General features: G+C 44.3%; 1 protein-coding gene across 4 annotated transcripts; it reads left to right on the top strand.

The window, feature by feature from the left end:
- The first annotated feature begins 75,454 nt into the window (after positions 1-75,454).
- On the top strand, positions 75,455-264,119 carry LOC120927347 (transcription elongation factor A protein 2-like). Of its 4 annotated transcripts, none has more exons than XM_040337946.1 (17): positions 75,455-75,827; positions 123,002-123,064; positions 202,724-202,829; positions 203,506-203,578; positions 213,071-213,115; positions 217,544-217,609; positions 232,528-232,596; positions 236,467-236,535; positions 238,566-238,619; positions 238,694-238,762; positions 238,840-238,917; positions 238,988-239,124; positions 242,016-242,072; positions 245,976-246,130; positions 251,770-251,916; positions 253,929-254,000; positions 263,261-264,119. In XM_040337946.1, the coding sequence occupies exons 1-17, from the start codon at positions 75,759-75,761 to the stop codon at positions 263,267-263,269; spliced, it is 1,338 nt and encodes a 445-aa protein (XP_040193880.1). In that variant the 5' UTR covers positions 75,455-75,758; the 3' UTR covers positions 263,270-264,119. The 4 variants fall into 4 exon arrangements, with proteins under 4 accessions (XP_040193880.1, XP_040193881.1, XP_040193879.1 ...); XM_040337947.1 differs by having other exon boundaries at positions 213,068-213,115; positions 238,843-238,917; XM_040337945.1 differs by having other exon boundaries at positions 213,068-213,115.
- Positions 264,120-288,358: the final 24,239 nt, after the last annotated feature.

The raw sequence follows: 288,358 nt of genomic DNA, 5'->3' as shown, positions 1-288,358 counted from the left end.
GCATGCTATGAAATTTTTATCTGCTGGAAATCGGTCGGGCAGAAAAAAATCTGCGGAAAAAGATCCGCTGGGATGTACACACCAGCGGATCTATCCGCTGGAACTGATCCGCAGATCAATTCCAGCGGATAGATCCTCTCGTGTGTATGGGGCCTAAGTCATGGGTGCTCAACCTGTGGCCCTCCAACTGTTGCGGACCTACAAGTCCCATCATGCCTCTGCCTTTGAGAGTCATGCTTGTAAGGGCCCTTTCACACATGCGGACAGTATGTCCGTATTTAATCCATCCGTTTTTGGATGAAATACAGACATACGTTAATTCCTATGGGATGAACATCCGCTGACACCCGTTCTTATTGGTCCGCGCTATGGTCCGATTCTGCAGACGGAGGAAAATCCTATTTTTCCATCCGTCTGCAGAGCGGATGAATATGGACAGACGGTCCGTGTTCATCTGATCCCCCCCATAGAGGAGAGCAGAAATCTGACAGGGCGGTCCCTGCACAGTGTGCGGGCACCGCCTTGTCATCTGCCGGCTCAGCAGGGATCAACGGAGCGTTCCCCACTGAGCAAGCGGATGAGACATGTTCGGATCCTCACGGGATCCGTACATGTGAAAGGGGCCTAATTGTCATCAGCTTCCAATTGTAGTTCCACAGCAGCTGGAGGGCCACAGGTTGAGGACCCATGCTGTAAGTGGTTAGGCTAAAATGTAGAAAAAAGACTTTACTGGGAAATATATGTTTCGTTGTTCTGAATGTATTTTTGTAAAAAATGTTGACAGTTTAATACTACTTTTGTGGTAATGTTAGCAGCGGTTAACTGCTAAATATTTCCTTCCATAATAGAGTCTACTACTGGGGCATTCAATGTGGTGCCAAGTCATTACTTTTAACTATGAAAGAATCTTAAAAAAAGGTTCTTTAGCAAAAATGGTTGAAAGGTCTCAATATAGCAGCGATGAAGCCTAAACATTAGAAAAGCAACAACCCAATATTTATTAGACGAGGTTTATGAACACTTCTCTACATTACTTTTGCAGAAGCGTTCAATTGACTCCTGTCAGAAATATTCCATATGGAGTTTTCCGCTGAACCCTCCAGCGAGCAGTGAAAAAAATCTGGAAGATATTAAATTGGGACTTCATCATCCCCACATAAAACCACACCAGCGTCTTTTACAGGCATAAGTGAAAGGACTTTACAGGATGATTTGAAGCATTTAATGAAAGAGTTCTATGCTGGCCATGATTTTACATCAGATGTCTTGAATTAAGGGCTAACCAAAAGTGAGGGAAAGCAACAGGGAAAATGAGGAGAAATACAAGCTAGAGCGATCAGGTTCAGAGGTAAATGAAAAACATTGTATATAAGCAAATGCCGAGGTATAAATGGCACAGGGGAGGTAATCTGCATGAAACGCGAGTTAAATGCAAACGTCACAAAAGCAAGTGCGAAGGCAAGTGAAAGGTGAAGCAACCATTATCGCTGAGGGCAATGAACATTATGTAGAAATATGTCCAAACATAAAATGTACATACAGAAGAAACGGTAAGAAACACAAAAGGCTATGAAAAAGAAATCAACGATGAAAAACAGTGCACACAAAAAGAAAACGCCTGAATGGAGACTGAACAGGTCAAATAAGGGCTCATTCACACCATATGCATTAGGTTAGGTGTGCAGCCTTTTCCACACACAATCCCAACGCATTGACAAGGCAATTTGCCTTGAGTACTATGAGCTCAGTTCCATAGCTCCCAACTGTCCCCGATTTTGAGGAAAGTCCCTCTTTCCTCCTCATTTGTCCCTCATTTTGGTTTGATCTATATAGCTGTATATAAAATGCACTTTTTGGGGTAGATCCACAGAGCAAGTACGCCGGCGTACTTTCAAATTTCCCGCGTCGTATCTTTAGTTTGAATCCTCAAACCAAGATACGACGGCATCTGGGTTCGATCCGACAGGCGTACGGCTTCGTACGCCTTCGGATTGTAGATGCAATACTTCGGCGTCCGCTGGGTGGAGTTTGCGTCATTTTCCACGTCGAGTATGCAAATGAGCTTTTTCCGACGATCCACGAACCTACGCGTGGCCGTCGCATTCTCTTACGTCGTCTCTAGTCGGCTTTTTCCGGCGTATAGTTAAAGCTGGTATTTTGCGGCGTATAGATAGACTTGCCATGTTAATTATGGCCGTTGTTCCCGCGTCGAAATTTGAATTTTTTTTTTTTTGCGTAAGTCGTCCGTTAATAGGGATGGACGTAACTCACGTCTAAGTTAAAAAAATGACGTTGTTGCGACGTCATTTCGTGCAAAGCATGGCGGGAAATTTCTGGACGACGCATGCACAGTTCATTCAGCGAGGAGGCGCGCTTCATTTTAATGAAACCCACCCCCTGATCGCCGATTTGAATTCCGCCGCCAGAAATAGACTACGCTGCCGTAACTTACGGCGCAAAATCTTTGAGGATTCGAAAGAACGCCAGGTAAGGTACGGCGGCGTAGCGTATCTCTGATACGCTGCGCGGATCCAAATCTCTGTGGATCTACCCCCTGTACCTCTCAGCGTTTAGGGACAGCGTTTAGGGACAAGAGGCATTCTAATTGGTCAGCACTGTCACATGGACAGCGCTGACCAATCAGAATTTGTCTAGCCCATCCTGTCATCGCTGTGAGGAGAGGAGAGAAATCCCCAAACTGGTGAAGCGGTGTCTGGCGGTGAGAGATTGCGGGCCACTGGTACAGCGGGACTGGGGGGAGGGGGTCCAATGTAAGGTCACACTTTACAGATTTTCTGTAAAGGTGAACTTACACTTTAATAGGCCTTAATTATGTTGTATATTCATGTGAGAATCAACAGAGATGTAAACTACTGCAAGAAACTGCAGTTTTCAGGAGATGAAAAAAACAAACAAACTAGGTAAAAAAATTCCAATTTTGGATGGACTGTAAAGCAGTGGTAAAGGTTACATTTTTTTTCTAAAATACTAAACATGCTATACTAACCTGTCCTGAGTAATGTTATTGCACAGAGCAGCCCCCGAAACGTCCCCTTCTTGGGTCCCCTGCCAGCGCTCTAAGCTCCTTCTCTTCTTCATGTGCCACCATAGTAAGCCGCTTACTATGGTGTGCACTATGGGGCACACCTGCGTACTTGCTCCCGACCTGGGCTCTATTCATCCATAGACACACACAGCGTGATTCAACCCTACCACCTGCTCTCTGCTCACAGAATTTAATTGATAGCAGCCATTGGCTCCTGCTGTTGCCTCTCTACCTGTGAATGCAGGGAGAGGGAAGAGAGACACCACAGGCACAGCACTGCATCAAGTGAGGGCTAAGTAAGGTAAGTTTCTATTAATTTTAGAAAGTATTATTTTACTGAAAGGGAAGAAGAAGAAGGAGGAGGAGTGTGTCCAAGCCCTGAGAAAGCTGCAGCACAGTACCGCCAGCCGGCGGAAAACTTCAGAGGGCCCCGGTGAAGGAGTCAACTGGGTGACAGCGTCGGGGGTACAAGTCTTTGCCAAGTGCCCCCGTTGTTGCCTCTGGGCGGTCAAATGCTTTCGGTTCCACGGCCCAAACTTCTAAAAGGCGGGAGATCGGTGCACACCAGGCCCAACAAGGATCCAGACCCAATAAAAATTCACAGAAGAAAGAAGTACAGACAGTGGAACCAAACAAGAAGGTCTCTAAAAATAAGTTTACTGCCAAGTTAGTGGGGCCTTCCCCAGTGGTTTCTGTCCAAGTAGAAGGAATTTACGCTAAGGGCCTCCTTGACACTGGAGCCCAAGTGACTCTCCTATATAGGGACTTCTATGATAGACACCTTAAGCACCTACCGCTACGCAAGCTGGAAGATCTGGAGATCTGGGGAAACTTCCCTTACGATGGATACCTGCCAATTAAGTTGACCTTTGACCCTTCAGTGGCAGGGGAAGCCGAAACCTTCGACACTCTGGCAATAGTCTGTCCTCGTCCACCGGGAGCAGGGAAAAGTTCCCTCATCGTAGTGACTAACACTGACTTAGTCCGGAGGCTTTTTGCACCTTTAGCTCAAGAGCAGGATACCCCACCTGCAAGAGTACACCCAATGCTAAGGCAGGCCTACCAGCTTCTATTCTTGGAAAAGTTGGCTCCCACAGAAGGAGTCGGCAAGATCTGGAGGCTGGATAAAAGGGAGAGAATACTGCAGCCTGGAGAAATGACCTGCCTGAAGGCCTCAGTCAAGCTCACCTGGTGGCAGCCAGGCCCCTTCGTTGTTCTTGAAGCAGATCCACAGAGAAACAAAGGGATAGAGGTGATACCCGAAGTGGTTCCATTGAAGGCACTGCAGAGGAACCATGGGAATGTCTCAGTGAGCATTAGAAATACTATGACCATACCTATGAAGGTACCGGCCAAAATGCTGCTAGGCCAAGTGAACTCAGCCACCCCAATCGCCCCATCTGATTGGAAGAAGGAAGAAATGAGAGAAGCTCTGCACAGGAGATGTGTCCCTCCCACCGGAATGGAGAGAAAGGGCCAGAGCTCAGTTGGCCAGATGGCAGAAGATATTCTCCAAGGATGAATATGACGTGGGGTGTGTGAAGAGTGCCACTCACACGATCTGCTTAGAGGAAGACAAACCGTTCAGGGAAAAAGTCAGACGGGTCCCTCTAGGCGACTTAGCTAGTGGAGCTTAAGAGGACAGGAATAATCCGAGAATCTAGAAGTCCTTATGCCTCCCCAATCGTGGTAGTTCGAAAGAAGAACGGATCCCTAAGACTGTGTATCGACTACCGAACATTGAACCGAAGAACTATCCCTGACCAGTATACTACACCCAGGATAGAAGATGCCCTGCAGAGTCTGTCAGGGGCCAAGTAGTTCAGTGTGATGGACCTGAAGAGTGGGTACTATCAAATTCCCATGCATCCTGGAGACAGGGAGAAGACAGCTTTCATTACTCCAGTGGGGTTCTTCGAGTTCAACCGCATGCCCCACGGTCTGTCAGGGGCCCCGGACACTTTCCAGAGATTGATGGAGAGAACAGTAGGGGATATGAACCTGATAGAAGTTCTGGTATACTTGGACGATGTCATTGTGTTTGGCAGAACCCTAGAAGAGCATGAAGAAAGGTTGGAAATGGTCCTAAATAGACTTCATGAAGAAGGACTGAAGCTGTCCCCAGAAAAGTGTCAGTTTTACCAGTCCTCGGTCCACTAACTGGGCCACATTGTGTCCGCAGAAGGGGTGGCTACAGATCCGGCGAAGTTGGATGCTGTTACCTCCTGTCCGAGGCCTACCAATGTGACCAAACTCCGGTCATTCCTGGGTTTCTGCTCCTACTATAGAAGATTCGTGGAGGGATTTGCCAAGATAGCAAGACCTTTGACTGAGTTACTGAAGATTGAGGGAGAAGATGATGTCCCAGAGACGGTCAAGCCTGTGAAGCTTGCTACGGGGCCCAGGAAGCACAAGGAGTCTATCCAGGATCAGTGGGACTCCAAGTGCGAAGAGGCATTTATTCAGTTGAAAAAGAGCCTGACCACTGCCCCCGTCTTGGCCTATGCAGACCCCAAGAAACCATATGAACTGCATATTGATGCATATTGATGCCAGTCTGATCTGTCTGCCACAATGTCGCAGTCCTGATAAAAATCACAGATTACCGACATTACTAGTAAAAAATAAAAAAATTATAAAAATGCCATAAATCTATCCCCTATTTTGTAGATGCTATAACTTTTGCGCAAATCAATCAATATATGCTTATTGCAATTTTTTATATATATCTATATATATATAGCCTAAACCAGGGATATGCAATTGGCAGACCTCCAGGTGTTTCAAAACTACAAATCCCATCATTCCTCTGCCTCTGGGTATCATGCTTGTGGCGGTCAGTCTTGCAATGCCTCATGGGACTTGTAGTTCTGCAACAGCTGGAGGTCCGCTTATTGCCTATCCCTGGCCTAAACTAATAAAGAAATGTGTTTTTTTTTTATTGGGATATTTATTATAGCAAAAAGTAAAAAATAATATTTTTTTTCAAAATTGTTGCTCTTCTTTTGTTTATAGCAAAAATCAAAATTTATTGCAGAGGTGATCAAATACCACAAAAAAGCTCTATTTCTGGGAAAAAAAAGGTTGTTTAGGTACAACATCACCGTGCAATTGTCAGTTACAGCCATGCAGTGTTTCCGGGGCTTAAGTGGTTAATGCAGGAATTACAAGAAGCCCCTGCTCCTATAGCTTTTGGAAGTGTTGTGGCTGCTAATTCCCCAACATAGGTCTATTACTTCTGGATACAAAATCAGGCGCCGCAGCAACTACTTAAAAAAATGACTTTTTTTCAAGTTGCAATGAATCAGATTGGGGTGCTGTTTCTGTATTTAAGCCAAGCCAAATGTAAAAGTAAGAAAATCAATTCCATGGTCAAATATGCGCTGTCACTGTACGGTGTCACTGAGACTCTCCATGAAAATCATAATGTAATGTAACACCGCATGCAGCTTTAAGTAACCCTCCGACATGTTATTTTAAGAATTCGTTTATTTTCAATCTTGCTGTCGAAGCCGCATGAATGAGCCTCTCCCCGCTGTATGGTGTTTTAGTACATGCCTCCCATGGCAGGCCCCAGACACCCATGCCTTTTTCTTAACAAATAACTTGCCTTTTAGCCTTAAAAATTTACATCTTTTTAGAATTAAGATTCACCTCATAAATACAGGATTTGATGCAAAATTTGGATTTCGAGGACTTCTCGCAGGATTCAACGAATCCCTGATAACTGAACCCAGGCAGATTTGCTCAATACTAATTCCTCCTATTCCTTCTGTATTGACTTGTAGTGTATTTGCGCTGTCCCCCTTTTTATTGTAAAGTGCTGCGTAAACTGTAAAAGTAAAAGTACACAATGGGGTTTATTTACTAAACCTGGAAAGTGCAAAATCAGGCTCACTTATGCATAGAAACCAATGAGCTTCTAACCCCAGCTTGTTCAATTTTTTTTTTAAAATAACAAACATGATATATTTACCTCTACTGTGCAGCTCGTTTTGCACAGAGTGGCCCCGAACCTGGTCTTCTGGGGTCCCTCTGTGGCTGTCTCGGCTCCCCCCCCCCGCAAGAGCCATCCACCTTCATGCGAGCGAGCTTGCATGGTGGAAAGCTCTTGCGGGCGCGCTCCCGTGATACAGTGGCGGCCATAGCCACCGACTGTATCACTCGGCCCTGAGCCGTCCCCCCCCCCGCCGTGCCGCGTCATTGGATGTGATTTTACAGCAGCGCCAGCCAATGGCTGCGCTGCTTTCAATACATCCAGTGTAGCCAATCAACGGCAAGGCTGAGAACCGAGGAGGATGACGGGGGCGAGCGCGGGACTTTGGAGGGGTCAGATAAGTAAAACGGGGGCTCGGGGGCGGTACTGTCAGATGTATTAAGGTGAAAAAACATGAACCTTTACAACCCCTTTAAGCTTTTGTAATAAAACCTGGAAGCTCATTGGTTTCTATGCAGAAGTGAGTCTGATTTTGCACTTTCCAGCTTTAGTAAATAAACCACATTGTGTATTTAACCACTTGAGACCCGCGTTGTAGACGAAAGACGTCCACAGCGCGGCTCTCAACTGCCGGGTGGACGTCCCTGGACGTCCTTTTATTTGCATTCCCCGCTGGGGGCGCGCAGCGGGGAAAATCTGTGCCCGGCCGCGATGTCCGCCAGGTATCCGCGATCGGCAGTGACAGAGCAGGGACGTGGAGCTCTGTATGTAAACACAGAGCTCCACATCCTGTCAGGGAGAGAGGAGACCGATGCTGTGTCCCTTGTACATAGGGACACAGATCGGTCACCTCCCCCAGTCAGTCCATTCCCCCACAGTAAGAATCACTCCCAGGGAATACATTTAACCCCTTCCTCGCCCCCTAGTGTTAACCCCTTCCCTGCCAGTTAAATTTATACAGTAATCAGTGCATTATTATAGCACTGTTCTCTGTGTAATGTGAATGGTTCCAAAATAGTGTCGCAGGCCTGACAAAAAAAATCGCAGATCGCCACCATTATTAGTTAAAAAAAAATCATAAATCTATCCCCTATTTTGTAGGCACTATAACTTTTGTGCAAACCAATCAATAAACGCTTATTGCGATTTTTTTTTTACCAAAAATAAAAAATATGTAGAAGAATACGCATCGGCCTAAACTGAGGAAAAAAATATATATATATAAAAAAAAAAAAATTGGGATATTATTATAACAAAAAGCAAAAAATATTGGCCCGGATTCACGTAGCACTTACGCTGGCGTATCTCGAGATACGCCGTGTAAGTGTCAATGTGCACCGTCGTATCTATGCGCTGTGCCCATAGAACTAGATACGCCTGAAATTAGGCTTCATCCGACCGACGTAAGTTTCCTACGCCGTCGTATCGTGGGCGCATATTTACGCTGGCCGCAAGGGGCGCTTCCATTGATTTACGAATCGAATATGCAAATGAGGGAGATACACCGATTCACGAACGTACTTGCGCTTGCCGCAGAAATATACTCCGTTTACGTAAGGCGTACGTCCGGCGTAAAGTTATTCCACCTAAAGGAGACGCATCCCATGCAAAGGTATGGACCACGGAACAGCCGTCGTATTTTACGTTGTTTACGTAGGACCACGTGAATAGGGCTGGGCGTAGGTTACGTCACGTCGTAGGCAGTGATTAAACGTATCTTATGGAGTTTTTTAAGATATGATTCTGAGCATGCGCACTGGGAATGCGTCCATGGTACGGCGCATGCGCCGTTCGCTCGGCCCATCATTTGCATGGGGTCACTGTTCATTTAAATGGATCACGCCCACCGTCCACCTACTTTGAATTAGGCGGGCTTACGCCAAATAATTTACGTTACGCTGGCGCAACGTAGGGAGCAAGTGCTTTGTGAATACTCTGCTTGCCTCTCTGTGTTACGTCGGTGTAGCGCATATGAGATGCGCTACGCCGGCAGAAAGATACGCGGATCTACCTGAATCCGGCCCATTGTGTTTTTTTCTAAATTTTCTGTCTTTTTTATTTATAGCGCAAAAAAAAAAAAAAAGGAGAGGTGATCAAATACCACCAAAATAAATCTCTATTTGTGGGGAAAAAATTATAAAAATATAATTTGGGTACAGTGTTGTATGACCGCGCAATTGTCATTCAAAATGCGTCAGTGCTGAAAGCTGAAAATTGGTCTGGGCAGGAAGGGGGTTTAAGTGCCCAGTAATGAAGTGGTTAAAAGTGGGGTATGCCTGTAATAATAATAATAATACTAAAACCACCTATAATGAGGAATAAAGCTAAACAGTGAGAGTGCAGCTATGGTACAATTACTATTTCGAATTAAAGGCTAGACTAATTCCAAAGCTCCTAACACATTTCCTTCATCTATGACAGCCAGTCTCACTCAACGCATTGTAGCATGAAGAGATGTAGAGATTCATGTGTTATTAATTATGAATATCTTGAGTTGATGATAGGTTGAGAGACCCTTGAGGGCTGAAACCGAGACTCTCCAGTTGTAATTCATGTAGATACTTGGCCCGTGACTCAGTGACCCAAGCTTACGGTTACAGAATCTAATTCTACTTCCCAGCATTGTTTACAAGAAGAATACGTTTAACGTAACTTTGACTGTTACAACATTTCTTTATGTCAATGACTTTCTTCCAAAATACTTAACAGTTCCATTATTATTTTTTAGAGGATTTAGCAAAAGAAGCAAAAAAAAAAAAAATATGATGTATAAAGAGTCATGGTGAGATAAAGAGGGATATAAAAATGTGAAGATCAGTGTCTATTGGGAGAGACATTTTCATTTGCTCTGTTTATTTGTGTCACTAACCTGGAGAACTGACGAATATCAGATCTTTGTCATGCTGGGTAAAGCCTCGGACACACGATCAGATTTTCGGACGACCGTTTTTCGTGGCATGCTAGTCTCATGTTTAAAGTGAAGAGGTTACTCGCCATACGAAAATTCTCCTACGACACAATTCAACTTCAGAAGTGACGTCATGTGTCGACTAGTTTTGTATGTGTTCTTTCGTTTCTGAACATGCATAGTCTCGCTTTTACGGATTTTTTTTGTACGAAAACCGTACTAATTAAATGAAAATCGGATGTTGGATTCACAGTACGACGAAAAATCACATTGCAAAAAATACCCAATCATGACCAAAGAAGATTAAAAAAAACAAAAAAAAACAAGATTTTTTGCATGCACATGATTGAAAGATAGAAGTCAGTACAGCTTCACCTCATTCACTAAGGCGAAAAGGGTGACCGCTCCGATAGACCAAAAGAAATCTCTCACCAAAACCAAAACCCTGGGTGCAGGCAATGCAATGGCATGCAAAATGGTTGAAGAAGATGAGGACAGCCGCACTCCAAAAAAGCGTTATTTTATTTCATTCACTAAGGCCTCGTACACACGATAGGATCGCTAGAGGAGAACGGTCTGAAGGACCGTTTTCATCAGTCCAAACCGATCGTGTGTAGGCCCCATAGGTTATTTAACCTTCGGTCAAAAAAATGAGAACTTGCTTTAAAATTGAACCGATGGACGCATGCTCAGAATCCAGTCGACGCATGCTTGGAAGCATTGAACTTCTTTTTTTTCAGCACGTCGTTGTGTTTTACGTCACCGCATTCTGACACGATCGGTTAATTAACCGATGGTGTGTAGGCGCGGCGGACCATCAGTCAGCTTCATCGGTTAACCGATGACAACGGTCCTTCGGACCGTTCTCGTCGGATGGACTGATCGTGTGTATGAGGCTTTAGTTAAGTGAAGATATACTTTGCTAAGTAAACATTCTTTACTCTTCTAATAACCGTTTGCTGGCCGCCTCACATATGAGTACGGCAGCAGAGCAGCTTTCCTATGTGGAATCACGTACCTAGTACATGATCCTCAGAAATTGCGAAAGTCAGGAACGTGGTGACGCAAAACATGTACGACGAGCCGAAAAAAATGAAGTTCAATAGCCAGTGCAGCTCTTCTGCTTGATTCTGAGCATGCGTGGAATTTTGTGCGTACACACGCTCGGAATTTCCGACCGAAAGCACCCATCAAACATTTGTTGTCGGAAATTCCGAGCGTGTGTACGCCGCATTAGTGTGATAGCGCGGGTGTACCATTTATTAATTAATTTTGTTAACAGTGGTTGCGCATTGCTGCATTCAGTTGCACAAACGTGATAACTGTTCTCCATCACATTGAATGTCCCTTCATCAATTAATTGACATAAATTGTTAACCAAAGCAATTAATCGGGTTACATCTTTCAATTTAAAATGTTAAACATTTATTTAAGGCTATATTCAAATATATTAAACTTTTTATTTTCTTCTCCAGTTTTTGTGATCTAGCCCCATCGCAAGTGACCAAATGCAGATAGTCACAGGGTCATTGTCGCAATTTATAAATGCTGAGAATAATCTGTGTCATTGAGACCTACCGTGTTTCCACGAAAATAAGCCTGGGTCTTATATTAAATTTGGAAACAAAAGACACAGTAGGGCTTATTTTTGGGGTAGGTCTTACCCTGTAATGTGCTGTCTTCTCTCCCCCTTTCTCCCCCTGCCTGACAGGAATCCCCAGTGTGAACTGAGTTGCTTGTAAAATCCTATAATCCACTTTATTACAGTATTATATAATGTACAATGTGTGTGTTTCTGTAATATATTTTTGCCAAATACCTTCATTATAGCGCCGCTCTGCGCTTCTGTGACCTGCCGGAGCACTCTTCCCTGCATTTGTATTACAGAAACACACACATTGTACATTATATACCACTGTAATCTAGTGGGTTATAGGATTTTACAATCATTTTAAACTAGGGCTTATTTTTGGGGTAGGGCTTATATTGCAGTCCTCCTGGAAAATAAAGCTAGGTCTTATTTTCGGGGGAAAACACGGTAGCGACTAAAGTAAAACTTTCCTGGGGGCTGCCATTGCTGACCTTTTTCTAAAAAATGCTAGTTGCCTGGCTATGATGCAGGCTTTGGTGCCTATGGAGCCTGAAAGAGTCAGAATGAATTAAGACGTCTTTACCGCACACCTAATCTGGGTGAGCAAATCAAACTATTGAAGCCAAAACAATCACTATGACATCCAAGTATCTAACATTTTCAAAAGGTGAGCTGAGCAATAGTTTCCTTCTTGATTCTTCAAGAGAAAAAGAAGTAGGTGTGTACACAAGGCTTTTGTAATCAGAAAAAAAGAACAGAGACAACATGGCTAACATCCCAGTACAAACAAGCCCTTTAAGAAAGATTCCAGAAGCCTTTTTCTACTTTAAGAACCTCAAGCATTTGGAAGTTCAATATAGAAGGAGTTAACCGACTTCACCACGTTCAGTTGCCGAGCAACCAATATTTATCTTGACTTACTCCTTGTGAGACTTTTTTTTTTTTTTTTTGCATTTAAGTCCTGCAATCTGTTATGGCAAAGTCACAAATTAAAATGTGCAATAACACAGATTTATCCAATTTATGCTATCCTGGAGTCTCTCTGCCAACATACGTTTTAAATTGGCCAATGCAAATGGTGGATTTGAATCCAAAAGACATGGAAAATAATGCTGCTGCAGGTAATGAATTCATGCAACGTTACGTTTAACTCACTGTGCACTCTTTGGCCTATTTTCAGCACAGAGAGAGAGAAAAAAAGAAAGAAAAAGATTTAAGCACTGTGGGTTTTAAATAATACAGAAATCTGAGTTTTGGCAATCATTTCTCCCCCTCCATGCGGAGGAGGCCCCAAATCCAGCTGTTTTAGCAGGATTTGTAATCATTGGACTGTGTTCCAGCATTCTTGCAGAAACAGACACTTTTATGGTAAATAAATAATGTAACAATTTCTGTACTGTGTCAGTTGCGGTTTTTGTTCTGCAAAGAGGAGAAACTATTATAAAAGCTTTTGCTCTGATAGTGCCACGTTGGCTGCTAGTCACAGGTAAATTTGAAGTCCTTTTGTGTCTTTGTACTGTGTAGTGATAGGTGTCGGCCTGTTGGCCTTATATTAATTGGTTTCCTATGTATCTTTTCATCACTAAAATTTATTTTGTCAAAGTCTGTCACCAATGTCCTACACTGCTGTCAGATGAAAACCTGATATTAAAGACAAAGCTGTTTTAAAAGATTGCATTGAACATAACCTGTTCTGTAAAAATGATTCAGTCTAAACTTACATTTAAAAAAATGTTAGCTGGAAGAGTTTTTTAATAGAAGAGATGCTGCATGTCTTTCAGCCAAAAACATCATTTCAGGGCTGTCTTTAAGGCAGGGCAACAGGGGAAGCTGCCCTGGGCCCTGTCATTGTTGTGGGGACCAACACAGCTGCCCCATACTTGCCAACTGTCCCAGTTTAAATTCTCTTGTCCCTTGAAGTTTTAGTCCTGTGCGACTCGCGCATGCGCAGTAGGGAACCGGGCAGTGAACCCGCATCGCTTCACTTCCCGATTCCCTTACAGAGGATGGCGGCGGGGGAAGCCGAGAGCCGAGCTACCGCTTGGCTTCGGCGGACGCGCTGGACAGGTAAGTGTTATTTTTTAAAAGTCAGCAGCTGCTGTATTTGTAGCTGCTGGCTTTTAAAAAAAAAATTGCAGGTGAACCCCCGCTTTAATGCATAGATTGCATGAATGTGAAAAAATAATTTCTTTACAACTCCTTTAAGCTTTCCATAAATTATACAATTTTCTTGTTTAATTTCCTGCAGGGGCTTGCCTGATTGCATACACATTGAAAGTGCTTAGGTTTGACCTCATTTTATATGGATTTGGTAATTCAAAAGGAAAATTGTGCAAGAACATTGTATAATGTGTGGCCAGCCTAAGGGCCCTTTTACACCTGCGGACAATTAGCCAGATTCAGAAAGAGTTAGGGCGGCGTATCTGTAGATACGCCGACCTAACTCAGAATCTGCGCCGACCTAAGTTTAAGTGTATTCTCAAACAGAGATACGCTTAAACATATCTAAGATAGGACGGCTTGCGCCGTCCTATCTTAGGTTGCAATATTGAGGCTGGCCGCTAGGTAGCGCTTCCATTGCGGTCGGCGTAGAATATGTAAATTAGTAGATACACCTATTCACGAACGTACGCCCGGCCGCCGCAGTACATTTATGCCGTTTACGTAAGAGATTGGCCGACTAAAGTTATTCCATCAAATAGATGGAATAGTAATGTTAAATATGGCCGCCGTTCCCGCGTCGAAATTCGAAAATTTGACATCGTTTGCGTAAGTCGTCCGTGAATAGGGATTTACGTCGTTTACGTCCACGTCGAAATCAATAGGCCCGTGCAGCGGATGTAGCCGCAATGCATACTGGGAAATGTAGGCGCATGGCGCATGCGCAGTTAAAAAAAAATGTCAAAAACGTCAGGTCAAGCTCCATTAACATAAAACACGCCCCCCTTAGACAAATTTGAATTAGGCGCCCTTACGCCCGCCCGCTTTAGGCTACGCCGCCGTAACTTAGCAGGCAAGTACATTGTGAATCATGTACTTGCCTCGCTAACTTACGGCGGCGTAGCTTAAATGCCTTAAGCTACGCCGTCTTAAAGTTGTGGCCATCTATATGAATCTACCTATATATGTCCAATATGTCCGCTGACACCCGGTCTCATCAGTGTCCCCATTATGGCCCGATTCTGCAGACGGAGGAAAAATCCTATTGTTTCCATCCGCCTGCAGATTGGGTGAACATGGACAGGCGGTCCGTGTTCATCCGATCCCCCCATAGGGCAGAGCGGAGATCTGACAGGGCGGTCCCTGCCCAGTGTGCGGGGACCGCCCTATCATCTGCCAGATCAGCGGGGATCAACGGAGCGATCCCCGCTGAGCAAGCGGATATTTAAGGAACGGATCCTCACGGGATCTGATAGTGTGAAAGGGCCCTTATAGAGTCACAGTGTCTCAGAAGTAAAGATGAGTCTGTCTAAAGTTGTGTCTAAAAATTGTCAAACAATTTTAGAATGATGTTCCTTATTGTAAAACTGCAAAGACTTTAATTATATCAAGATCTACAGTACATAATATCATCAAACGATTCTGAGAATGTATAGAAATGTTTGTGAACAAGGGACAAAGCCGAAATGCAATATATGATGCTCTTGATCTTCGAACACTCAGATGGCACTGCCTTAAAAACAGGAATGATTCTGATGGACATCACTGCATGGGCTGAGGAATACTTCCAAAAATCACTGTCTGTGAACACAGTTCGCCATGCCATCCAAAAATGCAAGGTAAAGCTCTATCATGCAAAGAAGACGCCATACCTGAACATGATCCAAAAATGCCACTGTCTTCTCTGGGCCAAAGCACATTTAAGTACTTGCCGACCAGCGCACACACTTTTACGTTGACAGAATGGCACAGACAGGCAAATGGGCGTACAGGTATGTCCCTTTAAATTTTCTGCCATGTAGGCACGCGCGCACCCCAGCCATGAGCTCCGTGACCATGCCCGCGGGACCCAATGTACGCCGGTGTCAGAACGGCGGCAGAACAGGTAGATGCCTGTGTAAACAAGGCATCTCCCTGTTCTGCCTAGAGACACGACACTGATTGTCTGCTCCCTCTCATCGGGAGCAGACAATCAGTGTCATGTCACAGTAAGCTCCACCCCCACACAGTTAAATTCACTCCCTAGGACACACTTAACCCCTTCCTAGCCCCCTAGTGGTTAACCCCTCCCCTGCCAGTCACATTTATACAGTAATCAGTGCATTATTATAGCACTGCTCACTGTATAAATGTGAATGGTCCCAAAATAGTGTCAAAGGTGTCCAATCTGTCTGCTATAATGTCGCAATCACTATAAAAATTGCTAATCGCTGCAATTACTATGAAAAAAAATATTAATAAAAATGCCATAAAACTATCCCCTATTTTGTAGACTCTATAACTTTTGCACAAACCAATCAATATACGCTTATTGCAATTTCTTTTACCAAAAATATGTAGAAGAATACGTATCAGCCTAAACTGAGGAAAACAATTTATTTTTATATATTTTTTAAGGATATTTATTATAGCAAAAAGCAAAAAATATTGCTTTTTTTTTTTCAAAGTTGTCGCTCTATTTTTGTTTATAGCGTAAAAAATAAAAACAGCAGAGGTGATCAAATACCACTTAAAGCGGGGGTTCACCCGTACATAATACTTTTTCCCCTTAGATGGATGCTCGTTTTGTCTAGGGGAATCGGCTAGTTGTTTTAAAATATGAGCTGTACTTACCGTTTACGAGATGCATCTTCTCTGCCGCTTCCGGGTATGGGCGTTCCTATTTTGATTGACAGTCTTCCAAGAGGCTTCCGACAGTCGCATCCATCGCGTCACGATTTTCCGAAAGAAGCCGAACGTCGGTGCGCAGGCGCAGTATAGAGCCGCACCGACGTTCGGCTTCTTTCGGCTACTAGTGACGCGATGGATGCGACCGTCGGAAGCCTCTCGGAAGACTGTCAATCAAGAAGGAACGCCCGCTCCCGAAGACCCATACCCCGGAAGCGACGGAGAAGATGCATCTCGAAAACGGTAAGTACGGATCATATTTTAAAACAACTAGCCGATTCCCCTAGACAAAACGAGCATCCATCTAAGGGGATTGTTTGAAAAAATTGTCTTATGGGTGAACTCCCGCTTTAAAGAAAGCTCTATTTGTGGGAAAAAAAGGACCACAATGTTGTTTGGGAGCCACGTCGCTCGACCGTGCAATTGTCAGTTAAAGCGACGCAGTTTCCCGAATCGCAAAAAGTGGCCCGGTCATTTGGCAGCCAAATCCTCCAGAGCTGAAGTGGCTAAGATGGTATCTTGCAAAATGAAAACGATGCTGTGGTCAGACAAAGCGAATGCAAATTTGACATTCTTTTTGGCAACCATGGGTGCCACATCCTCCAGACTAAAGAGGAGAGGGGCCTTCCCGCTTGTTATCGGCACTCTGATGGTATTTGATGGTACATTGGTGCATATGGAATGGGCAGCTTGTGCATCTGAAAAGGCACCATTAACGTGGAAAGATATATTTAGGTTTTAGAGCAGCATATGCTCACATCTAGATGATGTCTTTTTCAGGGAAAGCCTTGCATATTTTAGCAGGAAACGAAACCACATACTGCATCTATGACAACAGCATGGCTTGGTAGTAGTAGAATAATGCGTGTGCTTAACTGGTATGCCTACTGTTTAGACCTTTCACCAATTGAAAATATTTGGCACTTGAATCAAAAAATATGACATAAAATAATTCTATATCAGGCAAAAAATTGGATTATATCAGGTAAAAATGGGACAACATTATTCTCCCAAAAGTGCAGCAATTGGTCTCAGAAGTTTTCCAATGTTGTTACACCATGCTAAAAAGGGCCCTGTCCCAACTTTTTGAGACATGTTGCTGCCGTCAATTTCAAAATTAACGTATTTTTTCTTAAAATGGTACAATGGTAGTTTAACCCTGCCAACGTTCCGCTTCTGCCGTGATTAGGGAATGACAGAATGGTGGTCTGCCTATGTAAATAAGGCAAACTGTCATTTTGTCACAGAGGAAGAGAGAGATCTGTGATTCCTAGTGCCAGCATCCCCCACACAGTTAGAAAGCACACATAGGGAACACATTTAACCCTTTTATTGCCCCTGATGTTAACTTCCCTGCCAGTGTAATTTATACAGTGTCAGTGCATTGTTTTTTAGCACGAATCACTGTATTGGTGTGACTGGTCCCCAAAAAGTGTCACTTAGCGTCCAATTTGTCCACCTCAATGTTGCAGTCCCGCTAAAAATCGCTGCCATCACTAGTAATAAAAAGTCCCTAAATCCCATCTTTTGTAGACACTATGGCCCAGATTCTCAAAGGGCTTACTAATCTGTCCTAATCAGTCCTAATCTGGGCCGTCGTATCTATGCGACTGATTCTTAGAATCAGTTACGCATAGATAACCATTAGATCCGACAGGCGTAAGGCTCTTACGCTGTCGGATCTTAAATGCAATTTTTTTTTTCGCCGGTGTCGCCTCCGTCGTTTTCCCGGTCGAGTATGGAAATTAGCAAAATACACGAATTCTCGAATTTACGCGCAGTCGACGCAGTGAAGTTACGACGTTTACGTTAGATTTGCGACGCGTAAAGTTGCCCCTGCTATATGAGGGGCAACCAATGTTAAGTATGGCCGTCGTTCCCGCGTCGAAATGTAAAAATTTACGTTGTTTGCGTAAGTCGTCCGTGAATGGGGCTGGACGCCATTTACGTTCACGTCGAAACCAATGACGTCCTTGCGACGTCATTCAGCGCAATGCACGTCAGGAAATTTTAGGGACGGCGCATGCGCAGTACGTTTGGCGCGGGAACGCGCCTAATTTAAATGACTCACGCCCCCTACCTGGCTCATTTGAATTAGGCGGGCTTGCGCCGGGGATTTACGCTACGCCGCCGCAACTTTACAGGCAAGTTCTTTGTAAATAAAGCACTTGCCTGTAAAACTTGCGGCGGTGTAGCGTAAATGACATACGTTACGCTGCCGCAGTTTTACGCCCAGATACGAGAATCTGGGCCTATAACTTTTGCGCAAACCAATCAATATACGCTAATTGGGATTTTTTTTTTACAAAAATATGTAGCAGAATACATATTGGCTGAAATTGATGAAGAAATTTGACTTTTTACATATTTTTATTGGATATATTTTATAGCAGAAAGTAAAAAAATATTGTTTTTTTTTCATTATTGTCGCACTTTTTTGTTTATAGCGCAAAATATAAAAACCGCAGGGGTGATCAAATGCCACCAAAAGAAAGCTCTATATGTGGGGAAACTAGGACATCAATTTTGTTTGAGTACAACTTTTGCAGGACCACGCAATCGTCAGTTAAAATAGCGCAGTGCTGTATCACAAAAAATGACCTGGTCATTAAGGGGTAAATACTTCCAGGGCTAAAGTTGGTAAACATTTGATGTGTTTTCTATTTTCTATTGTGAAAAAATATGGGTTCTTGGGTAAAGCATTGCATTCTGTTTTTATGTAAATTTTACACAGAGGCCCAGCTTTTTTCGAATCAGGGTTTTAATAGAAAATACACTGTGCTCCCAGTATACATCTTAAGGTTAATTTTCAACTTTGCCCGGAGTTTACCTTTAAAGTATTACTGTGGAACTACTGCAAACAGAAAGGTTGAGATCGCACGATTAAAAGGGCTATCGTCTCAGCTTTTTGTTTGTGGAAATAGCGAGATTTCACTAAAATTGCAAATAGAAAAAAATGACATTTAGCAATATCTTTGTGTTCACAATCAGCTGTCTAATAGAAAAGGTTAATGGAACATGACCGAAGCTGCCGAAGGCAACAGTTGGTAACCCTGCAGCATGGTACAACAGTGGTGCATTGACTAATATTTACAAGTGCACTATTCATGAGTCGGGTGGCACTGTAGCAAACTGACTTTTCCTCCTTTTTTCAACTTTCTTTCTTATGTAAGCCTTCAGAGAAAATACTTTGCGTATACAATATAATTTATTTATAATATATGAAATTATAAATTAATCTGTGGTCACAGGGGCTGGCACAACAAAAATGGCCTAGGGAGGTTCAAAAGTATAGTCTGTCCCTGTGAGCAACACTATACGGACAGTGTTTTTTAAAATCATAAGGACACTTTCTTTAGAACAAAGCAGCACTAAACACTGGCTAGACTGGCTGACAGTGGCTTGAGGAACATGCCATCCACATATTTTATTTCAATTGTTTGATGAATAAATCATCATAGTTATATTAAAGGCAAATGCAGATATTATTTGTCACAGTATGCATCACAGAACAACCATTCAGTACATTTTGTAGTAGTTCTCATTGTATTAAGGTAATAACAAAGCACATGAATTGTATATATACAAATAGTAAATGTGCAAGCTAAAATGAGACCTGAAGAAAAGCTTTAATGATTTTGGGTCAGTTTCATATTCTATAAACAGTATACTTATGTACACACTCGTTGTTTTACAAAAAAATAGGATTTTTTAATACAGCTTACCTATAAAATCCTTTTCTTGGGAATACATCACGGGACACAGAGCTCCCACCCCTTTTCGGAGTTTAACGTGAAACACTTATTGCTTTGCTACAAAACTGAGGTACTCATAACTAGTGTTGAGCAGAATATGCCATATTCGATTTCGCGATATATCTCGAATATATATTCGAATATTCGAGATATATTCGCTAAATTCGAATATTCGTGATATTTTATCGAAAGTAAATGATTGCGATTTTTCGCTATTGCGAATGCGAAAATAATTGCGATTTTTTGATAACTGCGGTAGGAGCACTCTGATTGGCTCAGAATATTCGTGATATTTTATCGAAATATCGCAACATGCGAATGCGATATTTATTGCGCAATTTCGAGAAATGCTGGAGGAGCGCTCTGATTGGCTCAGAATATTCGTGATATTTTATCGAAATATCGCAACATGCGAATGCGATATTTATTGCGCAATTTCGAGAAATGCTGTAGGAGCACTCTGATTGGCTCAGAATATTCGTGATATTTTACAATACAAAATAATTGCGAATATTCGGCAAATGCGGAAGGAGCACTCTGATTGGCTCAGAATATTCTTGATATTTTACAATACAAAATAATTGCGAATATTCGGCAAATGCAGAAGGAGCACTCTGATTGGCTCAGAATATTCTTGATATTTTACAATACAAAATAATTGCGAATATTCGGCAAATGCGGAAGGAGCACTCTGATTGGCTCAGAATATTCTTGATATTTTACAATAGAAAATAAAAAGTGTTTTGCATTGGTGGTGATTCTTTACTCTATCCATCTGTCACAGCCGTTTGTCAATCAAACACCTTAAAGATTGAACACGTTCATGCTGCATGCTTTGGACTTTTTTTCACTTCACATATCAAAGACATTTTTATGAAAGATTATTTTTCTATTATTGGGACTATATTTCTTTATATATTTGTTTCACTGTGTATTTCACAAGTTATTTGCGCTTGCTTATTTTATAATTTGCCCACATGTCTTGTCACTAGACATATTTTTTATTCTTGTAGAGCGACTCCATTTTCTGTCTTGTATTAATTTATGTTGTATAACATTTTTGAGTTGCTGCTGTATTCTCCCCTTTTTTAAGGTATGCGCAATTTTTTCCTTCTTACAAAAAATAATAATATCAAACATACAAATATTCATAACATACACATACACAAAGCCCCCCCCTTTTGCATCAGAGACAATCAGAGTTCTCCTACCACAGTTATCGAAAATTCGCAATCATTTTCGCATTCGCAATAGCGAAAAATCGCAATTTTTTTTTTTCAATTTGGCAACATAATAGGATCGCCTCAGCTTAGCTACTCGGCCCAGGGTCTCTAATCATACCAGCAATGCTTTTAGACGTCGATAGGATGTGATCTGTTTTAAAAATCAAATTGAAAAAATGCGAATATTCGGAATTGCGAATATTCACCGCGAAATTCGAAATATAGCGCGATTTCTCGAATATGCTATATTCGAGTCGAATATTCGCAATGCGAATATTCGTGAGCAACACTACTCATAACCCTTACATAACCCATTAAGTAATTAAGGACACAGAGCCTTAATTACTTAATGGGTTATGTAAGGGTTATGGAGAGTACCTCAGTTTTGTAGCAAAGCAATAAGTGTTTCACGTTAAACTCCGAAGAGGGGTGGGAGCTCTGTGTCCCGTGATGTATTCCCAAGAAAAGGATTTTACAGGTAAGCTGTATTAAAAAATCCTATTTTCTTGATCATACATCACGGGACACAGAGCCTTAATTACTTAAAAGAAAGAAGCCGAACGTTGGTGCGGCTCAATACGGCGCCTGCGCACAGACGTTCGGCTTCTTTTGGCAACTCGTGACGCGCAGTATGCGAAGGTCGGAAGCCTATCAATCAGATAGGAACGCCCAGTCCTGCAGAAGACATACCCGGAAGCGGCAGTGAAAATACGGTATGTACGAAAAAAATAAAAAAAACAGCCGATTGGCATTAGGACAACTCGGCTGAATGTAATGTTAAAAATTTATTTTTTGGGTGAACCTCCACTTTAATGGGATGTACCATAGCAATGCTAAAATTTGAGGGGAGGGAGACACAGATCAGAATATGACATCGAGCCAGAGGATCTATACTGCTGCCTGCAGCACACTACGTCCGAAGGCGGCATCCTCGTAACCTCTCACATCTACCTCATAGAATTTAGTAAATGTATGGACCGAAGACCAAGTAGCAGCCTTACAGATCTGAGCACTGCCCATGAAGCACCAACTGCTCTAGTCGAGTGCGCTTTCACCTGAAAAGGAGGGATCTTCTTTTCTAAACCATAGGCCTGAATAATGACTTGTTGAATCCATCTCACAATAGTGGATTTCGACGCTGCCTGGCCCTTCTTTGGGCCTTGTGGCAGAATGAATAGACAATCAGTCTACGTTATCTGAGCCGTATCTTGTAGATAAACCTTTACCGCTCTTACAACATCTAGAGAGTGTAGACTCTTTCTCTGCAGACTGCGGATCTGGAAAGAAAGACGGTAGGACTATATCTTGGTTCAGATGAAAACCTGAAACCACCTTAGGTAAGAAATTCGGGTGAGGACGCAGCACCACCCTGTCTTCATCAATAATCATATACGGTTCTTTACACGAAAGAGACACCAATTTCCATAATCTCCTAGCTGAGGATATGGCTACAAGAAAAAACAGTTTCAACAGACTTAGATAAACCTGGTGTAAAGGTTCAAAATGTAGCTTCTGTCAAACAGATAATACCAAATTCAAAACCCATGGGCACACGGGAGACTTAACTGGCGGATTAAAACGCAGTGCACCCTGAACAAAGGCCCTTACTAGGGAATGAGAGGCAAGGCTGAGATTTGGCCCTTGATAGTGCTCAAGGCCAACTTCATATTTAAGCCCAACTGAAGAAAGGCAAGAATCCTATTAATGGCAAACTTCCTAGGATGCCACTTTCTGGGTTCACACCAGGAAACATATGCCTTCCAGATTCTGTAGTAGATTAGCCTGGAGGCCGGCTTCCTAGCATTAACCAGAGTGGAAAGGACTGGCCCTGAGAGGCCACGTTTCCTCAGAATGTGGGTCTCAACAGCCAAACCGTCAAATTTAGACTTTGTAAGGCAGGATGGAATATTGGACCCTGAGACAGTAGGTCTGGGCATAGTGAGAGAACCCAAGGTCTTCCTACTGCCATCCTTACGATTTCTGCGTACCAGGGTCTCCTGGGCCAAGCCGGGGCGACCAAAATCACTGACCTTCCTTTCTTCTTGACTCTCTGAAGGAATCATGGGAGAAGCGGAAGTGGAGGGAACACATAAATCAGGGAATACCGACCCCATGAGATTGTCAGGGCATCTGACCCTTGAGCACAGGGATCTCTTGTTCTTGACACAAAGCGGTCCAGCTTTGCGTTGAACCTGGAAGCCAACAGGTCCACATATGGGGTTCCTCATTTCTGACATATGATTTGAAACATGTAGGGGTGTAGGGACCATTCCCCTGGACTCAGCTTCTGGCGGCTTAAAAAATCTGCCTGCCAATTTTCTACCCATGGAATGAAGACCGCAAATAGGCAAGGAATATACCTTTCTGCCCAGGCCAGGATGTGATTCACCTCTTTTTGGACATCCAGACTTCTGGTGCCTCCTTGGTGATTGATATAGGCTACGGCCGTAGCATTGTCGGACTGAACCCGAACAGGCCAGCTTTGCAGTCTGTAAGACCAAACTTTGAGGGCCAAATGAATTGCCTGAATCTCCAGAATGTTGATGGGTAGGAGCTTTTCGGCCCGGGACCACTTCCCCTGGGCAGACGCATCTTCTAGTACTGCCCCCCAGCCCAGAAGGCTGGCGTCTGTGGTCACAACTTTCCAGGTAACTGGAGTGAGGGATTTTCCTTCAGACTCTGGCGAACCTCTGGAGATAAGATCATAGGTAGATCCAGGGCATGAACATCTTTGTTCCAAGCTGACAGAATTCTGCCCTGTAACGGTCTTGAGTGGAACTGGGCGTAAGGGACAGCCTCAAATGAGGCTACCATCTTTCCCAATAATCTCATGCAGAGATGGATGGAAGGCCTTCTTTTTGCCTTTACCACTCGGACCAGGTCTCCTATGGCTTTTGCCTTGGGAAGTAATACCTTGCTTAGGGATTTGTCTATAATCTAGCCCAAGTACTCTAGCCTTTTTTGACGCTGCAAGGAAGATTTCTTCAGATTGAGGACCCCTGATCCTCTGGGGCTAACTCCAAGATTACCCCTTGGGACAACAAGGTTGATTTACTAAAGGCAAATTCACTTTGCACTACACCTGGAAGTGCGGTTGCTGTAAATCTGAGGGGTAGATCTGAAATGAGGGGAAGCTCTGATGATTTTATTATACAATCATGTGCAAGCTAAAATGCTGTTTTGTATTTTCCTTGCCAAGTGTACTTTCAGTGCACTTTCTTTGCTCCATGGAGCAAAGAGAAAAAAAAGAAGTCCAGAAATAGCTTTCCGAGATGTCCTAGGGATCATGGGGTGTCTGCAAATGAGAATGTACATATGTAGAACCTGAATAGCCAAACACAATTTTGCGAGCAAAAATCTCCCTATCGGGGAAGATGCAGCATAACAATTAAAACTAAATAGAATCAATATAAAAAACATAATGTTTTAAATAAAACCTTTCCGACCAGGGAAATACCTGGTGGCTTTATAGACCTATGGATTAAAAGCAAAAAGCATAATAGAATGAGGAGAAAAAAATGAGGAAATCTGTTAGAAGAGAAGAAGACAGGAAGAAGGGAGAAGAAAAGAGTAGGAGAGTCCATGGGGTGTGCGCCAGGGGAGCATTAAATTGTGAGAAGCGTACTGTCAAAAGGCTGAATATGTGTAATCCATGGCTGCCAAACTCTAAAGCCGCGTACACCCAAGTGTTTTTCATGACAAGAATTAGTCATTAAAAACGACTGTGTGTAGGCTCCAGAGCATTTTTCTCGACGTGAAAAATGGGCATTAAAAATTTAGGACATGCTCAAAAATTTTCTCGTCGTTTTTCATTTAGTCGTTTTTCACATGGTGAAAAACGGTCGTGTGTAGGCTTTAACGACCTGGGAAAAACGCGCATGTTCAGAAGCAAGTTATGAGACGGGACGAGTTCTCCCGTCTCATAACTTGCTTCTGAACATGCGCGTTTTTTAAAACTAGCATTGTAATGGAGATAGCACATTCGTCACGCTGTAACAAACAGAAAAGCATGAAGACTGAAAAGAGCAAATCGTCTCTCACCAAACTTTTACTAACATGAAATCAGCAAAAGCAGCCCAAAGGGTGGTGCCATCTGAATGGAACTTCCCCTTTATAGTGCCGTCGTACGTTTTGTACGTCACCGCACTTTGTTCGAGCATTTTGTTTTTCACGATCGTGTGTATGCAAGGCAGGCTTGACAAGAATCACGTCGAGAAAAAATACCTTTTTTCTAGGACATTAAAAATAGGTGTGTGTACGCGGCATCAGAAATTCATCATGAGTGTCTGAAAGTAACTTCTCATTCACCATGACATTATTCATACGATTTTTGACCGCCTCAAAGCTGAGCATGGGGTTTTACATGCCCTCGCAATAGTTAATTTTGTTGCAGTAAAAAGATGTTGGGCCAACTGCCGTAGGAACTCAACAATTGGTTTACCAAGGAGGGCTATAAAGGGGTCCCTCTTAAGGTTAATGTGGAATAAATTACGAAGAAGGGTATAGACCCTGACCCATAGACTGCATGCTCTCGGGCATGACCACCAAATATGTGCCATGGAGCCTTCTTGTGAGCATCCCCGAAAACAGAGACGAGTGTAAGTTGGGATAAAGTGGGCCAATCTAGCCAGTGTATAATACCACCTATACAGTACTTTATAGGCATTCTCCAATAAAAGAACATTTCTCAAACACTTGGAAAGGGCTATGGTCATAATCTGCCAGTCTCTGGATCTAACTGCCTCCCCAGTTCTTTTTCCCATTGAAGATGATAGGGCTTTAATCTAGGCTTTTTTGCAGAAATTATGAATATACAGGGTATCAATGATATCAGACCCGGAGAGTGGAGTCTGGCTCTACATACAGTAGGCTCCCAAAATAAGTCAGAGTGTATGGAGTAGGGCGGAATTTAATGAATGGTTGAAGAAAATGCTTAAGTTGTAGGTAGCTACAGTATCTCACAAAAGTGAGTACACCCCTTAAATTTTTGTAAATATTTTATTATATCTTTTCATGTGACAACACTGAAGAAATGACACTATAGGGGTTATTTACGAAAGGCAAATCCACTTTGCACTACAAGTGCAAAGTGCACTTGAAAGTGCACTGAAAGTACACTTGGCAAGGAAAATAAAAAACAGCATTTTAGCTTGCACATGATTGTATAATAAAATCATCAGAGCTTCCCCTCATTTCAGATCTACCCCTCAGATTTACAGCAACCGCACTTCCAGGTGTAGTGCAAAGTGAATTTGCCTTTAGTAAATCAACCCCTTTGCTACAATGTAAAGTAGTGAGTTTATAGCTTGTATAACAGTGTAATTTGCTGTCCCCCTCAAAATAACTCAGCACACAGCCAATAATGTTTAAACCACTGGCAACAAAAGTGAGTACACCCCTAAGTGAAAATGTCCAATTTGGGCCAAAAGTGTCAATATTTTTTGTGGCCACCTTTATTTTCCAGCATTACCATAACCCTCTTGGGCATGGAGTTCACCAGAGCTTCACAGGTTGCCACTGGAATCCTCTTCCACTCCTCCATGCTGACATCACAGAGCTGGTGGATGTTAGAGACCTTGCACTCCTCCACCTTCCATTTGAGGATGCCCCACAGATGCTCAATAGAGTTTAGGTCTGGAGACATGCTTGGCCAGTCCATCGCCTTTACCTTCTTTAGCAAGGCAGTTGTCGTCTTGGAGGTGTGTTTGGGGTCGTTATCATGTTGGAATACTGCCGTGTGGCCCAGTCTCCGAAGGGAGGGGATCATGCTCTGCTTCAGTATGTCACAGTACATGTTGGCATTCATGGTTCCCTCAATGAACTGTAGCTCGCCAGTGCCGACAGCACTTATGCAGTTCCAGACCATGATACTCCCACCACCATGCTTGACTGTAGGCAAGACATACTTGTCTTTGTACTCTTCGCCTGGTTGCCGCCACACACGCTTACACCATCTGAAACCAAATACGTTTATCTTGGTCTCATCAGACCACAGGACATAAATATTCTCGAGAAAACTCACCTTTCCCTCCCCACTGATACTTATGCTCTCCCACCACAGAGTCCCTGTATACTACCATAAATGCCTGAAACAGTCATATTGTGTATTACATTATGGTTCTAGCAGTAGGACCCCCCCCCCTCTTTATGAAACAACAGAGGACCTAACTGCTGCACTTACCCTCTAGGCTAGAAAATGCTCAACCAACTTTAGCAAATATAAGGTATCCAACTCACTGATGAATTTTCTGTACTTACAGTTGCTGTTTCAGACCTGAAAGCCAAACAACAGTTATCCTTTAATTAAAGTAAACCTGTCAGATCTGAAAAACTCAAATTTTCTTATACATTTTTTCATCATTTTGAACTGTTCGGGTTTGTGACAGGTTTGCTTTAAGTAAGTAATTAAAACTAATAATCAGTTTACTCTGTATACATGGTAATTTTTTTCTTTTTAGGTGTCCCTTATGAAATTATATTGCTGTCAATACCAAACATACTGATACAAACTATGTAGAAGAAATGTCACAATACTTCAAAGTAAATTCTGAACATCTATAAATGTTGTCTGCTGGGATGCAACTGATCCAGGCTATGGTAAGCTTGTCTAATAAACACTAGAGTGTGCCTGTTAGGTGAAGATACTTTTCTAGCCTCAGATCAGAAGCTGTCTTCTTGTGCTGAACATTTATGAATAATGTTCGGCATATGACAGTTGACAGCCCAATCAGACACAACAAATCTACTATATCTCTAACTCTACAATCTAATGCCTTGTACACACGATCGGAATTTCTGATGGAAAGAGTCAGACAGGCATTTTCCCAACAGGAAAACCATCGGGAATCCCGGCAGGAAAAATGAGAACATGTTCTCTTTTTTCCCGCCGGGATTCCTGGCGGTGGAGCATACACACGGCCAGGTTTCTCGACCAAAGCTCTCATGCCAGTTTTCCTGCCGGGAGACCCGGCCGTGTATAGGGGGAAAAAGCTACCGAGCTGGTTCTCGGTTTACCCCTCGTGTGTACAAGGCATGACCTTGTGTTCATGCTGATTGACTTAAAGTGCCAATACAGCCTGTTATATTTCTACAATTTTAACCTGCTCACAATGTACTAGTGTAAGCTGAGTCCAGATCTTTTACTAAAAGATTTGAGGGGTCAGTTATACCTCTAACCTTGTGTTAATGCTGATTGACTTAAAGTGCCAATACAGCCTGTTATATTTCTACAATTTTAACCTGTCAATATAGTCTGTTTATCTTTTTATAAAGATTTGAGTCTTATTCCTGTGTGCCTGCTGAGGTTAACAGAAAGGTATATTGGTGGTGTCAGTGAGGGTGAGGCCTCACCCAGGGCTGGACCAAGAGCAGAGGACCCAAATTACAAGCGGCTCTTGGGGGGGTAGCTCTACATGTAGAATACCCAGTTACTAAGGGGATCCCCTCCCGGATTGCTACCAGAGTGCGCCAGTTCCAGTTGGGTGGTCCTTTGTATGATTGGTCCTTGGATCCCCCCAGTTGTTCATCTGCATTACCAAAACTAACCCAGACTTTACTGTGAAGGAAGCTGGCTATGAGGATAATCATAAGCTTCTGTTTGTGTTCTGAACTGTTAACTTGTCTAGTAAACTGTAGTAAAGTTATGCCTCGTTTGCCTTTGTCCCACCAAATTCACATCGGAATTCCTCGGCATATCAGATGGAAAAACTCAGATGGGCATACACATGGTTGGAATTTCAGATGGAAAAATTCAGACGGACTTTTTCCATCTGAAATTCTGATCGTGTGTACGAGGCATTACAGTTACTCCTTGTCTGATTATCCAGTCAATTACCTATTCCGTTAAACATTCATATCTATGGATGAAAATCATCAGGCCTTTAAAATGCAGTATAGGCACACACCACTGCATATAAATACCTGCTTTGTTCATCCACAGAGATAAATACAGCTTGTCATTCATGTTGTAAAGCTTAATCGACTGCTCAGAAAATGCAATTCAATGGTCTGCACCTGTGACATGCAGCTTGATGGCCATGTCCCACAAGGGATTCTATGAGTTCACTCACCCTTGGCTTGGCTCCCAGTGTAACATGGCCCTAACGCTTCTTTAAATAACCACTCAAGGCTATTAGTAGGAAAATATTTTATAAAATAAAAATAGTAGTCATGTCTAATGCCTCGTACACACGACCATTTTTCTCGGTAGGAAAAAAAAACAATGTGATTCCTCTCCAGCCTGACTTGCATACACACGTTCATGCAAAGAAAACGTCCTACCAAAGCATGGTGACGTACAACACGAACAACGGGACTATAAAGGGGAAGTTCTTTTCAAATGGTGCCACCCTTTGGGCTGCTTTTGGGCTGCATACTTGATTCTGAGCATGCGTGTTTTTTTTTCCTCGGAAAAGCATACACACAACCGTTTTTCGCGAGACAAAGACGAGAAAAAAGAGAGCTGAGTTAAAAAAAAAATTGTGGGCAATTTTTTTCCCGAGAAAACTGCTAGGGAGCATACACATGACTGGTTTTCGCGTCCAATATAAAAAATGGCAGTTTTCTCGTCGTGAAAACCGGTCGTGTGTACTAGGCATAAGTATAAATCAAGGAATGTTTTCAATATTGTGAGTAGATAATGTACGTAAGTTCACAAAACCATGGATTCTCGAAATGGTGTTTGCATCCAGGAGTTTTGTGATGTCTTGCAACTCAGCCTGTGGGAATACAATGAAACTTGTATAATTAATGTCACCTTTAATGACATCATTACATCACATAATCTTTCAGAATGAAATTGGGCAACCCTAGGCCCTTTTATTAGGCTCTTCATTCGCCTAAGCGATTTCTTTTTTGTGAGGAGGTCTAGTTGCTATGGAAACCATTGACTTCAACAAGAGAATAGATTTGTACTGCCATAACAGACATCCGCTGTATTACCTCTTCTCATGTGAAGCTCCCTTCTCAGCAGAACGAGCAGAGGAAATGGCCATATTTTAAATAATTGAATTTACGTATGAACAGGGTGCAACTCGTGTCACAGTAGAATCAACGCTAAAAGCTTCTCTCTCTGTCGGTAGTATTGGGCTACAGACACACACAGTAGTGTATGATACACATAAATTCTGTACAGATAGATATCTGGACCTGAGAGATATGAATATGCCCTTATCCACTTCAGCCCCGGGAAGATTTGGCTGCTCAATGACCAGGCCATTTTTTGAGAAATGGCACTGTGTCGTTTTAACTGACAATTGCGCGGTCGTACGATGCTGTACCCAAACAAAATTGATGTCCTTTTTATCCCACAAATAGAGCTTTCTTTTGGTGGTATTTGATCATCGCTGCATTTTTTTTGCTCTATAAACACAAACACAATATTTTGTACTTTTTGCTATAATAAATATCTCAAATTTTTTTCTCAGTTTAGGACGATATATATTCTTCTACATATTTTTGGTAATAAAAATCACAATATGCGTATATTGATTGGTTTACGCAAAAGTTATAGCGTCAACAAAATAGGGGATATATTTATGGCATTTTTATTATTATTTTTTTTTTTACTAGTAATGGCAGCGATCTGCGATTTTTATCAGGACTACGACATTATGGCGGACAGATCGGACACTTTTGACACATTGTTGGGACCATTGTCATTTATACAGAGATCTGTGCTATAAAAATGCACTGATTACTGTGTAAATGTCACTGGCAGGGAAGGGGGCACAAAGGGGTTAACTGTGTTCCCTAGTGTGTGTTCTAACTGTGGGGGAGGGAACTGACTATAGGAGATCGTGGTTTCCAGCTAGTAGAAACTCATGATCTCTCTCCCCTCTCCTCACAGAACTGGGATGTGTGTGTTTACACACACACATCCCTGTTCTGCCTCTCGTGCCCGCGATCGTGCATTGCCGACGGTCATCGCGATCGCCGGCCATGAGCATCGGCACACCCGCTGTTCAGCGCAGCCCAAGTATCCTGCTTAAATTAAGGTGACCAGATTTTTAAAATGAAATCCGGGGACATATTTTTTTTTACTAGTAATGGTGGCAATAAGAGACTCTCTGCCTGTCACCACCGCCGCCCGCTTCACAGCTTCTCAAGTCTTACTCGCCGGGCCCCTAGGCTACTACTGAGTGGGGAGCAGAGGAAGATCACTTTGCCAGGGAAAACAAGGAGTTAGGCAGGAAGGGGGCTGGCCGGGACTTGAGCCAAGGCAGAAGAACATGCGAGCGAAGCTGAATGGGCATGCACCCGAAACTGAAGACGTATTCCCTCCGCTCCAACCAGCACATGATCATCAGAAAGGGGCACAGATAATGGAAACAAATACACTCCCCTAAGCTAGTAGGAGCAGCGAAGTGAGGGTGTGTAATTCAGATTTTTTTGATTTTTTTATTCTGCACTGACTGTCTTTGAAATTGCCCCAGCCCCTGTTCAAATCCAATCTGGGGACAAAACTGGGGACAGACTTAGTCCGGGGACAGTGTCCTCAATCTGGGGACTGTCCCCTGAAACCGGGGATGTCTGATCACCCTAGCTTAAAGGAGCCGACGTACAGCTATGACGGCTCGCGGGATCGTGCCGACCTGCCTCAGTATAATGACTGTGGCTGAATGGCAAGGGGTTAAATTGGTAGATAACTCTGTTACACCGCTTGTACCTACAGTTAAGCCTTTAATAAGGCTTACCTGTTGGTAATGTGAATATCTCTTAAACTTGCACAGTTTAGGAAATATTCAAGAGTGCATGCAGTGGGTGACATGATGGGCTCTGAAGGTTCGGCTTACAGTGCTGGGCCTTCAGAGCCCGTGGCACGTATGCACGGTAGTGACATCATTACGCCCCTGAACACTCATGCAGCTGGAGGCCGCAAACCTGGAAGGGAGATCGGGGAAAGTTGTCAGCCATCTCAGTAGTGAAATTGTGACGTTGGACGGTTTTGCTCTAAGGCAAGTCTATCATAATGTGCTAGTATGCATTGCCATGCTGGGAATTTTTTTTTTAACCACCTGCATTTTTTTATCGCAGTACCGCAGTGCTACCTCTACATGTAAAATAAGCTGATAACTTGCAATAATGGCTAGGCTCACCTTTTCCAGAAAATAGCCTATGCGGTCAAGGGGCCCTAATAGATATTAAGAATACTGTTTAGTTTTGTAAAATGTTCATTAATGTTATTGTCATGTAGGCCATTTGGGTCCACCCAGAAGCCTGGCTGAAACGTCCAGTTAGCCGTCTCCCTGCAATGCTGGAGCGTCCAGCGGTGTTCATGTCCTAGCAACATGGCTGGACATGGGGGGGTGCTTAACTGGGAATTTTTCAGCCAGGCTTCTGGTGGACCCAAATGGCCTACAAATTCATGAACATTTTACAAAGCTGCACATTTTTTTTATTATCTACCGGGGATCCTTAAATACAGAGGCTATTTTCTTTAAGGGCCAGTTCACACCAGACACAGTTCTCAATGAACAGTTCCGTACAGTTTTGTGTGCATTTTTTCTGCACTAAAAATGCATGCACAGTGTTTTCCATGTATTCCAATGGCCCTAGTCGGCTCTAGTTCACACCATGCAGTCAGTTTCCGGTCAGTTTCCTGTGAACAAACTGACCGGAAACTGACTGCATGGTGTGAATTAGAGCAAACTAGAGTTATTGGAATACATGGAAAACACTGTGCATGCATTTTTAGTGCAGAAAAAATGCACACAAAACTGTACGGAACTGCATCTGGTGTGAACTGGACCTAATGTGTTTCATTTCTAGTATACCTTATCCTATTTTTCAGTCCAGTTATTTACAAGTTTTTTTTTATAGTTGTCATTTAAGCATATCTTAATGTCCAATCAGTTGGCATGTAAGCAATTCTTGAAGTGGAACTCATACATCTTTTTCTTCTTTTAGGCTCCTGTCCTCTAGTGCGACTTGTCATGCGACTTTGGACACATAAAGTCACATGACAAGTCACAGCTCATTAATTTTAATGGCACCCATTCCAATCTATGCGACTTAAAGTTGCAGCGACTTTGAAAAGGTTCCTGCACTACTTTGATCCGACTTTTAATGTGACTTTGTCTCAGAGAGTGTAAAGTCAGATCAAAGTTGCACTCAAGTTGCAATAGTATATTTGGGTCGACTTATACTCAAGTATATACGGTACACTAGCGAAATACAAGAACATGAATCACAAAATATAAGGCACTCCAATATAATGTCTCACCAGAAATATAAATAGAAAAGGAAAGTTTAGTACCCTGAATCCAAGGGGGCTAAGGTATGAGGACTAGTTAGCCATCTGCCACATAGTTTATTAAATCATTAAATCATTTCAGGTTTTTTCGTAGGTCAAAAGTAAGCCTGTACAGCGGAATGGAGTCATTAATGATTTTAAGCCAGTGGGATTAATTAGGTAGAACTGGCCCCTTCCAAGACAACAAAATCAATTTTTTAGCATAGAAATATTTAGAAGCTTTTTGCATATTTAAAAGGGACAAATTCCTAAAGACGCACACAAGGCAATTTTGTGGGATTCAACACATTGGGAAAAGGCCCAACATGGTAGAGAGAAAAGATCCGACTTCTTCCCAAAATCTCTGAAACCACCGGGCAGGACCAGAAACAATGTAGGAAATCAGCCACTTGACCGCCACCTCTAAAACATACAGCTGTAGTACAGACCCAACTTAAACAGTCTAGCAGGGGGAAGATGGGAAAGGTGGTAAACTTTTAGTTGAATAATTCTATCTTTTGAAGAGATAACAGAGGTCTTAAAAGTATCACAAAACTCAGTCCAGTCCGAGTCTAGAAATGATATGCCTAATGCAGCCCATCTATTCTGAGCAGTGTGGAATCTAGGGTTGGAGCCAGTCTTCAATGCCGAATAGTATTCGGAAATAAGTTTACATCGATCATAGCGTCATAGTATTTTTCCCGAAGGGTTATTTAAGGAGACAATTTGTGCATGAATAGCATGACGTAGTGGTAATTGTAAAATAAATGATAAGGAGTGTAGCACCACCCCCCTAGGGGCCGCTGGAAGATGACTTTGCTCAAAGGTTACCATGACCTTGCAAGACTCCTGACACCTCTGAAACACTGGGTTCTGACATATTTCAAAGAGAGAATTCTCTTGCAAAAGACACCAGAGAAATAGAAACAGTAGAACAATAGGATTGGTAAATTAGTATTTTACTATATGTTCTTGAGTCAAAAAAAGAAGAATGTAAATATTCCTCAAATTGTGAAATTTAGAATTAAACAGAATTTCAGAGCATTTACAGTGGAACCTCAGTTTACGAGTAACGCTGTTAACAAGCATTTTGAAAGACGAGCAACTTTTAAAAAAAAGACTGACTCGGTTTGAGAGTGTTGTCTTGCAAAACGAGAAGAATTCAAGCTAATGGGGTGTGCAGTACCGCATTTGGCCTGAGATGCGGGGGCGCCAGAGTCGTTTGGAAATACTCGGAAACACTCCAGTCCCAGGTGTTTCCGACCCTTTCCGGGCCTTACCTCTGGCCACATGCAGAATTGCATGCCATTGAAGTCAATGCGGAACAAATTCTTTTTGTTTTAATTGACTTCTATGGGGAAACTTGCTTTGATATGCGAGTGCTTTGGATTACGAGAATTTTCCTGGAACGGATTATGCTCGTAATCCAAGATTCCACTGTACAATGAAATGGGAATAAGAACAAATCAGGCAGTAATGACCAATAGGCCCTAAGAGAACCTATGACCCCAGGTAAAAGAAGGAAAAGAAAGATTGTTTGTGAAACAGCTTCCTCTAAACCAGGGGTGGCCAACCAGTGGCCCGGGGGCCACATGTGGCCCGCAGAGCCCTCTGATGTGGCCCGCGACCTCCTGCTCTGTAATGGTGGGTTGGCAAGCCCAGATCGCAGGTTGCCGACCCACCATACCACAGCATCAGTGTTGTGAATGAAGCTGGTGGTAGAGGAAGAAAGCGGCTGCGGAGCAGAGTCCTATAAGCCGATGCTTCCTCTACAGAGCCGGTACCCTTTCGTCTGGGTGGATCGGAGGGCCATAGCGTAGCCGTGACCTGTCATCCGCCCGCTCTGCTCATTGTGGCCCTCGACTTGTTACCATGTTGTTTAAGTGGCCCTTGCTCTTCAAAAGGTTGGGCACCCCTGCTCTAAACCCTGATGCCACGGGCCAAATAGAATAGAAGGCACAATATTCAAGTCCTGTCTGCCACTGTGGCTTGTAGTTCTCAATGAACTATCAGGGCAATCACCCCAGCACCCTCATAGTTCACTGACACTTCCTGCAGCTTAAAAATTGTCTGCCTGTATGGGAGGTACCCGTACTTCTCTTATGGATCACAGGAGTGCAGTTAGTTCTGCACTCCTGTGATATATTTTCAGCCAAAAGCGGGCTAAAGCCCTCTCTCAGCTGACATCAAAGACCTAGTCCAGGCTCTGAAAAGATCCCCACCATATGGACAGAATGCACCCAGAAGCCTAGACTGGCAGCTGGCTCAGTCTCTTAGCGAGAGGCTGAGTCAGCCACTCGTGCCCCCTCCACAGCCGAGCCCTTAGTGAGCGCTGGAGGGGCAGAGCAGAGAGCAGTGACTGACGAACATTGACTCTCTGCAAGCTGAAGACAGAGAGGTGAGCAATCAGAGGTGTTTGATCGCTCAGTTCTCAGTCTTAGAGGCGGCAGGGGACAGCTGCAGCCATCAAGGTAAGGATGATTGTTTATTTTTTTATGATCCCATAGTTCTCAGTAGGGTTGTCCCGATACCACTTTTTTAGGACCGAGTACAAGTACCGATACTTTTTTTCAAGTAGTCGCCGATACCGAATACCGATACTTTTTTTTTTTAAATGTCATGTGACCGTTTTCAAACCACAATACAGACTAAGGATATTTTCTTTAGAATTATGAAGAACTGGTACATCATGGTGTGGGGCTGTTTTTTAGCATGCGGTACATATCATTGAAGGAGTGATCACTGCCAGTGCCACCTATCAGTGCAGCTCATCGGTGCCAGTGCCCAAAAGTGCAGCTAGCCAGTGCCACCTATCAGTGCAGATCAGTGCCCATTAGTGCATCAGTGCAGGGAGGCAGCTTATTAGTGCATCTCATCAGTGCCACCCAATCAATGCCAGTGCCACCTATCAGTGCCATCCATTTATGAGTGCCATTCAATCAATGCCAGTGCCACCTATCAGTGCCATCCAATGGCACTGCAGCTGCCTGGACGTGTGGATTTATTACATAGCGGTCGTCGGCCGGCCGCCGGGCCCTGGTGAGAGAATTAAGTTTGGGCCTATATTATGATGGGGGCCTGGAGCTGCAGCTCCATCAGCCCCATGGTTAATCCGGCCCTGCCTCTATGCACCACTCGATGTCACAAAAAAAATAAAAATAAAAAAAAAGTATTCTATTTTGGTATCGGGAGTATTTGCACGAGTACGAGTACTAGCGCAAATACTCGGTATCGGTCCCGATACCGATACTGGTATCGGTATCGGGACAACCCTAGTTCTCAGCCTTTATAGAGGTATACTTCTGGAACAAAGGCCATCAATTTGCTCTTGTTAGGTGTCTTCATGTAAAGTAATAACCCTGACCAACAATTAAAAATAACTTCAGCCATGTTTTGGGTTTGGTACAAAGTAAGAATCATTATAACTAGAAGGTCTGTAGGCAGGTAAAGTTAGCCTTCTTTCCTGCAGTTGGCCTAATACCATGAATCAGGGGTATTGAGCAAAACAGTAAAATTTTCTCCAACTGCTGCACCCTTGTGCAGCAGTTGGAGGCTTACCCGAATTATATGACCACTAAATAGTGGTTAGACCCAAATTAGATCAGTACTGTATAAGATTCACAAGGTCCTCTGGTCACAGAGTCTCAATATGTGTATGCTGGACCCCTATTTCTCACTCAGGAGCAACCGTTTATGGCCAGATCTCATATAGAAGCCAACATAAAAACAAACAAAATAGTCCCCATAGTGAAGTTCAGTATGCACAATATAAAATGTATTAAAACAGTATTGCACCCCTTCCCCCACAGCACTGCTCCCCTTTCACATGCCCCTCCTCCTATCACAATAATGTGCTCCACCCCTTCTCATCTGCCACCACCTTTAATTAACCCCCCACACACACAGCCTTTCCATCCACAGCCATATCCTCTGCCTACCTGGCTTACATAGAGGTCAGTCAGTCATATCCCCCCACATTTATAAACACTAATGATGGAACACATTTAACCCCTTGATCACCCCCTAATTTTAACCCATTCACTGTCAGTGACATTTATACAGTAATCAGTGCATTTTTATAGCACTGGTCGCTGTATAAATGTCAATGGTCCCAAAAAGTGTCCGATCTGTCCGCCGCAATGTCGCAGTCCCGCTAAAAATGGCAGATTACTGCCATTACTAGTAAAAATACCATAAATCTATCCCCTATTTCGTAGATGCTATAACATTTGTGAAAAACAATCAATATACGCTTACTGAGATTTTTTTTAGACCAAAATTATGTAGAATACATATTGGCCTAAACTGATGAAGAAATGTTTTATTTCTTTTTTGGATATTTATTATAGCAAAAAGTAAAAAATATATATTTTTTTCAAAATTGCCACTATTTTTTTGTTTATTATGCAAATAATAAAAACCACAGAGATAAGCAAATACCACCCAAATAAAGCTCTATTTGTGGGGAAAAAAAGGACGTCAATTTTGTTTGGGTACATAGTCGCATGACCGCGCAATTGTCAGTTAAAGCGGAGCAGTGCCGTATCGCAAAAAATGGCCTGGACATTAAGGGGGCAAATCCAGGGCTAAAGTGGTTAAACTTTGACAATAAAACCAGTAATTTCAGCGTGCTTCTGGCAAGTGTGTGGTAAGGAAATTAACTCGCTTGTGTATTTAGCACAGGGTCAGGTTCCAGATTAGAAGGCATAGCTCAGAGAAGACTTCTTCTTTATTTTAAGAGAACAAGAGAAAGCGCCCACAAAGTGCAGTATTAAAAGCAGATTTCAATCTCAAATGCTTAAAAACACTTACAGGATAGGATAAACTGGATCACTCATCATAAAAAGAGGCACCACTGCTTGTCCCCGTCCTGTAGAGTCTGCCAGTGTTCTCCCGGCTGCTGATGGAGTCAGGCTGGGATGCTAAATGGCAAGCCAGAAGTCTCCTAGGCCAACTTGGAGTGCACACATGGACAGGATGTGACATCACAGTGGTAAAGAATAGGTGCTGCAGACAGGCTACACACTTGGAGCTTCACTGCTCCTTCAACAGGCCTTACTCCATCCATTAGCAGGACCCTGTTGCTCTATCGCTGGGAATGGTGAGAGGGACACTGTTGCCATTAACCTGTTGCTGTTAGCATAGACTGAGCACATAGAGACTGGCCATTTATCTAGCAGCATCATCTAATGCATGCAGAATTTACTGAGATTGTACTCGTGTGCGCCATTGTAAAGACTGGACCCCAATGCTAGCTGGCTGAAGAACTAGGGCTACAAACTGCTCACTCAGTTGCTTTACAAGAGCTTTGCCTATTGTCCATAGTAAGATGTACCTCTTTAGGAAATCTTAAATTTCATCGCTGCCATTCATATAGAGTAGATAAAGTGGATTTAGCCTACTGTGTTATAGTATTGGTTATCATTATTGTTAATGTTATCTAACGTCATTACTTATTGCTGGTGTAGCAAGGTACCACTTTAATATGGATAAAAGACTGCCGTTTGTAGATAAAGAAGGAACTCAGCTCCCTCCGGTGGCCAATATATATTGTATGTATTATAGCCACCTCCTGTTTGTTTTACCCTGGTACAGCAATGAATGTTGGCAAATTAAAGCGGTTCTCCACCCTAAAGTGGAGTCCCGCTGATCGGAACCCTCCCCCCCTCCGGTGTCACATTTGACACCTTTCAGGGGGGAGGGGGGTGCAGACACCTGTCTAAAGACAGGTATTTGCACCCACTTCCGGCCACACGCTACGGGCGAAAGACGGGCATTCCGTCACATCCCGTCTGTCGCCCGTTGTGTGCTGGGAACACTCGGCTCCCAGCACACAGAGTGTGAGCCAATCGGTGGGCGCAGCGCGACTCGCCTATGCGCCGTAGGGAACCGGGCAGTGAAGCCGCAGAGCTTCACTTCCTGGTTCCCTCAGCGTGGATGGCGGGGGGAGCAGCAGAGTGACGAGCGATCGCTCGTGCTCTGCTGCGATCGGCGCTGGACTCCAGGACAGGTAAGTGTCCTAATATTAAAAGTCAGCAGCTGCAGTATTTGTAGCTGCTGGCTTTTAATATTTTGTTCCCATGGCACATCCGCTTTAAGTACAGAGATAAAGACTCCATTGCCCTGATCAGTTGACAGACTACAATGTTTAAAGGGCAACTGTGCAATCCCAAAATACTTTGCGCCCCACACGGCCTGCTGGGGGAAGGAATTTAAGGAGGGGGACGTCCTTGGCTCGCTCTCTCTGGACTGCCTCTTCAAGCAAGAAGTAGGCCTGTGTTGAGGCTTGTCTCTGGGAGCCTAGGTCTGAGAAGCCTGGGCCTATCCACGCCTGTGCTGATCTCCCATCCTGTGAGGGGGATTCCTGACAGAGTGACTGGACCGTGTCCAAGAGCATCTGGTGACCTGTTTGATCGGCAGTGTGTGACAGCCACGTGGAAGACCAGGAACTGTCGGTGACGAAAAGGGGCGAGTATCGGAGTTTCGCAGACGGAGCAATCCAGAAAGGCCGGGCCTGGTTGGGTGAGACGGGCACCTGCCCAAAAATACTGACCGTGTTGCAGGGAGGTGAATCCTGTAGACTTGCCATTGTTAATTGAAGGCCCACACGCCACATGCAGGATAATTGTCATTCGGTGGTGACTGATTGTCAGAGGAATTGGCGTGTGAGTTGCCAATACACTTTAACCACCCAGACATCTTCTACCAGGTTTAGCTGTCCCTTATTTGGATTACAAATTACTTATTGAGCGCCATCGCATGCCAATCGAGTATATTCGCGAACTGTTCAGAACGATCGTATTGAGGTTTGGTCTGATCAACCAAACCACACTAGTGAGACACATTTTTTAAAGACTACCTGTTAGGAAGAGTCAGTTGTTGATATATACCCTTCTATTTAAAGGACTTGGTTTTTCGGGTTGTAAAAAACAAAGTTTTTCAGGCTCTAGAAAAAACAACGCTTTTTTCAACTTGATCATTAAAACGGTCTTGCCTACACACGATCGTGAAAAAAAATGCTCTAGCAAAGCGCGGTGACATACAACACGTACAACGGCACTATAAAGGGGAAGTTCCATTCGGATGACGCCACCCTTTGGGCTGCTTTAGCTGATTTTGTGTTAGTAAAAGACGATTCGCGCTTTTCTGTCTGTTACAGCGTAATGAATGTGCTTACTCCATTACGAATGGTAGTTTTACCAGAACGAGCGCTCCCGTCTCATAACTTGCTTCTGAGCATGCGCGGATTTTTCACGTCATTAAAGCCCACACATGACCATTTTTTACAACCCGAAAAACGACAACGTTAAAAACTTTGTGAAAAAATAGAGCATGTTGGAAAAAAAATGTGTCCGTTATTCAGAACCCGAAAAATGCTCTGAAGCCCACACACTATGGTTTTTAATGACATTAAAAAAAACTTCATTTTTTAGAACCCGAAAAAACGTTGTGTGTATGCGGCATAATAGTTGTCCTGTGGACAGATTCTCCCACCTGAGCTGTGGATCCCTGCAGCTCCTCCAGAGTTACCATGGGCCTCTTGGCTGCTTCCCTGATTAATGCTCTCCTTGCCCGGCCTGTCAGTTCAGATTGACGGCCATGTCTTAGCAGGTTTGCAGTTGTGCCATACTCTTTCCATTTTCAGATGATGGATTGAACAGCGCTCCGTGAGATGTTCAAAGCTTGGGATATTTTTTTTTTATAACCTAACCCTGCTTTAAACCTCTCCACAACTTTTACCCTGACCTGCCTGGTGTGTTGGCCTTCATTTTGCTGTTTGTTCACTAAGGTTCTCTAATAAACTTCACAGAACCGCTGTATTTATACCGAGATTCAATTACACACATGTGGACTATATTTACTAGTTAGGTGACTCCTGAAGGCAATTGATTCCACTAGATTTTAGTTAGGGGTATCAGAGTAAAGGGGGCTGAATACAAATGCATGCCACATTTTTCAACTATTTATTTGTAAAAAAGAATTAAAACCATTTATAATTTTCCTTCCACTTCACAATTATGTGCCACTTTGTGTTGGTCTATCACATAAAATATCAATAAAATACATTTACGTTTTTGGTTGTAACTTGACAAAATGTGGACATTTTCAAGGGTATGAATACTTTTTCAAGGCACTGTATAGGTCTCATCAAGAGTGATTGGAAACCATGGAGCTAAAATACTAAAATCTTTGAAAATTTGCAATTTGTAAGGTCTTGAGGGTCTTTGAAAATTATATATTGGGGGGTTTGGTTGATTTTGAAGTTACCATAGAGCTGTGACCTGCATTCTGCATCCATCCTATTACAAAGTCTCTCTTCATAAAATACGCTACGAGGCTCAGCTTTTTGATGAACAATGTTTCATTCTGACCTCTTTCTCAATCACTGCCAATTTAGATAAAAACAATAGAATCCACATTTTAAAAGCTGATTATGTAAGTATATCATTTAACCTTTTCATATTTAAACCTGACGTCTAAAATTGGTGTAATTTATTTTATGTAATTAATTCTAGGGCCTGCGCAGTTATTGTGGTATCTACTCTAATTGCTTTTCATTATCTTTATTTTGTCTCACTTATTATTAAAACAATTTGCAACAAATTGTATACATCAGTGACTGGTTTGTGTAGATATACAACCTTTCCCATCAGTCACTAAGCAATTATCTACTGACAGTAGAGAGGGGAGCATCTCTCTGTTGTGTTTATGGAACCTGTTGACACATGACGTGAGTGCTCATATCATTCAGTTCTGGCAAATATAGCAGGTATTGCTCAGGTATGAGCTAATCACAAAAACAAAAATTCTATATATTGCAGTTTACCACTCCCGAATGCTGTGCAAAGTTTTCGATTCAAACGATTCAATTCCGAATACGAATCCCAAATGTTAATTGAACGAATCAACCAAATTTAACTAAACAAAATAACTAGATTAATGAATCAAAACTAAACAAAACACATTTTTTCGTCATGCACATGTTTAATCCAGAGGAAGGCAAAAAAAACAGCAAAGCATGATCCAATTTGCTCCAGCAGGGGAAAAATTCCTTCCTGATCCCCCGAGAGGAAATTGGATATCCCCTGGGTCAACTTTACGTATAAATGTTAGTATCCAGTTATACACTGCTCTCAATGGGTAAAAATTTCATGCTGGATATCTATACTGATATGGACTGGGTAATGTGTTAGGAATGAAAGCATGGCACATCATTTGATGGAAATGAAAATTATCCACCTACAGAGGGCTGAATTCAAAGACACCCCAAAAAGTGAAAAAATTATGCGGCAAGCTAGTCCATTTTGCTGAAATTTCATTGCAACAACTCAAAATGGTCCTAAGTGCTTGTATGCATGCCTGACAACATCAGGGCATGCTCCTAATGAGACAACGGATGGTGTCCTTGGGTATTTCCTCCCAGATCTGGACCAGAGCATCACTGAGCTCCTGAACAGACTGAGGTGCGTGGGGGCCATTCAATGGTATCAATTTCTTCAATCTCCAGGATCTGGCTGCATGCTCTCACCAAATGAGGCCGGGCATTGTCGTGAACCAAGAGGAACTCAGGACCCACTGCACCAGCGTAGGGTCTGACAATGGGTCCAAGGTTTTTATCCCGATACCTAATGGCAGTCAGGGTGCCATTTTGTAGCCTGTAGATGTCTGTGCGTCCCTCCATGGATATGCCTCCCCAGACCATCACTGACCCACCACCAAAAAACGGTTATGCTGAATGATGTTACAGGCAGCATAAAGTTCTCTGTGGCTTCTCCAGACCCTTTCACGTCTGTCACATATGCTCAGGGTCAACCTGCTCTCATCTGTGAAAAGCATGGGGCACCAGTGGCGGACCTGCCAATTCTGGTGTTCAATGGAAAATGCCAATCGAGCTCCACAGTGTCCGGCAGTGAGCACAGAGCACACTAGAGGACGTCGGGCCCCCAGGCCACCCCCATGAAGTCTGTTTTTGATTGTTTGGTCAGAGACATTCACACCAGTGGCCTGCTGGAGGTCATTTTGTAGGGCTCTGGCAGTGCTCTTCCTGTTCCTCCTTGCACAAAGGAGCAGATGCCGGTTCTGCTGATGGGTTAAGGACCTTCTACGGCTCGTAGAGTAACTGCCTGTCTCCTGGAATCTTCTCCATGCTCTTGAGACTGTGCTGGGAGACACGACAAACCTTCTGGCAATGACACGTATTGATATGCCATCCTGGAGGAGTTGGACTGCCTGTGCAACCTTTATAGGGTCCAAATGCAAAACTAGTGAAAAACAGTCAGAAAAGATGAGTAGGGAAAAAAAATGTCAGAAACCTCCAACTGAAAAAACATTCCTGTTTTGGAGGTCGTCTCATTGTTGCCCATCTAATGCACCTGTTGTTAATTTCAATTAACAGCAGAGCAGCTGAAACTGATTAACAACCCCCTCTGTATACACCCTCTGTTACTTAACTGACCAGATCAATATCCCAGGAGTTTAAAAGTGTTACATTTTTTTGAGCAGTGTATTATGTACATTTAGGAAAGAATCCAGGCCTTTTTTTAAACAAACTACTGAGCTGGCCAGAACCACCTCTGGAGGGAGTCTAATCCACACTTTCACAGCTCTTACTGTGAAGAAACCTCACCGTGTTTGTAGGTGAAATCTCTTTTGTTTTCTACCTGGTAATCCTATGTATAACACATTTCCTTTCACTTTATGTCTACACTAATTTCTTCGCTGTATCTATGAAGGTAGCCATGGTTATCACACAGTCTGTACAAGCATGTCCTTCTCCATTACATGTTAGTAGTTTACCCCCCAAAAATACAAGCATGTTTGTGCTTTATTTTTAGCTCACAGGAAGTGACAAGGACATTAAACCTTTGGCAAGATCAACGGGTTTTATTTGCTGAAATTCTTTTTAGCCTGAAAAGTGAAAACAAATGCAGCCACCACATCTAAGGACTGGTAAACTGCAATTTACTGAATTACATTTATGCTTTGGGGTTTAACTTAGCTATCATCTGAATGGTGTCAGTTATGTAATGCTCCCCATGGCCTGGCCAGCTTTTACCCTTATCACTTCAGTGACTCTGTTCTGCCCCAATTCCCTGTATTTTATATGCCTTGTATTGAATTGCATTGGGTTATAATTTTTTTTAGTAGTACGCTGACATCCAGTGATGCTTTCTGGCCACTACTGAAATAATTGTAATAATATAAATGAACTATCAAGACTCCATGTTGTGAAAAGCTGCCATTTTAAATATAGCTGCATGTTTAGCCACTTAAGGACCCGCTCATGTACATTTACGTTGGTACTTTAAAGATGTATATCTCGGTAACGGCAGCAGCTGCTGCCATGGGCGTCCGCTGAACTTTTTTCAGGGGGGGGGGCATCATTTTAAGGTCATCCATGCTCGGTCCCTTTTTGACAATGTCATGAAGGGAAGGGGCTTAGTCATTGGTGCGGGTACAGCGTGGCTCTCTGGTTGGTGCGGGTACAGCGTAGCTCTCTGGTTGGTGCAGGTACAGCACGGCTCTCAGGTTGGTGCGGGTTCAGCGTGGCTCTCTCTCTCTGGCTTCCCCCAGCATGAGCACAGTATTCTCTTTTCTCCTCTTGTAACCCCCCAGCAGAGTGTTTGCATGCTGGGGGCTTTAGCATGGTGTCTGTGGACACGCTGGGGCCGCCTCTCCTAAGGGACTACATTTCCCATGATGCCCCCAGTCCCCATAATCTTCTGATTGGCCCTCTGCTGTGGCCAATCATGGCGAGGAGAGCAGGAAGCAAGGCGGCGGCATGGCGAATCCAATTAGAGCCGCTCTCTCTCTTCTAGCTCCAGCTGACAGAGAGGGGGAGGGGGGTGATCGGGGGAGATATATAGTACAGCAAGCCCACGGCTCTCCTCTCCCTGTCACAGCGCAGCTGCTCCATTTACCAGAGAACTCGGCAGCGGAGCTGTGACAGGGAGAGGAGAGCCGCGGGCTGGCTGTACTGTATATCTCCCCCCGATCGCCCTCCTCCCCTCTCTGTCAGCTGGAGATAGAAGAGAGAGAGCGGCTCTAATTGGATTCGCCGTGCCGCCGCCTTGCTTCCTGCGGGCTGTTTTTCTCCCCGAGGATCATGGCACTGGTTTCTAGGGGGGGCAAGCGCCCTCCATTGCCCTATGGAGCGGACACACATGGCTGCTGCCACAACCGAGATATCCATATTTTCTGTGAGGGGTCCTGTAAATGACAACTGTGGTCTCTGCAGCGGATTCGCCGCAAGATCACCGTTATTGGCGGTGGGAGAGGGCCCCCCCCTTCTTCCTGCTTGGCTGGGATATAAGTGAGGGCAAGATGGCCCCCACCCATCTCCATAGCATAGCTGGGCGGAAGCAACTTCAAAACGTCACTTCTGCCCATGCTTCTTAAAGAGACATTTTTTTCTTATTGCATTTTAGTCTAAATTTGAGATCTGAGGTCTTTTTGACACCAGATCTCATATTTAAGAGGACCTGTCATGCTTTTTTCTATTACAAGGGATGTTTACATTCCTTCAAATAGGAATAAAAGTGACCCATTTTTGGTTTTTAAAACAGTGTAAAAATTAACAAAATGTATTAAAATAAATAAGAAAATTTCCATCGGTCTGTTTTCACCGGACAAACCGATCGCGTGTACACGGCTTAAGAGAAACATATATTGATACTTTAATTTGTCGATTCATGTTACATGGATCCCGAGAATTCAAAAGAAAGAAAAGGAGAGCCAAAAGAAGAAAGCATGGGATTTTGGACAGTCCTAAAGGTTCTTTTTGAAGCCTTCAGTAGCAAAGACCGGTAAGAAAGGCTTCAAATTGAAAGCCTCATTTAAACTGGGTGGGTGAGTGGCGTCTAAATTAGATATCCACCTCAGCTCGCGCTGCAGGAGAAGTTTGTTGCAATCTCCTCCGCGAGAGCTGGGGTGTACTCGATCTAGTACCAGGACAGAAATCTTAGGGCAAATGCCTCCATGGATCTGTGCAACATGTCTGCCTAATGGAAACTCAGGATTGGCAGTCTGCATCGCTTTAATATGTCGATACAGTCTTGCCAGAGCTTTTGCACAGTTTTTCCTACATAGAAGCAATTGCAACTGCATAGTAGAAGATGAACCACCCTCTTTGTCTGACAGTTTGAATAATGTCTGGGGATGAAGTGCATGACGTTAGGCAAATATACGTCTTTTCTGGAGTGCATATATTTGCAGTATGTGCAGGATCCGCAGGGAAATGTCCCAATCATTTTGTATGGATCACCCCGATATGGGCCACGGAATTCACTCTTAACCAGAAGATCGCCCATGGATGTGGCCTGTCTGTATCCCACTGTAGGGGCTGGAGGCACAAAGGGCCCTACTGTGGAGTCTGATGTTAGAAGATAAAGCAGAGATTTCTGGAAAAGGGATATATTGAGACAAATATTGACAATACCATTTAGATGGTTAATGACGTGGATCGTAACCAGATGCTTACCAGATTGGGTAGGGTCAACCAAGCCACAGATAATCGGTTTGGATGTTCAATGATTACAGGCTACTCCAACCAACATTTTTCAGTTAAAAAGATTTTCAACAAACACCCGAATACTTAAAAAAACGATAGAATTTTGTGCCCTGTTATCCCTGACTGTCCAGTTGTTATTTTTAGAGGGGCACCTTCCTTACGTCATAGAGTAGCCCCCAATGTTATTGACCCCCCACTAACCGTTTCTTTCTTTCAAAAGATGAAAAGTTTTTTTCCGTGTGAGAAGTGTAAAATATGCCAATTAAACTTTTTCCAAGGGTGCAAATTAGAAACTTTTCAGTCTACGCAGACAGATAAAATCTATGATATTGACTCCTTTATCACATGTTCCAGTGAATGTGTGGTGTATCTTATCCAGTGCCCATGCGCTAAGCAATACATTGGACGTACTAAGAGGGCTTTGCACATACGTCTAGAAGAGCATGTGGGGAATATAAGACGCGGTTTTCCCAAGTATTATGCCAAATGTCACAATCGACAAATTATAGGAACTCTGTTTGTCCCCATAGAAAAACGTTGTCCGCATTGGAGAGGTACAAATAGGGTCCGCTCCATATCCAAACTTGAAACGAGGTGGATATTTGATATGAGATCCTATGTGCCTCATGGGTTAGATGTCGATTGGGACACAGTAGGTGCCCATGGCTACTCCCTGTACCTGGAGGAAAAAACGGCCATTAAAAGAGAAAACATTGGGATTTAATATATGATTCAAAGAAGAAAGTATAAAATTGTTATAAGGGGCTTCATGGTGGCGGATTTGGGACAGCACCCTGTGGATGCATGCAAGCCCGCTGCAGAATTGAGCTATAGAGAGCTTCTACATCAATTGTTGCTAGGATGCATTGACCCGACACTTGTACACCCTCAATAATTTGTAGGAGATGAATAGTATCACGAATGTACGATGGAATGGTGAGGACAAAGGGTCTGATGTGTTCATCAACTAATTGTGCTCATCAACTAATTGCACCATTACCAGAAAGTATTGATCTGCCTGGAGGGTCAACAGCATTTTTGTGTATTTTTTGGTGTGCGTAGAAAGTCGTCACTTGGGTACGAATAAAGTCCCAAGTTTGTTTCGAGATGACCCCATTTTGAAAGGCCTCATCTACAAACATTTTTGTTGAAAGCCTCCATTATGTCAGAACCAACTGGACGATACCAGTCACGATTACTTAAGATGTTGAGACACATTCGACTGTATTGCTCGTTGTCCATGAGGACAATGTTACCTCCCTTGTCACTCTCTTTAATGGTTATGGCATGCATGATAAACATGAAACACGTTTTTTTTTTTAAATATAAAGGATTAAATACATGAGTTAGATAAACACAGCTTCTAAATGTTGGAACACACACATTTTATCCAGACATGAAGTTGAATGCAGGCTTTGTTTGCAGGTAAGTGTCACATAATAAAAGTTTTAGGCCTTGTTTACACTTGAGGCTGGGGAGCAGTGTGCTTGATTCATGTTTTTACTGCTCTCAAACTCTCCCTCTTAAGCTGCTAAGGCAGTGGAAGGGGGCTGTACATATGAGGAGGGCCTGTCAAATGCCCTCTGAAGAGTGATCTGAACGTGGAATGCTCTTAAGAGGACAGCACAAATGTAAAGGAGGGTTAAACCATAATGTGCTAGTATGTACAGCATCTTAGCAATTATGGTATACTTACCTTGCTAGTGATCCCCTCCAGCGCTGTGCTGTCAGCAATCCTGTCAGTCATGGGCACTGCTGCCTTCTCCCAGTCTTCCTACCAGGTACCAATTCTTTGGCCACTTGGTTGGCCAGGCCACAATGATGTCACTCCCTGGCATGCATAGAGTCATATTGTCATGGCACAAAGCAATGCTATATAGCAAGGGCGGTCCTTCCATAGAGGGCGCTGAGCGCCGCGCCCTCTGGTGGCTCCGCACCGCATGAATGTATGTTATTGTTGCCAGCTGCCGCTGGTCTATTCAGATGGCCGGAACTTGAGCGCCGACCACCTGAATAACGGCAGCTGGTTGGCTGTGCGGAAGTGCCTATCAGTGCCAGCGGCTCTGATAGGCTTTCCGAGTACAGCCCTCGTCTCCCGGAAGCTTATCCTCGGAACGTACGGGGGGTGCGTTCCTTGGATAAGACTGACGGCCGTCTCAGCCAATCAGGTTCACTGATTCTGGTTATTGGTAACCTGATTGGCTGAAGCGTCACCAAGGCGGGAGAAGACATCGAGGGACGTAGAAGGAGAAAGGTAAGTGCATTTTACAGGGCACAGCGGCGACAATGGGCACAGAGGTGACACTGGGCACAGTGGCATCAATGGGCACAGTGGCGACAAAGGGCACAGTGGCATCAATGGGCACAGTGGTTACAATGGGCACAGTGGTTACAATGGGCACAGTGGCAACAATTAAAGGGCACAGTGACATGCACAGTGGCAACAATGGGCACAGTGGTGACAATTAAAGGGCACAGTGGTGAAAATTGGCACAGTGGCGACAATTGAGGGGCACAGGGGCTGCGTTTGATGGCACAGTGGTGACAATTGATGGCACAGTGGCTGTGTTTGATGGCATGGCACAGTGACTGCGTTTGATGGCATGGCACAGTGGCTGCGTTTGATGGCATGGCACAGTGACTGCGTTTGATGGCATGGCACAGTGGCGCGAATTGATGGCATAGTGACTGCATTTGATGGCATGGCACAGTGGTGATAATTGATGGCACAGTGGCTACGTTTGATGGCATGGCACAGTGGTGACAATTGATGGCACAGTGGCAGCTTTGATGGGATGGCACGGCACAGTGACTGCGTTTGATGGCATGGCACAGTGGTGCGAATTGATGGCATAGTGACTGCATTTGATGGCATGGCACAGTGGTGATAATTGATGGCACAGTGGCTGCGTTTGATGGCATGGCACAGTGGTGACAATTGATGTCACAGTGGCTGCGTTTGATGGCATGGCACAGTGGTGACAATTGATGCCACAGTGGCTGCGTTTGATGGCATGGCACAGTGACTGCATTTGATGGCATGGCACAGTGGTGACAATTGATGGCACAGTGGCTGCATTTAATGGGCACAGTGAGGCTGCAATTTTTATTTTAATTTTTTTTCGTTTGCGCCCCCCAAAAATTTAAAGCACCAGCCGCCACTGCTATAAAGGTACACTGAGGTGCGCATGCACAGCTCAGTGTACACCAATGCTGACAGGCAGTGAAAGGAGTTTATAACAGAGGAGTCCAACAGGGTCTCTTCTATCATAAAAAAAACTACCTGTCAGGATTTTTTTAAGGTTTAATTCTGCTTTAATAGAAACAATGTAATATAATGTGAACAGTTTTTTAAGACAGAGTCAGCAGATCCCCGATGAGATACCTAAGTACTAGTGAAGCATCTGATGTAATATATTTGGATTAAGCTATAGGTTTTAATATTGTTCCAGTAATACATATGATTTTAGTAATAGGGCTGAGGATTATGTGGCATGACTCATTACTCTTTGTCCTTAGCCATAGATGGAGAATATTTAAAAAGTTTGTTGCATATTATTAGTAACTTTAATAATTGCTTCCCAGATGACATTGAATGTAAAATGCCCATATTTGCAAATGCTGTCAATTTAAAAATATGTTGAAAAGCGAGCCATCCCCTTCTAAACATTATTTTGCAGTGAGACTAAACAATAGTCTGTACAATGTGATTAATATAACATATGTGTCTCATTATTTACCAGTGATGGATCATAGGCAACACAAATATATTGCAGGCGTTACAAGATGCAGGCACTATGATCAAACGTGTTTTATAATGTTTGCGGTCGGTAAAAGTACAATAATGTAGTTATTTTGCTGCCTCCTACACACACACTTGCACACACACACGCGCGCACGCACACGCACGCACCCTTTAACTGACAGGCGCCGTATAATAAAGCATAATGACAAATTAGAAAATGAAACAGCTCCTCATGGGACCATGAATATTTAAATGCAACTAGGAAATTATGAAGTAACTGATCCTATTAAGATGCAAATCTACATTATTGTAATGAAGCCGGGGCTCCAAGATATTATTATAAACAGTCATTTCATTGAATGTTGAAAGGAATGAAAGAAATATGTAACAAGCTGTGTTCACGGGCACTGGACCTTGGTCTGGTTAGGTAATTTTGATTGATGTTTGATATGATGGTTCAGTTCAGAGCACTCCAAACTGTGGCTCTTTTCTGGCATTTATCCAGCCCTTTACGGCAGTATGCCTCCCACTGAAATGTGGCACCATTCTTTCCACTGACACTAACAGTGAAACAAAGTTCCTCCCACTGATGCCCTAAGATAGGACAGTATTCCTCCCTTCCATTGATATAAACAATGGAATACTGTTGCATTGATACCAATGATGGGGCACTATTCCTCCCACTGACACCAATGATGGGGCACTATTCCTCCTATGACACCAATGGTGAGACACTATTCCTCCCACTGACACCAATGATACAGCACTATCTCTTTCACTGCACCAACGATGGAGCACAATTACTAATTGTTTTAATCCCACTCAGTGGCGGCTGGTGCTCAAATTTTTTTTGGGGGGCGCAAACAAACGAAAAAAAGCCCATCAATCGCAGCCTCACTGTGCCCATCAAACGCAGCCATTGTGCCAATTAATTGTCGCCACTGTGCCAAACGCAGCCACTGTGCCCATCAATTGTCGCCACTGTGCCATCAATTGTCGCCACTGTGCCATGCCATCAATTGTCGCCACTGTGCCATGTCATCAATTGTCGTCACTGTGTAATTTCATCAATTGTCACCACTGTGCCATGCCATCAATTGTCACCACTGTGCCATGCCATCAATTGCCGCTAGTTTGCCCCCACAAAAAACGCCAGTTTGCCCCACAAAAAACGCCTGTTTGACCCCCCCCCCCGCCCGGTACATACCTTTCTCGGGTTTCAGCCATCATCCTCCAGACCTCCACGCTCCCTCAATGTCTTCTCCCGCCCTCGATGTCGCTTCAGCCAATCAGGTTACCGGTAACCTGACCAGGTGAACCTGATTGGCTGAGAGGCGTGTGGCTGTGTGCCCTATGGTTAACTATTTGAAAGCCTATTACAGCCCACAGGCTGTAATCGGGAAGCCTATCAGAGCCACGACGGCACAATTGTCAGTTAAAGCGACAGTGCCGAATCGCAAAAAATGCTCTGGTCACGAAGGGGGTAAATCCTTCCGGGGCTGAAGTGGTTAAAGAGAACCAGCCACCCCTGTGAATCTTAGGTAATCTGAATATCCTAATTGATTGTAATAGTTTAGTCCAACTCTGGGGAAGTACATTATTTTTTATTATTTACTAGTTTTTTACTTCCTGTCAAAGCAGACGTGTCTGGCTGAGTGTCAGGCCTTAAGGCCATCCTATCTCTTACCTGAGTTTAGTGCTGATAACAGATACTCCAAAAATATAGGTCACATGTAACAAAGGTGCTGTCAAGATTAAATGAAAAAAAAAATGAAAGGCTTTGTTGATTGACAGTTTTACCCTTCTCAGTATGCCAGTGTTAGCTATCAGCCCCTGAGCTCAGATAGGAGGCCAAGCAGCCTCCACCGGGACCTTATAACATGATACTTGAATGATAAAAAAAAGAAAGTTGTCAATTAGCTTCACCAAATATACGAGTTGTAAATATTTGTTAAAGACGCATAGATACTGTATATTTAAAATAAAAAGGGTATAGTATGCAAATGAATATATATGCTTTAAAATGTGCCTTGTTCTCCTTTAAAATAATGTTTAAAATATTATAGACACATTTCACCCTGTGTGATCAGTCTGGCTTATATAGATGCTATCCTGCTATGGCTCTAATTTATATTATGCCAAAACAAACATAATGATAAATAGAGTGCACAACAGCAATCTCCGACATACACTTTCCAGCTCTCATGGAACTCAACACCAGATAACTATCGCTACTTTAGATTCACTGAACTGAATCATGCATAAGCTTTCTGAAACTGCATTATTTTCAGATGAAGATAATAAGACCTACTCATTAGTCATGTAGAAAATGAGTCCTCAAAATAGAAAAAAAAAAACAGTTACCAACCATAGGAAAATTGACAGTATCGCAACAATAGTTTAGTCACTTAAGACCCAGACCATTATGCAGGTTAAGGACCTTGCCCCTTTTTGCGATTCGGCACTGCGTCGCTTTAACTGACAATTGCGCGGTCGTGCAACGTGGCTCCCGAACAAAATTGGCGTCCTTTTTTTCCCACAAATAGAGCTTTCTTTTGGTGATATTTGATCACCTTTGCAGGTTTTATTTTTTGCGCTATAAACAAAAATAGAGCGTCAATTTTGAAAAAAAATGCTATTTTTTACTTTTTGCTATAATAAATATCTCCCAAAAATATATAAAAAAAACTTTTTTTCCCCCTCAGTTTAGGCCGATACGTATTCTTCTACATATTTTTGGTAAAAAAAAATCGCAATAAGCGTTTATCGATTGGTTTGCGCAAAATTTATAGCGTTTACAAAATAGGGGATAGTTTTATTGCATTTTTACTAATAATTTTTTTTTACTACTAATGGCGGCGATCACCGATTTTTTTCATGAATGCGACATTATGGCGGATACATCGGACAATTTTGGCACATTTTTGGGACCATTGTCATTTTCACAGCAAAAAGTTCTATAAAAATGCACTGTTTACTGTGAAAATGACAATTGCAGTTTAGGAGTTAACCACTAGGGGGCACTGTAGGGGTTAAGTGTGACCTCATGTGTGTTTCTAACTGTAGGGGGGCGGGGCTGGACGTGTGATGTCATTGATCGTCTTTCCCTATATCAGGGAACAGACGATCAATGACACTGCCACAGTGAAGAACAGGGAAGGTGTGTTTACACACACCTCTCCCCGTTCTTCAGCTCCGGAGACGGATCGCGGGACAACGGCGGCGATCGGGTCTGCGGGTCCCACAGGCGCGGTCACAGAGCTTAGGACCGGCGCGCTCGCGACCCCACGGCTAGGCTTAAAGAGATATGTACAGGTACGTGATTGTGCCCAGCCGTGCCATTCTGCCGACGTATATCAGCGTGAAGGGGTCCTTAAGTGGTTAGAGTGGTTATAACACTCTGGGTTATATTCAGTTCCAAATATTTTAAGACAATCCAAAATGTGTTGCTAGATATGGGGTTGTAAAGGTTTGTTTTTTTCCCCCTAAATGGCTTCCTTTACCTTAGTGCAGTCCTCCTTCACTTACCCCATCCTTTGATTTTGCTTTTAAATGTCCTTATTTCTTCTGAGAAAACCTCACTTCCTGTTCATCTGTCTGTAACTACACACAGTAATGGGAGGTTTTCTCTCTGGTGTGGAGAAAGCCTCTTGAGGGGGGAGGGGGCGAGCAGGAGGGTTAGGACGCTTTCTACTTTGCAGATAGAGAAAGGAGCTGTGTGTTAGTGGGCGTCCTGACACTCCTGCTCGCCCCCTCATCCCTCAAGAGGCTTTCTCCACACCAGGGAGAAAGCCTCCCATTACTGCGTGTAGTTACAGACAGAAAAACAGGAAGTGAGGATTTCTCAGAAGAAATAAGGACATTTAAAAGCAAAATGGAAGGATGGGGTAAGTGAAGGAGGACTGCACTAAGGTAAAGGAAGCTATTTAGGGGGATTTTTTTTTTACCTTTACAACCCCTTTAAGTCATTTTAATTATCTACTGTAGGCTATGCCTTAAAGTGAAGTTCCACCCAAAAGTGGAACTTCTGCTTTAAGTACCTCTTACCCCCTGACATGCCACATTTGGCATGTAATTTTTTTTTTTTTTAGGGGGTACCTTGTTTTGACAGGTACCCAGCTCCTACTTCTGCTCATGGCACGCTCTCCTCTCCCCCCTCCCTCCATGCAATCTTCTAGGACATGTCACAGGTCCCAGAAGATTGCCCGGCCATTCAAAACACGCAGCGTGACTTGCGCAAACACATTGCACACCCGGCCGTGAAGCCGCAAGCTGTCACAGCCAGGTGCCCGCACTTGCAATGCCGGTGCTGCAGAAAGGAGAAGGAGAGAAGCAAAGCTTCAGACGGCCACAACGTTGGACTGTGGGACAGGTGAGTGCCTGTTTATTAAAAGTCAGCAGCTAAACTTTTTGTAGATGCTGACTTTTAAATCGAGAAGTATGGATTTGGGGTTTTTTCCATATTCATACTTACCTAGGTGGATGCAGCATCGGACCGATGCTGCATCAGTCCCCCTGCGGTCTCTGACTCAGTTCTCACTCCTCCCTGAGAGGAGAGCTGCTGGCTGTCAATCATCATCTCTCCTGCTCTGCTCCTCCACGCTCATTGGAGCACTGAGCTGTGGAGTGGTGGGGGAGCGGCTGTCTCAGCCTCACAGTGGCTCGCTGAGAGGCTGAGACTGCCATCAGTTCAGGCACCTGGCGGATCCAGACTTCTGGACTGATCTTGGAGACGTCAGCAGAGAGCGGACTTCAGCCCACTCTCTGCTGAAAACGGGTCACAGGAGTGCAAAACGTTTGTCCCTCTGCTGCTCCATCCATCCATCTTTTCTGGAGTATGTCTCTCCTAGAGGAAGCCAGAGCATCTTCTTGGTCTATGTAACATTGCTGAAATGCATGTGTGACTTCATTTAAACATGAGTGCAAATACAAAAGGTGTGGCAGGCGCAGCACTATAAAGTGCCTCATGCGCTGTGGCATTAGAAGAATTGTGATATCTCTGACTTTTCAGTCCAACAAGACTGTCTATTACTCTGAAATTCCTCTATTGCCATTCTATGGAAGCAGTAAGGTTTAAAGAGCACACTTTTCCTCGTAGATAACACTGCTGATTTGCAGCAGACAGTCCATATACAAACACGTGTTGAATAAGTATCACAAAATATTCAATCTTGTCATTCAACATAAAATGGTGGATATATTTCTTTCTTCAGTATTTATACTCTCTCTCTCTCTCTCTCTCTCTCTCTCTCTCTCTCTCTCTCTCTCTGTAAGTTATCAAAGCATTCTCTGATTTCTCTGAAAGGTATAACTGTGGTTTGCAACTTGGTTTGCAGGGTTTGTTAACTCGGTGCAGTTAGCTTGTTAGAGTGGATGGATGGATGTGACTTAGTTCGTTCGAGTGTTTGGTGGAACTACAAGTGAACACACAACTAGATCAGTATACAGTTCTGATCACACTATTTACAATAAGAACATATATATAATTTGTGTATAACTTGTGTAACGTACCTATTTGGGCCCTTGCTTCCATAAAACTGAACTCTGTATGTCTGCTCTGCTCTCTGTCTCCATGTGGAATGAATTTGCAGCACATGTACAGTATTAGGAACCTCCCAGACAGAATGGATGCAAAGGTGGCTGTGATAGGTCAAAACTCTGCTCAATGTGAGATTAGCTGTGATTGGGCAAGGCTACTGATGAGTCACAAAAGCTTAACTCTATGCTTTCTGGTATGAAATCTACTGTGTAATTTGAGCTTACCTTCACTGTCATATAAATAAACGATTCTTAAAGGCATATTTTTTCTTTTGCCTCTGTGAACACAACATACATCTGTTATATGACATTCAAGCAAAAAATCACAGTGAATAACTTTTCTTTTGTCTCTCACATATAAACATGTGTATTACATTTAGGTTCTTAGCAGGTTTAGCTGTATACATGTAGGTTATATTAGCTACCTAGGACAGGTTCTAGCTGGCCAGCTACAAAAGGTCTGCGCTTCCATTTCTTCCTTTGTTAGTTTCCGCCAATTGGCTGTTGGCTTTATATAACCTCTTTTATAAAAATATGCAATAAAATGAATGATCCAACCTTTCATTTCTGAAAAAAAGAACAGTTTGTCCTTTGCTAGAAGTTGTATCTGTTTCCCTTTTTCATACATAGAATATATATTGGGCCAAATCCTCAAAAGAGATACGACGGAGTAAGCCGTCGTATCCCTGGTTCTACCAACGGCGGATCCAGGGGGGGGGGCAACAGGGCAATTGCCCCCCCCCCCCGAGGCAATCATGTCACATTGGCTTTAAAAAAAAAAAAAAAGAATTTTTTTTTTTTTTTTTTTTACTATTTTTTTTTAAACTGCTTTGTGGCAACGGCGGATCCAGGGGGGGGGGGGCAACATGGCAATTGTTCCCCCCCGAGGCAATCATGTCACATTGGTTTTAAAAAAAAAAATTTTTTTTTTTTTTTTTACTATTTTTTTTTAAACTGCTTTGTGGCAACGGCGGATCCAGGGGGGGGCAACATGGCAACATGGCAATTGCTCTCCCCCCGAGGCAATCATGTCACATTGGCTTTTAAACTGCTTTGTGGTGCCTGCAGCTCCCGCTGCCGAGACTCTAACTCTCTCTCCCTCTCTCATCACCAGGGCTGGTAGGCTGCTTTGAGCTGTAGCTGACTGCAGCACTCCCCTCTCTCCTGCGTGTATGACACCGGGCATCTCTGGCTGTGTGTGAGAGCTGAGTCTGTGTTCGGCTGTGCTGCCTGTGCTAGACCTGCTCGTGTGATAGTAGATGGAGATGGAACACTGATTGAATCAGTGTTTTGTCTATCACACAAGCCCGTCTAAGGGGGGACTTTGCTAGAGCCGAACACAGACCTACAGCTCCTGTTTGTTCCATGACACACGTCGGGAGAGGAGATACCTGCTGTGTGTGATCGAGGCAATGCCATGGTGAGTGCCATGCACAGTGTGGCTGCATTAATAGACAAAAGTGGGGCTGCATTCATATACAGAAGTGGGACTGCATGTATATACAAAAGTGGGACTGCATTCATATACAGAAGTGGGACTGCATGTATATACAAAAGTGGGACTGCATTCATATACAAAAGTGGGACTGCATTCATAGACAAAAGTGGGGCTGCATTTATATACAAAAGTGGGGCTGCATTTATATACAAAAGTGGGTCTGCATTGATATACAAAAGTGGGTCTGCATTGATATACAAAAGTGGGTCTGCATTGATATACAAAAGTGGGTCTGCATTGATATACAAAAGTGGGTCTGCATTGATATACAAAAGTGGGACTGCATTAATATACAAAAGTGGGACTGAATTTATACACAAAGGTGGGGCTGCATTCATATGCACAGTGAGGCTGCAATGGTGGGCACTGATGAGGCTGCATTGATCTCTTGTACCATGTGTTCAGTCTCTGACCATCCCGTGTACCATGCCTGCAGTCTCTGACCATCTCTTATACCACGTCTGCAGTCTCTGACCATCCCTTGTACCATGCCTGCAGTCTCTGACCATCTCTTATACCACGTCTGCAGTCTCTGACCATCCCTTGTACCATGCCTGCAGTCTCTGACCATATTTTATACCACGTCTGCAGTCTCTGACCATCCCTTGTACCACGCCTGCAGTCTCTGACCATCTCTTATACCACGTCTGCAGTCTCTGACCATCCCTTGTACCACGTCTGCAGTCTCTGACCATCCCTTGTACCACGTCTGCAGTCTCTGACTATCCCTTGTACCACGTCTGCAGTCTCTGACCATCTCCTGTACCACGTCTGCAGTCTCTGACCATCTCCTGTACCACGTCTGCAGTCTCTGACCATCTCTTGTACCACGTCTACAGTCTCTGACCATCTCCTGTACCACGTCTGCAGTCTCTGACCATCTCTTGTACCATGTCTGCAGTCCCTGACAATCGTCTACAAACTATGGGATAGATTTATGGCATTTATATTTAAATATTTTTTACTAGTAATGGCGGCGATCATTGATTTTTTAGCGGTACTGCAACATTGCAGCGGACACATCGGACACCTAATTGAGTTCTGTAAGCAACACCTTATTTTCTGGCAGTGCCCCTCCCGAGACTAGACTCTGGATCCGCCCTTGGGTTCTACACTTACACTTACACTGCCGGATCTTAGGATGCAGTACCGCATCCGCCGCTGGGGGCATTTCGAGTCGAAATGCCGTTTCTGGTATGCAAATTAGCACTTAGGGCGATCCACAAAGCTTTTCAGCTTCGTTTTTTTCGCCGTAAGTTTTAGTTTGCAAGTGTAAAATTAGGGCTGCTTTTACATGGTGTAAAGTTAGTAACACCATGTAAAAGCACATTCAAGCGACGGCATTTGTTATGCATTCCCGAGGGAGAACTCCACGGCAATTTGTAAAAACAAAACCGGCATGGGTTCCCCCCCAGGAGCATACCAGGCCCTTAGGTCTGGTATGGGTTGTAAGGAGACCCCCCTACGCCGAAAAATCGACGTAGGGGGTCCCCCTACAATCCATACCAGACCCGTATCCAAAGCACGCTACCCGGCCGGCCAGGAATGGGAGTGGGGACGAGCGAGCGCCCCCCCCCTCCTGAGCCGTGCCAGGCCGCATGCCCTCAACATGGGGGGGTTGGGTGCTCTGGGGCAGGGGGGAGCACTGCGGGCCCCCCCACCCCAGAGCACCCTGTCCCCATGTTGATGAGGACAGGACCTCTTCCCGACAACCCTTGCCGTTGGTTGTCGGGGTCTGCGGGCGGGGGCTTATCGGAATCTGGGAGTCCCCTCAAATAAGGGGGCCCCCAGATACCGGCCCCCCACCCTAAGTGAATGGATATGGGGTACATTGTACCCCTACCCATTCACCTGGAGGCAAAAAGTTAAAGTTATTAAACACACAACACAAGGGTTTTTAAATTAATTTATTAGTCTGCTCCGGAGGCCCCCCCTGTCTTCTTTATTAGCTCTAATACCAGGGGGGGCTTCTTCTTCCACTCTCCGGGGGTGTCTTCTCCGCTCTCCGGGGGGGGGTTTCTTCTTCCGCTCTCCGGGGGGGGTCTTCTCCGCTCTCCGGGGGTCTTCTTCTATCTTTGCGGCTCTCCGCTGTTGACTCGGCGAACCCCGGTTCTTCTGCAGCTGTCCGGTGCCTTCTCCTTCAGCGCTGGCTGCCTGCTATCTTCGTGTGTTAGCTCAATTACTAACAGGCAGCCAGCGCGGTCTTCTGTGACGTCACCTTCTTCTCTTCTGTTCTTCTCCCCTCTTCCGATGTTGACACGTCGCCTCTTGTCACTGCAATGATGGAAGCGCGCCTTGCATCCCATTTATATAGGCATCACCGTCCCATCATGCTCCGGTAGGTACCCACGCGGTGGGTGCACGTGGGTAGGCACCCACCACGTGGGTACCTACCAGAGCATGATGGGACGGTGATGCCTATATAAATGGGATGCAAGGCGCGCTTCCATCATTGCAGTGACAAGAGGCGTCGAGTCAACATCGGAAGAAGGGAGAAGAAGACCATGACGTCACAGAAGACCGCGCTGGCTGCCTGTTAGTAATTGAGCTAACACACGAAGATAGCAGGCAGCCAGCGCTGAAGAAGAAGGCACCGGACAGCTGCAGAAGAACCGGGGTTCGCCGAGTCAACAGCGGAGAGCGGCGAAGATAGAAGAAGACCCCCGGAGAGCGGAGAAGACCCCCCCCCCCCGGAGAGCGGAAGAAGAAACCCCCCCGGAGAGCGGAGAAGACCCCCGGAGAGTGGAAGAAGAAGCCCCCCCTGGTATTAGAGCTAATAAAGAAGACAGGGGGGGCTTCCGGAGCAGACTAATAAATTATTTTAAAAACCCTTGTGTTGTGTGTTTAATAACTTTAACTTTTTGCCTCCAGGTGAATGGGTAGGGGTACTATGTACCCCATATCCATTCACTTAGGGTGGGGGGCCGGTATCTGGGGGCCCCCTTATTAAAGGGGACTCCCAGATTCCGATAAGCCCCCGCCCGCAGACCCCGACAACCAACGGCAAGGGTTGTCGGGAAGAGGTCCTGTCCTCATCAACATGGGGACAGGGTGCTCTGGGGTGGGGGGACCCGCAGTGCGCCCCCCTGCCCCAGAGCACCCAACCCCCCCATGTTGAGGGCATGCGGCCTGGCACGGCTCAGGAGGGGGGGGCGCTCGATCGTCCCCACTCCCTTTCCTGACCGGCCGGGTAGCGTGCTTACGGGTCTGGTATGGATTGTAGGGGGACCCCCTACGTCGAATTTTCGGCGTAGGGGGGGTCTCCTTACAACCCATACCAGACCTAAGGGCCTGGTATGCTCCTGGGGGAGGGAACCCATGCCGGTTTTTTCTTTGAAAATTGGCATGGAGTTCTCCCTCAGGAATGCATGCCGAGCGACGCTGACAATTTTTGTTTTTGTTTTCCCGGCGCTTTTTTTTTTTTCACCCGTCGCAACTTTAGTGTCCCGTCGCAATCCACAAAGCCCGGCGTCAATTACGTTCGCGCGGTGCACGTCGGGAAAATTACGTCACACGCATGCGTAGTACGGTCGGCGCGGGAGCGCTCCTCATTTAAATTTTAAACGCCCCCCGGAGAGGAGGACCGCCTTGCGACGGAGGCACTTAAGTTACACGGCGTGTAATTTCTAGGTAAGTGCTTTGTGGATCAGGCACTTAGGTAGAAATTTTAAGTCAGTGTAACTTAACTGCTGAAAGTTAAGTTACGCCGCCTGGCTGAGGATTAGGCCCATAGTTCTTAGGATCCACTTTATGAAACAAAAAGTTATCCCTGCGGTTTTATATTCAGATGAAGAAGAATGCACCTGACCTTCAGGGACATCCTCACTGACTCATTTTGACTAACAAATCAGAAGAAGAATTCCCTTGTGCAGGAACCTGGGAAATGGATCTGGGAGCTGAAACCATTTATTGAAAAGTGTCTATTATAGTTGTGTTCATTTGTGTTCATCCAGAAAAAAAAAATCTTTAGCCCCAGGAGAATCATCTTGAGAACACTCCTGGCAATCCAGATGAGCATGGTGGTCAGGTAAAGAAGACATATGGTAGCAGAAGCAAAGTTGATTGCTTACTTTTCTTTTTACATGAGTTCTCTGCATTGCTAAACAATAATTGGGACATTGGTAATAAAAATGGATACATTAATCAAAACTATACCATCTTTTTATTAGATAAATAGGATACAAAATGTACTCAACACATTTTTGCATAAAAAGGCCAGTTCATTATTCATGGATAATTACTGCTGTGCAAAAGCATGAGATTGGCAATAAAGTCTTATTATAAACATAACATATAAATTCTGCATAAACTTTATGATGGGGCATATATACACACAACAAAAATATGGTAACGTGCATGTACAATGGATAGATTTTAGAAAAACATATATTGTGTGTTATTAAAGGAAACTAAAGTCACTTCAAGAAGTAGCACAAGGCATGAATAAAATCATTTTTATATTCAAAGAGGTAAAAAGACTGGAGGCAGCAAGCATCCGCCCTTGTTCGATATCCATCGAAATAAGTCAAAGCAGCAGGTATTATCATCGTGGAGCACCATGAGAAGATCAAATATCTTGCAAATGTCATAGGGAAACAACATTCCATCAAGGTGGTCCAGCACTGTGAGTAAGTAAGACTGAGGATCAGCTCCTTCTCAGCCATTTAGGAGAGGTGGAGGGAGACAGATACACTAAGCTCTGCATTACATTTTCACTGTTCTATGCTAGGAGGGAGATAATGCTGCATTGGAAATCAGCCGAGCCCCCCACCCTTAATTCCTGAAAAAAAGGCGGTGGATTCAGTGCTACCCCTTTACAAACGTACCTACGAGAGTAGGCAGTGCCCTGCTAAATTCGACAAGGGGCCAGATCCACAAAGAAGTTATGTTGGCGTATCTATTGATACGCCGCGTAACTTCTAGGATGCCCCGTCGTATCTTTGTTTTGTATCCACAAAACAAGATACGACTGAATGGGGGCTAGATCCGACTGACGTACGTCTTAGTACGCCGTCAGATCTTAGGTGCACATTTACGCTGGCCGCTAGGTGGCGCTTCTGTTAATTTCCGCGTAGAGTATACAAATTAGCTAGATACGCCGATTCTCAGAACGTACGTCCGGCCGGCGCATTTTTTTACGTCGTTTACGTAAGGCTTTTTTTCGGCGTAACGTTACCCCTGGGTCTATGAGGCGTACGCAATGTTAAGTATGGACGTCGGGCCAGCGTCGAATTTTCCGTTGTGTACGTCGTTTGCGTAAAACGTTCGCGAATAGGGCTTTGCGGAAATTACGTTCACGTCTAAAGCATTGACTATTTGCATTGTGATTTCGGGCATGCGCAAAAAAAACATCATTTACGTGGGGTCAAGTTAAATTAACATAAAACACGTCCACATCTTTGTCATTTGAATTCCGCGCCCTTACACCGACACATTTACGCTACGCCACCGTAACTTTAGACGCAAGTGCTTTGTCAATACAGCACTTGCCTCTCAAAGTAGCGGCGGCGTAGCGTAACTACAATACGCTACGCCTGCTTAAAATTACGCCGATCTACGTGGATCTGGCCCAAGGTCTGGTCTGCTTGGGTGGATGGGCGCGGGTGAGGGGCCGGGGAGGAGGGGGACTGAGTGATGGATTGCCCCCCTGTTCGGCCTGGGGGTCAGTTGCCCTCCCCTCATTGCGTCGGGCGCTGCCCGATCCTGCCTGATGAGGATTGAATCGAATTGCTCATACTTGTTATGTACCTGGGGGTTTCCCATGGGGAGAGCAAGTCTATATCCTACTGAAAGTGAGGGCGGGCATTAGATGGGAATATACTTGGAATTCACTGGTTGGGAAATGTTAGGAAGAAGGCTTTATGGATTTGTGAAATGTTATAATCTGGAAATGAATATCTCAGACTGACACTGTAAATACAAGTACTTTAATGTCGTCGACTGCTGACTATATTGTATTGCTGATTTGTTAATAAAAAAATCTTTCTGTTAAAAAAAAGTCTGAGGGTCAGACAACTGACCTCGCTGGAATGGTAGGGAATGTAATACATGTAAAAGGGGTTTCATACAGCTTTATTGAGGATTATTTGGGGTTTAAGATTTGCTATAATTTTGCTTTAAATGCTCTATCAGGTAAGAGAAATAGAAAAAACTATAGCATATAAGGTTGCTAGGGCCAAAGAAATAACATTTACCATTGGGAATCTTTAAAACTGACTTATAGGTGTTAACATGGATAGTTAACACAGTTGTGGTCGGTCTGGCTTGCCCGAGAACAATCCCCTGCTATGAGTGTGCCCCATATAGTTGACCCCAACTCAGAGGTTGACTTCCCAGTATTGACTTTTACGTATAGAGACGGTTTAGACTCTCCCATTACGTTGAAAGAAGTGCAGGTTGCTATATCTTCTCTGCAATGCGGGAAAACCCAGAGATCCGATGAGTTTCCGTTGCATTCTGTCAAATGTATGCAGACCACCTAGCACCCTGACTACATGCCATAATGGTAAACTCGTTGAGGACTGGGACCCTTCTTTCTGTGATGTCTGACGTGGTGATAGTGGTAGTGCCCAAACCTGGTAAAAATACATACTGTATTTCTCCTATCGTCCCATTTCGTTGTTGAATGTGGACGCCAAACTACTTACTAAAATTTGGGCTCTTCGTTTAAATTCGGTTATAACAGCGTTGGTGCATTCGGGCCAATCTGGGTTTATGCCAGGTAGAGGTACAGAAATTAATATTAGATGCTTTGCTATAGCAGCTGAGGATCCCCGGGGTGGTAGCCTCTCTAGACGCTAGAAAAGCATTTGATTTGGTTGCCGGTTGGAGTACCTTTATGCTGCGTACGCACGATCGGTCCATCCGATGAGAACGGACCGATGGGCCGCTTTCATCGGTTAACCGATGAAGCTGACTGATGGTTCATCGCGCCTACACACCATTGGTTAAAAAACGATCGTGTGAGAACGCGGTGACGTAAAACACAACGGCGTGCTGAAAAAAACGAAGTTCAATGCTTCCAAGCATGCGTCGACTTGATTCTGAACATGCGTGGATTTTTAACCGATGGTTGTGCCTAAATTTAAAGCAAGTTGGCTTTTTTTTTAAATAACCTATGGGGCCCACGCACGATCGGTTTTGACCAATGAAAACGGTCCATCAGACCGTTGTTCTCTGTTTAACCTATTGTGTGTACAAGGCCTTAGAGGGTGTTGGAGTGTTTTGGATTTGAGCCCAATTTTATTGCGTGGCTGAAGCTATTCAACCATAGTCTGGTTGCTAGGGCTAATGGAGTGTTGTCCACCCTTTTCCTCTTGCATAGAGGGACAAGGCAGGGTTGTCCACCCTTTCCAGGCATATATTTGCCTTAGCTATTGAATCCTTGGCAATTCTCTTACATCAGGATGCCAGGATGAAGGGAATTTGGGTCTTGACATGAGAAAATTTCTCAGGCAGATAACACCTTATTGTACCTCAAGGACGCGGATCTCTCCTTTACACTTTGCCTTGAAATCCTAGATCTGTTTGGTCACTATTTTTGCATTTGCGTCAATTGGGATAAGTCAGTCCTTTTATCCCTTCATGCCTTGGGTCCTGGAGTAGAGACATGCATGCTGTTACAGTTCACCTACTTGGGGGTCTGGATAAGGGGCAAACTTGAGGCTTATTTGGATGATTAATATTCCATTAATTATTTGGATGACAACATTATTCCTTTTGTTTTCCCAATTTGTCAGTAAATTAATTTGTTAAAAATGGTTTATGTGTCAAAAGTTCTCTATTTCTTCAGGAACACTCCAGTGCCCATACCCATTTTTATTAGGCTGGATGGTATGATTGTTTCATTTGTATGGGCAGGTAAGACTCCTATAGTGGCATGGAAAATACTCCAACTGCCCAACAGGATTGGTCCTGCCTAATTTTCAACTTTATTATTGGGTGACAGTACTTGTCATGGTTTGCTGGTGGTTTAGTCAGCCTACACCCAACCCAATGGTTACTCTAAAGTCAGCCCCTCTGGGATTCTATGCTGCCGTTTCCAACTTGGTTTATCGGGGTCCTAAAACCCATCCCTTAATTACGAGACCCGTGCATACGGCAATTCGTGTTTGGGTGCAGGCTAGAGCAGTCTACAGGGAGGATGCTACCTATTCCCCTCACATTCCCCTTTGGGGTAAAACCTCTTTAAACGTACAGAACCCCAGGTGTGGGTGACTAAGGGAATTGTGGCCTTAAGGCATGGTATCACAGATGGGAAATTTTCCTCCTTTGCAGTTGCGAGGGAAGTTTGGGTTATCGGCTTCCATGTACTGTCGATATTTACAGCTAAGGCCCAATTTCCTAAGCCACGTGTCCTGCAATCGGATTCGGTGGAGCGCTTGCTAACGCCTGGTGCTTGGAAAGTCATTTATCTTTGTGTGTCTGTAGCCTATGCCACTAATTTTATTAGAACCCTCGACAAATGGAAATGTGACATTCCTGACCTTACAGATGATGACTGGGAAAACTGTAAAGTCCCCTATGTTTCTAATATGATTTCTCCTAGAGATAGATTTATACAGTTAAAGTTCTTACATAGGGCTTACAATACCCTACAGAGACCAGCAGGCATTTACCCCTTGGTTAGTCCCCTCTGTACACACTGTTACTCCTCTACAGGTACCATCAGGCATGTGAAGGTGTCCTGCGTGGCTCCAAAAGTTTCACTTGTAATTTTGTGATGTGATCTCTCTACAATAAAAGCTTTGAACTGCAATTCAAGATCCATGGTGTGCTGGTGTGCTGGCGAGTATGTACCGTATTTTCCGGTGTATAAGGCGACTGGGCGTATAAGACAACCCCTTAATTTTCCAGCAAAACATTTGATTTTGGGATATACTTGCCATATAAGATGACCCCTTCCTACTAGTCTGTCTGGAAGCTGAGGGGTAGCCCGAACAACCGTTGCTTTTTTTCAGATCTCACTGTGCCATTACATTACATGCCTCACTGTGCCATTAAATTACATTACATGCCTCCCTGTGCCATTAAATTACATTACATGCCTCATTGTTTCATTACATTACATGCCTCCCTGTGCCATTACATTACATGCCTCACTGTGCCATTACATTACATGCCTCACTGTGCCAATACATTACATGCCTCACTGTGCCATTACATTACATGCCTCACTGTGCCATTACATTACATGCCTCAATGTGCCATTGCCTACCTCATTGTGCCATTAAATTACATGCCTCAATGTGCCATTGCCTACCTCATTGTGCCATTAAATTACATGCCTCAATGTGCCATTGCCTACCTCATTGTGCCATTGCATACCTCGACAATCTCCCTACCTTATCCTGTATGCAGAGTTTGTCAGACTGCGGGCATCCATTATTCAAAAGCCACGCCTCCTCCTCGTGCTGTTCCGCTATAGGCAGAACACTCATTTTCCCAGCACAGCCTGTGTTCAGTGTTCCGCCTATCACAGATGTCCTCTCGTCCGAGGTCGAGAATGAGAAGGCATCCATGATGGGCGAAACACTGAACAAAGGCTCCGCTGGAAAAATTAGGGTTTCCGCCTATTACGGAACAGCACGAGGAGGAGGCGCGGCTTTTGAATAATGGATACCTGCAATCTGACTGAGACAGGTATCGGCGTATAAGACGACCCCTGAGTTTTGAGGCATTTTTTTACGTACAAAAGGTTGTCTTATACGCCGGAAAATACGGTATATTGTTCTGTGATATCCAGTGTCCAGCTGGTAATCACTACAGCACCTGCTACAGATGAGCCTGTGATTCAGGAATGTGTGTGATGGGAACAGGGCTTTTTTTCTCAGAGAATAGGTGCAGGAACTCTCCCCTACTGAATCACTTCTTGCCTCCGCCCCTACCCACCTCTGAGCACCATCTCTTGCCAGTCATTCCCAGTACCAGCCCTTTTTAGAGAGTACAGAACCAAGTAAAATTGTACACTCCCTCAGTAACAATGGATTGCCCATTACAAAATACCACCCCTGCAACAATAGACCGCCAGCAATATCAACAGATTTCCAGCAGTCAGCAACAACTGACCCCCTGCCAGCCACAATAGACCCCCTCAGCAACAATAGACCCCCACACAAAAATAGATTCCCCAGCATATCCCAGTACCCCTTGCCATCACATACATTCAGTGCTGAAGGTGCCGGAACTGCGTTCCCCCACGTTCCAGCTGAAAAAAAGCCCTGGATGGGAATATAGACAAAGTAATGCCCATCTATTCGCTCGTATTGGGAATTCGGTGATTGATGCTCTGAATGCCCTTGGTGACTTGTCATTACAGCTGGATTCGTGAATGATCCATGAATGACCACAGGTCATCCTTCCTGGGAAAGGATGAACCGCTATACATCTGTGCTGAAATCATATTTATCTTGTGGGTTTTTACTGTTATCCTTGAAATAAATGTTATATCATTACTGCACTTAGATGGTGCTGCTTTCCTTCTGTTCTGCAACCGTGAATGATGTTACTGGGAATTATGGAAGATATAGGATCTAATAGATATTTTAAGTTTTTTTTTTGCACTTTATTATGCCCGTAGGGATCTACTTCTAAAATGGAAACAACCTGCTCCTCCTACTGTACTGTGTTGGAAGTCTGCGGTGATGCGGTTTTGCCATTGTATCAGATAACATATGAGAGCAGAAACTGTCTGAAAACGTTTTACAAAATATGGTCAGCCAGGATTGATGCATATGGCTCAGATGTGACCAATGATGTACACTGCTCAAAAAAATGTAAGGAACACTTTGAAAACATATCAGATCTCAACAGGCAAAAATCTCATGCTGGATATCTATACTGATATGGACTGGGTAATGTGTTAGGAATGAAAGGATGGCACATCATGTGATGGAAATGAAAAGTATCCACCTACAGAGGGCTGAATTCAAAGACACCCCGAAAATGAAAGTGAAAAAAATATGCAGCAAGCTAGTCCATTTTGCTGAAATTTCATTGCAACAACTCAAAATGGTCCTCAGTAGTTTGTACGGCCCCCAAGTGCTTGTATGCATGCCTGACAACATCAGGGCATGCTCCTAATGAGACGAAGGATGGTGTCCTGGGGTATTTCCTCCCATATCTGGACCAGAGCATCACTGAGCTCCTGAACAGACTCTGGCGGCACCAGATGGACCGAAACATAATGTCCCAGAGGTGTTCTTTTGGATTTAGGTCAGGTGATCGTGGGGGCCATTCAATGGTATCAATTTCTTCATCCTCCAGGAACAGGCTGCATGCTCTCGCCACATGAGGCCGGGCATTGTCATGCACCAGGAGGAACCCAGGACCCAATGCACCAGCGTAGGGTCTGACAATGGGTCCAAGGATTTCATCCCGATACCTAATGGCAGTCAGGGTGCCATTGTGTAGCCTGTAGAGGTCTGTGCATCCCTCCATGGATATGCCTCCCCAGACCATCACTGACACACCACCAAACCGGTTATGCTGAACGATGTTACAGGCAGCATTAAGTTCTCCGTGGCTTCTCCAGACTCTTTCACGTCTGTCACATATGCTCAGGGTGAACCTGCTCTCATCTGTGAAAAGCATGGGGCACCAGTGGTGGACCTGCCAATTCTGGTGTTCAATGGAAAATGCCAATCAAGCTCCACAGTGTCCGGCAGTGAGCACAGAGCACACTAGAGGACATCGGGCCCTCAGGCCACCCCCATGAAGTCTGTTTCTGATTGTTTGATCAGAGACATTCACACCAGTGGCCTGCTGGAGGTAATTTTGTAGGGCTCTGGCAGTGCTCATCCTGTTCCATCTTGCACAAATGAGCAGATACCGGTCCGGTCCTGCTGATGGGTTAAGGATCTTCTACGGCTCTGTCCAGCTCTCCTAGAGTAACTGCCTGTCTCCTGGACTCTCCTGCATGCTCTTGAGACTGTTCTGGGAGACACGGCAAACCTTCTGGGAGTGACACGTATTGATGTGCCATCCTGGAGGAGTTGGACTGCCTGTGCAACCTTTATAGGATCCAAGTATCGCCTCGTGCTACCAGTAGTGACACTGGGCCAGATTCACAGAAGAGATACGACGGCGTATCTCCTGATACACCGTCGTATCTCTGAGAGTATCTATGCGGCTGATTCATAGAATCAGTTACGCATAGATAGCCGTAAGATCCGACAGGTGTAATTGACTTACACCGTCGGATCTTAGGCTGCAATACTTCGGCCGCCGCTGGGTGGAGTTTGCGTCGTTCTCCAGCGTCGGGTATGCAAATGAGCTTTTACGGCGATCCACGAAGGTTTTCGCATTCGTTACGTCGTCGCTAGTAATTTTTTCCCATCGCAAAGTTAAGCATGCTTTTACATGGCTTAACTTTAGACGAGCCATGTTAAAGTATGGGCGTCGTTCCCGCGTTGAATTTAAAATTTTTTTTTTTTGCGTAAGACGTCCGGGAATACGAAAGTACGTTACGCACGTCGCCGTTCAAAAAAATGACTTCACTTCGCGCAAAGCACAGCGGGAATTTCAAAACGGAGCATGCGCAGTACGTCCGGTGCGGGAGCGCGCCTAATTTAAATGGTACACGCCCCATTTGAATTAGGCGGGCTTGCGCCGGACGTCTTTACGATACACCGCCGCAAGTTTACAGGTAAGTGCTTTGTGAATCAGGCACTTACGCTGAAAACTTGCGGCGGTGTAACGTAAAGACGATACGTTACGCCGCCGGAGTTTTCTGTGAATCTGGCCCCCTGACCCTAGCCAAATGCAAAACTAGTGAAAAACAGTCAGAAAAGATGAGTAGGGGAAAAAAAATTCAGAAACCTCCAACTGAAAAACGATTCTCATTGTTGCCCATCTAGTGCACCTGTTATTAATTTTAATTAACAGCAAAGCAGCTGAAAATGATTAACAACCCCCTCTGTATACACCCCTCCCCCTCTGCTACTTAACTGACCAGATCAATATCCCAGGAGTTCTGATTCAAAAGTGTTCCTTTAATATTTTTGAGCAGTGTATAAAGTTGGAGGACATTTAAGTGGCAGCTCAAGTGGCATTTTTACCCGTTATCTACCCTCTACCTTATGATTCCCTCCCCCCCCCCATCTAAATTTAAAGTACAACTAAAGCATTCTGTATAAACAAGTACCAAATCCAGTCACTATATTATGCACAAACTTCAACAAGAAAAAACAAATTAGGACTGAGACAATTTTCTTTCGAAAATAGTATCAAAGAATTTTCGTACGAATTTAGAACCGTTAGTGGGCTGCAGCAACAGACGATTTTCATGCGGCAATCAAATTTGAGGAATCAGACATGTCAATGATGGGAGAATCGTGCGAGAAATGTGCAAGAAAACAAATGTGCAAGAAAAGAAAAATCCCGGAGAGAAAAGAATATTCCCGGCCATGAAAATTATTTTCTGTAGCAACATGAAGGCTTGGTCGGTCGAATTTTGAAAATCAATGGTGGCATCATCGGATCACAAAAAAAATTCTGATTTTGAAAAGAAAATTAGTTTGAAATTCGACCGTGGAGGGAAGGGTGAGGGAGGAATGATTAGAGGGAGGGATGGATGGAGGGATGATTGGATGGATGGTTAGATCGAGGGATGGATGGAGGGAGGAAGGGATGGATGGAGGGAGGGATGGTTGGATAGAAGGGGGGATGGATGGCTAGAGGGAGGGATGGTTGGATAGAAGGGGGATGGATGGCTAGAGGGAGGGATGGATAGAGGGAGGGAAAGATGGAGAATAGAGGGAGGGATGGCTGGATGATGGAAGGAGGAATGGATGGGGGGATGGATGGAGAGATGGATTGATGGAGGGAGGGATGTATATAAGGATGGAGGGAGGAATAAATGGATAGAGGAAGGGATGGTGGGAGGGATGGATAGATGCTCTTCTAACTTTCTATATCACACACTGTGAAAACAGCCTCTGCTCTCTCATTTCTGGCAGAATCTGTTTCTTTAGATTCACATCACGGGCTCACTGCAGAGGCTGAGAAATGATCCGTTTCCCTCTTTAAATCCATCCTCCATGGCAGGCTATGTTCTCTCCACTCCTCTCATGTCCCTCTCCTATCGATCTGCTGGCACCTCCTCCTGATACAGCTTAGCTTAGAAGTCAAATCAGGCGGGCTGAGGAAGAGGGCAGGTATGCTTTCTCCTTGGCTGAGGAAGCAGCAGAGAGGCTGTATATCAATCCACCTAGGCTGCCAGGTCTAACTAAAGATTATAAGCTTATGTGGCCGGAGCAGCTGTATCCCTCCACAGGAAAAAATAATCCCCAGCTTTCTGGCATCAATAGAGGGTGTGCAGGTACAAAAAATAGAGCCAGAGAGCAGCTGTACAATCCCAGGATGCTTTGCCCTCCGCGCAGCCTGCTGGGGGAGGTAATTTAAGGGGGAGGACGTGTTTGGCACGCTCTCTCTGGACCGCCTCTTCAACCCAGGAGGACACCTGTGGAAGTGTCCCCAAGTAGAGTAGGCCGTAACTGAGGCCTACATACGCCTGGGCGGAGCGCCTTTGAGGAGGAGTGACGGAACATTTGACGGAGTGATCGGACGGGCTTCCAGTATCCCTGCGACCTGTCTGAGAACTGGAGGCTGCCGTCTAGCAGGACTGTGACCGGAGATCGCAGACTGAGTATCACGGAAGGACAAGGCCTGAGTTGGTTGGGTGAGACGGGCACCTACCCAAAGACCTATTGACTGTGTTGTTGGAAGAAGGATCGTCCCCATTGACTAGCGAGACTTCAATGTTTGGGTTCTTTTGCCAGTTTACTTGTTACCATATTGGATTACAAATTACCCCTTGCAGGCCAACACATGCCAACGTATCACTGCACAGACTCTTGGGATAATTTGAACTGAGGTTTGGCCTGGCCCGCCAAACCGCATTAGTTAGGGATACTACTTTAAGACTGCCTACTTAGTTATCACCAAGCGTGGATATCCATTTTATATTAATTTATATTCTTTAATTGAGTAACTGTTTTTATTATATTGTGCAGTATTAGAGAGAGCTGGGTGAGGTATTTTATCACTGTTTTACCCTTTTGTTTCTTTGCTTTATATTTTCCAAGTAAAATATCACTTTGGTTACACTGTACAGTCTATCTGTCATGCTGCAGGATCCATTCAAGTTAAGGTAACCTTTAACTTACATACTTTGTTGAACTGTAACAAGATATTGTGCCCTCCAGCATTTTATTGGGGTTCACGATTCCCATTTTTACCAGTTGTGCCAAGGGAGGGTTTTGAGACACTTTCAGGGGTTGACCACAGAGCGTAGACCCAAAAACAAACCAGCCGCTCCTCCGGGGCTAGTGCTACACGTATATATATATATATATATATATATATATATACAGTCCTGATCAAAAGTTTAAGACCACTTAAAAAATGACAAAAAATCATATTTTACATTGTTGGATCTTAACAAGGTTCCAAGTAGAGCTTCAACATGAAACAAGAAGAAATGAGAGTGAAACATGAGCATTCAATTAATTGAAAATAACAAATAAACTGAAACAGGCTGTTTTTCAGCTGATCAAAAGTTTAGGACCACATGCCTTTAAAAGGCCAAATCTGTGCAAAGATGTGGATTCATTGTAATTTTCTGTCAGGTAGTCACACATTGTGATGGCAAAGGCAAAAAAACTCTCCCTTTTTGAACGTGGTCGGGTTGCTGAACTGCATAAGCAGGGTCTCTCATCAAGACACTGGACGATCCTCGACCCAAATTAAGGCCCTTACTGGTGCTGACTGCAGCCCCATAACCATCAGACGGCATCTGAGACTGAAGGGCTTCAAAAACAAAAACGTCTTCAAAAACCTTGTCTCCTTGAACGCAATAGAAGTGCTCATTTGGACATTGCAAGAGAGCAGGAAGTGCAGGGGCGTCAAACGGCCGCTGGCTATGTCCAGATGTTGCAGAGAGCATTCCTCATGACTGAGGGCATTCGTCTGTGTGGTAACGACTGGGTTTTTCAATAGGACAACGCTACAGTACACATTGCACGCAGGACAAGGGACTTCTTCCAGGAGAATAACATCACTCTTTTGGCCCATCCTGCATGTTCCCCTGATCTAAATCCAATTGAGAACCTTTGGGGATGGATGGCAAGGGAAGTTTACAAAAATGGACAACAGTTCCAGACAGTAGATGGCCTTCGTGCGGCTGTCTTCACCACTTGGAGAAATGTTCCCACTCACCTCATGGAAACGCTTGCATCAAGCATGCCGAAACAAATTTTTGAAGTGATCAACAATAACGGCGAAGCAACTCATTACTAAGTTCATGTTTGGAAGTTGGATTTCTGCTTTGAGGGTGTTTAGTTTTTTTTTGGAGGTGTGGTCCTAAACTTTTGATCAGCTGAAAAACAGCCTGTTTCAGTTTATTCGTTATTTTCAATCAATTGAATGCTCAAAAAATGTTTTGTCTCACTCTCATTTCGTCTTGTTGCATGTTGAAGCTCTACTTGGAACCTTGTTAAGATCCAACAACGTAAAATATGATTTTTGGCCATTTTTCAAGTGGTCTTAAACTTTTGATCAGGACTGTATATATTTGGGCCCGGATTCACATACATTGGCGCATATTTATGCCGGCGTAGCGTATCTAATATGCCGGCGAAGAGAGGCAAGCATCGAATTCACAAAGCACTTGCCTCCCAAACTGCGCTGGGTTCCCTCGGTGTAAGCCGTCGTAGGTGGAAGTGGGCGTGAGCCATGCTAATGAGGCGTGACCCCATGCAAATGATGGGCCGAGTGCCATAAAACAAACGGCGCATGCGCCGTCCCGTGGACGTATCCCAGTGCGCATGCTCAGAATCACATCGGAACTACTCCCTAAGATACGACAGATCACTGCCTACGACGTGAACGTAACCTACGCCCAGCCCTATTCACGTACTACGTAAACGACGTAAAATACGATGGCTGTGTTCACTGGTCCATACCTTAGCATGAGTTGCGCCTCATATATGGGAAATAACTTTACGCCGGACGTACGACTTACGCAAACCACGTATATTATGCGCCGGGCGCAAGTACGTTTGTGAATCGGCGTATCTCCCTCATTTGCATATGTGCATAGAAAATCAATGGGAGTGGAAAATGCACCCAGCGTAAATATGCGCCCACGATACAACGGCGTAGGCAAGTTACGTCGGTCGTAGGAAGCGTATTTTTAGGCGTATCTCAGTTTGTGGGCACGGCGCATGGATACGACGGTGCATATTTACACTTACGCGGCGTATCTCGAGATACGTTGGCGTAAGTGCTTTGTGAATTCGGGCCATAGGGTTTATGTTCAATGCATTTACAGAGTATCACTGTGGTCCAGTAGCTGTTGATCTCTTCTTTGCAGTTGTGTTGTCTACTAGATTGCTCGGCACATAAGAGTAAACCTTTCAGTATAATCCACTTTTACATTAACACTGTATCTTTCAACAGGTGCAAGGGTGTATTGGTGCCCAATGCAGCATATGTGGTTAAGCATGTAACATATAGCATATGGTTTTCTGCTGTGTTTAGATCTGTGTGTGCCATGTGCACAGCTGTCACTACCCCCCCCCCCCCCAACTTCCAGTGTCCGGCTGAAAGACCTTGGGACTATTTATAATTTCAGACACACCCCCCTAGGAAAGCCAAGCAGAAGAAAACTGTATACACTTCGGACTGGTATATACTCACGCAGTGACACACTATACAAAACACACGTGTTTACAAACCACCGAGTAGGCATCTACTATCAGAACTTACTGCATACTAACTTATTCCCATTAGATTGTAAACACATAGCAAAAATCCATATAAAATACATACACTAGTATGTAGATGTAAAGTCTACTGTATCTGAAAGTAACACAGAAACGCATATAGAGACTTGTGCACAAAAATCACATTTTATTATTACCTGTAACACTTATTCACCTGACTTTATGGGATCAGAAGAGGACTTACGGAAGATTGGTAGGCGACTGGAGAAGAGAATCAGTGATCAGAACATGGTAAGTGGAACTACGCAGTTTTGTTTTTTAGATATTTGAGTTGTAGGCTGAACTCCGGAGGAGAAATACTATATGGAATACTTGTATAGTGTAGATCTTAATATATCACATTAGCAGGTGGTCTGCAATATTAGTAAAACTGATCCGTAGAATGAAGTGTGCATACAGGGCTGATTAAAAAAAAAATGTGATAAAAAGATGTAGCGTGCATAGCAGCCAGTCAATTTTGGTCGAATTCACACCTGCGATTAGATGCGAGAACCGGGGGGGCACCTACTATTACCTGTGAGTCAACAGCCCCATTAGGAGGGTGCCAGTTCTTACAGCAAATCATGTAAGCTCTCATGCAGCGATCACATGCGTGTGATTGGCCCAGCACACATCACGGCCGATCACTCTCCTGTGATTGTTGCTTGAGAGATTACATGAATGTGGTCGCTATTAGCTGTGAGCACCGACAACCACCTATTGCTTTCAATGGTGCTGTTGACTCACAGCTAATCATGAAGACTGAAACCCAGACTTGATGGAAATGGGTTTTAGGCTGGGTTCACACTACTACACTACTTTGATCCTACTTTGCTCTGTGTTCAATGTTTCCCTATGAGAGCGTCTTGTAGCGTCCTACACAAGTCGGTCCGACTTTGAAAATGCTCCCTGTACTACTTTTGGTCCTACATTGATCCTACTTCAGGCCCATTGAATATCATTGAAGTCGGACCAAAGTAGTATCCTGTTCATGAAAGTAGGATGGATGTAGGACCAATGTAGGATAAATGTAGGACCAATGTAGCAGAGCAAAGTAGGATGAAAGTAGTGTAGTAGTGTGAACCCAGCCTGAGACCCCATTCATACCTCCCAACTTGTTGAGATGGGAACGAGGGACACCTATTGGCAAAAGTATGTGAGCATAACACACGCCCCCCTGCCACACCCCCTTAAAGGGGAAGTGTACAAAAAATATTGGTTAAACCCACAAGTGCTTTTTTACCACTACTATTCCTTTATATTGGCTTTTGAAACTTACAAATGCAGCAACTTAGAAACTGGATGAAAGGTTTGGCGCTAGGAAACACTTTTTGAAAGATAAAAAGTGCATTTTATATGCAACTATATAGATCAGACCAAAATGGGGGACAACTGAGGAGGAAAAAGGGACAGAGGGGCTTTGTTCCAATCAGGAACAGTCCCTCGAAATCAGGTACAGTTGGTAGCTATGCCCAGTCACACCTATGTATTTGGGTTGCTTACATACTGTACACACATACATAAATATGAATGGGCTCTTTAATTTTCCTTTTAAAAACATACCAAACTACAGCACATACATGCAAACCAGCCACATTAGAAGTGTATATAAACCTTAACAATGGACTTCTATTATTTTTCCCTTTCAAAAGATTTTGTTGTTTTAAATAGCTATTAGTTTAGTTAAAGTCCCTGTGTTATTTTTTGCCTTACCTTGTATTGATGAGCTCACATGTTGCATCAGCTATCTTGTCCCTATGCGCCAAAGGGACAAAACAATTTCGTGTTTCGGGTCACACAGCATCCAATAGATGCCTCCTCACCACCTCTGTGTTGCATCACAAATGTAGGAGTACTAATGTGTTGAAACACCACATGAGTAAGCTCTACGTAAGTCTGTGAATGCTCTGCCTGCTGTGTCTGTGTCAGACTTTAGCTGTGTAGATCTCACCTGCACCAGCACTAGATTGAGGGACCCAGGAATTGTCAGGTCTCTCACTACAGACATAGATAATGCACCAACCCAAGCCTTATGTTTCAACACAAACTGAAACCGTTGACTCCTGAATTTGAAGATTTATTCTACTATAGGTTGTGCATATAGGGCAACAAAAGACACCATAAAACTACATAATTAACCACTTTTCTACCACCAGATAGCAATATGACATGCGCAAAGTGGTTCTGTTATCCAGACTGGATATCTTATGACGTGATCATAATAACCCGCGCCCGTGCGGGCGTGCAACGTGGCGATCATTGATGTGGTGTGTTAGTCTGACACACCACATCTCTGATCTGGGTCAAGAGCCCCTGACAGAGAATCTTCTCGACTTTTCCTCCACTCGCATCTGTCAGACGCGAGTAGTGTAGAGCCAATCCACTGGTCTCCTGATCCAGGCCCACAAGGGATCCCACCCATGGCCACCAGGGATGCTGAGCATGGATGCCCACCCAGGACCAGCAGGGATGCAACCAGGACCACTGCTGATTGATTATCAGCGCAGCCCCCTAAGGATGCCCACCCAGAACCACAAGGGATCCCACCCATGGCCACCAGGGATGTCGACCATGGATGCCCACCAGGGATGCCACCCAGGACCACCAGGTATTAACTTTAAAGGTGCCAGTCAGTGCCCATTCTAGATGACAATCAGTGCCCAATAGAAAATCCTGCCAGTGCCTCCTCATCAGTGCTGCCTATCAGTGTCACCCATCAATGTCCATCAGTACCACCTATCAGTACCCATCAGAGCCACATTTTTGTTTGGGTACAACGCAGCATGGCCGTGCAATTGTCATTCAAAGTGCGAAAATTGGTCCAAGCAGGAAGGGGGGAATTGCCCAGTATTTAAGTGGCTAATGTACATCCTTTTCAGGTGTAAAACACAAGGAGCCGGTAGGAGTTTTTACCAATGCTATTAAATCTATCATTGTTTTGTTATGTCTGTTCAAGTGAAAAAATATATCTGTTGGCTCTGCCTGAACTCTTGTAACCTGAAACATTCCTGCGCCCTCTACCTGAACTCTTTATCAGTTAGATTGCTCCCAGCTATTTCTATGAACTTCAAAACACCTCTCCCTATGCTATGGGGTTGAGGGTATGAGAAAGATAGTCTGGAGCACACTATGATGGTAAATCCTTTAGTGATGGCTTGAATGTAATATTTGAAAGTGTTCACTAGGGCCGGTGCATTCCCACGAAATGAGATTTGCCATCGGATGAGATGGTCCGCCTCCATCACATCCTATTGGCTCACTCCTGTCACGTGACATATTTAAACGTCAAGTATCGACGCGAACATCAGTCTCAGCTAGGCTATCATAGGGAGCTATTTGCGTAGTGCTGCGCCTGCGCACTACTACTTTACCTGCACCCGATGCTCTATTTTCTGTTCCCCGTTCCCTGAGCCTTAATGGGGGACGGGGAGTAGAGCTGTGGGCGCGGGGTGTAGTTAGCGCTGGCGGGAGGCACGCTGACAGCGCTATCGGGCATTGGGATCCCGATAGCGCTGTGGATGTATCGCGCTCGCGGGGAGGCATGACAGCGCTATCGGGCAGAGGGATCCCGATATCGCTGTAGATCCCGAAGTGACATTGTAATGAAGGAGAACATTTATTAGCCTGACATTGTAATAAAGGAGAACATTTATTAGCCTAGTAAATGTACGAGCTTATGTGGCCCGATTCCGCTCTCGGAATCGGGCCACAGAGGCCATGTGAGCTCCGTGCACCAGCTCCGTGCAGCTTCAGCTATCACAGGGAGAGGAGATCCTCTCCCTATGATAGCCTAGCTGAGACTGATGTTCGCGTCGATACTTGACGTTTAAATATGTCACGTGACAGGAGTGAGCCAATAGGATGTGATGGAGGCGGACCATCTTATCCGATGGCAAATCTCATTTCGTGGCAATGCACTGGCCACACACGGAGCAAATTTCTTTCCTGCAATCTCGGGTTGCAGAAAATAAATTTTCTTGATTCCCCCCATCAACACAGACAGTGTTGATGCAGGAATCCCTCCTACCGAACAATTGTCCTCTTCCTGACGGGGTGAATGGTACCCATGTTGATTGATCAATCAACTTGGTACATACAGTCTGGGCATTCCGGCTGAACTTGCCAAAATTCAAACCATGGTTTAGCCTGCCTTACTTCCCCTTTAGCTAGAGGAAACTAATAAAATGATATAACATGATATGTGGTTCCCAAATAGAGGAGGCTATACATACTTCTAATAAAGAGTTTAAAATATTACCCTTGACAAGTAGAGGTAAAGGTTTTCATGTAGAAGATGTAACAAGGTCCCAGGCCTCCTTTGAATTAATGAGAACCTCCAGGGCCAGGGATAGCTGACATCGTTCTGTATGTAGTGGGTTGTCAAGCATGGGTGCAGACTTTTTGGTGGAGAGAGGGTTAGGGCTAGGACACCCTTTGCAAGATTAATTGGCAGACTCCGAGACTTCAACAGGAGAACAGCCATGCAGGGAAAGGCCGCTGACCCAAGAAAATAAAAAGTTCTGCTTGCGCAGAAGGCTCCTGCCGTTTGCCTGCTCCGTCTGACATTTCTTAAATCTTTAATATATAAGGGATGGGGCCACCTGTCTATGTCACCTGGTGGCACCGCCCCTTTGTGATGTCACTGACCCAGCATGCCTTGGCATAATAGGCATACCATAACTGATGTTTGATTTTCCTTTTTATTCTATCTATTGCGATGTTTGAGGAAGGACATTATCTTGAGGTCTAATGCCGCGTACACACGATCATTTTTCGGCATGTAAAAAACAACGTTTAAAAAAAATGTAATTTAAAATGATCGTGTGTGGGCTTCACATAATTTTTCGGGTTCTGAAAAACACCAAAAAAAAAATTCAAACATGCTGCATTTTTTAACAACGTTTTAAATGATGTCATTTTTCGGATTGTAAAAAATGATCGTGTGTGGGCTTAAACAACGTTAAAAACCTGCGCATGCTCAGAAGCAACTTATGGGACGGGAGCATTCGTTCTGGTAAAACTACCGTTCGTAATGGAGTAAGCACATTCATCATGCTGTAACAGACAGAAAAGCGCGAATCGTCTTTTACTAACACGAAATCAGCTAAAGCAGCCCAAAGGGTGGCGCCGTTTGAATGGAACTTCCCCTTTATAGTGCCGTTGTACGTGTTGTACGTCAACGCACTTTGCTAGAGCATTTTTTTTAATGATCGTGTGTGGGCAACGTTGTTTTAATAATGAAGTTGGAAAAAACTTTGTTTTTTCAAGAGGCTGAAAAACATTGTTTTTTACAAGCCGAAAAATGATCGTGTGTACGCGGCATTAGAACAAAGTTGTGCTTACATGGAAGAGTCCAATTGAATAACATTGATCACTAGAAATGTAGACTGCAAGGTAGCTTACACTTTTCCTTCTATAAACGTTTGTGTGGGAATGATAGTGTTCCTCAGAGCTCCTAGACAAAATAATGCATTGTAGGTTTATACAGATGCAGAGGGTAGACAAAATACCATACTTTCATAACATTGTATTAACAACAAGAATGTAATAAGGAGCAGGGGGCCAGATCCACAAAAACCTGGCGTAACTTAAAAAATCCCATTTAAGTTACACTGCCTTAAAATTTCTACCTAAGTGCCCGATCGACAAAGCACTTACCTAGAAATTTCAGGCCGTGTAACTAAAATTCCGCCGGCGCAAGGCGTTCCTATTCAAATGGGGCGAGTCCCATTTAAATGAGGCGCGCTCCCGCGCCGGCCGTACTGCGCATGCACAAAGTTACGTTACGCCGAGTTTTGTGGATCGCGCCGGCTTAAAAAAGTTGCGTCAGGAAAAAAAAAAAAAATGACAGCGTCGCTCGGCATGCATTCCTGAGGGAGAACTCCATGCCAATTTTCAAAGAAAAAACCGGCATGGGTTCACCCCCCAGGAGCATACCAGGCCCTTAGGTCTGGTATGGGTTGTAAGGAGACCCCCCTACGCCGAAAAATCGACGTAGGGGGTCCCCCTACAATCCATACCAGACCCGTATCCAAAGCACGCTACCCGGCCAGTCAGGAAAGGAGTGGGGACGAGCGAGCGCCCCCCCCCTCCTGAGCCGTGCCAGGCCGCATGCCCTCAACATGGGGGGGTTGGGTGCTCTGGGGCAGGGGAGCGCACAGCGGGCCCCCCACCCCAGAGCACCCTGTCCCCATGTTGATGAGGACAGGACCTCTTCCCGACAACCCTTGCCGTTGGTTGTCGGGGTCTGTGGGCGGGGGCTTATCGGAATCTGGGAGTCCCCTCAAATAAGGGGGCCCCCAGATACCGGCCCCCCACCCTAAGTGAATGGATATGGGGTACATCGTACCCCTATCCATTCACCTGTAGGCAAAAAGTTAAAGTTATTAAACACACAACACAAGGGTTTTTAAAATAATTTATTATTCTGCTCCGGAGGCCCCCCCTGTCTTCTTTATTAGCTCTAATACCAGGGGGGGCTTCTTCTTCCGCTCTCCGGGGGTCTTCTCCGCTCTCCGGGGGGGGGGGCTTCTTCTTCCGCTCTCCGGGGGGGGGGGGCTTCTCCGCTCTCCGGGGGTCTTCTTCTCTCTTCGCCGCTCTCCGCTGTTGACTCGGCGAACCCCGGGTTCTTCTGCAGATGTCCGGTGCCTTCTTCTTCAGCGCTGGCTGCCTGCTATCTTTGTGTGTTAGCTCAATTAGTAACAGGCAGCCATCGCGGTCTTCTGTGACGTCAGGTTCTTCTCTTCTGTTCTTCTCCCCTCTTCCGATGTTGACTCGTCGCCTCTTGACACTGCAATGATGGAAGCGCGCCTTGCATCCCATTTATATAGGCATCACCGTCCCATCATGCTCCGGCAGGTACCCACGTGGTAAACGAAAATTATTATCTAACAAAATTACGAATTTCGAATCAACGAAAATAAATTAGACAGAATTACGAATCATTCAGTATAAACGAAAATAAACCTGTTACGAAAATACGAACAGGTCCGAATAGGAAAACTTGCATCTTACAAAATACTAACGGGTCCGAATAGGAAAACTTGAGTCTTATGAAATTACGAATCCTTACGAATCCACGGAACGAGACAAAACGCAACAAAAAAATACGAAATTTTTTGTTGTGCAGACGAAACAGAACAAAAAAATACGAAATTTTTTGTTGTGCACATGTTTACCACCAACTATAGTCGCCCCTCAGTACAGACACCCCTCCACTAAGTATAGACCCCCCTACGTCAGTGCAGACTCCCCACTAAGTATAAACCCCTGCCTCAGTACAGACCCCCCTCCATTAGTACAGATCCCCCAGGACAAACCACCCTCCCTCCATTAGTACAGACCCCCCAGGACAAACCACCCCCCGTTCTTTCTTTACCATCCTTCATTAAGCTGCCCATACACAAATAGGCTGAATTAACCTATTTAACTATTTGCCGCCCCGCCCTATTACAAAAAGACGGCGGCAAAGTGGTTTTAATATCCTGACCAGACGTCATATGACGCCCCAGCCGCGATCGTTGTTGTGGGGTGTCAGTCTGACACCCCGCAACACCAATCTAGGTAAAGAGTCTCTGACGGAGACTTACCACGTGATCAGCCGTGTCCAATCACGGCTGATCACGATGTAAACAGGAAAAGCCGGTAATCGGCTTTTCCTCACTCGCGTCTGTTAGCCGATCGACTGCTACTCTGACAGGGGGGTTTGTGCTGATTGATTATCAGCACAGCCCTCCAGAGGATGCCCACACTGGACCACCAGGGATGCCACTAGACCACCAGGGATGCCCACCACAGGTATGCCACCCTAGACCACCAGGGATGACAATCAGAAATGAATAATGGATGCCAATCAGTGCCCACAATGGGCATCACTGATTGGCAGGCATTATTGTTTGGCACTGATTGGCATCTATTAGTACAACACATTACAGTACATTAGTGCCACCTATCAGTGCCTATCTATGCCCATCCGTGCCACCTATCAGTGCCCATCCATGCCGCCTATCAGTGCCCATCCATGCCGCCTATCCATGTCCATCCGTGTTGCCTATCCGTGCCCATCCATGCCACCTATCAGTACCCATCCGTACCGCCTATCAGTGCACATCCATGCTGCCTATCAGTGCCGTATATTAGTGCCCATCATCAGTGCCCATCAATGCCACCTCATCAGTGCCACCTCATTGGTGCCACCTCATCGGTCCCCATCAGTGCCGCCTTATCAGTGCCCATCAGTGCAGTACTATCAGTGCCCATCAGTGAAGGAGAAAACGTACTTATTTACAATGTTTTGTAACTGACACAAACTTTTTTTTTTTTCAAAATTGTCGGTCATTTTTTAATTTGTTTAGCAGAAAATAAAAATCCCAGAGGTGATCAAATACCATCAAAAGAAAGCTCTATTTGTGGGAACAAAATGATAAAAATTTAGTTTGGGTACAGTGTAGCATGACCGCGCAATTGTCATTCAAAGTGCAACAGCGCTGAAAGCTGAAAATTGGTCTGGGCAGAAAGGTGTATAAGTGCCCTGTATGGAAGTGGTTAAACAGCCCAGATGGATAAATCTCCTGCAGTGGGTTATTGTGTTCTGATAACTGGCATTGGAGACTGTCAGAATACCCAAAGAGTGCCTATATCTGAATAAATGCAGATGCTGTTAGGCTGGATTCACACCTATGCATTTTTAGGCCCATACACACGATCAGACTTTCCGACAACAGTGGTCCAACGGACATGTTTTATCGGACAATCCGACCGTCTGTATGCTCCATCAGACAATTGTTGTTGGAATTTCCATGGACAAATGTTCGCTGTGCATTCTCTCAAACTTTCTGACAACAAATGTGTTACGTCGGATCAACCAATCGTGTGTCTATCGGACTAAAGTCCAAAGTACAAACACGCATGCTCAGAACCAATGCTAACCATAAGACAACATTAGCAGAAGTTGCCCAAAGGGTGGCCCTATAGAGCAGAAAAAACACGTAGTACGTCTATTACGTCACTACGTTCGTGTTTTTTGGCTGAAAAATTTCTGCTGTGTGATGCATACCAAGTTCATGGCCAATGCCCCTGCAGACCAAAATCCACGGAAAAGTCCAATGGAAGTCAGACCGTGTGTACGAGGCTAGACAATTATGGTCATAAAGTTGGATCGTGTGTACAAGGCTTTTTTAGACTGACAATTTTCCACCCTAGTCCTTGGACAAAAGTTGATTGAAAAATCAATCTTGTTGATCCAGGTGTTGACAACAGAGAATTTAAGCCAATTCATCAGGATTTGATCCACGTTTGGCCAGCTTGAGAGAGAATGTATGGCAAAGCTTCCATTTGGACAGAGCTTGTATCCACGTCTAGTGTACAAATAGTCATAACTTAGTATAGAGAAAAAAGCAAATAAAAACAAAAGCTGGAGCCTTGAACAATGGGAACAAATAATATGGTCTAATTAATCATGTATGATTTATATGATTGAAATGTTATTTACTTTTCCATTGTCTTTGGTTTTAACCATATTTCATGAAATTTGTATAATAAAATATAAAACTACTTTACAAACACAAGAAGCGATATATTAGTAACTTTTTTTGGCTGATAATTTGCTTTCATAACATAAAACATTAACCTGTCACAGTAGTAAAAAAATGTCCAGCCAGTCGAGAAAGGAGAGATGATGTTGTTGTATCCAATTTCTTAAGGCAAGCTCAATTTTTATACAGTTCCACAGCTGCTGTCTAGAGATTGCTAGAAAGTTGTGACAAGAGACATTTCAAGAATATTCTTACAACAGCCTCTATGCACAAGTACTGTTATAGCAAAAGGAATAGGATGGCTCGCTTTAATCTGAAGTAGTGAACTGTATTGAAATCTGAGCAAAATCCTTTCTGTAAAGAATAACTTAAGGCAAAACTTTTTTTTTCTTCGTCTTGGATACAGTGGAGGGCAGGGCAGGACTTAGGGTGGTAGGGGCCCCTGGGCTTGAGAGTTGAAGGGGCCCCCTGGAGCCGAGAATTGGGGGGGGGATCGAAGATGTTGAGCGAGGGGGGGGATCATAGTTGTTGAGCGGGGGGGGGTGCGCATTAAAGTTGTTGAACGGGGGGGGGGGCGAATTGAAGTTGTTGAGCGGGGGGGCGTGCGCATTAAAGTTGTTGAGCGGGGGGGGGGGCCTCTCACCTGTGCACAGAATGTGTCGTCTCTCTTCCCTTCAGCAGACATCCACACACCGCTCCAGTTCCTCCTGGGGGGGCGGGTTTTGCAGTTGTTGAGCGGGGGGGGAGTGCCTCTCACCTGAGGGGCCACAGACTGTCATTAGCCCGGCTGTCGGCTTTCTTCCCTTCAGCAGCCACAGTCCTCCACACACCGCTCTGGTTCCTCCTGCTTCCGTGCTGCCTCCTCTTGCAGTGCGGGAAAATTAACCCTTTCGCAAGACCACGGGAAGAAGCTGTCTGTGCGGGAAAGTCCCGCAGAATCCGTGCATGTTGGGAGGTATGCACATGGAATCGGGAATTTTGGGGCCCTTTGCACAGCTTAAGGCATGGGCCCCCTGGAGCAGAGAACCGGGGGGGGGGGTGCTGCCACCTGAAATTGAGAAGCGGGGGGGCTGCCGCAAATTGAGGAGCGGGGGGGGGCCTTTACAAAAAAAGAAGAAATAAAGAAAAATATATATTTATATATATATATATATATAAAAAAGGGGGGGTAGCCATCCGGGGGCCCTGGGGACCTCTGGGCCCTTTAATAAAAAGAAACCTCTGGGCCCTTTAATAAAAAAAATAATAAAAATAAATAAAAATTTATAAAAAAATACATAAAAAAAGGGAGGTTGCCATCCGGGGGCCCTGGGGAAAAAAATATAAACCAAAATAAAAAAATAAACATTTATAAAAAAAAAGGGGGGGGGGGGTTTGCCACATGGGGCCCTGGGGACCCCTGAGCCCTTTAATAATAATAAAAATATATAAAAAAAATGTAATTTTTTTATAAAAGAAAAAAAGAAGGGGGGTTGCCATCTGGGGGCCCTGGAGACCTCTGGGCCCTTTAATAATAATAATAATATATATATATATATATATATATATATATATATATAAATATATATAAATATATAAAAAATATATATATATATATATATATTATTATTATTATTATTATTATTAAAGGGCCCAGAGGTCTCCAGGGCCCCCGGACCCCTGGGGACCCCTATTGGACGGGGCCCATGGGCTTGAGCCCAGTCAAGCCCAATGGTAAGTCCGGCCCTGGTGGAGGGGGATTACAACACCTGCCAAATATTTAGTACTCAAAAACAACAAGGTGGGGAAGTACTTCACCTAAAAGAGATTACTAAGGACCATGCAGCTTAAGATAAGGGAAGTTTAATATAAAATTACAAATAGTAATACAAAAAAATGGAAAAAAAAATCCCACCAAGAGCACTTTAGCCAAAAGAGTTAAAAAGGTCAGCGTGTCTAATCAAAATGCAGCTGCAACATTCAGAACTGCTCACAGACACAATCATAGCTCATATACAGTAGTACACTGGCATTGTATTGTATAGTGAAATAAAGACCCACTATGGAGTCACACATCCACACATTTGCTTATATGAGTTTGAAACCTGGGTAGTAACTTCAACAATTGATCACACATCCTGTGGATCTTTATTTCACTATACAAAAACAGTGTACTACTCTACAGTGGGGATCGAAAGTTTGGGCACCCCAGGTAAAAATTTGTATTAATGTGCATAATGAAGCCAAGGAAAGATGGAAAAATCTCCAAAAGGAATCAAATTACAGATTAGACATTCTTATAATATGTAAAAAAAATAGATTTTATTTCCATCATTTACACTTTCAAAATGACAGGAAACAAAAAAATGGCGTCTGCAAAAGTTGGCATCAAGTTACCATCCAAAATTTGCTGAAATTTTATTGAATCCATTTTTCCTTCTACTCGTGAAATGTTCCCTGTGCCACTGGCTGCAATACAACCCCAAAGCATGATTGATCCACCCCCATGCTTAACAGTTGGACAGAGGTTCTTTTCATTAAATTCTGTGCCCTTTCTTCTACAAACGTACCTTTGCTCATTCTGGTCAAACAGTTCTCTTTTAACCTCATTGGTCCACAGAACTTGTTTCCAAAATGCATCAGGCTTGTCTATATGTTCATTTGCAAAGTTCAAATGCTGATTTTTGTGGTGAGGACGTAAAAGAGGTTTTCTTCTGATGACTCTTCCATAAAGACCATATTTGTACAAGTATCTCTTTATAGTGGAATAGTGTACCACAACTCCAGTGTCTGCCAGATCTTTCTGGAGGGATCGTGCAGTCAAACGTGGGTTTTGAAATGCTTTTCTCACAATCCTGCGAGCTGTTCTGTCTGATATTTGTCTTGGTCTTCCAGATCTTGCTTTAACTTCCACTGTTCCTGATGACTGCCATTTCTTAATTACATTCCGAACTGAGGATATTGACATCTGAAAACGCTTTGCTATCTTCTTATAGCCTTCTCTAGCTTTGTGAGCGTCAACTATTTTCAGTTTCAGTTTTCTAGACAACTGCTTAGAAGAACCCATGGTGCTGATTGTTGGGGCAAGGTCCGATGAGTCTGGGCATTTAAAACCTTTGAGATTGACATCACCTGGTCTTCCCAGATGATGATTGAGAACAATCCATGACACTGGCAGGTCTCAGCTTTGCAAAGGGGACAGTGCATGCTATAAATTCTGCAGGGTGCCCAAACTTTTGCAGACACCATTTTTTTGTTTTCTGTAATTTTGAAAGTGTAAATGATGGAAATAAAATCAAACTTTTTTTGACATACTATAAGAATGTCTAATCTGTAATTTGATGCCTTTTGGAGATTTTTCCATCTTTCCTTGGCTTCGTTATGCACATTAATACAAATTTTTACCTGGGGTGCCCAAACTTTCAATCCCCACTGTATAGCCTCGTACACACGTTTTCCTGCAGACAAAGCGGCAGACTTATGTCCGAAGGGCTTGTGCCAGGATTTTTACTTGCATACAAACGGCACTGAAGCGTACAAATGGTCAGATTTTCAGCCAATAGTCTGTCAACACACAATTCCCGTCGGAAAATAAGATCTTGTGTATGAGACTTAAGGGCTATGATTGTGATATGTGTCTGTGAGCAGTTCTGAATGTTGCAGCTGCATTTTGATTAGACAACGTTGTCTTTTTTAACTTTTTTGGCTAAGGTGCTGGTGGTGGGAATTTTTTACCCAGTTTTTGTATTACTATTTGTAATTTTGTATTAAAGTTCCCTTATTTTAAGCTGCATGGTCCTTAGTAATCTCTTGTATGTGAGGTACTTCCCCACATTGTTCTTTTTGTGTTTAACTTTGAATAACTGGATCACACCTTCACTGGTAAATCAGCGACTTTAAGGGATTCTGTGAGTTACTGGCAATCTATTACTGTCTGTGCCCCATTGGGGAGATTCACCCTCTCTATTGGTCAATGACTAATGTAGCACCCCCTAGTGTGCTAGATATAAATAGATTAGTTGTTAAAGTAGGAACATTGGCTTGGCTGAGAGCCATGCTTGGGTGTAAACCTGGGTCAGGGTTTAGTGATTCAGGGGCTGGATGACTCATCTGCTAGATCTCTCTGACACTTCCCCCTGGTCTGAAAGGTGATAGAAACTTCCAGCGCTTGAGGGTGGGAGTAAGGACAGGCTGTCATGCATGTTTATGAGATCCTCGACCAATCTCCAGCAAAAAGGGTCTTGAAAGGGATAAGGCCACCTCATAAATAGGCATGAGTCATGCCAACAGGGGTAGTCGGGTAAAAGATGAAGTGCTAAGGAGGCTGTCGGTGGCCCTTGAGGGTGCCCCCTAGTCTCGGCTGGTGAGTGTCAGTCTGGTGGACTCAAGCGAGAAGATAGCCTGGAGGGCTAGTGAAAGGAGCAGCTGCAGCCAGGCGGGTTGACAGTACCCAAAGAGGTGGTGCTGGGATCAGTAGCCACAAGAGGTATGTAAACTGAACTTTTGCTACACATCCAAGGGGCCTTGGGTTCCTACCTATAACAGACTATTGCTCTAAGCTGAGTGATTTTGTCAGATTTTTCACAAGTGTCTCAGCTGGATTTCTGCAAGCGAGTGCTGGAGGAAGAAGTGAAGTGTACATAGAGACTGTATATAGGAATATATATAGGAAGCGTTGTCACTGAAGTTGTTCTGAAGTAAAGTGGGCATCTCATAATCTCCAATCGCTATCCAAGTTATTATACTTGAATAAACAACAAAAACAAAGTCACTGGCTATTCTCTGACTCTGAGTCCCTGTGGAAATTTGGTGTATCTGGCTGAGCAGGGCGGGGGATACCAGTTTACTTGCGGCTCCTTGGGGGTGCGCTACACTAATAATTAAATGGAAAAATGGAAAAAAATCACAATCTTTGACTGGTCATCAAAACAGGAATAGAGGGCAATTTTTCCATTGACCCTGGTGACTACTTGGGATTTCCCCCGCTTTAGAGGCTTTTCCTCTCACTTCCTGTTGTGGCTTTGGGACACAGGTGGCAAAAAATACCTGCCAGGGGTTATAACTCCTCCTTACTATATCAAAACATTTTACCTTCAGTTCTACTTTACGTCTTTGGGGTGCCAATATTTTTCTGCTTATGATGTATAGACTTTGTTGAGCCTGGGTAACAAAAGATGCTGAATTTCATTCAGTGAAATCATTTGAGATCACATTTTTAGCAATATTTGTACATGTTAATGTGAAACTGTTGTTCCTCTGCTGTTGCAAAAATGATATTCTGCTAGAAAAACCATTCTCCTAACAATTTATTTTTGGCACCAAAGTTCAGCTTTAAGTATTCATCTTTCTCCGACCTTCAACTTGCAACCACAATTTCTCTTTGCCAGTCCCATGTCTCCATGTTTGGCATATATTGATATTATTTTTGAGACTGTTCCCCTGGAGATATTTAATAACTTTGCAAGACTTTCACACTTACAATGTGGGCACCAAATATTTGTTCTCTGTAGATCTCAGCTGCCTAATGTTGCTTTGAAAGCTAACATAACAAATTGCCAACCGAAACACAAATACTTCATCTGACACATACTGCTAATTGGCAACAGATCTAATTGTAATTTAACACTTCAAAAATAAACTCTTTTTATGTGGCGTTTCCTACCGCCAGTCCACTTTTTGTGCATTGGCTTAGTTCAATGTCTCTCTAGGTTATTTGAAAAAAACTGGTATCTACATGAATTAGAAGAGAAGACAGAATACTGAGCAGTGAAATAGGTGAAAGTAAAAAAAAAAACATACTTTAAGACCCCTTTCAAACTGAGGCAGTTTTCCGGTGTTTAGGCGCTAAAAATAGAGCCTGTAAAGTGCCTGAAACTGCCTTTTATGCCTCCCCAGTGTGAAAGTCTGAGTGCTAAGTGCTGAGTGAGGGATCTAAAAAAAAGTTCTGCAAGCAACATCTTTGGGGTGGTTTGGAAGCGCTGCATACAAACCGCCCCTGCCCATTGGAATGAATGGGCAGTGCTTCCGAAGCGCCTGAAAAGCGCTTCGGAATCGCCTTAACTCGGGCGGTTTTAACCCTTTCTTCAGCTAGCGGGTTAATAACGCTCTGCTAGCGGGCAAAACAAAACTAAAACAAGCAGCGTCTTACCGCCAACGTGGCCGCGGTTACAGTGTGAAAGCAGCCTAAAGGATAACTGGGATTTTAGAGATAGTTGCAGGACTCCAAAAGGAGGACTCTTAGTTGCCAATTGTTTAATTTAAAGTGTTAGTTCACTCAGAAAAGGTCTAATGGTGACCTATAGCGTTGGGTGAATGGTTCGGCCCGAGCATGAGTTTGGGCCGAACAATGGCTGTTGGCCCATTCAACATAACACCCGAATTATGAGTGCGTAAGTGCACTTTTATCACAAGATATTGCAGTGTGTCAGTGAAGTTTTACTGCAGTATATTGTAGTGTGTCAGTGGAGCGTGTCCATGTAGTGAGTGCTCAAGTTAAAGTGCACCAAGCACCACTTTCCATTGATTAATGTGCGTACACATATTTCCACATCTTTATTACATTTTGTTAATAAGCGCCCCCCATCATGTCTGGGTAGGCCAGCAAGGAGAGCTAGACGTTCACATGGCACTGTGAGGGGGCCAACAGTGTATGTGTCTACAGGCAACGATGGACATGGTCTGTCCTCAGGCAGGGAATAATTTCCTCTGTTTAGTGATGTTGCCTGTGCCTCCAGCCACAGCATGCAGAGGAGGTGGTGGACTGGCTAACTAAACCATCATCATCGAACTCATCCTCCGTCACCCAAGCAGAGACTAATGAGCAGTCCACTGCAGCTACCGGAGTGGCCTATTCTGCCTCCTTGTCCACAGCTACTCCTGCCATAGCCTCAGCTTCAGGCATGAAGGAGTCAGCTGAGTTATTTAAACACAGTATCAGCCACTTGCACTTTGACGATGCATAGCCATTACTTGATTCATATCTTGGTTCTGAGGTTGAGGAAGGTAGGAACATGAGCCTACAGAGAGGGGAGAACACTGGTAAACAACAAATTGTCACTCATGTTCCTCCAGCCGCAGCGTATTGACAAGTTCTCTCCAGTAAAATGAGGAGGTCACTGATGAGACTTGGGTGCCGGATAGAGCAGAGGAGGAAAGTGAAGGTGAGGCACAACCCCAAAGAGGCAGCCATCATGGAAGAGTAGAGAGCAGCCACCCTATTCCACTAGGTTGTAGAGCTATTATCTCCCGGCCCACTTCCCACAGCTCAGCTGTTTGGGCCTTTTTTAGCACATGTGCAGCCGATCGCATTTCAATTTGCAAACTTTGTCTCAAGGACATCAAGAGTGGCAAAAACACCAGCCATTTGGGTCCACATGTTTGACAAGGCATTTAACCACACAGCCCATTGGCAAGAGCACCTGAAAGCCACACAAAAGGGACACAATTCTGCTCCTCCTCACCTTTCCGGGCTACCCCTGCTATGCCTAATGACCTCTCAGCAGCCTCCACTGACAGGGATGATGGTATTGCACAGGGTGTCCTAGGTCCTTGCAGCCCATCTGCCAGTAGCACACCACTAGCTGTCGACTACAGCAGGCAAATTTCTCTGCCCCATCTGCTGCAGCGGAAAAAAAATACAGTCACTGCCACCCACATGCCCAGCATCTAAATTCAAGCTTGTCAAAGCTGCTTTACAATTCATGGTCAGGGACGATATATTTAGTTCACAGCACACTGGGTAACTCTGCTTGCAACTCGGAAGGATGCAGGACAGCACTCAGTACTGCACCTTTTTGTGCCGCCATGTCTCCATACAGCTAGTGGTGATGATGCAGGATTTGTCAGCTCAATCCCCTCCTTCTCCTCCATGCCCTCCTCCGCTGAATTGTCCCTCTAACCACAAGTACCCCCAAACGTTCAAGGGACTATTCAATGAGTCAGGCTCAACAGTGCAATGCAGTGCTTCAGCTGGTCAGTCAAGGACACAGGAGCCACACCGGAGCAGAGATTCTGGCAGCTCTGCAGGGGCAAGCTGGAGCCAAGAATGGTGGAGTGCGATAATGGCACAAACCTCCTGTCCGCCCTGACACATGTGCAATGCCTACATTAAATAGGTACCCAAGATTGGAAGATCTGCTGAAGCAGGCAAGAAGAGTCTGTAGTAATTTCAGGCGGTCATACACAGCCAGTGCTCGGTTGGCTGAAATTAACCAGGAATTCCACCTGCCCGTAAACTGCCTGATTTGTGACATGCCCACCAGGTGGAACTCAACTTTTGACAGGGGCTGCACATGCAGCAGAGGGCCATCAACGAGTACATGTGTAACTATAGCACAACAGGCTCAGGCCGACTTTTTTTTCCCATGCAAATGGCTGCTGATAAGGAATGCATGCACTGTACTGTGACAATTTGAGGAGGCCACAATAATGGTGAGCCGTGACAATGCATGCATCAGTGACACAATTCCTGTTGTGTTCCTGCTGGAGCAGACTCTGCATGGCATTATGGACAGGGCACTCGAGGCAGAGCAGTGGTGTGATTTATGCTAACACCATTCTTCCTACACCACAGAACACAAAAGAGGAGAGGGAAGAGGAGGATTCTGGTAGCTTTGGAGGCATTGAAGTAGAGCAAGACATACGTTCACCCTTAACAGATGGTTTCCTATCCCCAGAACCCTTGGGAGTAGTACGTGGTTGGGAGGAGGCAGTTCCAGATACTGTAATCCTCAGTGATCCCGAGGAGTCTGCTTCTCATGCTTCTCATTCTTCAAAGCCTGCGAAAAGACTCGAGAATAAGTAGCATCAAGAAGGATCACTATTGGTTGGCAACCCACCTTGACCACCATTACAAGGGGAAAGTCTCGGAACCCAACCCGTCCCCACAGAGGGAGAAGAGGATGAAATTTCTTAAGGACACCTTAAAGAGGAGTTTATGTAATGCCTTTCCTGACTTAGGTTACAGTCTGGTGGAAAACATCATTTTGAGGCTTCTGTTGGTCAAGAGAGAAGCAGTAAAGAAGGGGGCTGCCTCAGTAATAACTTTCAAATTTGTTTTGGTTCTTGGTGCCCAGGGCTGTCAGCTTCCACATCCTATCGGCAGCATCCTCATCATATGGTGGGATATTATCTAGAGGCAAAAACAGAAATGGAGAGCTTTCCATTTGACGATCCACTGGGTTACTGAGTCATGAGAATAGACCACTGGCCACAAATTGCCCAGTATGCAATAGAGCTGCTAGGCTGCCCTACATTAAAATGGGAATTCAGTGCTCCCGGAGGTTTTGTGACAGATAAGAGAGCGCATCAGTCAACAGACTCCGTGGACCGGCTGACATTTATCAATATGAATCAGTCCTGGATTAGCAGCAGGTATCAAGCCCTTGATGCCGATGTCGCTGATTGAGTGCTTTATAGATCTCAAATCTCTGAAATACTGTCTAGGCTGTCTAGCTTCGTGGGCATTGATTTCATCTGGAAGAAATGTTTTGGTGTAGGTTTTATGGTACAATTAACACCCAAAGACCAATTTTTACACACCTGTTTGACAGGTACATATAATTGCAATTCTTGACAGCAAGGCCAATTCTTGCTTTCATCAAAAATACCTTGAGAGGGTTATGGTGTGAAGGCACCCCCAACACCCAAAGACCAATTTTTCCGCAACTGTTTGAGCAGGGCACCAAATTTAAATTTTTGACAGTAAGGCCAATTTTTGCTTTCATCAAGAGTACCTGTGAAGGCACCATTGATACCCAAAGACCAATTTTTCTGCACCTGTTTGACAGATGCATATCATTGCAATTTTTGACAGCAAGGCCAATTATTGCTCTCATCAAGAGTGCCTCAATGGGGTTATAATGTGAAGGCATATGGGGTGGGGGTTTGCATTGTGGACGGGAGGGGGGGGCGGCAGGCAAACAGTTGCTGGGGGGGCACCAAAATGTACCTTTGCCTAAGTAGACAAAAACTGTTGGTTCCCGCCAGCAGCCATGATCTGCCTGCATTGTATAGAGACACACAGAGATTATATAGTTCCATCTAAAATAAGGTATGTAATGAAAATGGAAAGATTTTATTTAAATATTTGATTAGCATAATGTTGAGGATGAAAGAAGAAACCAGAAAGACATCTTAAAAGCAGATCAAACTTTAGCTTTAAGGCTAGAAAGTTGACTAAAGTTGGAGAGGAATGGCACTAGCTGATCTAGGAGGACAAAGTATAAATACAGTTGACATCACAGAGTCCTATTACTACACTCGAAAAGCTGTTTCTGATAAACTGTTTCTGAAAATTTAGTTATCCTTTAATAAAATAGGAACTAAGGAGAAAATGAACATGTAGTTATAGTAGGGAAGAAAATGATGAGCTTAGCCTTTGTGGAGAAAAAGAAGAAACATGATCTTTCATGACACTTGAGATGGATAAGGGGGAGACAAACTAGTACGATATGAATAGATATGAATAGTGAGGAATATAGAGAATGTAGCAGAGCAGGTGAAAGAAGGCTGGGGAGCATGTAGAGTACGTGTTATGAAAAACACCAAATTAAATACTGTATATGTATAGCTTAGCTATGGGTTTCCACCACAGAGAACTGCTAGCATTTAACCTGTGTATATGAAATTATCCTCAATGCAGAGGCATTGCTAGGTCTACAAAAGATCCGGGGCTAGAGCCCATAGAAGCAAAGTAAAGAAAGTCATACGCTTGGGCGGGCATACACTTGTATATAAAATATGTGTGTGTGTGATATATGGGCCTGATTCTCAAAAGAGATACGCAGACTTAACTGCTGTTCAGCCTGCTTATCTCTGTGCCTAACTTTGGAAACGATTCTCAAAAGGCTTTTTCCAAAGTTAGGCAGAAAATCTGACATGTGTAAGACACTTACACGGTCAGATTTTAGGATGCAGTACCGCATCCGCCACTGGGGGCATTTCTCATTGAAATGCAGCTTTGCGTATTCAAATGAGACGAATTTGCCTGCGCAAAACTAGGGCTGGTTTTATAATGTGGAAAGTTAGTCACACATTGTAAAGGCCCATTCCAGCGACGGCATTTGGTATGCATTCCCGAGGGAGAACTCCACGGCAATTTTAAAATTCAAAACCGGCATGGGTTCCCCCCCAGGAGCATACCAGGCCCTTAGGTCTGGTATGGGTTGTAAGGAGACCCCCCCACGCCGAAAAATTGACGTAGGGGGTCCCCCTACAATCCATACCAGACCCGTATCCAAAGCACGCTACCCGGCCGGTCAGGAAGGGAGTGGGGACGAGCGAGCGCCCCCCCCCTCCTGAGCCGTGCCAGGCCGCATGCCCTCAACATGGGGGGGTTGGGTGCTCTGGGGCAGGGGGGCGCACTGCGGGCCCCCCCCACCCCAGAGCACCCTGTCCCCATGTTGATGAGGACAGGACCTCTTCCCGACAACCCTTGCCGTTGGTTGTCGGGGTCTGCGGGCGGGGGCTTATCGGAATCTGGGAGTCCCCTTTAATAAGGGGGCCCCCAGATACCGGCCCCCCACCCTAAGTGAATGGATATGGGGTACATCGTACCCCTATCCATTCACCTGGAGGCAAAAAGTAAAAGTTAGTAAACACACAACACAAGGCTTTTTAAAATAATTTATTATTCTGCTCCGGATGCCCCCCCTGTCTTCTTTATTAGCTCTATTTCCAGGGGGGCTTCTTCTTCCGCTCTCCGGGGGTCTTCCACTCTCCGGGGGTCTTCTTCCACTCTCCGGGGGGGGGTTTCTTCTTCCGCTCTCCGGGGGGGGGCTTCTCCGCTCTCCGGGGGGCTTCTTCCATCTTCTCCCCTCTTCCGCTGTTGACTCGGCGAACCCCGGTTCTTCTCCAGCTGTCCAGTGCCTTCTTCTTCAGCGCTGGCTGCCTGCTATGTTTGTGTGTTAGCTCAATTAGTAACAGGCAGCCGGCGCGGTCTTCTGTGACGTCAGGGTCTTCTGTTCTTCTCCCCTCTTCCGATGTTGACTCGTCGCATCTTGTCGCTGTAATGATGGAAGCGTGCCTTGCATCCCATTTATATAGGCATCACCGTCCCATCATGCTCCGGTAGGTACCCACGTGGTGGGTGCCTACCCACGTGCACCCACCACGTGGGTACCTGCCGGAGCATGATGGGACGGTGATGCCTATATAAATGGGATGCAAGGCGCGCTTCCATCATTACAGCGACAAGATGCGACGAGTCAACATCGGAAGAGGGGAGAAGAACAGAAGACCCTGACGTCACAGAAGACAGCGCCGGCTGCCTGTTACTAATTGAGCTAACACACAAACATAGCAGGCAGCCAGCGCTGAAGAAGAAGGCACCGGACAGCTGGAGAAGAACCGGGGTTCGCCGAGTCAACAGCGGAAGAGGGGAGAAGATGGAAGAAGCCCCCCGGAGAGCGGAGAAGCCCCCCCCGGAGAGCGGAAGAAGAAACCCCCCCCGGAGAGTGGAAGAAGACCCCCGGAGAGTGGAAGACCCCCGGAGAGCGGAAGAAGAAGCCCCCTGGAAATAGAGCTAATAAAGAAGACAGGGGGGGCATCCGGAGCAGAATAATAAATTATTTTAAAAAGCCTTGTGTTGTGTGTTTACTAACTTTTACTTTTTGCCTCCAGGTGAATGGATAGGGGTACGATGTACCCCATATCCATTCACTTAGGGTGGGGGGCCGGTATCTGGGGGCCCCCTTATTAAAGGGGACTCCCAGATTCCGATAAGCCCCCGCCCGCAGACCCCGACAACCAACGGCAAGGGTTGTCGGGAAGAGGTCCTGTCCTCATCAACATGGGGACAGGGTGCTCTGGGGTGGGGGGGCCCGCAGTGCGCCCCCCTGCCCCAGAGCACCCAACCCCCCCATGTTGAGGGCATGCGGCCTGGCACGGCTCAGGAGGGGGGGCGCTCGCTCGTCCCCACTCCCTTCCTGACCGGCCGGGTAGCGTGCTTTGGATACGGGTCTGGTATGGATTGTAGGGGGAACCCCTACGTCAATTTTTCGGCGTGGGGGGGTCTCCTTACAACCCATACCAGACCTAAGGGCCTGGTATGCTCCTGGGGGGGGGAACCCATGCCGGTTTTTTCTTTGAAAATTGGCATGGAGTTCTCCCTCTCAGGAATGCATGCTGAGCGACGCTGTCATTTTTTTTTATAATTATTTGTTTTCCCGGCGCGTCTTTTTTTTTTCACCCGTCGCAACTTTAGTGTCCCGTCGAAATTCTCAAAGCCGCCCGGCGTTAATTACGTTCGCGCGCTGCACGTCGGGAAAATGAAGTCACACGCATGCGCAGTACGGCCGGCGCGAGAGCGCGCCTCATTTAAATTTTAAACGCCCCCAGGAGAGGAGGACCGCCTTACGACGGCGGCACTTAAGTTACACGGCCTGAAATTTCTAGGTAAGTGCTTTGACGATCGGGCACTTAGGTAGAAATTTTAAGTCAGTGTAACTTAACTGCTGAAATTTAAGTTAGGCAGGTTTTTTGAGAATTTGGCCCTATATATATATATATATATATATATATATATATATATATATATGTGTATATATATATATATATATATATATTAGGGCTGTTACTGATCAAAAATTTTCTGTTCGATTAATTTTTTTTTTTTAAATCGATTAATCGACTAATTTTGATTAATTATAACGCACATACAGATCCAACTACTTTTAGCTGATCTCCTTGCAGGCTGATTCCCAGTGCAGCTTCCAACCACTGGAAAAATGGATGGCAGGATACGAAAAACACACAAAGGCAGCGCTCGATGGGAATAGCATTAAAACCTTTATAGTCTTCAAGTAGGTAACCAAATAAATATTGTACAGAAGATAAAATCGATGTAGCTACATAAACTGTAAAAATGGTGCCAGTAATGCCAAACGGTACCAAAAGCAGTCATAAAAACATGTAGCTAAGAATGATACTGGTATATAAATGTGTACAACGATACCACTGCTGAATCCAGATGAGGAGAGGTTAACATCAGTCTGTCTGCATATAGATGTCCCATGAAGGGAACTATCACAACTCCCAGTGGATGGCTGTAGAATCCCAGGTTGATAGAGGGAAGTGATAGAGGGAAGTGTAACAGATAGTAAGGTCCCGCCGGCATGCAGATATGAAGGCACAGCAAAGGAGCCCTTCAGATGGACATGGCAAGCCCCGCTGGTGTCCGTGACGTTACTGGATCTCCGACGGAACTCCCTGAAGGCCCAGAAGCCGGCGGAGAGGTGAGTACCAATGAAAAGAATTTTAATCGATCAAAAAGATTTTGATCGATCAAAAAAATTAGATAGATCAATTAATTAAAAGTTAATTTGCACAGCCCTAATATATATATATATATATATATATATATATATATATATATTTACAGCATATACAACTATTGTTACATATCTGAGTGCAGATCCCCTTTACATTAGGGTCCCCAGAGAGCCTCCCTATACATCAGGGTCTACAGAGAGCCCCCTAGGGTCTATCTACAGAGAGCCCCCTATATATATATATATATATTTACAGCATATATAAATATTGTTACATATCTGAGTGCGGATCCCCCTTACATCAGGGTCCCCAGAGAGCCTCCCTTTACATCAGGGTCCCCAGAGAGCCTCCCTTTACATTAGGGTCCCCAGAGAGCCTCCCCATACATCAGGTTCTACAGAGAGCCCCCTATACATCAGGGTCCCCAGAGAGCCTCCCCATACATCAAGGTCCCCAGAGAGTCCCCCATACATCAGGGTCCACAGAGAACCCCTTCCTTACATCAGGGTCCACAGAGAACACCTTCCTTACATCAGGGTCCCCAGAGAGCCCCTTTCTTAAATCAGGGTCTCCAGAGAGCCTCACCTTACATCAGGGTCCCCAGAGAGTCTCCCCTTACATCAGGGTCCCCAGAGAGCCTCTCCTTACATCAGGGTCTCCAGAGAGCCTCCCCATACATCAGGCTCCCCAGAGAGCCTCCCCATACATCAGGGTCCCCAGAGAGCTTCCACATACATCAGGCTCCCCAGAGAGCCTCCACATACATCAGGCTCCCCAGAGAGCCTCCACATACATCAGGCTCCCCAGAGAGCCCCCTATACATCAGGGTCCCCAGAGAGTTGGATGAGAGGGGGTGAAAGAGAGAGAGGGGGTAGGAAAGAGTGTCCCCCTAGCCCTGTCCCAGCCCCTGTCTGTGTGGGTAGGCATGTGTGATCCACCTACCTTCCGCCTGTCCTCAGTCAGCCTGTTTTCTTCCTGTTCCATGACAGTCACAGCAAGCTGGTAGAAGAGGTTAGAGAAGAAGTGCAGGCTCTGGGAGGTGCCAGGGATGCTTCTCAAAGTGGTGGTGAGGCCTCTTCTTCTCTCTTTCTCTCACTCCATGGGCTCTTGCCAGCTGCCCAGGCCTCCCTCTCCCTGTTTGAAGATGCCACTGCCCTGCACCCTACCGCCTCCGGACCAGCGTTGGGGGAATCCAGTCAAGGACCATGACAAGGGGGCTGAGCTAAACTCTTTAGGCCCCATGAGCACTAGCGCGGAGGAGGAGGAAGTGGAATCCTCCTCCGCTTGGAATGCTGGGCAGGGAGGGAGTTGCGGCCATGACGTCACTGGTTGCTAGATCCTAAGCGGCTCTAGCAACTAGTGGCCAAGAGTAGAGTCAGGTGGAGGCAAGGCGGAGCTGGAGCCAGCGCTACCACGGTTCAGTCCGCCCCTGTCCCCTGCATTCCGGAGTGGGACATGCACTAATTGCGGGATTGCACCCTCCCGGTAAGAGACTCTGGACTATGCGCTCCAGACTCGGAGCTTTAGCACCAATAGCCACCCCCTAGCAACGCCACTGCCCCAATGTGAAGAGAATTTATGCAGAGAGTATTGCAAGTTTTTGAAACTTTAAAAACAGCTTTATACATTGTGGAAATAGTGAACTATACTCTATAGGAACGATGTTCAGGTCTCCATTGTGATCAGTGAGTTGTAGATACAATAATAGAAGCATACATAATATAATTAAGAATAACACTGACAATCCATTGGTGCTCAGTAAATACACTGAAACTGGCCAAACACGTATAGATTTGTTCTGTTCAGTCCACTTAATAGATTACTCTATCAATACTAATAGCATGGATGGTTGGATGAAACTCCCGTTTTGGTCATTTTTATGCAGACAGCTGGTGGTGCTGACTCTCAGAATACCTAAACAGCGTCCACATCCGAATGAATGCAGGCACTGTTGGATTGAACATTTTTCACCTGGCTCCTTTTTCAAAAGTGGACATTGCTGTGAAGAGTCCATGTTTGTGCAGCTTTAATAATCTGTTTTGCATTATTCTGTAGTGAATACATGCACTTTGCCATGCTGCTGACCCTGTTTTTCTTTATCAATTCTAACTAAACACCTGTTTAGTAAACTGCAATTCACACTTAGGGCCAGATTCTGGTAGATTCTGCGGCGGCATAGCGTAAGCCATTTACACTACGCCGCCGCAACTTACTGGAGCAAGTGCCGTATTCTTCAAGCACTTGCTCCGTAGTTTGCGGCGGCGTAGTGTAAATGGCCCGGTGTATACCCGCGTAATTCAAAGGGGGCGGCTTGTATTTAAATTAAGCGCGCCCCCGCGTCGATTGAACTGCGCATGCGCCAGGCTGAAAAATAGCCCAGTGCGCATGCTCCAGCTCACGACGTGTGCGTCATTGACGTAAAGTCGTATTCAAGAACGACTTAGGAAAACGAGGTACCCGACGGGAAAAGACGACGTGGACCCGACGCCATGCTTAACATGGCATACAGCGGACTGGCGTAAGGTTACCCCTCATATAGCAGGGGTAACCTTACGTCTACGGAAACTACGTAAGCGACGACTACGCAACGCAAATTCGTTCGGGAATCGGCGTATCAGGCTCATTTGCATAGTCAAATGAGACCTGAACGTAAACGCCACCTAGTGGCCAGTGGCGAATTACATTTAAGATCCGACAGTGTAAGTGACTTACACCTGTCGGATCTTGGCCGTATCTATGCGAAAATTATTCTAGGAATCACTCGCATAGATACCCGGGTCAAAAAACAGAGATACGACGGTGTTTCCTGAGATACACCGTCGTAACTCTTCTGAGAATCTGGCCCTAAGTCTTTGTCTGATTACCCATCCTATTACAGAAGCAAGTCTCAGTAGGTATATACTTTCTCTATGAAGCACAAACCTGGTTTCAGCTACCCACAGACATGAAGTAACACTATGCCTGTTTTTAGAGAGGGTAATGATCTAATGTAAGTGCTGCTCATCATCTTTCCCACTCTTCTCTATTCATATAAACATAAGCTTTGAACTCCAATGAAACTCCAGGCAATAATGCCTGAGGATTGTTCATGCACATCCTAATGCCCTCAAACAGGTTTATAGTCGCTTTGTTTATAAAGAGTTTGAAAAAGTAATTTTTATGTCCAATTATACCAAGTGGAGCATATTTGTGGCTGTTTTTTCTTTCAAAATATTTTATTTTTAATAAATAAACAGTACAATTTATTTTGTTACAGTAAATGTTGTTAACAATAAATTAATGAGAAATTACAGCTTTAGATATTCACTTTTACCTTGTAAGCAAATAAAGACAAATTAATATATCAATAGATGTGGTCTCTGTATGTTGAAAAAAAAAAAGATTAATATAATGCATTTAAACAGGAGAAGTCCCCCAACTGAGAGATGGAGATACTCTTGACCGCCTGGTGCCCCTATCAAGATCTAACTGCACCAGGTGAGGAGACCTCCCACCAACCCCACAGCTTTGTCTCAGGGCTCCCAAAGCCACCAGGTCAGAAGAGACAAACCATGTGAACATTATATAAAATTAACTAGTCTATTATTTCTATTTTTAGAAAAAGATAGAAGGGAAATAGAATTCCCTAAAGTCATCTCCAGGAACCCCTATTGTAGGGGAGAAGAGAAAGAGGTGAGGATAGAGAAAAAAGAAAAAAAAATAGAGAAAGGGGTAATGGGGAAGAAGGATGGCGTACGTGCCTATCCTAAGGTTGTGTAAGGTCTCGTACACACGACCGGACATGTCCGCTGAAACTGGTCCGCGGACCAGTTTCAGAGGACAGATCCGATCGTGTGTACAGGCTAGCAGACAGATTTCCAGCAGACAAAAGTTTCTTAGCATGCTAAGAAACTTGTCCGCTGGAGAGCTGTCCGTCGGACATGTCCGCTGGTTAGTACGTCTAACCAGCGGACCGAAATCCCGTGCATGCGTCGAATTGATTCGACGCATGCGTGGAAGCATTGAACTCGCGCGGTAGAGAACGTCGGTGTCGTCTACGTCACCGCGTTCTCTGTCCGCGTGGATTTCGGTTTGATGGTGTGTACAGCCATCAGACTGAAATCTCCGAGCGGACATGTCCGATGAAAACGGTCCGCGGACTGTTTTCATCGGACATGTCCTGTGGTGTGTACGAGGCCTAAGAGTCAATGAAGCACCACGGACAAGCGAAATCCCTACAAATCTAGCCCAAGGTTCCCAGATTTTTTTGAGTCATTATCCTGGATATTTTTGTTTTGGTTTCCAAGAAGAAAGGTTTAGGTTTCTCCCATGCTTGGCTCCTGTGAAGATGAAGTGAATTCGTTTTTGAGTAGCCTTTGGTATGTGAGGTATATGAGCATTCAGGAGAGCGACTGATAGAGACCTAGGGACCTGTCAACCAGTTACCTTGAAAATCATAATAAACACTTTGCTTCAAAAGGGGCGGATTTTAGGGAATTCCCACCAATTGTGGGACATAGACCCTAAGAGTTGGCAAACTCTGAAACAAGTCGGATCCGCTGCAGGGTATATGGTTGCAAGTTTAGAGAGGGTTAGATACCACTTGGTTAAGACATTAAAATTAGCCTCCATCCTGGAGACATTCAGAATTCCTTTAAAGGACTTTGAAAAGGCTGAATGCCAGGTGTCCAGGTCCTAACTACTTTGGAGATCATTTTCCCAAGCTTCCATATAGGAAGATTTCGCTACAGGGTGAGTGAGGCACGAATATATCACGGATATGCCTCCCCTTTGTCCTCCTGCCTGGCCACACCATCTTTAAAATTTTGTAAATGGGGGGGGGGGGGGGGGTTTAACGTTTTTTCCTTCCAAACTTGGTGTAATAATTGTGTAATTGTGAGGTTTGATCGAACCAAAGTCTTTCAGAATCTGGGAGCTCCAGGTTTTTGATGCAATGATTGAGGGTTATAGGTCCTCCAGAGTTGAAGAAATGTCCTATACGGTATAGTCCCTTGTCCACCCACCATTTAAACACTTCTACATCTAATCCAGGGGAAAGTCTGAGTTATGGAACATGTGTGCAAGTGGTCTTTCAGCGGAGACAAGGGCCGGTTGATTTCTGAGGCTATCCCAGAGCGCAAAGGATTGAGATATGAATGGGGCCAGTATGGAAGGTCTTTTTTTTTTGGTGGGCACCACAACAGATAATCTAAATTGAAGCAGGGTACTGCCTGTTTTTCATTATTGAGCCAGTCCGGTTTTTCTGTTTTGGAGTAGATCATGGATATCTGTGCTAGTCTAGCTGCTATGTAATATTTATGTAAATAAGGAAGACCTAGTCCTCGCTTACTTCTGTGAAGAAATAGGGTGTTTTGGGGTATTCGATAGGCAGAGGAACCCCAAGAGTATTTGATTATTTGACTTTGAATTCAAATGGTTTTTATTGATGGGGATAGGAAGAGACCTAAAATAATATAAGATTCTTGGGAGCAATGTCACTTTGATCAAGTTGATCCTACCCAACCAGGATAGTTCATGTTTGGAACAGGTCAAATCATAATTTTCTAGTTATTTAAACAGTTTTTGAACAGTGGTGGATAATTATGTATATAGAGAGTCTCAGTGCGGGCTATTAGTGTGATGTCCAGATATCTGAGGTGTCAGTCCATTCAAATTTGAAAGATTTTTTTTTAGCAGAGAGACACTTGGGAGGGGGAGTGAGACATTAAAGGCCTGTGATTTTGTGTAATTGACTTTAAGGCCTCAAACCTTAGAGAAGTTTCTTAGAACTTGGCAAATGTTGGAAAGAGAAATCAACGGAGAAGTCATAGGAGGATATCATCCACGAAAAGTTCGATCTCCACATGTTACCCCTTTAATGTCAGGATTTTGTCGAATAGCTATCGCCAGAGTTTCTATGGCGATAGCAAATATGAGAGGGGAAAGCGGGCACCCCTGCCTAGTGCCTCGTGCTATATCAATTGGTTTAGAGTAATATCCTTGTAATCGAATTAGTGCCCTAGGATGAGAGTAGAGGGAATGTAAAAGACCCGTAAAGCTCTCTCCAAATCCCCAAAGTTCTATGAGGGAGAATAGATATGGATAAGACACTGTGTCAAAGGCCTTCTGTAGATCCAATGACAAGAGAAGCCCCTGCTGCTTCGCTCCTCCCTCCCAGTTAGACTGCAGTATTGATACTATATTTGTCGCTCGTCTTATTTGGTCTGGGCCTTGCCTGCCCAGAATGAAGCCCACTTGATCTTTATGTATGTAGGTGTTAATAAAAGATGCTAAACGATTGGCCATTATTTTTGGCATTATTTTTATATCATTATTTATGAGGGAAATACGTATGCATCTGAATTTCCGAATTACAAAATTAACGAATTTAAACAAATTCGAAAAAACGCGAACGAAATTCGAATCGAATTCGAAAACAAATTCAAATCGAATTTGAAAACAAATTCGAATCGAATTTGAAAACAAATTCGAATCGAATTTGAAAAAATAGAAATCGATTTTCTAAAAACTACAATAAAATAGAATATAAAACAATAAAGCAATAGAATCAAAAATAATAGCATATAAGTTAATAGAATGTAATAAAATAGAACATGACAGTCTTCAGAAATTCAAATAGTATAAATTTGAATTCTAGAATAGATTGGAAAATAATTAAAATTTATGGAAACTAAAATATAAAAGAATAGAAAAACAATGGAACATAATAGAATCAATTATAATATATATTATATTTTATTCTATTCTCTTGTTTTTCTTTTCTATTCCATTCTAATCTTTCGATTTTTTTTACATATAACCATTTTCCAAAATTCGAATTTCATATAGAATGAAATCGAATTGGAATAGAAAAGATTAGAATAGAATAGAAAATAATAGAAAGTTAATAAACTAGAAAAACAATAGAACAGAATAGGATAAAATATAATATTTTATTCGCTTTTGTTCTATTGTTTTTCTAGTCTATTCTTTTGTACTCTATTCTAATCTTCTCTATTCAAATTCATTGTATATGAAATTTGAATTGCGGAAGATGTTTTTATAAGTTCTGTTCCTTTGTTTTTCTATTATTTTAGATTCTATCCTAATCTTTTCTATCCAAATTCGTTTTACAGTATATGTTAGAAAAAATGTAATATATATATATGACATCTTCCAAAATTCGAATTTTGCATATAATGATTTCGAATATGAATACAAAAGATTAGTATAGAAAAAAAATTGAAAAGAATAAACTAGAAAAACAAATTAAATTGTATTCTATTCTGTTCTATTGTTTTTCTATTCTATATCTTATATATATATATATATATATATAAAACGAAATTCGAATTTCGTATAGAATGAATCTGAATAGAAAAAAATAGGATAGAAAAAAATAGAAAATAATAGACTAGAAAAACAATAGAACAGAATAGAATGAAATATAATATATGTTATATTTTATTCTATGCTGTTCTATTGTTTTTCTATTCTATTTTTTTCTATTTTCTATTCTAATCTTTTCTTTTCCAATTCAAAATCATTCTATACGAAATTCGAATTTTCGAATAATGGATATATATGTTTACATGGTTATGTTTTTTTTTTTTTCTCCTCTTTTTGGGAGGGGGGAGGGAAAGGAGAGGGCAGAGGTAGAAGTGAGATGAAAAATCAGGAGGATGTAGGATTGACCCATATTGTTGTTATTTACGTTTATGTAATGTCGAATTAATTTTAAAAAGTGATTCCTTTTGTACGCTTTCGGAAATTAAATGTAAATTATATCTGTGTTTTAAAAAATTGAATAAAACAAATTTAAACACTAATGGATATATATATATAAATATTAGGTTTAGGATTAAACCTAACCCTATTATATATATATATATATATATATATATATATATATATATATATATATATATATATATATATATTGTACAGGACGCCATGGCTGGGTCCTGGAAGGACGTTATATTTCCCCTCTGTTTGGACTGTGGTGCCTTTAAGGGAACGGAAAGGGTTAATGCACCTGTCTAAGGAAGTAGTTTAAAGCTGACAGGAAGTGCAGGTGAGAGAGGAGTGTAGGAGAGTCCAATGCATGGTGAATGGTGGACAAGGAAAGCTGTGGAAGCTATGAAAAGCTGTGAAAAGCTGTGAAAGGACTTGGCAGTGTCCTGCCTAAAAACCTGCTACTGAAGGACTTACCTGGAAGGACTATTTAACTGCGATAGCAGTTCTGAGCTGTACAAGTCGGTGAGACTGTTATTTCTTTTGTTTTTGCTGCTGGAAGCCATTTAAGTTTAATAAACCTCAGTTTTGATTTAAGAAGCCTGTGTCCTGCGATCAAGCTGGTCCCCCAAACATTACACTGGTGCTCGAATGCGGGCAGGACTGAATAACAGGCATAAGAAGAGAAAAAAAAAAAGTTTTTTTTCTTTTTGCATTGGACTTTATGTTGAACTGACATTTAAAGGGACAGTACATTGGATTTATGTCCTGGGTTAAAGCTGCACAAACGTTGAAAGCTGAAGCAATGGAGGAGCTAATTAAACAGCTGACCTTGGCTAACATGCAAGCGCAGACTCGCCATGAGGAAGCTAATCAACACCACAAAGAGGCGCTGGCTCTGCAGCAAGAAAATACTCGCCTGTTGGTGGCCCAGTTAGCAGCCCAGCAAGCAGCCCAGCAAGGGGTTATGCAGGCTCAGGTTACTGCCTTAAAGGAAGCGGTGCAGCGGCTGTCTCAGGTTCAGGAGCCAGCGGCTGTTGCCCCTGGCAACCAGGTGACTGTGAGGGCAAGCCATTTTTTACAGAAATTGTCCCTAAGCGATGATGTCGAGGCATTTCTTGCTACGTTTGAGAGGACAGCGGAGAGAGAAGGATGGTCTCAGGACCAGTGGGCTGGCCTCATTGCTCCTTTTCTCACTGGAGATCCTCAAAAAGCCTACTTTGACCTGCCACCAGATGATGCTAAAGACTATCAAAAGCTAAAGGCAGAAATTCTGGCTCGTCTGGGGGTGACTACGGCCGTTCGGGCCCAACGTGTACACCAATGGAAATATTGTCCAGATCGGCCACCCCGGTCTCAAATGCATGACCTGGTGCAACTAGTAAAAAAATGGCTGCAGCCTGAGGTATTGTCCGGCCCCCAAATCGTGGAGCGGGTCGTGCTGGACCGATACCTGAGGTCCCTTCCAGATGACCTTCAACGGTGGGTCAGCCATGGAGACCCCAAAACCGCAAACCTCCTTGTTGAGATGGTGGAACGATATACAGTGGTGGAGGACCTGCTCGGACCTACCAAGCGCATAGGGCCTAGTCTGTCACGGCCTGTTCGACCAACTGCTGCCCTTCGAAAGGATGTTCCAAGGAGCCCTGGGACAAACACCCTGGAAGGCCAAGAGTCACTCCCGGTACCTCCTCAGCGTTCTGTTCCTGTTCGGAGAGGAGGGGATGTACAATGTTGGCGATGTCATTCCTGGGGTCATACCCGGACACACTGCCCACTGCAAGAGGAGCCCATGGAATGCGGGGTTCTTCGGAGGGGGTCTTTTTGTGCCCATAAAGTGTGCACCACACACCTCGACCTGGATGAGGAAAAGTTTGAGTGTGAAGTCCAAGTGAACCACCTCCCTGCCCGGGCTTTGTTGGACTCTGGAAGCATGGTAACCCTGGTTCATCCTAGAGTGATTGGGAAGATCGGTCCGGTAAGAAAAACTTTACGGGTGGTATGCATTCACGGGGACACTAGAGAGTACCCGCTCATCACGGTGTCTATCTCCTCAGCATGTGGCACTGTTACTCAAGAGGTGGGGGTGGTAAAGAACTTGGTGCATGATGTTATAATAGGACGAGACTGTCCATTGTTTACAAAACTGTGGGAACAAGGAGAACAGTTCAGAGACTGGGGAGAAACTAGCCCCCCTGTTCCTGCTGCTGAGAGGGATAACCCTAAACTGCCAAACGTTAATGTGGACCCAGATGAGGAAAATGCTAATGATTGGGTTGATGGTGATGAAAGTAGTGTTGATACTATTGAGGATGTCAAGATATGTGGTCCACAGACCTACCAAAACACTAAGGGGGAGGAGCCTTTCCCACTTCAGGTAATGCTGGGGGAAGAGGATGAGGAAGTGGCCTCTACCCCTGCGCTGCCGGATTTGGGTGTTCCCCAGGGGGCATTTGGGACTGCTCAGATGCAGGACCCCACTTTGGCCCATGCACGGGAACAAGTTGTAGTAGTAAATGGGGTTCCCCAAGAGCCAGGTGCGAATGAGAGGTGGCCACACTTTGCAATATATAATGAATTGCTGTATCGGGTTACCAAGGAGAGAGAAAATGTGGTAGAGCAATTGTTGGTACCCCAACAATATAGACGAAAGGTTCTGGACCTGGCCCATGACGATGTGTTAGGGGGACACCTGGGAGTTGAAAAAACGGGGGCACGGATCACCGACCGGTTTTACTGGCCAGGTCTGAAAGCAGAGGTAAAGAGATACTGTACCTCTTGTCCCACCTGTCAGTTGACCGCGCCGGTGACTCATTTTCGGAGCCATTTGGTCCCTCTGCCCATAATTGAGGTCCCATTCGAGAGGATAGCCATGGATATAGTGGGTCCCTTGGTAAAGTCAGCTCGAGGTCACTCCTACATATTGGTGATTCTTGACTATGCCACCCGGTATCCTGAGGCGCTACCCCTGCAGAATACCTCCTCAAAGGCCATTGCCCGGGAATTATTCCAGATGTTTACACGGACTGGTTTCCCCAAGGAAATACTCACAGACCAGGGTACCCCGTTTATGTCAAGGGTTATGGCCGATGTCTGCAAGCTGTTCCGGATTAAACAGCTACGCACATCGGTCTACCATCCCCAAACGGACGGGTTGGTGGAACGCTTTAATAAGACCCTTAAGTCTATGCTCAAGAAAGTGGTACAAAGGGATGGGAAAGATTGGGACTGCCTGTTACCAGCTCTCCTGTTTGCTATCCGGGAAGTGCCCCAGGCCTCCACGGGGTTTTCGCCCTTTGAGTTGGTATATGGGCGGAGACCTCGTGGACTTCTTGACGTGGTTAAAGAGGAGTGGGAAAGTGAACCTGTTCAGCATAAGAGTGTCCTGGAATATGTCTCCCAAATGCAGGAAAGGATCCAAACCGTGATGCCGCTAGTCAAAGAGCATTTGCAAAAGGCCCAGGAGGCTCAACGACGGGTCTATAACAGGGCTGCTAAAATAAGGCACTTCCAAGTGGGGGATCGAGTAGCGGTGCTAATTCCCACTGTGGAAAGTAAGTTCTTAGCCAGGTGGCAAGGACCCTTTGAAGTTGTGGAAAAAGTGGGAGAGGTCAATTATAGAGTCCACCAGCCAGGCAAGAGGAAACCGTATCAGATATATCATGTCAACTTGTTAAAGCCCTGGACAGACAGGGAACCGGTGACCTCCCTGGCTAGTGCAAGACTTGAGCCTCAGGTTGGGGTGGAGAGTGTCCAAGTAGCAAATACCCTATCTAAATACCAAAGTCAGCAGGCAAAGGAGTTCTTGCAGAGAAATAAAGAGAAGTTTTCAGACTTGCCGGGGCTAACTAGTATCATAAAGCATGATATTATCACGGAACCTGGAGTCAAAGTTTTTGTCAGGCCCTACCGCATCCCAGAGGCTCAAAGGAAGGCCGTTTCAGAGGAAGTAAAGAAGATGCTAGACCTGGAGATCATTGAGGAGTCGCAGAGTGAGTGGTCGAGCCTGATTGTGTTGGTACCAAAGCCCAACGGGACTCTGCGATTCTGCAATGATTTCCGGAAACTTAATGAGGTTTCACGGTTTGATGCCTACCCCATGCCCCGGGTAGATGAACTTATCGAGAGACTAGGTCCAGCCAGGTATATCACAACATTAGACCTTACCAAGGGGTATTGGCAAATCCCGTTAACTAAGGCTGCTAAAGAGAAAACTGCTTTTTCTACCCCAGAGGGGAGTTTTCAGTACAGACGAATGCCTTTTGGACTGCAAACTGCTCCAGCCACGTTCCAGCGAGCAATGGATAGGATTTTACGACCTCATCGGGAGTATGCCTCAGTGTACTTGGATGACATAGTCATTTTTAGCAGAGACTGGGAGTCACACTTGCCCAAAGTCCAGGCAGTACTGGACTCTCTCTGGAAGGAGGGGTTTACAATAAACCCTGAAAAATGTGCTTTGGGAATGGAGGAGGTGAAATACCTGGGCTATATCGTGGGTAGAGGGGTGGTGAAACCTCAAGTCAGCAAGGTAGACGCTATAAAGAGTTGGCCCCGCCCCCTCACAAAAAAGCAGGTACGTGCATTCCTGGGCATGGTGGGATACTACAGGAGGTTCGTACCCAACTTTGCCACATTGGCGGCTCCATTGACCGATCTGACTAAGGGCCGGAAATCGGTCATGGTGGAGTGGAATGCAGACGCTGAGAAGGCTTAAGTCAGCACTGTGCCAACACCCTGTCTTGATAGCGCCCAATTTTTCTGAAGAGTTCATTGTCCAAACTGATGCTTCCGATGTAGGATTGGGAGCGGTATTATCACAGGTTATTCATGGTGAGGAGCACCCAGTAGTCTTCCTCAGTAGGAAGTTGACACCAGCAGAGAAAAACTACGCTATTATTGAAAGAGAGTGTCTGGCCATTAAGTGGGCTCTGGAGTCCCTCAGATATTACCTCTTGGGGAGGAAATTTAGGTTAATTTCTGATCATGCCCCTTTAACGTGGCTGAGGCAAGGTAAAGGGACTAATGCCAGGATTACCAGGTGGTTCCTGGCGCTCCAAGAGTTTAAGTTTATAGTGGAGCATAGGCCCGGGAGACTGCATCAAAATGCAGATGCCCTCTCCCGAGTCCATTGTTTGAGCTCCACTGTTGCCTCCACCTCCTTGGCGTTGGGGCACAGGGGAGGGATATGTACAGGACGCCATGGCTGGGTCCTGGAAGGACGTTATATTTCCCCTCTGTTTGGACTGTGGTGCCTTTAAGGGAACGGAAAGGGTTAATGCACCTGTCTAAGGAAGTAGTTTAAAGCTGACAGGAAGTGCAGGTGAGAGAGAAGGAGTGTAGGAGAGTCCAATGCATGGTGAATGGTGGACAAGGAAAGCTGTGGAAGCTATGAAAAGCTGTGAAAAGCTGTGAAAGGACTTGGCAGTGTCCTGCCTAAAAACCTGCTACTGAAGGACTTACCTGGAAGGACTATTTAACTGTTATTTCTTTTGTTTTTGCTGCTGGAAGCCATTTAAGTTTAATAAACCTCAGTTTTGATTTAAGAAGCCTGTGTCCTGCGATCAAGCTGGTCCCCCAAACATTACAATATATATATATATATATATATATATATATATATATATATATATATATATATATATATATATATATATATATATATATATATATAGATATATATATATATATATATATATATATATATATATAAAACCATTTTGCGAAATTCGAATTTTGTATAGAATGAATTTGAATAGAAAAGATTAGAATAGAGTAGAAAAGAATGGACTAGAAAAACAATAGAACAGAATAAAATATAATATATATATATTATATTGGATTCTATTCTGTTCTATTGTTTTTTCTAGTCTATTCTTTTCTACTCTATTCTAATCTTTTCTATTTGAATACTAATTCATTGTATACGAAATTTGAATTTCGGAAGATGTTTTTATATATATATATATATATATATATATATATATATATATATATATATATATATATATATATATATATATATATATATATATATATATATACATTTTTCTTTTTCTGTTCTGTTGTTTTTCTATTATTTTAAATTCTATCGTAATCTTTTTTATCCAAATTCGAATTTTGAAAGATGTTTATATATAACATCTTCCAAAATTCAAATTTCGTATAGAATGAATTTGAATTTGAATACAAAAGATTAGTATAAAAAATAATAGAAAAGAATAAACTAGAATAACATATGTTCGATTTTATTCTATTCTGTGCTATTGTTTTTCTATTCTATTCTATTCTATTCTATTCTATTTTCTATTCTATTCTAATCTGTTATATTCTAATTCAAAATCATTCTATACGAATTTCGAATTTCAGGAAATGTTTATATATAGTTTCGTTTAAATGTGGTAGCATTATTTCGATTTTGATAATTTTTTTCGAATTCGGTAGATTTGTTTTCAAATGCATTAGAATTATTTCGAATGCGGTAGAGTTTTTTCGAATGCGGTAGAATTTTTTTCGAATTCGAAATGAATCCCGAAAACGAATGTAATGAATGCAACAAACTTAACTAAACAAATTTAATTAAATAACGAATCGAAACGAAACAAAACACATTTTTTCATCCTGCACATGTCTAGTATTGAGGTGCGTGTCTAGGGTTGTGCCTTGCGTTTTAGCATTAAAGAATTTGGTTAAGAAGGGTGCTAGGGTGCTCGCAAAGGCCTTATAATAGGGTATAGATAAACCATCGGGACCCGGTGCGACCCGTTTTTGAGGCTTTTAATGACCTCCAAAACGTTCTCTGCCGTAAAAGGAGCTTCAAGTACATTTTTGTGTGTGGTGTTTAGGGTTGGGATGGGAAGATGGTCTAAGTACCTAGAGATTGAGGGCCAGATCCTCAAACGAATTACGCCGGCGTATCTATGGATACGCCGCGTAATTTCAAAGTTCCCCCGTCGTATCTCTGTTTTGTATCCACAAAACAAGATACAACGGAATCTGGGCTCGATCCGACAGGCGTACGTCTTAGTACGCCGTTGGATCGTAGGTGCATATTTACGCTGGCCGCTAGGTGGCGTTTCCGTCGAATTCCGCGTCAAGTATGCAAATTATCTAGATACGGTGATCCACGAACGTACGTCCGGCCGGCCCCTTTTTTTACGTTGTTTGCGTTCGGCTTTTTACGGCGTATAGTTACCCCTGCTATATGAGGCGTATCCTATGTTAAGTATCGCCGTCGTTCCCACATTGAATTTTGAAAATGTTACGTCGTTTGCGTAAGTTGTTCGCGAATAGGGCTTTGCGTAGAATGGATACAAAACACAGATACGACGGGTGAACTTTGAAATTACGCAGCGTATCCATAGATACGCCGGCGTAATTCGTTTGTGGATCTGGCCCAGAATTACTATTGAGTGATCTTAACCACTTAATGACCCGCTCACGACTATATACATCCTGTTTTTAAAGATGGATATCTCGGTAACGGCAGCAGCTGCTGCCACAACCGAGATATCCATCTTTTCCTTGAGCGGTCCTGTAAACAATAACGGTGGTCTCCACGCCGAATTCGCCGCGAGATCACCTTTATCGGTGATGGAAGAGCTTACCGGAGCCGTCGGGAGGGCGGAGGCGATCGGGTGCTGTCTCCTGCTTGCTGTGGATGCGAGTGAGGGCAAGTTGGCCCCCACCCATCCCCATAGCATAGCAGGGCGGAAGTGACGTCAAAACGTCACTTCCGCCCATGCTTCTTAAAGCAATATTTTCTTGTTGTTGTTTTTTTCAAATGACAAATATTTTTTATTTTTTATTTTTTATTTCCATTGCAAGGGATGTTTACATTCCTTGTAATAGGAATAAAAGTGATCCATTTTTTTCAGTGTAAAAATCAATAAAAGAAATAAAAATAAATAAGAAAACAAAAAAAAATATTTTTTAAAGCGCCCCGTCCCGACGAGCTTGCGCGCAGAAGCGAACGCATACGTGAGTAGCGCCCGCATATGAAAACGTTGTTCAAACCACACAAGTAAGGTATCACGATCGTTAGAGCGAGAGCAATAATTCTAGCCCTAGACCTCCTCTGTATCTCAAAAGATGCAACCTATAGAATTTTTTTAAATGTCGCCTATGGAGATTTTTAAGGGTAAAAGTTTCATGCCATTCCACGAGCGGGCGCAATGTTAAAGCGTGACATGTTGCGTATCATTTTACTCGCCGTAACATTATCTTTCACAACATATAAAAAAATTGGGCTAACTTTACTGTTGTCTTATTTTTTAATTAAAAAAAGTGTTTTTTTTTCAAAAAAAGTGCGCTTGTAAGACCGCTGCGCAAATACGGTGTGACAAAAAGTATTGCAATGACCGCCATTTTATTCTTTTTTAATGTTAGAAAAAAAATTATAATTTTTGGGGGTTTAAAGTAATTTTCTAGCAAAAAAAAATGTTTTAGTATTGTAAAGCCAAATCTGAAAAACAGCCAAGGTCCTTAAGTGGTTAAAGGACCGTATCTTTAATGTGAGTGTTAACTATAAATGGGAGTAGGTGTAAGAATATGGTCTATTCTTGCGTATGTGTTGTGAGAATGTGAATAGTGAGTGAAATCCTGTTTAGAAGGATTTAATTCCCTCCAGGTGTCAGCAAGACCTTGAGCCGAAATTATTCTGGCAATTTTGTGTTTTTCTTTAGTCGGACAAGTTATTTGGTCAATGGTGGATTTGGATTTGTCAAGAGCCTGATTGAATGCTGAATGCTACATTCGAGTCTCCCCCAAAAACGACTGTGTCTACTAGCATAGGGCTCAGGGTGTCCATCATGGTCCTAAAAAAGACAGCTTGGCCTCTATTGGAAGCATAATAGGATATTAGGGAGTAAAGTTGACCTTCTATTGTACCTTGTATCGATAGAATTCTTCCTTCAGGATCAATGTGTTCAAAAGACTTTTCAAATTTACAGGACTTTAAAAAAATAATGGCCACCCCCTTGGTTTTACTTTCTACACTGGCTAGGTGAAATTGAGGGAAATGCGGGTGTATGTATTTAGGACTATATCGTATAGAAAAGTGCGTCTCCTGGAGCAAGAGGACATCTATTTTGAGGGATTTGTAATAGTCCAAAATGTTCTTCCGTTTGATTGGGGAGTTTAAACCTTGAATATTGTGGGAGGCTATTTTAAGGTGTGTATGTGTGTTATTAGCCATGGAGACCAGGAGAGGCATATCCGCTGTTAACGTCCCCACTCACCCTTAGTAGTCTTCAATCCAGAAACATTACAGAAATTTCCCCCAACAAGTAGGTGTGGCGTGTGATGTTCATAGTTGATCTGAGGATTCAGAGTTCTGTAATATACAAGGAGGTTAGGCACGAAGGTAAAAATAAAACAGCATAACGGAATAAAGAGAAAGGAGGAAGAAGAAAGGTAAGAGAAAAGTCTCCTAACATGTAGAACTAGAATTCAGGAGGGGAGACGCTCCCCAAAGCCTTTCAACAAGCACAAAAGGTGTCTGACCTGTGTAGATTAGACAACCCAACCCTCAGAGATCCACGGGTTTCCAAGGGGTAGGTGGAGGCACATGTGGACCACCCCTGTACAGGGCGACCATAACAAAAATAAACATTAAGCTTAGCATGGCAAATCATTTTTGGGCTTATTTGTGACGTCATGACCCCCAGTATAGTATCCGGGGGTCTGGATGTTTTAACAGTTCAGATGAACATAGTATGGATGAACAAGACTAAAGAAAAAATAAGTCCATAGAACTGCGAATAACTGTAGAACAGACATGGAAAACAAACTGAACTTAGGAGGAAATTTTCCCCTAACAATGGTCAGAGATAGGTCTGTGGTCGGACTCTAGGTCCGAAATAAAAAAATGGTTATGGGAGAAGGATCTTAGTCAGGTGGGGCCATTATCTTTAATTTTCTTCACCTTTCCTTTGTTCCAAAGGGGAGATTGTAAACTTGTCAGTCTTTTGGTTGAGCCGGTGGTGGTTGTGGAGGTATGGATATGGATATCAGCCTCGTTGGAAATGAGCTTGAGTTGTAGCATTATGCGTTCTCCCTCCTTGAGACTGAAGGAGTACGATCTTCCTTTATCAGAAAACTTGACTGCAAAAGGAAAGGCCCATCTATATTTGATTTCTTTCTGAGTCAAGACCAGTAATAATAAATGTTTTAGTGCTGTCCTACGTTGAATTGTGGAGGGGGAAAGATCAGCGTATAGCTGGATCAGGTGTCCTTGCCATATTACTTGGGGAGCAGATCTAGCTTGTTTCATGACTTCTTCCTTCACTGAATAAAAATGAGTCTTGGCAATATGTCTAAGTTTTCCATTTTTTTATGGGGGGACCTAGGGCTCTGTGAACCCTGTCTAGCTCAAGACGGTGCTGGAGGACATTAGGTAGCTCCTGGACTGCCAATGAGACATCCAGCACAGTTTCAGGTAACCCCCTGATCCTGATGTTGTACCTGCGGGACCTGTTCTCCAGGTCATCAATTCTGGAGATGACATAATCAGGTTGCTCCTGAACTGTGGATAAATGCTTTGGCCCAGATCCACGGCCATCTATTGATACGCTGCGTAACTTCTAAGATGGTCCGACAAATCTTTGTTTTGTATCCACAAAACAAGATACGCCTAAAGCTAGGCTAGATCCGACTGACGAACGTCTTAGTACGTCGTCGGATCTAAGGTGCATATTTACGCTGGCCGCTAGGTGGCGCTTCCGTTGATTTCCACGTTGAGTATGCAAATTAGCTAGATACGCCAATCCACAAACGTACGTCCGCCCGGCGCATTACCCCTGCTCTATGAGGCGTACGCAATGTTAAGTATGGACGTCGGGCCAGCGTAGAATTTTCCGTTGTTTACGTCGTTTGCGTAAAACGTTCGCGAATAGGGCTTTGCGTAAATTTCATGTCGTCTTGGCATTGAGCGGGCGTAATTTAATTTGAAAATTAGACGTGATACTAAGCATGCGCGCGCATGCGCCGTACAAAAAAAGCATCATTTGCGTGGGGTCAAGCTTATTTTACATAAAACACGCCCCCCTGTTCATCATTTGAATTCCGCGCCCTTACGCTGGCGGATTTACGCGGCAAGTGCTTTGTGAATACAGCACTTGCCTCTCAAAGTAGCGGCGGCGTAGCATAACTACGATACGCTACGCCTGCCTAAAATTACGCCATGCTACGTGGATCTGGCCCTTTGTATATTGATTTGAAGCAGCCACTGTTTCTTCCATTTTACATTCTATTGTGTTTATTCCTAATCCTAGATTCTGGTCCCCAGTAATTTTGGCCGCTGTGTGGACTAGTCCCCTGTTCAGGAGTTCTGAAAATGTCTGGAATAGGTCCGCCATCTGAAAGGCCTGGTCTTTGGGATGAGTTTCTGAGAAAATAGAGATGGTCTGGGCTGTAGGCAAACCGTTTAGTTTGTGGACTAAATAATATAGACTAAATAATATACACTGATTTGGGTTATTTTCACCAAAGAAATGAAGCAGAATACATTTTGACCTAAATTTATGAAGAAAAATTATTCATTTTCAAAATGTTATAACAGAAATGAAGAAAATGCATTTTTTTCAAAATTTTCATGTCTTTTTTTATTTATTTAGCAAAAAGTAAAAAACATAGTGGTAATTAAATACCATCAAAAGAAAGCTCTAGTTAAAATGATAAAAATTGTATTTGGGTACCTTGTTGCATGACAGCGCAATTGTCATTCAAAGTGCCACAGCGCTGAAAGCTGGACATTGGCCTTGGCAGGAAAGAGGTAAAAGTGCTCGGTATTAAAGTGGTTAAAAGGTAACTCCACTTTTGTGGGACAAAAAAATAGCATAGTGAAAAAAATAATATAGCGTATACACCTGTGACTCAAGTCATATTGTAATTGAATGTTATTAAAATGAACTTTCCATGTCAATCTGCAGCCTGTCATTTTCAGAAAAATGCAATGCATAATTTCTACCTGGAGGTGTTCTGTACACAGGTGGTGTACAGAACGCCCCCTGAAAATTTAATTTCCCGCTTGTTTAATTGGCTTACTGATTTTTCCAGAAGTCTACCCTAAGATACAAGTCAGATTTTTGGCATCCCCTGCAACAAAAATGTCAAATTTTGTGAGATACCCTCAAAGGAAAATCACATCTAAAGGGCTACAGACCCTGCCAGTTTCCTCATTAGAGCCCAGCAGGTGCAAAAGCTGATTGATAATAAACCACTCTCATACAGATTCACTCTCCACATGGACAGAAACAAACAGCTATTCCTTCAGAATAACGCAGAGTAGGACTCTACCAGTGGCAGTGATATTTTTTGTGGGGGCGGCCAGGGCCGATCCTAGGGTCACAGACGCCTGGGTGCAGAAATATTTCTGGCGCCCCGCACATGGGCGTGGTTATCTTTACTAACTCCTCCCCTTTACATGTGTTTCTATGGCAACGACTCAAACACAGAGATGCTCCCCTAAGGAGTCTTCGTTACCCTGGGATCCTCCCATGATCTCTTAACAATAAAAAAATACAGAAAGAGCAAGGAGTACGCTAATGGGACCTGGAGGGAGGGGGTCTCTCTAATGCACCCAGAGAGGGCCTCTGTTAGAGTCTGTTAGAAAGAGCCCCCAGACATACTACAGGAGATGGTCAAAGACTACAGATATGACACAAAAGGTGGTCAGAGGCTGCAGACATACTACAGGAGATGGTCAGGGATTGCAAACATGATAAAAGAAATGGTCAGAGACTGCAAAAATTATACAAGAGATCAATGTAGCCTCATCAGTGACCACCAAATGCAGCCTTACCAGTGCCCACCAAATGTAGCCTTACCAGTGCCCACCAAATGCAGCCTTACCAGTGCCCACCAAATGCAGCCTTACTAGTGCCCACCAAACAGGGTTGGTGCAAGGATTTTTGACACCCTAGGCGAAAACCTCATTTTGCCCAACCCCCCTCCCCCTGACTCCGCCGCTGACTCCACCCCCTTTGCCCTGCCCATGTATTACGCATGCCTCACAACTTTTGAACTTGAGAATAAGGGGCACTTCAGGGAGATTTGGAAGGCTATGGCACACAGAAGGCTGGAAGGCTATGGCACGTAGAAGGCTATGGCACACAGAAGGCTGGAAGGCTATGGCACGTAGAAGGCTATGGCACATGGAAGGCTATGGCACATGGAAGGCTATGGCACATGGAAGGCTGGGCGGCTATGACACATGGAAGGCTGGGCGGCTATGGCACATGGAAGGCAATACATGGAAGCCTGGAAGTCTATGGCACATTTAGAGAAGAGAGGGAAGAGATCACTAACCCAGGCTGCATTGTCTTCAGAGGCACAGCACAGGCATTCAGGCAGCGGCATTAGGTAGGATCACTAGCTGGTTTGAAATCTCCCGCCCTCACCCCCTTCCCAGGGACAGATTGGCTACACACAAGGGGTAGCGGGACATGGGGAGGAGGCTGGACAGACTTAGCCTACCTCCTCCTTGTAAGGAAAATACAGCGGGCGTGGGGCGAGAGATGATCATGTGCAGCACTGCAGGGAAGGCACTCAAGCAGAGCGACATCAGGACAGGCAGGATCGCTGACTGGTTAGAAATCTCTGGCCCACATCCCCTTCCCAGGCACAGATTGGCTGCACGAAGGGGTTGTGGGTGGACACAGGCGGGACATGGGGAGGAGGTGGGGCAGACCTAGCCTCCCTCCTCCTCGCACATAATGTACTGCAGCCGCCAGACAAGAAAATAAATCTTGTGCACAAAGCCGCGAGCGCGCCGGGGGGCAGGCCCTGCAGGGAATGCTAATATACTCTGTGATGGGGGCGGGGAAGGAATATACTAATGCTGCTAACATATTGAGTGCCGCGGGCGCGAGGGGGGGGGGGCGGTGAATATGCACACTGCCGCGGGTGGGAGGCAGCACACTCGGGAGTCGGGACTTACGATCAGGATACCCTGGCACTCTGGCGCCCCCCCTCTGAGGCGCCTGGGTGCAGTGCACCCCGTGCACCCGCCCAGGATCAGCCCTGGGGGCGGCAAACAATCCACCCGCCGCCACCCCCTCTTGTCAGTCGGGTTACAGGCACCCCCCTATGGTCGGTCACTAGTCCTATGCTTCCTCCTGGCAGCAGGTGGCAGGCAGCGTATCCTCTTCCTGGTGCTTCATGGTGGCTTCCCCTGCTTCTCCTCCCTCCTCCCAGGCAGCCAATAGGATAGCTTCTCCTCTCAGCCAATTGGGTTACAGGTCTCAGGACCCACTTTCTGATTGGCTGGGAGGAGAATCAGGAAGACAATAGCAAATATAAAATCGCTATTGTCAAACAACTGGGTGGGCTCTGGGCACAAAGCTCACCCTTTTTTGAAGCTTATTAGAGCCTCTAGCTCTAATCACGTGCTTTAAAAAAAAACAAAAAAACATTGGAATACATGCGTCCGGTGCCCCACATGTAGATTAGGGGACCAGACGCATTGATTAGGGGGGAGGTGCCCCTGCATTACGTGCCGCCACTGGACTCTACAAAAAAATTTGTTAAAATCCTTGCAATGTACATAGATCACCTAGAGGGGAATATTTTGTCTAAAAGTGGAGTTGCAGTTTAAATAGTCCAAGGGGGAGCAATAAAAGAATTTAATTGTTAGGGTTTACACAATAACGACAATTAATGAATTAAACATAAAGAAAAAGATGGGAATGGTGTGCTTATTCAATAATGTGCCATATTTATTAATATACTCAAAGAAAAAATATGATGAGTATCCAAACATACAAATAAAAAAATGTGAATAAAGTCCAACTAAAGCCCAATGGTAGGAGTTAGTTCATATAAAGGCAAAAGATAGAAGAAATAACAGATAAAACATCTATCCAAGCATCGACTGTTAAATTTATGAATTGGCCGCTCACGTCCAACAATGACCCAAGGGTCAAACAAGGCTCATCAGATAGTCAGATAAGGAATCCTGCTTATGGATCTGTAAAGGCATCCAGGTTCCAGGCAAAGACAAAGAACTACGTCCAAAACTTGGCATCAAAACATCTTGGGTAATTCCACATATAGAGGAAATAGCTCGCTCAAAGGAATGGCACTTCTTGTATAAATGGCGCTCAAAAGAAAACAAAGAACAGCCATAGTGCAATATTACCAAATGAAAAGTAAATTTATTTTGAAAAAAAAAAAATGCTTACATCAAGTAAGGATAAAAACCGCAGTAAAAGGCAATGGGAGTAGTGACACACAGGCCGCCTCACCGTACTTCTGTTAAAACACCACCAGAACTGACGTCACAAGGCTCCACCCGATGCGTTGCGTCACTGGTCACATGACTTCCTCATGGATCTAATGAACTAAACAGTTTTACAACATAGAGTGTTACCGATCATTACAAAGAAAGTTCTATAAACTCAATAGAGATTCTACCTTTCTCCTCCCTGTCCAAACTAAAGCCAAAAAGATTAAGCTGGAGTTTTCATTTATTATTTTCCATTTATATACAATGTAATTGGACAATTACTAACTTGTTTTCCAAAATAACTGGTAGTACTTATATATAAGTTATACTGGTGTAATCAATGATTGGATCCCAAATGCGTCTTACCTGAAATTAGAGGTCACCTGTATTAGGACCTACCTGTTGACCCCTAATTGCCGGAAACTGATCTGGAAGAAGTCTGTTTAAAATTTCAGTATGAATGTCTAAACTTTGTATCAGGTCACTGACTTAAAGTCAACCATGCAACCAGGACTGTATTGACTAAAATGTTATAGGCCAGTGCCTAGGGCCTGCATCTCTATTCATAAAGGTTTTTGTTTAATCACTTATAGAGACACTGCAGAATGACTGACTCAACAGCCATGTACATCTCCATGCTTTTATTGTTTTGGTTTTCATGTCCACATTACACTGTCACATATTCCTTACTATTTATTCTTTAGGATCGAATTCTGGATCTCCTAAAGGAACTGCAGAGATTTCCTGTGACAGTCCCCCTTCTTCGGGTAAGAATGGCTCATACTCCCAGGTCAGAGGCATGCTCAGATGATCAATAATGATTTTCTAGAAACCTAATGTGGTATAGGTTAAAGTAAAACAAAAGTCTCCTTTATCAGTCTAATCAAGTACCAAAAAAGTTATGTTTTCAACAAGACCAATGGTCAAAATCCTTGCAAATCCCCTCAGTCTTGTAACTTCCCCTCATTAGATCTGTATTAGAGCAAGCAGAATGTCATCATGCTGCTGCTCAATCTAGTAAGCGAGACCCTGACATCAGATTACAGGTCTGACCCACCCACTCCCATTGTGCTTTTTGAGGGAAGGGCCAGGAGAACTTTGGTCTGTCCTGCCCATCATGGCCACACACTGTAATGTAACTGACAGAAGATATTTCCATGGCATCATGAAAACTGCAATTGTGTTGCGCCTGCCTCTCTGATCCCTCCTCCAAGTCCCAGTCAACAGCACCAAATTTATAAGGGGGCAAAATAGGAAATTGTCCTGGGCCCCCTGCCAGAAGAAGCCCCAGACTTCCATTATGAAAAAAAAAAAAATCAGGAGGCTTCAGTAGTGTGTTAGTTGAGGAAATGATCCAGTTTGCAGCCTTTACCATGCTCCGGTCATGTCCCGCTCTATCTTAACAGGCAGTTTTATTACATGATGAAGGACTTGCTGATACCTTTCCAGGTAGTCAGATGGACTATTTTCATCGGAAATTCCGATCGTCTGTAGGCCCCATCGGACTTTTTTCCATCAGTGTTTAGAAACAGAACGTGTTTTATTTTTTTACAATGGGAAAAAAATTTATCGGAAATTCCTATCGTCTGTGTGCAACTCCGACGGAGAAAAAACCCACGCATGCTCAGAATCAAGTAGACGCATGCTCGGAAGCATTGAACTTAATTTTTCTCGGCTCGTCGTAATGTTTTACATCACCGTGTTTTGGACGGTCGGAATTGAGTCTGACAGTGTGTATGCAAGACTGATGGAAGTCAGCTTCATCGGAATTTCGATAGAAAAATCCATCGGATTTTATGCCATCGGATATTCTGATCGTGTGTACGCGGCATAAGTGCTCTGAACCTACTGGCTGTCAATAGCAGTGTCCTCAAGATAATACGGTTTGATGAGTTAGGCATTCCATAGATTATGCTATTTTCTTTTCTTCCATCACGGGTAGAACTAAAAAAAATATCTTGATTCCCTCATCAATGCAGCTATTGTTGATTAGTGTTGCTCACGAATATTCGCATTGCGAATATTCGACTCGAATATAGCATATTCGAGAAATCGCGCTATATTTCGAAATTCGCGGTGAATATTCGCAATTCCGAATATTCGATTTTTTACAATTTTTTTTTTGAATCAGATCACATCCTAGATATCTCCATCGACGTCTAAAAGCATTGCTGGTATCATTAGAGACCCTGGGCCGAGTAGCTGAAGCGTTCATTGAATTTTCCAGAAAGATCGCAATGCGATTATTCGGCAAACGCAATATCGCGCGATTATTTTCCTCGCCCCGATCTTCCGCATCAGAGCGATTTTTACAGTTTCATTTTTAAAACAGATCACATCCTAGTGATCTCCATAGACGTCTGAAAGCATTGCTGGTATGATTAGAGCCATTGGGCCGAGTAGCTGAAGCGATCATTTTATATTGCCGAATAATCGCAATGCGAATATTCGGCAATAGGAATATTGCGCGATTATTTGCTCCGCCCTTTTGCATCAGAGCCAATCAGAGTTCTCCTTCCACACTCGTCACAGGTTAGCAACCAATAGGAACCTGCCTGCATGGACATTATATAAGCTCACTCCCAGCACCATTTCATTGCAGATTCAGAAGCTTGCTATAGAGTGTGGAGGCTGTTTCTGTGTTCCTGGTTTCCTGGTTTCCTGTGTCTTTGTTCTTGATTGATTTAGATCATCACCAGCATTGCTATTTAGTGATTCCAGTGGATCTTTTCCAGTATATCAACTGCTTTTTTCAAAGCAATAGACCCAAGAGCTTTTTTCAAAGCTACGTTTTGTGCTGTTTTGTGCTGTTTTTTTCATTTGTGTTACTGTTTGATCCTGCAATCCTCCCTGTTCAGTTATATTTGCAAGAGATTTCAGAACACATATTGATCTGAGCTTTATAAAAGAGCTTTTCTAAAAGCTAAGTTTTGTTCATCTTGTGTTACTGTCAGATCTTGCAGGTTCACTGTTCAGTGATATTTGATAGGCATCTCAGTTCAAATTTTGTTTAGTTTTCCCTAAAGAGCTTTTATAAAAGCTAAGTTTTGTGTTCAGTTTAGTTAAATTTTGTGTAGTAAGTGTACACACTGTTAGTGTACATTTATTTCATCTAGCTTAGCTTAGTGTGTGTTTAGTGTCTGTGTTTTGTGTTTAAAAAAAAAAAAAAAAAAAAAAGTTAGTGTTTGTTTAGTGCTTTTTTTTTTTTTCTTTAATTTTGTAGTCCTTGTCTGGTGTACTACTTTTCTTATAGTTTAGTAGCTGTCTGTGTACGTCTTTGTCTGCGTGCCTGTCTTGTAAAAAAAACACAAAAACACATTTTGTTCACATTTTCCCCCCCAATAAAGTTTAACCCCCCCACACACATATCAGCAATTATGAGCGGCATCCGTGGCCGTGGCAGTAGGGGTAGGGGAGTTACTCCCAGTGCTGGATCGCTGCCAGCACGGGGTACCTCTCGTGCCCCTACTAGTGGTAGAGGATCGGGTGCAAGGGGAGTACGCCTGATCCGGGAGTTCTTCCCATCGGGCAGCCGCCCGATATTGCCATCTCAGGCTCAAGTAGTGGTGGACTACATGGGGCACAGCAGTGCCACTGAGTCGTCGGTCCCGACTCACAGTAGTACCACCATTACACCGTTGCCTGTACTACCCCCCCCCAGCCCCCAAGAGTCCAGCATCTTACTGTTCGACAGCGACAGTGATAGGGATCTCTTGGGGGAGGCCATGCATCAGGCAGACCTCCAGCTCTGTCCTGATGGTCAGGACCTTTTTGAAGGGATGGATGAGGAGGATGGGATACCTGCTGGCAGTATCCCAGAGACATCCCTTCAAACTGGTGCTGCTGTTTTGGTGCAGGAAACAGCAGCACCTAGTCAGACCCAGGCGTGGGTGAGGGGACAGCGGAGCCAGGCTAGAGGCTCCATGTCACGTGGTTCCCTCAGACCAACACATCTCAGCCCTTGGTCTGACATCTCTGGGGGCGAAGAGGGTGACCCATCATGGTTGCCATCTGACGCGTCGGCTCACTACGTCAGTGACGACGGGGAAGGTAGGCACCCTGGTGAAACGGTGCGCCAGGTCACCACCAGGGAGACCATCGTCAGGGTCTCCACTGGTGATGGCAGCAGGAGGTGTCAGGAGGAGGAGCAGCAGCAGCAGCAGCAGCAGCAGGCAGCTCCACCTGTGCGCACCGAATCCCAGCAGGTGCAAGTAAGCGTCACCCCATCTGACAGGAGGGCGGTGCTGAAGTCACCTGTCTGGAATTTCTTTACCCTGGTGGCAGACAACCCTACCGTGGCCATCTGCCGGATTTGTAAAGTGAGGGTGAAGAGAGGGAAGTGTTTGGCTCGGGTGGGTACCACAGCCCTGAACCAGCACCTCAGGATAAACCACTGGGCGTTGTATGAGGAGATGAAGCGTGGTGGTGGTAGCAGCGCCACCACCACAAGTGAGCAGGGTACAGCAGCCCCTGCCACATCTTCATCTGTTTCCAGCAGGTCATGCCCCCCCGCTCCCTCTAGTAGAGGTACTGGTACCGGCAGCCAGACCTCTACTTCCACAGCACCCTCCACGTCTGTGTCCCGCACTGCCGTCCGGCGCCAGGCGTCGATTTCAGACGCCTTTGACCGCACCACTCCCTTCCCCCCTGGAGACCGACGTGTGCGTTCCCTCAATGGGCTCCTGGCAAGGGTTATTGCCCAACATCTGCTGCCCTTCAACATAGTTGACAGCAACCCCTTCAGGCAGATGTTGGAGCAGGCCCAACCCCAATGGCGTGTCCCCAGCCGCCATTTCTTTGCCAGGACTGGTGTCCCTGCCCTACACCAGCACATTGTTCAGAATGTAACCCTGTCGCTGGATCACGCTGTCAGCGACAGGGTTCATCTGACAATGGATGGCTGGACCAGCAGGCATGGGCAGGGACGCTACATCAGCTTCACGGCCCATTGGGTTTCCCTCCGAGGCGTCGGTGAGGGATCGTCGGCAACCGATCTTGTGGTGCCGCCCCGGGGTGTCCAGGGGAGAACTGCTGGTCTCCCTCAAGCCACTGTCTCCGCAGCTGCTGAGCCTCCCAGCAAGCGCCCCCGTAGCTACTCAAGTGTGGGGCACGTGCGCTGTCAGGCCGTGCTCCAGCTTGTTAGTTTAGGGGACCGGAGACACACTGCAGAAGAAGTGCTGAAAGCACTTCAAGCTCAGGTCCAGAAGTGGCTGACACCCCGAAGGCTCCAGCCAGGTATGGTTGTCTGCGATAACGGCAGCAACCTACTCGCCGCCCTCCATGCTGGCAGTCTGACGCACGTGCCCTGTCTGGCACATGTCCTCAACCTGGTGGTGCAGAAGTTCCTGCGCACTTATCCAGGGTTGAGTGACATTGTGGCAAAGGCGCGTAGGATTGCCAGCCACTTCAGGCGCTCCCCAACCGCTACCGCGTCCCTGTCCAAATTGCAGCGGAAGTACAATCTGCCCCTTCACAGGCTGATTGTGGACAGTGTGACGCGGTGGAACTCCACCCTCCACATGCTGAAGAGGTTGTGGGAGCAGCAAAGGGCGGTGAGGGAGTACCTGATGGAACTAGGCACTCAGAGGGCTTCACCACAACTCCCTTTCATCGCCTGTGCGCAGTGGGGGCAGATAAACCAGGTCTGCCAAGTGTTGTCCTCCTTCGAGCAGGCGACCAAGATGGTCAGCAGTGAGCAAATTGGCCTCAATAGCGTGCTGCCAATACTGTTCATGCTGGAGAGGACACTAGATCGCCTGCTCGAGGCTGGGGAGAGTGCCTTGGTGGAGCAGGAGGAGTCAGCAATGCTCCACCGAGACCAGGGCCAGGACCAGGAGGAGGAGGAGGAGGAGGAGGAGGATGATGATGAAGAGGAGGAGGAGGTGGTTGCTGGTGTCGTCCCGGAGTCAGGGCCTGGTCAGGAGGGAGAGCCGGTGTTGGGGGCACCGATAGTCCGGGGGTTGGGCATGTCTGAGTTTGACCAGCAGCGCCTCAGGAAAGAAGAGTCGCACCTCATTAACCTGGCCAGCATTGAGGAGTCACAGCGGGCTGTGCTCTTCCCCATGGCTGCCCACATGCTCAGATGCCTCAGGAGGGACCCCCGGGTTAAGACCATCAAGACGAGGGATGATTTCTGGATGGCCACCCTTTTGGATCCCAGGTGCAAGGGGAAACTGGAGCAGTTCATCCCAGCCAGCCGGAGGCAGCACCGGATGGAGGAACTGCAGGCAGCCATTGTCAGACGGTTGGAGCAGGCAACTCCCCGGCCTCCAGTTGTCCCCCCTCATCTCACCCAGCAGGTGGCTGCACCCAGCTGCAGCCGAGCAGGGGACCTAATGGAAGAGATGAGGATGTTCTTCCAAACCGAGCGACCCAGTACCACCACCAGCAGCAGCAGCAGCAGTCACCACCAGCGGCTGGCCCACATGGTGGCAGACTACATGGCGTCCGTCGGTGCTTCTGACAGTATGAGCACCGACGACCCCATGGAGTACTGGGTTGCCAGATTGGACACCTGCCGCGAGCTCGCTCAGTATGCGCTGGAGTTATTGTCTTGCCCCCCCTCCAGCGTACTATCTGAGCGGACATTCAGCGCGGCAGGTGGGGTGGTCACGGACAAGAGGACCCGTCTGTCCACAGAGTCCGTGGACAGACTCACATTCATAAAGATGAATGAGTCCTGGATCGGCGGTGACTTTCTGGCACCCGTCGTCGGTTCAGGGCGCTGAAGGGTCCCTTGCCATGCATTCCCTGATGAAGCCCCGGACCTGATGTATTTACAGTGCTGAATATAACTATTTCAACATCAGAGAAAATCAATGTTAATATTTGGTACAGTAGGCTTTCTTTGCAATTACAGCGGTCAAAAATTTCTTGTAGTTTTACACCAGCTTTGCACACACTGGAGGAGGGATTTTGGCCCACTCCTCCACACAGATCTTCTCTACATCAGTCATGTTTCTGGGCTATCGCTGAGAAACACGGAGTTTGAGCTCCCTCCAAAGATTCTCTATTGGGTTTAGGTCTGGAGACTGGCTAGGCCACGCCAGAACCTTGATATGCTCCTTACAGAGCCAATCCTTGGTTATCCTGGCTGTGTGCTTTGGGTCATTCTCATGTTGGAAGACCCAGCCTCGACCCATCTTCAAAGCTCTAACTCAGGGAAGGAGGTTGTTGCCCAAAATCTTGCAATACATGGCCCCGGTCATCCTCTCCTTAATACAGTGCAGTCACCCTGTCCCATGTGCAGAAAAACACCACCAAAGCATGATGCTACCACCCCCATGCTTCACATTAGGGATGGCGTTCTTGGCATGGTACTCATCATTATTCTTCCTCCGAACACGGTTAGTGAAATTATGATCAAAAAATTATATTATAGTCTCATCTGACCACATGATTTTCTCCCATGACTCCTTTGGATCAGTCAAGACAATTATGTCAGCAGTTATTTCACAACCTATATACTCTTATTAAGACTGCTGTACATCATGGCAACTCCTGCCCATGTGATATGACTCTGTATCAACTACTACTGTTAATACTACTACTGCTGCTTCTGCTGCTGCTGCTGCCCAGTCAAGACACCTATGTCAGCAGTTATTTGACACTCTATATACTCCTATTCCTACTGCTGTTCATCATGGCACCTCCTGCCCATGTGATATGACTCTGTATCAACTACTACTGTTAATACTACTGCTGCTTCTGCTGCTGCTGCCCAGTCAAGACACCTATGTCAGCAGTTATTTGACACTCTATATACTCCTATTCCTACTGCTGTTCATGATGGCACCTCCTGCCCATGTGATATGACTCTGTATCAACTACTACTGTTAATACTACTGCTGCTTCTGCTGCTGCTGCCCAGTCAAGACACCTATGTCAGCAGTTATTTGACACTCTATATACTCCTATTCCTACTGCTGTTCATGATGGCACCTCCTGCCCATGTGATATGACTCTGTATCAACTACTACTGTTAATACTACTGCTGCTGCTTCTGCTGCTGCTGCTGCCCAGTCAAGACACCTATGTCAGCAGTTATTTGACACTCTATATACTCCTATTCCTACTGCTGTTCATGATGGCACCTCCTGCCCATGTGATATGACTCTGTATCAACTACTACTGTTAATACTACTGCTGCTTCTGCTGCTGCTGCCCAGTCAAGACACCTATGTCAGCAGTTATTTGACACTCTATATACTCCTATTCCTACTGCTGTTCATGATGGCACCTCCTGCCCATGTGATATGACTCTGTATCAACTACTACTGTTAATACTACTGCTGCTTCTGCTGCTGCTGCCCAGTCAAGACACCTATGTCAGCAGTTATTTGACACTCTATATACTCCTATTCCTACTGCTGTTCATCATGGCACCTCCTGCCCATGTGATATGACTCTGTATCAACTACTACTGTTAATACTACTGCTGCTGCTTCTGCTGCTGCTGCTGCCCAGTCAAGACACCTATGTCAGCAGTTATTTGACACTCTATATACTCCTATTCCTACTGCTGTTCATGATGGCACCTCCTGCCCATGTGATATGACTCTGTATCAACTACTACTGTTAATACTACTGCTGCTTCTGCTGCTGCTGCCCAGTCAATACACCTATGTCAGCAGTTATTTGACACTCTATATACTCCTATTCCTACTGCTGTTCATGATGGCACCTCCTGCCCATGTGATATGACTCTGTATCAACTACTACTGTTAATACTACTGCTGCTTCTGCTGCTGCTGCCCAGTCAAGACACCTATGTCAGCAGTTATTTGACACTCTATATACTCCTATTCCTACTGCTGTTCATGATGGCACCTCCTGCCCATGTGATATGACTCTGTATCAACTACTACTGTTAATACTACTGCTGCTGCTTCTGCTGCTGCTGCTGCCCAGTCAAGACACCTATGTCAGCAGTTATTTGACACTCTATATACTCCTATTCCTACTGCTGTTCATGATGGCACCTCCTGCCCATGTGATATGACTCTGTATCAACTACTACTGTTAATACTACTGCTGCTTCTGCTGCTGCTGCCCAGTCAAGACACCTATGTCAGCAGTTATTTGACACTCTATATACTCCTATTCCTACTGCTGTTCATGATGGCACCTCCTGCCCATGTGATATGACTCTGTATCAACTACTACTGTTAATACTACTGCTGCTGCTTCTGCTGCTGCTGCTGCCCAGTCAAGACACCTATGTCAGCAGTTATTTGACACTCTATATACTCCTATTCCTACTGCTGTTCATGATGGCACCTCCTGCCCATGTGATATGACTCTGTATCAACTACTACTGTTAATACTACTGCTGCTTCTGCTGCTGCTGCCCAGTCAAGACACCTATGTCAGCAGTTATTTGACACTCTATATACTCCTATTCCTACTGCTGTTCATGATGGCACCTCCTGCCCATGTGATATGACTCTGTATCAACTACTACTGTTAATACTACTGCTGCTGCTTCTGCTGCTGCTGCTGCCCAGTCAAGACACCTATGTCAGCAGTTATTTGACACTCTATATACTCCTATTCCTACTGCTGTTCATGATGGCACCTCCTGCCCATGTGATATGACTCTGTATCAACTACTACTGTTAATACTACTGCTGCTTCTGCTGCTGCTGCCCAGTCAAGACACCTATGTCAGCAGTTATTTGACACTCTATATACTCCTATTCCTACTGCTGTTCATCATGGCACCTCCTGCCCATGTGATATGACTCTGTATCAACTACTACTGTTAATACTACTGCTGCTGCTTCTGCTGCTGCTGCTGCCCAGTCAAGACACCTATGTCAGCAGTTATTTGACACTCTATATACTCCTATTCCTACTGCTGTTCATGATGGCACCTCCTGCCCATGTGATATGACTCTGTATCAACTACTACTGTTAATACTACTGCTGCTTCTGCTGCTGCTGCCCAGTCAAGACACCTATGTCAGCAGTTATTTGACACTCTATATACTCCTATTCCTACTGCTGTTCATGATGGCACCTCCTGCCCATGTGATATGACTCTGTATCAACTACTACTGTTAATACTACTGCTGCTTCTGCTGCTGCTGCCCAGTCAAGACACCTATGTCAGCAGTTATTTGACACTCTATATACTCCTATTCCTACTGCTGTTCATCATGGCACCTCCTGCCCATGTGATATGACTCTGTATCAACTACTACTGTTAATACTACTGCTGCTGCTTCTGCTGCTGCTGCTGCCCAGTCAAGACACCTATGTCAGCAGTTATTTGACACTCTATATACTCCTATTCCTACTGCTGTTCATGATGGCACCTCCTGCCCATGTGATATGACTCTGTATCAACTACTACTGTTAATACTACTACTGCTGCTTCTGCTGCCCAGTCAAGACACCTATGTCAGCAGTTATTTCACACCCTATATACTCTTATTAAGACTGCTGTTCATCATGGCACCTCTTGCCCGAGTGATTTGACACTGTATTGTCAATGTCTACTACTACTATTACAGCTCAGTCAAGACACCTGTGTCCCAATTTTTTGGTACACTATTGACTACTATGACCACTACTGATGCTGTAAAGTATTCCCCAAGTGTTTTTATGCTATGTATTACTATTACCACTACTGCTTGTAAATCATGCCTGTGTGATACTTAGTGGGAATGCTTTAATAAGCATTCCTAGTATGGATACCCGTAAATGTATTAATCTTAATTAGTGTGAATGCTTTAATAAACATTTCCAGTATTGATATCCGTAAATTTAGTAATCTTATTATTCCTTAAGTTTTTTGGTTCTGCGTAACTTCGGCATACTTTCAACTATTGAGACCATTCAACTGTAAAAATGTTCGTCTCGTTCAGCTAATGATGGGACTTCTTCAAGTTTTTTTCTACTTTTTACACTTTTATAAATTTTAAGCTTTTAGACCCTTTTATTAAACATTGAAGTCAATGAGAACATCCTTTTCCCCTTTGAATTCACATGCCATGCCAAAAGTTTCAGCTACTTCATACTTTCACTTACAGACACTGAAAAAACTTTAAAGCGGTCACAAAATATTTAGCTATCCGGCTATGACTTTTCAAATCGTTATCGTTTACAATTTTTTGGTGAAAACGCAATTTACGTTTTGCGAATTTTTCACAAAAATGCAATAGGTTATAATGTAATCCTATGGAGGGGATTTAGAGTCTGTCAGGTGACCTTAACATTGGAGATCTTTGTAATTAAAAATATCTTTACAAAAAGGGGAAACAAATTGGTCTCACGCCCACAAGATCTACTTTTCATACACAATTTTTAGATCAAAACGTAGCTATGCTTGTCTGGTTTATGGCAATGTGACCAATTCTGCGATACGTATTTTAGTTTTAATTATTGGAGCAACAGCCAGAAATTATGTCTCATAGACTCTCATGTGAAATTATCTAAAAAATGTTGCTGCAGAACTCACAAAGACGCTCTTTTCTAAATCGCAGAAATGGCCACATTTTTAAGTTTATCTACATAAATTTCATATCGATGCGTTTACAAGGGCCGTGTATTTCAAACGGTGTAGTCGTTGTATCAATTGCATGTACGTTTGAGGATTTATTAAGCTTTGTTTGGAGGCTTAAATCATGTATTAGATCTGTGAATTAAAAGCGTTTGTAATGTTATTTCTTTCCATAAATAACTTTCCTGACCTCAGTGCAATATTCCTCCTCACTGACCTGGGGGGGAGGGGAAACCTATTGAGGGGGGAGGGGCGACCAGGAAGTCAGCATACTCTATACTTTGCAGATAGAGAAAGAAGCTGTGTGTCCTAAAGATAGTGTAGTGGTTATGGTGAATGTCTTTGGCAAGGGGCTCACCAATTAAGCATTCCCACTCGCATTTTCCTCAGGAAATGCATTGTCTAGTTATATTATATTTTAATACTCCTGCTGCTGCCTCCATGCTGAGTAAAGCTTCATGACCTTTCTGGCACAGCGGATCCACCAACAGCCTCCGCTACAAGCTACCAGACCGGACTACCAGACCGGATCTAAACAGCAAGTGTAACTATAACAATGAACCTTATGTTAAACCCTGTTTTGCGGCATTTATACTGCAACCATTGGGCTGACTGCAAGAGCTCATCTGCATTCTCTCTCTTTCTTGCTCTCCCTCTCTCTCTCTTTGTATATATATATATATATATTGTTGCTTTTGTTATGTTCATTTTTCAACAGTTTATTTTGTGTTCGTCGTGTCTGTGTCGTGTGCTTTAGTTTGTCCTAGGTTAATGTTAAATAAAATAATAGTATAAAATGTTTTTGCTTATTATGAAGTTAAATGTGTTGATGTTGATTTGTTTGATGTGAAGTTAGATGTGTTGAAAAACCTACAACTCTATCTCAAAAAGAAATGAAACATTTCCAAAAAATAAGTTTTTTTAATACAAAAATAAATTTAAATATAGCTCTCAATCCGTTTTTGAATGCGGTGCATTTCCGCAATCTGACCCGATAGCTGCTGCTCTAGCAGAGCATTTTGTTGGTTGAGGTAGCTCATCTTACGCTGGTTCTGAAGGATCTTCTGGTGCGTCTTTTCAATGAGTATATTTTGCCTCTTCAGATCTCTTGATGCTTTTAGGATATAATAAAAAAACATTTGGATTTCAAATAACGTTACCAAATAAATAAATATTTTTTTTTGCTTATTAATCAATCATTATCATGTGTATACACTTGTTATGTGTCTAACACATCCCGGGAGTGCAGAATTATTAGGCAAATGAGTATTTGGACCACATCATCCTCTTTATGCATGTTGTCTTACTCCAAGCTGTATAGGCTCGAAAGCCTACTACAGATTAGGCATATTAGGTAATGTACATCTCTGTAATGAGAAGGTGTGTGGTCTAATGACATCAACACTCTATATCAGGTGTGCATAATTATTAGTCAATTTCCTTTTCTTTGGCAAAATTGACCAAAAGAAGGATTTGACAGACTCTGAAAAGTCCAAAATAGAGAGATATCTAGCAGAGGGATGCAGCACTCTTAAAGTTGCAAAGCTTCTGAAGCGTGATCATCAAACAAAAGAAGCGTGTGGAAAAACAAAGGTGCAAAATAACTGCCCATGAACTGAGAAAAGTTAAGCGTGCAGCTGCCAAGATGCCACTTGCCACAAGATTGGCCATATTTCAGAGCTGCAACATCACTGGGGTGCCCAAAAGCACAAGGTGTGCAATACCCAGAGACATGGCCAAGGTAAGAAAGGCTGAAAGACGATGACCACTGAACAAGACACACAAGCTGCAACGTCAAGACTGTGCCAATAAATATCTCAAGAAAGATTTTTCTAAGGTTTTATGGACTGCTGAAATGAGAGTGAGTCTTGATGGGCCAGATGGAAGAGCCCGTGGCTGGATTGGTAAAGGGCAGGGAGCTCCAGTCCGACTCAGACGCCAGCAAGGTGGTGGTGGAGTACTGGTTTGGGCTGGTATCATCAAAGATGAGCTTGTGGGGCCTTTTCGGATTGAGGATGGAGTCAAGCTCAACTCCCAGTCCTACTGCCAGATTATGGAAGAGACCTTCTTCAAGCAGTGGTACAGGAAAAAGTCACCATCCTTCAAGAAAAACATGATTTTCATGCAGGACAATGCTCCATCACACGTGTCAAAGTACTCCACAGCGTGGCTGGCAAGAAAGGGTATTAAATAAAAAAAAGTAATGACATGGCCTCCTTGTTCACCTGATCTGAACCCCATTGAGAACCTGTGGTCCATCATCAAATGTGGGATTTACAAGGAGGGAAAACAGTACACCTCTCTGAACAGTGTCTGGCAGGCTGTTGTTGCTGCTGCACGCAATGTTGATGGTGAACAGATCAAAACACTGACAGAATCCATGGATGTCAGGCTTTTGAGTGTCCTTGCAAAGAAAGGTGGCTATATTGGTCACTGATTTGTTTTTGTTTTGTTTTTAAATGTCAGAAATGTGTATTTGTGAATGTTGAGATGTTATATTGGTTTCACTGTTAAAAATAAATCATTGAAATGGCTATCTATTTATTTTTTGGTTAAGTTGCCTAATAATTCTGCACAGTAATAGTAGTCACCTGCACACACAGATATCCCCCGAAAATAACTAACACTAAAAACAAACTAAAAACTACTTCCAAAAAAATTCAGCTTTGATATTAATGAGTTTTTGGGGTTCATTGAGAACATGGTTGTTGTTCAATAATAAAATGAATCCTCAAAAAATACAACTTGCCTAATAATTATGCACTACCTGTATACTTCTAGCATCAATACCATATTATGGTTATACAATCTGACAGGTGCGCTTTATATGTTGTCCATTTTTATATCTACATTTTGTTGTTGAAATGTTATTAATCATTGTGCACATATTTACCTTCCTGAATGAGGCTCACAGGACCGCTCTCTTCCTCCTGCTCTTCTGCTTGAGAAGTTGGGGTGGTGGGGGGGGGAAGCTCCTCAGCTTGCTCCTCAACAGGAGCTGGGGTTGGGGAGTGGGAGGGCCCTGGCTGCTCCTCCTCATCCATGTCCTCCTCTGCCGCATCCTCCTCTGCCGCATCCTCCTCCTCCTCCTCATCGGCCTGGCGCCTTCTGCGCTTGGCGCGGACAACTGGCATTGGAGCTCCTATAATAACACAATGTTCATATATTATAAAAATGTTTTCTAATGACGTATGCAAATTCTGTGTACTGTGCTGTATTGTATATGAATACAAATTGATTTATATAGACAGTTAACCAATGGGACAATGTTATATTAAAGGGTCTTGTGGGCACTACAGGGGACTGAGCGTGAGCTGGGATGCAACCATGTTAAAATGAGCTGTTTTTGTCTCCTTTGTTTTGTTCAGACCATCTCATGTTAAAAAAAGGGCCTGATGGAGCACACGGGATTACTATAACAACCCCACTCCTAACACAGGAATTTAGTGGTAATCTATATATATAAAACTCAACGTGTGTGTGTGCATAAATGTATGTATGTATGTATGTATGTATGTATGTTCCAGCATCACGTACAAACGGCTAAAGATATTTATATGAAACTTGGCACACAGGTTACTTATATGTCAGCCACAAACATAGGATAGGTGGTTTAAACCTTACCCACCCCCACTTGCCATGGTCGGGGTTTTTCTTTAAAGTCCCATGCAAAGCAATGGGAAAATTATGTTCCCACATAACTTCTGTGTTCCTGTCTGCTGCCCCATGTCTTTTTTCAACAGTACTATGAATACCTTGGCCGGTGGTGATATATGTTAGCACAACATGGCATCTTGGTTAACAACATCTGACCTTACATGAATTACATATGACCTTACATAACTGTCACCAAAGGAGCTGCGGTGGCTCCACGCGATTGCCACTGCACTGACAACTGATTCACCTCTGCAGCTAGGGGTTCGGATCCCGCTCTCGGCTACCTGTGAATTGAGTTTGGTGGTCTCAGCCCCGCCACTGGTGGGTGTGCTATGCGAGGTTGGGTTGGGAGGACCCCCTCACACCCGCCATTGCCAACCGGGGCATGGAGAAAGGTGGCAGATTGCCTCTGGGGGAGGCCTCCCAACTCCTGCAGGCCGGCTCCTCTCTCTTTCGAGTTCACGCACAAAATACACTTTTTTAAAAAAAAACATAACTGTCAACAATAACTTACCTGGATGATATTTAGCCCGAAGACGTCTGACATTACCCATTTGGCGCCTCTTGAGGTCAGACCACTTCTTAACAATGGCCTTGTGGTCATGTTGGCCGCCAAAGTCAGCGATTAGGGCGCTGACCACAGCCCTTTTCTGTGGCTGCCGCCGCAGGTCATCATATCCTGTTTCCAGGAACTTCTGCAAGATGAAGAACAAAGTATATTGTAATACTTCTGTTGACAGCCTTATGGATATATGACGTAAATGTATGCTATTCAACAATTGGAAGCATTCTCGCCTTATTAATCAATGACAGGGGTAACATGAAAGATTTTATATCCTGCCATTTCGGTCGCCACCTTTTTTGCATAAATATAGCAGCCATTATCATTTGCATAATTATGAATATATTATTAACAACACAGGATACACGTATAGGGGAGATATGCGTTGCTAACTCTTTTCCCTGTCAGGAGCCTAACGCCCCGGGGGGTCAGAGACGGGACCTTTTTCGGAGGACCACTGACGTATGTACCAGTCGCAGTTTTTTGTGATGTCACTCTTTAGGTGTGTGCACATTTTTCACTGCATCCGGGTGGAGTTTTTGGGTTGTGTTTTGCACGCCACAGGCTTTTCAACAGGAAAAAAACAGCTGGAGGCAGAATGGTTGCAAAACACTACGTGTTTGTTACTTAACTCTGGGTTTCAAGACCAGTCCACCTCCAGCTGTTGCAAAACTACTACTCCCATCAGCCACGGTCTGTCAGTGCATGCTAAGAATTTTACTTTTGCTGCATTTAGGGTGCCACAGTTTAGAGACCCGTGCATAAAGGCCTGAAAAATGGGGGCCTGCAGAACTTACAATACTAGAAGTGCCAGCATTCCCAGGCATGCTGGAAGTTGTAGTTCTGCAACATCTAAAGGGCAATATGTATTCGAACGTCCTTGGGCCTTGAGGACACTGAAGTCAGGACGTTCGCATACGTCCTATGTCCAAAAAAATTTTAAATTCATTATGCTAAATAATAAGGAAAAGTGCCAATATACACATTTGCCAACCAGGGTGTCTGCAGCTGTCCAGGCATGCTGGGACTTGTAGTTTTGTAAAAGCAGGAGACACATTTTTTGTGAAATACTAATATATGATCATATATACTAACTTTTAAACTAGACTTAAATGCTGGGCTGGGCTGGGACTTGTAGTTTTGTAAAAGCAGGAGACACATTTTTGGTTAAATACTAATATCTGATCATATATACTAACTTTTAAACTAGACTTAAATGCAGTTGAAGATGATGAAATAACAGTGGTCAAAATACTTACACAAATCAGCAACTTTTCCTCAGACTTAGTGAAATTGCTTCCAACCATGTTGCTGTGTGATTGCGCTGCGATCATAAGTTGGAAACTGGCAAGGCTCCAGGAAATGGTCGCGTGTTGTTCGCGTGTTGATTGCGCTGCTTGGACCGAGATGGGTCCATATGGCTTCGGCTGTATGGACCACAGTAACTCTTTTCCCTGTCAGGAGCCTAGGAGCCTAACGCCCCGGGGGGTCAGAGACGGGACCTTTTCGGAGGACCACTGACGTATGCAACCGTCGCAGTTTTTTGTGATGTCACTCTTTAGGTGTGTGCAAATTTTTCCTTGCACCGGGTGGAGTTTTTGGGTTGTGTTTTGCACGCCACAGGCTTTTCAACAGAAAATAACCAGCTGGAGGCAGAATGGTTGCAAAACACTACGGGTTTGTTACCTAACTCTGGGTTTCAAGACCAGTCCACCTCCAGCTGTTGCAAAACTACTACTCCCATCAGCCACGGTCTTTCAGTGCATGCTAAGAATTTTACTTTTGCTGCATCTAGGGTGCCACAGTTTAGAGACCCGTGCATAAAGGCCTGAAAAATGTGGGCCTGCAGAACTTACAATACTAGAAGTGCCAGCATTCCCAGGCATGCTGGAAGTTGTAGTTCTGCAACATCTAAAGGGCAATATGTATTCGAACGTCCTTGGGCCTTGAGGACACTGAAGTCAGGACGTTCGCATACGTCCTATGTCCAAAAAAATTTTAAATTCATTATGCTAAATAACAAGGAAAAGTGCCTAAATACACATTTGCCAACCAGGGTGTCTGCAGCTGTCCAGGCATGCTGGGACTTGTAGTTTTGTAAAAGCAGGAGACACATTTTTGGTTAAATACTAATATCTGATCATATATACTAACTTTTAAACTAGACTTAAATGCAGTTGAAGATGATGAAATAACAGTGGTCAAAATACTTACACAAATCAGCAACTTTTCCTCAGACTTTGAGAAATTGCTTCCCACCATGTTGCTGTAATATTGGGAAACTGGCAAGGCTCCAGGAAATGGTCGCGTGTTGTTCGCGCAATTGCGCATGCGCGATCGAAAAATCGCAATCGCAATATGTATTTTGGTTAAAATATCATACATATTCGATTTCAGAGTGCTGCTACAGCAGTTTTCGAAATATCTGCAATAAATTTCGCATTCGCATGTTGCGATATTTCGATAAAATATCAGGAATATTCTGAGCCAATCAGAGCGCTCCTCCAGCATATCTCGAAATTGCGCAATAAATATCGCATTCGCATGTTGCGATATTTCGATAAAATATCACGAATATTCTGAGCCAATCAGAGCGCTCCTCCAGCATATCTCGAAATTGCGCAATAAATATCGCATTCGCATGTTGCGATATTTCGATAAAATATCACGAATATTCTGAGCCAATCAGAGCGCTCCTCCAGCATATCTCGAAATTGCGCAATAAATATCGCATTCGCATGTTGCGATATTTCGATAAAATATCACGAATATTCTAAGCCAATCAGAGCGCTCCTACCGCAGTTATTAAAAAATCGCAATTATTTTCGCATTCGCAATAGCGAAAAATCGCATTCAATTAATTTCGATAAAATATCACGAATATTCGAATTTAGCGAATATATCTCGAATATTCGAATATATATTCGAGATATATCGCGAAATCGAATATGGCATATTCTGCTCAACACTATTGTTGATGGGGAAATGCCTCCCGCAGCACTTTCCTGTGCTGCCGAGGGGGGAGGGTAATGGGGTACTGGAAGCCTTCCCAGCCAGCAAATTGCAATTATTGCTGCTAGTGACTATAGTTGCCAGCAGAAATCACATGTAAAAAATCTGACAGGCTGGGTGTATCCGGGCAGTGGCGTAGAGTGGGTTGTCAGCAACCGGGGCAAGGCAAGAAATTTGCGCCCCCTAATCCGCTGACTTTTAGACACTATTAGGTAGATTCAGAAAGAGTTAGGCCGGCTTATCAGTAGATAAGCCGGTCTAACTCTGAATCTACACCGGCGTTTGTTTAAGCGTATGCTCAAACAGAGATACGCTTAAACAAAGCTAAGATAGGACGGCTTGCGCCGTTCTATCTTAGCTTGCAATTTTTCTGCTGGCCGCTAGATGGCGCTTCCAGTGCGGCCGGCGTAGGTTATGTAAATGAGCTTGTACGCCGATTCCCGAACGTACGCCAGGCCGCCACAGTCGAATTACGTTGTTTCCGTAAGGCCTTAGGCGGCCTATGAGGTAGAATAACAATGTTAAATGAAAATACCTACAAAGCCATCCACAACTCTGCCCCCAGCTACATCACTGACCTAGTTTCTAAATACCAACCTGTACGTTCTCTTCGTTCTTCTCAAGACCTCCTACTCTCTAGCTCTCTCATCACCTGCTCCCATGCTCGTCTCCAGGACTTTTCTAGAGCCTCTCCATGCCTATGGAACTCCTTACCCCAATCTATCCATCTATCTCCTTCTCTATCAGCTTTTAGAGGATCCCTGAAAACCCTTCTCTTCAGAGAAGCCTACCCTTCCCACACATAACTGTTTTTTCATTTGAGTCCATCTGATCATCCCCCACAGCTAACTACCCTTTGTTCCACTTGACCCTCCCTTCTAGATTGTAAGCTCTAACGAGCAGGGCCCTCTGATCCCTCCTGTATTGATTGTATTGTGACTGTACTGTCTTCCCTGATGTAAAGCGCTGCGCAAACTGTTGGCGCTATATAAATCCTGTATAATAATAATAATAATGTTAAAGTATGGCCGCCGTTCCCGACGCGAGGTTCGATTTTTTTTACGTCGTTTGCGTAAGTCGTCCGCGAATCGGGAGTTACGTCGTTTACGTACACGTCTAAATCAATAGGCCCGTACGGCGTACTTAGCCGCAATGCGCCCTGGGAAATGTAGGAGCCCGGCGCATGCGCAGTGTAAAAAAAACGTAAAAAACGTGAGGTCAAGCCTCATTTCCATACAACACGCCCCCCTCCAACCAATTTGAATTAGGCGCCCTTACGCCCGCTCGGTTTAGGCTACGCCGCCGTAAATTACCAGGTAAGTTGATTTAGAATCATTACTAGCCTAAATAATTTACGGCGGTATAGCTTAAACAGGCTACGCTACGCCGCCCTAAATTAACGCCGCTGTACGTGAATGAGTGTGTGCGGCGTGCAGGGTTGAGGGGTGCGCTGTGTGCAGTGTGCAGGATTGAGGGGGTGCACTGTGTGTGGCGTGCAGGGTTGAGGGGGTGCACTGTGTGCGACGCGCAGGGTTGAGGGGGTGCGCTGTGTGCGGGGGTGTGCTGTGTGCGGGGGTGTGCTGTGTGTGGTGTGCAGGGTTGAGGGGGTGCACTGTGTGTGGCGTGCAGGGTTGAGGGAGTGCGCTGTGTGTGGGGGTGTGTGGCGTGCAGGGTTGAGGGGATGCGCCATGTGCAGCGTGCAGGGTTGAGGGGGTGTGCTGTGTGCAGGGTACAGGGGGTGCGCTTTGTGCGGGGTTGAGGGGGTGCGCTGTGTGCGACGTGCAGGTTTGAGGGGGTGCGCTGTGTGCGGGGTTGAGGGGGTGCACTGTGTGGGGTTGAGGGGGTGCACTGCGTGCAGGGTTGAGGGGGTGCGCTGTGTGCGGGGGCATCCAGGGTTGAGGGTTACATCTGTGTACAACTCCCCCTCCCCCAAATACAAAGCTCTCTTCACCTCAGCTCAGCTCTCCTCCTAGGATCGGTTGCCACCATGCAGTACATACAGAGCGAGTATACTCACAGTGTACGTGCAGGCTGACAGTGAGGAGGGGGCCGGGGATTCTGTCTGTGTGGATACTGCATCTTTTTCCTCCTGGCCTGGGTTTCCTCCAGACAGTCCTGGGGCGGTCGGTGCCGTAGCAGCACAGTGACAAACAGGAGTCAGACTCGTCACTCAGGAGAAGCGGCGGCGGAAGTCCGGGCTGTGGGGCGGGCTAAGAAAATGCGGGCAGAGCGAGCGGGGATCCTGGAGGACTCAGAGTCACATGTATGGAGACGGAGGATGCTGCCCTCGACTGCCCTAAATTCCCCCCAGCCCCCACTCTCCGCACGCAGCAAGTGCCCGGTCACATGCTAGCATCATCGTCTTCACTCACTCTGCGCTGTTCAGTCACTCACTGAGGACACCGCAGTGAGTGACTGAATAGTAAAGAGTGAGCGAAAAGAAAGCAAAACAAAAGTGTCCCGGGAGCAAAACAAAAATGTCTAGGGAGCAAAACAAGTGTCCTGGGAGCAAAACAAAAGTGTCCCTGAAGCAAAACAAAAATGTCCAGGGAGCAAAACAAAAGTGTCCAGGGAGCAAAACAAAAGTGTCCCGGGAGCAAAACAAAAGTGTCCCGGGAGAAAAGCAAAAGTGTCAAAGGAGCAAAACAAAAGTGTCAAAGGAGCAAAACAAAAGTGTCCTGGGAGCAAAACAAAAGTGTCCTGGGAGCAAAACAAAAGTGTCCTGGGAGCAAAACAAAAGTGTCCTGGGAGCAAAACAAAAGTGTCCTGGGAGCAAAACAAAAGTGTCCAGGGAGCAAAACAAAAGTGTCAAGGGAGCAAAATAAAAGTGTCCCGGGAGCAAAGCAAAAGTGTCCCGGGAGCAAAGCAAAAGTGTCCCGGGAGCAAAACAAAAGTGTCCCGGGAGCAAAACAAAAGTGTCCCGGGAGCAAAACAAAAGTGTCCCGGGAGCAAAACAAAAGTGTCCCGGGAGCAAAACAAAATTGTCATGGGAGCAAAACAAAAATGTCCCGGGAGCAAAACAAAAATGTAGAGGGAGCAAAACAAAAGTGTCCCGGGAGCAAAACAAAAGTGTCCCGGGAGCAAAACAAAAATGTCCAGGGAGCAAAACAAAAGTGTCCAGGGAGCAAAACAAAAATGTCCAGTGTGCAAAACAAAAGTGTTCAGGGATCAAAACAAAAGTGTCCCGGGAGCAAAACAAAAGTGTCCCGGGAGCAAAACAAAAATGTCTAGGGAGCAAAACAAAAATGTCTAGGGAGCAAAACACAAGTGTCCCGGGAGCAAAACAAAAGTGTCCCAGAAGCAAAACAAAAGTGTCCAGGGAGCAAAACAACAGTGTCCAGGGATCAAAACAAAAGTGTCCCGGGAGCAAAACAAAAGTGTCCCGGGAGCAAAGCAAAAGTGTCCCGGGAGCAAAACAAATGTGTCCAGGGAGCAAAACAAAAGTGTCCAGGGAGCAAAACAAAAGTGTCCAGGGAGCAAAACAAAAGTGTCCGGGGAGAAAAACAAAAATGTCCTGGGAGCAAAACAAAAGTGTCCCGGGAGCAAAACAAAAGTGTCCAGGGAGCAAAACAAAAATGTCAAGGGAGCAAAACAAAATTGTCCGGGGAGCAAAACAAAAGTGTCAAGGGAGCAAAACAAAAATGTCCAGGGAGCAAAACAAAAGTGTCCAGGGAGCAAAACAAAAGTGTCCGGGGAGAAAAACAAAAATGTCCTGGGAGCAAAACAAAAGTGTCCCGGGAGCAAAACAAAAGTGTCCAGGGAGCAAAACAAAAATGTCAGGGGAGCAAAACAAAATTGTCCGGGGAGCAAAACAAAAGTGTCAAGGGAGCAAAACAAAAATGTCCAGGGAGCAAAACAAAAGTGTCACGGGAGCAAAACAAAAGTGTCCAGGAAGCAAAACAAAAATGTCAAAGGAGCAAAACAAAAGTGTCAAGGGAGCAAAACAAAAGTGTCCCGGGAGCAGAACAAATGTGTCCCAGGAGCAAAAGAAAAGTGTCCAGGGAGCAAAAGAAAAGTGTCCAGGGAGCAAAACAAAAATGTCCAGTGAGCAAAACAAAAGTGTCCTGGCAGCAAAACAAAAATGTCTAGGGAGCAAAACAAAAATGTCTAGGGAGCAAAACACAAGTGTCCCGGGAGCAAAACAAAAGTGTTCCAGAAGCAAAACAAAAGTGTCCAGGGAGCAAAACAACAGTGTCCAGGGATCAAAACAAAAGTGTCCCGGGAGCAAAACAAAAGTGTCCCGGGAGCAAAGCAAAAGTGTCCCGGGAGCAAAACAAATGTGTCCAGGGAGCAAAACACAAGTGTCCAGGGAGCAAAACAAAAGTGTCCAGGGAGCAAAACAAAAGTGTCCGGGGAGAAAAACAAAAATGTCCTGGGAGCAAAACAAAAGTGTCCCGGGAGCAAAACAAAAGTGTCCAGAGAGCAAAACAAAAATGTCAAGGGAGCAAAACAAAATTGTCCGGGGAGCAAAACAAAAGTGTCAAGGGAGCAAAACAAAAATGTCCAGGGAGCAAAACAAAAGTGTCCAGGGAGCAAAACAAAAGTGTCCGGGGAGAAAAACAAAAATGTCCTGGGAGCAAAACAAAAGTGTCCCGGGAGCAAAACAAAAGTGTCCAGGGAGCAAAACAAAAATGTCAGGGGAGCAAAACAAAATTGTCCGGGGAGCAAAACAAAAGTGTCAAGGGAGCAAAACAAAAATGTCCAGGGAGCAAAACAAAAGTGTCACGGGAGCAAAACAAAAGTGTCCAGGAAGCAAAACAAAAATGTCAAAGGAGCAAAACAAAAGTGTCAAGGGAGCAAAACAAAAGTGTCCCGGGAGCAGAACAAATGTGTCCCAGGAGCAAAAGAAAAGTGTCCAGGGAGCAAAAGAAAAGTGTCCAGGGAGCAAAACAAAAATGTCCAGTGAGCAAAACAAAAGTGTCCCGGGAACAAAACAAAAATGTCCAGGGAGCAAAACAAAAGTGTCCAGGGAGCAAAAGAAAAGTGTCCTGGCAGCAAAACAAAAGTGTCCCGGGAGCAAAACAAAAGTGTCCCGGGAACAAAACAAAAATGTCCAGGGAGCAAAACAAAAGTGTCCGGGGAGCAAAACAAAAGTGTCCCGGGAGCAAAACAAAAATGTCCAGGGAGCAAAACAAAAGTGTCCATGGAGCAAAACAAAAGTGTTCGGGGAGCAAAACAAAAGTGTCCGGGGAGCAAAACAAAAGTGTCCCGGGAGCAAAACAAAAATGTCTAGGGAGCAAAACAAAAGTGTCCCAGGAGCAAAACAAAAGTGTCAAGGGAGCAAAACAAAAGTGTCCAGGGAGCAAAACAAAAGTGTCCGGGGAGCAAAACAAAAGTGTCCAGGGAGCAAAACAAAAGTGTCCAGGGAGCAAAACAAAAATGTCCAGATAGCAAAACAAAAGTGTCCCGGGAGCAAATCAAAAGTGTCCAGGGAGCAAAACAAAAGTGTCCCTGGAACAAAACAAAAGTGTCCGGGGAGCAAAACAAAAGTGTCCCGGGAGCAAATCAAAAGTGTCCAGGGAGCAAAACAAAAGTGTCCCTGGAACAAAACAAAAGTGTCCGGGGAGCAAAACAAAAGTGTCCAGGGAGCAAAACAAAAGTGTCCCAGAAGCAAAACAAAAGTGTCAAGGGAGCTAAACAAAAATGTCCAGGGAGCAAAACAAAAGTGTTCCGGGAGCAAAACAAAAGTGTCCCGGGAGCAAAACAAAAATGTCCAGGGAGCAAAACAAAAGTGTCCATGGAGCAAAACAAAAGTGTCCGGGGAACAAAACAAAAGTGTCCAGGGAGCAAAACAAAAGTATCCCGGGAGCAAAACAAAAATGTCTAGGGAGCAAAACAAAAGTGTCCCGGGAGCAAAACAAAAGTGTCAAGGGAGCAAAACAAAAGTGTCCAGGGAGCAAAACAAAAATGTCCAGATAGCAAAACAAAAATGTCCCGGGAGCAAAACAAAGTGTCCAGGGAGCAAAACAAAAGTGTCCAGGGAGCAAAACAAAAGTGTCCGGGGAGCAAAACAAAAATGTCTAGGGAGCAAAACAAAAGTATCCAGGGAGCAAAACAAAAATGTCCAGTGTGCAAAACAAAAGTGTTCAGGGATCAAAACAAAAGTGTCCCGGGAGCAAAACAAAAGTGTCCCGGGAGCAAAACAAAAATGTCTAGGGAGCAAAACAAAAATGTCTAGGGAGCAAAACACAAGTGTCCCGGGAGCAAAACAAAAGTGTCCCAGAAGCAAAACAAAAGTGTCCAGGGAGCAAAACAACAGTGTCCAGGGATCAAAACAAAAGTGTCCCGGGAGCAAAACAAAAGTGTCCCGGGAGCAAAGCAAAAGTGTCCCGGGAGCAAAACAAATGTGTCCAGGGAGCAAAACACAAGTGTCCAGGGAGCAAAACAAAAGTGTCCAGGGAGCAAAACAAAAGTGTCCGGGGAGAAAAACAAAAATGTCCTGGGAGCAAAACAAAAGTGTCCCGGGAGCAAAACAAAAGTGTCCAGGGAGCAAAACAAAAATGTCAAGGGAGCAAAACAAAATTGTCCGGGGAGCAAAACAAAAGTGTCAAGGGAGCAAAACAAAAATGTCCAGGGAGCAAAACAAAAGTGTCCAGGGAGCAAAACAAAAGTGTCCGGGGAGAAAAACAAAAATGTCCTGGGAGCAAAACAAAAGTGTCCCGGGAGCAAAACAAAAGTGTCCAGGGAGCAAAACAAAAATGTCAGGGGAGCAAAACAAAATTGTCCGGGGAGCAAAACAAAAGTGTCAAGGGAGCAAAACAAAAATGTCCAGGGAGCAAAACAAAAGTGTCACGGGAGCAAAACAAAAGTGTCCAGGAAGCAAAACAAAAATGTCAAAGGAGCAAAACAAATGTGTCAAGGGAGCAAAACAAAAGTGTCCCGGGAGCAGAACAAATGTGTCCCAGGAGCAAAAGAAAAGTGTCCAGGGAGCAAAAGAAAAGTGTCCAGGGAGCAAAACAAAAATGTCCAGTGAGCAAAACAAAAGTGTCCTGGCAGCAAAACAAAAGTGTCCCGGGAGCAAAACAAAAGTGTCCCGGGAACAAAACAAAAATGTCCAGGGAGCAAAACAAAAGTGTCCGGGGAGCAAAACAAAAGTGTCCCGGGAGCAAAACAAAAATGTCCAGGGAGCAAAACAAAAGTGTCCATGGAGCAAAACAAAAGTGTTCGGGGAGCAAAACAAAAGTGTCTGGGGAGCAAAACAAAAGTGTCCCGGGAGCAAAACAAAAATGTCTATGGAGCAAAACAAAAGTGTCCCAGGAGCAAAACAAAAGTGTCAAGGGAGCAAAACAAAAGTGTCAAGGGAGCAAAACAAAAGTGTCCAGGGAGCAAAACAAAAGTGTCCAGGGAGCAAAACAAAAGTGTCCAGGGAGCAAAACAAAAATGTCCAGATAGCAAAACAAAAGTGTCCCGGGAGCAAATCAAAAGTGTCCAGGGAGCAAAACAAAAGTGTCCCTGGAACAAAACAAAAGTGTCCGGGGAGCAAAACAAAAGTGTCAAGGGAGCAAAACAAAATTGTCCGGGGAGCAAAACAAAAGTGTCAAGGGAGCAAAACAAAAATGTCCCAGGAGCAAAACAAAAGTGTCAAGGGAGCAAAACAAAAGTGTCCCGGGAGCAAAACAAAAGTGTCCCAGAAGCAAAACAAAAGTGTCAAGGGAGCTAAACAAAAATGTCCAGGGAGCAAAACAAAAGTGTTCCGGGAGCAAAACAAAAGTGTCCCGGGAGCAAAACAAAAATGTCCAGGGAGCAAAACAAAAGTGTCCATGGAGCAAAACAAAAGTGTCCGGGGAACAAAACAAAAGTGTCCAGGGAGCAAAACAAAAGTATCCCGGGAGCAAAACAAAAATGTCTAGGGAGCAAAACAAAAGTGTCCCGGGAGCAAAACAAAAGTGTCAAGGGAGCAAAACAAAAGTGTCCAGGGAGCAAAACAAAAATGTCCAGATAGCAAAACAAAAATGTCCCGGGAGCAAAACAAAGTGTCCAGGGAGCAAAACAAAAGTGTCCAGGGAGCAAAACAAAAGTGTCCGGGGAGCAAAACAAAAGTGTCAAGGGAACAAATCAAAAATGTCAAGGGAGCAAAGCAAAGGTGTCCCGGGAGCAAAACAAAATTGTCCGGGGAGCAAAACAAAAGTGTCCAGGGAGCAAAACAAAAGTGTCCCGGGAGCAAAACAAAAGTGTCAAGGGAGCAAAACAAAAGTGTCAAGGGAGCAAAACAAAAGTGTCCCGGGAGCAAAACAAAAGTGTCCGGGGAGCAAAAAAAGTGTCCGGGGAGCAAAAAAAGTGTCCAGGTAGCAAAACAAAAGTGTCCAGGGAGCAAAACAAAAGTGTCCAGGGAGCAAAACAGAAGTGTCAAGGGAGCAAAACAAAAGTGTCAAGGGAGCAAAACAAAAGTGTCCCGGGAGCAAAACAAAAGTGTCCGGGGAGCAAAAAAAGTGTCCGGGGAGCAAAAAAAGTGTCCAGGGAGCAAAACAAAAGTGTCCAGGGAGCAAAACAAAAGTGTCCGGGGAGCAAAACAAAAATGTCAAGGGAGCAAAACAAAAGTGTCCCGGGAGCAAAACAAAAGTGTCAAGGGAGCAAAACAAAAGTGTCAAGGGAGCAAAACAAAAGTGTCCCGGGAGCAAAACAAAAGTGTCCCAGAAGCAAAACAAAAGTGTCAAGGGAGCTAAACAAATATGTCAAGGGAGCAAAACAAAAATGTCCAGGGAGCAAAACAAAAGTGTCCCGGGAGCAAATTAAAAGTGTCAAGGGAGCAAAACAAAAGTGTCAAGGGAGCAAAACAAAAGTGTCAAGGGAGCAAAACAAAAATGTCCCGGGAGCAAAACAAAAGTGTCCAGGGAGCAAAACAAAAGTGTCCCGGGAGCAAAACAAAAGTGTCAAGGGAGCAAAACAAAAGTGTCAAGGGAGCAAAACAAAAGTGTCCGGGGAGCAAAACAAAAGTGTCCCAGAAGCAAAATAAAAGTGTCCAGGGAGCAAAAAAAGTGTCCAGGGAGCAAAACAAAAGTGTCCAGGGAGCAAACAAAAGTGTCCGGTGGAGCAAAACAAAAGTGTCAAGGGAGCAAAACAAAAATGTCAAGGGAGCAAAACAAAAATGTCCCGGGAGCAAAACAAAAGTGTCCCGGGAGCAAAACAAAAGTGTCCAGGGAGCAAAACAAAAATGTCCAGATAGCAAAACAAAAGTGTCCCGGGAGCAAATCAAAAGTGTCCAGGGAGCAAAACAAAAGTGTCCCTGGAACAAAACAAAAGTGTCCGGGGAGCAAAACAAAAGTGTCAAGGGAGCAAAACAAAATTGTCCGGGGAGCAAAACAAAAGTGTCAAGGGAGCAAAACAAAAATGTCCCAGGAGCAAAACAAAAGTGTCAAGGGAGCAAAACAAAAGTGTCCCGGGAGCAAAACAAAAGTGTCCCAGAAGCAAAACAAAAGTGTCAAGGGAGCTAAACAAAAATGTCCAGGGAGCAAAACAAAAGTGTTCCGGGAGCAAAACAAAAGTGTCCCGGGAGCAAAACAAAAATGTCCAGGGAGCAAAACAAAAGTGTCCATGGAGCAAAACAAAAGTGTCCGGGGAACAAAACAAAAGTGTCCAGGGAGCAAAACAAAAGTATCCCGGGAGCAAAACAAAAATGTCTAGGGAGCAAAACAAAAGTGTCCCGGGAGCAAAACAAAAGTGTCAAGGGAGCAAAACAAAAGTGTCCAGGGAGCAAAACAAAAATGTCCAGATAGCAAAACAAAAATGTCCCGGGAGCAAAACAAAGTGTCCAGGGAGCAAAACAAAAGTGTCCAGGGAGCAAAACAAAAGTGTCCGGGGAGCAAAACAAAAGTGTCAAGGGAACAAATCAAAAATGTCAAGGGAGCAAAGCAAAGGTGTCCCGGGAGCAAAACAAAATTGTCCGGGGAGCAAAACAAAAGTGTCCAGGGAGCAAAACAAAAGTGTCCCGGGAGCAAAACAAAAGTGTCAAGGGAGCAAAACAAAAGTGTCAAGGGAGCAAAACAAAAGTGTCCCGGGAGCAAAACAAAAGTGTCCGGGGAGCAAAAAAAGTGTCCGGGGAGCAAAAAAAGTGTCCAGGTAGCAAAACAAAAGTGTCCAGGGAGCAAAACAAAAGTGTCCAGGGAGCAAAACAGAAGTGTCAAGGGAGCAAAACAAAAGTGTCAAGGGAGCAAAACAAAAGTGTCCCGGGAGCAAAACAAAAGTGTCCGGGGAGCAAAAAAAGTGTCCGGGGAGCAAAAAAAGTGTCCAGGGAGCAAAACAAAAGTGTCCAGGGAGCAAAACAAAAGTGTCCGGGGAGCAAAACAAAAATGTCAAGGGAGCAAAACAAAAGTGTCCCGGGAGCAAAACAAAATTGTCCAGGGAGCAAAACAAAAATGTCCCGGGAGCAAAACAAAAGTGTCCAGGGAGCAAAACAAAAGTGTCCCGGGAGCAAAACAAAAGTGTCAAGGGAGCAAAACAAAAGTGTCAAGGGAGCAAAACAAAAGTGTCCCGGGAGCAAAACAAAAGTGTCCCAGAAGCAAAACAAAAGTGTCAAGGGAGCTAAACAAATATGTCAAGGGAGCAAAACAAAAATGTCCAGGGAGCAAAACAAAAGTGTCCCGGGAGCAAATTAAAAGTGTCAAGGGAGCAAAACAAAAGTGTCAAGGGAGCAAAACAAAAGTGTCAAGGGAGCAAAACAAAAATGTCCCGGGAGCAAAACAAAAGTGTCCAGGGAGCAAAACAAAAGTGTCCCGGGAGCAAAACAAAAGTGTCAAGGGAGCAAAACAAAAGTGTCAAGGGAGCAAAACAAAAGTGTCCCGGGAGCAAAACAAAAGTGTCCCAGAAGCAAAATAAAAGTGTCCAGGGAGCAAAAAAAGTGTCCAGGGAGCAAAACAAAAGTGTCCAGGGAGCAAACAAAAGTGTCCGGTGGAGCAAAACAAAAGTGTCAAGGGAGCAAAACAAAAATGTCAAGGGAGCAAAACAAAAATGTCCCGGGAGCAAAACAAAAGTGTCCCGGGAGCAAAACAAAAGTGTCAAGGGAGCAAAACAAAAGTGTTAAGGGAGCAAAACAAAAGTGTCCCGGGAGCAAAACAAAAGTGTCCCAGAAGCAAAACAAAAGTGTCAAGGGAGCTAAACAAAAATGTCAAGGGAGCAAAACAAAAATGTCCCGGGAGCAAAACAAAAGTGTCCCGGGAGCAAAACAAAAGTGTCAAGGGAGCAAAACAAAAGTGTCCCGGGAGCAAAACAAAAGTGTCCCGGGAGCAAAACAAAAGTGTCCCAGAAGCAAAACAAAAGTGTCAAGGGAGCTAAACAAAAATGTCCAGGGAGCAAAACAAAAGTGTTCCGGGAGCAAAACAAAAGTGTCCAGGGAGCAAAACAAAAGTGTCCCGGGAGCAAAACAAAAATGTCTAGGGAGCAAAACAAAAGTATCCCGGGAGCAAAACAAAAGTGTCAAGGGAGCAAAACAAAAGTGTCCAGGGAGCAAAACAAAAGTGTCCAGGGAGCAAAACAAAAGTGTCCAGGGAGCAAAACAAAAGTGTCCGGGGAGCAAAACAAAAGTGTCAAGGGAGCAAAACAAAAATGTCCAGATAGCAAAACAAAAAAGTCCCGTGAGCAAAACAAAGTGTCCAGGGAGCAAAACAAAAGTGTCCAGGGAGCAAAATAAAAGTGTCCGGGGAGCAAAACAAAAGTGTCAAGGGAACAAATCAAAAATGTCAAGGGAGCAAAACAAAAGTGTCCCGGGAGCAAAACAAAATTGTCCGGGGAGCAAAACAAAAGTGTCAAGGGAGAAAAACAAAAATGTCCCGGGAGCAAAACAAAAGTGTCCAGGGAGCAAAACAAAAGTGTCCCGGGAGCAAAACAAAAGTGTCAAGGGAGCAAAACAAAAGTGTCCCAGGAGCAAAACAAAAGTGTCCCGGGAGTAAAACAAAAGTGTCCAGGGAGCAAAACAAAAAGGTCAAGAGAGCAAAACAAATTGTCCGGGGAGCAAAACAAAAGTGTCAAGGGAGAAAAACAAAAATGTCCCGGGAGCAAAACAAAAGTGTCCAGGGAGCAAAACAAAAGTGTCCAGATAGCAAAACAAAAGTGTCCCGGGAGCAAATCAAAAGTGTCCAGGGAGCAAAACAAAAGTGTAAAGGAATCAAAACAAAAATGTCAATAGAGCAAAACAAAAGTGTCAAGGGAGCAAAACAAAAGTGTCCCGGGAGCAAAACAAAAATGTCCAGGGATCAAAACAAAAGTGTCAAGGGAGCCAAACAAAAGTGTCTCGGGAGCAAAACAAAAGTGTCAAGGGAGCAAAACAAAAGTGTCCCGGGAGCAAAACAAAAGTGTCCAGGGAGCAAAACAAAAGTGTCCTGGGAGCAAAACAAAAGTGTCAAGGGAGCAAAACAAAAATGTCCAGGGAGCAAAACAAAAGTGTCCATGGAGCAAAACAAAAGTGTCAAGGGAGCAAAATAAAAGTGTCCCAGGAGCAAAACAAAAGTGTCCCGGGAGTAAAAAAAAAGTGTCCAGGGAGCAAAACAAAAAGGTCAAGAGAGCAAAACAAATTGTCCGGGGAGCAAAACAAAAGTGTCAAGGGAGAAAAACAAAAATGTCCCGGGAGCAAAACAAAAGTGTCCAGGGAGCAAAACAAAAGTGTCCGGGGAGCAAACAAAAGTGTCAAGGGAGCAAAACAAAAGTGTCCGGGGAGCAAAACAAAAGTGTCAAGGGAGCAAAACAAAAGTGTCCCGGGAGCAAAACGTGGGGGCTGATTTACCAAGCCTTTACTCCATGACTCATGGAGTAAAAGCAGGAGTAGCAGCCGTTTTGCCATTTACTAAAGAAATACGCTGCTAGTGCAGTGTATTTCCCTAGTTACTAATGTGCTCCGTGCGCCCAGGAGAGGGTGCATTGTGCACCAGTACAGACCTGGCGCACGGCACATTAAACTGTAAATTGCGGGGGTTTGGGCGGGAGTTTATTAGGGGGGGAGGTGGGGGGATGCAGGGGAAGTGAAGTGACATGTGTTTTGAAGTGTTTGGCGGGCCGAATTGAAAGGGAAAGTGTTTTTTGAAAACAGATCCCCGTACGCTTGCACAGTGCGCCTGAACCTCGGGAGGTTCATTTGCATACTGGGCATGCGCAGAGAGAAAAGTCAGGGATTCCCGTGCGCCTTGTCAGTACGCCGTGAAAATCTTGGTAAATACCAAGCGGCGTACCCGTGAATGCGCTGCGTGACGCGGCGCACGGGAATCTCCGAGCTGTTTTCAGCCCTGAAGGGGAACTCCGCGCCAAATTTCAAACTTGAAATCGGCGCGGGTCCCCCTCCAGGGCTACATTAGGCTCTTAGGCTTGGTCCGGAACGTGAGGGGTTAAACCCGCGCCGATTCGGCGCGGGGGTCCCCCCCAGATCCAAACCAAGCCCTCATCCCAAGCATGCAGTCTGGCCCGGACAGGAATGGGGGCGGGGACGAGCGAGCGCCCCCCCCTCCTGAGCCGTACCAGACCGCATGCCCTCAACATGGGGGAGTGTGTGCTGTGGGGGAGGGGGGCACTGCCCCCCCACCCCACAGCACTCTTGCCCCCATGTCGATAGGGACAAGAGCCTCTTCCCGACAACCCTTGCCATTGGTTGTCGGGGTATGCGGGCGGGGCTAATCGGAATCTGCGAGCTCCCTTTAATAAGGGGGCCCCCAGATGCCGGCCCCCCACCCTATGTGAATGAGTATGGGGTACATCGTACCTCTACCCATTCACATGGGGGAAATGTAAAGTAAAATAAAACACCACACAATAAAATATTTTATTAATCTGCTCCGGAGCCCCCCCTTTCTTCTTTAGCTCTCTTAGAAGGGGGGGTTTCTTCTCTCCCGATCTTCTGCCGGGACCCTGGGCTTCGGTGATTTCTGCCGGGGGAGGGCGCCATCCCTCGGTCCTCTCCGGAGCCTTCCGCCGGATGCCCCCACCCCATTTAAGCTCTTTTTCATTAGGGAGGGGCATCCGGACTTCGGGGTCTTCTGCCGGGGGATGGCGCCTATCCCCCGGTCTTTCCGGTGCCTTCTGCCAGGGTTCCGGTCTTCCTGGTCTTCTGCCGGGGGTGCGCCAACTCCCCGGTCTTTTCTCTGCTCCCTCTTCTGCCTGGCTCCCCCGCGGAGCCAGGGCTTTCTTCCGTCTTCTTTCTTCTCTCTTCCTTCTTCTGCCTGTCTCCTCCGGGAGCACAGGGCTTGTCTGCGCTGTCCTCTCCCTTCTCTTCCATTGGATGTTGACACGACGAGGTTCCGCGCTGACATGCCGTGTCAGCGGCGGGCATGGACTTATATAGGGCAATGCCACCATGTGACCTCAACCCATGTGACATCACATTCCCTGGGCATGATGGGAATGTGATGTCACATGGGTTGAGGTCACATGGTGGCATTGCCCTATATAAGTCCATGCCCACTGCTCAGACGGCATTCCAGCGCCGGACCTCGTCGTGTCAACATCGAATGGAAGAGAAGGGAGAAGACAGCGGAGACAAGCCCTGTGCTCCGCGGAGGAGACAGGCAGAAGCGGAAGGCATCGCAGAAGCCCGGAGAGTGGCGCCCTCCGGCGGAAGACACCGTACAAGCCCGGGACCCTCCCCCAAAGGCAGGAGCCTCCCTGGTGAAGGGGGTCCCGGTGAATTACGTCGCTGAAGACGGGGGTGGGGTGCCAGTGCACCCCCCCCCGCAGAAACCGTCGTGGAAGCCCGGGACCCTCCCCCAAAGGCAGGAGCCTCCCTGGTGAAGGGGGTCCCGGTGAATTACGTCGCTGAAGACGGGGGTGGGGTGCCAGTGCACCCCCCCCCGCAGAAACCGTCGTGGAAGCCCGGGACCCTCCCCCAAAGGCAGGAGCCTCCCTGGTGAAGGGGGTCCCGGCGAATTACGTCGCTGAAGACGGGGGTGGGGTGCCAGTGCACCCCCCCCCGCAGAAACCGTCGTGGAAGCCCGGGACCCTCCCCCAAAGGCAGGAGCCTCCCTGGTGAAGGGGGTCCCGGTGAATTACGTCGCTGAAGACGGGGGTGGGGTGCCAGTGCACCCCCCCCCGCAGAAACCGTCGTGGAAGCCCGGGACCCTCCCCCAAAGGCAGGAGCCTCCCTGGTGAAGGGGGTCCCGGTGAATTACGTCGCTGAAGACGGGGGTGGGGTGCCAGTGCACCCCCCCCCGCAGAAACCGTCGTAGTAGCCCGGGACCCTCCCCCAAAGGCAGGAGCCTCACTGGTGAAGGGGGTTCTGGCAGAAGATGGCGAAGCCCGGGGCCTAATGGGGTGGTGGTGGGGGGCCCCGGCAGAAGACCCCCGGCTGACTAATAAATTAATTTATTCATGTGTGGTGTATTATTTTTTTCCATTTTTTTCCCCAGGTGAATGGGTAGGGGTACAATGTACCCCCATACTCATTCACATAGGGTGGGGGGCCGGAATCTGGGGACCCCTTTATTAAAGGGGTCTCTCAGATTCTGATAAGCCCTCCGCCCGCATACCCCGACAACCAACGGCCAGGGTTGTCGGGAAGAGGCTCTTGTCCCTATCGACATGGGGACAAGAGTGCTTTGGGGTGGGGGGGCAGTGCCCCCCTCCCCCACAGCACACACTCCCCCATGTTGAGGGCATGTGGTCTGGTATGGCTCAGGAGGGAGGGGGGCGCTCGCTCGTCCCCACCCCCATTCCTGTCTGACCAGACTGCGTGCCTGGGATAATGGCTTGGTTTGGATCTTGGGGGGGACCCCACGCTATTTTTTTTTGCGCGGGTTTAACCCCTTATGTTCCAGACCAAGCCTAAGAGCCTGGTATGCACCTGGAGGGAACCCACCTTATTTTTTTTTTCGGGGGTCTGGAGTTCCCCTTCATGAACAGCGATCTGTCATTTACACATGTCAGTCCCACCCCCCCCTACAGTTAGAACACACCCAGGGAACATATTTAACCCCTCCCTCGCACCTAGTGTTAACCCCTTCCCTGCCAGTGGCATTTTTTGAGTAAGCAATGCATTTTTTACAGCACTGATCGCTAGAAAAATGCCAATGGTTCCAAAAAAGTGTTCGATGTGTCCGCCATAATGTCGCAGTACCGATAAAAATCGCTGATCGCCCCAATAACTAGTTAAAACAACAAAAAAAAAAAATTTGTAGACGCTATAACTTTTGCAAAAACCAAACACTAAACGCTATTTGCGATTTTTTGGAACCAAAAAGATGTAGAATACGTATCGGCCTAAACTGAGGTTTTTTTTAGTTTTTTGAATATATATTTTTGGGGATATTTATTATAGCAAAAAGTAAAAATAATTTGTACATATGTGGGCGGGACTTACGCAAGTCCCGCCCACATATATAAACATCGTTCAAACCACACATGTGAGGTATTGACGCGTGCATTAGAGCGAGAGCAATACTTTTACCACTAGACCTTCTTTGTAACTATAAACTGGTAACCTGGAAAAAAAAGAAAAAGGTCGCCTATGGGGATATTCACGGAATTCATTTTGGCCCCATTGCAGGAGTGTTTCCAATAGTAAAGCGTGACATGTAAGGTATCTATTTACTCAGTGTAACATCATCTTTCACATTATCCCCAAAAATTGGGCTCACTTTTGTGTTTTGTTAATTTTTAACCACTTGAGCCCGGACCATATTTCTGGTCAATGACCGGGCAAGTTTTTGTGATTCGGCGCGGCGTCGCTTTAACTGACAATTGCGCAGTCGTGCGACGTGGCTCCCAAACAAAATTGGCAACCTTTTTTTTCCCACAAATAGATTATTAAATGTGCGTGTTTACTTCTGTCTTTAACACCTCCCCTTCAGGCTGGAAAGCATCAGATCAGGGGAAACCAAAAAAAAAAAGCTCTCATTCCATTGCAGCTTGGTTCCTACATGTGTGATGAACTGAGCATGCTCAAACACTTAGAAAAAAAATATCCTTTCTTTTTAAAAGGTGAAAAACACTCCTTGGATGCTCATAGAGCGTGGTTTGGATTAATTGCAGGTGTGCCCAATTACAAGCTCACCCAAACTAGAGACTGCAATTTGGTCATGTGATTTCAATTGCTTCATTACTAGCACTGTTATAAAAAGCTTGGATCGATCAGTCCTCAGCTGCCCTCAGAAGGGGCAGGCTGGCAGAAATGCTGTTGCTAAACACAAATGTGGTTTGTTGCATGGGTTTTGTTTTATTTTGCCAATGGTTTTGGTTTATTTTTAAATGATGTTCACTTTGATGTATTTGTCTATGTGGCCTTATTTTATGAAAAATGTGTAAAGCTATGGTTAATTAGAATTTTGAAATGTATTTTTGTTTGTTTGTCTTTTTTCGCTTTCCTTGTTTTGTTGACCAATAAAAATTACTTTAAAATTGTTAAGTTTGTCTTTTGTTACTTTTTCATGCTACATATGTTGACAGCGGCAGCTGAACTAGGTTTGGGCCTAACAAATTATGTGTGATTTTTGTCTAAGCTTCTTTCCTGGTGTGTAATCATGAAATGTTTGCCATGTTTATTCTCCCTGACTTTAAAGACAAAAACTGGTAAGTATTTTATTTATTCTGCAGTGGTCCTCAGCCCTCAAGTACCCCCGACAGGACATGTTTTGGGGATTTCTCTTATCAAGAATTGCTGTCCAGACTATTTTAAAGCACATGTGCAAGATGAAGGAAAACCTGCAAACATGGCCTGTGGGGGGGGGGGGTTTGCTATTGGTGGACAGGCTTGACGTGCTGATTTACAGCACTGTGCTTAAATCTAGCGCAAGGCAATCCTATTCAAATTGTGGGTGTTTGAGGTAAGCCAAGTGAGTGTTAGAACCCCTGCTTTGTGTTTTTTTTTATTTTTGTGTTGAGCTTTGTGTCCCTTTTCTTAAAATTGGCTTCACTTCCTGTCACACAGCTGAACAGGAAGTGAGGTTAAAACCCTACCAGTGTCATTTCTTGGGGACACAGGTCAATCTAACTAGTGTCCCCATTAAGCAAATTGCACTCCAGCACTGCTGTGTACACCCCAAATCATGGGTCTTCAAACTACGGCCCTCCAGTTGTTCAGGAACTACAATTCCCATCATGCCTAGTCATGTCTGTGAATGTCAGTGCATTACAAGGCCTCATGGGATGTGTAGTTCTACAACAGCTGGAGGGCCGTAGTTTGAGGATCCCTGCCCCAAATGATTATTTAGTTTGGGGTTTAGTAAAGGCAAAGCCACTCTGCAGTACAAGCATAGTTGCTGAAAATCAGAGAGGAAGCACTGATGGTTTTAACATCCAATCCTGTAGAAGCAAAGTTGTTTTGTTTTCTTCCTTGCTTTGCACTTGTAGGAGTGGATTTGCCTTTAGTAAATGGACCCCAAAGTCCAAGATCCCTAATAATTTGGGGTGTACACAGCAAAATGCTAGAGTGCAATTTACATAATGGGAAACTATTTAGATTGATCTCTGTGTCCCCAAGAAAAGATATTAGTAAGGTTTTACCCTCACTTCCTGTTTGGCTATGTGACAGGAAGTGAATGAATTAGAAAGGGTGAAGACACCTCACAAATGTTGTCACTATCAGGGGTGCAGACATCCCCAAAAAAATGAGCAGATAATACTTATTTGCAAATTAATAATTTTTTTGTTAACATTGGGTGGGGTGCTCTAACACACACATTCCTACATATTAGCAACGCTCTATCCTGGCCTATTGGCATGGTTATATTTTCTTAGGGCTCTCAATAAAACTCTATGAAATTTGTGCTTGAACTAGAACCAGGGGCGGACTGACAACTCATGGGGCCCCTGGGCAATAGAAGATTATGGGGCCCCTCTGGCTTACAGATGACCACCACGCCAGGAGGTAGTGCAGAGGCGGGCAGCTAAAATCTTGGGATATTCACATTAAAAGCATGTCATTTTCGGACATATCAGGGACAGATCTAAAAAAAACCACAGATTTTTACATACTGTCCCTGGTTTTACTGAGCCTGGCAACCCGGATGGGGCCCCCTAGTGGCATGGGGCCCTCGGGCAGTGCCCGAGTGACTCAATGGTCAGTCCGCCCCTGACAAGAACTATAATCAACAAGTTTTATTTTCTTTAATTTTGGATAGAGTGAGGGAGGGTTATAGGCCCTGTCAGTTTATTTTGTATTATCTGTGTCCAATTGGGGAGATTTGCCTTCACTTCCTGCCCCATAGCCAAACAGGAAGTGAGAGAAAAACTATGCAAATTAACCACTTCCCGCCCAGCCTATGGCCGATTTACGTCCGGGAAGTGGTTACACAATCCTGACAGGACGTCCTGCAGGATTTCATGCCGCACGCGCCTGTGGGGGCACGCAGCGCGGCGATCGGTGATGCGGGGTGTCAGTCTGACACCCTGCATCTCCGATCTCGGTAAAGAGTCTCTCACGGAGACGGAGACTCTTTACCACGTGATCAGCCGTGTCCAATCACGGCTGATCACGATGTAAACAGGAAGAGCCATCGATGGCTCTTCCTCACTCGCGTCTTACAGACGCGAGTATAGGAGAGCCGATCGGCGGCTCTCCTGACAGGGGGCGTTCGCGCTGATTGTTTATCAGCGCAGCCCCCCCTCGGATCACCACACTGGACCACCAGGGATGCCCACCCTGGACCACCAGGGTGTGCAAAAACAAAAAAAATATAGAACAAAAAAACAAAAAGCATTAAAAAATAAGAAAAAAGATGCCAATCAGTGCCCACAAATGGGCACTGACTGGGAAAATCAGTGCCACCCCACAGTGCCCATCCATGCACAGTGCCCACCTATCAGTGCCCACCTGTGCCACCCATAAGTATCCATCAGTGCCACCCATAAGTGCCGCCCATAAGTATCCATCAGTGCCACCCATAAGTGCCGCCCATCTGTGCCGCCCATGAGTGCCCATCAGTGCCGCCTATGAGTGCCCATCAGTGCCGCATAGCAGCGCCGCCAATCAATGCCACCTCATCTGTGCCGTCAGTACTACCTCATCGATGTCCATCAGTGCCATCTCATCGGTGCCCATCAGTGCCGCCATATCAGTGCCCGTAATTGAAAGAGAAAAACTTATTTACAAAAAAATTTACCTAAAAAAAGAAAAAGTTTTTTTTGTTTCAAAATTTGCAGTCTTTTTTTAGTTGTTGCGCCAAAAAAAAAAAGCAGAGGTGATCAAATAACAACAAAAGAAAGCTCTATTTGTGGGGAAAAAAGGACGCCAATTTTGTTTGGGTACAGTGTTGTATGACCGCGCAATTGCCATTCAAAGTGCGACAGTGTTGAAAGCTGAAAATTGGCTTGGGCGGGAAGGTGCGTAAGTGCCTGGTATGGAAGTGGTTAAGGGAATCCAGTGCCCCCCCAGAACTAGTGTGTGGGTCCCCTGAAAATTACTGGGCGGGGTTATACAAAAACAGGGTGTGACCTTGACAGGAAGGGGTGGGTCATTTTTCTATTAGGAGGTGCAGATATGTAGTCAGGCCTAGGGCAGAACCAAACCTTAATATACTACTGCATATTAGGGCTTATTTAGACCGGAACCGATTTACAGCGTGTTTTTATATTGTGGGAGGAAACCCACGCAGGCACAGGGAGAACATGCAAACTCCATGCAGATGCTGTCACGGGCGGGATTCGAACCAACGACTCTTTTGCTGCTAGGTCAAAGTGCTATACACTACACCACTGTGCTGAACGAACATGATTGCAGCTGAAAGCATGAGATCTTTTTTTTTTTTTTTCAATACCATGCTTTCCAGCCTTATTGACCCCGCCTCTCTCCATAAAGAGGACCTGTCACACACTAGTCCTATTACAAGGGATGTTTACATTCCTTGTAATAGGAAGAAAACTGATCATTTTTTTTTTATTTTTTTATTTCAGTGTAAAACATTATAAAACTAAATAAAAATAAATAAGAAAACCCCCAAAAAAATTTTTAAAGCGCCCCATCGCGACGAGCTCGCGCACAGAAGCAAACGCATACGCGAGTAGCGCCCGCATATGAAAACAGTATTCAAACCACACAAGTGAGGTATCGCCGCGATCGTTAGAGGGAGAGCAATAATTCTAGCCCTAGACCTACTCTGCAACTCAAAAAATGCAACCTGTAGAATTTTTTAAACGTCGCCTATCGAGATTTTTAAAGGGTAAAAGTTTGACGTCATGCCACGAGCGGGCGCAATTTTTAAGCGTGACATGTTGGGTATCATTTTACTCGGCGTAACATTATCTTTCACAATATAGAAAAAAATTGGGCAAAATGTATTGTTGTCTTATTTTTTAATTCAAAAAAGTGATTTTTATCCAAAAAAAGTGCGCTTGTAAGACCGCTGCGCAAATACGGTGTGACAAAAAGTATTGCAATGACTGCCATTTTATTCCCTAGGATGTCTGCTAAAAAAAAATATATAATGTTTGGGGGTTCTGATTAATTTTCTAGCCAAAAAATTGTGATTTTCACATGAAGGAGAGAAGTGCCAGAATTAACCCGGTGGGCAAGTGGTTAAAGTACTCATGGCTATAAAGAATAGAGTCATTGCTCATTAAAAAAAAAAAAAAAAAAGGGGGTCCCTCCAAATTAAATTACCAGGCCCTTCAGGTCTGGAATGGATATTAAGGGGAACCCCGCCGTAAAAACCCCCCAAAAAAAAGACGTGCGGTTCCCGGCAAATATCCATTCCAGACCCTTTAGGTCTGGTGTGGATTTTAAGGGGAACTCCACCCCAAATTGAAAAAAAAAATGGCGTGGAGTCCCCCTAAAAATCCACACCAGACCCTTATCCGAGCACGTTGACCTGGCCGGCCGCAGAAAAGAGGGGGGGACAGAGTGCAGCCCCCCCCCTCTCCTGAACCGCACCAGGCCACATGCCCTCAACATGGGGAGGATGTCCCCATGTTGATGGGGACAAGGGTCTCATCCCCACAACCCTTGCCCGGTGGTTGTGGGGGTATGCGGGCGGGAGGTTTATCAGAATCTGGAAGACCCCTTTAACAAAGGGGACCCCCAGATCCTGACCCCCCCCCTGTGTGAAATGGTAATGGGGTACATTGTACCTCTACCATTTCACCCCAAAAAAAATGTCAAAGTGATAAAAATGACAGTAGCCGGTTTTTGACAAATCTTTTAATAAAATCTTCTTTTCTTCTTTCCTTCGGGTTTCTTCCGCTGCTTCTTTCTTCTAGTCCACATCTTGCCCGACGTCTTCTTCTATCTTCTCCGTCCGTCCTTCCGCCTTCTGGTCCCGCATCTTGCCCGTTGTCTTCTCCGTCCGCCTCCTCGTCCGCATCTTGGGTCTTCTGCGGTCTTCTTCTCGGTCCGCCGCCTTCTCGTCCCCTGCGTTTGAATTTGATTTGGCCGCTGTTTTCCCGCTCCTGGGACCCGCCCCCCTCTGACGCCACAAGTAAACTCCTTAGAAGGTCATGTGCGTCAGAGGGGGGCGGGGTCGCAGAGCGGCACACAGCGGGGGAATTCAATTTCAATCGCGCCGCCCGGAGAAGAAGTTCCCGCCGTGTCACACTCATGTGACCCCGCCCCCCTCTGACGCCACAAGTAAACTCCTTAGAAGGTCATGTGCGTCAGAGGGGGGCGGGGTCACATGAGTGTGACACGGCGGGAACTTCTTCTCCGGGCGGCGCGATTGAAATTGAATTCCCCCGCTGTGTGACGCTCTGCGACCCCGCCCCCCTCTGACGCACATGACCTTCTAAGGAGTTTACTTGTGGCGTCAGAGGGGGGCGGGTCCCAGGAGCGGGAAAACGGCGGCCAAATCAAATTCAAACGCAGGGGACGAGAAGGCGGCGGACCGAGAAGAAGACCGCAGAAGACCCAAGATGCGGACGAGGAGGCGGACGGAGAAGACAACGGGCAAGATGCGGGACCAGAAGGCGGAAGGACGGACGGAGAAGATAGAAGAAGACGTCGGGCAAGATGTGGACTAGAAGAAAGAAGCAGCGGAAGAAACCCGAAGGAAAGAAGAAAAGAAGATTTTATTAAAAGATTTGTCAAAAACCGGCTACTGTCATTTTTATCACTTTGACATTTTTTTTGGGGTGAAATGGTAGAGGTACAATGTACCCCATTACCATTTCACACAGGGGGGGGTCAGGATCTGGGGGTCCCCTTTGTTAAAGGGGTCTTCCAGATTCTGATAAACCTCCCGCCCGCATACCCCCACAACCACCGGGCAAGGGTTGTGGGGATGAGACCCTTGTCCCCATCAACATGGGGACATCCTCCCCATGTTGAGGGCATGTGGCCTGGTGCGGTTCAGGAGAGGGGGGGGGGCCGCACTCTGTCCCCCCCTCTTTTCTGCGGCCGGCCAGGTCAACGTGCTCGGATAAGGGTCTGGTGTGGATTTTTAGGGGGACTCCACGCCATTTTTTTTTTCAATTTGGGGTGGAGTTCCCCTTAAAATCCACACCAGACCTGAAGGGTCTGGAATGGATATTTGCCGGGAACCGCACGTCTTTTTTTTTTTTGGTTTTTACGGCGGGGTTCCCCTTAATATCCATTCCAGACCTGAAGGGCCTGGTAATTTAATTTGGGGGAACCCCTACACATTTTTTTGTTTGTTTTATGAATGAATCCCTTTAGAATTGTCAGAGCCGACAATTCATTATAGCCGCGTGTGAATTTATAAATGACTTTTTTCCTTCAGAATGTCACTTTGTGCAGGGGGAGTTCTAAGTGCGGGAAAAATGCGCTATTTCACATGCTGACATTACACCCCCCCTAGGTACGAAATTTAAAGGAATATTTCACTTTTATTGTTTCACTTTAAGAATTATTAATTTCACTGCTCCCGAAAAAACGGCCGTTTTAAAAAATAAAAAAAGCATTGATACATGTTCCCTGGGGCAGGACTGAGGTCCCCAAACACTTTTTAGGACAAAACTTGCAGATTAGCCTTTAAAATGAACACTTTTGATTTCTCCCATAGACTTCTATAGGGAGTTCGGCGCGGCTTTACATATTAGTTTCAATGCGCCGGCTGCTACGCTGGTTCATGCGCCCAATTAAGCCTCCACCCGGAGTACTAATTAACGCATGAACCAGCGCAGCGCACAGAGCATAGTAAATCAGGCCCAAAGTGTCCAGGGAGCAAAACAAAAGTGTCCAGGGAGCAAAACAAAAGTGTCCGGGGAGCAAAACAAAAATGTCAAGGGAGCAAAACAAAAATGTCAAGGGAGCATAACAAAAGTGTCCCGGGAGCAAAACAAAAGTGTCCCGGGAGCAAAACAAAAGTGTCCCGGGAGCAAAACAAAAATGTCCAGGGAGCAAAACAAAAGTGTCCATGGAGCAAAACATAAGTGTTCGGGGAGCAAAACAAAAGTGTTCGGGGAGCAAAACAAAAGTGTCCGGGGAGCAAAACAAAAGTGTCCCGGGAGCAAAACAAAAATGTCTAGGGAGCAAAACAAAAGTGTCCCGGGAGCAAAACAAAAGTGTCAAGGGAGCAAAACAAAAGTGTCCAGGGAGCAAAACAAAAGTGTCCGGGGAGCAAAACAAAAGTGTCCAGGGAGCAAAACAAAAGTGTCCAGGGAGCAAAACAAAAATGTCCAGATAGCAAAACAAAAGTGTCCCGGGAGCAAATCAAAAGTGTCCAGGGAGCAAAACAAAAGTGTCCCTGGAACAAAACAAAAGTGTCCCTGGAACAAAACAAAAGTGTCAAGGGAGCAAAATAAAAGTGTCCCGGGAGCAAAACAAAAGTGTCCCGGGAGCAAAACAAAATTGTCCGGGGATCAAAACAAAAGTGTCAAGGGAGCAAAACAAAAATGTCCCGGGAGCAAAACAAAAGTGTCAAGGGAGCTAAACAAAAATGTCCAGGGAGCAAAACAAAAGTGTTCCGGGAGCAAAACAAAAGTGTCCCGGGAGCAAAACAAAAATGTCCAGGGAGCAAAACAAAAGTGTCCAGGGAGCAAAACAAAAGTGTCCGGGGAACAAAACAAAAGTGTCCAGGGAGCAAAACAAAAGTGTCCCGGGAGCAAAACAAAAATGTCTAGGGAGCAAAACAAAAGTGTCCCGGGAGCAAAACAAAAGTGTCAAGGGAGCAAAACAAAAGTGTCAAGGGAGCAAAACAAAAGTGTCCCGGGAGCAAAACAAAAGTGTCCGGGGAGCAAAAAAAGTGTCCAGGTAGCAAAACAAAAGTGTCCAGGGAGCAAAACAAAAGTGACCGGGGAGCAAAACAAAAGTGTCAAGGGAACAAATCAAAAATGTCAAGGGAGCAAAACAAAAGTGTCCCGGGAGCAAAACAAAATTGTCCGGGGAGCAAAACAAAAGTGTCCAGGGAGCAAAACAAAAGTGTCCCGGGAGCAAATTAAAAGTGTCAAGGGAGCAAAACAAAAGTGTCAAGGGAGCAAAACAAAAGTGTCCCGGGAGCAAAACAAAAGTGTCCGGGGAGCAAAAAAAGTGTCCGGGGAGCAAAAAAAGTGTCCAGGGAGCAAAACAAAAGTGTCCAGGGAGCAAAACAAAAGTGTCCGGGGAGCAAAACAAAAATGTCCCGGGAGCAAAACAAAAGTGTCCAGGGAGCAAAACAAAAGTGTCCCGGGAGCAAAACAAAAGTGTCAAGGGAGCAAAACAAAAGTGTCCTGGGAGCAAAACAAAAGTGTCCCAGAAGCAAAATAAAAGTGTCCCGGGAGCAAAAAAAGTGTCCAGGGAGCAAAACAAAAGTGTCCAGGGAGCAAACAAAAGTGTCCGGGGGAGCAAAACAAAAGTGTCAAGGGAGCAAAACAAAAGTGTCAAGGGAGCAAAACAAAAGTGTCCCGGGAGCAAAACAAAAGTGTCCCAGAAGCAAAACAAAAGTGTCAAGGGAGCTAAACAAAAATGTCAAGGGAGCAAAACAAAAGTGTCCCAGAAGCAAAACAAAAGTGTCCCGGGAGCAAAACAAAAGTGTCAAGGGAGCAAAACAAAAGTGTCCCGGGAGCAAAACAAAAGTGTCCCAGAAGCAAAACAAAAGTGTCCAGGGAGCAAAACAAAAGTGTCCAGGGAGCAAAACAAAAGTGTCCAGGGAGCAAAACAAAAGTGTCCAGGGAGCAAAACAAAAGTGTCAAGGGAACAAATCAAAAATGTCAAGGGAGCAAAACAAAAGTGTCCCGGGAGCAAAACAAAATTGTCCGGGGAGCAAAACAAAAGTGTCAAGGGAGAAAAACAAAAATGTCCCGGGAGCAAAACAAAAGTGTCCCGGGAGCAAAACAAAAGTGTCAAGGGAGCAAAACAAAAATGTCAAGGGAGCAAAACAAAAGTGTCCCGGGAGCAAAACAAAATTGTCCAGGGAGCAAAACAAAAGTGTCAAGGGAGCAAAACAAAAATGTCCCGGGAGCAAAACAAAAGTGTCCAGGGAGCAAAACAAAAGTGTCCCGGGAGCAAAACAAAAGTGTCAAGGGAGCTAAACAAAAGTGTCAAGGGAGCAAAACAAAAGTGTCAAGGGAGCTAAACAAAAGTGTCAAGGGAGCAAAACAAAAGTGTCCCGGGAGCAAAACAAAAGTGTCCCAGAAGCAAAACAAAAGTGTCAAGGGAGCTAAACAAAAATGTCCAGGGAGCAAAACAAAAGTGTTCCGGGAGCAAAACAAAAATGTCCAGGGAGCAAAACAAAAGTGTCCATGGAGCAAAACAAAAGTGTCCAGGGAGCAAAACAAAAGTGTCCCAGAAGCAAAACAAAAGTGTCAAGGGAGCAAAACAAAAGTGTCAAGGGAGCAAAACAAAAGTGTCCCGGGAGCAAAACAAAAGTGTCCCAGAAGTAAAACAAAAGTGTCAAGGGAGCTAAACAAAAATGTCCAGGGAGCAAAACAAAAGTGTTCCGGGAGCAAAACAAAAGTGTCCCGGGAGCAAAACAAAAATGTCCAGGGAGCAAAACAAAAGTGTTCCGGGAGCAAAACAAAAGTGTTCCGGGAGCAAAACAAAAGTGTCCAGGGAGCAAAACAAAAGTGTCCCGGGAGCAAAACAAAAATGTCTAGGGAGCAAAACAAAAGTATCCCGGGAGCAAAACAAAAGTGTCAAGGGAGCAAAACAAAAGTGTCCAGGGAGCAAAACAAAAGTGTCCAGGGAGCAAAACAAAAGTGTCCAGGGAGCAAAACAAAAGTGTCCGGGGAGCAAAACAAAAGTGTCCAGGGAGCAAAACAAAAGTGTCCAGATTGCAAAACAAAAAAGTCCCGTGAGCAAAACAAAGTGTCCAGGGAGCAAAACAAAAGTGTCCAGGGAGCAAAATAAAAGTGTCCGGGGAGCAAAACAAAAGTGTCAAGGGAACAAATCAAAAATGTCAAGGGAGCAAAACAAAAGTGTCCCGGGAGCAAAACAAAATTGTCCGGGGAGCAAAACAAAAGTGTCAAGGGAGAAAAACAAAAATGTCCCGGGAGCAAAACAAAAGTGTCCAGGGAGCAAAACAAAAGTGTCCCGGGAGCAAAACAAAAGTGTCCAGGGAGCAAAGCAAAAGTGTCCGGGGAGCAAAAAAAAAGTGTCCGGGGAGCAAAACAAAAGTGTCCAGGGAGCAAAACAAAAATGTCCAGATAGCAAAACAAAAATGTCCCGGGAGCAAAACAAAAGTGTCCAGGGAGCAAAACAAAAGTGTCCCGGGAGCAAAACCAAAGTGTCAAGGGAGCAAAACCAAAGTGTCAAGGGAGCAAAACAAAAGTGTCCCGGGAGCAAAACAAAAGTGTCCCAGAAGCAAAACAAAAGTGTCAAGGGAGCTAAACAAAAATGTCCAGGGAGCAAAACAAAAGTGTTCCGGGAGCAAAACAAAAGTGTCCCGGGAGCAAAACAAAAATGTCCCGGGAGCAAAACAAAAGTGTCCAGAGAGCAAAACAAAAGTGTCCCGGGAGCAAAACAAAAGTGTCAAGGGAGCAAAACAAAAGTGTCAAGGGAGCAAAACAAAAATGTCAAGGGAGCAAAACAAAAGTGTCCCGGGAGCAAAATAAAATTGTCCGGGGAGCAAAACAAAAGTGTCAAGGGAGCAAAACAAAAATGTCCCGGGAGCAAAACAAAAGTGTCCAGGGAGCAAAACAAAAGTATCCCGGGAGCAAAACAAAAGTGTCCCAGAAGCAAAACAAAAGTGTCAAGGGAGCTAAACAAAAGTGTCAAGGGAGCAAAACAAAAGTGTCCCGGGAGCAAAACAAAAGTGTCCCAGAAGCAAAACAAAAGTGTCAAGGGAGCTAAACAAAAATGTCCAGGGAGCAAAACAAAAGTGTTCCGGGAGCAAAACAAAAATGTCCAGGGAGCAAAACAAAAGTGTCCATGGAGCAAAACAAAAGTGTCCAGGGAGCAAAACAAAAGTGTCCCAGAAGCAAAACAAAAGTGTCAAGGGAGCAAAACAAAAGTGTCAAGGGAGCAAAACAAAAGTGTCCCGGGAGCAAAACAAAAGTGTCCCAGAATCAAAACAAAAGTGTCAAGGGAGCTAAACAAAAATGTCCAGGGAGCAAAACAAAAGTGTTCCGGGAGCAAAACAAAAGTGTCCCGGGAGCAAAACAAAAATGTCCAGGGAGCAAAACAAAAGTGTCCATGGAGCAAAACAAAAGTGTCCAGGGAGCAAAACAAAAGTGTCCCGGGATCAAAACAAAAGTGTCAAGGGAGCAAAACAAAAGTGTCAAGGGAGCAAAACAAAAGTGTCCCGGGAGCAAAACAAAAGTGTCCAGGGAGCAAAACAAAAGTGTCAAGGGAGCAAAATAAAAGTGTCCCGGGAGCAAAAAAAGTGTCCAGGGAGCAAAACAAAAGTGTCCAGGGAGCAAAACAAAATTGTCCCTGGAGCAAAACAAAAGTGTCCCAGGAGCAAAACAAAAGTGTCAAGGGAGCAAAACAAAAGTGTCAAGGGAGCAAAACAAAAGTGTCCCAGGAGCAAAACAAAAGTGTCCCGGGAGTAAAACAAAAGTGTCCAGGGAGCAAAACAAAAAGGTCAAGAGAGCAAAACAAATTGTCCGGGGAGCAAAACAAAAGTGTCAAGGGAGAAAAACAAAAATGTCCCGGGAGCAAAACAAAAGTGTCCAGGGAGCAAAACAAAAGTGTCCAGATAGCAAAACAAAAGTGTCCCGGGAGCAAATCAAAAGTGTCCAGGGAGCAAAACAAAAGTGTAAAGGAATCAAAACAAAAATGTCAATAGAGCAAAACAAAAGTGTCAAGGGAGCAAAACAAAAGTGTCCCGGGAGCAAAACAAAAATGTCCAGGGATCAAAACAAAAGTGTCAAGGGAGCCAAACAAAAGTGTCTCGGGAGCAAAACAAAAGTGTCAAGGGAGCAAAACAAAAGTGTCCCGGGAGCAAAACAAAAGTGTCCAGGGAGCAAAACAAAAGTGTCCTGGGAGCAAAACAAAAGTGTCAAGGGAGCAAAACAAAAATGTCCAGGGAGCAAAACAAAAGTGTCCATGGAGCAAAACAAAAGTGTCAAGGGAGCAAAATAAAAGTGTCCCAGGAGCAAAACAAAAGTGTCCCGGGAGTAAAACAAAAGTGTCCAGGGAGCAAAACAAAAAGGTCAAGAGAGCAAAACAAATTGTCCGGGGAGCAAAACAAAAGTGTCAAGGGAGAAAAACAAAAATGTCCCGGGAGCAAAACAAAAGTGTCCAGGGAGCAAAACAAAAGTGTCCCGGGAGCAAAACAAAAGTGTCCGGGGAGCAAAACAAAAGTGTCAAGGGAGCAAAACAAAAGTGTCTTGGGAGCAAAACAAAAGTGTCCGGGGAGCAAAACAAAAGTGTCAAGGGAGCAAAACAAAAGTGTCCCGGGAGCAAAACAAAGTGTCCAGGGAGCAAAACAAAAGTGTCCAGGGAGCAAAACAAAAGTGTCCGGGGAGCAAAACAAAAATGTCAAGGGAGCAAAACAAAAATGTCAAGGGAGCATAACAAAAGTGTCCCGGGAGCAAAACAAAAGTGTCCCGGGAGCAAAACAAAAGTGTCCCGGGAGCAAAACAAAAATGTCCAGGGAGCAAAACAAAAGTGTCCATGGAGCAAAACATAAGTGTTCGGGAAGCAAAACAAAAGTGTTCGGGGAGCAAAACAAAAGTGTCCGGGGAGCAAAACAAAAGTGTCCCGGGAGCAAAACAAAAATGTCTAGGGAGCAAAACAAAAGTGTCCCGGGAGCAAAACAAAAGTGTCAAGGGAGCAAAACAAAAGTGTCCAGGGAGCAAAACAAAAGTGTCCGGGGAGCAAAACAAAAGTGTCCAGGGAGCAAAACAAAAGTGTCCAGGGAGCAAAACAAAAATGTCCAGATAGCAAAACAAAAGTGTCCCGGGAGCAAATCAAAAGTGTCCAGGGAGCAAAACAAAAGTGTCCCTGGAACAAAACAAAAGTGTCCCTGGAACAAAACAAAAGTGTCAAGGGAGCAAAATAAAAGTGTCCAGGGAGCAAAACAAAAGTGTCCCGGGAGCAAAACAAAATTGTCCGGGGATCAAAACAAAAGTGTCAAGGGAGCAAAACAAAAATGTCCCGGGAGCAAAACAAAAGTGTCAAGGGAGCTAAACAAAAATGTCCAGGGAGCAAAACAAAAGTGTTCCGGGAGCAAAACAAAAGTGTCCCGGGAGCAAAACAAAAATGTCCAGGGAGCAAAACAAAAGTGTCCATGGAGCAAAACAAAAGTGTCCGGGGAACAAAACAAAAGTGTCCGGGGAGCAAAACAAAAGTGTCCCGGGAGCAAAACAAAAATGTCTAGGGAGCAAAACAAAAGTGTCCCGGGAGCAAAACAAAAGTGTCAAGGGAGCAAAACAAAAGTGTCAAGGGAGCAAAACAAAAGTGTCCCGGGAGCAAAACAAAAGTGTCCGGGGAGCAAAAAAAGTGTCCAGGTAGCAAAACAAAAGTGTCCAGGGAGCAAAACAAAAGTGACCGGGGAGCAAAACAAAAGTGTCAAGGGAACAAATCAAAAATGTCAAGGGAGCAAAACAAAAGTGTCCCGGGAGCAAAACAAAAGTGTCCCGGGAGCAAATTAAAAGTGTCAAGGGAGCAAAACAAAAGTGTCAAGGGAGCAAAACAAGTGTCCCGGGAGCAAAACAAAAGTGTCCAGGGAGCAAAAAAAGTGTCCGGGGAGCAAAAAAAGTGTCCAGGGAGCAAAACAAAAGTGTCCAGGGAGCAAAACAAAAGTGTCCGGGGAGCAAAACAAAAATGTCCCGGGAGCAAAACAAAAGTGTCCAGGGAGCAAAACAAAAGTGTCCCGGGAGCAAAACAAAAGTGTCAAGGGAGCAAAACAAAAGTGTCCTGGGAGCAAAACAAAAGTGTCCCAGAAGCAAAATAAAAGTGTCCCGGGAGCAAAAAAAGTGTCCAGGGAGCAAAACAAAAGTGTCCAGGGAGCAAACAAAAGTGTCCGGGGGAGCAAAACAAAAGTGTCAAGGGAGCAAAACAAAAATGTCAAGGGAGCAAAACAAAAATGTCCCGGGAGCAAAACAAAAGTGTCCCGGGAGCAAAACAAAAGTGTCAAGGGAGCAAAACAAAAGTGTCAAGGGAGCAAAACAAAAGTGTCAAGGGAGCAAAACAAAAGTGTCCCGGGAGCAAAACAAAAGTGTCCCAGAAGCAAAACAAAAGTGTCAAGGGAGCTAAACAAAAGTGTCAAGGGAGCAAAACAAAAATGTCCCGGGAGCAAAACAAAAGTGTCAAGGGAGCTAAACAAAAATGTCCAGGGAGCAAAACAAAAGTGTTCCGGGAGCAAAACAAAAAGGTCAAGAGAGCAAAACAAATTGTCCGGGGAGCAAAACAAAAGTGTCAAGGGAGAAAAACAAAAATGTCCCGGGAGCAAAACAAAAGTGTCCAGGGAGCAAAACAAAAGTGTCCAGATAGCAAAACAAAAGTGTCCCGGGAGCAAATCAAAAGTGTCCAGGGAGCAAAACAAAAGTGTAAAGGAATCAAAACAAAAATGTCAATAGAGCAAAACAAAAGTGTCAAGGGAGCAAAACAAAAGTGTCCCGGGAGCAAAACAAAAATGTCCAGGGATCAAAACAAAAGTGTCAAGGGAGCAAAACAAAAGTGTCTCGGGAGCAAAACAAAAGTGTCAAGGGAGCAAAACAAAAGTGTCCCGGGAGCAAAACAAAAGTGTCCAGGGAGCAAAACAAAAGTGTCCTGGGAGCAAAACAAAAGTGTCAAGGGAGCAAAACAAAAATGTCCAGGGAGCAAAACAAAAGTGTCCATGGAGCAAAACAAAAGTGTCAAGGGAGCAAAATAAAAGTGTCCCAGGAGCAAAACAAAAGTGTCCCGGGAGTAAAACAAAAGTGTCCAGGGAGCAAAACAAAAAGGTCAAGAGAGCAAAACAAATTGTCCGGGGAGCAAAACAAAAGTGTCAAGGGAGAAAAACAAAAATGTCCCGGGAGCAAAACAAAAGTGTCCAGGGAGCAAAACAAAAGTGTCCCGGGAGCAAAACAAAAGTGTCCGGGGAGCAAAACAAAAGTGTCCGGGGAGCAAAACAAAAGTGTCAAGGGAGCAAAACAAAAGTGTCCCGGGAGCAAAACAAAAGTGTCCGGGGAGCAAAACAAAAGTGTCAAGGGAGCAAAACAAAAGTGTCCCGGGAGCAAAACAAAGTGTCCAGGGAGCAAAACAAAAGTGTCCAGGGAGCAAAACAAAAGTGTCCGGGGAGCAAAACAAAAATGTCAAGGGAGCAAAAGAAAAATGTCAAGGGAGCATAACAAAAGTGTCCCGGGAGCAAAACAAAAGTGTCCCGGGAGCAAAACAAAAGTGTCCCGGGAGCAAAACAAAAATGTCCAGGGAGCAAAACAAAAGTGTCCATGGAGCAAAACATAAGTGTTCGGGGAGCAAAACAAAAGTGTTCGGGGAGCAAAACAAAAGTGTCCGGGGAGCAAAACAAAAGTGTCCCGGGAGCAAAACAAAAATGTCTAGGGAGCAAAACAAAAGTGTCCCGGGAGCAAAACAAAAGTGTCAAGGGAGCAAAACAAAAGTGTCCAGGGAGCAAAACAAAAGTGTCCGGGGAGCAAAACAAAAGTGTCCAGGGAGCAAAACAAAAGTGTCCAGGGAGCAAAACAAAAATGTCCAGATAGCAAAACAAAAGTGTCCCAGGAGCAAATCAAAAGTGTCCAGGGAGCAAAACAAAAGTGTCCCTGGAACAAAACAAAAGTGTCCCTGGAACAAAACAAAAGTGTCAAGGGAGCAAAATAAAAGTGTCCCGGGAGCAAAACAAAAGTGTCCCGGGAGCAAAACAAAATTGTCCGGGGATCAAAACAAAAGTGTCAAGGGAGCAAAACAAAAATGTCCCGGGAGCAAAACAAAAGTGTCAAGGGAGCTAAACAAAAATGTCCAGGGAGCAAAACAAAAGTGTTCCGGGAGCAAAACAAAAGTGTCCCGGGAGCAAAACAAAAATGTCCAGGGAGCAAAACAAAAGTGTCCATGGAGCAAAACAAAAGTGTCCGGGGAACAAAACAAAAGTGTCCGGGGAGCAAAACAAAAGTGTCCCGGGAGCAAAACAAAAATGTCTAGGGAGCAAAACAAAAGTGTCCCGGGAGCAAAACAAAAGTGTCAAGGGAGCAAAACAAAAGTGTCAAGGGAGCAAAACAAAAGTGTCCCGGGAGCAAAACAAAAGTGTCCGGGGAGCAAAAAAAGTGTCCAGGTAGCAAAACAAAAGTGTCCAGGGAGCAAAACAAAAGTGACCGGGGAGCAAAACAAAAGTGTCAAGGGAACAAATCAAAAATGTCAAGGGAGCAAAACAAAAGTGTCCCGGGAGCAAAACAAAATTGTCCGGGGAGCAAAACAAAAGTGTCCAGGGAGCAAAACAAAAGTGTCCCGGGAGCAAATTAAAAGTGTCAAGGGAGCAAAACAAAAGTGTCAAGGGAGCAAAACAAGTGTCCCGGGAGCAAAACAAAAGTGTCCGGGGAGCAAAAAAAGTGTCCGGGGAGCAAAAAAAGTGTCCAGGGAGCAAAACAAAAGTGTCCAGGGAGCAAAACAAAAGTGTCCGGGGAGCAAAACAAAAATGTCCCGGGAGCAAAACAAAAGTGTCCAGGGAGCAAAACAAAAGTGTCCCGGGAGCAAAACAAAAGTGTCAAGGGAGCAAAACAAAAGTGTCCTGGGAGCAAAACAAAAGTGTCCCAGAAGCAAAATAAAAGTGTCCCGGGAGCAAAAAAAGTGTCCAGGGAGCAAAACAAAAGTGTCCAGGGAGCAAACAAAAGTGTCCGGGGGAGCAAAACAAAAGTGTCAAGGGAGCAAAACAAAAATGTCAAGGGAGCAAAACAAAAATGTCCCGGGAGCAAAACAAAAGTGTCCCGGGAGCAAAACAAAAGTGTCAAGGGAGCAAAACAAAAGTGTCAAGGGAGTAAAACAAAAGTGTCAAGGGAGCAAAACAAAAGTGTCCCGGGAGCAAAACAAAAGTGTCCCAGAAGCAAAACAAAAGTGTCAAGGGAGCTAAACAAAAGTGTCAAGGGAGCAAAACAAAAATGTCCCGGGAGCAAAACAAAAGTGTCAAGGGAGCTAAACAAAAATGTCCAGGGAGCAAAACAAAAGTGTTCCGGGAGCAAAACAAAAGTGTCCCGGGAGCAAAACAAAAATGTCCAGGGAGCAAAACAAAAGTGTCCATGGAGCAAAACAAAAGTGTCCGGGGAACAAAACAAAAGTGTCCAGGGAGCAAAACAAAAGTGTCCCGGGAGCAAAACAAAAATGTCTAGGGAGCAAAACAAAAGTGTCCCGGGAGCAAAACAAAAGTGTCAAGGGAGCAAAACAAAAGTGTCAAGGGAGCAAAACAAAAGTGTCCCGGGAGCAAAACAAAAGTGTCCGGGGAGCAAAAAAAGTGTCCAGGTAGCAAAACAAAAGTGTCCAGGGAGCAAAACAAAAGTGACCGGGGAGCAAAACAAAAGTGTCAAGGGAACAAATCAAAAATGTCAAGGGAGCAAAACAAAAGTGTCCCGGGAGCAAAACAAAAGTGTCCAGGGAGCAAAACAAAAGTGTCCAGGGAGCAAAACAAAAGTGTCCAGGGAGCAAAACAAAAGTGTCCAGGGAGCAAAATAAAAGTGTCCGGGGAGCAAAACAAAAGTGTCAAGGGAACAAATCAAAAATGTCAAGGGAGCAAAACAAAAATGTCCCGGGAGCAAAACAAAATTGTCCGGGGAGCAAAACAAAAGTGTCAAGGGAGCAAAACAAAAGTGTCCCGGGAGCAAAACAAAAGTGTCAAGGGAGCAAAACAAAAGTGTCAAGGGAGCAAAACAAAAGTGTCAAGGGAGCAAAACAAAAGTGTCCCGGGAGCAAAACAAAAGTGTCCCAGAAGCAAAACAAAAGTGTCAAGGGAGCTAAACAAAAATGTCAAGGGAGCAAAACAAAAGTGTCAAGGGAGCTAAACTTACCTTGGAGAGAAGACATATCTCTTTACTTGAAAAGGGACTTTCCTTCTCTCCTTTAAATAACATGGAGGAATTCACTGTATATAAGGACATCATATTATTTCTCCGCAAAATCTTCTACAGATCACTGTATGAAAAAGGCGATGTTGTAGGACCAACTCCAGATGTAGATGACCAACATGCTCTCGATATCTTGAATTCCCTATTGGAGGAGAATGATACAGCTGCAGTCAATAATCCAACTAGAAGAGAGGCTAAGATGATAATCAAATCTAATAAAATGCCACCTCTTAACAAGAATAAGTGGCTGAGCGTCTTCCTTGAGCTTGTCCAACATGATTTGGAACACCTCAATTGGAAACCTAAAAATTAAGACAATCTTTCATTAGAGGAACGACAGGCACTCAAGGAACTCAGAGAAGCTAAGAATATAATTATCAAAAAAAGTGACAAAGGGGGGAACGTTGTTCTTATGGAGGATTCAAAGTATGAAGCTGAAGTGAGACGACTATTAGGCGATAGCAACACATACCGTCAACTAGAAAGGAATCCATTCCCCCATATGGTTCAACTTCTTAATGATATGCTTGATAACGCAAGAGAGGTAGGGATTTTATCAAAACGAGAATATGACCATCTTTTTGTCAAGGAATACAATATCCCAACATTTTATTGTATTCCAAAGATACATAAATCAGTAGAGAATCCACCGGGCAGACCCATAGTGTCTGCCATAGGTGGACCACTTGACAAAGTAGGGACCTACCTTGATCTCCTACTCAAAGAAGTCGTGTTCCAACTAAAGTCTTTCGTACAGGACACGAGACACGTGCTTTCTAAATTAGAGGCACTTACTGTAGAGGAAGACGTATGGCTTATTGCCATAGATGTAGAGTCCCTTTATACCTCTATCCCCCACTCTTGCGGCATCAAGGCAATAAGAACTTTCCTTGACTTACATTTCCCACAGATGGGAACCCAAAATGAGTTTCTCGAGGACCTTCTGGCATTCGCACAGGAAAATAATTTCTTCCAGTTTGCGTCACAATTTTTTCAGCAAGTCAAAGGAACCTCAATGGGGGCAGCATGGGCTCCGGCCTATGCTTGCCTCCATCTGGGTTTATGGGAGGAGGAAGACGTTTACACTCTACCAGAATATCAGGAACATGTACGAACATGGTTAAGATACATAGATGACATTTTTGTCATCTGGGCAGGTGACGTCGACTCTTTCCAGTCCTTTATAGGGAAACTCAACATCAATGAACGTAATATTAATCTCACTTTCTCTTATGATAAAAAAGAGATTTCTTTCCTAGATCTTAAAATTGGCCTCAGAGAGGGAAAAATTTTCACACACACCTTCCGTAAAGAAACAGCGGCCAATACCCTTTTACAGGCCAATAGTCATCATCCGACATGGCAAAAAAACGGAATACCCATTGGGGAATTCATCAGGATAAAAAGGAATTGTTCTGACAAGTCAAGTTATGATCAGGAAAGTAGAGAGCTTTACAAGAGATTCAGGGAACGAGGTTATTCCCACAAACAGATCAGATATGCTAAAAAGAAAGCAGCCGAGCGTAGTAGAAGCAGTCTCCTCACCGCGAAACCCAGACCCTCAACATCCTCAAATAAAGACACTAACCCAGTGAGGTTCATTACAACGTATGGCCCTCAATGGGAAGACGTCAGACGCCTCCTCAAGAAACATTGGGGAACCCTATCCGGCAATAAAACATTGGCTAAAATTGTGGGCTCCGGCCCCCTTATGGTAGCCCGAAGAACTAAAAACTTGGGGGACCTGCTGGTCCATTCCGAGTTTACCAAACAGCCGCAGATTTCGTGGCTGTCGGAATATCCCAGAAGTACGGGAATGTTTCCTTGTGGGAGGTGCCAAGTATGTCCATTTGTTGATAGGACAAATACTTTCTGCGATGCAAAGGGTGTGAACACCTATACAATTAAGGGGCTCATCAATTGCAACACTGAAAGGGTCATTTATATGCTCACCTGTCCATGCCCAAAAATATATGTAGGCAAGACCAAGCGTCAACTAAAGATCAGAATTGGAGAGCATTTAAGGGATATCAGAAATGAGGAAAAAGAAGAGGAAAAACGAAAAAAACCCGGATACATTGAAAAATTACACGACAGCCCAGTAGCCAGACATTTTTTGCAATTCCATGGCGGCAAATCGGATGGCCTCAAAGTCAAGGGCTTCTATACGTTAAACTTGCCTGCCAGAAGAGGTGACCATGACAAGATATTAAACCAAAAAGAAAAATGGTGGATATACACTTTAAAATCATTGGCGCCTCTTGGAATTAACACAGAGCTAAGCATGCAATCTTTCCTATAGTTCTTTTTCATCTATCACCTATGTTGTTTATTTCCTGTTATCTCCCATAATATCAATTTTAATTTATGGTACACATACTTTTACACCTACATGGCCTAAGGATCTTTCATCTTACCCATACGTCCATCCCAATACATGATCTGTTCATTTCCTTTCTCGGGGTTCCACCCCTACTCCCCAGACCTAGTCACCCCCTGTCCCAGTAAGTTACTATGATATTTCAGTTGCTCTCTGTGGTCAGAGTTTATTATTGACCTTTGAGTGTTATAATACCTTATCCCCTTAGAAGATACATATTTAATATTAATAAGCGTAATGGGATAGTATAATGTCTCGGTCTTTGTTTTTTGTTTTTGGTTCTTGTATTTTTGTCGGTACATATGTGGGGTTAGTGAGTTAATATTATTATTTTCATTTTTTATTTTCATTTTTATTTCCACTAGCATTTCCTCAACTAACTATGTATTAGGCAACTTTGTAGAGAATCATGCTGTCAAACGCAACCCATGATTTAAAAATGTGTTCTCAATGGGTGAAAGACATGTTATTATGACACTCGCACATTCATAATGACTGCAGCGCAAAGAACCCTATGACCAATGAAAGGAAAGAAAAGAAATGGAGAGATAGAGAGCAGGATGAGATGAGGCGAGGAGAGAGAAGGGGAAAAGAGAGAGGAGGATATGAGAGAAAAAAAGAAAAGTAAATAGCAGGAAAACAACAAGCAAAAGTAAACAGAAGAATGAATAATGTAATAATAACAACAATAAAATCCCTGCTGAGCAGCCCGTAATAACATCAGCTAGACTCAATGGACATAACATGTCATTACAAACAATCACTCCAAGAATCACTCGAGACCTTAATGGTTTAGGAGAGTGGGCGTGCATAGCAACAAGTACAAAAAGGAGTGTTGCACGGCCCATCTCCAAGCGTCCAGACGAAGCTACGCAAGTCATCTGCGAAACGCGTTGACGTCATCACGCTCGGGCCCCGGACGCTGTGGCACACCCCTTCTTCCATCTGGGGGCGGATTACAGAGGAAGCAGCTGTGACAGGAGGATTCGCTTCGGAGACCAGCTGGCTCCGAGTGCATCGGTACAGATCCCTGTACACGATCCGGCATACGGCATCACACGGTGATCAAAAGGCGCCTACTCGACGGGTATATCCCTTAATCCCTTAGGATTACCAGAGGACTGAGCTAAAACCTGTGCAAGCTGCCGGGAAGACACCGGTTCAACTCCATCAGCAAGCCGCTCATCCGGTAAGCCCGTTCCAATTGAATCATTGATACGGTGGTTTGCCTGACACATACAGATTGGCCCACCCAGAAATTCACACACAAGTCTTGTATGTGCTATATGGAACTCCCGTGACTATTATGCCTTGCCGTGCCTTCTCGGCAATATACTAATTATGAGAGCAGGATCTCCAATGGACATTATCAGTCTGATGTAAACACCCTTTAGGAAAAGATAAACAGAAGTTACTGCCTCTCTTTCCTCGATACCCTGAACTTCTCTTATTGGTGGACTGACATTTCCCCACACAGGATAGAATCCACCAGATTGATGGACTTCAATTATGTCGATCAGACTAGATAGGAATTCAGATACACATATGTTTTGAACTCCAGGTTCAGGGCCTTTCCAGCACAACCTGCTTCCCCCTCCCCGCAGTGTCGCTCCTGTGGTTTTTCACTAATATCAGGTTCTACTACCAATACATGTTCACAGATCGCACCGATCGGGGTTCCTGCCCCTAGTGAACTACCACAGAAGTAACACTACAGCATCCGGATTGCCTGGGTTTATGTTACATGTTTGTTAGTTAGTTTTATGTTTGTGAGTCTTATTAGCTATACCGCTCACGCGGTAGCATACCATTCATAGTATTTGTTCTGCCACGTGGTCTATATTACATCGCAGACTAATTTTTATTGATGTTTTGTAGATACTAATAAATCATTTATACATTTGTATCAACTGAGTATAGTCCATCATTTGCCAATAGTAACCTCATTTCTGGGATTAGCCTATTTTTCTAAGGCTTTCACCCAGGTTCTTTTTGTATTTTGACTAGTAGTTTTGGTTACGGCAAATACCCTCTCATTTGGGGGAGCGTCTTCTCAGAGTAGTGCATACCTTACATCATTTGGTTGTCATATGGGACACTTCCCCTTTTTCTTGTTTCTCATCAGCAAAACAAAAGTGTCCAGGGAGCAAAACAAAAGTGTCCCGGGATCAAAACAAAAGTGTCAAGGGAGCAAAACAAAAGTGTCCCGGGAGCAAAACAAAGTGTCCAGGGAGCAAAACAAAAGTGTCCAGGGAGCAAAACAAAAGTGTCCGGGGAGCAAAACAAAAATGTCAAGGGAGCAAAACAAAAATGTCAAGGGAGCATAACAAAAGTGTCCCGGGAGCAAAACAAAAGTGTCCCGGGAGCAAAACAAAAGTGTCCCGGGAGCAAAACAAAAATGTCCAGGGAGCAAAACAAAAGTGTCCATGGAGCAAAACATAAGTGTTCGGGGAGCAAAACAAAAGTGTTCGGGGAGCAAAACAAAAGTGTCCGGGGAGCAAAACAAAAGTGTCCCGGGAGCAAAACAAAAATGTCTAGGGAGCAAAACAAAAGTGTCCCGGGAGCAAAACAAAAGTGTCAAGGGAGCAAAACAAAAGTGTCCAGGGAGCAAAACAAAAGTGTCCGGGGAGCAAAACAAAAGTGTCCAGGGAGCAAAACAAAAGTGTCCAGGGAGCAAAACAAAAATGTCCAGATAGCAAAACAAAAGTGTCCCAGGAGCAAATCAAAAGTGTCCAGGGAGCAAAACAAAAGTGTCCCTGGAACAAAACAAAAGTGTCCCTGGAACAAAACAAAAGTGTCAAGGGAGCAAAATAAAAGTGTCCCGGGAGCAAAACAAAAGTGTCCCGGGAGCAAAACAAAATTGTCCGGGGATCAAAACAAAAGTGTCAAGGGAGCAAAACAAAAATGTCCCGGGAGCAAAACAAAAGTGTCAAGGGAGCTAAACAAAAATGTCCAGGGAGCAAAACAAAAGTGTTCCGGGAGCAAAACAAAAGTGTCCCGGGAGCAAAACAAAAATGTCCAGGGAGCAAAACAAAAGTGTCCATGGAGCAAAACAAAAGTGTCCGGGGAACAAAACAAAAGTGTCCAGGGAGCAAAACAAAAGTGTCCCGGGAGCAAAACAAAAATGTCTAGGGAGCAAAACAAAAGTGTCCCGGGAGCAAAACAAAAGTGTCAAGGGAGCAAAACAAAAGTGTCAAGGGAGCAAAACAAAAGTGTCCCGGGAGCAAAACAAAAGTGTCCGGGGAGCAAAAAAAGTGTCCAGGTAGCAAAACAAAAGTGTCCAGGGAGCAAAACAAAAGTGACCGGGGGGGGAAAACAAAAGTGTCAAGGGAACAAATCAAAAATGTCAAGGGAGCAAAACAAAAGTGTCCCGGGAGCAAAACAAAATTGTCCGGGGAGCAAAACAAAAGTGTCCAGGGAGCAAAACAAAAGTGTCCCGGGAGCAAATTAAAAGTGTCAAGGGAGCAAAACAAAAGTGTCAAGGGAGCAAAACAAAAGTGTCCCGGGAGCAAAACAAAAGTGTCCGGGGAGCAAAAAAAGTGTCCGGGGAGCAAAAAAAGTGTCCAGGGAGCAAAACAAAAGTGTCCGGGGAGCAAAACAAAAATGTCCCGGGAGCAAAACAAAAGTGTCCAGGGAGCAAAACAAAAGTGTCCCGGGAGCAAAACAAAAGTGTCAAGGGAGCAAAACAAAAGTGTCCTGGGAGCAAAACAAAAGTGTCCCAGAAGCAAAATAAAAGTGTCCCGGGAGCAAAAAAAGTGTCCAGGGAGCAAAACAAAAGTGTCCAGGGAGCAAACAAAAGTGTCCGGGGGAGCAAAACAAAAGTGTCAAGGGAGCAAAACAAAAATGTCAAGGGAGCAAAACAAAAATGTCCCGGGAGCAAAACAAAAGTGTCCCGGGAGCAAAACAAAAGTGTCAAGGGAGCAAAACAAAAGTGTCAAGGGAGCAAAACAAAAGTGTCAAGGGAGCAAAACAAAAGTGTCCCGGGAGCAAAACAAAAGTGTCCCAGAAGCAAAACAAAAGTGTCAAGGGAGCTAAACAAAAATGTCAAGGGAGCAAAACAAAAATGTCCAGGGAGCAAAACAAAAGTGTCCCGGGAGCAAAACAAAAGTCTCAAGGGAGCAAAACAAAAGTGTCCCGGGAGCAAAACAAAAGTGTCCCAGAAGCAAAACAAAAGTGTCAAGGGAGCTAAACAAAAATGTCCAGGGAGCAAAACAAAAGTGTTCCGGGAGAAAAACAAAAGTGTCCAGGGAGCAAAACAAAAATGTCTAGGGAGCAAAACAAAAGTATCCCGGGAGCAAAACAAAAGTGTCAAGGGAGCAAAACAAAAGTGTCCAGGGAGCAAAACAAAAGTGTCCAGGGAGCAAAACAAAAGTGTCCAGGGAGCAAAACAAAAGTGTCCAGGGAGCAAAACAAAAGTGTCCGGGGAGCAAAACAAAAGTGTCCAGGGAGCAAAACAAAAGTGTCCAGATAGCAAAACAAAAAAGTCCCGTGAGCAAAACAAAGTGTCCAGGGAGCAAAACAAAAGTGTCCAGGGAGCAAAATAAAAGTGTCCGGGGAGCAAAACAAAAGTGTCAAGGGAACAAATCAAAAATGTCAAGGGAGCAAAACAAAAGTGTCCCGGGAGCAAAACAAAATTGTCCGGGGAGCAAAACAAAAGTGTCAAGGGAGAAAAACAAAAATGTCCCGGGAGCAAAACAAAAGTGTCCAGGGAGCAAAACAAAAGTGTCCCGGGAGCAAAACAAAAGTGTCAAGGGAGCAAAACAAAAGTGTCAAGGGAGCAAAACAAAAGTGTCCCGGGAGCAAAACAAAAGTGTCCAGGGAGCAAAACAAAAGTGTCCAGGGAGCAAAACAAAAGTGTCCGGGGAGCAAAACAAAAGTGTCAAGGGAGCAAAACAAAAATGTCAAGGGAGCAAAACAAAAGTGTCCCGGGAGCAAAACAAAATTGTCCGGGGAGCAAAACAAAAGTGTCCCGGGAGCAAAACAAAAGTGTCCCAGAAGCAAAACAAAAGTGTCAAGGGAGCTAAACAAAAGTGTCAAGGGAGCAAAACAAAAGTGTCCCGGGAGCAAAACAAAAGTGTCCCAGAAGCAAAACAAAAGTGTCAAGGGAGCTAAACAAAAATGTCCAGGGAGCAAAACAAAAGTGTCCCGGGAGCAAAACAAAAGTGTCCCGGGAGCAAAACAAAAATGTCCAGGGAGCAAAACAAAAGTGTCCAGGGAGCAAAACAAAAGTGTCCATGGAGCAAAACAAAAGTGTCCAGGGAGCAAAACAAAAGTGTCAAGGGAGCAAAACAAAAGTGTCCCAGAAGCAAAACAAAAGTGTCAAGGGAGCTAAACAAAAATGTCCAGGGAGCAAAACAAAAGTGTTCCTGGAGCAAAACAAAAGTGTCCCAGGAGCAAAACAAAAGTGTCCAGGGAGCAAAACAAAAGTGTCCAGGGAGCAAAACAAAAGTGTCCAGGGAGCAAAACAAAAGTGTCCAGGGAGCAAAATAAAAGTGTCCGGGGAGCAAAACAAAAGTGTCAAGGGAACAAATCAAAAATGTCAAGGGAGCAAAACAAAAATGTCCCGGGAGCAAAACAAAATTGTCCGGGGAGCAAAACAAAAGTGTCAAGGGAGAAAAACAAAAATGTCCCGGGAGCAAAACAAAAGTGTCCCGGGAGCAAAACAAAAGTGTCAAGGGAGCAAAACAAAAGTGTCAAGGGAGCAAAACAAAAATGTCAAGGGAGCAAAACAAAAGTGTCCCGGGAGCAAAACAAAATTGTCCAGGGAGCAAAACAAAAGTGTCAAGGGAGCAAAACAAAAATGTCCCGGGAGCAAAACAAAAGTGTCCAGGGAGCAAAACAAAAGTGTCCCGGGAGCAAAACAAAAGTGTCCCAGAAGCAAAACAAAAGTGTCAAGGGAGCTAAACAAAAGTGTCAAGGGAGCAAAACAAAAGTGTCCCGGGAGCAAAACAAAAGTGTCCCAGAAGCAAAACAAAAGTGTCAAGGGAGCTAAACAAAAATGTCCAGGGAGCAAAACAAAAGTGTTCCGGGAGCAAAACAAAAATGTCCAGGGAGCAAAACAAAAGTGTCCATGGAGCAAAACAAAAGTGTCCAGGGAGCAAAACAAAAGTGTCCCAGAAGCAAAACAAAAGTGTCAAGGGAGCAAAACAAAAGTGTCAAGGGAGCAAAACAAAAGTGTCCCGGGAGCAAAACAAAAGTGTCCCAGAAGTAAAACAAAAGTGTCAAGGGAGCTAAACAAAAATGTCCAGGGAGCAAAACAAAAGTGTTCCGGGAGCAAAACAAAAGTGTCCCGGGAGCAAAACAAAAATGTCCAGGGAGCAAAACAAAAGTGTCCATGGAGCAAAACAAAAGTGTCCAGGGAGCAAAACAAAAGTGTCCCGGGATCAAAACAAAAGTGTCAAGGGAGCAAAACAAAAGTGTCAAGGGAGCAAAACAAAAGTGTCCCGGGAGCAAAACAAAAGTGTCCGTCGAGCAAAACAAAAGTGTCAAGGGAGCAAAATAAAAGTGTCCCGGGAGCAAAAAAAGTGTCCAGGGAGCAAAACAAAAGTGTCCAGGGAGCAAAACAAAATTGTCCCTGGATCAAAACAAAAATGTCCAGTGAGCAAAACAAAAGTGTCCCGGGAACAAAACAAAAATGTCCAGGGAGCAAAACAAAAGTGTCCAGGGAGCAAAAGAAAAGTGTCCTGGCAGCAAAACAAAAGTGTCCCGGGAGCAAAACAAAAGTGTCCCGGGAACAAAACAAAAATGTCCAGGGAGCAAAACAAAAGTGTCCGGGGAGCAAAACAAAAGTGTCCCGGGAGCAAAACAAAAATGTCCAGGGAGCAAAACAAAAGTGTCCATGGAGCAAAACAAAAGTGTTCGGGGAGCAAAACAAAAGTGTCCGGGGAGCAAAACAAAAGTGTCCCGGGAGCAAAACAAAAATGTCTAGGGAGCAAAACAAAAGTGTCCCGGGAGCAAAACAAAAGTGTCAAGGGAGCAAAACAAAAGCGTCCAGGGAGCAAAGCAAAAGTGTCCGGGGAGCAAAACAAAAGTGTCCGGGGAGCAAAACAAAAGTGTCCAGGGAGCAAAACAAAAATGTCCAGATAGCAAAACAAAAATGTCCCGGGAGCAAAACAAAAGTGTCCAGGGAGCAAAACAAAAGTGTCCCGGGAGCAAAACCAAAGTGTCAAGGGAGCAAAACCAAAGTGTCAAGGGAGCAAAACAAAAGTGTCCCGGGAGCAAAACAAAAGTGTCCCAGAAGCAAAACAAAAGTGTCAAGGGAGCTAAACAAAAATGTCCAGGGAGCAAAACAAAAGTGTTCCGGGAGCAAAACAAAAGTGTCCCGGGAGCAAAACAAAAATGTCCCGGGAGCAAAACAAAAGTGTCCAGGGAGCAAAACAAAAGTGTCCCGGGAGCAAAACAAAAGTGTCAAGGGAGCAAAACAAAAGTGTCAAGGGAGCAAAACAAAAATGTCAAGGGAGCAAAACAAAAGTGTCCCGGGAGCAAAACAAAATTGTCCGGGGAGCAAAACAAAAGTGTCAAGGGAGCAAAACAAAAATGTCCCGGGAGCAAAACAAAAGTGTCCAGGGAGCAAAACAAAAGTGTCCCGGGAGCAAAACAAAAGTGTCCCAGAAGCAAAACAAAAGTGTCAAGGGAGCTAAACAAAAGTGTCAAGGGAGCAAAACAAAAGTGTCCCGGGAGCAAAACAAAAGTGTCCCAGAAGCAAAACAAAAGTGTCAAGGGAGCTAAACAAAAATGTCCAGGGAGCAAAACAAAAGTGTTCCGGGAGCAAAACAAAAATGTCCAGGGAGCAAAACAAAAGTGTCCATGGAGCAAAACAAAAGTGTCCAGGGAGCAAAACAAAAGTGTCCCGGGAGCAAAACAAAAGTGTCAAGGGAGCAAAACAAAAGTGTCAAGGGAGCAAAACAAAAGTGTCCCGGGAGCAAAACAAAAGTGTCCGGGGAGCAAAACAAAAGTGTCAAGGGAGCAAAATAAAAGTGTCCCGGGAGCAAAAAAAGTGTCCAGGGAGCAAAACAAAAGTGTCCAGGGAGCAAAACAAAATTGTCCCTGGAGCAAAACAAAAGTGTCAAAGGAGCAAAACAAAAGTGTCCAGGGAGCAAAACCAAAGTGTCCAGGGAGCAAAACAAAAGTGTCCCGGGAGCAAAACAAAAGTTTCAAGGGAGCAAAACAAAAGTGTCAAGGGAGCAAAACAAAAGTGTCCCGGGAGCAAAACAAAAGTGTCCCAGAAGCAAAACAAAAGTGTCAAGGGAGCTAAACAAAAATGTCCAGGGAGCAAAACAAAAGTGTTCCGGGAGCAAAACAAAAGTGTCCCGGGAGCAAAACAAAAGTGTCCAGGGAGCAAAACAAAAGTGTCCAGGGAGCAAAACAAAAGTGTCCGGGGAGCAAAACAAAAGTGTCCCGGGAGCAAAACAAAAATGTCTAGGGAGCAAAACAAAAGTGTCCCGGGAGCAAAACAAAAGTGTCAAGGGAGCAAAACAAAAGTGTCCAGGGAGCAAAGCAAAAGTGTCCAGGGAGCAAAAAAAAGTGTCCGGGGAGCAAAACAAAAGTGTCCAGGGAGCAAAACAAAAATGTCCAGATAGCAAAACAAAAATGTCCCGGGAGCAAAACAAAAGTGTCCAGGGAGCAAAACAAAAGTGTCCATGGAGCAAAACAAAAGTGTCCAGGGAGCAAAACAAAAGTGTCCCGGGAGCAAAACAAAAGTGTCAAGGGAGCAAAACAAAAGTGTCAAGGGAGCAAAACAAAAGTGTCCCGGGAGCAAAACAAAAGTGTCCGTCGAGCAAAACAAAAGTGTCAAGGGAGCAAAATAAAAGTGTCCCGGGAGCAAAAAAAGTGTCCAGGGAGCAAAACAAAAGTGTCCAGGGAGCAAAACAAAATTGTCCCTGGAGCAAAACAAAAGTGTCAAAGGAGCAAAACAAAAGTGTCCAGGGAGCAAAACAAAAGTGTCCAGGGAGCAAAACAAAAGTGTCCCGGGAGCAAAACAAAAGTTTCAAGGGAGCAAAACAAAAGTGTCCCGGGAGCAAAACAAAAGTGTCCCAGAAGCAAAACAAAAGTGTCAAGGGAGCTAAACAAAAATGTCCAGGGTGCAAAACAAAAGTGTTCCGGGAGCAAAACAAAAGTGTCCCGGGAGCAAAACAAAAATGTCCAGGGAGCAAAACAAAAGTGTCCAGGGAGCAAAACAAAAGTGTCCGGGGAGCAAAACAAAAGTGTCCCGGGAGCAAAACAAAAATGTCTAGATAGCAAAACAAAAATGTCCCGGGAGCAAAACAAAAGTGTCCAGGGAGCAAAACAAAAGTGTCCCGGGAGCAAAACCAAAGTGTCAAGGGAGCAAAACCAAAGTGTCAAGGGAGCAAAACAAAAGTGTCAAGGGAGCAAAACAAAAGTGTCCCGGGAGCAAAACAAAAGTGTCCCAGAAGCAAAACAAAAGTGTCAAGGGAGCTAAACAAAAATGTCCAGGGAGCAAAACAAAAGTGTTCCGGGAGCAAAACAAAAGTGTCCCGGGAGCAAAACAAAAATGTCCCGAGAGCAAAACAAAAGTGTCAAGGGAGCAAAACAAAAGTGTCCAGGGAGCAAAGCAAAAGTGTCCGGGGAGCAAAAAAAAAGTGTCCGGGGAGCAAAACAAAAGTGTCCAGGGAGCAAAACAAAAATGTCCAGATAGCAAAACAAAAATGTCCCGGGAGCAAAACAAAAGTGTCCAGGGAGCAAAACAAAAGTGTCCCGGGAGCAAAACCAAAGTGTCAAGGGAGCAAAACCAAAGTGTCAAGGGAGCAAAACAAAAGTGTCCCGGGAGCAAAACAAAAGTGTCCCAGAAGCAAATCAAAAGTGTCAAGGGAGCTAAACAAAAATGTCCAGGGAGCAAAACAAAAGTGTTCCGGGAGCAAAACAAAAGTGTCCCGGGAGCAAAACAAAAATGTCCCGGGAGCAAAACAAAAGTGTCCAGGGAGCAAAACAAAAGTGTCCCGGGAGCAAAACAAAAGTGTCAAGGGAGCAAAACAAAAGTGTCAAGGGAGCAAAACAAAAATGTCAAGGGAGCAAAACAAAAGTGTCCCGGGAGCAAAACAAAAGTGTCCGGGGAGCAAAACAAAAGTGTCAAGGGAGCAAAACAAAAATGTCCCGGGAGCAAAACAAAAGTGTACAGGGAGCAAAACAAAAGTGTCCCGGGAGCAAAACAAAAGTGTCCCAGAAGCAAAACAAAAGTGTCAAGGGAGCTAAACAAAAGTGTCAAGGGAGCAAAACAAAAGTGTCCCGGGAGCAAAACAAAAGTGTCCCAGAAGCAAAACAAAAGTGTCAAGGGAGCTAAACAAAAATGTCCAGGGAGCAAAACAAAAGTGTTCCGGGAGCAAAACAAAAATGTCCAGGGAGCAAAACAAAAGTGTCCAGGGAGCAAAACAAAAGTGTCCAGGGAGCAAAACAAAAGTGTCCCAGAAGCAAAACAAAAGTGTCAAGGGAGCAAAACAAAAGTGTCAAGGGAGCAAAACAAAAGTGTCCCGGGAGCAAAACAAAAGTGTCCCAGAAGCAAAACAAAAGTGTCAAGGGAGCTAAACAAAAATGTCCAGGGAGCAAAACAAAAGTGTTCCGGGAGCAAAACAAAAGTGTCCCGGGAGCAAAACAAAAATGTCCAGGGAGCAAAACAAAAGTGTCCAGGGAGCAAAACAAAAGTGTCCAGGGAGCAAAACAAAAGTGTCCCGGGATCAAAACAAAAGTGTCAAGGGAGCAAAACAAAAGTGTCAAGGGAGCAAAACAAAAGTGTCCCGGGAGCAAAACAAAAGTGTCCGGGGAGCAAAACAAAAGTGTCAAGGGAGCAAAACAAAAGTGTCCCGGGAGCAAAAAAAGTGTCCAGGGAGCAAAACAAAAGTGTCCAGGGAGCAAAACAAAATTGTCCCTGGAGCAAAACAAAAGTGTCAAAGGAGCAAAACAAAAGTGTCCAGGGAGCAAAACCAAAGTGTCCAGGGAGCAAAACAAAAGTGTCCCGGGAGCAAAACAAAAGTTTCAAGGGAGCAAAACAAAAGTGTCAAGGGAGCAAAACAAAAGTGTCCAGGGAGCAAAACAAAAGTGTCCCAGGAGCAAAACAAAAGTGTCAAGGGAGCTAAACAAAAATGTCCAGGGAGCAAAACAAAAGTGTTCCGGGAGCAAAACAAAAGTGTCCCGGGAGCAAAACAAAAATGTACAGGGAGCAAAACAAAAGTGTCCAGGGAGCAAAACAAAAGTGTCCGGGGAGCAAAACAAAAGTGTCCCGGGAGCAAAACAAAAATGTCTAGGGAGCAAAACAAAAGTGTCCCGGGAGCAAAACAAAAGTGTCAAGGGAGCAAAACAAAAGTGTCCAGGGAGCAAAGCAAAAGTGTCCAGGGAGCAAAAAAAAGTGTCCGGGGAGCAAAACAAAAGTGTCCAGGGAGCAAAACAAAAATGTCCAGATAGCAAAACAAAAATGTCCCGGGAGCAAAACAAAAGTGTCCAGGGAGCAAAACAAAAGTGTCCATGGAGCAAAACAAAAGTGTCCAGGGAGCAAAACAAAAGTGTCCCGGGAGCAAAACAAAAGTGTCAAGGGAGCAAAACAAAAGTGTCAAGGGAGCAAAACAAAAGTGTCCCGGGAGCAAAACAAAAGTGTCCGTCGAGCAAAACAAAAGTGTCAAGGGAGCAAAATAAAAGTGTCCCGGGAGCAAAAAAAGTGTCCAGGGAGCAAAACAAAAGTGTCCAGGGAGCAAAACAAAATTGTCCCTGGAGCAAAACAAAAGTGTCAAAGGAGCAAAACAAAAGTGTCCAGGGAGCAAAACAAAAGTGTCCAGGGAGCAAAACAAAAGTGTCCCGGGAGCAAAACAAAAGTGTCCAGGGAGCAAAACAAAAGTGTCCCGGGAGCAAAACAAAAGTGTCCCAGAAGCAAAACAAAAGTGTCAAGGGAGCTAAACAAAAATGTCCAGGGTGCAAAACAAAAGTGTTCCGGGAGCAAAACAAAAGTGTCCCGGGAGCAAAACAAAAATGTCCAGGGAGCAAAACAAAAGTGTCCAGGGAGCAAAACAAAAGTGTCCGGGGAGCAAAACAAAAGTGTCCCGGGAGCAAAACAAAAATGTCTAGATAGCAAAACAAAAATGTCTAGATAGCAAAACAAAAATGTCCCGGGAGCAAAACAAAAGTGTCCAGGGAGCAAAACAAAAGTGTCCCGGGAGCAAAACCAAAGTGTCAAGGGAGCAAAACCAAAGTGTCAAGGGAGCAAAACAAAAGTGTCAAGGGAGCAAAACAAAAGTGTCCCGGGAGCAAAACAAAAGTGTCCCAGAAGCAAAACAAAAGTGTCAAGGGAGCTAAACAAAAATGTCCAGGGAGCAAAACAAAAGTGTTCCGGGAGCAAAACAAAAGTGTCCCGGGAGCAAAACAAAAATGTCCCGGGAGCAAAACAAAAGTGTCAAGGGAGCAAAACAAAAGTGTCCAGGGAGCAAAGCAAAAGTGTCCGGGGAGCAAAAAAAAAGTGTCCGGGGAGCAAAACAAAAGTGTCCAGGGAGCAAAACAAAAATGTCCAGATAGCAAAACAAAAATGTCCCGGGAGCAAAACAAAAGTGTCCAGGGAGCAAAACAAAAGTGTCCCGGGAGCAAAACCAAAGTGTCAAGGGAGCAAAACCAAAGTGTCAAGGGAGCAAAACAAAAGTGTCCCGGGAGCAAAACAAAAGTGTCCCAGAAGCAAAACAAAAGTGTCAAGGGAGCTAAACAAAAATGTCCAGGGAGCAAAACAAAAGTGTTCCGGGAGCAAAACAAAAGTGTCCCGGGAGCAAAACAAAAATGTCCAGGGAGCAAAACAAAAGTGTCCAGGGAGCAAAACAAAAGTGTCCCGGGAGCAAAACAAAAGTGTCAAGGGAGCAAAACAAAAGTGTCAAGGGAGCAAAACAAAAATGTCAAGGGAGCAAAACAAAAGTGTCCCGGGAGCAAAACAAAAGTGTCCGGGGAGCAAAACAAAAGTGTCAAGGGAGCAAAACAAAAATGTCCCGGGAGCAAAACAAAAGTGTACAGGGAGCAAAACAAAAGTGTCCCGGGAGCAAAACAAAAGTGTCCCAGAAGCAAAACAAAAGTGTCAAGGGAGCTAAACAAAAGTGTCAAGGGAGCAAAACAAAAGTGTCCCGGGAGCAAAACAAAAGTGTCCCAGAAGCAAAACAAAAGTGTCAAGGGAGCTAAACAAAAATGTCCAGGGAGCAAAACAAAAGTGTTCCGGGAGCAAAACAAAAATGTCCAGGGAGCAAAACAAAAGTGTCCATGGAGCAAAACAAAAGTGTCCAGGGAGCAAAACAAAAGTGTCCCAGAAGCAAAACAAAAGTGTCAAGGGAGCAAAACAAAAGTGTCAAGGGAGCAAAACAAAAGTGTCCCGGGAGCAAAACAAAAGTGTCCCAGAATCAAAACAAAAGTGTCAAGGGAGCTAAACAAAAATGTCCAGGGAGCAAAACAAAAGTGTTCCGGGAGCAAAACAAAAGTGTCCCGGGAGCAAAACAAAAGTGTCCAGGGAGCAAAACAAAAGTGTCCATGGAGCAAAACAAAAGTGTCCAGGGAGCAAAACAAAAGTGTCCCGGGAGCAAAACAAAAGTGTCAAGGGAGCAAAACAAAAGTGTCAAGGGAGCAAAACAAAAGTGTCCCGGGAGCAAAACAAAAGTGTCCGGGGAGCAAAACAAAAGTGTCAAGGGAGCAAAATAAAAGTGTCCCGGGAGCAAAAAAAGTGTCCAGGGAGCAAAACAAAAGTGTCCAGGGAGCAAAACAAAATTGTCCCTGGAGCAAAACAAAAGTGTCAAAGGAGCAAAACAAAAGTGTCCAGGGAGCAAAACAAAAGTGTCCAGGGAGCAAAACAAAAGTGTCCCGGGAGCAAAACAAAAGTGTCCAGGGAGCAAAACAAAAGTGTCCAGGGAGCAAAACAAAAGTGTCCCGGGAGCAAAACAAAAGTGTCCCAGAAGCAAAACAAAAGTGTCAAGGGAGCTAAACAAAAATGTCCAGGGAGCAAAACAAAAGTGTTCCGGGAGCAAAACAAAAGTGTCCCGGGAGCAAAACAAAAATGTACAGGGAGCAAAACAAAAGTGTCCAGGGAGCAAAACAAAAGTGTCCGGGGAGCAAAACAAAAGTGTCCCGGGAGCAAAACAAAAATGTCTAGGGAGCAAAACAAAAGTGTCCCGGGAGCAAAACAAAAGTGTCAAGGGAGCAAAACAAAAGTGTCCAGGGATTAAAGCAAAAGTGTCCAGGGAGCAAAAAAAAGTGTCCGGGGAGCAAAACAAAAGTGTCCAGGGAGCAAAACAAAAATGTCCAGATAGCAAAACAAAAATGTCCCGGGAGCAAAACAAAAGTGTCCAGGGAGCAAAACAAAAGTGTCCCGGGAGCAAAACCAAAGTGTCAAGGGAGCAAAACCAAAGTGTCAAGGGAGCAAAACAAAAGTGTCCCGGGAGCAAAACAAAAGTGTCCCAGTAGCAAAACAAAAGTGTCAAGGGAGCTAAACAAAAATGTCCAGGGAGCAAAACAAAAGTGTTCCGGGAGCAAAACAAAAGTGTCCCGGGAGCAAAACAAAAATGTCCAGGGAGCAAAACAAAAGTGTCCATGGAGCAAAACAAAAGTGTCCGGGGAGCAAAACAAAAATGTCCGGGGAGCAAAACAAAAGTGTCCCAGAATCAAAACAAAAGTGTCAAGGGAGCTAAACAAAAATGTCCAGGGAGCAAAACAAAAGTGTTCCGGGAGCAAAACAAAAGTGTCCCGGGAGCAAAACAAAAATGTCCAGGGAGCAAAACAAAAGTGTCCATGGAGCAAAACAAAAGTGTCCAGGGAGCAAAACAAAAGTGTCCCGGGATCAAAACAAAAGTGTCAAGGGAGCAAAACAAAAGTGTCAAGGGAGCAAAACAAAAGTGTCCCGGGAGCAAAACAAAAGTGTCCGGCGAGCAAAACAAAAGTGTCAAGGGAGCAAAATAAAAGTGTCCCGGGAGCAAAAAAAGTGTCCAGGGAGCAAAACAAAAGTGTCCAGGGAGCAAAACAAAATTGTCCCTGGAGCAAAACAAAAGTGTCAAAGGAGCAAAACAAAAGTGTCCAGGGAGCAAAACAAAAGTGTCCAGGGAGCAAAACAAAAGTGTCCCGGGAGCAAAACAAAAGTTTCAAGGGAGCAAAACAAAAGTGTCCAGGGAGCAAAACAAAAGTGTCCCGGGAGCAAAACAAAAGTGTCCCAGAAGCAAAACAAAAGTGTCAAGGGAGCTAAACAAAAATGTCCAGGGAGCAAAACAAAAGTGTTCCGGGAGCAAAACAAAAGTGTCCCGGGAGCAAAACAAAAATGTACAGGGAGCAAAACAAAAGTGTCCAGGGAGCAAAACAAAAGTGTCCGGGGAGCAAAACAAAAGTGTCCCGGGAGCAAAACAAAAATGTCTAGGGAGCAAAACAAAAGTGTCCCGGGAGCAAAACAAAAGTGTCCAGGGAGCAAAACAAAAGTGTCCAGGGATTAAAGCAAAAGTGTCCAGGGAGCAAAAAAAAGTGTCCGGGGAGCAAAACAAAAGTGTCCAGGGAGCAAAACAAAAATGTCCAGATAGCAAAACAAAAATGTCCCGGGAGCAAAACAAAAGTGTCCAGGGAGCAAAACAAAAGTGTCCCGGGAGCAAAACCAAAGTGTCAAGGGAGCAAAACCAAAGTGTCAAGGGAGCAAAACAAAAGTGTCCCGGGAGCAAAACAAAAGTGTCCCAGTAGCAAAACAAAAGTGTCAAGGGAGCTAAACAAAAATGTCCAGGGAGCAAAACAAAAGTGTTCCGGGAGCAAAACAAAAGTGTCCCGGGAGCAAAACAAAAATGTCCAGGGAGCAAAACAAAAGTGTCCAGGGAGCAAAACAAAAGTGTCCGGGGAGCAAAACAAAAATGTCCGGGGAGCAAAACAAAAGTGTCCGGGGAGCAAAACAAAAGTGTCAAGGGAGCAAAACAAAAATGTCCCGGGAGCAAAACAAAAGTGTCAAGGGAGCAAAACAAAAGTGTCCCGGGAGCAAAACAAAAGTGTCCCAGAAGCAAAACAAAAGTGTCAAGGGAGCTAAACAAAAATGTCCAGGGAGCAAAATAAAAGTGTTCCGGGAGCAAAACAAAAGTGTCCCGGGAGCAAAACAAAAATGTCCAGGGAGCAAAACAAAAGTGTCCATGGAGCAAAACAAAAGTGTCCGGGGAACAAAACAAAAGTGTCCAGGGAGCAAAACAAAAATGTCCCGGGAGCAAAACAAAAGTGTCCAGGGAGCAAAACAAAAGTGTCCCGGGAGCAAAACAAAAGTGTCAAGGGAGCAAAACAAAAGTGTCAAGGGAGCAAAACAAAAGTGTCCCGGGAGCAAAACAAAAGTGTCCCAGTAGCAAAACAAAAGTGTCAAGGGAGCTAAACAAAAATGTCCAGGGAGCAAAACAAAAGTGTTCCGGGAGCAAAACAAAAGTGTCCCGGGAGCAAAACAAAAATGTCCAGGGAGCAAAACAAAAGTGTCCATGGAGCAAAACAAAAGTGTCCGGGGAGCAAAACAAAAATGTCCGGGGAGCAAAACAAAAGTGTCCGGGGAGCAAAACAAAAGTGTCAAGGGAGCAAAACAAAAATGTCCCGGGAGCAAAACAAAAGTGTCAAGGGAGCAAAACAAAAGTGTCCCGGGAGCAAAACAAAAGTGTCCCAGAAGCAAAACAAAAGTGTCAAGGGAGCTAAACAAAAATGTCCAGGAGCAAAACAAAAGTGTTCCGGGAGCAAAACAAAAGTGTCCCGGGAGCAAAACAAAAATGTCCAGGGAGCAAAACAAAAGTGTCCATGGAGCAAAACAAAAGTGTCCGGGGAACAAAACAAAAGTGTCCAGGGAGCAAAACAAAAATGTCCCGGGAGCAAAACAAAAGTGTCCAGGGAGCAAAACAAAAGTGTCCCGGGAGCAAAACAAAAGTGTCAAGGGAGCAAAACAAAAGTGTCAAGGGAGCAAAACAAAAGTGTCCCGGGAGCAAAACAAAAGTGTCCCAGAAGCAAAACAAAAGTGTTCAGGGAGCAAAACAAAAGTGTCCCGGGAGCAAAACAAAAATGTCTAGGGAGCAAAACAAAAGTGTCCCGGGAGCAAAACAAAAGTGTCAAGGGAGCAAAACAAAAGTGTCCAGGGAGCAAAACAAAAGTGTCCAGGGAGCAAAACAAAAGTGTCCGGGGAGCAAAACAAAAGTGTCCAGGGAGCAAAACAAAAATGTCCAGATAGCAAAACAAAAGTGTCCCGGAAGCAAATCAAAAGTGTCCAGGGAGCAAAACAAAAGTGTTCCTGGAACAAAACAACAGTGTCCATGGAGCAAAACAAAAATGTCCAGATAGCAAAACAAAAGTGTCCCGGGAGCAAATCAAAAGTGTCCAGGGAGCAAAACAAAAGTGTCCCTGGAACAAAACAAAAGTGTCCATGGAGCAAAACAAAAGTGCCCGGGGAGCAAAACAAGTGTCGCGGGAGACTTTTGTTTTGCTCCATGGACACTTTTCTTTTGCTCCCGGGACACTTTTGTTTTGCTCCTGGTACACTTTTGTTTTGCTCCCCGGACACTTTTGTTTTGCTCCTTGGACCCTTTTGTTTTGCTCCCTGGACATTTTTGTTTTGCTCCCGGGACACTTTTGTTCCCTTGACACTTTTGTTTTGCTCCCTGGACACTTTTGTTTTGCTCCCGGGACACTTTTGTTTTGCTCCCTGGACACTTTTGTTTTGCTCCCGGGACACTTTAAATTTGCTCCCAGGACACTTTTAATTTGCTCCCGGGACACTTTTGTTTTGCTCTTTGGACATTTTTGTTTTGCTCTCTTGACACTTTTGTTTTGCTCCCTTGACACTTTTGTTTTGCTCCCCGGCCATTTTTGTTTTGCTCCCTGGACATTTTTGTTTTGCTCCCTTGACATTCTTGTTTTGCTCCCTTGACACTTTTGTTTTGCTCCCTGGACATTTTTGTTTTGCTTCCTGGACACTTTTGTTTTGCTCCCGGGACACTTTTGTTTTGCTCCCTGGACATTTTTGTTTTGTTCCAGGGACACTTTTGTTTTGCTCCCTGGACACTTTTGATTTGCTCCCGGGACACTTTTGTTTTGCTATCTGGACATTTTTGTTTTGCTCCCTGGACACTTTTGTTTTGCTCCCGGGAAACTTTTGTTTTGCTCTTTGGACATTTTTGTTTTGCTCTCTTGACACTTTTGTTTTGCTCCCTTGACACTTTTGTTTTGCTCCCTGGACATTTTTGTTTTGCTCCCTTGACATTCTTGTTTTGCTCCCTTGACACTTTTGTTTTGCTCCCTGGACATTTTTGTTTTGCTTCCTGGACACTTTTGTTTTGCTCCCCGGACACTTTTGTTTTGCTCCATGGACACTTTTGTTTTGCTCCATGGACACTTTTGTTTTGCTCCCTGGACATTTTTGTTTTGCTCCCGGGACACTTTTGTTTTGCTGCCGGAACACTTTTGTTTTGCTCCCTGGACATTTTTGTTTTGCTCCATGGACACTTTTGTTTTGCTCCCTGGACACTTTTGATTTGCTCCTGGGACACTTTTGTTTTGCTATCTGGACATTTTTGTTTTGCTCCCTGGACACTTTTGTTTTGCTCCCTGGACATTTTTGTTTTGTTCCATGGACACTTTTGTTTTGCTCCCTGGACACTTTTGATTTGCTCCCGGGACACTTTTGTTTTGCTATCTGGACATTTTTGTTTTGCTCCCTGGACACTTTTGTTTTGCTCCCGGGACACTTTTGTTTTGCTCTTTGGACATTTTTGTTTTGCTCTCTTGACACTTTTGTTTTGCTCCCTTGACACTTTTGTTTTGCTCCCCGGCCATTTTTGTTTTGCTCCCTGGACATTTTTGTTTTGCTTCCTTGACATTCTTGTTTTGCTCCCTTGACACTTTTGTTTTGCTCCCTGGACATTTTTGTTTTGCTTCCTGGACACTTTTGTTTTGCTCCCCGGACACTTTTGTTTTGCTCCATGGACACTTTTGTTTTGCTCCCTGGACATTTTTGTTTTGCTCCCGGGACACTTTTGTTTTGCTGCCGGAACACTTTTGTTTTGCTCCCTGGACATTTTTGTTTTGCTCCATGGACACTTTTGTTTTGCTCCCTGGACACTTTTGATTTGCTCCTGGGACACTTTTGTTTTGCTATCTGGACATTTTTGTTTTGCTCCCTGGACACTTTTGTTTTGCTCCCTGGACATTTTTGTTTTGTTCCATGGACACTTTTGTTTTGCTCCCTGGACACTTTTGATTTGCTCCCGGGACACTTTTGTTTTGCTATCTGGACATTTTTGTTTTGCTCCCTGGACACTTTTGTTTTGCTCCCGGGACACTTTTGTTTTGCTCTTTGGACATTTTTGTTTTGCTCTCTTGACACTTTTGTTTTGCTCCCTTGACACTTTTGTTTTGCTCCCTTGACACTTTTGTTTTGCTCCCCGGCCATTTTTGTTTTGCTCCCTGGACATTTTTGTTTTGCTTCCTTGACATTCTTGTTTTGCTCCCTTGACACTTTTGTTTTGCTCCCTGGACATTTTTGTTTTGCTTCCTGGACACTTTTGTTTTGCTCCCCGGACACTTTTGTTTTGCTCCATGGACACTTTTGTTTTGCTCCCTGGACATTTTTGTTTTGCTCCCGGGACACTTTTGTTTTGCTGCCGGAAAACTTTTGTTTTGCTCCCTGGACATTTTTGTTTTGCTCCATGGACACTTTTGTTTTGCTCCCTGGACACTTTTGTTTTGCTCCCGGGACACTTTTGTTTTGCTCCCGGGTCACTTGTTTTGCTCCCTAGACATTTTTGTTTTGCTCCCGGGACACTTTTGTTTTGCTCCCGGGACACTTTTGTTTTGCTCTTTGGACTTTTTTGTTTTGCTCTCTTGACACTTTTGTTTTGCTCCCTTGACACTTTTGTTTTGCTCCCCGGCCATTTTTGTTTTGCTCCCTGGACATTTTTGTTTTGCTCCCTTGACATTCTTGTTTTGCTCCCTTGACAGAGCGAGCAGGGATCCTGGAGGACTCAGAGTCACATATATGGAGACGGAGGATGCCGCCCTTGACTGCCCTAAATTCCCCCCAGCCCCCACTCTCCACACGCTGCAAGTGCCCGGTCACATTCCCTGGAAATGCTGGCATCATCGTCTTCACTCACTCTGCACTGTTCAGTCAATTACTGCGGACACCACAGTGAGTGACTGAACAGTGCAGAGTGAGTGAGTATGTACTGCATGGTGGCAACCGAGCCTAGGAGGAGAGCTAAGCTGAGGGGAAGAGAGCTTTGTATTTGGGGGAGAGGGAGATGTACACAGTGTAAGGGTGGGACCCTGTGCTGTGTGAGAAATGGCTGGTTTACGCCAAATTCTGGAGGAAAAAACACACTAATTGGACAGCTGTGTGTTCAGCTATATAGTTCTGACCTGAACATCGCTCAGGGCTAGGGTTGCCACCTTTTCTTCAAGCCAAACCCGAACACTTTCGCGGCACATGGCAATTTTTTTGTAGTACACGCTATAGGATTATAAAATACCTGGGACACCTTTTGGTTTACCCAAAGAGAGGTGTGCTACAGTGAACAGTGGCTGTGGCCAAATTGCATTAACAGTGGGGGGACTTAAAGGGGCATGGTTAAATAAAACAAAAGCATTAGTGTTACCATAAAATATGATTCGATTAATAAAAGAAATGTCAGTTAAAATACGAAACTAGCTTACCTTAAAAATGGACACTGTTAGCCAGTGGGGCAGTGGACGGTGTCAGTGGGGCAGTGGACGGTGGCAGTGAACGGTGTCAGTGGGGCAGTGGACGGTGTCAGTGGACGGTGTCAGTGGGGCAGTGGACGGTGTCAGTGGACGGTGTCAGTGGGGCAGTGGACGGTGTCAGTGGGGCAGTGGACGGTGTCAGTGGACGGTGTCAGTGGTGCAGTGGATGGTGTCAGTGGGGCAGTGGACGGTGTCAGTGGACGGTGTCAGTGGGGCAGTGGACGGTGTCAGTGGGGCAGTGGACGGCGTCAGTGGGGCAGTGGACGGTGTCAGTGGGGCAGTGGATGGTGTCAGTGGGACAGTGTCGGTGGGACAGTGGACGGTGTCAGTGGGGTAGTGGACGGTGTCAGTGGGGCAGTGGACGGTGTCACTGGGGCAGTGGACGGTGTCAGTAGGGCAGTGGATGGTGTCAGTAGGGCAGTGGACGGTGTCAGTAGGGCAGTGTCAGTAGGGCAGTGGACAGTGTCAGTAGGGCAATGGACGGTGTCAGTAGGGAAGTGGACAGTGTCAGTAGGGCAGTGGACGGTGTCAGTAGGGCAGTGGACGGTGTCAGTAGGGCAGTGGACGGTGTCAGTAGAGCAGTGGACGGTGTCAGTAGGGCAGTGGACGGTGTCAGTAGAGCAGTGGACGGTGTCAGTAGGGCAGTGGACGGTGTCAGTAGGGCAGTGGACGGTGTCAGTAGGGCAGTGGACGGTGTCAGTAGGGCAGTGGACAGTGTCAAAAGGGCAGTGGACGGTGTCAGTGGGGCAGTGGACAGTGTCAAAAGGGCAGTGGACGGTGTCACCCCGTGAGAACTACCTATATGGATGGTTTATGGGGGGGGGGAGAGAACTGTATACATGGGGGTGGCTGTATATATGGGGGGGAGAACTGTATATTTGGGGGGGCTGTATATATGAGGGGAGAACTGTATATATGGGGGGGCTGTATATATGGATGGTGTATGGGGGGAGAACTGTATATATGGGGGGGGGCTGTATATATGGATGGTGTATGGGGGGAGAACTGTATATATGGGGTGGCTGTATATATGTATGGGGGAGAACTGTATATATAGGGGGGCTGTATATATGGATGGTGTATGGAGGGGAGAACTGTATATATGAGGGGGGGGGGAACTGTATATATGGATGGTGTATGGAAGGGAGAACTGTATATATGGGGGGGGCTGTATATATGGGGGGAGAACTGTATATATGGATGTGTATGGGGGAGAACTGTATATATGGGGTGGCTGTATATATGTATGGGGGGAGAACTGTATATATAGGGGGGGGCTGTATATATGGATGGTGTATGGAGGGGAGAACTGTATATATGAGGGGGGGGGGGGGGGAGAACTGTATATATGGATGGTGTATGGAAGGGAGAACTGTATATATGGGGGGGGGGCTGTATATATGGGGGGAGAACTGTATATATGGATGGTGTATGGAAGGGAGAACTGTATATATAGGGGGGGCTGTATATATGGGGGGAGAACTGTATATATGGATGGTGTATGGAAGGGAGAACTGTATATATGGGGGGGGCTGTATATATGGGGGGAGAACTGTATATATGGATGTGTATGGGGGGAGAACTGTATATATGGGGGGAGAACTGTATATATGGGGGGGCTGTATATATATGGATGTGTATGGGGGAGAACTGTATATATGGGGGGGCTGTATATATGGGGGGGCTGTATATATGGGGGGGCTGTATATATGGATGTGTATGGGGGGAGAACTGTATATATGGGGGGGCTGTATATATGGGGGGGGGCTGTATATATGGATGTGTATGGGGGGAGAACTGTATATATGGGGGGCTGTATATATGGATGTGTATGGGGGGAGAACTGTATATATGGGGGGGGACTGTATATATGGATGGTGTATGGGGGGGAGAACTATATGGATGGATGGTATATGAGAGGGGGGTGGCAGAACTGTATATATGGTGTATGGTGGGGGGGGGGAGAGTGGTGAGGACTGTATGTATAGTAGTGTATGGTGGGGTGGAGGGGGGGGGTGAAAGTACTGAAATGCTAGCATGGCAAAAACTGACCTTACAAGCTGAGCTCCAGTCTCAGCACGATCTCTGTACACTTTCCTACAGAGCAGCAGGGAATGGGGAAGCTCCGCCTTCAACCCCACCTCCTTGTCCCTTCTGCAGCCAACCAAAAGAGAGTACCCGGGAACATGGAGCCTCTGTGTCCCATCCATCTGCAGCACACAGAGCGGACAGAGGTGCAGTGACAGGGTGGGGGCGGGGATTGTAAATAGAGAGGTGCTCGTAGTTGCATTCAGGCAGTAGGAGAATAAGTCACGAATTTGAGATGCACACGGCCGTGGCAGCAGTTTCGGGCACAGGCACAGGGAGCCACTGACGGGTTTTGAAACATGTGCCCGGGTCTCAAGCGGCCAGAGACCCTGGCACATGTTTCAAAACCCGTACTGTCTGGGTGAAACCCGAGCGGGTGGCAACCCTACTCAGGGCCCCACCCCACAGACAGGAAGTCTGTTCCCGGGAGCCAGGTGAGCTCCCATCTCTCTGAGAGGAGAGAGAGGCTGCATGGGTTGCAGCTAGAGCATGCATATCTGCAGGAGGCAGATATCGGCTGGTGTCTCTGTGTGAGAAAATAAGCTGTGTGCTTCAAGAAGATTGATGCTGTGTGCGTCCAAGAAGCTCAAACGCTGTGTGCGGATAAGTCGCTGTGTTTGAATCAGACGCTGTGTGCGGCTGTTGAATTGACAAAATACAGGAATGGTGGAACCCCCCTGCGAGGGCTGCTATTTGTATTTGTAAACTTTTAAATAAAAGTGGGCTACCAGGCCCTTAAAAACTCAGTTCTGGACTGGCGTACTCACTGGAAAACGCACCTAACATTGGAGTTAGATCCCCCAATCCTACAACTGATGTAACCCCTCAACCCTGCACACCCTCGCACACAGCGCACCCCCTCAACCCCGCACGCAGCCCCCACTCTCCACACGCTGCAAGTGCCCGGTCACATTCCCTGGCAATGCTGGCATCATTGTCTTCACTCACTCTGCACTGTTCAGTCACTTACTGCGGACACTGCAGTGAGTGACTGAACAGTGCAGAGTGAGCGAAGACGATGATGCCGAAGAAGAAGTGTTCAGTGTTAGCGCGACGCTGGTGCCCAAGCCGCACCGCAATTGTTTTATTATAGCGCACAGCTGCTAATCTCCCGCTAAATCTCCCGCCTGTCACTTTGCCCCTCCAAATGTCGCGCCCAGGGCAACGTCCCCCTTGCCCCCCACGCTACGCCACTGTATCCGGGTAGTTAGATGGATCGACTTTGCTACAACCAACCTGCCCATAGATGGATCAGATTTAATGCTTGATAGGGGTAATTTTCAGTTTTTACAACATGACTAGACTGCAGTTTTCCTCTTCATCCCCAGATCACAAAGATTGGGGTCACTGTAAACAAGTTAAAGAAACACAACAAGGACCACCACATTGTAGAACTTGCCAAGGTCATCATCAGGGATTGGAAGAAACTACTCGGTAAGTGGGTACAGTAATGAAAGATAAGACATCTGCAGGTATATATGCACATTGTGTAAATATTCTTAGAGAAGATTGTGGTCTGGTGGTTAAAAATTGGTCTGTTGGTGTGCAGTCAATCTGCCTAGATGGTAGCATGCGCATGCTCCTCTTGACTGTCAGTTCTTCTAATTCAGAATTATTTATTTGTTGGAATAAAGAAAACTGGGAATGGGATTGTATTTTAGCTAGGTCATAACTGCAGGTTGTGCAACTTTGACAGTCTATGGTATTAGTCAGTCCAATCACAAGTATTACTTCTTATTACCTGACAGACATGCGCTCATTCTTCACAGAATTAGCTAGCATTTAAAGTGTATGCCATAAGAGGAATGCGTGTTCCGGCACTGGACATCCGGGACACAGTCTGGATCCACAGGATGCAGGGATTTCGTTTGAAATCCTAGGACAGTTCAGCAGAATCCGGGACAATTGGAGGTATGCTTTTCTTTAGTTACAATTCCATATTTTATCAGAGAAGAGACAGACATTCTCAGGTTTTCTAGTACAAAGATGGCCATAAATGACACGGAAACAATTTGCTGACTTTGTGCATTCTTCTACTTACATTGTGATTTTTTTCCCTCTTGCCTGTATCCTTGATATATTTCCTATTTTACTGTGTGTTTTCCACCAGAATCCTCATACAAGAGTAATGGTACTTCTGTTCCTGTGGTCGGGCAGTTTCTTGATAAGACTGAGCCTCCAAGGTAAGTGTCAAAATGCCCCAGACCTGCTTCTATTGTGAAAAAGGTGGCTAGGCCTCTCAGTTATGTTCCTTATTCTTCCTTTCAATCGTTTTCCATTTGCTGACATTTCCAATTATACACAATGAAAGAAGAAAAAAGTTGCACTGAAAAACGTTACTGCAGTAATAAATATTTAATAAGGAGGCTGTTGTTAGAATATAGCCATGTAGCCGTGATCTGTATTTGTAAGCTAATTCTGATGATTCTACATCAAAGACTGATTTAATTTTTAAAGATGCACAACTCTTTACCCATGGGAGCTTAGAGACAATGAACCACGCCACCTAAATATAGATTATCACAGAATCATGCAATCACAGAATGCATCATATTTTACTAGTCTATACTGAATTAATTGTAAGGTATTAAGTTACTTTTTACACTCAAAGATAATAAAGTGTCTCTACTAGAGTTGAGCGGACACCTGGATGTTCGGGTTCGGTCGAACTTTGGAAAAAAGTCCGGGTTTGGGACCCGAACTTGACCTGAACTTGACCCCGAACCCCATTGAAGTCAATGGGGACCCTGACTTTTGACTACTAAAATGTCTCTAAAAAACGAATGGAAAGGGCTAGAGGGCTGCAAATGGCAGCAAAAAGTCGGTAAGAGCATGGCAAGTACTCTGCAAATAAATGTGGATCGGGAAATAACTTAAAATAACATAAAAAAAAAATCTTGACCTAGGAGGACGAGGTCCATATGGACTAGGAGGTTGAGGTGGCGGTGGATGTGGTGGTGTAGGTGGAAGTGGCGGTAGAGGAGGACGAGGTAGCCAACACAGCTTTTTGTTTTTAATTTATTTATTTTTTAAATTAGGGTACACCCCAAAAGATTGAGAAAGATCTAGGGTTGCCACCTCATCCCTTTAAACCCGAACACATAGTAATTACAAAGGTTCTGGGGCTAATTTAATGTCGATAGGGCACCAAGTGAGTTTAATTAGCAGCACCTTAATCAGCCAGAGAACCTGTGTAATTAATATGTTTTCGCTTTTAAAGGGATGAGGTGGCAACCCTAGAAAGATCAGAAAAACAAGAATGGCTGGGTAAGGCCACCCCGGTATACGTGTCTATTCTGCACAAGGTACGGACAAGTCCTGTGGGATCCATGCCTGGTTAATTTTAATGAACGTGAGCTTGTCCACATTGGCTCTGGACAGGCGGCTGCGCTTGTCTGTGATAACGCCCCCTGCCGTGCTAAATACATGTTCAGATAATACACTGCCTTCTGAGGTGCTGGCGGTGCCCCGGCTGCGTTGGCGACCTCTTCCTCCTCCTCTGCCTTCGCCTTGTGCTTCCACTGTGCCCCCGCTGTCAGGTGGGAATTCTACCAGCAGCGTGTCTACCAGCGTGCGCTTGTACTCGCGCATCTTGCGATCACGCTCCAGTGAGGGAATTAAGGACGGTATATTGTCCTTGTAACGGGGATCCAGCAGCGTGGCCACCCAGTAATCAGCACCTGTTAAAATGTGCGAAACACGGCGGTCGTTGTGGAGACACTGCAGCATGTAATCGTTCATGTGTGCCAGGCTGCCCAGAGGCAACGAAAAGCTGTCCTCTGTGTGAGGTGTATCATCTGTGTCCTCTGTATCCCCCCAGCCACGCACCAGTGATGGCCATGAGCTGGTCTGGGTGCCACCCTGCTGTGAACACGGTTCCTCCTCCATCTCCTCATCCTCCACCTTGTCATCCTCCAGAACTGTGCCCTTGCTGGACAATTGTGTACCTGGCCTTTGTTGGTGCAGGAACCCACCCTCGGAGCCACTTGTGAATGACTGCCCTGAAAGCCTTGGAAATTATCCCGATTCCTCCCCCTCCTCCTCCTGTGCCACATCCTCTTCCATCATCGCCCAAAGCGTTTTTTCAAGGAGGCATAGAACTGGGATAGTAACGCTGAGAACGGCGTCATCGGCACTGGCCATGTTGGTGGAGTACTCGAAACAGCGCAACAAGGCACACAGGTCTCACATGGAGGCCCAGTTATTGGTGGTGAAGTTGTTCTGTTCCGCAGAGCGACTCACGCGTGCGTGCTGCAGCTGGAACTCCACTATCGCCTGCTGCTGCTCGCACAGTGTGGCCAGCATGTGCAAGGTGGAGTTCCACCTTGTGGGCACGTCACATATGAGGCGATGAGCGGGAAGGCTGAAGTTACGCTGCAGCGCTGCCAGGCGAGCAGCAGCAGGGTGAGAACGCCGAAAGTGCGCACAGACGGCCCACACTTTCTGCAGCAGCTGTGGCATATCGGGGTAAGTTTTAAGGAACCTCTGCACCACCAAATTCAGCACATGCGCCAGGCAAGGGATGTGCATCAAACCGGCTAGGCCCAGAGTTGCTACGAGATTTCGCCCGTTATCGCACACCACCATGCCCGGCTTGAGGCTCACTGACGCTAACCACTCATCGGTCTGTTGTTCCATGTCCCTCCACAACTCCTGCGCGGTGTGGGGTTTTTCCCCCAAACAGGAACATTTTAAAACTGCCTGCTGTCGTTTACCCATGGCTGTGCTGAAGTTGGTGGTGAATGTGTTATGCTGACCGGATGAGGAGGCGGTAGAGGATGAGGAAGCGGAGTAGGAGGAGTTAGCAACAGGAGGCAAACTGAAGCGCCCTGCAATCCTCGGTGGTGGAATGACATGCGCCAAACTGCTATCCGCCTCAGGCCCAACCGCCACAGCATTTTCCCTAGTGCGCTGTTAGGTAGATATAACGTCCCTGACCGTGCTTACTGGTCCACGTATCCGTAGTTAGGTGGACCTTGCCACAGATGGCGTTGCGCAGTGCACACCTGATTTTGTCCCTCACTTGGTTGTGCAGGGAAGGGATGGCTCGCCTGGAAAAGTAGTGCCGGCTGGGCAAGACGTACTGTGGGACAGCCAATGCCATCAGGCTTTTAAAGCTCTGCGTCTCCACCAGACGGAATGACAGCATTTCAAAGGCCAGGAATTTTGAAATGCTGGCATTCAGGGCCAGGGATCGTGGGTGGGTAGGGGGGTACTTCCTCTTCTGCTCCAGTGTTTGGGAGATAGAGAGCTGAACGCTTCCATGGGACATTGTGGAGATGTTTGATTGCGGGGTGGCAGGTACTGTCTAGGGGACAGATGCTCCTGCTCCCTCTTCTGCTTTGCTGGTGGCTCTGTGCGACCATGGCCTCTTCCTCAGAACTACATATGTCACCTGCATGAGGTTGATTCCATGTGGGGTCGAGGACCTCATCGTCCACCACATCATCTTCCACCCAGTCTTCACCACTGCCCTCCTTGTCGGTCTGCACAATTGCGAAAGCAGCAGCAGTTGGCAACTGTGTTTCATCATCATCCGAGACGTGCTGTGATGGTCCCCCAATGTACTCATCTTGAAACATAAGTGGTTGGGCATCGGTGCACTCAATCTCTTCCACTTCTGGGGCAGGGCTAGGTGGATGGCCCTGGGAAACCATGCTAACAGACTCATCAAAAAGCAGAAGAGACTGTGGTGACAGAGGTGAAAGGACATTGGCTGCAGGTGCCAACTCTGATCTTTCAGCACAAGACTGGTTGGGAGACAGTGTGAAGGAACTGGAGGTACTGTCAGCAACCCAATCTACTATCACCTGTTCTGCTCCTGGCCTCAACATTCGTAGAGCCGGATTAGGCCCCACCAAATACCGCTGCAGGCTCTGTCGCCTACTCGCACCTGAGAAAGGTGTTTCACTTGTGCGTGTAGCTGGCACAGATCGACCACGTCCTCTCCCTGTAACAGGAGCTCCACCAGCAGCACCACGACCGCGGCCACGTCCCTTATTTGACGTTCTCCTCATATTTCTCAAATGTAGGATCTTGACCTAAATGGGTGTTTTTTGAATAGAACAATAGAAAACAGTATGCAAAGTGTTTATCTCACACGTACAGATATGCAGGCAAGACTGCAAACACTGGAGGAAAAACTGTAAAATATTTTTTTTTTGCCCTAAATGGGTGTTTTTTGAATAGAACAATAGAAGAACACTAGCTAAAGTGTTTATTTCACACCTACAGATATGGAGGAAACACGGAGAAACACTGGAGGAAACACTGCAAAATATATATTTTTGCCCTAAATGGGTGTTTTTTGAATAGAACAATAGAGGAACACTAGCTGAAGTGTTTATCTCACACGTACAGATATGGAGGAAACACTGCAAACACTGGAGGAAACACTGCAAAATATATATTTTTGCCCTAAATGGGTGATTTTTGAATAGAACAATAGAAGAACACTGCTAAAGTGTTTATCTCACACGTACAGATATGGAGGAAACACTGCAAACACTGGAGGAAACACTGCAAAATATATATTTTTGCCCTAAATGGGTGATTTTTGAATAGAACAATAGAAGAACACTGGCTAAAGTGTTTATCTCACACGTACAGATATGGAGGAAACACTGCAAACACTGGAGGAAACACTGCAAAATATATATTTTTGCCCTAAATGGGTGATTTTTGAATAGAACAATAGAAGAACACTGGCTAAAGTGTTTATCTCACACGTACAGATATGGAGGAAACACTGCAAACACTGGAGGAAACACTGCAATTTTTTCCCCCCCTAAATGGATGTTTTTTGAATAGCACAATAGAAGAAAAGTATATAAAGGGTGTATCTCACAGTAACACATGCAGTGCTGGTGTAATATGATTTCTGAAGTAGGACTGACTCTTATATATTTCTCTCCCTATAAGCACCATCAGGAACCTTTCCCAAAGTATCTAATGCAGAGTATCTCACAGGAACATATGCAGTGCTGCTGCAATATGCAGAGTATCTCACAGGAACATTTGCAGTGCTGCTGCAATTTGATTTGTGAAGCAGGACTGACTCCTAAATATTTCTCTCCCTATAAGAACAATCAGGAACCTTTCCCTAAAGTATCTAATGCAGAGTATCTCACAGGAACATATGCAGTGCTGGTGCAATATGCAGAGTATCTCACAGGAACATATGCAGTGCTGCTGCAATATGCAGAGTATCTCACAGGAACATATGCAGTGCTGCTGCAATTTGATTTGTGAAGCAGGACTGACTCCTATATATTTCTCTCCATATAAGAACAATCAGGAACCTTTCCCTAAAGTATCTAATGCAGAGTATCTCACAGGAACATATGCAGTGCTGGTGCAATATGCAGAGTATCTCACAGGAACATATGCAGTGCTGCTGCAATTTGATGTGTGAAGCAGGACTGACTCCTATATATTTCTCTCCCTATAAGAACAATCAGGAACCTTTCCCTAAAGTATCTAATGCAGAGTATCTCACAGGAACATATGCAGTGCTGGTGCAATATGCAGAGTATCTCACAGGAACATATGCAGTGTTGCTGCAATTTGATTTGTGAAGCAGGACTGACTCCTATATATTTATCTCCCTATAAGAACAATCGGGAACCTTTCCCTAAAGTATCTATTGCAAAGTATCTCACAGGAACATATGCAGTGCTGGTGCAATATGCAGAGTATCTAACAGGAACATATGCAGTGCTGCTGCAATTTGATTTGTGAAGCAGTACTGACTCCTATATATTTCTCGCCCTATAAGAACAATTAGGAACCTTTCCCTAAAGTATCTAATGCAGAGTATCTCACAGGAACATATGCAGTGCTGGTGCCGAGCTGTGCTATGTCCCTCTAGCTTATATAGAGTCTGGGTCACATGCTGGGTCACATGCTGCACTGGCCAATCACAGCCATGCCATTAGATGGCTTCTAGGTCACAGGAGTAAAACAAATGGTGATTGGCTGCCCTGCAGCGCGCCATTACATTGGCGAACACCGGACCCGATTCCGAACTTACAGCAAATTGTTCGGGTTCGGTTCCGGGTACAAAAAAAACAAAAGTCCGTACCGAACCTGAACTTTACAGTTCGGGTTCGCTCAACCCTAGTCTCTACATATAATAATCAGTCTCAGTTTTTTTTTTAAACTTTAGTCAAATGTCTGAATAGCATGAGGAATGCAAACCGTCATATAATGACCAAATTCAAACAATAAAATCACACAACAACTTCTACAATCTCACCTGGGTTGATATCTAAACAGATATCTCCAGGTTTAATAAGCTGTTTACTGTCTATACAATCATTACACAAAGTTGAAATCCAGAAACAATGATGTCAGGACTCTAATGAGAGATGGTTTATTGACTGACTGACTTCTAGAAAAGAGCCAACTTATATTGCAGTATCAACGCCTATGCCCATGCAATGCAGCAAATACATTTTTTGCTAATTGTTGGCATTGCTTTTTATGGTGTAGGGGGCAATTAGGAGAGGAATTATTATTGGGGCCCACACCAACGTTACAGGAGAATTTTTTTACATGTTCCAGGCCAATGACTTACAAAGCAAACATAAGGTAACATCATAATAGCAAGAGGTTTTTTTTTTTTTTACATATCCTTCTAGCATATGACGTTCCTGTTTTCCCTGTTTTCCTTGGTTACATCCTATCTGCTTTGTTGTAAAAATCCTATTGTCTACAAAGCTCAGTAGCACAAGCTGAAATGTACACATGTAACGGAATGAATCAAAATAGTAAATCAGTCCTCTCACTGCCTCTCCCTGCAAACACCTCCTTCTGCCCTTTCAATCAAATTAAATATGTCCTGGAAAGGAACAACTACTGCTGTTCCCTAACTTTGGATAACCCAAAGTGCTTTGTGAATGAAATATTCCCAAATTATTTGTGTATTACAGATTCTATACTTATATTTAATAAACTGGTTTACAATATTTTAGAATTAAATACGCTTAAAAAATAAATGCAGAAATACTACTAGGAAAGCCAACTGTCCAGAATAGTGGACTGGAATATTCACTCGATGCTCAAGAATTGGGTGCCACTTAAGCGTGCAATCTCCGAAATTCCTTTACATACCTGACCTTGGATCAAGAAAATCCATATCCCCAAACAATCAACAAACACCCATAAATCAAAGTGACCTTTCAAACAAAAATGTTGACCTCTTTACCAATTGAAACCCCCTTGAGATTTAGACCGAAACTCCCGCCAGGAATGTCTGACCTTCCTTAACACTTGGTGGATAAAGCCATTTCTCCCTGCTCAAACCTTATTTAAACAGGGTACCTTTCTTACTCTACAAGAACTACAAGACCCTACCCAAATAGGCAACATCTCACAGTGGTAATACTTTCAGATCAGATACCTTCTTGCCTCAGAAAGCTGATAGTACTGTACTAGGCACCTTACAAATTTTTAAATGCTGCACAACTCCAACATTTCACTTAGTCCTACATATATTCAAGCTTATTACAGAACTACACATCAAATAGAGACTCTGCAGTTGTAGTCTGGATCGGAGACCTAGATTTGCCCTACCAGAGAACAGCTTGTAATAAATTAACACAATCCTTATAAAGGGTTCCATCAATGTCAATATACAATAAACAAACTTCAAACTTACACTGCTCATCAGATTTGCTACATAATATAAAAATATCCAAATTAGGGGCATCCTGATCCATATTTGGTGGACCTGCCCTCAGATCCAGCCTTTCTAGCCCCAGGTACACCATTTGACAGAAAACATCTGTGGCCATGACCTCCTCTTCTACCCAGCTTTATATCTGTAACATCATTCAACCATGCCACTCTCCACATATAAACATTCCTTTCCATTCCACGCAAGTAATGCTGCAAAAATGGTAATAGCAAGATTTTGGAAAACTACTAATGTGCTGGAAAATAAAGACTGGTTTCGATGGATAGGCCACATGGCGGCAATAGAAGAGTTGATACACATCAGCAACGACAACATGACCCCATACATTAAAATGTTTTTTAATCTAACCAACACATACAAACAAATTATACATTTCAGAAAAAACTCAGATCCTCCTACATGAGGGAAAAACCTAGACATGAAGTCCTTAACCCACCCGATATACATAGGCTAATACCTAGCTACAGGACCCACTAACACATCAATCACTTAGGCATCTCGCCCTGCCCAACCTCCCCCAAAACCCCTTCAGTCCCCCATTACCCACGCCAACTTCTAGATTACCCCAAACAGCAATGCTCCCACCTTGGCACCCAAGCTCCTTCCAATCACTCCAAATCCACTCCTAAATTGCTACCTGTCTTTCATATTCCCAGCACACCTTTTTATATCTCCAGTAGCCTGAACACCCTATACCACCACCAAGAACATATCCATATGTAGGTGTAGCGCCTGTGTACTTTCAGTCCAGGTGCTATGTTAAATTTAGAGGGAGATGAGAGAGTTATTTTGCTCTCATCTGGTTAATTCATGTAAATTAGGTTTCTGCCAGGCTGGGCTGTCCTGTGGTTTCATTTTGTGTTCCAGAGATACCGTTCCATCTCTGGGTGACAGGTGGCGCCAGAGGAGTCCAGGCGGTGGCGCCTTCCTGCCAGCAGCCAATCAGAGGAGACGCCATTTTGGCGGGGTTCTTCTCCCATTCCTGGTTCCAGGTGCGGCACCCACCTTTAGGGTGTGCGCACATCATGGGCCCCGCCGATATGGCCTACCAGGCCGGGGCGCACATGCTACGAGGAGTTCCCAGCTCTGGGCCCTCATGGCCCGGAGCAAATGAAGCTGAGAAGGGGCCCCAGTGATCGACTGGGTCCCCACGTTCTATGAGGAAGATCCCAAGCGAGTTGTGCTGTTCGGTGGGGAGTCGGTCTGAGGTGAGCCCGGAGGCAGGTGATCCAACAGGGCTTAGACAATCCATCGGGGATCTGGGTGGCCGGATACTGAGAAGTTGTATGCTGCAACTTGTCAGTCGGTGACCTCATAGGCCTGAATCTGCAAACTCTCCTTTCACCAACCTTTCTCTATCTACCTCAAGTTAACTGTTTGCCGTGTTGGGCAAGTAATAAAAGCACAGAAAACGACACCTTGCTGTTTGGACATTCCGTCACTGTTCTCATCATCATCATCATCATCATCCCTAGACACATCACAGAGGTAACATAACACGCCGTCCCAATCTAACCAGCGGCTCCTGCGGGGGTAGCGATACACAGGTAGTTCTACCACCCTTTATCTCCAGCCATATATGGTTATTGCCCTCAGAGATGTAAGCCATGCAATCATCTACAGTTACCTGTGTTAACCTAAGAAATATTGTTTTTCATACATAATGCTGTAATGTCTATCATAACCTGTATAGTCTTTATCTCTGTACTTTCTAATTTAAAACCAATAAAAATTACTTGCAATAAATAACTTGATAATAAAATTGACTCTACGCCATTACAGTTTCCTTTAAGTAAACATTCCATGAGAAAGATTCACCTGGGTATAGGAATGCCTGGATTTATATGTCAATGCCAAATAATTTTCCCATTTTGATATGTAGGAAAATTCAGTATGTACGTAAAACATGAGCTAATTTTCAAGTTTTTTTTAAGTTTAACAATATCTTTTTTTTTTATGCCTTGGTCCCCAGCAGGCATCCTTCATCTGCACATAAGAAGCCACATCCTACCAACGAAAGGTACTTATTTCACGCCTTCAGTGTTTTTTTTACTAAAATTACCGGTATATACAGTACAAATAATTGTTTATAGAGGTCCCTCTAATTAATTGCATAGTCAAGGCTGCCCTGGTAAAATATGAAACACATTGTTATTGCTAAGTGTTAATACTGAAGCAGAAGCTGTGCCTTCACAGTATATATTAATGAAGCACCCTGCAACAACCTGTGACAACTTCCTTCTATAACTGACTGAGTTTCATAAGTATGCAGCTAGAAGATTAAGAATGAGCTAATACTACATGATAAATTGCTGAATTGTACATAGACTATTTTCTTCTCATTTATATAATACTTTTAACTGGTGGTCATTTTTTTTTAATACAAATGATTGTTCATCTCCAAATAGCCCTTCCATTCCCCAATTTAATTAAATTATTCATTGTGTAAAACATTTTTTTTTAGTGATGTGCCAAAGAAAGAAATTATTCCTTGATTCCCAAATAAGTAATGACTATCTATTACAAAAATCATGATATTGTTACATTCCAAAAGGAAACAGTTTTGGGTCATCACATTCCACCTTTCCCCAATAATTGCTTACAGGCGGTCCCTTACTTACAAACATCCGACTTACAAACGACTCCTACTTACAAACGGAGGGAGACAACAGGAAGTGAGAGGAAATCTACCCCTAGGAAGGGAAATTCTCTCCTGTAAGAGTTAATATGGGAAAAAAGTGTCTCCATCAGGGCTCAAGTCCTGCGGGAACACGTGGGAACAGAGTTCCTGCACTTTTTTCACAGCAGGAACTCAGTTCCCTTTGCAGGACTAGAGCAGCCTCAAGCAGCCGAGCCGCCCAAGCCAATTGTTCACTAAGCGGCGATGCCCAGCTCGAGTCACTGTCAGGGGCAGGCGAACCTTAGTAATCCTTTATGTTACTGGCCGCTTCCTGTATATGGATTCATCGGGTAGTGTGCGGGTATTCCGTCACTTCCTCGATGCCGCAATGTCTCCTGGGAGCTTTTGTCATTATTCCCAGGAGACATTGTGGAGGTCTGCCGCAAGTTATCTCAGGATTTAGAAAGAACTTGCGGTTTAGCAATTATGCATATGAGCGTATCATTTTATATTTTTTTTGGTGGGGGAGTGGATTTTGGGTGGGAGTTCCCACACTTTTTTCCCCAGGACTTGACCCCTGGTCTCCACTGATGCTTTATCATGATCCTTATTTCCTTAATAACCCCAAATGTTCAAAATCCAATTGTCATTGGGACAGAAAGTGAGGTGAAATCTTCTGAACAGGGGCACAGACAGCAAAACAAATGTTACAGGGGTGATAACCCTTCTCTATGTTATCCAAAAACCTTAAAAATAGTTTTATAGGCTGGAGCTACCCTTAGAAAATTTACCTGCTTCAATTTACAAACAGATTCATGTTACGAACAAGCCTACAGTGACTATCTTGTTTGTAACCCGGGGACTGCCTGTATACAAAACTACAACATTAGTTATGAGCCCAAATGCTATACAGGGAGCTGGTAAAATGGAGCGTGTAAAAAAAAACTTTTAAATAAGCAATAACCACTTATTAAATAGTTGGGATTTGCCATTAAACGTTATCAATAAATAAGTATTTCCTTTTTCATCAGTCCAATTTTCAGCTGACTATGACCTCTCTATGTGATACAAAAGCAAAGTGTTTATTTTCACCTGAGACTTCCATTATTGATTTTCAGGAGTTCAGTGGCCCAGTGGGGAAAATTATAATTAGATTTCCTACTAACCACATTTCCTTCTGCTTAAAGGTACTCATTAGAATTATGTTTGTCCTTTGGACTATAAACTGAATCCATATATTTTTTGACTATTAGCTGAATATTGCAAAACAGTCAATGTTACTTCAGCTAGTATACATTTAAAAACATTTTCATAGAAATATATTTAATCAAAATAATACTATATGCACACATATATAGCACATTTGTGCAAAAGTAATGTGTCATCTAAAACTATATGCACTTAATGCTTATTTAAAAAAGCAAAAGATACAGTAAACATTAATTGACTACATTTTCAAGAAATCTATTTTCAATTGCAGCTAGGTAGCTGTAGATGGATAGTTAATACCATGCTATACAAAAAGAATACAAAGAATAAAGGATTTGCAGTAAGTATATCTGAAGTTCGTATGTAATGCAGCAAAATATGAAGAGTAGAATAAAACAGTGACAACGAAAAATGCAATTCAACATATTTCTTTTGTTAGTGGACCCCTGAACTTTATATTTAACAAAATAATAAAACCAACTTCTGCTGATCACAGTCAAGACAGTTTTCCAAGTATTTTACCAACAATGAAACATAGAAAGCAAACAAAATGTTACAATGAAAGGAAAATGTGTACATTATTCCACATTCTAAAACATATTTTTACCCAAGGTGTACATTGTTCACTATTCTAGAAAACTGTCTTTACAAATCCCAAGGTCATTGAAATCATTTATGTAAATGACAAAGAGAAAAGATCTAAGCTTTGTATGTGCAAAAACACACACTAAAAATCATTTAGGTCAGGACCTAGAAAAAATACAATATTAATTGCTGTTGGTGGTTAGCAATATTTTAGAGAAGTACCATATATCGAATGTTTCAGTGTACTGGATAAAATATTCCACCATAAGAAAATAGTAGCAAAAAATAAGGTGTTTTTTTTAGGCACCAAATAAGTCAGTCAATAATTAACAACATCATATTTATTATGCCAGAAAAGTTTTGCTGCCTTTTTTATGGTCCACAATAAAAGTGGCAGAAAAACAATTTTTGCTTGTTTGCTGGCTCTTGAAGTTGAATGGCCACAATTCTGAAAGCATTGATTCATTTGCCGACCTTTCGATGGATGCATGGCCTGACTATCTTCACTTCTAGTTGTATGATTTTCAACATATAAAAAAAAAACAATCAGTGTCAGTTTTATATATTTTTTAAAATATTTTTAACACATTCATGGGAATGTAAGAAACGTTCATGCAGCTGGCAGTGGAATTTATGTATAGTCTTTGATGTTTGCTAGCAAGTTTTTTGCTTTTTTTATGATTTTTCAACATACCTAGCCCCTCATATTGTGGCCGTCTTAGATATCATTAAATATGTGTGGCATCTATCGCCACCTTTTTTGTGGATTTGGAGGTCCTTGTTAGAATTGTCTGTAAATTTTCATGGAGTCTTTTGTGCTCCAACATTCTGTACCTCCTTGGTCCATTGAAAGGAAGGTTCCTCAAAGGGTGGGATTTTGAACGGACCATAAACAGTGATGTCAATGTCATAAAAATACAACATTTATTGAAACAGTGAATACATAATGAATGAATAAAACCAAACACATGATGGATTGAACAGCATGGAAACAACCACTGAAATAATCTAGATCAACTGTCAGGCCTCGTACACACGACCGCTTTCCTCGTCGGTCGTGTGTATGTTTTTCGTCGAGAAAACTGTCGCTGATCTCGACGAGAAAAAAAGGGAGTCTCAATTTCCTTGTCGTGTTTCTCGTCGGGCTGGTTTACGAGAATCACATTCGTGTGTATGCTTAGAAACCCGCGCATTCTCAGAATAAAGTATGAGACGGGAGCGCACCTTCGGTAAAAGTATCGTTCGTAATAGAGATAGCACATTCGTCACGCTGTAACAGACTGAAAAGCGCGTATCCTCTCTCACCAAACTTTTACTTAACACACAGTAACATGAGATTAGCAAAAGCAGCCCCAAGGGTGGCGCCAGTGGAATCGAACTTCTCCTTTATAGTGCCGTTGTACGTGTTGTATGTCACCGCGTTTGAGAACGACGAGATTTTATCTTGACAGTGTGTATGCAAGCAAAGCTTGACAAGATTCTCGTCAAGCCTGACAAGAACCTCGTCGAGGAAAACAACGTTTCATTTACGACGAGATTCTCGGTCGTGTGTACGAGGCCTAAGGGAGACAGGAGAAGTCCAAATCTCTTTGGTACTTGGTCTATTGGGGGAAGGATTCATCTTCTCCAGGAAATATGATGATCTTTTACTGGTTCTAACTCACCACCATGATACTTATTTTCCTGATGAAGATTTGTATAAATAACATGAAACGCATCAGAGTTAACATGCATCTTTATGTCTATGTATCATAGTGTGGTTTTTATCTCTTGATTATGGACCAAGTCTTTTTCTGCGATATAACAGTGTTTTCAAGGTTTTATTAATTTGGCATAATAAATATGATGTTTTTAATTATTGTCTGACTTGTTTGGTGCCTAAAAAAATCTTCCTATTCTTTGCTATTACTTTCTTATATTTTATGGAATGTGGCACCAATAGATACATAACCAAATTGGACTCCATCTCTTCTAAATATTCCACTAGCCAGCAATAGCGTTTTATACAACCATTGACATTCTTTTGTCATTTAGTGCTTCTTCTGATGTCCCTCGGTCCCCAAGCCTGCAATCTCCTGTAAAGGAGCCAAAGCAAAAAAAGTAAGCATACTAAGCAAATGCCTTAAGAGATTTAAGATGGGTTATCATCAAATCATGAGTGTTTTTTTGTTTGTTTTTTTGCTGAAAAGTCCATCATAGAGTTGCAGACCCAAGTCTGTAGCCCTGTACACACGGCCCAGAATCTCGTCAGGAAAAAAACTTTTTCCTGACAAGATTCTTGGCAAGAATCTCTTTCCGGCCGAGTGTACAGACACTCCATTCAAAAGAACCGCCGTTCTTTTGAATGGAACAAACGCAGTGACGTCATCGACTATGACGAGCATGCGCTGGTCACATTCGATGCCATCGCCGCCATCTTGCTACACCCTACCTATGCCTAGGAAGCTACCGCGCATGCGTCAGTCATTTCAAGCATGCGTGGGTTTCCATGGCGACAGGTAATCACGACGAGAAAATAGAGAGCAGGTTCTCTATTTTTCTCGTTGATATTTTGGGCAGTTTTCTTGACAAGAAACCTAAAAGCCTCGTACACACGCATGGTATACTCGGCCAGAAAGCTCTTCCAGCAGTTTTCTTGCTGGTTCTTCTTGCTGAGTCTCTGATCCAAAACAATCAGGCAGCAAATGAAAGTCAGAGACAAGTCTGAATTTTACATCACTATGTATTTGTTTTGGGTCTGTGACTTAGAAATTCCTGAAATCAAAGTACTAAGAACTCCTGAAGCCAAAAAACATCACTCTCCAAATCAAAATTGATTCTATTTAATCCTCATGTTGCTAGCATTAGTAAATAGATATCATAGATATCATATTTACTTGTTTTACATTTTTTTTTTACATTTCTTCAGTTACTTCCTGGTTTCTTGCCCAGGCAAATTATGTCAAACATCCCAGGAGTCTTCAGGATGGGAGGAGAGGAGGAGAGATTATCTCAACTAAGCACACTCTTCTGCATACAATACATGCTTAAGCTAAGGGAAGATGGATTCCAGGAAGTAAATGCTACATGAATCATCTGCCATTGCTAAAGTTGGCCACAGCCAAAAATGCTAGGGGGGTGTTTTGCAAAGTGATTTTTCAACAAACAAAAGCATGGATGGAGACATGAATGGATGAATGGGGGAGTTTGCATGGAATAATCTTTCTTATTGGCTGTGGTAATGTCGTTACAAAATGATAGTAGCACCATTCATCTATCAAAAATAATCCCCTTTTGTGCCTTAATTTTGTGCCTTAAAGCGGATGTCCGCTGAAAAAAAAAATATTAAAAATCAACATCTACAAATACTGCAGCTGCTGACTTTTAATATTAGGACACTTACCTGTCCTGGAGTCCATCACCGTCCGCAGTATATTGACGGCCTCCCGGCATTTTAGAGCCACCTTGTGGCCGTAAATAGTCGGCTGCTGGATGGGAAGTGGTTAAATAATTCAAAAGGCGGAGATAGGGTTCCATTAATCCTTATTGCCGCACATTGCTGGACACCTACTATGAGAAATTTATAAAAAATTTGTTTCAAGGATATCTAAAAAAAAAAATTCACAAAATAACTTACAGGGTATATCTACTTTCATTGCTGCAATGTATGGATTCATTACCCTGTTTGTGCTGTAAATGACCAGAACAAACACTGAAACAAGCATAATAATTAGTGAAAGCAACATTTGCTAAGTGATTATTGATTATAAATTTTGTCAGGAAAACAAGATTGTTGTTGTACAATTAAATGCATTTCTTGGTGTTCACTAAAGGGGACAGGATTCCGTTGTTTTGAGAAAACTGGGTTTTGCAGCTGCCCCCAGGAGGTTTATGCTGGCAAACAGGTCAGCCTCTGAATAACCCTGCCCCTAACCATCATGCTTAGGTTTTGTGAACAAACAGTACATAGGGCCAATGAACACAGAGGGGTGTACCACATACGGATGGACAAAAGACACTGAGTCATCCAACAGATATGGAAATCTTACTAGAAAAATACCCAAATAAACAAATACCTGAGCAGGGCTACATGAAAAATAAGGGGAGCAAATAAAAAAAAAATCACCACCAAGAAGGAAAGGCTCCAAGAAAGACTCTGGTGATCCAGAGCAGGACAGGGCACTAAATGGAGATTGCTTTCTGAATGAATGAATGAACCCCAAGAATGTGGAGGATAACCAAGCAACCAACATAAGGAAAAACTGGTGGGAGAAAACTTAGAGCAATTGTTAAAGGGTCACTAAAGGATTTTTTTTTTTTTGCTAAATAGCTTCCTTTACCTTACTGCAGTCCTGGTTTCATGTCCTCATTGTTCGTTTTTGCTCTGATGTTACTGTAATTCTGCTCTGTTCTGGACACTTCCTGGTTGTCTGTTTCCTTTGGACCACAGTACTGGGAGATTCTAGTTTCGTTTTCAAACCCTCACTTCTCTATGGCTCTATACAGCACAGAGGCAGCATAACATGCAAAAACGAAACTGAAACTACAGGTACATTATATGATTTTTTTTTAATCTATTTTTAATCGTTTTTAAAAGGAATCAGTTAACTATTATGTCTCTATACCCTGTAAACAGTCATTTGAGCAAAACATTTTTTTCCCTTTACAACTCCTTTAACCACTTAAGCCCCAGACCAATATGCTGCCTAAAGACCCAAGGGGTTTTTACAGTTCGGGACTGCGTCGTTTTAACAGACAATTGCGCGGTCGTGCGACGTGGCTCCCAAACAAAATTGGCGTCCTTTTTTCCCCACAAATAGAGCTTTCTTTTGGTGGTATTTGATCACCTCTGCGGTTTTTATTTTTTGCGCTATAAACAAAAATAGAGCGACAATTTTGAAAAAAATGCAATATTTTTTACATTTTGCTATAATAAATATCCCCAAAAACATATATAAAAAAATAAATTTCCTCAGTTTAGGCCGATACGTATTCTTCTACCTATTTTTGGTAAAAAAAAATCGCAATAATCGTTTATCGGTTGGTTTGCGCAAAATGTATAGCGTTTACAAAATAGGGGATAGTTTTATTGCATTTTTTTTTTTTGTTTTTTATTACTACTAATGGCGGCGATCAGCGATTTTTTCCGTGACTGCGACATTATGGCGGACACTTCGGACAATTTTGACACATTTTTGGGACCATTGTCATTTTCACAGCAAAAAATGCATTTAAATTGCATTCTTTATTGTGAAAATGACAGTTGCAGTTTGGGAGTTAAACACAGGGGGCGCTGTAACATTTAGGGTTCACTTTGTGTGTGTTTACAACTGTAGGGGGGTGTGGCTGTAGAACTGACATCATCGATCGAGTCTCCCCAATAAAAGGGATCACTCGATCGATGCGCCGCCATAGTGAAGCACGGGGAAGCCGTGTTTACATACGGCTCTCCCCGTTCTTCAGCTCCGGGGAGCGATCGCGACGGGGCGGCTATAAACGAATAGCCGCGCCGTCGTCCCGGATCGCTCCCCGAGGCTTACCGACCGCCGCATGTACCGGGGGGGGGTCCCGATCGGACCCCCGACCCACATCAAGCAGAGGACGTACAGGTACGTGCATGTGCCTGTCCGTGCCATTTTGCTGATGTATATTTACATGAGGCGGTCCTTAAGTGGTTAAGTGGTCAACAATGAAAGAATGTTTGTAAAGTAAAGGCCAAAGTCTAGGATACCTAGAAAGATCCAAAATTATACATATCTCCATACCTCCCAATTGTCCCTGATTTCAAGGGACTGTCCCTGATTTGGAGCAATGTCCCTCTGTCCCTCATTTGTCCCTCATTTTGGTCTGATCTATAGAGTTGTATATAAAATGCACTGTTTATCTATCAAAAAGTGTTTCCCAGTGCTAAACCTTTCACCTGATTGCTAAATTGCTGCGTTTGTAAATTCTAAAAGCCAATATAAAGGAATAGTAGTGGTAAAAAAAGCACTTGTGGGTTTAACCAATCTTGTTTTTTTGTACAATTATCCTTTAAAGGGGCGTGCAAGGGTGTGTCCTATGCCTGCATACTCTTGCTGATAGGTGTCCCTCATTTCCATCTCAAAAAGTTGGGAGGTATGTATCTCTCAAGAGTGATCTAAAGGGAGATAGGGAAGGAGACCTTCAATCTGAAACAAACAAGTGTGGAGCACCAAGTCCTTTTGGTACACTGGAAAACATCAGAGACTGGGTTACACCAGAAGCTTTACCACTGCTGTGAAACCGAAGATCTCTCTGTGGCTAACTCTCTGTCTCTTTGTCTGCTCTGCCCTTAGTACAGCGGCAGAGTCCTTGTACTCAGCCTCTCTGGGCTAAAGAGACATACTTGCACAGGCAGTCATTGGAGACTGGGTTACACCACAAGCTCTACTACTGATGTGAAACTGGCACAGTACACATGGGTCTGGGAAGTAACACAATGCGGACCCCAGTTCCCAAACGTCAGATTCCAGATTATCTTTGCCTCTTCCTAGCCAATTTACAGAATGAGTCTTCAGAGACTGGGTCACACCAGAGGCTGTGCCATGATTCTAGACCTTGAGAGCACCCTGTGGCTAACTAAGACGGTACATAAAGGGGGCTATTTATAAAAATAATTGCTGTGCGGATGTCCCAAGCATTCGTATAACTGCCAGGAATAATCCCTGTAATTTGCCTAATATGTTTATTTCCTTTTTGTTGTCATCTAGTGGCCAGAATGCTGAATTTTCCGAAAATACCTCAGTCAGGGAAATGCTACATGTGACAGAACCCACTGTCACTGTGTGTTTTGGAAAGAACTGTGTCCGTGCCTCCTACCGACAGACTATGGGCCCGAAGATACTGGAGACCCGGGACAAGCTGGCATGGATGTAATGTAATGTTACAACCCTTCTCCCCCACCCCCCCTCTTGTTGCTGTGTCTAATTGTGTTGATTCATGACACATAGACAATGGCCTAGACTGCAGACATCTCTCCGCAGGGGGTGTGTATTGAGGCTGCCTGCTTACCATAAACTCATTGGGTATCTGTAGACTGTTTCAATGTACAAATGTTCAGTTCCCATTGGTTGTTGGCTAAGGGGAATGTCCCTAGCTCTGTGTAACTGTATGTCTTGGAATTTAATAAACAGTTTAAGCTCTGGATGTTTAACCCTCAACACCTGTGTGGATTGTCTCGTGATTGAGGGGTTAAGGGCTGGTTATGGCGAGGTTGCAGGCTGCGGGTGCATTTGGAGGACAGGAGACACAGGTCTGGCGGATGTGCCCACCTGGGGTATCTGAGATCCGTCACAGTGGTGGCAGCAGTGGGACGTCTCCTGCAGTCCAGGACATCCAAACCACCACCAGGATTCAAGATCTGGGCAGCTGCCGAGGAGCGATACGGGGACCAGCCAGCATGAGAGCGGAGTTCGGGAGGAGGCTGCAAGGCATGCGGAAGAAACATCAGGGACCAGTGACAGAGCGCACCATGCTCGGCTGGGAGGATGTGATCCGCCGGCAACTCTGGCATGAGGCGCTAAGCTACGAGCGGCGCCAGCAGGGGAAGATCCTTCCCTCCTCCTCAGAGATGTACTGGACGCAGTACCGTGCACGAGAGGTGTTCCTGAGGGAACGACCGCGAGATGATTGGAAGACGGAGCTCGGAAGATTGGTCCAGGAGGAGATGAAGCTGGACGCCAGCTACAGAGCCCTCCGGTGGTTCGCAGCTCAACTGTGGCCAAGTACAGCAGATGGCAGCACGACAGAAGGCGTTGGCTACGGCGGCGTGGGGCTGCTCCATCAAAAAATGTACGGAGACCCAGACTTTGGGAGCGATGAGGAGTGGAGGCTGGAAAACATCCTGGACTTCCGAGATGAGGTGCTGGACCTCCCCGAAGAGGCGTGTGACCCGGAGGAATTGGAGTTCCTGGTTGAGCAGGAATGGGAGCTCGAGATTGCCTACAAGCGACTGTTTGACGGTAACCAGCAGCCTGGCATGGCTCCCGTTGCCTGGGACTGTCCACGAGAAATTGCAGACATACAAAAAGATGAGGAGCAAATGGGGCCAGGGGTGACCCTACGTTTTCCCGTCCTTACCGCAATGGAAGAAGCAGCGATGATACAGAGGGCACTGCGAGTGCTAGAATGCCGGAATGCAACGGAGGTTTCCCAGGCAGCGAGAAGCATTAAGGTCTCAGAAAGAGGAGTTGAGACAGGCGCTGGAAGGCTGGGAAATGGTGATCAGCAGCAAGTCCAGAGTATCTCATCTGGTGCCCCAGCAGAAGCGCTGGCTACGGGGCAGAGTGCCGCTCGCCTCTGTCCACCCTCAGAGTTAGATCCAGGAAGTCCGAGGGAGGACCTCAGTGAGCTGTTTCCCCAGCACTTGGACACTACCCCAGTGTTTATCCCCCCAGCAGAAGCGCTGGCTACGGGGCAGAGTGCCGCTGGCCTCTGCCCACCCTCAGAGTTAGATCCAGGGAGTCCGAGGGAGGACCTCAGTGAGCTGTTTCCCCAGCACTTGGACACTACCCCAGTGTTTATCCCCCCAGCAGAAGCGTTGGCTACGGGGCAGAGTTCTGCTGGCCCCTGCCCAGCCCTCAGTATGTTTTTGGAGGGTTTGGGAGACAGCCCCTGTCAGAAGTCACCCCAGTGGCTGGTCACAGAACCGGCAGGGAAGAAAACCCTTCCCCCTCTCCAGTGGCTGTACCCAACTTTTGCATATGTCCCCCCGGCAGAAGCGCTTGCTATAGGACAGAGCGCTGATGGTCTCTGCCCAGCATCAGAACAAGAGATGAAGAATCCGGGAGATAGTCCCTGCAAGATACCTTCTCAGCGGCTGGTAACTACACCAGGAGAAAAGCAAGTACCTTTTCCTCCCAAAATGCATAGCCCTACCAGCCTATGTTCCCTCCCAGCTGAAGCGCTGTCATTGGGGCAGAGGATTATTCAGCTCCCTCCAATATCTGCAACCCAGCCCCGGATCAGAGGAGTGCAGACAGTTGTTCCCACTCTGCAGCGGCTGTTTTTATTCATGGGAGACCCTATGTGCAGTTTTGCTCCCCAGCGCCAGAGTCGTACTTTTACTTTTCCTGGTTGCCTGGGGTGGAAGTTTGTGACTAACGCAGGTCCAGACCAGTTGGGGGTCAGGAACCTGGTTAGTCTGTTTTTAAAAGGGGAGAAATGTGACAGAACCCAGAATGTAACTGTGTGTTTTGGAAAGAACTGTGTCCGTGCCTCCTACCGACAGACTATGGGCCCGAAGATACTGGAGACCCGGGACAAGCTGGCATGGATGTAATGTAATGTTACAACCCTTCTCCCCCACCCCCCCTCTTGTTGCTGTGTCTAATTGTGTTGATTCATGACACATAGACAATGGCCTAGACTGCAGACATCTCTCCGCAGGGGGTGTGTATTGAGGCTGCCTGCTTACCATAAACTCATTGGGTATCTGTAGACTGTTTCAATGTACAAATGTTCAGTTCCCATTGGTTGTTGGCTAAGGGGAATGTCCCTAGCTCTGTGTAACTGTATGTCTTGGAATTTAATAAACAGTTTAAGCTCTGGATGTTTAACCCTCAACACCTGTGTGGATTGTCTCGTGATTGAGGGGTTAAGGGCTGGTTATGGCGAGGTTGCAGGCTGCGGGTGCATTTGGAGGACAGGAGACACAGGTCTGGCGGATGTGCCCACCTGGGGTATCTGAGATCCGTCACACTACAATATGGCCACTAGATAGAAAATAAAGGAAAAAAAGGAAATAAATTCATTAGGAAAATTAGAAAGATTATTTGTGACACTCAACTTATTTAAGAAAAAGTGCTATACGCCGATGGTAAGGAGGAATTGTTTAGTAAAATCTGGTTCTATGTGGTTTGACTCCACATATTGCTCTGACTACGTTAGCTGTAGAAAGCTGTAGCTGTAGAATGAGTTTTTCATTTTTTTTCTTTTTGCAATGGCGTTTTTTAGCTGTAATATTTTTTAGCTTTTTTAAACAAAATTATACTCCCACAAAAGCTTATTGCTCAAAAAACACTGACACAGAATAGCCGCCTTTTTTAGAGTTTTTAGGGCCAGTTCACACCAGACGCAGTTCTGTACAGTTTTGCGTGCATTTTTTCTTCACTAAAAATGCATGCACAGTGTTTTCCATGTACAGTAAAACCTTGGTTTGCGAGCATAATTAGTTCCAGAAACATCCTTGTAATCCAAAGCACTTGTATATCAAAGCATTTTTTACAGGGTATAAAAGAGAAGAGAGGCACCTCTAATGCCGTGTACACACGATCGTTTTTTCCCGTACACACGATCGTGTGGGGGCCCCATCGGACTTTTTTTCCATCGGTGTAAAAAAATAGAACATGTTTTAAAATTTTCCGATGGAAAAAAAAACAATAGGAAATTCCGATCGTCTGTGTGGAACTCCATCGGAGAAAAATCCACGCATGCTCAAAATCAAGTTGACGCATTCTCAGAAGCATCGAACTTCATTTTTTTTCGGCTTGTCGTAGTGTTTTACGTCACCTCGTTTTGGACGTTCGGAATTCAGTCTGATCGTGTGTAGGCAAGACTGATGAAAGTCAGCTTCATCGAAATTCCGACGTAAAATTCCATCGGATTTTATTACATCGGAAATCCGATCGTGTGTACGCAGCATTAGTGTAGCAATAAGTTGCTAAATGTTGTACCTTCATTAAATGTAACCATATTGCTACACTTAGAGGCTCCTCTCTTCTTTTTTATACTCAGTTGGGCCATGACGCTACTCTTATATCAAGACATCGCTTGTATATCAAGGCAAAATTTATTAAAACATTTTGTTTGTCTTGCAAAATGCTCTCAAACCAAGTTACTCTCAAACCAAGGTTTTACTGTATTCCAATGGCTCTAGTTGGCTCTAGTTCACACCATGCAGTCAGTTTTCGGTCAGTTTACTGTGCAGAAACTTACCAAAAACTGACTGCATGGTGTGAACTAGAGCCAACTAGAGTCATTGGACTACATGGAAAACACTGTGCATGCATTTTGTGCAGAAAAAAAGCACACGGAACTGCGTCTAGTGTGAACTGGCCCTTAAGCTTTTTTCAGAGTTAGAGCAGTTTTCTAGTTGAAAAACTCCTCTCAAAACCCACTATTCCAGGGTATTTTTTTTTTCTAGCCAGAAAACGCCCCTGCCAAAAACTGCTGATAACAGCCTTATGTGTGCATGGACACATAGGATAACATGCTGTAGAAAAAAAAACATCTGACGCCAAAAACATCAGCTGTTAAAACATCCAGTGAGCATGAGGCCTTATAGTGGCAAATGAGACGGTATTGTTATTGCGCCCTTCATTTCCTGTAAAGTATTTTCTGCAACGCAAAGTGTTTTAGTCATATGGTTTGTATATATTTTTTTAAATATCCACTTAAGCCCCGGACCAATATGCAGCCTAAAGACCCAAGGGGTTTTTACAGTTCGGGACTGCGTCGCTTTAACAGACAATTGCGCGGTCGTGCGACGTGGCTCCCAAACAAAATTGGCGTCCTTTTTTCCCCACAAATAGAGCTTTCTTTTGGTGGTATTTGATCACATCTGCGGTTTTTAGTTTTTGCGCTATAAACAAAAATAGAGCAACAATTTTGAAAAAAAAGCAATATTTTTTACTTTTTGCTGTAATAAATATCCCCCAAAAACATATATAAAAACATTTTTTTTCCTCAGTTTAGGCCGATACGTATTCTTCTACCTATTTTTAGTAAAAAAAATCGCAATAAGCGTTTATCGATTGGTTTGCGCAAAATTTATAGTGTTTACAAAATAGGGGATAGTTTTATTGCATTTTTATTTTTTTTTATTTTTTTACTACTAATGGCGGCGATCAGCAATTTTTTTCGTGACTGCGACATTATGGCGGACACTTCGGACAATTTTGACACATTTTTGGGACCATTGTCATTTTCACAGCAAAAAATGCATTTAAATTGCATTCTTTATTGTGAAAATGACAGTTGCAGTTTGGGAGTTAACCACAGGCGGCGCTGTAGGAGTTAGGGATCACTGTGTATGTGTTTACAACTGTTTGGGGGTGTGGCTGTAGGAATGACGTCATCGATCGTGTCTTCCCTATAAAGGGAATGACGCGATCGATGCGCCGCCATAGTGAAGGACGGGGAAGCCGTGTTTACACACGGCTCTCCTCGTTCTTCAGCTCCGGGGAGCGATCGCGACGGAGCGGCTATAAACAAATAGCCGCGCCGTGGTCCCGGATCGCTCCCCGAGCGGACCCGACCTCCGCATGTAGCGGGGGGGGGTCCCGATCGGACCCCCCACCCGCTAATAGGGGAGGACGTACCCATACGCCCATGTGCCTGTACGTGCCATATTGTGGACGTATATGTACATGGGCTGGTCCTTAAGTGGATATAATAAAGAATTTATAAAAAAATAAATAAATAAATAATAATAATAAAATTTACCTAGATCTTTCTTGGACACTAGCAAAAAAATGAAGCACAATGGTTAGGGGCAGTGTTATAAGGGGGTTGGCTTTCAATGATTATTCTGTTTGCCAGCATAACCCAATTGTCTCAGCACAACTGAATGCTGTGTCCCTTTGTAAAGAGACTGGAAAATTATGGGAAATTTCTTGGGGAGATCTATTGGCAGCATCTTTGGTCCAGCTCAAATAATGCCCTCCTGCTGAGTCCTGCCTGCATTAGTGATTTGCCATTATAGGTGTCCAGCAGGGCCGGATTAACAATGGGGCTGATGGAGCTGCAGCTCCAGGCCCCTTTCTCAAGATAGGCCCATTTGCCCAAAAAAAAAAAAAACATTTTTTCTTTTTTTTTTTTTTTTTAAGAATTTTTTTTTTAAGATCGAATTTGGGGGGTTGTAGCTCGATGACCAGAGGTCACAGAAACCCCACATTTGGGGGTAGGCATGGGAAGAGCTACCCCACAACTGGTTAAAATATGGGACGGCTATCATTTATGGTTCCGGAGATACGGGCCTGCTTGCACAGCCTGTCAGAAGCTACATTCAGAGCGGCCAATATAAATACAAGCTGACACACTACAGCAGACTGATAGGATCACAGTGCTTATAATAATTATTTGTATATTACTCATGGTAATTAACCCCTTGCCACCCAGGCCAATTCTGACACTTCTCTACTACATGTAAAAATCATCATTTGTTTTTTGCTAGAAAATTACTCTATGGTGGTCTTTGCACTTTTTATGTTGCACGGTGTAGAGCTGCACAATTCTGGCTAAAATGAGAATTGCAATTTTTTTGCTTAGAAGATAGATCGCGATTCTCTCACGATTGTTGCGGCGTAACATCATCTTTCACATTAAAACAAAAAAATAAATAAAAATGGGCTAACTTTACTGTTTTGTTTTTATGGTTTTTATTATTCATTGAAGTGGGAAAATGCAGTGTGACATAAAATATTGCAGCAATAGCCATTGTATTCCCTAGTGTCTCTGCTAAAATATATATAATGTTTGGCAGTTCCAAGTAATTTTCTAGCAAATAATATTGCTTTATAACTTAAGAAACAAGTGTTGGACTTTAAGTGGTTAAATTTAGTTACAATATTAGTTACAATGTTTCATTTTGTTTACAAACTTCGCAGACTGCCCAGATTTGTTCTTTACACACAGAAGTGTATCCCTTTGATCTAAGAAGGAAGTGTCAGTTACAATGTTTCCTGTTAAAAACTTGGCAGACTGCCCAGATATTTTCTTTTGACAGCTGAAAGTCTCTCCACTTGTTATATGAAAGAATCAGCAAACTCTGCATTGAAGATGTCAGGGGGGTTGAATCGAGATCACAATTTTTTTAACGATTAATTGTGCAGCTCTAGCACGGTATTTGCGCAGCAATTTTTCAAACATGTTTTTTTGGAAAAAAATGTTTCATTCATTAAAAAAAACAGTTAGTTAAGTTAGCACAATTTTTTTTTTGGTATCCTAAGCGATGCTTTACATTTTTTTAGGTTACATGTTTAGAGTTACAGAGGAGGTCTAGTACTAGAATTATTGTTCTCGCTCTAACGATCGTGGCGTATGTAACCTGTGTGTATCTGGCTCTGATACTACCAGTGCCTACCCAGCCACTGACTAGTATCTCTCCCCAGCCTGTCCCCACACACCCTCTCACCTGCTGACCTGTGGATGGGGGAATCACTCCTGCAGTGTTATTGTGTTCTGCCAGTGCGTACAATGATCAGTGTTGCTAACTTTAGCTGGCAGCACTGATTGTTTTAAGAAAAAAAACCAGGCTGGTTGTACTCAAGTTGATTAATAGATTGACTTGTGTAAAACCAGCTAGCCCATACATAGATTGACTATGGCTGGTCTCTGCATAATTGGCGTAATTTCAATCCATGTATGACCCGCTTAACCACTACTCAGTCCCTAAATATCCTTCCACTCCTGTACATAGTGCTCACTGTCATACTCTCCACACTTCTCTCCTATACATAGTACCCACTGTCATACCCTACACACTCCTCTCCTGTACATAGTGCCCACTGTCATACCCTCCACACTCCTCTCCTATACATAGAGCCCACTGTCATACCCTTCACACTCCTCTCCTGTACATAGTGCCTGCTGTCATACACTTCTCTCCTGCACTTAGTGCCCACTGTCGCACCCTCCACACTCCTCTCCTGTACATACTGCTCACTGTCATACCCTCCACACTCCTCTCCTATACATAGTGCCCACTGTCATACCCTCCACACTCCTCTCCTATACATAGTGTTCACTGTCATACCCTCCACACTCCTCTCCTATACATAGAGCCCACTATCATACCGTCTACATTCCTCTCCTGTACATACTGCCCACTGTCATACCCTCCACACTCCTCTCCTGTACATACTGCCCCATCATACCCTCCACACTTCTCTCTGGTACGTACTACCCTCTGTCATACCCCCTCACTCTTCCTGTACATACTGCCCATTGTCATACCCTTCACACTCCTCTCCTGTACATAGTGCTTTTTTCCGTACCCTTTGTACTCCTCTCCTGTACATAGTGCCCACTGTTAGACCCTCCACATTCCTCTCCCTCACCTGCACATACTTCCCACTTATATACCGTCCATACTCCTCCCCTATGTCGCTTACCCACAAAAACAGTTCTTTAAAATTATACTGAATATCCTCAATGTTACCAGCTCTAGAATGGACACACTTTTGTTAGTTCAACTAAAGGAAATATCAGTTCTCATATTTGTTCTGCCCCATTATTAGTACTCATTTAATTTTGTGATTACTACTATGATGTATAGAGGAACATCGGGGATCTCAGCTACTCTAAATATAGCACTTATATAAAAAAGTGGCCCTGAAAATATTTTTTAAATGTTGGCAACTGTGCACTTAGGCACTGCCCAAGGGCCACCGTCCACCGGGTCAGTAGGGGGCCCCATGAGAGGCTCCTGGGATCCTGTGATAATAAAGCGGTAGTAAACTTTCCTGACATTACTACTTTTTAGAGGCCCTGGGGTAGGTTATGCCACAACGTACAAGTATGCACAGAATATTAGCACATTAGTGTACACTTAAATTTTCAGACTGAGCCCTCCAGTGCTGCGCTGAATCAGGCGGGGCCTGGGCGCTTCCATCTTCACCCGGTCTTCCTTCTGGGTTCTGTGCCTTTGGTCACTTGCCTTGGCTGGGCTGCGTTCATGTCATTCCCACGCATTTATTTATTATTTATTACACCCCATTCACACCTCCGCGACAAAACGCCCGACGCCGGCCGCTCGTGCCGCTGGAGGGGAGAATTCCCATTGCTGTCTATGAGATGGTTCACATCTCATAGACGCCGTACACCTGCGGCATGAAAAAAAGTCCCGGACCCTTTTTTTCAGGCGGCATTGGCGTTCGGCCATACAAAGCAATAGGAAGGATTTGTAAAAAAAAAGTTACACTATTCGCGGCAAAATACGCCGCGTACGCGGCGTTACTTGTCGCGGAGGTGTGAATGCAGCCTAAAAGGCCCCACCAAAATCCTCAGCACCAGGCCCATGATGTTCTTAATCTGGCCCTGGTGTCCAGGTCAGTGGAACCATGGAGAAAGGGAAAACTAAGGTTCACCCAGTACTGTTGCTTTCCTCTACCTGCATCATCACTGTGCACTGCTCCCTCTCCTGCAGCTTTAGAGTGTGTTTCTTCTCAACCACCAGTACTCCCCCCTCTCCTCTACCACCATCACATCTCTTGCTCTGCACCTCTTCTTAGCATATAGTGTTCCGGGGATAGAGCTCTCCTCTCTCTCCAGTGTTCTCACATTCTGCATTCCTTGTATACTATGTATCACCCAGGGGTTAAGTCCTGGGGGAAAAAGTGTGGGAACTCCCACCCAAGATCCACTCCCCCACCAAAAAAAAAAAATGATACGCTCATATGCATAATTTCTAAACCGCATGTTTTTTTTTTTTGCGATCCACTGTACCTTAGTAATCCTTTATGTTACTGGCCCCTTCCTGTATATGGATTCATCGGGTAGTGTGCGGGTATTCCGTCACTTCCTCGATGCCGCAATGTCTCCTGGGAGCTTTTGTCATTGTTCCCAGAAGATATTGCGGAGGTCTGCCGTGAGTTATCGCGGGATTTAGAAAGAACTTTAAGCAGACCTCCGCATTGTCTCCTGGGAACAATGACAAAAGCTTCCAGGAGACATTGCGGCATCGAGAAAGTGACGGAATACCCGCATACTACCCAATGAATCCATATACAGGAAGCGGCCAATAACATAAAGGATTACTAAGGTTCGCCTGCCCCTGACAGTGACTCAAGCTGGGCATCGCCGCTTAGTGAAGGATTAGTTTGGACGGCTCGGCTGCTCTCGTCCTGCAAAGGGAACTGCGTTCCTGCTGTGAAAAAAGTGCAGGGACTCCGTTCCCACGCGTTCCTGCAGGACTTGAGCCCTGGTATCACCTCAAGGTTGGGGTACTATAGTGATATCTGTGCAGTAATATGTTTACAGGAGAAAGCTGATGTTTACATCATAATTTTCTCATACAGGGAATACTCCAAATTGAATTCTCCATCTCTGACAGAGCAGGCAACTACGAAGGAAACAAAGCTAAAAAGGTAAAGTTGTGTGTACAGTCAGAACGCCAAGTAGCAGCACATCAGTAGCACATAAGCATAAAACATGTTAAAAAATTATTAAAGACTGCAACTTATTCTGGACTTTTTCTTGTAAAATGAAAAAAAAATTATGTAATTTCCTCTAAAGATAAGTTTTCACTTCTTACCTTGCAAATCAGATGCATACCTTTGGAGCCTGTGATTGAAGGTGGGGTGGAAGATTTTGCTTAATCAAGCAGAGACTTAGTAGGATGACTGGTACATTTTGTATTTTAGGGTTACCTCTACTTGATTCTGGACCACCAGTTGTGATCCCATAGATCCTTCACCCCAGCGACCCACGTGGGCGCTATGGGGCCTGCAGCCAAATGGGGCCTGGCAGGGCCGGACTGGCCTACCGGGATACCAGGACATTTCCCGGTAGGCCGCCTGCCCTGGGGCCTCTTTGAGAAATGTCGCATACACACGATCATTTCGTCTGATGAAAGCAGTCTGATGGACCATTTTCATCAGACGAACCGATCGTGTGTGGGCCCCATCGTTTTTTTATCTATCAGTGAAAAAACTAGGAACTTGTTTTAAAATGATCTGATGGTTAAAAAAACGATAGAAAAAAACGATCGTCTGTAGGCACGTCCATCGGTTAAAAATCCATGCATGCTCAGAATCAAGTCGACGCATGCTCGGAAGCATTGAACTTCATTTTTCTCAGCACGTCTTTGTGTTTTACATCACTGCGTTCTGACACAATCATTTTTTTAACTGATGGTGTGTAGGCAAGACAGATGAAAGTCAGCTTCATCGGATATCTGATGAAAAAATCCATCAGACCGTTTTCATCAGATTCGTTGATCGTGTGTACAGGGCACTACGCTGTGGCTGCAGCATAGCTCAAAGCGAAGTCACGCTGTGTAACGGAGCTTAGTGTGAAAGGTTTGGTCGCTCTGTGATAAAAGTCCCACCCTCCTTCTAGACCAGCTCGTGTGATAGATGCAGTGTTTTGTCTATCACACAAGCTGGTCTAGGAGGAGGGCGGGACTTTTGTCACAGCGCGACCAAACATTTCCGGCTGAGCTCCGTGACACAGCGTGAGATGCACGCTTTGCCTGTACGTAATCCACTGCCACTAACTGGTGAGGCGTCAATGATTGGCACGGCAAGGTGGCAATGATTGGCACAGTAAGGTGACAATGATGGGCACAGTAAGGCTACATTTATTGGCACAATGAGTCATAAATGATTGACACAGTGAGGAGGTAATGATTGGCACAGTGAGGCGGCAATGATTGGCATGGTAAGGCAGCAATGATGGGCACAGTAAGGCTGCAATGAGTGGCACAGTGAGGCTATATTGATTGGCACGGTAAGGAGGCAATGATTGGCACAGTGAGGCGGCAATGATGGGCACGGTGAGGCTACATTGATTGGTACATTGAGGCGGAAATGATTAGAACAGTGAGGCGGCAATGATTGGCACAGTGAGGCGGCAATGCCTTGCATGGTAAGGCAGCAATGATGGGCACAGTAAGGCTGCAATGATTGGCACAGTGAGGCTACATTGTTTGGCACGGTAAGGAGGCAATGATTGGCATGGTGAGGCGGGAATGATTGGCACGATAAGGGTGGCAATGTTGGGCACGGTAAGGCTACATTGATTGGCACAGTAAGGTGTCAATGATTGGCACGGTAAGGCGACAATGATGGGCACAGTGAAATTGGTTATGCAGCCCCTGAAGGCAATGTGTGTCCTTCAGGGTCTGCATACAGTATACTGCATACTTTGTTGTTCGAAATTAATATAAGCTGTTGCCTGGGTACTGTGCCACATGGGTGTGGTAATTTGTTGTTCAATGGCATCAGTTCATTTTTTTGTGGGGGGGCTGTTTGCAGGGGGCGGCCCCATACAACATTTTGCTATGGGGCCCTGTGATTTCTAGTTACGCCCCTGCCCAGGAATATAGTCAGATGAAGTGCAGTTAAATGTGCCCCTCAACACAAATGAGACATTATGTTTAAAAAGAAGTCAATACATTTTTTTGTAGAGATGAAAAATCCCTTACTATCTGTTATGATGACAACTGGATTTCCCTCCTTATTTTTTCCAGTGAAAGACATTATCTAGGCCAGTGGTTCTCAACCTTTTTGAGACCAGGACCCAGAAAATTCTTCCAAAACCTTCCATGCCCCAACAGTAAAAAATAAAGTTAATACTCAATACTCAAAAAATTAGTAAAATCTGCATTGAAATGTTGGAAGGCTCTGGATGGACCTTAATGTCTCTGTGGGGGGAAGATGAAGGTTGAGGACTGTGCAGTAGACTTGGTGGCCCTGTAGGAGTCGTGAAAGGTTGGGGAAGCATTGTGGGCCACAATCAAATCTAAAAAGACAGTACTGTATAATAATTGCCCTGTAATTATATGAAAAGGAAGCAAGAAAATAACAACATTAATAAGATTTTGGAGGCTTGGCAAATGTCAAGCATAAAAATAACTATTAGCCAGATTCAGGTAGAGATACGACGGCGTATCATTAGATACGCCTTCGTAACTCCGAATCTGCGTCGTCGTATATTTAAGCGTATTCTCAAATTGAGATACGCTTAAATGTTGCTAAGATATGCCCGCCGGCGTATCTTATCTGTCTATTTACGCTGGCCGCTATGGGCGTGTACGCTGATTTACACCTAGAATGAACTTATTTTATTTTCTCCCTTTGGTCTGAAAATTATACAATGAAAAGCGGTGGCGGCTGGTGCTCAAAAATGTTGGGGGGGGGGGGGGGGGCAAAAAAACTGAACAAAAAAAAAACATAAATTTCAGCCACTGTGCCCATCAAACGCAGCTACTATACCCATCAATTGCTGACAATGTGCCATCAAATGCAGCCACTGTGCCATCAAACGCAGCCACGGTGCCCATCAATTGCAGCCACTGTGCCATCAAATGCAGCCACTGTACTCATAAATTGCCACCAATGTGCCATCAAATGCAGCTACTGTACCCATCAATTGCTGACACTGTGCCCATCACTCACCGCCACTGTGTCATCAAACGCAGCTACTGTACCCATTACTTGCTGACACTGTGCCCTTCACTCGCCGCCACTGTGCCATCAAACACAGCTACTGTACCCATCAATTGTTGATACTGTGCCCATCAGGCTCTAATCAGGTGCTTCTAAAAAACACCCCGCCACTGTAATTCAGGAGCCTGGCGCCAGACAAGGGGCCGGGCACCTGAATAGGGGGTGGCAGCGGCGACCATAGATAGATTCATGCAATGCATGAATCTATCTCTGGTGATAGAGGGATGGCAGGAGAGAAGGGGTGGTGCCTGTGCGCCCTTTATGGACGCACCACCACTATCACAGTGCAGGTGCATTTATATGGAGACTTGATTACACACAGGTGGATTCTATTTATCATCATTATTCATTTATGTCAACATTGGATCATTCAGAGATCCTCCCTGAACTTCTGGAGAGAGTTTGCTGCACTGAAATTAAAGGGGCTAAATTCTTTTGCACGCCCAATTTTTCAGTTTTTTATTTGTTAAAAAAGTTTGAAATATCCAATAAATTTCGTTCCACTTCATGATTGTGTCCCACTTGTTGTTGATTCTTCAAAAAAAAAATACAGTTTTATATCTTTATGTTTGAAGCCTGAAATGTGGCAAAAGGTCGCAAAGTTCAAGGGGGCCGAATACTTTCGCAAGGCACTGTAGTTAACTTCTGTGGGTGTATGATTGTAGTGGGTGTCAGCCACTGCGTTTGTAGCAATGCAGGTTTTAGGTTAAGGTATTATCATGATAACTGTGCATTAATAGTTTTACAGCAAGAATCTGTTGTTCACATTACAATTTTCTCATGCAGGGAATACCCTGAATTGAATTCTCCATCCATGACACAGCATGCAACCGCTAAGGAAACAAAGCTTAAAAGGTAAAGTGTGTGTCAGGACACATCATATCAGTAGCACATAAGCATAAAACATGTTTTTTTACCATTAAAGATATTCCATGCACAGACTACGGTTTGCGATCTAGGATTCTGCTAGTGAAAAGAAGAAATTTAAACCAGCTTATTGTGATTTCAACCACAGATATTTTTTTGCAAGCCACAATGCAAATAATTTGAGCACCTTGAAGACTGTGAGTGGTGATGTGCAATTATGTCTGGTACAGTAGTAGAATGAACTGGAAATTGATATAGTTAAAGTGATTCTAAATAGAAAAAACAAGCAAATATGACATACTTTCCTTTCTCTGTGCAATGATTTTGCACAAAGCAGCCCCAACCCTCCCCTCACCTCCTGGGGTTCCCCCACCAACCTTCTGGCTCCTCCCCCCTGCTGAGTGTCACTTGCTGTGAGAGGACACTAGTGTGCTCACTCCCAAGCCAGCTCTGTGGCTGCTCCCCCCCCTCGCTCTCTCCTCATTGGCAGCCACAGGAGTCAATAGCTTCCACTGCTGCCTCTCTGTCCAATGAGGAGAGAGAGCCAGCCAATAAGGAGAGAAAGAGCAGAGAGAGCTGCTGTTCTTGTGCACATCGCTGGATCGAGTCTCAGGTAAGTATAAGGGAGGGCTGTGGGAAGCTGCATGCAGAAGTTTTTTTTTGCCCTAATGCATAAAATGTCTAATGAGAACTGACAGCATGTTTTTTTTTCACTGGTAATAGACCTTTGAGGGTATTTTATACTATGGTTTGTATCTTATACACAGTCTCACATTGGGATCTCTGAGAGGCAGAGGGCCATTTTCTCCCTGTTATGTTGGGCTGGTGGCCCTGAATGGAGAAACTTCCTAATTTAGACATCAATAAGAGTAATACGTGCAGTCAATGACACATGGCTAGCATTTTATACCTACCTTATTCAGAACTGTAATCTCAGTATGTAGCAGAGGGAGGTCTTCCAGCACCAACTTCTTTTGCGGCTCTGAGACATCCAGTGACACCCTGTAGAAAGCTGGTGCTGCAAAAAGTGAAAAAAAATTGTCACAATAAATCATGTTCTTTAGTAAAAACAACCTTTTACCACGGCCACCAATCAATGAGGCACCACGGCATATTTTTCATGATGTACTTTATATAGTAAACAGAAATCTGTCCATAGAAAGCCAAAGGTTCCCAATCCTCCCTTGGCATTCTAGGACATGAATAGTACCAATGCTTGCCTTCTAAGATGCTAGGCTGACAGAAGTTTGGTAGTATATGTCTAGAACAGGGGTGCCCAACCTTTTGAAGAACAAGGGCCACTTGAGCGACTTTGTATTTGGTCGCGGGCCACAGTATGGGCCCTCAAATCTGCCCAAATGGAAGGGGACAGATACCCTTCTGTTTTTTTTTTTTTGGGGGGGGGGGGGGGAGTCGGATTGGAGGTAGGTGGGTGTAAACTGACACAAGTCTGTTTACATCTACTGCTCCATACAGGTGAATTGAGGGTCCACTGATCGTGTGAAAGGGGTCTAAGGCTGCTTTCACACTTATGCGCTGTGGTTTACCCCCACTGCGGGTGCACCTGTGGCTTTCCAGCAGGTTAGCTGCACTTTGCCATAGACTTCTATTATATCCTGCAGATGTGGAGCACTGTTTAAGTGCACCAAACCTGCAGGTTAAAACAGAGTGCATTGGATATCACTCTGTTTGTGGCAGGAGCCAGCGCTATACAGGAAGCATCAGCTTAGGCGGTTGCTTCCTCTACCGCCGTCTTCGCTCACAACACTGATTCTCTGGGATGGTCGGTTGGAAAACCGCAATCTGGGCTTGCCAACCCACTATCCCAGAGAAGGAGGTCGTGGGCCACATCAGAGGGCTCTGCGGGCCACATGTGGCCCCCAGGCCACTGGTTGGGCACCCAGGGTCTAGAAGCACAGATAAATATATTTTGATGACTTCTTCCAGGTATGCTCTATATGCAGCCATTACTAGATTTATTAGTATAGCAGGATATACTAATGTTGTACTCTTTGCAGGAGTCATTCTACTGATGTTCAGTCTTCATCTCATACTTCCAAGAAGTCAGAAAGGTAAGTTAGTATTTGATGTGGTTTCTAATGCAAGTTGAGCCTCCTTGATCATCCTATTTATGTACGTTTATTAGGAGGTTGTCTCTGAATGCCTCACCATCATCTGCCTCCAGTAAAAGTTTTACCACCCACAAAGAAGAAAGGTAAAGTCAATTGAGTAGCATTAGCATTTGAAGAAGAAAAAGACAAATATTGATTGCTTTCATTTTTTTCCACTCAGAAGAACCTCTGTTAGTAGTCCAACAACCAATGTTCGGAATGGATCCAGCAAACCCTCCACACATACCAAAGAAGAAAGGTGAATAAAGCTTTAAAGCAAACAGAGTTATTTATCTCTCTGTTACTGATAAATACTTTTTATCCTGTAGGTCAAGTGATGCATTGGGAAGCTCCCCTACTTGTGGCAGTCCTCCTTCGTCTGTACTTCTACATCCCTCTTATGTGACAGGAAACTCTGTTAGGGACAAGTGTGTGGAGATGGTGGCAGCTGCTCTGAGGACTGATGGTGAGAATACAGATGTTAGGTCACAGACAGATTAGGACAGAATTGGGCCTTAGGCCAGCTAGCAGCTTTTCCGTCCCCTCAAACCACCCTTTTTGACCAGTTGACATTATTAAGGTTTTTTAATCGGTTTATAGTAGATGCATTTGCAGTATGTGTGCTAGTATTTTCCATCGTTTTCTTCTTCTTATTATTATTATTATTATTAATAATATACAGGATTTATATAGTACCAACAATTTGTATAGCACTTTACAATATAAAGGGAGACAATACAGCAACAATACAATTTAATACAAGAGGGTTAGGAGGACCAGTGGCGGCCCGTCCATAGGGGGAGCCCGGGCGCCGCCCCCCCTCCCCAGTCAGAAGAAAAAAAAAAAAAAATTATTTAAACCTGTGCCTTTAAAAAAAAAAAAATCCTAAAAAGGTCCTTATGTGCACTGTGTCCGCGCGCCGGGCGCCGGGGACAGTGCGGTAGGAGTAGCGCCACGTCTGTGCAATCACGGGATTGCAGACGTGGCGCTACATTGGCAGCCAAAATATGCCATTGTGGCGCTTCCCAGCGCGCCATATGCTTCCGGCGCGATTGACAGTAGTATTGTCATTGGCGGGCGGGTGCATACACTTTCTATGTGCACCCGCCCGTCTCTGTGCTAGTTCCGACGTCACTGGACAAACAGGAAGTGACGTCGGCACTATCCAGCTCAGTGCGCCCGTTCGTGGAACAGGTAAGCTGCATTCCATGTCTTCCCCTCACCCCAGTTTGTACTGTTCTGTGCTTCGGCGGCAGCAGCAACAGCATCGGCGGCCGGCCGATCCCCCCCCTCCCGCTGGTTGAAAACTTTTTTTAAATGTCTGCCGTCAGGAAGCACCCCCTATTATTGTTTTTTTTTAAAATGCACATTCACTGCCTGATCCCCACCCATCCACCTCGGAGCCTTTTATTGTAGTTAGACTGCTGGGACTTTTAGTTCTCCATCTTCTCCTGGGGCTAATGGAGAAGATGGAGATTGGAGAACTACAAGTCCCAGCAGGTTATACATACAATAAGGCTCTGAGGTGGATGGCATGCACCTGAGCCCAGGAGAAGATGGGGAACTACAAGTCCCAGCAGGTTATAATATAAGGCTCCTAGGTGGATGGGTGTCTTATATTATAACCTGCTGGGACTTGTAGTTCCCCATCTTCTCCTGGGCTCAGGTGCATGCCATCCACACCCATCCACCTCAGAGCCTTATTGTATGTATAACCTGCTGGGACTTGTAGTTCATCTTCTCCTGGGGCTCAGGTGCATGCAATCCACCATCTATGGGACTACAAGTCCCAGCAGTGAGAAAAACTGGACAAAGATGGTGGATTGCATGCACCTGAGCCCCAGGAGACGATGGAGAACTACAAGTCCCAGCAGGTTATAATATAAAGCTCCGAGGTGGATGGATGACTGGACAGTGACACAGTGGGGACAATTGGCACAGCGGCATGAATGGGCACAGTGGTGACAATTGGCACAGTGGCTGCGTTTGGCATGGCACAGTGGTGACAATTGATGGCACAGTGACCACAATTGATGGCATGGAACAGTGGCTGCATTTGATGGCATAGCACAGTGGCTGCAATTCATGGCATGGCACAGTGGTGACAATTGATGGCACAGTGACCACAATTGATGGCATGGAACAGTGGCTGCATTTGATGGCACGGCACAGTGGCTGCATTTCATGGCATGGCACAGTGGTGACAATTGATGGCACAGTGACCACAATTGATGGCATGGCACAGTGGCTGCATTTGATGGCATGGCACAGTGGTGATAATTGATGGCACAGTGGCTGCATTTGATGGCATGGTACAGTGGTGACAATTGATGGCACAGTGGCTGCGTTTGATGGCATGGTACAGTGGTGACAATTGATGGCACAGTGGCTGCGTTTGATGACATGGCACAGTGGCTGCGTTTGATGGCATGGCACAGTGGTGCGAATTTTTTTTTTCTTTGTTTGCGCCCCCCCAAAATTTTTGAGCACCAGCCGCCACTGAGGAGGACCCTGCTCCTGTGAGCTTACAATTTAATAGGCTGGTGGAACAAAAGGTAATAACTGAGGGATGAACTGACAGGAAAAATAAAAGATTCAGTAGCTGAAGGTAGGATAGGCTCCCCTGAAGAGATTAGTTTTCAGGGAATGCCTATAAGTGGACAGAGAAGGAGATAGCCAGACAGATTGCATAATAAAGGATTGAGTTCTTCTCTATGCTATCCAAAACAATTATTTTTTTCAGATGTACTTTAAGTACCGTATATACTCGAGTATAAGCCAAGTTTTTCAGCCCTTTTTTTAGGGCTGAAAATACTCCCCTCTGCTTATATTTGAGTCAGTGTACCTGCATTCTTGACAGGTGTCCATTTTTTAAAAGTCACGGCTTCCTCGTGATAGGCATTTGACACTGTGTTCCGCCTATCACGGAGGTCCTCTCATCCTCGGACAGTTTACCAGCAGACACTGTGTTCAGTGTTCTGCCAATCTCTTGTACGAGGATGAAAGAATGTCCGTGATTGGCGGAACACAGTGTCTGCTGGGAAACTGAGTCCGAGGATGAGAGGACCTCCGTGATAGGCGGAATACAGTGTCAAATGCCTATCACGGAACGGAACGACAGGAGGAAGACGCTACTTTTAAAAATGGACGCCTGTCAAGAATTCAGGTATTCGGGCACAGTGAGACTGCAATGGGCACAGTGAGTACCGTATGGCACAGTGGGACTGCAATGGGCACAGCAAGGTATGACACACTGAGACTGCGCCATGAAATGTATGGCAACCCCCAAGGTTGAGGAAAGCTTCACAGTAACAAAATGGGGTATCCTAAATATTTATTTCCTATCTTTCCTTCTAGGTGACTATATAGAGTATGAAGCAAACTGTGACAGGCTTGCATGGGAGATAGAAGAATATATCCTTTTGAAATGTGAATATGATTTTTATTTCTGTTCAAGAAGATCTCTGATCATGATAAAAATGAAATACGATCATATTTTTATGCACTTGCATTGCATTACCTGTTACTGAGGGATACAATTTGATATCAGCTCCTTGCAGCCAAAGAAGGAAGGTCTCCAACTCTTTATGCGGGAGGGGGTGTAGGCAGTGGTGTATTTAAGTTTTATGCTGCCCTAGGCCTGACTAAACTCGTGCAAACCCCTAATTTAAATATGATCCACCCCTTCCTGTCAAGGTCACACCCCTTCCTGTTTAAGACCTGCCCTGAAATTTTCTAGTGGGGACACTAGTTCTCAGGGTCTTGCAGATTCCCTTCATCTGCAGAGATTTCCTCTTAATTCCTGTTTGGCTATGGGGCAGGAAATTAAGGGAAATTAGCGGATGGCAAAAAAAAAAAATAACAGGGGCTAAAACCATCCCTTTACTCTATGTGGGCACCAGACCGATTTATCTTGTAGCCCAGTCCACCTCATAATACTCGTGCTGCACTAAAAGTGTAGCGCAAGCCGGCGGGGACTCTTTTCGTGCTGCCCCCCTGCAAAGTGCTGCCCTAGGTCTGGGCCTTGTTGGCCTAGGCCAAGATACAGGGTTGGGTGTAGGTAATTGCTGGATGGAATTACATTTGGGAAAATAAATACATTGTGGTCTAGAATCCACAGAATCATGGTGCCTTCCATAGGTCCAAAAAGTTTATTCTTTTGACAATAGTGACTTCAAAGGACAAAAATACAGACACCATACAAAATTCAGTCATAAATATGTCATTGACCAGTGTCAATGACATATTTATAACTGAATTTTGTATTGTGTCTGCATTTGTATCCTTTGAAGTCACTATTGTCACCTTAACGTTGCAGAAAATCTTTCTAGCAAGGCCAGAAAGGACTCAAATAGCGTTAAAATATGTCCTTAATTTCTTCCTGATAATAAATAAATAGTGAATAAATAATATTTATTTAAAACAACAGTCAACTGTGCATATGTAACATTCACAACCTACAGTGAAATCTCCTAATAGTGACAAATCATAAATCGTATAAATGTATTCTTAATCCTTTATAACTTAATAAACGTATAACTTAAACGTAATTCTATATAACTAAAGAATAAAAGACTATTAAAAAAAAATACAATAAATAATTTTCTTCCAAAGTGAATCCATGTGTTTCTCATTTAAAAGATAACAAAATCAAACAACAAAAAATGTAATGTATTGCAGCTTACAGTCCTTAAATGTGCTGGCTGCATTTATTTTCTTCTTTTTTTTTTTTTAGCTAAAAACATTTTAATACAGAAAATAATTCTTTATAGAAATGTAGTGTTCCTGTCTCTTCTTGTAGTGACATATATCTCCTCGGTTTGGTGTGCTCACCTTTAATAGGGTGTTGTCTCCATATCATAAACTGAAAATTAAACTGCGTATAAATTAAAACCCTTATACTATAAGCCCCAGTTCACACTATGAATTGCACATTCCTGTGCAATTTACATGCGATTCAGTGTGGTGCGATTGCAACCTATTAATTTTGAATGGGCTAAAATCGCACTGCATCGCACCAAAAGTACTGCACTACTCTTGGAAACTCACTGCAGCTTTTGTACCATGGTACAGGCAAAGGCACTGGCCCAGATTCTCATACATTTACGTTGCTCCTGGGCAGCGTAACGTATGTGATTTACGTTACACCGCCGCAGGTTTACAGGTTTACAACCTGATTCTCAGAACACTTACCTGTAAACTTGCGGCGGTGTATCGTTAAATCGCTCGGCGCAAGCCGGCCCAGTTCAAATGGGCACCATTTAAATTAGGCGCGCTCCCGCACCGAGCGTACTGCGCATGCTCCGTCGGGTAAATTACCCGACGTGCATTGCGCTAAATGACGTCGCCCCAACGTCATTTGCTTAGACATTTACGTAAATGGCGTCCAGCGGCATTCACGGACGTCTTACGCAAACGACATATTTTTTTTTAATTCAACACGGGAACGACGGCCATACTTAACATTGGTTGCCCCTCCTAATAGCAGGGGCAACCTTACGCGTACGCTACGGAAACAACGTAAATTCTCAGCGTCGACCGCGCGTATGTTCGGGAATCTCGCGTAATTACCTAATTTGCATAGACGACGGGGAAAACGACGATGCGACACCTAGCGGCGGGAAAAAAAATTGCTTTTAAGATCTGACAGCGTAAGAGCCTTACGCCTGTCAGATCAAATGGGTATCTATGCGTAACTGATTCTAAGAATCAGTCGCATAGCTACCCGGTGCCAGATGAGGAGTTACGACGGCGCAAATGGTGTTGCGCCGTCGTAACGCCTTTGAGAATCTGGGCCACTGTGTTTGCAATCTGTGCTTAAAATGTTGTTAACTTAACATTGAAAACCGATGCAGGATGTGGTTCCTGGAAACGCACATGGAATGCGGGTTTCCCACACCAAGTTCTAGTGGGAACTTAGCCTTATAAAGTTAAAAGCATAACAAGTTGCCACTCACATGAATAAATGCATGACAGCATTTTAACAGGCATGAGCCTTCAACTGCCCCACCCTTTCTTGCAGTGCCTGCACTCCTTAGGATAGACTGCATGACAAGGCCCTGTCCTTATGCGTTTCATCAAACTGACTTCATCAAAGCCAAGTCATAACCAAGTTACATAGAATCTTCTCCTATAGCCACAATGAACAGGAAACTCCTGCCAGCTTTAGCAACATACTACATGTGCAAGCAGAATTGTTTAAAGCAAAATCTTACAAGATGGCTTAAGCCTCGTACACACGACCGAGAAACTCGATGGGCGAAACACATCGCTTTGCTCGTCGAGTTCTTGTTAGGCTGTTGAGGATCTCGGCGAGCCAAATTTCCCCATTGCCGTAGAGGAAAAAGAAGACATGCTTTATTTTTGGCTCGACGAGATCCTCGGCAGTTTCCTCGTCGAAAAGTGTACACACGACCGGTTTCCTGGGCAAAAAAAACAGCAAGTTTCTTGCTGGTTTTTGCTGAGAAACTCGGTCATGTGTACGAGGCCTTAGGTCATGGGTGCCCAACCAGTGGCCCGGGGGCCACATGTGGCCCGCAGAGCCCTCTGATGTGGCCCGCGACCTCCTTCTCTGGGATGGTGGGTTGGCAAGCCCAGATCACGGTTTTCCAACCCACCATCCCAGAGAATCAGTGTTGTGAGCGAAGATGGTGGTAGAGGAAGCAAACGGCTGCGAAGCTGATGCTTCCTGTATAGCGCTGGCTCCTGCCACAAATGGAGTGATACCCAATGCACTCTGTTTTAACCTGCAGGTTTGGTGCGCTTTCAAAAAGTGCTCCACACCTGCAGGATATATTAGAAGTCTATGGCAAAGTGCAACTAACCTGCTGGAAGGCCACAGGTGCACTGCGCTGCACCCGCGGTGGGGGTAAACCATAGTGAATCAGTGTGAAAGCCACCTTAGACCTCTTTTACACGATCAGTGGACCCTCAATTCACCTGTAGGGAGCAGTAGATGTAAACAGACTTGTGTCCGTTTACACCCACCTACCTCCAATCTGATCCCCCCCCCCCCAAAAAAAAACAGAAGGGTATCTGTCCCCTTCCATATGGGCAGATTGGAAGACCCATACTGTGGCCCGTGACCAAAAACAAAGTCGCTCAAGTGGCCCTTGTTCTTCAAAAGGTTGGGCACCCCTGCCTTAGGTTATACTATAGGCATATTTGTCATGACCACCACGTAGTGACATTGAGCAATCATCAAGGTCATCTTACACAGTGTGGATTTTGTGCTTCTCATACTGTCTGTGCTTGATGTTGTTTTTTTTGGAAAGGCTTGATTTTACATCCTATTGTCGCTTTCCATGACATTCTCACTTGTATATAGAGAAATAAAGGCTACAGATATGAAATACAGAAACAGAATTCGGAGTCGGATTAGTAATTTAAAGGATCCAAAGAATCCATCTCTGAGACGAAATGTCCTGTGTGGCACTGTATCGACACAGAATATTGCAACAATGACAGCTGAGGTAACCAGATCTTACAAGACCAAGTACATTGTTTTTTGGACCATATATCATTCTTATGAAATGGAGATTTTTAAGATGTCTAAAGAATAGTGGCCAGAGTGTACAAATTTGGTACATAAACAAAGTTTTCATTCAAGATGAAAACGCATTGCTAGTATGATAAAATGTCGGTGTTTGTACCAAATATAGTTACAACTATATTCAAGCATTGAACATTCACTGTTAGTATTATAACCTGTCAGTTTCCATATTTTTTTATTTTCCACATATAACAGCAATGTATTGGACAGACAGTGGTTTACAGGGTACAAAGGACTGTCACCTGCCACTAATAACAAAATTCATTATAATTTTGGACAGGCATCAGTTAAAGTGGTTGTAAACCCTCAGGGACAATTTTCACCTACAGTACATGTAAGCCTAGATTAAGGCTTACCTGTAGGTGCTTAAAATGTCTCCTAAACCTCCACGGTTTAGGAGATATTTGCAATGTCCCCGAACAAAGGCCTCTTCTGCGCATGCACTGACTTGAAAGGGCACTCTGTGCCGTTTCAAACTGGGGTCATGCCGTGACGTGGGAGTGACGTCACGTGACTCCGGCCACTCACAGAGCCCTGGAAGGAAGAGGATTGAAGAATGGATGCTAGCTGCCAGCGAGTAAGACGGGGACATTGGGAGCTTCTCCTGCAGGTAACTGTCACATAATGGGCTACTATGCGATGCATAGTAGCCCATTATGCTTTACCTTTGCAGGGAAACAAAAAGGAAGTAAAACCCATCAGGGTTTACTTCCACTTTAACTGTTTGGATTGGAAGAAATTAAAGCACACAGAGGCCATGAAAGAACTGATGTACATCCTAGAACAGGGGTGTCAACCTTTGAGAGGCAAATATCTGCCTGAACAACATGAAAGAGATGGTTTTTTTTTGAAGAAGAAGAAATTAACTTGCAAGTCCTAACCAAATAGTAAGGAAAACGTAGAAAGATATAATAAAACAAATGTCACTGAAAAAATATAAACTTAGCCTACCTTAAAATTGGACAGTGTCAGTCAGTAAACTAGTAGACAGTGTCAGTAGAGCAGAATATGTCAGTAGGGTATAGGTTGGTATCAGTAGGGGGGTGGACGGTGTCTGTGATTAGAGCAGTGGACAGTGTTAGTAGGGCAGTGAACTTTGTCAGTAGGGCAGTGAACTTTGTCAGTAGGGCAGTGAACTTTGTCAGTAGGGCAGTGAACTTTGGCAGTAGGGCAGTGAACTTTGTCAGTAGGGCAGTGGATGGTGTCAGTAGGGTAGAGGTCGGCATCAGTAAGGCATTGGAGGGAGTCGGTCATTTTAGTTTTTTATCATTTTTACAATCATATTTTTTTATTATTTTTAGAAAAATTTTATGTTTTATTTTTAAAAAAATTAGCAGCTCTGTTGGGGGGGCTTTAGTGAAAACCCCTGACCTCCCTAATGTCTAATTTTTGAGCCAGAGAAAGGATATTGAAGACACAGTCCTCAAACTCCATCTCTGCAGCCTTAACTACACAAAATGAATGAATAGTAATGCCCTGTACACACGATTGGACCTTTGTCCGACCAAATTCACATCGGAATTCCGACGGAATTCCATCAGAGGAAAAGAGAACATGTTCTCTATGTAAACTCTGATGGAATTCATCGGAATTTCTGATGGAATTTCCGATGGAAAAAGTCGGACGGACTTTTTCCATCGAAAATTCCGTCCGTGTGTATGCCCCATCGGAGTAATTCCATCAGAAATTCCGATCGTGTGCACGAGGCTTAAGAGATCTGCACTGTTCATTCACAAACAGTTTACCATGCCTCCGTTATGAACGAACACAAGGAAGGGATGCAATCTATCTGTCACCTGCCCCTGCAATGACCCTCCTCATGTGGACCCACAATGAGAATGAATGCCAGTTTCAAAGTTCAGTTATCCCTGTAACAACTTTACATTGCAACGGTATAACATTTTGCTACCAACTGTATTTGCAATGTTACTACAGATCAGAGGTGTGTTTTTGATCTGCCTAAAATGTCAGTTAAAGCTAATTCTGTCTGTTCAAAATCTAATACACCGTGTTTGGTTCGTATCATCAAATTGTTATAACATTTACAGTATATGTGCAGATTTTTTTAAAATTATTTATTAATGTAGTTTTTTTAGAGTATCTTTTTAATAGCCATTATATTTGTAAAGAACTTTACCATACTTTATTTTAGAAACTTAAAGTGAGTTTAAAGTGTTTGGTCTCACTGGATCTTTTGCCACACACAGCATATTTTCACAGTATGGGTTTCTTACCTTAGAGAGTACCCCCCTCCATCACTGGAATGTCCAGAATCTCCCTTGTCACTCCAAGGCTTCCATTTTCCTCCTGTCTTGCTGGTCAAGGAGTCTTCACCCTGGCACCCGGAACTTACTCCTGGCATGTGTAATGCCTCATACACATGACCGGGTTTTCCGCCGGGAAAACTGCGAGGAGAGCTTTTGGCCAGGAATCCAGGCCATGTGTATGCTCCCTCGCAGTTTTTCAAACAGGGAAACTGCCAAAATCCGCCGGTAAAAAAAAGAGAACCAGCTGCCCGTCGGGATTCCGGACTGACTTTTTCCCTTTGGAAATCCCGATCGTGTGTACGAGGCATAAGATGTTGCATGTGAAGAAGCATTCATAAAAAAAACTATTAGCAGGCAGGGGAAAACTGTTATATGTCAGAAAAGACATACAGTGTCTCTTCTACCATATATACAAGTACATCTATATGCTTGCAACTTTTTACTTTTCAGGTTTAATTTTAACAGTAAGCAGGAAAAGTTTAATAATAATAATAATAATAATAATAATAATAATAATAATAATAATAATTTGTAATTTCTATGTACAGTAAAAACAGTTATGTTAAAACTATCCCTGGACAGCTTTAGAGCCGGTTCACACTGGGGCGACTCGTCAGGCGACTCAGCCGCCTGACAAGTCGCGTCCCATTGTATTCAATAGAACCGTTCTAATAGGAGCGATGCAAGTCGCTCCGACTTGGTTCTTGTACGACTTTGGGGGCGACTCGGGGGGACTCTGCATTGACGCCTTAAAATATAAAATAAAATAACTCCAAAGCAAACCTTTGACCCCCCCCCCCCCCAAAAAAAAACTATATGCACTACGCACAATATATAACTTTCTAATTTCTCAACATTAAAATGAATTTAAGCAAATCAAATCCCATGTTCCTTTTATTGTTATCTTCTGCCAAACCAAAGCAGTGCTCTGAATATTGAACCACAATTATGATATCATATCAAATAGATACAATTATATAATATAAACTGCAACAGCCGTATCCACAATAAAAATCGAATTTGTATTTTCAGTCGTGGGAGAGCTTATTAATCATTCTCCGCTGGCCATCTGGCAAAACACTCAGGGAAAAAAAATTCATATGCTACTGAAAAAAACAAACAAAAGGTCACTGCCATAGCATGATACAATATTTCATAAAGCAAATATAGTAAAATATACAGTATACAATAACAATGTAAGATGTGCATGTCATGGTCTGTGGAGTGTGAATGTGGAGATCTAAAAATAAAACAGTGACACACATCTCACAATAACTATAAGTTTGTCCAGCATAGGATGTCCAACATTTTGTATTTTTTTTTTTTTTTTTACCTAGAAGGCCATGCCCCCTTTTGGCCAGTGCTGACATTTTCAGATCTTCTATATTCAGGCCATGACATGTGAATCTTCCATCCTGGTTGGTGGCTGCATATACATGATATTGTCAAAAGTATTGGGAAGCCTGCCTTTAAACGCACATGAACTTTTTTTGGTCTTTATTGAGAAAACATAAAATAGAGAGTAACAGACAAAATGCACATGAACTTTAATGGCATCCCAGTCTTAGTCCGTAGGGTTCAATATTGAGTTAGCCCACCCTTTGTCCTATGCTGACGCCTTGAGATTTCCCTTCACTGGAACTAACAGGCAAAGCCCAACCCCTGAAAAACAACCCCACACCATAATCCCTCCTCCACCAAATGATTTGGACTTCTGCACAAATCAAGGTCCATAAAGACATTGATGAGCGAGTTCGGGGTGGAGGAGCTTGACTGGCCAGCACAAAGTCCTGACCTCGACCCGATAGAACACCTTTGGGATGAATTAGAGCGGAGACTGCGAGCCAGGCATTCTCGTTCAACATCAGTGTCTAATCTCACAAATGGGCTTCTGGAACAATGGTCAAACATTCCCATAGACACACTCTTTCCAGAAGAGTTGAAGCTGTTATAGGCCAACTCAATATTGAACCCTACAGACTAAGGCCCCATACACACGAGAGGATTTATCCGCGAATACGGTCCAGCGGACCGTTTCCGCGGATAAATCCTCTCGAGGATTTGTGCGGATTTCCATGCGATGGAGTGTACTCACCATCGCATTGAAATCCGCGCCGAAATCCTCTGGCGATGACGTGTCGCGCCGTCACCGCGATTATGACGCGGCGACGTGCGCGACGCTGTCATATAAGGAATTCCACGCATGCGTCGAATCATTACGACGCATGCGGGGGATCCCTTCGGACGGATGGATCCGGTGAGTCTATACAGACCAGCGGATAGATTTGTTTAGCATGTCAGCAAATATTTATCTGCTGGAATCCATCCCAGGGGATAAATATCCGCGGAAAAAGATCCGCTGGAGTGTACACACCATAGGATCTATCCGCTGAAACCCATTCGCTGGGATTTTTCAGCGGATGGATTCTATCGTGTGTATGGGGCCTTAGACTGGAATGCCATTAAAGTTCATGTACGTGTAAAGGCAGGCGTACCAATACTTTTGAGATTATAGTGTATTTAAAGCTGAACTCCCATGCAAACTTCTAAATATGCAGATAAGATACAAATATAAGAGCTGTTTTACCCATCAGGATTTGTATTTCTTTTTATCTATTCCTGAGATTTACACAGTTCCGCCCAAAAAGCACAGCCCTGCCTAGCAGGAATGGGGACCTGGTCTTTCTTTGTTACAATATCACTTTGATATACAGGTCTCCACCCCCCCCCCACCTAATCCCACCCTGTGACTGGATAGTGAATGGACAGTGAATGGACAAGCAGCACACTGACTGCCTTATTCTTATGTCTTGGCTCTCCTTCAATCAGCATGGCTCATGTTATTAGGGTACTTACACTGTTTGTATTTTAAAAGATATTTAAGAATTTACTATTAAATACAGAACTGCAAAAATGTGTGTAAATTTAATTTGGCCAGAATATAACTTTGACTATTTTTTTTTTAAATCAAGTAATTTTTATTTTGTTTTTGTTATTGCTTATTACATACAAAAATTTAAGAACTTAATAATAACTATATTAATAAGAAACTTTTCATTTACATTCTATAGTGCAAATGTGTAAAGATTAATTAAATCCAATATTATAATAGATATCTATTCTACCAAGGAAAGAAGCTTTGACTATATTTACTTTGCTGGGGTACATTATTTTCACATCATGGACTTGTGTTTTTCTTGCGGAATTGTGAATTTTTGTTTTCTCCTGACTGTTATACTTCTTCCAAGAAAGCATACTCTAGTAAGTGACTTGGACCACTCTTGAATGACAGGCTATGGCAAGTGAAGAGCTGAAGGAGCTCAGGAATACGCTGACACAAGTAGCCATTAGAGAACATCAGATGGCAAAGACTGGAGGAACTCAGACAGACTTGCTTCAATGTGATAAGTGCAAGAAGAAAAATTGCTCCTACAACCAGGCATGTCACACTAGATTCATATTAATTACAATTATTGCTGTTGTCATTATGGTTTAACTCCAGGTTGCACAAATACCGCTGATAATTAAAATAGAAACATTCTTGCAGAGCAACTGTAGGCGATGAGTAAAACACTGGTGCTCAACTGCTTTGGTATTAAAGCGATCCTGTTGCTGTACAAACAAATTACGTGCAAAGCCTACCTGTAAAAGTGGAAGGTAAATGCTCACCTTTCCTGCTGCCTAACACCACTCTGATTCGAAGAGTTCTCCAAAGTCTACTGAGAAACTGGCCCATCCAGAAATGTCTATCTCATGGGCCCCTCGCTGCTTGCACTTTTCATTGGAGGTTGGCAGTAGAAACCAGTAAGAGATGTGGGGCAGGTGGAAAGGTAAGTAACCATTCTTTGCTGGATTATTTTGTATAGTGACAGCGTTGCTTTAACATTGTAAGAATATTCATTCAAGTGCGTCCTGGCAGGCTTAATCGTCTTGAAAATTATTCCTCAGGTTCTTTCAGTTCTGAGACTGCTAAACACTTGAAATGCTGGGTAGGTATGAAGTTAGACTGCAAATCTCATTGATGTTCATATCATTGATAATTTTATATCAGAAATACCCTGACTCAACCTGGAGTCCCTCACTTTGGAGGGGGTTTCTTCTTATGTCCTGTTTTGGCTATGGGACAAGAAGCGAAGGGAAATCTCCCCAATGGGAGATGGCAAAAACTCACAGGGGTTATAAGCTTTTCTTACTCTATCCAAAACGAAAAAAACGTTTTTTTCTCTTTAGATTTACTTTAAGGCCATTCAGGAAAGCTATAGAGCAGTGGTTCTCAACCGTTTAATGCCATGACCCCTTGATAACATTTCCCAAGTTGTGGGGACCCCTAACAGTAAAATTATTTTTGTAGCATGGGTTGTCCGCATCCAAGGCAAGACAAGTATTTTGCGCCCCTAACCCACGGACATTTAGCACTCCCTGAGTCTCTTCCACTCGTACAGTATTAATACCTTATGGTACATTTAAGGATGTACTACTCTTTCTCTTTGTTCGCCTTTCTTTCCAATTTATCTCTCTCTATGCTATTTTTTATTTTTTTCCCCCATCCCTCTCTCTACCCATCCTTCTTGTTCTTTCTCTTCCCTTTTTTTTGTTCCTCCTCCTCTTTTCCTCTCCCTTCCATGTATTCTCTATTTTTATTCCATCTCTTACTCCTTGGTGGGGGGAATGGGATGAGTGGCAGTGCTGGTGGGCTGCTGGAATTAGTGGCAGTGCTGGTGGGGGAGGGGGGGTGGGATCAGTGGCAGTGCTGGGGGGAGTTCTGATAAGCCAACTTAGGTGCTCTTGATTAAGGTCATCTGCTGATCTGAGAACTGTAGTGGGGACTTTTAATGGCAACTATAATCACAGGTAGTGTTACTCACTGTGTCTCTACGAATTTGTGATGTCTCGTAGCAGTGACACCTATGCCAAAATCAGGAGATAGGGTCTCCTCCAGGGGAAGACTCAGTTGAAGAATACCTTATCACATGCAGAAAAAAAAAAAAAAAATGTTTTGCTTGCATATGATTGGAGGATGAAAGTCAGCTGAGCTTCCCCTCATGCACTAAGCTCTGAAGCAACTGCACTTGCAAAGTGCACAGTCTAATTGCCTAATTGCCTTTTATAAATCAACTTCACACTGTAAAATCTTAAAGGATCATATACAAAAAAAAAACCTGAATATGTCTATACAGAATGACTATGTGCCTTTTGCCTGTGATCAGCGTGCGATTACAGTCAGTGTGTGGGCGCTCGCGGACCCAGAGCACCCTGTAGGAGATGCAAGGCACATGAGCACTAAGAGTAATTGCTGCCATATAGTGCTTGAAAGTGTGGCCAAGATATAATAAGATTTCATAGAGTCCATTTTGACAATAAGAACCTTTCAGCGCAGTAAAGTCTGAATAATTTCTGGTGGGACAGGGCAGTGTCATTCTCAATAACTTGTCAATACCTTGTCTCCTTTAGGTGCAGACACGCAGTGCAGATGAGCCAATGACAACTTTTGTACTTTGCAATGAGTGTGGCCACCGCTGGAAGGTTAGTAGTCCAGTTAATATCATTACATTCCTTTTCTTTTTATCATCTTCTAGTTCTTTGTCAGGCAGTATTGTGCAAAAATGTGGGCTCAAACCAACGAGTAGCCTGGGTTTCTGAACACCTGTACTGTAGTAAAATTAATTGAGGGGAATTCATAAAGAGTTTCAAAGGAGCCGCGCTAAACAAGTAAAAATTGGATAAACATCGATGTGTAAAATTAGTCCATATAACACAGATGAATGTGCATACTCTTTCAAAATATTGAAACAGCCCTCAACACCGCTACAAACTCGTGAACCTCCACCACATAAAGTGCATGCTTACCGGAAGGCAAGCTATCATAAGCTTGTGGCTATCAACCCAGCCAAGGCCTTTATCCAGGATGGCAGCTCACAGACAGATGTTTAGTATGATAAGGGAAGGACACCTGCCAATCGACCAGGAAGACTCGGTTATTCAGTGATCATGGACGTGTACCAGGCAATTTACCCAAAAAGGAAAGAGCTCACCATAGTGTAAATCGTATCACACAGGTTTATTAAAATAAAAGGTTGCACTTACATAAGAAGTGAATAATAAAACATCAAGGTTAAAAGCTGTCTGGCTAGCAAACACCCACCCTCTTGAGATCACCACGCAATGACGTCAGCACGCCACTCCTCATCTGACATCATCACATTGTGATCCAGAGAGGACGGGAATCCATGTTGATTACTGCTAATGATACCGTTTTCATAACTAAAATCTTGTATATAGTCCCTTATCATCCCTGCCAAGAGCTTGCATACTATTGATGTTAGGCTAACTGGTCTTTATTTCCCAGGGATGTATTTTGGCCCTTTTTAAATATTGGCGTTACATTGGCTTTTCTCCAATCAGCTGGTACCATTCCAGTCAGGAAACTGTCAGTAAAAATTAGGAACAATGGTCTGGCAATTACTTGACTGAGTTCCCTAAGTACCCTTGGGTGCAAACCATCCCGGTGATTTATTAATGGTAAGTTTCCCAGGTCTATTTCTAATTCTGTCCTCTGCTAGCCATTAGGGTGCTTCCTGTGATGTGTCATGAGGAAGCCCCCCCCCCCCCCGATTCCCTAGTGAAGACTGAGGAGAAGAATAAATTCAATACCTTTGCCATCTCCCCATCCTTTGTAACCAGATGTCCTTCCTCATTCTTTATGGGGACAATATGGTCTGTCCTCCCTTTATTTATAGTTTATATACTCTCCTCCCCTATGTGTCTTTCGTGTTTTATCTTAAGCGCCCTAATTGCACCCTTACATATCTTGTTGCATTCTTTGTAAGGTCTAAATGCTGGTGATCATCCCTCAGCCTTGTATTTTGCTTTTATGCATTTTTACATTAACGTTAAGCCATGGGTGCTCAACCTGTGGCCCTCCAGCTGTTGCAGGACCACAAGTCCCATGAGGCATTGCAAGGCTGATAGCATGACTCCCAAAGGCAGAGGCATGATGGGATTTATAGTTCTGCAACAGCTGGAGGGCCACAGGTTGAGCACCCATGAGTTAAGCCATCCAGGACTTTTTTTCGCTCTTTTAAATTTATTTCCCAATGGGATGCACTGGCTAATGCCCTTAAAGCAAACCCATCTCTCCTCTGTGTTCTTTGTGTCTAAGATTTTTTCCCGATTTATATCTTCTAGCAAGGTTCGTAGTTTAGGGAAGTTAGCTCTTCTGAAATTCAGCATCTTTGTGTTCCCCTTGTGTTTCCTATTTGTGTGATTTATACTGAAGCCAATCGACCTGTGATCACTGTTTCCTAAATTGCCTTGTATTTCCACATCCATAATCAGGTCTGTATTGTTGGTAATCAGTAGATCTAGTAACCCCTTGTTTCTAGTTGGTGCGTCTATCATCTGACCCATGGAATTGTCCTGCAAGACATTTAGGAACTGACGAGCCTCAAGCCTCGTACACACGACCGAGGAACTCGACGGGCGAAACACATCGTTTTCCTCGTCGAGTTCCTTGTCAGGCTGTCGAGGAACTCGACAAGGCAAGTTTCTCCATTCCCGTCGAGGAAATAGAGAACTTGCTCTCTTTTTGGCTCGTCGAGTTTCTCGACAGTTTCCTCAACGAAAATGTACACACGACCGGTATCGGTCGTGTGTACGAGGCCTCACGGGAGGGAACCACGAATGCGTGGTTCCCTCCACCCAGTCTATGTCTGGTTAATTAAAATCCCCCATGATAACACTTCCCATCCTTGCTGCTAATCCAAATTGTGATAGGAGGTCCATCTTATTTCCCCCTTAGCTTCATCCCTTTGGAGCTCTACCCATAAGGATTCCACCTCCTCCCTAGCTCCCTTATTGATGTCATCTCTCACATTCACTTGAACATTATTCTTGGTATATGGGCATACCCCTCCCCTTTTTTTACCCTCTCTATGCCTGCGATAAAGGGAATACCCTTGAATGGTTGCCAGCCAATCATGAGAGCTGTTGAACCAGGTCTCTGAAATTCCCACAAAATTAAAAGTTTGTGGAGTGGAGGGGATCGTGGACATCGCTGGGTGCATTAAGATAAAAAAAACCTTCTGCCTTTACAACTCCTTTAATGACTGCTAAGATACAATATATTACATTTCTGGTTTGTGGTTTAATACCACTTTAATATTTTTACTTATCAAATACATCACCTTCCCCAAAAGCATCAAAAGCAGCTGGTGTTTGTTATGTTACCACATAAAATAGTCTAAAAGGTCAATGGTATACTGATAAAATGCAAATGTCATCATTAACAAAGGATGGGTATTGGCGGTAATAGATGCTCATTAGCAGTACAATGACAAATGTATAAGAGGTCTGTCCTTTGTGGCAGATGGTGCCATGACCCCTGTCTTTCAGCGGGAACTGGCTGAATTTCGATCCTTGTATGGACTAGCTGGTTGTACACAAGTCAATCTAACAAATGACAGCTTGTTGGGTTTTTCCAAAAATTATCTGTGCCACCGGTTATAGCTGGCAACACTGACCATTGTATTCTGCCAGTGGGGAAGGCTCCTTGCCAACAGGATGCAATAGCACAGTAGGAGGATTTCCCCATCCACATCGATTGTAATGGGGGTATTGGATATTTTTATTTATTTTTGTTCAACCCACTGGTTGAATGAAAAAAAAATGAATCATGTCAATTTTATCAAAAATGCCTTTACATATTCAGCGCACAGTTTTGTTTTGTTTCCCTAATAATAATCCTTCTGTAGGGATACTTTGTGTGCAGTATTATGTGAATGTTTTTGAGGCACACAACAAATGGCCTGTGATGTGATAGTACCACTGTGAGTCCAGTATTTGTATTTGGTTAGTCACAACTCGCATCCTTTGGTTTTGCATAACGATTGGCTTTTTTATTGAGATTTGGTTAAGAACCTCAAATAAGTTCAGAAATTCAGAGGATGCCTGTAGGATAAAAGAGGCACATTTGGAAACATTTCCTACAGTCAATTGTCCCACTGGAGTATAGGTTGGGGCAGGGATGGGCTGGCCATTGGGACTACAGGGAGTTTCCCGGTGGGCCGATGGCTCAGTGGGCCGGCTTCAGTGACAGCGGACTGCCGCCCCCCTCCGCTTCTCTGTCTCTCCCTTCCTGCAGTGCTTACCTGGGGGTAACAGAGAAGCATGGAGGAGGGGACAGACAGCTGACTCAACAGCTATGGCCTGGGAGTTTCTCACTTCTGCCTAATCTTGTCCCATAAGGGGGGGCACCAAACTGATTCTTTGCCCCGGGTGAAATAATGTCTAGCTTCCCCACTGGTACTGCCTATAAGAGTACTAGTATCTAATAAAGTAGAATGGCTAGTGAAGGGGGAGAGGGGGTTCGGGTGGCCAGGGGGGGGGTTGCGGGAGTTGTCCGGCCGCCATGGGAGAGACCTGTGAAAGTGGGCCAGTCTGCATGACTCCCAAAGGCAGAGGCATGATGGGATTTATAGTTCTGCAACAGCTGGAGGGCCACAGGTTGAGCACCCATGAGTTAAGCCATCCAGGACTTTTTTTCGCTCTTTTAAATTTAATTCCCAATGGGATGCACTGGCTAATGCCCTTAAAGCAAACCCATCTCTCCTCTGTGTTCTTTGTGTCTAAGATTTTTTCCCGATTTATATCTTCTAGCAAGGTTCGTAGTTTAGGGAAGTTAGCTCTTCTGAAATTCAGCATCTTTGTGTTCCCCTTGTGTTTCCTATTTGTGTGATTTATACTGAAGCCAATCGACCTGTGATCACTGTTTCCTAAATTGCCTTGTATTTCCACATCCATAATCAGGTCTGTATTGTTGGTAATCAGTAGATCTAGTAACCCCTTGTTTCTAGTTGGTGCGTCTATCATCTGACCCATGGAATTGTCCTGCAAGACATTTAGGAACTGACGAGCCTCAAGCCTCGTACACACGACCGAGGAACTCGACGGGCGAAACACATCGTTTTCCTCGTCGAGTTCCTTGTCAGGCTGTCGAGGAACTCGACAAGGCAAGTTTCTCCATTCCCGTCGAGGAAATAGAGAACTTGCTCTCTTTTTGGCTCGTCGAGTTTCTCGACAGTTTCCTCAACGAAAATGTACACACGACCGGTATCGGTCGTGTGTACGAGGCCTCACGGGAGGGAACCACGAATGCGTGGTTCCCTCCACCCAGTCTATGTCTGGTTAATTAAAATCCCCCATGATAACACTTCCCATCCTTGCTGCTAATCCAAATTGTGATAGGAGGTCCATCTTATTTCCCCCTTAGCTTCATCCCTTTGGAGCTCTACCCATAAGGATTCCACCTCCTCCCTAGCTCCCTTATTGATGTCATCTCTCACATTCACTTGAACATTATTCTTGGTATATGGGCATACCCCTCCCCTTTTTTTACCCTCTCTATGCCTGCGATAAAGGGAATACCCTTGAATGGTTGCCAGCCAATCATGAGAGCTGTTGAACCAGGTCTCTGAAATTCCCACAAAATTAAAAGTTTGTGGAGTGGAGGGGATCGTGGACATCGCTGGGTGCATTAAGATAAAAAAAACCTTCTGCCTTTACAACTCCTTTAATGACTGCTAAGATACAATATATTACATTTCTGGTTTGTGGTTTAATACCACTTTAATATTTTTACTTATCAAATACATCACCTTCCCCAAAAGCATCAAAAGCAGCTGGTGTTTGTTATGTTACCACATAAAATAGTCTAAAAGGTCAATGGTATACTGATAAAATGCAAATGTCATCATTAACAAAGGATGGGTATTGGCGGTAATAGATGCTCATTAGCAGTACAATGACAAATGTATAAGAGGTCTGTCCTTTGTGGCAGATGGTGCCATGACCCCTGTCTTTCAGCGGGAACTGGCTGAATTTCGATCCTTGTATGGACTAGCTGGTTGTACACAAGTCAATCTAACAAATGACAGCTTGTTGGGTTTTTCCAAAAAATTATCTGTGCCACCGGTTATAGCTGGCAACACTGACCATTGTATTCTGCCAGTGGGGAAGGCTCCTTGCCAACAGGATGCAATAGCACAGTAGGAGGATTTCCCCATCCACATCGATTGTAATGGGGGTATTGGATATTTTTATTTATTTTTGTTCAACCCACTGGTTGAATGAAAAAAAAATGAATCATGTCAATTTTATCAAAAATGCCTTTACATATTCAGCGCACAGTTTTGTTTTGTTTCCCTAATAATAATCCTTCTGTAGGGATACTTTGTGTGCAGTATTATGTGAATGTTTTTGAGGCACACAACAAATGGCCTGTGATGTGATAGTACCACTGTGAGTCCAGTATTTGTATTTGGTTAGTCACAACTCGCATCCTTTGGTTTTGCATAACGATTGGCTTTTTTATTGAGATTTGGTTAAGAACCTCAAATAAGTTCAGAAATTCAGAGGATGCCTGTAGGATAAAAGAGGCACATTTGGAAACATTTCCTACAGTCAATTGTCCCACTGGAGTATAGGTTGGGGCAGGGATGGGCTGGCCATTGGGACTACAGGGAGTTTCCCGGTGGGCCGATGGCTCAGTGGGCCGGCTTCAGTGACAGCGGACTGCCGCCCCCCTCCGCTTCTCTGTCTCTCCCTTCCTGCAGTGCTTACCTGGGGGTAACAGAGAAGCATGGAGGAGGGGACAGACAGCTGACTCAACAGCTATGGCCTGGGAGTTTCTCACTTCTGCCTAATCTTGTCCCATAAGGGGGGGCACCAAACTGATTCTTTGCCCCGGGTGAAATAATGTCTAGCTTCCCCACTGGTACTGCCTATAAGAGTACTAGTATCTAATAAAGTAGAATGGCTAGTGAAGGGGGAGAGGGGGTTCGGGTGGCCAGGGGGGGGGTTGCGGGAGTTGTCCGGCCGCCATGGGAGAGACCTGTGAAAGTGGGCCAGTCTGGATGAAGTCCAGGGCCAAATTTTTGTCCCAGTCCAGCCCTGGGTTGGGGGCCTGCTGTTTGATGGTTCTCAGTAAATCAGAATGATTATCAACTCTTTGTGGATAATATATTTAGCCTATAAACATATTCCGTATTTAATAATTACGTTTGCTTCCCTCCTCTAAGATTAAACATCTTATTTTGGATAAAATGTAATTCCCCTAGATTGTAATACAATTTCATGTAGTTCTAGGATGTAAATTTAAAGTGGTTGTAAAGGTAAAGGGCTTTTTGCCCTCCTAATGCATTCTCTACATTAAAGTGAAAAACCTTCTGTGCACAGGATTCCCTGATCCCCAGCCCTTCCTTATACTTTCCTGATCCCAATCTCAATCCAGCGGTGTGCACACTGTCACTGAAAAGGCAGCAGTAGGAGTCATCGGCTACTGCTGCTGTCAATCACAGCCTGTGAGGAGGGAGTGAAGTGTGTGGCAAAGCCACGCTGTGTGTGTCAACGGACACTCAGCGTGGCTCGGGGTCAAGACCGGACAGGTCTTCTGAAGGGAGAAGGAGCCAGGAGCGCCAACGGGAGACCCCAGAAGAGGAGGATCGGGGCTGTTCTGTGCAAAATCGCACAAAGCAGGTAAGTATAACATGTTTGATATTAAAAAAAAAAAAAAGTTTACAATCACTTTAATAGGTAAATTATTTGGCTTGGCTGGTAGCCAAGCCTTTGTTTTTCTGGGTCGGGGTTTAAGTGACTCAAGGAGGGCTGGATGACTCACATGCAGCATCTCTGAGACCTCCCCCTACTTTTGGAACTTGCTCAAAACTTCCCTAAGAATGGGTGTGGAGGTGAGGAGGAGCTGCTTGGAGTATTCTGAGGGCCTTGATCAATCCCCAACAGATGGGTTGGCAGAATAGGGTCAGCCTAGCTGGGGCAGTGGAGTTTAGGTGGAAGCTGGAGATGAAGTGTTAGGCTGTCGGTGGCCCTTGAGTGTAACCAATTAGTCTGGAGGGGGGGGGGGGGGGGGTGTGACCTCGGACCTGGGCTCTGCAAGCAAGGAAGTGCAGGAGGAGAAGAGGAGATTATATATATCGTGGTGTATATAGTTGGTCCCAATTTTGACTGTCAATTATCTGGGCATCTCATAAGTTTCCTATCCCTATCCAAGTTAAATCCCCCTCAATAAAATACAAAAAAAAGATTAAGTGCAAGGACTGCTTTCATGTCTCTGGATGCTTGAAAAGTGTGTGCCTGGCTGGGCAGGGTGACAGACGGACTACTACACTTAGCAGCCCCTACGGAGGGTACCGTTACACATACATGCACACACTTGTACACGTTCCAAATACAAAAAACAAACTCACAGCTGCACAATCACATTCCAGGCTGTGTCTCATCAATTGCAGTTTACATTCACACATCACGTGTCCCACAGGAGGGACCTAGGTTAGGGAAATGAGCCAAAAACTGCACTCAAAAATCATTCACAAACAGTTTAAAATAAATAAAAACACAGTACTCGTACTAGAAGGAGATTTCACAACTGAATTTGAGAGGACAATCTGGGAATACTGCCATAAAATAATTAGACTTGGAGACAAGGAATACAACGCCATAGGTAACCTCACTACTTTGGAGTGATGCACTGATGGGAGAGTAATATATTTTTCAAACCACTTGTCTATTGAATAAATGTGGTCTAGTTTTTAAAAATGCAACTGACTCACGCTATAGAGATCAGATCAATACATGATGGATTCTGATTAATAAATGTTGGTTACTGCACATTAGAATCAGAACTTATTATTAACTAAGGCCATCATTTGCTAATGAATACCTATTAGAATTGATGCCTCTTTATTTTTAATTGTATTAGTATAATTTCTCTGTATGCAATGGGGTTGATTCACTAAAAGCAGTCCACTTTGCAGGGGGAAATTTTCACTCTGGAAGGAAATTGCCCTTAGTATAGTCAATGGGGTGAAGCTCTACTCACTTCCATTATTAAATCATAGGCAGGCAATTTTTTATTTATTTTTTGTTCCTTTTTTTTTTTTTTTTTTTAGTGTATTTTGTGCGTGTACTCGAGAGAGGAGCCGGACTGCAGGAGTTGGGAGTAGGCAGGCCTCCCCCAGAGGCATTCTGCCACCTTTCTCCATGCCCCGGGTGGCAATGGCAGGTGTGTGAGGGGGTCCTTCCACATAGCCCGCCCTACCTGCTCCGCTTTGAAGCCCAATGGGGCAGAGGGACTCCCTATAAGGGAGTGAGAGGATCTAGCCCGCTCAACCACCCCCGTTAGTCCTTCGCCTCTCTTTTTAGAGACCGCGTGGTCAAAGTGCGTGCATGTTAACCCAATTTCGAGTGCGTGTGTAAGTGTGGTGGTTTTTGTGGGAGGGGGGTGGGCGTACTAAGCAGGCTTACCTCGCAAAGCACACCCACCGGGAGCCGGGCTGAGACCACCAAACTCAATTCACATGTAGCCGAGACCGAAATAAATGATTTGGAATTAGTTGAAAAATAAATTTTGACAATTTTCAATAAGGTAATGCAAAATGACCAGCATATTGCACCCCACTACATTTGTTCAAAAAGTTAATTCATTTTGTCCCAGGAGGTTTGCGGCCGGGGAGGGGTAGACGTGGGAGCGGGTACCTGTCACAAAAAGGTACTTGCTTCCTGAAAGAAAAACAAAACATATTTGTTAGAGGAGGTGGAGAGGGAGTCGATAAATGGTAGGTACATTTTAAGTGCAGATCCAATTTATAAGCTCTTAGTATGAAAATACTTTTTGCCTCTTTAGCAATGTATTTACCTCTCTAATATGATAGAATACATATATATGTGTTTCATCAGTTTTAATGCTCTAAAAAAATGTTTTTCTCTTGCAGTTTTGCTGATCGATTACCTCTGTTACAGCCACGTAGTTCTGTGATCTACAGTGACTCCAGAGTCAACATCGTCTTCCACTGTCTTTGTGATTGTGTCTTGGAGGCTGGCCATAAATGTGCTTATCCTCACTTGAGTAGACTGAACATCAGGACCCTCCACAATTGTTGCTCAGTGTCTAGAAAGGTCTTCTCTGATCTGGCAACTGATACAATAATAAGCACCAACGACATCCTACTTGTTTTCACCTTTAGCACATTAAATTGGCCTAATAACTGCAAGCATGCACAAAATTGCCCCAAAGCATTGCTTGCTTATTTGAGCCATTTATGGGCAGCCTTGCGTTATGTATTTGGTAGAGTATATTTCTTGTATTTTATATTGCTTTCTTACAGAAAATAATTAGAGAATATACCTTTGGGTAAATGCCTTATCTAAAATGTTCAGATAACATTTTTGAATTTAACACAAATAAGAATGATTAATGAGTATATGCCTGCCAGTCATGTAGAGCTGGAGAGAGGTACTACCAGTTCTTTAGAGCCACTATCTCCTGCAAACAGAAAACGTATCCAACTACAAAAGTTACGTTTGCCAAATGGATCTCGTTCTTCAGTGCTAGAAGCGCACTGAAACCACTGTGTAGTAGTCAATAGTGTTGGCATTGGTCTTTAATCACCAAGGACATTTTAATTAATATCTTGTTTCCTTTTTATTTTTTTGCAGAGCTGAGGCAGAAATATTTTACAGACAAATATAGCGCTTTTTCTTCTTTAAGCTATGAACTGATGACCCACCTTTACATAGCCTCATTTTTTGTTCTGAAATAATAATATTGGGGTTGATTTACTAAAACTGGAGAGTGCAAAATCTGGTGCAGCTATGCATGGAAACCAATCAGCTTCCATTTTTTTTTTTAAAGCAAGGGGTTGTAAAGGTACAATTTTTTTTTCCTAAATAGCTTCCTTTACCTTAGTGCAGTCCTCCTTCACTTACCCCATCCTTAGATTTTTATTTTAAATGTCCTTATTTCTTCTGAGAAATCCTCACTTCCTGTTCTTCTGTCTGTAACTCCACACAGTAATGCAAGGGTTTCCTCCCTGGTGTGGAGTGTCGTGCTCGCCCCCTCCCTAGGATTACAGGAGAGCCAGGACGCTCTCTACATTGCAGATAGAGAAAGGAGCTGTGTGTTAGTGGGCGTCCTGACTCTCCTATAGACCAAGGGAGGGGCCAAGCATGACACTCCACACCAGGGAGAAAGCCTTGCATTACTGTGTGGAGTTACAGACAGAAGAACAGGAAGTGAGGATTTCTCAGAAGAAATAAAGACATTTAAAAGCAAAATCGAAGGATGAGGTAAGTGAAGGAGGACTGCACTAAGGTAAAGAAAGCTATTTAGGAAAAAAAAATTGTACCTTTACAGCCCCTTTAATTGAACAGGCGAAGATTAGAAACTGATTAGCTACCATGCACAGTTGCACCAGATTTTGCACTCTCCAGTTTTAGTAAATCAACCCCATTGCTTATCGTGCTTACATTATGGCACTCTATATTATTGTGCTTCATTTTCCTGTTTTTTCTAAGTAGGTTAGTAAGCTTCAAACCTGGCTTGACCCTACGTAGCCTGGCCACAAATAGGGGCTTATACAGATGTTGTTACTACCTTACTACCTTGCAGTCAGTTTCTACAACAAAGTTTAATGTATATATTAACCCTAACTAGTAACTCAATTTCCAGGAATATTCCAGGACAGCATGAGACATGCTCCATCTTCCCAAAACAGGAAACATCTTATCTACAATCAATAAAAAAAGCATAGTGACCTGTTCACCTCAGTTTTAAGCAAGAACTCAAGGTATCTAATGGAATAACGACGACATAATACAACACAGAATATAGAGTGGGAATTCCCAATGTCCAGGAAAATTCCTGGAAATTGAGTTACCAGGTAACTAATTATGTTTTCCCCCGATCTTCTTCCAGGACAGCACATGAGAGGACAAGCGAGAAACAACCAATTAGGATGGGGCTATGACTTGGCTTGCAGGACCTTATTCCATAAGGCTCTGACAGGTGATTAGGCCAATCTAGATATTTCGAACTACCATGAAAAAATTGGACTAAGTGGTAGCTCTGTAGAGCTGTTCAGGCAAACCACTAGTTCCCAGCCCATTCTGAGGCCAAAGACCTGTGAAATTACCTAAAAACACTGGGGGGGGGGCTTACGTTTAAAAGTATGTAGAGTATACTCTGAAAAAATAAATCTGATCCACCCATCTATAGTGTTCTGAGACATCATAACAACTCACTTGGGTTCTGTAAATAATATCAAGAGGCTATTTTTTTTGTTTCTTGATTTTTCTTATTTGTCTTTCTTATGCCTGTACACACGATCGGATTTTTCATCCGAAAAACTTTGGATGTTTTTTCCGACGGAATTTCGCTCAAGCTTGGCTTGCATACACACGGTCACACAAAAGATCTCTGAACTTTCGTCCGTCAAGAACGCGGTGGTGTACAGCACTACGGCGAGCCGAGAAAATGAAGTTCAATGCTTCCGAGCATGCATTGAATTGTTTCTGAGCATGCGTCAGAATTTTGTGCATCGGAATTGCTAAAAACGATGGGATTTTCCAATAGGAATTTTTTCCGTTGAAGAATTTGAGAACCAGCTCTCAATCTTTTGTTGGCGGAAATTCCGAAAGCAAAAGTCCGATAGAGCATACACACAGTCGGAATTTCCGTTCAAAAGCTCACATCGGACTTTTGCTGTCGGAAATTCCGATCGTGTGTACGGACATTAAGCTAAAATAGTATGGGTCTGCATAATTCTAAGCACAGAGAAGTAGCTTGATATCATTGGATTGGTTTCAAAACAGAGAAGGAATTACTGTTTTCTAATCCCCATAAAACTGGTGTGGGTTTATACTGTATCTACTAGAACTGTCAAGTCCTGGAAAAACATGCAGTAAGTTTCTGCAATAGCTAAAGTGTGACTTCCACTGAACCTCCTGATGTAGCCAAAAACTACTAGCAATACAGTCTGTGAGACTCTTACTTATGGCACAGCAACCAAACCTAAGCATATTTTATCGGTACAAGAAGGATATTTTTTTATGTAACTATGCCCCTTTAAGCCCATTCCACTGTAAACACAATTTGGCCAAAACCACTATCCGCCAGGGGATGCACAGAACGCTGCATCACTACCCTACTCTTAGTTCCCAATGTTACCCCATGGTCTTTTACAATCCTAACAACATCCCTGACACAATGAACACCATACCCACTCTTCACTACAGCACACCACATTTTTTTTTCTTTATCAAGCAAGGGTCTCCAATTTTTTTTCTTGCACACTGGCCAATTGATTTCATAATACACTCCTGGATGACACCATCAAGTAGCACTGTGGCAGGCTAGGGGGGGAGAGATGTGCCAATGCGCAAGCCTGTTCAGTGCCCTACTGTCACTCTACAGCGGCAGGACAGAGCACTATGGCAGGCTAGCGGGGGTGGGGGATAGGGTGACGCCATGTTTTACCGCACCAGTTGACACCAATCCTAGTAAAACCAGTGATAGCAATATTAAATAACAAACAGTTTCGATGTTAGGCCAAAGGAAAAACAAATAACTAAGGTGACTATACTCTTTTTATTGATTGTGGATGATGTGTTTTAGGTAGGTGGAGGCTCTTTTACGTGCTGCCCTGGGAAGTGACTGCAGAAACAATTGCCACTAGTTTGTTTTTAATAAAATAATGTTTTTTTCAGCCTTTATTACATATAAGTGTAGCTGATCTCCTGCAGCTACTTTCTGTTATTATACATGCACTCCAGTGAGGGCTGCAATATACACTCACAGGCCATATTGTTAGGTACACCCGTTCAATTGCTTGGTAACACAAATTGCTAATTAGCCAATCACATGGCAGCAACTAAATGCATTTAGGCATCTAGATGTGGTGAAGATGACTTGCTGATGTTCAAGCCAAGAATCAAATTTGGGAAGAAAAGGATTTAAACGGGAGTTCACCCATTTCTAAAAAAAAAAAATTTCTCCCCTTAGATTCCTGCTCGTTCGGTCTAGGGGAATCGGCTATTTGTATTAAAATATGAGCAGTACTTACCCGTTTTCGAGCTGCATCTTCTTCCGTCGCTTCTGGGTATGGGTCTTCGGGAGCGGGCGTTCCTTCTTGATTGACAGGCTTCCGACGGTCGCATCCATCGCGTCACTCGTAGCCGAAAGAAGCCGAACGTCGGTGCGGCTGTATACTGCGCCTGCGCACCGGCGTTCGGCTTCTTTCGGAAAATCGTGACGCGATGGATGCGACCGTCGGAAGCCTCTCGGAACACTGTCAATCAAGAAGGAACGCCCATTCCCGCAGCCCATACCCGGAAGCGACGGAGAGGATGCATCTCGTAAACGGGTAAGTACTGCACATATTTTAAAACAAATTGCCGATTCCCCTAGAGAAAACGAGCAGGAATCTAAGGGGAAAAAGTGCCCTCTAAGGGTGAACCCCCGCTTTAAGTGACGTTGAACGTGGCATGATTGTTGGTGCCAGACAGGCTGGTCTGAGTAATTGAAAAACTGCTGATCTACTGGGATTTTCACACACAACTATATCTAGGGTTTACATAGAATAGTCAGAAAAAGAGAAAATATCCAGTGAGCAGCAGTTGCGTGGACGATTGTTGATGTCAAAGGTCAGAGGAGAATGGGCAGACTGGTTTGAGATGATAGAAAGGCAACAGTAACTCAAATAACCACTCATTACAACCAAGGCATGCAGAATGCCTTCTCTGAATGCACAAAAGATCGAACCTTGAAGCAGATACAGCAGCAGAAGACCACACCGGGTGCCACTCCTGTCAGCTAAGAACAGGAAACTGAGGCTACAAGTCACACAGGCTCACCAAAATTTGAACAATAGAAGACTGCAAAAATGTTGCCTGGTCTGAGTCTTGACTTCAGCTGTGAAATTCAGATGGTAGGGTCAGAATTTGACATAAACAACATAAAAGCGTGGATCCATCCTGCCTGTATCAACGGTTTAGGCTGGTGGTGTAATGGTGTGGGGGATATTTTCTTGGCACACTTTGGACCCCTTAGTACCAATTGAGCATTGTTTAAATGCCACGGCCTACCCGAGTATTGTTGCTGACCATGCTTATCTCTTTATGACTACAGTGTAACCATCTTCTGATGGCTGCTTCCAGCAGGATAATGCACCATGTCACAAAGCTCAAATCATCTCACCACTGGTTTCTTAAACATGACAATGAGGTCACTGTACTCCAATAGCTTCCACAGTCACCAGATCTCAATCCAATAGAGCACCTCGGAATGTGGTGGAACAAGAAATTTGCATCATGGATGTGCAGCTGACAGCAACTGCGTAATGCTATCATGTCAATATGGACCAAAATCTCTGAGGAATGTTTCCAACAGCTTGTTAAATCTATACCACGAAGAATTAAAGGGGTTGTAAAGGTACAATTTTTTTTCCCTAAATAGCTTCCATTACCTTAGTGCAGTCCTCCTTAACTTACCGCATCCTTCAATTCTGCTTTTAAATGTCCTTATTTCTTCTGAGAAATACTCACTTCCTGTTCTTCTGTCTGTAACTCCAAACAGTAATGCAAGGCTTTCTCCCTGGTGTGGAGTGTCGTGCTCGCCCCCTCCCTTGGACTACAGGAGAGTCAGGACACTCTATACGTTGCAGATAGAGAAAGGAGCTGTGTGTTAGTGGGCGTCCTGACTCTGCTGTAGTCCAAGGGAGGGGGCGAGCACGGCACTCCACACCAGGGAGAAAGCCTTGCATTACTGTGTAGAGTTACAGACAGAAGAACAGGAAGTGAGGATTTCTCAGAAGAAATAAGGACATTTAAAAGAAAAATCGAAGGATGAGGTAAGTGAAGGAGCAGGGCCGTCTTAATAGCATCACGGGCCCCAGGACAAAGTAATGATCTGGGGCCCCTACAATGGAGACAGTGCAGGTAAACAGACATAAAGCATAAAGTAGGTAGGAGGCACACAAACGGAGCTTCCCCTTTTGGGTGGAGTTCCGCTTTAGCTACATGAATAATCATTCTGTACAGCAAAGAAACAGTGTGAAAATACAACATACATAAAGTAACAAAGCCACCCTTGCATATAATATATCTGCTAGATTGATGCCTCCCCAGCACTATGGCCCCTCTACACCCTAGATATCCCCCAGCACTGTAGCCATTCTACACCCTAGATATCCCCCCAGCACTCTCACCCGTCTACACCCCAGATATCCCCCAGCACTCTGACCCCTCTACACCCCAGATATCCCCCCAGCACTCTGACCCCTCTACACCCCAGATATGCCCCCAGAACTGTGTCCCTCTACACACCAGATATCCCCCAGCACCATGGCCCTTCTACACCCCAGATATCCCCCCATCACTGTGACCCTTCTACACCCCAGATATCCCCCCAGCACTGTAACCATATACCATAAGATACCCCTTGTATTGTGACCCCACTACATCCCTGATACCCCCTACACTGTGGCCTCTCTACATCCCTGATAACTCTAGCACTGTAATAGCCACCCAAGCATTGCTACCCATATACACCCCATATCCCCCCTCAGCATTGTTTTCCCCCATACACCCTTGATATCCCCCAGCACCATTATTCCATCCATGTAGTACCCCCTTTTCCAGTGGAGATACAGTGCATGTAAACTTTTGGATCTGTGCCCACCTCCAGTACTGCACTCACCTATACCAATCAAGCCACCCTTGCAAATAATATATCTGCTAGATTGATGCCTCCCCAGCACTATGGCCCCTCTACACCCTAGATATCCCCCCCAGCACTATAGCCATTCTACACCCTAGATATCCCCCCAGCACTCTCACCCGTCTACACCCCAGATATCCCCCCAGCACTCTGACCCCTCTACACCTCATATATCCCCCCAGCACTCTGACCCCTCTACACCCCATATATCCCCCCAGAACTGTGTCCCTCTACACGCCAGATATCCCCCAGCACCATGACCCTTCTACACCCCAGATATCCCCCCATCACTGTGACCCTTCTACACCCCAGATATCCCCCCAGCACTGTAACCATATACCATAAGATACCCCTTGTATTGTGACCCCACTACATCCCTGATACCCCCTACTCTACATCCCTGATAACTCTAGCACTATAATAGCCACCCAAGCATTGCTACCCATATCCACTTCCCGACCGCCGCATGTACATTTACTTCGGCAGAATGGCACGGACAGGCACATCAACGTACCTGTACGTGCCTGCCTAGACGTGGGTCGGGGGTCCGATCGGGACACCCCCCGGTACTTGCGGCGGTCGGATTCCCTCGGGGAGCGATCCGGGACGACGGCCCGGCTATTCGTTTATAGCCGCTCCGTCGCGATCGCTCCCCGGAGCTGAAGAATGGGGAGAGCCGTATGTAAACACGGCTTCCCCGTGCTTCACTGTGGCGGCGTATCGATCGAGTGATCCCTTTTATAGGGAGACTCGATCGATGACGTCAGTCCTACAGCCACACCCCCCTACAGTTGTAAACACACACTAAGTGAACACTAACTCCTACAGCGCCACCTGTGGTTAACTCCCAAACTGCAACTTTCATTTTCACAATAAACAATGCAATTTAAATGCATTTTTTGCTGTGAAAATGACAATGGTCCCAAAAATGTGTCAAAATTGTCCGAAGTGTCCGCCATAATGTCGCAGTCACGAAAAAAATCGTTGATCGCCGCCATTAGTAGTAAAAAAAAAAAAATTTAATAAAAATGCAATAAAACTATCCCCTATTTTGTAAACGCTATAAATTTTGCGCAAACCAATCGATAAACGCTTATTGCGATTTTTTTTACCAAAAATAGGTAGACAAATACGTATCGGCCTAAACTGAGGAAAAAACATTTTTTAGATATGTTTTTGGGGGATATTTATTATAGCAAAAAAGTAAAAAAATATTGAATTTTTTTCAAAATTGTCGCTCTATTTTTATTTATAGCGCAAAAAATAAAAACCGCAGAGGTGATCAAATACCACCAAAATAAAGCTCTATTTGTGGGGAAAAAAGGACGCCAATTTTGTTTGGGAGCCACGTCGCACGACCGCGCAAGTGCCGCAGTGCCGAATTGTAAAAACCCCTTGGGTCATTTAGCAGCATATTGGTCCGGTCCTTAAGTGGTTAAGCACCCCAGATCCCCCCTCAGCATTGTTTTCCCCCATACACCCTTGATATCCCCCAGCACCATTATTCCATCCATGTAGTACCCCCTTTTCCAGTGGAGATACAGTGCATGTAAACTTTTGGATCTGTGCCCACCTCCAGTACTGCACTCACCTATACCAATCAAGCAGGCAGAAGGAGGGACAGAGCAGGGAGCATCCCTCCGGGCATTCCAAGCCTTTCGGTGCAAACAGTGCTGGACAGCTTGGCTCACCATGACACCATCCACAATGCTATGTCCGCAGGTGGGCTCTCAGTGCTGCCGACTCAGCAGCTCCCACTCCAGCTCCTACCCCGCAGCCTTCGAATCCCGAGCATTCAAGCTGCATGGGGCAGGGTCAGAGCATCACTGGTGCTCCGGTGCCGCCCCTCCCTTTTGGCTGTAAAAAAGGTATCGTTCTGCACAGCACGGTGCACTGCTACCAGCCTGCCTCCCCTGTGTATCAATCACTCTCAGTGCCATCATGGGGCCCCCTATTCCGGGGCAGCGTGGGCTCAAGTACCAGCTGCTTTGGGAAAATTGCAGGGGCCCCCCATGTAGCTGGGGCCCCTGGGCAGTGCCCAGGTGTGCCCTCTCATTAAGACAGCCCTGTGAAGGAGGACTGCACTACGGTAAAGGAAGCTATTTAGGAAAAAACATTGTACCTTTACAACCCCTTTAAGGCAGGTCTGAAGGCGAAAAGGGGTCCAACCGTGTAGTAGCAAGGTGTACCTAATAAAATGGCTGGTGAGTGTATATAGTCTTTGAAAATCCTTAATAAAAGCAAGACAGAACACCATATTAACCACTTGCTATTTTACATAAACAGACAGATGGTAGCATTTCCAGAACAGGAAGCATTTTTAAAGCACTGTCTATTAGATAGTGCAGATCACAGAAATAGGGTACAGTGCCAATGAGAGTGGCACTGTAGCATGTAATCACTGTGACCAATCACAGCATCCAACAATGTATATAATGACTGAGGTGTAATCCAGTACCAGTCTCCATTCACCCATCTACAGTATATGTCAGCTCCATCCTGATCTGTATATTAACCCCTCACCTTCCCTATCCTGCACATCTGTACACTAATCCCTTCATCTCCATCCTGTCACTGTATGTGACCTGTACATTAACCCCTTCGCCTCCTCCTCCCTCTGTGTGTACATTTCTTGAATCTAATGCACTATTTCTAATCCCCATGTTTTAACCCTCAATATGGCATGTTTTTTTTGTATTTCTAAAAAAATGTTAGCTTAAATTTAGATCACCTTGAGATGTCTACTTTCCACAATGGCATAATTTTCATGGTTTTCATATTGTCCTGGCATTTTCTATTTGCTTTTTTTTTAACAGAAAGTAAGGGAAACAGTTTGTTCACATTTATGGTCTTTTTTTCTCTTTATATAGTAAACAATAAAAATCTTGGTGCTTATTAAACACTGAAAGCTCTATCTGTCTATAAAAAAATATTTAAAATTAATTTGAGTACACCATTGCATGACCCGGTAATTGTCAAACTATCACAGCGCTGAAAATAAAAAAAATGACCTGGACATGAAGGAGGTTTACCATACTGGCTTTCAAAAGGTTAAGGTAGTAACATTAAGGCTTCATTTCCATGGATGTTTTTGGACGTTTTTACAGCCACTTTTCTGAGCGTTTTTTGCAGCTTAAAAACGGCTCTCCATGTTAGTCTATGGCCTCATGCCCACCATGACGTTTTTGAGCTGTAGATGGCTGAGCCGTTTTTAAGCTGCAAAAAAAAAAACCAGGACCAGTGCGTTCTGAAGCTCCAGTGTTAGAGCTGTAAAAACGCCAGACGTTAAAAAACGCTCAAAAACGCTAAAAAAACTACCAAAAACTGTACCGCTGCGTTTTTGAGCTCCAGCTCAAAAGAAAAAAAAAAGAACATGGACAGGCGTTTTTTAAGCTGTAAAAAAGGCTAAAAAAAAGTGGCTGTAAAAACGTCCATGGAAATGAAGCCTTAAAGTTTATCAAGATATATTCTTCCAGGATGTATAAAAAGAAAAGCTAATGATATTTGAATTTGCAAGCCAACATATGTTATACAAGTCAAATATTTCTTGAGCAAATCTTTAAAACTTGTATCTGTCCCTTGATATCTGGAACTGCTAGAAACTGCCTGATTATAATGGCACATCAGTCAGCATGTATTAGGAGTAAAAAGGAACATTTATCCAGTTTAAATCTCCTGGCTGTCCTTTATTTCGTGCATAAGAACCAATTTCCCACCGCTGCTCCAGTAATTGGTATAAGCTGATACATATTGATTGGTACACATTTATTCATTTCACTCAGCTGTATCTTTCCGCACTTCTGTACAAAATTGAAAGCTGCTAGAGGAAAACATATTGGTTTTGTAAAGCTTCAAATTTATAAGGGTCCTTCACTGATATTTTTCTTATGGAGTCATCTGTCCATCTTCGTGTCTGAACATTTTGCATCAAAGTCTGTCTTTGCCACCAATTTATCTTAATGTTGTACAATTAGTTAAATGCTACCATCTACAGTGACGATACAAATCTTGCTCAAGGCTCACATTTAGAGCACAGTTAGGTTATTTGTTCTTGTTTTAGAAAGAATCCGTTATACATGTGTTAGGAAGTGTACTTGGTTAACCTCAGCGTGAGTTTTAACTTGTTTCCCCTAGATCGTTGCAGGCAAATCCTTGGGATTGCTTCTGGTAGGATGGCAATCTCTGGATAGTCATTATATACCATGTAAATTCCAAGCTTGGTGAAGACTGCACAGGGCCAAGGGCTTATATAACAGAACGGGGTGATCCCAAGATGAGCATAACTACAATGGGAATAAATATGTAGATTATTGCCACCCTACCTTCTAGAGCAGTGGTTCTCAACCTGGGGGTCGGGATCCCCTCGGGGGTCGAATGACAATTTGCCAGGGGTCACCAAATCCTGAATCCTGATCCTGAAGCTCGCACTGCTCTCCCAGGCCTTTTCGTGGCCGCCCAGCTGGGCTGTTCCTGGAGCCCACGGCTGCCCACTCAGCCTCTTCGCAGCCGCCCATTCAGTTCACAGCATGGCTAGGGAACAGAGACTAGAGGCCAGCTGACTGGTGAAGAATGTAAAGTGGGAGGGGCTGAAGGAGACCCTATCTTCTGATTTCGGCATAGGTGTCACTGCTGCGAGACACCACAAAGTTGGAGAGACCGTGAAGCCGGAGACACAGTGAGTAACACTACCTGTGATTATAGTTACTATTAAAAGTCCCCACTACAGTTCTCAGATCAGCAGATGACCTTGATCAAGAGCACCTAAGTGCTGATCAGAACTCCCCCCCAGCACTGTCATTCATCCCACCCCCTACCAGCACTACCACTCATCCCATACGTGGAAGAGAGAGGAAAAGAGGGGGAGGAATAAATAAAAAGGGAGAGAAAGAATAAGAGAAAGAACAAGAAAGACGGCTAGAGAGAGGGATGGGCGGAAAAAATGTACCTTAAGGAGTTTTAATACTGTACGAGTGGAAGGGACTCAAGGAGCACTAAATGTCCATGGGTTAGGGGCGCAAATTACTTGTCTTGCCTTGGGTGCTGACAACCCACGCTACGAAAATAATTTTAATGTTAGGGGTCCCTAAAACTTGGGAAATTTTATCACAGCACTAGAAGGTTGAGAACCACTGTTCTAGAGTGACCCTTGTAGGTGTGTCTGAGGATTCAGGAAAGAAAAATTGCGCTAATCAAATACAAATTAAGTGAATAAATGGGAAGGCTGCAATAGCGTGAACTAACACAAAATAATGGAAGAAAGGAAAAAATTGCGCCAACCAATAATATAAACAGTGAAGTCCTTTGTGTTTCCCACAAGTGAAAATAGAAAAATTATGCACCATATGAGTGCATTTAAAACGTGAATAAATGAAAAAATCCAGTATCAAAGTCCATAAACGATGAATCCAAACCGGACAACACCCAGTGTGAAGATGATTAACAGTTGTGAACCGCCACCATATGGACTGAGGCTTACCAATAGGTAATTAAATAACAGCGTTATTCAAATTACTGCAGGATACTCCAGAGTGCGGGATCACAGCCAGGAATACACCAGGTCACGGCCCTTTAAGAGATCCACGACGGGATGCAGCAGGATATACTAACAGTACTCGTCCTCATACCATCTCACAGCCCAGTCGGTGTAAACATAAAAGGAAGGAGACCGCACATAGGGTAGTATGCACTAACAGGTTTATTTAAAAAGTTAAAAACTACTTACAAACGAAGGTAAATAGGAAGCAAGTAAACATTTGCCGGCCGGCATCTAACAGGAGCCCTTCCTGTACGCGGTGACGTCACTGCACTCCATCCCAGACGCGTTTCGTCACAAAATGACGTTCTCAATGGGAAATTGAGAACGTCATTTTGTGACGAAACGCGTCTGGGACGGAGTGCAGTGACGTCACCGCGTACAGGAAGGGCTCCTGTTAGATGCCGGCCGGCAAATGTTTACTTGCTTCCTATTTACCTTCGTTTGTAAGTAGTTTTTAACTTTTTAAATAAACCTGTTAGTGCATACTACCCTATGTGCGGTCTCCTTCCGTTTATGTTTACACCGACTGGGCTGTGAGATGGTATGAGGACGAGTACTGTTAGTATATCCTGCTGCATCCCGTCGTGGATCTCTTAAAGGGCCGTGACCTGGTGTATTCCTGGCTGTGATCCCGCACTCTGGAGTATCCTGCAGTAATTTGAATAACGCTGTTATTTAATTACCTATTGGTAAGCCTCAGTCCATATGGTGGCGGTTCACAACTGTTAATCATCTTCACACTGGGTCGTGTCTGAGGATTGGCTGCCATTATTGCAGCTTGAGAATAGGTAGATTTGAAATACATAGTTTACAATACCACAGAATCTTGTAGTAGAGGGTGGTATTATGCCCCCAAGCACTGGTGGGTTGGAAAACAAAAACATCACAAAGATTAACTTTGTCCACTGTTTGTAATAAAATGTTAAACTGGTATGTGTAATTAGAGTGGACTATTAAAGTAAACCTAAGCTTAGCCAGTGAAAGGCAATGCAACAATTTTACTCGAGTCCCTGCAGCTACGTATCATTACCTTCCCTTCACTTCCCAGCTTTTCCTTTCTTCCAAGGAAGTGAAGTGATTTATATGGAACTTCTAGGTATGGAGGAAGCTTCTGACACACTCCCCTGTCATTTGAGATGTAGACCCTGCTCCTTGGTGCGGATGCTTTCCCTGAGAGTGGAGTCTTAAGCCTCGTACACACACACGGTTTTCTCGGCAAGAACCAGCAAGAAAACTGCTGGCAGAGCTTCTTTGCCGAGAAAACTGCCCAAAATCTTGATGAGAAAAATAGAGAACCTGCTCTCTATCTTCTGGTCGTGATTCTCATGTTTTCCTGCCGAGAAACCCGATAGTGTGTATACTTACCTGTCGCCGTGGAAACCTGCGCATGTTCGAAATGACTTTGAGGCATGCGCGGTAGCTTCCTAGCATTCGTTCCATTCAAAAGAATGGTGGTTCTTTTGAATCGAGTGTCTGTACACTCAGCCGACAAGTCATTCTTGCCAAGAATCTCATCAGGAAAAACAACGTTTTTTTTCCTGACGAGATTCTGGGCCGTGTGTACAGGGCTTAAGCGGTAGCTGGTCCCATATGTTTTATGAACAAATGAACATCTGGCCCATCACTAGCCTTTACATACAGCCATCTTCCTACTATTGAAGTAGGAGGTGCAGATTTTCACTAGTTATGACTCTAGCTATTAGCTAGAAATGAGCAGTTACCATACATCAGGGGTGCCCAACTAGTGGCCCGGGAGCCACATGTGGCCCACGGAGCCCTCTAATGTGGCCTGCTGTGCAATGGAATGGAATAGAATAGAATTTTATTAAAAGTAAGTTTATTACTAAAATTACAGTGTATGTATGAGCATATCTGTCTGCAGTGGTTACTGGGCTTTTAAACTGATCCACAGGTGCAGAACAGTGCGGGTTACCTGCACTGAGCCATAGACTTTTATTACCTGCGAGTTTGGTGAGCTTTCTAAAAGTGCACTACACCTACAGGATATAATAGAAGTCTATGGCAAAGTGCAGCTAACCTGCAGTAAAGCCACAGGTGAACTGTGCTGCACTCGTGGTGCTGGAAAACAACAGTGCATCAGTGTGAAAGCAGCCTTAGGCCCTTTTCACACAGTCAGTCCAACCCAATTGGACCCTGCATTCACCTCTAAGGAGTAGCAAAGGTAAATGGACTAGTGTCCTTTCACAAGTTCCTACCTCCAATACGAGGCTCCAATACGTGGCTCGCGAACGGTTACCAAGTCGCTTAAGTGGCCCTCACTCTTCAAAAGGTTAGGCACACCTGCCATACATAATTCCTCTGTTTATGTGTGAATCTGCATAAATAACAGCAGCAAAACCAGCACAACATCTTGTTATATTCACCTGAACTCACACCTGAGCTTAGTGTAAGTAAAGCATATGCTTAGTGTTTTACAGCCATTTTTGAAGCTTTGTGCAGGTGTTTTTGTATGTGTATCAAGCTTCAGGTATTTGCTTCCTCTGCTGAGCAAGGGAAGGAGAGCAAATCTAGAGGAGATTTTCTAGGCATTAAAATGAGCGCAAAATCATGTGCAAATGCATTTTTTTTGCGTGTTTACAAGTGCACTGGTTGAAGTCCACTGTGGGCAAAGATGCCTGAATACGCAAAAAAAACGTGCGCACTTTTTAGAGCATTGAGGGTAGAGCTTAGAACAACTGAGTTTAGTGCACCCCCTAAGGAGCCGCAGATGAACTAGGATCCCCCACCCTGCACAGCCAGGCACACCAAATTTTCACAGGCACTCCAGAGACAGAGAACAGTCCGTGACTTTGTTTTTTTTTCTGTAGTTTATTGAGGGTTAATAACTTGGATGTGGATGGAAAGTTATAGGATGCCCGCTTGACTTCAGCAACAAAATGTTGGCAACTACTCAAGGGACATCTTCCTATATACCGGTCATCATCAAATGATGGCCCACAGTCCGAACACAGACCGAACTATGCTTTTGTTCATACCGCCAGGCCTCCAGTGTTAAATGCCTCTGCTTCACCGCCATTGGTTGCGTCCCTGCACCCAATAACATTACATGTGTGCCCCGCCCCCTGCTGCTGCCTATCTCATGGCTCCCAGCCAGGTCGCGAGGTAAGGTGCTCCTTACCTCGCGACCTGGCCGGGAGCTGCTCCTTATCTCGGCTCCCAGCTCTCACTCCTTACCAGTCGCGGGCTAAGATGAGCACCCCGCCTCCTTCAGCAAGACTCCCGGCGCAACTCTCGCCCCCTGCAACTTGCTTAAAGCGGGGGTTCACCCTGTTAAAAAAAAAAAAAAAATGTTTTTTTTTATTATTCCATTACTTTCGGCATCGTAGCGCGAGCTACGGTATGCCGGTCCTAAATTTTTAATCCCCGTACTCACTGTGCTATCGTTGATTGAAGAATCCGGGGAATGGGCGTTCCTATGGTGAGAGAAGGTGATTGACGGCCGGCCCTGGCACGTCACGCTTCTCCGGAAATAGCCGAAATAGGCTTGGCTATTCACGGCGCCTGCGCATAGCCTGTGCGCAGGCGCTGTGAATAGCCGAGACCTACTACGGCTGTCTTCGGGGAGCGTGACGTGCCAGAGCCGGCCGTCAATCATCCTCCCTCTCCATAGGCACGCCCATTCCCCGCGGGAGTCGGATTCTTCAATCAACAATAGCACAGTGAGTACGGGGATTAAAAATTTAAGACCGGCATACCGTAGCTCGCGCTACGATGCCGAAAGTAATGGAATAATGAGGTGAAGGAGGGTGAACTACCGCTTTAATGATGATTTTTTGTTATTTATGAATTTAGTTTACATTTATTTATTTATATAATATTGCTATTTTATGTTTTACAGTTTTTAATCTAAGCAGAAAATCACATACAAGCACACAAAAAAAATGCACAAATGTGCACAAAATCACACAAATGGTGTATTTCTGTTTATTTCTATGGAATAAAAACATGCCAAAAATGCTCAAATCTGATGCATTCAAGCTACAAAAAAAGCTCCAGAACTTTTTTGAGCTTCAGGCGTTTGGAGTGGAGATGTGAACCATCTTCATAAAGAATAATTGTTTTTTTCTCCTCCAGCATTTTGGAGCTTCATGATACAAAACGCTGAGGTGTGAATGGGGGCCTCACTGTATATGATCTGTGCATGCTGCACCAGGAAGCCATAGGCATGTTCATGTACCTATAGCTCTTGCCGTCATTAGGCCTCATGCACACAGGGCATTTTCTCAATACTCCTAGGTGCCTTTCCTCCTGGCAGCAGAGTTTTGGCAGAAAAAACTCTTGTGTAACGTGTTTAGGCGAATTTAGGCATGCAAACATCCCAAGTTTCCTGCGAGGTGTGGGAGTCTCCTGCATGTGGGCTGCAACTCCCTGACACCCGCGAGTGCCATGCGTTATCCTGGCTGCGGGGCCGATCCTGGACAGCAGTGGGTTCAGAGCCGGGAATGATCGGTTCGGTGGGAGAGACACCTGTGAGCACAGATCTCCCTGCATGGCTTTTTAGCTGACAGCCGCTTCTCCTCCACTCCCTCCCGTGGCTTTCAGCTAAATAGCTATACAGGGAGATCGGTGCTCAAAGCTGTCCCTCCCGCCAAACCGATAATCCCCCTCCGTGTCCTCCCCGGCATCCTCCAGTATGCTTCCCTTTCCCCTGTCCTCCTCCTCTGCTCCCCCTTGTCCCCCCGCTGGCTTCCCTCCTCTTCTTTCCTCTCACGCCGGCTGCTGGGGGGGGGGGGGTGTCAGGATGGAGAGTGGAGGAAGGGACCTGTAAATATGTAATTTAACGGCCCCTTCCTTTTCTGAATTGGACACAGTGAGCTATCGCTTGATCCTGTGTCCTACTAGTAGTGTATTTACTCTGCTTCAGTTTATGAATGGACAGCAGCCTCTGTCTCCTGTTCATTAATTTTCAATGCTGAGAAAAGAACTGGGGAATCTGTGTCCTCACTCCCTTTCTCTGTCTCAAAGGGGAGATTTCAGGGGTCTGTTTAAACCCCTGATATCTCACCGGAGCCTACCAACAGGGCTGCCACATACCTCCATTCCACCCCTTTCCCCAGAAACACTGTAAAAAAAATAATAAACAAAAAAAATAAAAATGATTAAAGAAATAATAATAAACAAAAAAATAGAAAAAAATAATAGATACAATAATAAAAACAAAAACTACTGACTACTCCATTGCTCTTCTGACACTGTCCACCCCCCAAATCACAGTGAAAAACGAAAAATACTAAAAATAATTGTAAAAAATCATTAATAACAATTGTAAAAAATAAAAATAAAACTGACACCATCAACTGGCCCCCAAAAAGCATTTTGAAAAGAAAATGTAATACTAAAAAAGGTAATTGTAACAAAAGAATAATCTATATATATAAAACTCAACGTGTGTGTGTGTGTGTGTATGTATGTATGTATGTATGTATGTTCCAGCATCACGTCCAAACGGCTAAAGATATTAACATGAAACTTGGCACACATGTTACTTATATGTCAGCAACAAACATAGGATAGGTGGTTTAACCCTTACCCACCCCCATTTGCCATGGTCAGGGTTTTTCTTTAAAGTCCCATTCAACTCTATGGGAAATACATGTTACTTCATAACTTCCAAACAGCTGTACATATTTCGATAACACTTGGTCACATGTTACTTATATGTCCACTTAAACTATAGGATAGTTAATTTATCCCTTAACTACCCCCATTTGTGAGGGTCGGGGTTTTTGTTTAAAGTCCCATGCAAATCAATGGGAAATGTATGTTCCCACATAACTTCTGTACGCCTGGAGATATTTCAATAATACCTGGTACACATATTACTTATATGCCAAATAAAAATATATGACAGTTAAATTAACCCTTACCTACACCCTTATATAAAAAATGGGTATATTTATATTAATATGATTTTCCTCCCCAAAAGGTTAAGATAGGAAGACCGGGCAACGCCGGGTATTCAGCTAGTAGAAAAATAAAGAACTACTGACACTGTTCACTGCCCTTCTGACACCATCCTGCATATACTACCCACCTCCATACACTCCATCAGGGCCGCCATCAGGAATTATGGGGCCCCTTACACAGCTTCAGGCATGGGCCCCCTGGAGCAGAGAAGCGGGGGGGGCACGATTTGGGAGGGTTGCCCTGGGGACCTCTGGGCCCCTTACAAAAAAAATAAATTAAAAAAAAATATATATATATATTAAAAAAAATTATAAAAAAAGGGGGGTAGCCATCCGGGGCCCTGGGGACCTCCAGGTCCTTTAATAAAAACAAGAAATTAAAAAAATATATAAAAAAAATGTAAAAAAATATTTTTGTTTATAATTTTTTTTTTTTAAAAGGGGGGTTGTCATCCGGGCCCTGGGGACCTCTGGGTCCTTTAATAAAAATAAAATATATATACATATATAAAAATAAAAAAATATATAAAAAAGAAAAAAGAAAATTTATAAAAAAAATAAAAAAGGGGGGGGGGGGTTGCCATCCGGGGGCCCTGGGGACCTCTGGGCCCCTTACAGGTGTACTGCCTGTACCCCCCTGATGGCGGCCCTGCACTCCATACTCCTCTCCTGCACATACTACTAACCACCATACACTCCATATTCCTCTGCTGCACATACTACTCACCACTGTACACTCCATACTCCTTTTCTGCACATACTAACCACTACCATACACTCCATACTCCTCTTCTGCACATAATACCCACCGCCGTACAATCCGCACTGTACGTTCCCTATTTAACATGACTGTATTCTGCACTATGTAAGTCATCTCAGACTCTATTAACCACTTCAGCCCCGGAAGGATTTACCCCCTTCCTGACCTGAGCACTTTTTGGAATACGGCACTGCATCGCATCAACTGACAATTGCGTGATTGTGCGACATTGCACCTAAACAAAATTGACGTCCTTTTTTTCCCCACAAATAGATCTTTCTTTTGGTGGTACCTGATCACCTCTGATGTTTTTATTTTCTGCTCTATAAACAAAAAAATAGCAACAATTTTGAAAAAAAGCTATATTTTTTACTTGCTATAATAAATATCCCCCCCCAAAAAATATCTATATATATATATATCTATATATATATATATATATATATATATATATATATATATATATATATATATATATATATATATATATATAAAATTCCTCAGTTTAGGCCGATATGTATTCTTCTACATATTTTTGGTAAAAAAAATCACAATAAGCGTATATTGATTTTTATTATTTTAATTATTAACTTTTTTACTAGCAATGGCGGCGATCTGCGATTTTTATCGGGACTGCAACATTGTGGTGGACAGATCGGACACTTTTGACACTATTTTAGGGCCATTGTCATTTATACAGCGATGCACTGATTACTGTGCAAATGACACTGGCAGGGAAGGGGTTTAACACTAGGGGGCGATCAAGAGGTTAAATGTGTCCTAGGGAGTCATTCTAACTGTGGGGGGGGGGGTGGGCTACCACTAACATGACAGCGATCACTGCTCCCGATGACAGGGAGCAGTAGCATTTACGTCCTTGCGACGTAAATGACGTCGCAAGGACGTCATTGGCTTTGACGTGAACGTAAACGACGTAAAATTTTGAAATCGTGACGCGGGAACGATGTCCATACTTAACATTGGCTGCGCCGCCTAATAGCAGGAGCAGCCTTACGGCGAAAACGACGTACGCAAACGACATAAAAAATGACCGCCGGCCGCATGTACGTTTGTGAATCAGCGTAAGTATGCAATTTGTATACTCTACGCTGACAACTACGAGAGCGCCACCTAGCGGCCAGCGTCAGAATGCACCCTAAGATACGACGGCGTAAGAGACTTATGCCAGTCGTATCTTAGGCTACAGTCGGCGTATCTAGCATTCTGAATACAGAAAGTAGATACGCCGGCGCTACTTAGCAATTACGCAGCGTATCTATGGATACGCCGGCGTAATTTCTCTCTGAATCCACCCCAATGTGTTTACATGTTTCAAGCATTTTTTCTGCTCCTGGATGCGCTGGCAGTGTTTTTTTCTGCAACTTTTTTTCTAAACTCCTCTAAATGCCTACATGTACATGGACACATAGGCTAAAAAGGCTAGTGTTTAGAGGCAAAAAAAACACCAGGTGACCTTAGGAGCGCCATTAACCCCTTCCATACAGGGCATTTTCACCCCCTTCCTGCCCAGACCAATTTTTAGTTTTCAGCGCTGTTGCACTTTGAATGACAATTGTGTGGTCATGCAACACTGTACCCAAACTAAATCTTTATGTTTTTTAGAATAGAGCATTCGTTTGGTGGTATTTGATCATCTCTGCGGTTTTTATTTTTGCCCTACAAACAAAAGAAGAACGATTTTTTTTTTTTAAAACTAATTTTTTTACTTTTTTATTTAATAAATATCACAATTTAAAAAAAAAACTTTTTTTTTCCTCAGTTTAGGCCGATACGTATTCTTCTACATATTTTTGGTAAGAAAGAAATCGCAATAATCGTATATTGATTGGTTTGTGCAAAAGTTATAGCGTCTACAAAATAGGTGATAGATTTATGGCATTTTTATTTCATAATTTTTTTTACTAGTAATGGCGTCGATCTGCGTTTTTTTATTGTGACCGTGACATTGCGGCGAACACATCGGACACTTTTGTCACGTTTTTGGGACCATTCACATTTATACAGTGATTAGTGCTATAAATATGCACTGATTACTGTGTAAATGTGACTGGCAGGGAAGGGGTTAACCACTAGGGGGCGCTGAAGGGGTTAAAATGTTCCCTATAGTGTGTTCTAACTGTAGGGGGGAGGGGACTCACAAGGGGAGGAGACCTATGTGTGTTCCTCTGTACTGGGAACACAGTATTGGTCTCCTCACCTCTGACAGGAGGTGGATCTGTGTGTTGATCACCGGCAATCGCGGGTGCCTGGCGGCAATCGCGGCCGCCGGCCACGCGCGCCGGGTCACGAGCGGTGTTGCGGGCGCGCGCTCCCTAGAACGCCGGGAATACAGGACGTCATATGACGTCCACCCAGATTAAGGGAGGGTTCCTGCCGACGTCATTTGACAATGCGTCGGTAGGGAAGGGGTTAAATACATTCAGTGTTCTTGAGGCCTAATGCCTCGTACACACGATCGCTTTTCCCGATGGGAAAACTGCCATGTTTGCTTTTGGTCGGGAAAACCGGCCGTGTGTAAGCTCCATAGCAGTTTTCCCGACAGGAAAACTGCAAGCAAAAAAATGAGAACTCAGCGTTTTTTTGCTCGGCAGTTTTCCTATGTGAAACAAGGCAGTGGAGCATACACATGGCCGGTTTTCCCAACCAAAGCGGTCATGGCAGTTTTCCTGTCGGGAAAACCGGCTGTGTGTACACGGGGAAAAGCAACCAAGCAGGTTCTCGGTTTTCCCCTCGGTTTTCGGGAAAACCGATCGTGTGAACGAGGCATTATAGTTCATGTCACACAAACCTAATGTTACTCTCTTCCTATCCACAAGGTGTCAGTCTGCACGCTTTTTAAATTCTGGCTTCCCTGAAACATACCCATATCAGAATCTGTTTTAATTTAGGTCTCTCCCCCACTGCCTTTTCTTCTTATTTTCACCTCCGACCTGCAGTCATCATGTCTTTATTCACTTACAAAGGCAGGAAGACTGTGATATTATATAGCAAGGTAGAGGCTTTGATCAGAATACAGATATGCATTTCTAAAATCAGCCTGTCCCTTGTGAAACCCTTTCTATACTGTGTAGCGCCAAACTGCCTAATTCTCCCTATTAGTGAGCGTGAATTCCAAACAGATATGAGGAGAGAGAACCATTTAATAGAGGAACCCGTGGGACCCTAATGACCCTATTAACAACTCATTAATATTCCTAGTGCTTAAATTAGTTTGCTATATCCTAAAGACGGAAAGAGTCTCTTGCTGCTTCAAATCTGCCACCTTTTCACCTGGCTGATAACATCTTGTGTTCTTAGCATACTAAGAAATAACTATTCCTATCTGTTTGTGAATATTTAGTGCCGCACAAGTATTTTTTTGCAGATGGGTTTATTTAATAACTTGGCGCACAGAGCAATGTACCACTCCAATTCCCTATGATGCTGAAAACAGGAATCTAAGAAGTAATATACACCAGTGATTGCATTCTATTATTGAATACAATGATGTGAATAGAAAGATGCACATACATCACACTCATTTGTCCTAGAGTGAAAAGAAAATATGTTTCTAAGCAATATAAAGGCAGCAACACATGAGATCACCATGTCACCCAAGGCACATATTTATTGTAACATGAAATGTGTTAACGTTTTATTGTTGTATGAATCTTTCGAACCACGAATGCATACCACAATAAAACTCCCAGTTTCTAGTTAAGTGAGTATGGTGCCAAATTGAAGCAGTCTGGCTTCATTAATGTGGGACTCCATTCCTTTTTGAGAGTGGAAGAGTTAGAATCTTAGGCCTCTTTTTGATCTTTAGAGAAAAACTCTTATATGTGTAGCGCCCCCTTACTTTCAGTATGGGCACTACGCTAAAGTTAGTGGGGAATGGGAGAGTTATTTTGCTCCTATTCACAATTTGCTAAATTTAGGCTGCTGTCATTCCTGAACTGTCCTGTGGGTCAGTCTGTGCGCTCTAGGGGTGTTGTTTCTACCCCTGGGCGACAGGTGGCGCTAGAGGGGTCCTGGCAGAGCCACTTTTCCCCAGCAGCCAATTAGAGGAGTTTTCCCTCGCGGTGCATGCTGGGGAGGAGTATATCTGTGGCGGGCGCCATTTTCTTTGGTTCTTCGCGGGTTTCAGATTCCAGGTGCAGCACCCACCTTTAGGGTGTGCGCATCCAACGGACCCCGGCGATGGCCTTCCAGGCCGGGGTCTCATTCTACGCGAAGTTCCATGTTGCTGAGAGGGGCCCCAGTGACTTACTGGGTTCCCCACTGTACTCAGAAGATCCCAGGCTGGGTGCCGTTCGATGGGGGGTCGGCTTGAGGAGAACCCGGAGGAAGGTTGTTCAACAGGGCTTGAATGAACCATAGGGGATCTGGTGATCGGAATGTTGACAGGTACACTATTGCTGTCATCCGGTGACCTATGCTTAATCTACTGGGAGGATTCGCTCAATCTCAATCTGTCCATTTAGCTCATTCAAGTAATTGGCCTGTGGCAAAGGCCATAGAGCCAGGTCTGTGGCAGAGGCCTGTTCCTCCCAGAAATCTAAAGTGACACTTCGGCCAGGCTTGTGGCAGAAGTCTGTCTGGGGGCACTTCACCCACTCTGGCTAGAGTGGCGACGAACTGTATCTACTACTACTGTGTAATTGAGAGCAGGATTGCTCTTGTTCATATCCAGGCCTGAAACTGCAAGTTCTTTATCGCTTCATCAACCTTTCCTTCCTATTCCATGTTGATGTTGGCTATGTTGGGCCGAAAATAAAGCATTTGAAAACCTTCATTTATTGGCTGGACATTCGCTCACTACTCTAAGCTACTCTACTTATCAACTACACCCCTAGACAACACTGAGGTAACTTGGTACGCCGATCCCAACAACAACCGGCGGCTCCTGCGGGGGTAACGATACATATGATCCTGTCCTCCCTCCAAAAGACTTCAGCTCCTTATTTCTAGCTGTGGTCTCTGTAGGCATGCAAAGCATTGAAAAAGTAATGCTCCACTATTATGAAGCCCTTTTATGTAAACCCATCCTTGAACTTCTCCGCCCAGAATGCCAATTAGCCCAACACCTCTTTAATGCTACCAAGTTGACCATTGCGAGAGCTTGGAAAACACCCGTACTTAGCTTCGAGTCCTTCACCTCTGATACCCACAGTAAATTTTTTAGGATTTGGCAACCATGGATATCGAATCACCAACCCTCCAGGTTTGATAGTCAACTTCTCTCAATCTAAGTGTCTCTGGATGCTCCCCACCTCTCTTTTTTTTTTCCTGACTCCCCCCCCCCCTTTTTCTCTTCTTCTATTGTTTCTTCTCTCTCTTGTAGGTCCCCCCCACTCCCTGCAGTCTTTCTACTTCTTTCCCTATTTCTGTGTACTCTTTTGTGAGACTCCTGATGTTTTGGAGTCGACTTAGTGACGATGGTTACAGTGATACAAGATACCTAATTTTGAGAGACCAAATGGGGGATACATACTTAACAGCTATGTTTTTTTTGTTTTGTTTTGTTTTTTGTGTTCTATATGATCACAGTACAGTAGAATTATATATATATATATGCACCCCCTCCCCTTTTTTTTTGTCGTTTCTCTTATTTTCTACTTGTGTCATTGAATGTTGTACAATGTATTTGGCATCTCGCTGCTGGGATTTCCCTTTCCATTTTCTGTTTGATGTAACCATCACATTGTTGCTCTAACCTGTTGTGACTATTTTTCTATCAATAAAACTTTGCAAAAGAAAAAGTAATGCTCCACTAATTTTTAACCTTTACATTCAGAAATGCACCAAATCAATGCACACTTATAGAGAGCCTGGGTGAATATTAGGGCAAGGCACATAAGCCATGTTCTAGGGCAGAGTTGTTTCGGCATTAGAGACTTGCAGTATATGTAAAATGTGTATGGTAGTGCACAGTTTATTTCCCCAGTGTATACTACTTGTATTGCCCACCACGGCTTCTGCCCTGTGGTAAACATAGAAGAGCAGGTCTTGATGTAATATCAGGGATCGCATGAAGAGCAGCAGAAAAAGAAGAGAATTTCTGGGCAGCAGAAACAATAATGTCAGCACTGT

Source organism: Rana temporaria, chromosome 2, assembly GCF_905171775.1.
Source record: "Rana temporaria chromosome 2, aRanTem1.1, whole genome shotgun sequence".
NCBI classification, from domain to species: Eukaryota; Metazoa; Chordata; class Amphibia; order Anura; family Ranidae; genus Rana; species Rana temporaria.
Note: the sequence above shows the minus strand (reverse complement) of the source record. Positions and strands in the feature narration are given on the sequence as shown.

Coding starts and splice junctions, on each gene's coding strand:
- LOC120927347 (XM_040337945.1), top strand. CDS start 75,759: ATGGGATCAGAAGAGGACTTACGGAAGATTGGTAGGCGACTGGAGAAG. Junction 75,828..123,001: donor GAATCAGTGATCAGAACATG/GTAAGTGGAACT, acceptor TTTATTCTTTAG/GATCGAATTCTGGATCTCCT. Junction 251,917..253,928: donor AAAATTGCTCCTACAACCAG/GCATGTCACACT, acceptor TGTCTCCTTTAG/GTGCAGACACGCAGTGCAGA.